At 47.1% G+C, this 269,659-nt stretch overlaps 4 protein-coding genes across 5 annotated transcripts; 3 read left to right on the top strand and 1 right to left on the bottom strand.

The window, feature by feature from the left end:
- The first annotated feature begins 29,959 nt into the window (after window positions 1-29,959).
- Window positions 29,960-37,920, top strand: PRDM12 (PR/SET domain 12). The gene is made up of 5 exons (XM_073637860.1): window positions 29,960-30,406; window positions 32,141-32,331; window positions 33,683-33,838; window positions 35,859-35,970; window positions 36,307-37,920. Exons 1-5 carry the CDS (start codon window positions 30,184-30,186, stop codon window positions 36,690-36,692), a joined length of 1,068 nt encoding a protein of 355 aa, XP_073493961.1. The 5' UTR covers window positions 29,960-30,183; the 3' UTR covers window positions 36,693-37,920.
- Window positions 37,921-92,165: 54,245 nt separating this feature from the next.
- EXOSC2 (exosome component 2) lies at window positions 92,166-97,039 on the top strand. Its single transcript, XM_073640714.1, has 9 exons — window positions 92,166-92,374; window positions 92,516-92,617; window positions 92,774-92,819; window positions 94,272-94,361; window positions 94,519-94,584; window positions 94,897-94,965; window positions 95,039-95,215; window positions 95,441-95,569; window positions 96,164-97,039. The coding sequence occupies exons 1-9, from the start codon at window positions 92,253-92,255 to the stop codon at window positions 96,242-96,244; spliced, it is 882 nt and encodes a 293-aa protein (XP_073496815.1). The 5' UTR covers window positions 92,166-92,252; the 3' UTR covers window positions 96,245-97,039.
- Window positions 97,040-101,594: 4,555 nt separating this feature from the next.
- ABL1 (ABL proto-oncogene 1, non-receptor tyrosine kinase) lies at window positions 101,595-214,430 on the top strand. 2 transcript variants are annotated; one of them, XM_073640713.1, is made up of 11 exons: window positions 101,595-102,932; window positions 198,788-198,961; window positions 199,087-199,382; window positions 201,607-201,879; window positions 202,955-203,039; window positions 205,804-205,981; window positions 208,372-208,556; window positions 208,699-208,851; window positions 208,984-209,073; window positions 210,600-210,761; window positions 211,150-214,430. In XM_073640713.1, exons 1-11 carry the CDS (start codon window positions 102,797-102,799, stop codon window positions 212,757-212,759), a joined length of 3,342 nt encoding a protein of 1,113 aa, XP_073496814.1. In that variant the 5' UTR covers window positions 101,595-102,796; the 3' UTR covers window positions 212,760-214,430. The 2 variants fall into 2 exon arrangements, with proteins under 2 accessions (XP_073496814.1, XP_073496813.1); XM_073640712.1 differs by lacking the exon at window positions 101,595-102,932 and adding an exon at window positions 192,916-193,424.
- Window positions 214,431-245,029: 30,599 nt separating this feature from the next.
- QRFP (pyroglutamylated RFamide peptide) lies at window positions 245,030-254,003 on the bottom strand. Its single transcript, XM_073637859.1, has 2 exons — window positions 253,934-254,003; window positions 245,030-246,118 (listed from the first exon to the last, which is right to left on the bottom strand). Exon 2 carries the CDS (start codon window positions 246,116-246,118, stop codon window positions 245,711-245,713), a length of 408 nt encoding a protein of 135 aa, XP_073493960.1. The 5' UTR covers window positions 253,934-254,003; the 3' UTR covers window positions 245,030-245,710.
- Window positions 254,004-269,659: the final 15,656 nt, after the last annotated feature.

Here is a 269,659-nt window from a genome sequence, read left to right as displayed (position 1 = left end):
TTTCTGTGTACAGACAATTTTTTTTTTCTTTGGGTGACGAAAAACGGAATTCAAGCTATTTTTTTGTGTGTGTGAATTTCAAATTTTAATCTTTAAGAACATTCCGTTTTTTTTTGGAAGTTGAGTTTGACTTTTTTTTTTTTTCTTCCTTTTAAAAAATGTTTTAACAAATTAAAAATAAAAAATCACATTTGGATGATATTCATTATGTTACAGAGATGTCTTATCTGACAATTGCATTTTACACTCTATATAATAAAAAAAAGAAAAAACTCCACACGCCTGCTTGTGGATGAAATTCGCCTGCTGTCTGTTTTCTTCTCCTTTTTGGGGTTGTGTAAAAGAAAAAATAAATTGCAAAAAAATTGATTTCTTGAAGGGGGGGAAAAAAAAATCTTATTTAAATAATTTCTGGTGGTAATTTGTAGCCCCGGTGGCAGGTTCTTAACCTCCTGTATTGCAGTAATTAAAATATGATTTTAAGTAGAAATGAAAAGTAGAAACATTAATAATTAAAGTGAAAAGCAGAAGTCGTACAATTAGCACTGGAGTCATTGAGATCTCCATGGGGTGCGGGGGAAAGAAGTTGGCTTAATGGACTTTTTTTTTTTTTTTTCTTTTAAGTGGCTCCAGAAAAAAAAAAAAAAATGTTTTCATTATTTTACTTTTTTTCTTTTTTACTTTTTCCCGTGCTGACCAATCTGAGTCCAGAGCTGTTTTTTTTTTTTTTTTTTGGTAGTTTCAATCCCAGTGATTTCTCTTCCGTGTGCAGCGCTATAGTAGCTGTGTTATACCATCATCTCTGTCGGTGAACCCCATATCCTACCCTCAGCATCGCTCCCTCATCTGTACCACAGACCTGTAGCTGTGGCGCCCCCAGCACCATACACATGAGACCATGATGCCCATTAAGTATGGAGTGGCTTGCACTTTCTTGTTGAGTGATGGGCGGGTTGTGATGAACTGAAATTATTCCGGGCCCCAATACTAAATCTGCTACTGCACTCCCTCAGGGTCAAGCACTGGGTGCAGCGCTTCCTTCTCATGCGCTATACCACTGATTGGGGAAGATATTGCCCTAAATATTTGAACAATTTCCAATGGGTACAGGGTCCAATGGCAGAGACCCTCTCGATTTCATGCATACTCCTTCCTGGGCCGGTTTCCATTATTCCCTGTAAATTACAGCATTGAGGCTCCTGCGGTAACATCGGCGGCCATGCAGGCAGAAGTCATCCGTCCATCTAGCCTTACATACATCTCTCTTTGCAAGTTGTTGTGATCTGTGCTGTCACTAATAAATGGCCTATGGGGACGGCAGTGGTGGAGAGGGGGGGGGGGTGACTGCTCCATTATCTGGGAACTTGGAACTTTCCAGCAGATCTGAGGCTTCTTCCCATCCTATATATTATGGTGACGCTCCTGTGGTTCATCTGATTCTTGGATATCGGAGTTCTCTGGTGGTCATTGGTTTTAGGCTTTACAACTGGTTCAGGAAACGTGTGACATGGTGGCTTTGGCTTGAGCGGTCTCCTTAGTCATGTGATTCTGCTGCTGAAGGGGCAAGTAAATATTTTGGGTGGTTTTTCCTGTTAATTCTGCATCTCGGGAGAGTCTTCTTAGTGATGTCATTCCTGGGACAGGGCTGTGACAACAGCTAATACTAGAAGTGAAAGTCACTGGTCTTTATAAAGGACAGAGTTTAAAGGGGATTTCCAGTTTGATATCTGATTGGAAGAGTTAATAGATCTGGTCAGAAAGCGGCTTTACTCTTACTCCAGTGGACCCGGCGTGTATTGCTTTACATGGTCAGGCTGTTGATTTTTCTGGGCTTTGTGTAATACTTCTCTTTTCCTGTAGAGGCGCTGCAAATACTTTGTCATTAGAGAATTATTTTAGGACCACTTTCCTCTGACAGGAGATCACTACTGAAGGGGGAGGTCGCAACTCTTTTTAGCAGACAGAACAATACCAAGAAATCTAAAATGAAGTCATCCTTAATGTATAGAAATGTACATCTGGGGATATTCTGCACAGTCACCGGCACATGTATACCGGGGGTATCTAACCCTAGATAACTAATAATATCTGTAGTATCTGCTGATAAATTATTTGAGACCTTGGACCTGGCAAACAAGAGCTGAGGTTTCCTGAATATGAGGATATTTCCATGAGCGGAGTAGCCGGTGCTGCACTCACTCTCCTTATGGGGGGGGGGGGGGGGTCAAGTAAACCGTAAAAAAAACTCCATGTTTCTCCCAACAATAGGCCGATCCTAACCCAGCACTGCAGCTAGTAGAGATGTGGGGATAGATATGACATAGGTTTGTGTGGATGGAGAGGAGATATTACTGATGTTCTATATTGCTTCAGTATTTCATACTTTCTCTTTGTTTCAATGAATCATTTATGGCTCCTTCTAGAAGTTTCTTCTCCATACAGTTGACCCCTTTTGGCCTTTTTGGGACCAGATCTTTCCTCACACCCTGGGACCGAGTGCACATTGGGTTAAGGTCATACAGGAGCTTGTGACCGGGATACTAATCTCTTCCTCAGATCTGAGGCAGCCATTTTGTCTGATCAAAATACATTGGGCATAATACACCAAAACCAGAGTGTTACCATGGCAATTTTAAGAACAAGTTAAGGTTTTCCCCTTAGCAACCAATCAGCTCACTGCTTCTATTTCTAACCAGCACTATAGAAATTCAAGCTGGATTGTTATTGGTTGCTATGGAATAATGAAAGTGATGATCTGAGCGGTTGCTATTGGCGACTCGTTCACATCCGTGTGAGGCCTGTGCTAATAATATAGATGGGAGACCTGGCATCCCACGTCACATTATGGTAGGCGTCATGCTATGAGGCCTTTTTGCTAGTCTGCACATATAAAATGGCTGACGCTATCACGCGTCGGCCATTGTAAAGATTTTCTTTTATGTATTGTACAGATTGCAGAGTAAATAAATATGGTCTTCCTGGGCGCCAAGCACAAAGCGTCATCTATCATCCTGCATTACGAGGCCGCAGGGGTGACTAAAAAAGAACCTAAAGCCCTAATCCATAGTGCCCCTCCTAGACTATAAAAATGGCCGCTGATGGCAGGTAATGGACGCGCCAACGAGACGCCCATGTACCAGCCTAATAGAAGTGCGCACTGACAGTGGTGGTTGCTTCTCGCCCCGCCCGTGATAAAAGCCTAAGAGTCCTAATGAAGGATTTCTATAATTCATAGTAAGGGATCCACAGGGAGCGGCCGGAGCTGTACTTACAGATATCTGCGAGATTGCATCCGCCCGCAGATCCTCAGACATTTATGGCTTTGGCACGGAGCGCAATGCTCAGTCCTCAATTACGGGACACCTCAGAGTTCATTACTGCTCAATTACCCCCCCGGTCCCGGCCAAATGTGATCTTGGCACAGAGCTCCGAGGATGAATTACAGGGAAATGTTTGCTGTAATTCTGCACTTTCAATTCCCATCCCGATACTCAGCATTACAGGCTGTCTCATCCGCTCCATGGCTGTCAGTCCGGCCTGCGGCACTATCCATCCATCTCTACTCCACCTGCGCATCCTAAGACGTCTGCGGCCAAAAGCATCTCCATGTGTACAGAGGAACAGAGCTGTATCACAAGCATCTACATTAGAGCTACAGCATGCCGAGCCGTGTATCTAAGCTGTTCATGTGTGATACTGGCTGCTGTATCTAATCCTATCTTGTAATACGGTCTGCTGATCTGTGTATCTAAGCTTATGTGTGATACTGGCTATTCAGCGTTTTATCTAAGCCTTTCGTGTGTGATACTGTCTGCTGAGCCATGTATCCAATCCTATCCTGTGTGATACTGCCTGCTGAGCTGTGTATCTTAGTCTGTCATGTGTGAAACTGGCTGCTATATCCGTGCTACAGGGGCTTCTCACTAAATTAGAATATCATCAAAAAGTTCATTTATTTCAATTCTTCAATACAAAAAGTGAAACATATAATACAGAGTCTTTACACACAGTGATCTATTTCAAGTGATTATTTCTGTTAATGTAGATGATTATGGCTTACAGCCAATGAAAACACAAAAGTCATTATCTCAGTAAATTAGAATACTTTATAACAACAGCTAGAAAAATGTTTTTAAAATCTGAAATGTATGTTCAGTAAATGCACGCAATACTTGGTCAGGGCTCCTTTTGCATCAATTACTGCATCAATGTGGCAATGTGGCATGGAGGCGATCAGCTTGGATTGTGGCCTCTCCACTCTTCCTCCAGACTCTGGGACCTTGATTTCCAAATGAAATGCAAAATTTACTTTCATCTGAAAACAACACCTTGGACCACTGAGCTACAGTCCAGGTCTTTTCTCCTTGGCCCAGGTAAGACGCTTCTGGCGTTGTCTATTGGTCATGGGTGGCTTGACACGAGGAATGTGACACTTGTAGCCCATGTCCTGGATACGTCTGTGTGTGGTGGCTCTTGAAGCAATGACTCCAGCAGCACTCCACTCCTTGTGAATCTCCCCCAAATTTTTGAATGGCCTTTTCTTAACAATCCTTTCAAGGCTGCGGTTATCCCGGTTGCTTGTGCACCTTTTTCTATCACACTTTTTCCTTCCACTCAACTTTCCATTAATATGCTTGGATACAGCACTCTGTGAACAGCCAGCTTCTTTAGCAATGACCTTCTGTGGCTTACCCTCCTTGTGGAGTGTGTCAATGACTGCCTTCTGGACATCTGTCAAGTCAGCAGTCTTCCCCATGATTGTGGAGTCTACTGAAACAGACTAAGGAACATTTTTAAGCGCATCGGAAGCCTTTGCAGGTGTTTTTGTTAATTATTCTAATTTATTGAGATAATGACTTTTGTGTTTTCATTGGCTGTAAGCCATAATCATCAACATTAACAGAAATAAACACTTGAAATAGATCACGCTGTTTGTAATGACTCTATATAATATGAGTTTCACTTTTTGTATTGAAGAACTGAAATAAATTAACTTTTTGATGATATTCTAATTTAGTGAGAAGCACCTGTATATCCCTGTTGTATCCCTGCTATATCTGTGCTGTTTCTGTGCTTTATCACTGCTGTATCCATTTTGCTTCCCTGCTGTATCCATGTTATATCCCTGATATATCTGTATTTCATCCCTGTTGTATCTATGCTTTATCTCACTGTATCTGTGTTGTATCCCTGTTGTATCCGTGTTGTTTCCATGCCATATCCATGTAGTATCCCTGCTGTATCTATGCTGTATTTGTACTTTATTCCTGTTGTATCCATGCTGTATCCGTGTTGTATCTTCGCTATATCTGTGCTTTATCTGTTCTGATCCCTGCAGTGTCTGAGCTGTATCCCTGCTATATCTTTGCTATGCATCTGTGCTGTATGAAGAAAATATCCAGCTCCCCGTTTGGTATATCTTAGTCGTTCGGAGCACAGAAAACGCTGTGTCACAGCGTAGAGATTGCCAACATGAAGAGAGGAGGGATCCAGCTCATGAACAGTCTTTATTCACAAAGGTACAAAGCAGCGAATTAAAAACAAAGTTTTCACGATGATGGTAACCAACACGTTTCGACTGACCAAGCATCCTTGTTCAACATAAGGGCGATTAGTCACTCAAAACGCGTTGATGTCATCCTCGATGTTACCATCATCATTAAAACTTTGTTTTTAATCCTCTATTATGCACCTTCATGAATAAAGACTGTTCACTGTTCATGAGCTGGATCCCTCCTCTCCATCTGTGCTGTATCCCTGTTGTATCTGTACGTTATCCCTGTTGTATCTGTGCGGTATCTTTGTTGTATCCGTGTTGTTTCCATGCCATATCCCTGTTTTATGTGTGCTGTATCCATACTATGTCTGTGTTTTAACTCTGTTGTATCCGTGCTGTATTTGTGATTTATACCTGCTGTATCTCTGCTGTATTCATGTTGTTTCTCTGCTGTATCCCTGCAGTATCTGTGCTGTTTGTGCTGTATCACTATTGTATCTTTGCTATATCTGTGCTGCATCTTTGCTATATCTGTGCTGTATATTTGCTATATCTGTATTGTATCTGTTCTGTATACCTGCTGTATCCGTGCTGTATCTTTGCTATATCTGTACTGTATCTGTTCTGTATACCTGCTGTATCCGTGCTGTATCTTTGCTATATCTGTACTGTATCTGTTCTGTATACCTGCTGTATCTGTGCTGCATCTTTGCTATATCTGTGCTGTATCTTTGCTATATCTGTATTGTATCTGTTCTGTATACCTGCTGTATCCGTGCTGTATCTTTGCTATATCTGTATTGTATCTGTTCTGTATACCTGCTGTATCCGTGCTGTATCTTTGCTATATCTGTACTGTATCTGTTCTGTATACCTGCTGTATCTGTGCTGCATCTTTGCTGTATCTGTTCTGTATACCTGCTGTATCCGTGCTGTATCTTTGCTATATCTGTACTGTATCTGTTCTGTATACCTGCTGTATCTGTGCTGCATCTTTGCTATATCTGTGCTGTATCTTTGCTATATCTGTACTGTATCTGTTCTGTATACCTGCTATATCTGTGCTGTATCTTTGCTATATCTGTACTGTATCTGTTCTGTATACCTGTGCTATATCTGTGGTATATCTTTGCTATATCTGTGTTGTATCTGTTCTGTATACCTGCTGTATCTGTGCTGCATCTTTGCTATATCTGTACTGTATCTGTTCTGTATACCTGCTGTATCTGTGCTGCATCTTTGCTATATCTGTACTGTATCTGTTCTGTATACCTGCTGTATCTGTGCTATATCTTTGCTATATCTGTGCTATATCTGTGCTGTATCTTTGCTATATCTGTGTTGTATCTGTTCTGTATACCTGCTGTATCTGTGCTGCATATTTGCTATATCTGTACTCTATCTGTTCTGTATACCTGCTGTATCTGTGCTGCATCTTTGCTATATCTGTGCTGTATATTTGCTATATCTGTGTTGTATCTGTTCTGTATACCTGCTGTATCTGTGCTGTATCTTTGCTATATCTGTGTTGTATCTGTTCTGTATACCTGCTGTATCTGTGCTGCATCTTTGCTTTATGTGTGCTGTATATTTGCTATATCTGTGTTGTATCTGTTCTGTATACCTGCTGTATCTGTGCTGCATCTTTGCTATATCTGTTTTGTATCTGTGCTGAATCCCTCCTGTATACGTGCTGCACCCTTGTGCTGTCAGATTGGGACATGTGACTTGGGTCCTTCTAGACCTTTTTGTCCCTGGAGGTTGGGAGTAGTAGTGAAGCGTGTAATGTGAGGTGATGGATCTGATAATGTCAGATATTGGATCCTCGTTAACAGCACAGTTCTAATCTGGCGCAGGTGTCGCTCATCAGTGGGATTATGTGCGGCCCCGCCATTGTGTGCCCTGTCAGTTCCTCATCAATGACCCTGCTGGACACATCACAATCTGCAGGAATCCATGTCGTCTCCTTTCTCTTTGGATATTAAGCTTCTTTACACCCGGCATATTACATGCGGTGTCCCAGACACTGAGCACATGGCCTGCAAAGGGGAGTGGCACTACTACCCCCAGTGTGACTCCAAGAGACTATTCCGGCCTTTGCTTATCATGCTATGTGGACTGCAGGGTGACCCCAGGGCAGGGCTTACAGGGTGTATGGGGGCGAGACCCGAATATCTGACATAATGAAAAGCTGCTCATTGTCACAGCTGCAGTATAGACGTCACATCATTCACACCAGCAGACCAGATTTGGAGCTGTCAGACCTATCTTTCTTCCTCTAGACTCCTCTGCCCCCCTTTAGACTCCTCTGTCCTCCTCCAGACTCCTCTGTTCTCCTCCTGACTCCTCTGCCCCCCTTCAGCCTCCTCTGTCCTCCTCCAGACTCCTCTGTTCTCCTCCAGACTACTCTGTCCTCTTCCAGATTACGCTGTTCTCTGCCAGACTCCTCTATCCACTCCAGACTCTTCTGTCCTCCTCGAGACTCCTCTGATCCCTCCAGACTCCCGTGTTAGGCCACATTCACATGTTCATTATTTGGTCAGCATTTTACCTCAGTATTTGTAAACCAAAACCAGGAGTGGGTGAAAAGCGCAGAAGTGGTGACTTGTTCCTATTATACTTTTCATGATTGTTCCACTCCTGGTTATGGCTTACAAATACTGAGGTAAAATATTTACCAAATAATGAACATGTGAACATGGCCTTATCCTCTTGATTCCTCTGTCCCCTCCAGACTTCTCTGTCCTCTTCGAGACTCCTCTGTCCCCTCCAGATCCTTGTCCCCTCCAGATTCCTCTGTGTCCTCCAGACTCATCTTGTAGTGTGCCAGTGTGTATCACCAAGTGTATCAGACAAGTGTGAAGAAGTGAATTAGACCAGAATTGAACCTGAAGGGAACTGGATACCCAGGCAAAGTAAACTATGCAAACTGTTTTCTGTTTGTTTTCACTCTCTCCCCTATAGTCCTCCACTTTCTACTAACCCCACTAATCTCTCCCTCCATTCTCCCCATTCATCTCATCTCCTCCTCAGAACTATTCCTCAACATTTAATCCTGTGTCTCCAAACAGACAGCCACCTCATGCCCTCTCCTGCACCCACCTGCTAACACTTTCCCTGTTCCTCCTCACTGCTGGCAATATCTCTCCAAATCCTGGTCCTCCACATCACATACCTACAGTCAGTTCCACCTCCTATCCACAATCTATCACAAACTCTCACAACCTTTCTAACCTTATACCCATCCGCCCAGCCCTCGCTTCCCCAGTCCCACTAACATGAGCTCCATGGAACGCTCACTCCATCTGCAACAAACTTTCCTACATCCATGATCTTTTCATTACTAACACTTTCCTTCCTCTGCATCACCGAAACCTGCCTCACCCTCTCTGACACGGCTTCCCCAGCTGCACTTTTGTACGGTGGATTCCACCTTTCCCACACCCCCCCGCACAAACAACTCTACCCTGACCTACTGTATCCTCACCCATCCCTTGTAGACTGGGAGCCCTCACCGGCAGGGTCCTCTCTCCTCCTGTACCAGTCACCGTCTCGTTTTTGTTCAAGATTATTGTAATTGTTTTTGCTATGTATACCCCCTTTTTCACATGTAAAGTGCCACGGAATAAATTGTGCTATAATAATAAATAATAATAATAATCTATACCCTCCAAACTCCTCTGTTCTCCAGACTCATCTTTTGCCTCCAGCTTCCTCTGTCCTCCTCCTCCAGACCCCTCGGTCCGCCACCAAACTCTTCTATACCCCTCAGACTCCTTTGTCTACTCCATATTTCTATCTGAAATCTCATATCTATCTACACTCCTCAACAAATTGCCACAAAGAGACGTTCACGAGGGAATGTCACAAAGTCCTCCTCCCGGGATTATGATGTGGGGTGGTATAATGAACAGTGCCAAAACCTCTCTGGTCATCATTTCAGATGCACTAACAGCTTGCTACTACACTGCTTTGGTGGTAGAACCAGTGGTGCAGCTATTTCTCATCAACACTGAAACCTGGCTCACCCCCTCTGACACAGTCTCCCCAGCAATACTTTTTTTTGTTGGATTCTATCTTTCTCACACACCTGGCCCCAGCAGCAAGCATGGTGGAGGAGTTGGTTTTCTCCTGTCAGATAAATGCACTTTTACCCTAATTCCACTGCCGCCCTCCGTTACTCTCCCTTCTTTTGAGGTGCACTCTGTGCGCGTCTACTCCCCCTCCAACTGGCCGTCATTTACCGCCCCCCCCCCCCAGGGCCAGCCACCACCTTCTTCGCAACTTCACCACCTTGCTACTTCACTGACACTTCCGACTCAGCTGTCTCTAAGCTTCTATCTCTCACTTCCTCCTTCAGCCTCGCTCAATGATCTTCTGCAGCCACTCACAAAGATGGCCACACTCTGGACCTCATCTTCACCCACCTCTGTTCCCTATCTAAACTCTCTAACTCACTTCTCCTTCTTTCTGACTACAACCTACTTGCATTCTCTTTTCTCTCCTCTCTAGGTGCACAATCCCCACTCTACAAACTTGCACACCCTCACAGAAATCATAAACGCCTTGACCTACACTCACTCTCTGAATCCCTTCTCCCTCTTGCAAACATCAGTTCCCTATACAATGCAGATGCTGCAGCCACTTTATGTAACACCATAACAGCAGCCGCTCTCAATTCGGTCACCCCCCTCACACATACTAAAGCTCGCAAAATCAACAGGCAACCCTGGAACACCAGCCAGACTAAAGAACTAAGGCAAGCTTCCAGGGTTGCTAAGTGGAGATGGAAAAGATCCCACTCCAACAAGCACTTCATCACATACAAACAGTCCCTCACTACTTTCAAGTCCACACTCACTGCAGCAAAACAAACCTACTTCTCATCTCTCATATCCTCCCTGTCTCACAACCCTAAACAGCTATTCAACACTTTCAATTCTCTCTTCCATCACCCACCACCTCCCCTCCCATGCTTCAAACATGCCTCCATCACACCCATCCTCACAAATCCCTACCTTGACTCATCCTCTATGTCTAGCTATCGCCCATATCACTTCTCCCCTATGCCTCAAAACTACTGGACCAACACCTCCATCTTGAACTGTCCTCCCACCTCTCCTGCTCCTTCTTCAACTGTTTACCATCTGGCTTCCGACCGCATCACTCCACTGAAACTGCCCTGACTAAAGTCACCAATGACCTACTAACCACCAAATCCAAGCGACACTACTCTGTCCTCCTCTCCTGGACCCTTCTCTTCTGTTGACACAGTAGACCATTCCCTCTTACTACAGACTCTCTCATCTCTTGGCATCACGGACTTGGCCCTATTTTTGATCTCTTCATACCTAACAGACCGGGCATTCAGTGTCTCCCACTTACACACCACCTCCTCATCTCACCCCCTATGTGTCGATGTCCCACAAGGTTCAGTTCTAGGACCCCTGCTCTTCTCCATCTACACCTTCGGCCTGGGACAGCTCATAGAGTCTCACGGCTTTCAGTATCACCTCTATGCTGATGACACACCGATCTACCTCTCTGGACCCGATATAACCTCCTTACAAACCAGAATCCAACATTGTCTATCCGCTATTTCATCCTTCTTCTCTACTAGATTTCTAAAACTGGACAAAACAGAATTCATCATCTTTCCCCCATCTCACTCAACCCCTCCAAAGGATCTAACCATTAAAGTCAATGGTTGCCCACTCTCCCCAGTCCCGCAAGCTGGACTCTGATCTCTACTTCAGACCACATATCCAAGCCCTTTTCACTTCCTGCCGACTCAAACTCAAAAATATTTCCTGGATTCACACATTCCTTAATCAAGAATCTGCAAAAACTCTAGTCCATTCCATCATCATCTCCCGCCTCGACTATTGCAACCTCCTGCTCTGTGGCCTCCCTTCTAACACTCTCGCACCCCTCCAATCTATCCTAAACTCTGCTGCCCGACTAATCCACCTGTCCCCCCACTATTAATAATAATCTTTATATAGCACCAACATATTCCACAGCGCTTTACATACATTATCATCGCTGTCCCCATTGGGGCTCACAATCTACATTCCCTATCAGTATGTCTTTGGAGTGTGGGAGGAAACCAGAGAACCCGGAGGAAACCCACACAAACACGGGGAGAACATACAAACTCCTTGCAGATGTTGTCCTTGGTGGAATTTAAACCTAGGACCCCAGCGCTGCAACGCTGCAGTGCTAACCACTGAGCCACCGTGCTGCCCTGGAATGTGGATTACTGCAGGTTGTAGGCTTGTATACAAGAATATAACTACTGTAATACTGCCCCTATGTTCAAGAATATAACTACTATAATACTGCCCCTATGTACAAGAATATAACTACTATAATACTGCTCCTATGTACAAGAATATAGCTACTATAATACTGCCCCCTATGTACAAGAATATAACTACTATAATACTGCTCCCTATGTACAAGAATATAACTATTATAATACTGCTCCCTATGTACAAGAATATAACTACTATAATACTGCCCCTATGTACAAGAATATAACTACTATAATACTGCCCCTATGTACAAGAATATAACTACTATAATACTGCTCCCTATGTACAGGAATATAACTACTATAATACTGCTCCCTATGTACAAGAATATAACTATTATAATACTGCTCCCTATGTACAAGAATATAACTACTATAATACTGCCCCTATGTACAAGAATATAACTACTATAATACTGCTCCTATGTACAAGAATATAACTACTATAATACTGCTCCCTATGTACAGGAATATAACTACTATAATACTGCCCCTATGTACAAGAGTATAACTACTATAATACTGCCCTTATGTACAAGAATATAACTACTATAATACTGCCCCTATGTACAGGAATATAACTACTATAATACTGCCCCTATGTACAAGAGTATAACTACTATAATACTGCCCTTATGTACAAGAATATAGCTACTATAATACTGCTTCTATGTACAAGAATATAACTACTATAATACTGGTCCCTTGTACAAGAACATAACTACTATAATACTGCTCTTATATACAATAATATTCCCCGGCCTCCCCCCTCTGTCAATCTCGTCACTGGCCCCCCATTGCCCAGAGACTCCAGTTCAAAACTCTAACTTTGACATATAAAGCCATCCACAACCTGTCTCCTCCATATATCTGTGACCTAGTCTCCCGGTACATACCTGCACGCAACCTCCGATCCTCACAAGATCTCCTGCTCTACTCCCCTCTTATCTCCTCCTCCCACAATCGTATATAAGATTTCTCCCGTGCTTCCCCCCTACTCTGGAACTCTGTACCCCAACATATCTTACTATTGTAAGCCACATGCGGGGCCCAAACGTCTCCGGACTTGTCTCCATTGAGCACATTGGGGACGTCATGGGTCGGTGATCACACAGGAGCTACCAGCAGTGGATTCTGATGATTTGCCCAAGTGCATTCAGCAGCAGAACCTTCCTCAGATGACCATTAACCTCAGTGACAGCAGCCGAGTCTGGAAGTGCTGGAATTTCTGCATGGGGCTCAGTCTCCAGACTGGATACAGCCAGAGATTGTGATAATGTTGTTTCTATTTTTCCATCATTTGCAGATCAGTGACGCCTCTGTCCCGTGATTTCCATCATCCATCAATTCTCCTTCTTGGTGCTTTTTATTTCAATATTAGGGAGTCTGTTATCCATCTCTTTATTAATCTATCTACTGATTTACAGGTGAATCTCACTAAATTAGAATATAATGAAACAGTTAATTTATTTCAGTTCTTCAATACAAAAAGTGAAACTCATATAATACAGAGTCATTACAAACATAGTGATCTATTTCAAGTGTTTATTTCTGTTAATGTTGATGATTATGGCTTACAGCCAATGAAAACACAAAAGTCATTATCTCAGTAAATTAGAATACTTTATAACAACAGCTTGAAAAATGTTTTTAAAATCCGAAATGTTGGCCTACTGAAATGTATGTTCAGTAAATGCCCTCAATACTTGGTCGCGGCTCCTTTTGCATCAATTACTGCATCAATGCGGCAATGTGGCATGGAGGCGATCAGCCTGTGGCACTGCTGAGGTGTTATGGAAGCCCAGGTTGCTTTGATAGCAGCCTTCAGCTCGACTGTATTGTTGGGTCTGGTGTCTCTCATCTTCCTCTTGACAATACCCCATAGATTCTCTATAATAGATTCTCTATGGGGTTAAGGTCAGGAGAGTTTGCTGCCAATCAAGCACAGTGATACTGTTGTTTATAGACCAGGTATTGGTACTTTCGGCAGTGTGGACAGGGGCCAAGTCCTGCTGGAGAATGACATTTCCATCTACAAAAAGCTTGTCCTGGTAGACGGCTGCGCTGACTTTGGTCTTGATAAAACACAGTGGACCTACACCAGCAGATGACATGGCTCCCCAAACCTTCACTGATTGTGGCCTCTCCACTCTTCCTCCAGACTCTGGGACCTTGTGGAGTGTGTCAATGACTGCCTTCTGGACATCTGTCAAGTCAGCAGTCTTCCCCATGATTGTGGAGCCTACTGAAACAGACTAAGGGACCTTTTTAAATGCGTAGGAAGCCTTTTCAGGTGTTTTTTTTTTAATTATTCTACTTTACTGAGATAATGACTTTTGTGTTTTCATTGGCTGTAAGCCATAATCATCAACTTTAAGAGAAATAAACACATGAAATAGATCACTCTGTTTGTAATGACTCTATATATTATATGAGTTTCACTTTTTGTATTGAAGAACTGAAATAAACTAACGTTTTGATGATTTTCTAATTTAGTGAGAAGCACCTGTATCTATCTATCCATTCATCTCTTATTTCTTCCCTAATCCATATATTTACACCTCAGAAAATTCTTTTCTTTCAGTGATGGAAAAGCTTAACGGTCGTTGGATTTAATTAAGTGTATTTTTTTCCCAGGGGAGGAAGGGGGGGCCACTGGAGATTGCAGGAGATAATACTATGGCCCCAAGGTCTTTACTGACTGTTCCCTTATCTGAGGCCTCGGGGTCCAAGAATTGGCTGATACCTGCTCTGATATGAATACCAGCTGGGGGAAAAGACTTTGTAGATAACTCTCAAAGGAAGAGAAAGTGTCAGAGTGCCATCCATACTAAGAGGATCTACTGCCACAGGAGGAGACATTGTATCCACAGCACATCAAAAGGTGAACACTTAAAGGAATTGTCCACTTTTAGATAAATGTGATCGTGTGTCGGGAGGTCAGACCGTCTAGGGCAGAAAATGGGACCCTAGGCAACAAGTTAAGTGAAGCTTCTCAATTACATTTTGTTATATCTTTTCTCATAATTTTATCCCACAAAATATTGTTATAAAGTGCACAGAAAAATAGGCAGAATCCCAATAATGCTCCCTTATAGAATATTAGGAGCATTATTATTAGGAGCATAATAATGCCAAATATGGCCATGATAATATGCAGGATCTGACTAATTTTCCTCTAAAGAGCCCATGTGACGGTGCCATATAGTGCCAGGGTGAGATGCAATAATGGCAGCTTAAATAGCACCCATAATATACATTGGGTGAAATAAAGCATCACCAATTTTCTTAGTAAACCTGATTCTAAATGTACTATTGACATGAGATTATCACCAGATAACCCATCCAATCCACACAGACAGAGAAATCAAACCATAGATGTCCATAAATTATGTGTAATAATGAGAAATGACACAGGAAAAAAGTATTGAACACGCTGACTGAAATGTATTTAATACTTCGTACAAAAGCCTTTGTCAGTGATGACAGCTTCAAGACACCTCCTGTATGGAGAAACTAGTCGCAGCATTGCTCAGGTGTGATTTTGACCCATTCTTCCATACAAACACTCTTCACATCCTGATGGTCCCATGGCTTCTTCTAGGAACTCTGAGCTTTAGTTCCTTCCACAAATTTTCTATTGGATTCAGGTGATCGTCTGGGCCATTCTAGCAGCTTTATTTTCTTTCTCTGAAACCAATTGACAGTTTCATCATCTTGGCTGTGTGTTTGGGATCATTGTCTTGCTGAGATGTCCACCCTCATTTCATCATCCTGATAGATGGCAGCAGATTTTTATCAAGAATGTCTCTATACATTTGCCCATTCGTCCTTCCTTCAATTATATGAAGTTTGCCAGTGTCGTATGATGAAGAACAGCTCTACACTAAAATGTTCCCATCTCCAAACTTAACTGTTGGTATGGTGTTTTTTTGGGTGATATACAGTGCCTTTTGGCCTCCAAACATGGTGTGTATTATGGTATCCAAAGAGTTCAATTTTGGTCTCATCTGACCAGACTATATTCTCTCAGTATTTCACAGTCTTGTCTAAATGTTGTTGAGTAAACTTTAAACCCACTTGAACATGCTTTTTGTTCAGCAATGGAGTCTTGCGTGGTGAGCATGCATACAGGCCATGGAGGTCGAGTGCTTTACTTATAGTTATCTTTGAAACAATTGTACCTGCTGATTCCAGGTCTTTCTGTAGCTCTCCACATGTGGTCTTTGGCTATTGGACAACTCTTCTGATAATTCTTTTCACTCCTTTGTCTGAAATCGTGTGGGGAGCACCTGGTCGTGGCTGGTTTATGGTGAAATTATATTCTTTCCACTGCCAGATTATCGTCCCAACAGTGCTCACTGGATCCCTCAGTAGTTTAGAAATTCTTCTGTAACCAATGCCATCAGTATGATTTTCAACAATTAGGTTGTGAAGGTCTTGAGACAGCTCACTGGTTTTACCCATCATGAGATGTTTCTTGTGTGGCACCTTGGTAATGAGACTCCTTTTTATAGGCCATCAGTTGAACCAGCTGATATTATTTTTCACTAAGTGATTAAGTCATTATTACACATAATTTGTGGACATCTATGGTGTGATTTTTTTTGCCTGTGTGGATTGGATGGGTTGTTACCGACATCTGGTGAGAATTTCATGTCAATAGCACCTTTAGAAATATATTTACTTAGAAAATTGATGACGTGTTCAATGCTTATTTCACCCACTGTATAGGATCCAAACAGTACTCACTTTAGACACTCACATAATATTGCCATATAGTACCCAATGTAATATGCAATATGCAAGAATCCAAATAATATTGCCAACTAGTGGCAAGATAATGTGCAGAATCCGACTAACATTTTATTAATGAGCCCAAGTAATACTGAGATATAATGCCAGGATTATACAGTATGTAGGATACAAATAATGCTGCCTTAACATGCACATAATACTGACATGTAGTGCCTAATATATTGCTGAAGAAACCTAATAATGCTCCCATATAGACCCCATGTAAAACTGCCATAATGTGCTAAGATAATATGTAGGACATAACTAACCATTTCTCAATCAACCCAAATTATACCGCCATGTAGTGCCATGATGATATGCAGGGTCCAAACAGTACTCCGTTAAGGGGCGCACATAATACCGCCAGATAATGGCAAGAAAAAATATATCATACATGATATATACACTGCTCAAAAAAATAAAGGGAACACTTAAACGACAGAATATAACTCCCAGTAAATCAAACTTCTGCGAAATCAACCTGTCCAGTTAGGAAGAAACACTGATTGACAATTAATTTCACATGCTGTTGTGCAAATGGAATAGACAATAGATGGAAATTATTGGCAATTATCAAGACACTCTCAATAAAGGAGTGGTTCTGCAGGTGGGGACCACAGACCACATCTCAGTACCGATGCTTTCTGTCTGATGTTTTGGTCACTTTTGAATGTTGGTTGTGCTTTCACACTCGTGGTAGCATGAGACGGACTCTACAACCCACAGAAGTTGCTCAGGTAGTGCAGCTCATCCCGGATGGCACATCAATGTGAGCTGTGGCAAGAAGGTTTGCTGTGTCTGTCAGCGTAGTGTCCAGAGGCTGGAGGCGCTGCCAGGAGACAGGCCAGTACACCAGGAGACGTGGAGGGGGCCGAAGGAGGGCAACAACCCAGCAGCAGGACCGCTACCTCTGCCTTTGTGCAAGGAGGAACAGGAGGAGCACTGCCAGAGCCCTGCAAAATTACCTCCAGCAGGCCACAAATGTGCATGTGTCTGCACAAACGGTTAGAAACCGACTCCATGAGGGTGGCATGAGGGCCTGACGTCCACAGATTGGGGTTGTGCTCACAACCCAACACCGTGCAGGACGCTTGGCATTTGCCACAGAACACCAGGATTGGCAAAGTCGCCACTGGCTCCCTGTGGTCTTCACAGATGAAAGCAGGTTCAGACTGAGCACATGTGACAGACGTGATAGAGTCTGGAGACGCCGTGGAGAGCGATCTGCTGCCTGCAACATCCTTCAGCATGACCGGTTTGGCAGTGGGTCAGTAATGGTGTGGGGTGGCATTTCTTTGGAGGGCCGCACAGCCCTCCATGTGCTCGCCAGAGGTAGCCTGACTGCCATTAGGTACCGAGATGAGATCCTCAGACCCCTTGTGAGACCATATGCTGGTGCGGTTGGCCCTGGGTTCCTCCTAATGCAGGACAATGCCAGGCCTCATGTGGCTGGAGTTTGTCAGCAGTTCCTGCAAGATGAAGGCATTGAAGCTATGGACTGGCCCGCTCGTTCCCCGGACCTGAATCCGATTGAGCACATCTGGGACATCATGTCTCGCTCCATCCACCAACGTCACATTGCACCACAGACTGTCCAGGAGTTGGCGGATGCTTTAGTCCAGGTCTGGGAGGAGATCCCACAGGAGACCATCCGCAACCTCATCAGGAGCATGCCCAGGCGTTGTAGGGAGGTCATACAGCCATGTGGAGGCCACACACAATACTGAGCCTCATTTTGACTTGTTTTAAGGACATTACATCAAAGTTGGATCAGCCTGTAGTGTGTTTTTCCACTTTAATTTTGCGGGTGACTCCAAATCCAGGCCTCCATTGGTTAATAAATTTGATTTCCATTGATAATTTTTGTGGGGTTTTGTTGTCAGCACATTCAACTTTGTACAGAACAAAGTATTCAATGAGAATATTTCATTCATTCAGATCTAGGATGTGTTATTTGAGTGTTCCCTTTATTTTTTTGAGCAGTGTATACACAGTACAGACCAAAAGTTTGGACACACCTTCTCATTTAAAGATTTTTCTGTATTTTCATGACTATGAAAATTGTACATTCACACTGAAGGCATCAAAACTATGAATTAACACATGTGGAATTATATACTTAACAAAAAAGTGTGAAACAACTGAAAATATGTCTTATATTCTAGGTTCTTCAAAGTAGCCATCTTTTGCTTTGATGATTGCTTTGCACACCCTTGGCATTCTCTTGATGAGCTTCAAGAGGTAGTCACCGGAAATGGTCTTCACTTCACAGGTGTGCCCTGTCAGGTTTAATAAGTGGGATTTCTTGCCTTATAAATGGGTTTGGGACCATCAGTTGTGTTGTGCCGAAGTCTGGTGGATACACAGCTGATAGTCCTACTGAATAGACTGTTAGAATTTGTATTATGGCAGGAAAAAAGCAGATAAGTAAAGAAAAACGAGTGGCCATCATTACTTTAAGAAATGAAGGTCAGTCAGTGCGAAAATTTGGGCAAACTTTGAAAGTGTCCCCAAGTGCAGTTGCAAAAACCATCAAGCGCTACAAAGAAACTGGCTCACATGAGGACCGCCCCAGGAAAGGAAGACCAAGAGTCACCTCTGCTTCTGAGGATAAGTTTATCCGAGTCACCAGCCTCAGGTATCGCGGGTTAACAGCAACTCAGATTAGAGACCAGGTCAATGCCACACAGAGTTCTAGCAGCAGACACATCTCTACAACAACTGTTAAGAGGAGACTTTGTGCAGCAGGCCTTCATGGTAAAATAGCTGCTAGGAAACCACTGCTAAGGACAGGCAACAAGCAGAAGAGACTTGTTTGGGCTAAAGAACACAAGGAATGGACATTAGACCAGTGGAAATCTGTGCTTTGGTCTGATGAGTCCAAATTTGAGATCTTTGGTTCCAACCACCGTGTCTTTGTGCGACGCAGAAAAGGTGCCTGGTTCCCACCGTGAAGCATGGAGGAGGAGGTGTGATGGTGTGGGGGTGCTTTGCTGGTGACCCTATGGGGATTTATTCAAAATTGAAGGCATACTGAACCTGCATGGCTACCACAGCATCTTGCAGCGGCATGCTATTCCATCCGGTTTGCGTTTAGTTGGACCATCATTTATTTTTCAATAAACACCTACCTATGATGTAAATTACAGGCCTCTCTCATCATTTTAAGTGGGAGAACTTGCACAATTGGTGGCTGACTAAATACTTATTTTCCCCACTTCCCCACTATATATATATAGATATATATAGATATATATATATATATATATATATATATATATATACAGTACAGACCAAAAGTTTGGACACACCTTCTCATTTAAAGATTTTTCTGTATTTTCATGACTATGAAAATTGTACATTCACACTGAAGGCATCAAAACTATGAATTAACACATGTGGAATTATATACTTAACAAAAAAGTGTGAAACAACTGAAAATATGTCTTATATTCTAGGTTCTTCAAAGTAGCCACCTTTTGCTTTGATGACTGCTTTGCACACTCTTGGCATTCTCTTGATGAGCTTCAAGAGGTAGTCACCGGAAATGGTTTTCCAACAATCTTGAAGGAGTTCCCAGAGATGCTTAGCACTTGTTGGCCCTTTTGCCTTCACTCTGCGGTCCAGCTCACCCCAAACCATCTCGATTGGGTTCAGGTCTGGTGATTGTGGAGGCCAGGTCATCTGGCGTAGCACCCCATCACTCCCCTTCTTGGTCAAATAGCCCTTACACAGCCTGGAGGTGTGTTTGGGGTCATTGTCCTGTTGAAAAATAAATGATGGTCCAACTAAACGCAAACTGGATGGAATAGCATGCCACTGCAAGATGCTGTGGTAGCCATGCTGGTTCAGTATGCCTTCAATTTTGAATAAATCCCCAACACTGTCGCCAGCAAAACACCCCCACACCATCACACCTCCTCCCCCATGCTTCACGGTGGGAACCAGGCATGTAGAGTCCATCCGTTCACCTTTTCTGCGTCGCACAAAGACACGGTGGTTGGAACCAAAGATCTCAAATTTGGACTCATCAGACCAAAGCACAGATTTCCACTGGTCTAATGTCCATTTCTTGTGTTCTTTAGCCCAAACAAGTCTCTTCTGCTTGTTGCCTGTCCTTAGCAGTGGTTTCCTAGCAGCTATTTTACCATGCAGGCCTGCTGCACAAAGTCTCCTCGTAACAGTTGTTGTAGAGATGTGTCTGCTGCTAGAACTCTGTGTGGCATTGACCTTTTCTCTAATCTGAGCTGCTGTTAACCTGCGATTTCTGAGGCTGGTGACTCGGATAAACTTATCCTCAGAAGCAGAGGTGACTCTTGGTCTTCCTTTCCTGTGGCGGTCCTCATGTGAGCCAGTTTCTTTGTAGCGCTTGATGGTTTATGCAACTGCACTTGAGGACACTTTCAAAGTTTTCCCAATTTTTCGCACTGACTGACCTTCATTTCTAAAAGTAATGATGGCCACTCGTTTTTCTTTACTTAGCTGCTTTTTTTCTTTCCATAATACATATTCTAACAGTCTATTCAGTAGGACTATCAGCTGTGTATCCACCTGACTTCTGAACAACACAACTGATGGTCCCAACCCCATTTATAAGGCAAGAAATCCCACTTATTAAACCTGACAGGGCACACCTGTGAAGTGAAAACCATTTCCGCTGACTACCTCTTGAAGCTCATCAAGAGAATGCCAAGAGTGTGCAAAGCAGTCATCAAAGCAAAAGGTGGCTACTGTGAAGAACCTAGAATATAAGACATATTTTCAGTTGTTTCACACTTTTTTGTTAAGTATATAATTCCACATGTGTTAATTCATAGTTTTGATGTCTTCAGTGTGAATGTACAATTTTCATAGTCATGAAAATACAGAAAAATCTTTAAATGAGAAGGTGTGTCCAAACTTTTGGTCTGTACTGTATATATATATATATATATATATATATATATATATATATATATATATATATATATAATACCACCATACACTGCACAATAATATGGGTGGTTTCAGTTGCACCTGCATTCCTTATCTTGGAAATGGGGGTTCTTCAATCCTGTCTATTTTCCCCTATACCATTGATATATGCAGACCCTTGAAAGAGAGACTGCCGCAGCAGCAGCCATGTTTTTCTGGCTGGTTGTCGGTGAGTTGTGCAGCTGTCTGGCCGGTAATTAGCACCTAAATTTTGAGGACCCCCACCCACTCACCCATTTCTCAAAACACAAAAAAAACTGTAATCCGCCGGTTCACTAATGGCGAGGGAGCAGGGGAGGACGGCTAGGTAGACGGCACAAATACTACTTCAGGTGCCATTTGGGAGCATTCCCATAACCAATGGTGGCCCCGCTGCTCCGACGCAGTCTTAATGGCCCCCGCTTGCCCGGCTGCCGGGAGATTCTCCCTTTTAAGCCCCTCAAATCTTTTGTTTTTTTACTGAGTCTTAAAGAGGCAGAACCTGAGGAAAACCCCATTTGTTTCCACTCTCTTTGAATGGAGCTTTATAGCGCTGAGGGGCCCTTGTCTCCACGCGTGCCAGTCACCTGCAGACCCCTCCCGCGGACCCTCCAGCCTCTTTTCAAGCGTGGCCCTTTTCTCTCGCCGGCTTCTTTTGACTTTTGCAAGAGCCGGGTTTAGAAATGAGCTTTAGATTGGCTCCAGATTGAGACGTCTTTGTCCCTGAAGGGTCGTACGCGGCTAATTAAATGTAATTCCCAACAAATAAATTTGCAAGTTCCCATTAAATTGCGCCCGGCCTTCGGCGCCGCACTCAGCCGTCAATGCAAACTCCGCTCCACGTCCTCCTCATTGAGGAAACCTATTGAAAACATTTGCAGATCTCTTTGTCCTTTGCAGGGGCTCTTTTCTATTTTTACATTATCAACGTTTTCCCCCCGCCATCGTGAAATCACCTTCCAGCCTTTGTGCTAATGAACCAATGCTCACCCTCAGAAGTGACGCTGCGATGTAAACAGTTCATTGTAGCGGCTGAAAACTTCCTCATCCAGATGAAAATATTTAAAGAAAATGTAAAAAAATAAAACATTTACATTTAAAGGGGCCTTTTCACTTTAAAAGCTCCCATTGCCCCCCCCCCCCCCCTCCCAATAGTAGGGTCGGTCTGTTACAATGTATCTGTTAGGTGTCACACACCTTTTCTGGCCAATCAGGATCTCTACAGACAATCACATGATGCTATCAGACACACACTTCGTCCTTGTAGCTAAAAATTTGGGCCCGCTCATCAGCGCTGGATTTTCATAAAGGATGTGATTTATTGGGGGTTGTGTTATTGGGGTCTCCTATAGTTATAATATTTTAAAGAATTTGCCCCAACTTATCAAGATATCACCTATCTAGGGAGTATGTGATAACTTATCACTGGGGGTCCCACATCTGGGACCCCCACATATCTCAGCATGAGGCTCTTAAGTGCAGATTAGCATGCGTGGGCATTGCTCTCTACAAATAGGACTCTTCAAAGCTCCGTTCTTGGGATTGTAAGGGGGAATTAGGCGTAACCCCCGCTGATCAGCAGCTTACTACCTATCCACAGTTAGGACCCCACTTATCCTGAGAATGGGGCTCTGACGTGCCCATGTGCATGCGCAGCCATTGCATCCTACAAATGTGCCACATAAAAGCTCTATTCTTGGGATTTTGGGGGGGTCTAAAATCCATTATTTCAACCCAAGCAAGGGACTCTGAAATTCCCATACACACGCGTGTTTATTTTTTCCTACAAATGAGACACTTCAGATCTTTGTTTTTGGGATTGTCGGATGTCCAAAAGGTGAGACTCCCAGGGATCAGCAGCCTATCACTGATTCACAGCTGGGACCGCCGCTGATCTTAAGAACGTGACTGTAAAGTGCCCTTGCTCATGCATGCTCATCGCTTCTTACAAATGGGATCCTGTTCTTGGGATTGTTATCTCAGAGATGAGACCCCAGAGATCAGCAGTTTATCTCTTATCCAAGTTGGGACCCCCACTGATCCCAAAATGGGAATTTGAAATGCCCATGCAGATGTATCTCGATTCCTCCCTACAAATGAGAAACTTCAAACCTCTGTTCTTGAGATTGCTGAGGATCCCAGCGGTGAGACCCGCAGAAATCAGTTTATCACCTATCCACACCTGGGACCCCTATCTACTCTCCCTATCAATGGGCTTTGAATTTCCCATATGCAATCGCAGCTATTATTTCCTACAAATGGGGCACTTAAAGGTCAGTTTTTTAGATTGTTGGGGGTCTCAGTGGTGGGATATCCAGAGATCAGCAGCTTATTACTTATCCACAGGTCCACTAATACCAAGAAAGGGGCAGTGAAGTGCCCCATTTGTATGGAGCATTGACCCACAATCCATCGCTCTATCGCTCCATTCATGGTCTATGGGACTGCCAAGCAAAGAGTTGGGGGGAATGAATAAAGTGGCATTTCATAGCCCCTTCATTGTGATTGTTGGCAGTTCCAACAGTGGGACCCCAGATGATCAACAAGTTAGCACCTACCTTGATGGGACAAACCCTTTAAGCGGCTCTGTTGAGGGTGTCAATTTACCTTTAAAGGGGGTAGAAAACACAGCTGCTTCCTTACAAAACTGCTCCACACTTGTCCACAGGTTGCGTCTGAGTTTACACCTGGTCTCCATTGAAGCGAGCTGTAATACCGCACAAAAACAGTGAACAGGGATGGCGCTATTTTTAGTAGAAAGCAGCCATTTGTTTCTAGTTCTTGACAACCTACTTAAATTGGAAAATGTGCACATGAAAACTCGTGACCGAAAATTGCTCTACCCTTTCAATATTCAAGTCTCCCGTCCAGTCCGCGGTGACAGAGGGGAGGTGGGACTCCCAGCAGGCCTGGAAAGGTGGGCACTATCATGGCGGCAGCATTAGCAGTTGTGTCATCCAAACTTCCCATAAACCCAGTGGAAATTTCTGGCACTTTTGTTTAGATTTTAGGGAAAATTCTCTTAAAATTGGGCCCCAAAATGTAAGTTTCTGCTGAATGGATTCCCATGGTGATTCCCGGACTTCGGATCAGGGCGCCCCTCCTGCTCTAATATCTTTTTAATGAATTGCTGTTTACAGATTTTTGCCCTGGGGTCTGGATTTCTTCAGCAGATGTGTGGGGAGGAGGAAGACCCTCATCCTTCATGAAGCCAGGGTATAAGAGACTTTCTAGTAAAGTTCAAAGGGAAAGTGTGAGGAATCCATCTTCACTAAAAGCGTATATACTAGATAGAACAAAAGACGCTTCTGAGTAGTGTCGCCCCACAAGGAGCAGGACACGAGGCATCACACCCAAAACACCCTAACGTCATTCATCTGCGATACTATGTGACATATGGAACGGCTCAGAAATTATTATTATTTATTTCTAAAGCACCAATAATTCCAGGGTGCACATGTGAGAAGGGTTATATGCACATAACAGGGGCAGACACAGACAGAAGAGACCCTGTGCAAGAACAAAATATAGATCTTATGCAGTCCAATAGCTCATCATAATGCACAATCAATTCCACCTGCTTTGTAGGTAGAAATGGACCCCTTACCTCATAGGCCCCTGTGCAGCACAAATGCTATGTCCGCCCCTGGCATATAACATACATATTACATACATATAATATATAAATTACATACTGTACATAACCCATATAAAGCATACATATTACATGCACATTAAACACATATAACATACACATAACATACATGAAACATACATATAACATACACATGCAATACACAAAATATACATGACAGACATATAACATACAGTCATATGAAAAAGTTTGGGCACCCCTATTAATCTTAAGCTTAATGTTTTATAAAAATTGGTGTTTTTGCAACAGCTATTTCAGTTTGATATATGTAATAACTGTTGGACACAGTAATGTTTCTGCCTTGAAATGAGGTTTATTGTACTAACAGAAAATGTGCAATCTGCATTCAAACAAAATTTGACAGGTGCATAAGTATGGGCACCTCACCAGAAAAGTGACATTAATATTTAGTAGATCCTCCTTTTGCAAAAATAACAGCCTCTAGTCGCTTCCTGTAGCTTTTAATGAGTTCCTGGATCCTGGATGAAGGTATTTTTGACCATTCCTCTTTACAAAACAATTCCAGTTCAGTTAAGTTTGATGTTCAATGATATTCAGGTCTGGGGACTGGGATGGCCATTCCAGAACATTGTAATTGTTCCTCTGCATGAATGCCTGAGTAGATTTGGAGCGGTGTTTTGGATCATTGTCTTGCTGAAAGATCCATCCCCTGCGTAACTTCAACTTTGTCACTGATTCTTGAACACTATTGCCAAGAATCTGCTGATACTGAGTGGAATCCATGCGTCCCTCAACTTTAACAAGATTCCCGGTGCCGGCATTGACCACACAGCCCCAAAGCATGATGGAACCTCCACCAAATTTTACTGTGGGTAGCAAGTGTTTTTCTTGGAATGCTGTGTTTTTTTGCCACCATGCATAACGCCTTTTTGTATGACCAAACAACTCAATCTTGGTTTCATCAGTCCACAGGACCTTCTTCCAAAAAGAAATAGGCTTCTTCAAATGTGCTTTTGCATACCTCAGCCGACTCTGTTTGTGCGTACTTGCAGAAACGGCTTCTTTCGCATTACTCTCCCATACAGCTTCTCCTTGTGCAAAGTGCATTGTATAGTTGACCGATGCACAGTGACACCATCTGCAGCAAGTTGATGCTGCAGCTCTCTGGAGGTGGTCTGAGGATTGTCCTTGACTGATCTCACCATTCTTCTTCTCTGCCTTTCTGATGTTTTTCTTGTCCTGACACTTCTGGCCTTAACAAGAACTGTCCCTATGTTCTTCCATTTCCTTACTATGTTCCTCACAGTGGAAACTGACAGGTTAAATCTCTGAGACAGCTTTTTGTATCCTTCCCCTGAACAACTATGTTGAATAATCTTTGTTTTCAGATCATTTGACAGTTGTTTTGAGGAGCCCATGATGCCACTCTTCAGAGGAGATTCAAACAGGAGAACAACTTGCAAGTGGCCACTTTAAGTAGCTTTTCTCATGATTGCATACACCTGGCTATAAAGTTCAAAGCTCAATGAGGTTACAAAACCAAAAAAGTGCTTTAGTAAGTCAGTAAAAAGTAGGTAGGAGTATTTAAAACAAGAAAATGATAAGGGTGCCCATACTTATGCACCGGTCAAATTTTGTTTGAATGCAGATTGCACATTTTCTGTTAGCACAATAAACCTCATTTCAAGGCAGAAACATTACTGTGTCCAACAGTTATTACATATATCAAACTGAAATAGCTGTTGCAAAAACACCAATTTTTCTAAAACATTAAGCTTAAGATTAATAGGGGTGCCCAAACTTTTTCATATGACTGTATATAAAATAAACAGATAGACTGATACAGAGGAAGAGATGACCCTCATGGATTTACAATCTAAAGTATGATAGATAGATATATAGATAGATAGATAGATAGATAGATAGATAGATAGATAGATAGATAGATAGATAGATAGATAACCAGATTGCACCTGTTCACACTTTCTTTATTCTGCTTGGAGGTGCTAGTCTGATTTTTATTTTAAGTATACCATATGGAGGTGGTGACTCCCTCCATATTTGGCTGATTTCCTCCCATCAGCCTTAATTAATGCTGGATCTAACTTCCCCTTATGTTTGTAGCTTTTAGCCGGGAAGAGGCATGTCTGATAAATATTAGGTTTAGGGTCCCATTAAAGAAAGGTCACCTGGTCATGGACGATGGGCTCTCACAAATTGGCCAATTTGTGCACAAAGTACCTTCATCTTATAAGTATACTCTATATGGCAGTAATACATCCAAGTTTCATATTTTCAATGTTTGCATCTCAGTGCTTAAAGAGGCGTCTGTGTTCTTTTGTTCATAGATAGATACTGCATTGAAACGGCTGAAATGTTGCATTTTTTGATGAATGAATCCACCTTCACTTGATTCCTTGGAGTGCTGCCTCTACCTTTTCTTTATATGTAACTGGGGTAATTCTTGGCTTTTGTAAGTATTTTGCACCCACCACTTAGGGCTTGGCTGCTAAACACTGTTATAGATAGATAGATAGATAGATAGATAGATAGATAGATAGATAGATAGATGAATGAATGATAGATGGAACTATAGAAGACAGATTGCATAGGATAACAGATAATGGGTCCTAGTTGTTGGGTTCCTTCTTTCTCCCCCTGTGAGTTTAAAGGCAGAAGAAGAAAGTTAGAAAGTTCTCCCTGCTCCCCCTGTACCTGCCCCAGGCAGCATCTCTCAGAATGGCCTCTTTGTGTCAGGCCTTTTCTCAGTCTTTTCAGTGACAGCAATAAATGTTTAACCATCATACATATAAATCAGTCTGTAGACTGCTGAGCCCCATTCATGGGGTGAGGATGGGGGGCTCCTCCATGCTACAAGCAGCTGTACAGCACTAATCTCCTTTCTTGCAGTGTCATTCACACTCTGCTCCATCCTCTGCCGCTGGAGCTGTCCTCTGACCACCCCTCCATGGAAGCCCCCAGTCCTGGTGACACTGTGGCCGCTGGGGCTGGAGATAGAGACGTATTCTGCAATCACCATCACCCTGCAGCAGGGAAGAATGGGACTCACCCCATTCACCAGCCCGGGACAGACTCCCAATACACCCGCAACAATGGCCCGATAGAGTCACACGCTCAATTAATGGTCATGAATATTTAACAACTGGGGAGAGGTGGGTCATGCCTAATAGTGGGATTATCTAGAAGCCATTAGATATTCATACAACTCATAGATATGTGCTTAACTAAGGGAAAGAAACTTCTATCATCAGTCATAAGGTCATGGCAATATAGAAACCTATCGATCTATCGATCATCTATGTATCTGATAGCTCATATCTGTCTAATCTATATCTAATATTTATCTCCCATATATGTATCTATATCTCTGATATCTAACTATATCTTATCTATCACATATCTATTTAATTTATATATTTTAGCTATCTACCTAGTTATCTCATATCTATCTATCATCTATCTATAATCTATCTTCTATTATCTTTCTATCTATAATCTATCACATATCTATCTATCTCTATCACTTATCTATTGTCTATTATCTTTCTATCACATATCTTTTTATCTGCGTCTTTTTAGTCATGAGATTATTATATACGTCGTTTCTCTGAATTACCGGGCGACTTTCTACCTCTTGTTCTTTACATTTATCTATACCGGATGAACACAACAAGTTAATTTATGCGATTCTTATCCCTTTTCTAAATTTTTCGTTTCCTTCCCTGAGAACTTTCCTGTTTTCTCTCCTCTGTCCGTAATTGAAGATCTTGGGAGAATCTTCTGCCTCCTCCGGGTGGGATTCGGTCATTTGCAGTGAATTTGGTTTGATTTTATTACTCTTGAACAAATCCCGGTTTTCTACTGGAGATGACGACGGGTGAAAGGTGGGGAAACGAAAATCACCCAGATTATGTAGATGTTTCTGGGTTTTCAATACAACGATTAGTGAATGTAGCGCGGATCCGGGTTATGGATTGGGTTGGAGGTCGTTCAGCATTTCTTGGAGTTGTACTGATTTATTCAGAAAGGGACAAAGATAGAAACTCAGAAATAATCTCCTGTAGAGCCCGATACCTTGTACAATGCGGACATAGAGCGGTATATGTGTGTAATGTGTGCGAGGGGTGTCTGTACTGCATGGAATTATCTATCAGATACATCGGGAAAGAAAGAAAGAAAAAGAAAGAGAAAAAGAAGAAAGAAGTGAATGGAAGATATTAACCTAATGAAATGAGAAATTAACAAAAAAAAAGTCTAAAGTGGAAAAGATAGAAAAAAAGGAAGGAAAGGATGACTAGAGAGAAAGAAAACGGAGGAAAAGAACAAACGAATAAAGAAAGGTAGAAAGGAAGAAGCAAGGGTAAGAGATGGAAAGATGGAAAGAAGGAAGAAAGGAAGGAAAAAAATAAAAAAAAAGATAGAAAGGGGAAAATTAAGAAAGAACGAAAGAAAGAGGGAAAGACTGAAAGACGAAGAGAAAGAAAAAAACGAGGATAGAGAAAAAGAAGAACAAAACAGAGAGAAAAAAGAAAGAAGAAAAGAAAGACAGAAGCCTTAGAATGAAAATGGAGTCTGAGTTGTTGGGGCCTCCATGCTCATGGTCCCATTACCTGCACCCTCCTGGGCTTGGGGTAAGGGCCAGTTTGGGGAGCCTGAAGCAGGTGCCTGGGGCTGGCTGGATGTGCTGGGCTGTCTCTCCCCTCCTCCCCACCTTCCCTCAATGCTCTGCTCTCTCTTTATCCTGCAGTCTCTCAGGGGAGGAGGGGGCTCTCTCTTCTCCTGTGGAACAAGTCTATCTTCCAACGTCAGGGAGGTCATTAATAACCAATTAGGAGGGTCATTCAGGCCCATATAAAGAGGGAAGGGCTGTTGCAAGGAGGATAGTGCCACAGTGCTACTCGGAGGAGGTAGAGGCTGCTCGGGGGGTGACTCCACAGTACTGCTGCACTAGGTGACACCATAGCACTACCACCAACCAGACCCATGATGGGCTCAGTGCTCCCCGCAGAAGCCTTGGTGCTGAAGAGTGGCCTGAAGCAGCCAGGTCTGTCCCTGGCAGAGATGATCACCTCTGACATCCTGCACAGCTTCCTCTATGGGCGCTGGAGGAACGTCCTGGGGGAGCAGCTGTTTGAGGAGAAGAACAACCACAGCAGCCCCAAAACTGCCTTCACCGCGGAGGTCCTGGCACAGTCCTTCTCTGGAGGTAAGTGCCCACCCTGCGCCCCTCGCTGCAGCCTCATCTCCTGCTGCACATTCACTGCGCACCTTTTCTTTTTCCAATATTGTAACAATTTTGCCAGTAGTTTGCATTTGTTTTTGTTCTTTTTTTTGTAAATCTTTTTATAGTTCTTTCCTTTTTTCCTTTGGATAATTGTGACTGATGGTGGGGACGACCCCTCATTGGGCTTCTCACAACTGTGGCATCTTCTCCTTTTCATGTTCCCACCAAAATCTCCTCTTTACCAACCAGCCCTGAAATCCTCGCTTTTCTCCCAGCGACTTTTCCCAGTGTCGCCCCCACTTTCCCCGCAGTTGAGCAGGGCATGTAATAGAGTCAGACTGGGGAAGAAAAGCTTTTACATTCATTTAGTTAACTTGAGTTTGACCTGAGAAAAAAAGTTTCCACTTAAACCAACTTAAAAAGAATTTAGAGAAGAAAAAAGTCGCCTATTCTTTAAGATGTCTCAGGTCCTTATTCCTCATTCATCAATCTGTGCCCCATCCAGCTCCCTTGTCCTGGCATCCGTGAAGGGGGCATTATGACTCCCATTATCCTCTATGTTCCTTTCCTAATTGACCATGAAGACTAATTCCATCAGCATTCACTTGATGTCAAGCAGCTAATCTCCCCATTTTGTAGGTGGAATTCCTCCAGCTTTGGAGCAAGTCCTCACTACATGATGCGCCAATGTATCTGCGACACTTTCCATACAGACTAATGAATTTAGAATGAGTCATTTCTTTCTTGTTGGGTTTCATGAATGCCCATCACTTTACCAGTGTGACAAATTGCTGGACGGGTAGATGGGGAGGGGGACACTATTTAACCTCTGTCTGCACAACAAATAGCCTCAAATCTCCCCCATTGTCGGAGGTTCCGTGTTAGATAAAATCCCATTCACTTGCGCCTTTTTCTCAGAAGTTTCCAATAGTTTTACATATACATTTTTTTACAGTTGTGGTGACAGTTACTGCAAAAGGCGCTGCGCCAACTAAACCTGAGCTATAGATGGGAGAAAACATATAGAGATAAAATTAACATATCTCGTTGCGAATTTAAATTGATGCAATGTGTTATTAATAATCCTGTGAAATTAATAAAATTGTGAGTGCCCACCAATGATTGTTGGAAAGAGTTTTTCTATTATTTGATAATAAGCAGAAAAACTTTTGGCAAAACAAAAAGTAAATGTTCCGTGAAATTTACAGAAGTCGTTAGAAAGGAATTAAATTAATGAGATTAAATCTTTTAATTATCAATCACGGAGATTGGATTAATCTGCAATCAGATTTGATAATTCTGCCGCAAAATTGTATCTCTATGGTGATAGATATCCTGCGACATTTATAGAATATTGGGCAATTTTACTGTAATGGTTTAAATTATTAAAAACAAGAGCAAAACAAAAAAAACAAACAAACAATTCGTTGTATTTAAGAAAATCATCAATATCTCTCATCACCCCTGTCTGGATGAGTTTGGTGCTGGTAATTACCGGCTGCTAGAAACTGAATTTACAGAGATCGGGGTTTAGGGAGCAAAGCGATGAGATAAATTAATTCCTTTTTTCTCTAAACGAAATTGTTGGAAGTTGAATTGTCGCACTGCGATTGTCGCCTCCGGGAGATGCGCTGAGCAGCAGTTTCCAGCGCATGAGCTGCTCCCGGCTGTGGAAAGTTCTCCTGCTCAGGGTTTCCATTGCCCTTTCCCCTGCAGAGGTGCAGAAGCTCTCCAGCCTGGTGCTGCCCACAGAGGTCATCATTGCCCAGAGCTCCATCCCCGGGGAGGGATTAGGGATCTTCTCCAAGACTTGGATCAAGGCCGGGACTGAGATGGGACCGTTCACCGGCAGAGTCATCTCCCCGGAGCATGTGGACCTGTGCAAGAACAACAACCTGATGTGGGAGGTGAGTGGTCCCCATGAGGGGGGCTCAGATAAGATCAGATGATAAACACCCCCCAGGGGAGGAACTAACTGAATGAGATGAACTGTATCCAGCAGTCCCCAGAGATTAATGGAGACCATTGATGTCCAGCTCACAGCTGCAGTGCTGCTCCATTGTGTCAGCTGTCAGGACAATTGGAGTAATTGACCCACTGGAAGGTGATAAGACTGGGGGCTGTCCATCACCTGAAAAAAAGCCCCCAGTCCTGCTTACAGCAATGGTCCAGGAGTCTACAGGACTGTGGTGACACTATAACTGTCAGCATGCCATGACATGTTCACACTGGGAGTTGTAGTGTCACAACAGTTACTGGGCAATGTAGTGTAATGAGAGGGAAGCTGGAGCACCTCCATCATCAGAGATAGATAAATACTATATAGACATGAGATGGATGGATACATATATACCTGATAAACTATAAAGGACAGATAGATAAATACTATATAGACATGAGATGGATGGATACATATATACCTGATAAGCTATAAAGGACTGATAGATAAATACTATATAGACATGAGATGGATGGATACATATATACCTGATAAACTATAAAGGACAGATAGATAAATACTATATAGACATGAGATGGATGGATACATATATACCTGATAAGCTATAAAGGACAGATAGATAAATACTATATAGACATGAGATGGATGGATACATATATACCCGATAAACTATAAAGGACAGACAGATAAATACTATATAGACATGAGATGGATGGATACATATATACCTGATAAGCTATAAAGGACAGATAGATAAATACTATATAGACATGAGATGGATGGATACATATATACCTGATAAGCTATAAAGGACTGATAGATAAATACTATATAGACATGAGATGGATGGATACATATATACCCGATAAACTATAAAGGACAGATAGATAAATACTATATAGACATGAAATAAAGAGATGATAGGACAGTCACATACATAGATATGTGATAGATAGCTGCTATAAAGTTATAAGATAATAGATAGATAATATGAAAAAATATAGCAAAGCAGATCCAAAAATGGTGGGTGCAAAGCTTTTTTGGGTACAAGTCCAATATAATATATGAAGAAAAATAAACAGAACTCCAATAAAGTGCAAAAAAAGTGGAGGCCTTTTTATTAGCCCATGTGGCAACGTTTCGGTTCTCTAGAACCTTTCTCAAGCTCAAGCACCAGAATAATGTGGAGCTACTAAATTGCAACATGTGGATAGATATGAGATAGATGATGGACAGATGTTTCTATGAGGCCCTGCATCGCCCATCATTAACCATTTGTTGTCCTCTCTCCTTCCCAGGTCTTTAATGAGGATGGCACTGTGCGCTATTTCATTGATGCCAGTCAGGAGGATCACCGCAGCTGGATGACGTACATTAAATGTGCACGCAACGAGCAGGAGCAGAACCTGGAGGTGGTACAGATTGGGAACAGCATCTTCTACAAGGCCATAGAGGTAACACTCTCATCATCTCCTAGATACCATGGTGGTTGGGGGTCACCTTTGGGCCCAATGGTCTGGATAATATCTAGAACATTCTAGAATCCTGTCCTCACAGGTGACATGGGTCTCTGGCCTGATCTTACCACCAAGGGTCCATTTCTGTCCATGTTCCTCGCCCTTGATTGACTGACGTCTAGAATGTTCTGTGCGCCTCTCAAGCTGGTAATGGCCTCTGTTAATCGCTGTCAACCGCATGTAACAATAGGATCCGCTGGCATCTCCTTGGTGCAGCGGGAAGACGACTCCTCTTTTACAGGAAAAAATCAATTTGACGGCTAACAAATGGCAGGTTACGGGGATTGTGGCGCTGAGCGCTGAATACAGGCGTCCCCTCCGCACGAGGCTGGAGCGCGGCCGCCGCTGTAAACATTACTTACCTAATAGAAGCTTCCGAGCACCCGGCCATTTGTTGATTTGCTTCTGATAAGCGATGTCACTCTTCTCTCTTTGTGAGGGGAGAGGGGGCGGCTGCAGCTCAAAGCCTCTGAATATTACCTCACCTGACACCACTGGCGCACACAAACAGAAAAGGGCCCCTGTGCAAGAACAATACATGGGCCCTTTGCAGTCCACTAACTCCTCATAATGCATGATTCCACCTGTTTTGTAGGTGGACATGGGCCCCCACACCTCTCGGGCCCCTGTGTGGCTGCACAGGTTGCACCAATGATATGTCTGCCCCTGCCTGACACACTGGAGCTGGGACCACAGACCGCGTAGACTCTACACAGCCCGTACTCCATGTCCCACTGTGTCGGGCTCAAGGTCATAGCTCTGCCACATTGTGCAGCAGCCGGCATAGCACCCGCACCGCCCGCCCGCCCAGCACAGCGCAGCACAGAGCCGCGCATTCATCTCCCATCTCCCCAGGTTGTTATATTAATTGTTGCATGTTAATAACCTCATTCATTGAATGTCCTTGGTAACCAAGGAGCACAACACCAGGAGTCACAGGAGACAGCGAGGGGCATCGGGGGGATGGAGCATAAGGATGTGAGGACAGGGATGGCGACGACTGAGGAAACTTCTGCCACCACTGGGGAAGTAAAGGGGGCACCACAGCTCCAAATATCAGGGGTTCACACCCAAGTCATAGCAATAGATTAAAGCAAGCTATTGTTCTCTGGGGAGAAACGACTATACAATCTATTATTCCCTGTTATCAGCCATTACTGGGGAGAGGAGACTGTAGGACAGGGAGTACAATCTATTACTCCCTGTTATCAGCCATTACTGGGGAGAGGAGACTGTAGGACAGATGAGTACAATCTATTATTCCCTGTTATCAGCCATTACTGGGGAGAGGTGACTGTAGGACAGGTGAGTACCATCTATTACTTCCTGTTATCAGCCATTACTGGGGAGAGGAGACTGTAGGACAGGTGAGTACAATCTATTACTCCCTGTTATCAGCCATTACTGGGGAGAGGAGACTGTAGGACAGGTGAGTAAAATCTATTACTCCCTGTTATCAGCCATTACTGGGGAGAGGTGACTGTAGGACAGGTGAGTACAATCTATTATTCCCTGTTATCAGCCATTACTGGGGAGAGGTGACTGTAGGACAGGTGAGCACAGTCTATTACTCCCTGTTATCAGCCATTACTGGGGAGAGGAGACTGTAGGACAGGTGAGCACAGTCTATTACTCCCTGTTATCAGCCATTACTGGGGAGAGGAGACTGTAGGACAGGTGAGCACAATCTATTATTCCCTGTTATCAGCCATTACTGGGGAGAGGTGACTGTAGGACCGGTGAGTACAATCTTTTACTCCCTGTTATCAGCCATTACTGGGGAGAGGTGACTGTAGGACATGTGACTACTATTGTTCAGTCCTCATATCTTTCCATCACTATAGGTAGGGCCATTTCCCTGATTTCTGTGATGTTGCAGTGCATGATGGGATGCCTCACCTGTATGATCCCGCTGCAGTGCGGCGCTGGTTCCTTACCATCTCTTTCTTTCCTGCAGACGATCCCTCCAGACCAGGAGCTGCTGGTGTGGTACAGTAATTCTCAGAACACCTTCCTCGGTATCCCCGGTGTGCCCGGCTTGGAGGAGGAGCAGAAGAAGAATAAAAATGGTGAGCAGTGGGGCAGACACAGACATAGTCATGGCTGAAAGTCAGAAAATGAGGAAGCAGCAGAAATTTCTGCCTCCACTGCTCCTGCATTATCTGGTACTTATGCGCTAAGTACCTTGATTTTTATAAGTATATTCTGCCTAGCAGTAATGCAGTTCAAATTTCAATATGTCATATATTCATTGTTTGCCCACATCTTAGCTGCTGTATTATTTTGTTTGCATTTCCTGGAGTGTCCAGCAGGGGGCTGAGACCCAGATGAGTCCAGTTCTGATGATTCAGAGATCAAAAAACGTACATTTATTCTGTAACTTTTTCATATTGTTTCCCCCTCAGATGATTTTGGTGGCATCGATTCCTCCGGTCCAGTCCTGTCTGGCCGCATGCGCTGTGTGATCTGCCACCGAGGCTTTAACTCCCGCAGCAACCTGCGCTCTCACATGCGGATCCACACCCTGGACAAACCCTTTGTGTGCCGCTTCTGCAATCGTCGCTTCAGCCAGTCTTCTACTCTGCGGAACCACGTCCGACTGCACACCGGGGAGCGCCCGTATAAGTGCCAGGTGTGCCAAAGCGCCTACTCGCAGCTGGCTGGCCTCCGTGCCCACCAGAAGAGCGCCAGGCACCGACCCCCCAATGGATCCATGCAGGCCCACTCCCCCACCCTGCCGGTGCCGCACCCGGCCTCACTGGCGCATCACATCCCCACCATGGTATTGTGAGGACAGACTTATACAGACTTTTAGTTACAGCTTGGACTGTCGCCATTTACTTCCATCTCTCCCGACTGTCTGCGCATTTCTTAGCCGCTACCAAAAATGATAGCTGTGGATGTAGGTGACATAAGAGAGGGCTCATGTATGAGGCGCGAGGCACCAAGTGGCTCTTATTTTGGTATTTTTTTGAGGCTCAATGCTGCCCCCGCTGTATAGATCAGGGGTAACGTGCTGCCCCGAGCCAGTGCACTACCCCTATACAGTAATCGCCTCATAAGGAGCTTGCAAAATAACAATTAAATCTACGGGGAAAGTAAAAGAAAAATAAAATCCAAAATATTTGAAATTGGAAACGTATGGAAAAAAATTCTCAATTTCGACCTAAGGCTTTTTGTATATAGGAGTGTATAAATACATAAATCTCTATATAAATATCTATACATAGACACAGAGTAAAGATTATATCTATCACCTCTATAGTATGTATGTATGTATATATATATATATATATATATATATATATACACACACGCACAGCTCCAGTGGAAAAAAAAATTGAAAACTCCTCGAACGAGTCACTTTATATCCTGTAAATATTCTCTGTAATATCTTTGCTGCTATCGGCCGAGATTCCATGTATTATACCTGTAAGTAATTTGTACCTCTCTGTACCTATCACATGTTCCCAATAAAAAAAGAAAATATATTTTGTGAAATGATTTACTTGGAAAATAATTCAGTTTCTTTCCTTTGCTTCCATTTTCTTTTATAGTTAGGTTTAAAAACTAAAAAAAATGTCAAACTTTAGTATCGTTTCACACAACAGACGCTTAGTTTTAATTGTTTTTTTTTTAATATATTGACACTGGATCAGATGATTTCAGAATTATCTCTTATAATATACATTTATGATGGAGCAGACTAATAAGTACTTTTTTTCCCCATTTTTCTCTTATGTATTTACCGTAACTTGATAAGTGGCTAATTTCTATATTATTTTTTTACCCACCCTTTAAAAAAAAAAAAGAAAAAAAAAAAGAGCTACTGTAATGGCCTATAAAAAAATCATCGTCTCTAACACTGCAAGGATTTTTACTTTTGCATTTTCAAAGTTTAGAAAATTGAGCTGTTGATAAGATGAAAACAATTATTCTCTCATCATTATAATCGTTTCTAATCAATTTCCAATTAGCAATGAAAGTTTTATTTTTGGGGCAAAGATTAAAAAGAAAGTACAAATAAGTAATTATATAAATAGAAAGCACATAATTATATAGATTTTTATGTTTTTTTTTACATCTTGTTAGTAAACATATATATCGTTTTTAACTTATATTTTTTCACACACACACACACACATATATATAAAATATATACCGTATGTAAAATATATGAGAAAAAAGCATAAATATATTAAAAACAGTTTATATTTGTAGCTAATATTTTTTTACACATATGTGTGTACATATAAATGCTTAAAAAATATGAAATTTAAAACTACGTATATATAAAAAAGAAAATAATATATGTATAATAAGTTTATAAAGAGTATATAGATATTCATATGTATATAAAGATTATAAAGAAAAAAATTATATATACATACACACATGCAAACATTTTTTTAAATAAGAGCTAAAAAAAGATACATACATATATATATATATATATTTTTTACTTAGTTTGATATATATATTATTTATATTACCTCATTTTTTTCTATGCATTTATATATACATGTCTATAAAGTAAAATTATATTGTTTTTCAAATATAATCAAATCAACTATAACATAATGTAAAATAATTGAAATGTAAAAAAGAAAAACCTTCTTACAATTAAACGTCCTTTTTGACCAAAAAAATCGAATTTCTAATAAGAAAATCATGTTAATAGACATGAAAATAAAAAAATTGAGCTAATTAGGGCATAAGGCGTGTTGCCTGCATTCTAGATTTACAGGTGATATTAAGTGTCTGTAATATATGTACTGAAATGTGATAAAACATTTAAATGTTTTTTTTTTGTTCTAAAATTGAAAAAATAAAATGTGAAGAAATCAATATGAAATAAAAAAATAAAAGTAAAGTGATGCTTGGACATCCACGTCTGGGTCTGTGATGGAATTCACAACAGTTACACATGGTATTACATTTAATACAAAGGGGAAAAAAGGACATGCAAATTTTCACAGACATGTTGTTAAAAAGCAAATAAAATTTGTTATTTAAACAAAAAAATAACATTTTTCATAAAATAATAATCTAAAAATCGAATACAAAAATTAATCTATTTATGATTTTCTTAGATAATATGACATTTTTTATAACAAAAATGACACCTATTTTAAAAAGATTCACATTTTAGAACAGGCGCCATCATTTCTCTGATCCTTGACATTCTCATGGCAGGATACCATAATTCGGTGGCTTTAGTGTGTTGATGAATATAATTATTTTAATTGCAGGTGGGAGTTGACAATGATAAAAACAAAAAAACGTATACATATGGTAATTTTGACAATGTGCTTTTCGGGAGCGGGGTGATTTTGCGCTGGAGAACTGATCCTTTTTTTATTTTACTACAACAAAAAAGACCAGTGCATTCTGGAAACATGCCTGAAAATCGTCACATTTGGGTGGCGCTCCCTCCGCACCGCGTCCTAATGCACTTGACAATGGTTGGTATCTGGATACAATGGAATGTTTGCTGCGGTAACCTTGTTCCTTGTTGACCCGCTTTATGTCATCCACAATGCAGGATTATGGTGGAGGATGCGGGCACAATGCGCAGCATTTCTCTATTAGCTACAGTGCCGGGTTATGACTGTCCTATTGTTAGCGGAAAATTGAGTTTTTAAACTGCTTACTTGACCCCCCCATCAGGAGAGCGCAGCAGCGGCTGCTCAATTAATGGAAATATCTTCATGTCAAACACAGAATCTTAATATTCATGAAAACATCACTCTTGTTTTTCAGGTTCAAGGCCTCAAATAATTAGAATCTATTGCAGATAATAATTACTAATATCTGTAGTATTAGAAATCATTATCAATTATCAATTTATGTATAAATATTTATTCATCCAATATCTAATACAATTAGTCTTTCTATCTACCGGTATATCAAATACCTATGATATTGTAACTATTCCATATCTATTTATATAGTGTCTAATGATCTATTTATCTCCTGTCTATATCTCATACCCATTTATATCCTATCTAAATTATCTATCACCATCTAATATCTATCTACAGTATCTATGTAACTGATTATCTAACATAATCTATAGTATCTATCAATCTATGTATCAGATTATCTATCTAATATAATCTACAGTATCTATCTATGCATCAGATTATCTATCTCATATCTATGTATCTGATTATCTAATATAATCTACAGTATCTATCAATCTTTGTATCTGATTATCTAATTCATATCTATGTATCTCTCTGATTTTCTATGTATCTAATATCTATCTATCTACAGTATCTGTCATCTATTTGATTATCTGTGTATCTATCTCATAGCTTGTATCTCTCTTGCTCTCTCTCCCGTATGTATCTATATCTATCATTCTGCTCTTGATCTATTGACCTCGCCCCATCGTTACCACTTTCCACGATTTGTTCCGTCAGTTGCGTTGTACTCATTTCTGTACTATTAGCGTCGGTGATGAATTATGGGAAATACGAAAAAAAAAGCGAACAAAAGCCGCCAGATTTAGCGCAGAAGCTGGAACCTTTCAGAACTTGACGTCGTCATTAAAGGGACAGTAGCGGTGAAGTGTCAGGTGATGAGCGGGGGTTGTCACATATTGTCTGTGTGACGCTGACCCCTGAGCGTCAGGAGGTGACACGGCGCGAGTGAGACGAGGCGCGGGCGCTTCTTCCCATAGAGGAGGCCTCGCTGTAAGCACTTATTACTGGCAGTGAATAGACGCCTGTGTCAGGCAGGAGAATGGGCTTGTTGGCTGACAGCGCTTCTCGTATCCTCGCGTCTTGCACAGCGGGGGGCTGCGCTGAAATGTCTCAAAATACAGGTACAACAACACGATGAAAAGGCAGCGGAGAAAACACGAAAGCCTCGCTTGCCTGACAACACCGCCCGCCACATTCAGGGAAATAATATGATGAAATTATAACGCTCTCCCGGGTGACGCGGCCGCGGAGCGCACGATGCGAGCGTATGTTCTGCAAATGGCGCTTTTATGTTCTAAATGTGAAAGAAATGACAGGAGAAAGAAAAATCCAGAGATGAGACAGAGACCGCAGCTCTGCGGGGAAGAAGAACGAGGAGAAATGTGTATGAGTGTAATAAGTGCACATCAGTTATCTGTACATGATAGGTGCATGGATACATAGATACAAAGATAGATACACACGTGATGAATGGATGGATGGATAGATAAATAGAAATACAGCCGTCTCTGTAAGCACTGAGATGTCTGCAAACATTGAATTATGAAACTAGAATGAATTACTGCCATATAGAATACACAGGTGCATCTCACTAAATTAGAATATCATCAAAAAGTTAATTTATTTCAGCTCTTCAATACAAAAAGTGAAACTCCTATATTATATAGAGTCATTACAAACAGAGTGATCTATTTCAAGTGTTTATTTCTGTTAATGTTGATGATTATGGCTTACAGCCAATGAAAACACAAAAGTCATTATCTCAGTAAATTAGAATAATGAACAAAAACAACTGCAAAGGCTTCCGATGCGTTTAAAAAGGTCCCTTAGTCTGTTTCAGTAGACTCCACAATCATGGGTGAAATTCATAGGAACAATAGTAGGGAAACCAATATATATCTCTTATATCAATCACAATAATACAATACTAGGATCCTACCATATATTAGGACTAAATATCATGGTCAATTGCCATAAACATTATCAAAAGAAACCCACAAAGGATGATCTAGAGGCCATATTGTAAAACTACATTAATCTTTATTGGTATCAAAAATCAATCACAGGGCATGGAAGTGAACAGAGCACAGTGCAATTGGCTATGCATAGAGGCGCGCAGCAGTGAAGATACATAATAGAGACAGTAAGTTAAAGAGTATAATTTATATATATGTGTATCCCCCCTACACATCCAGGGATCAATGGGTATGATAAATATAAGAATGAGCAAGTATAGATCGATCTTAGTATAGTATGTCACTCTTAAGGGTAGTATTGAACCACTTCAGTATGTGCAATGCTATATATACCCACATACTGGCCAATCATTATAGGGTAGATCGCTTGTAGAATAAATTTTTACCGCTAACACTGGTCCACATATGTACCCATATACATTAAGGCTTACCTATATCAAACAGAGACTTGGAAGCGGTGACAAAATGGAGGGGATAAGTGTATGCTCCATGCTGGCGGCCTTGCACATACTGAAGTGGTTCAATACTACCCTTAAGAGTGACATACTATAAAAAGATTGATGTTTTGGGGGATCGAAATTTGGGGGAGATTCACAAGGAGTGGACTGCTGCTGGAGTCATTGCTTCAAGAGCCACCACACACAGACGTATCCAGGACATGGGCTACAAGTGTCACATTCCTTGTGTCAAGCCACTCATGACCAATAGACAACGCCAGAAGCGTCTTACCTGGGCCAAGGAGAAAATGACCTGGACTGTTACTCAATGGTCCAAGGCAGGGGTCCTCAAACTTTTTAAACAGGGGGCCAGTTCACGGTCCCTCAGACCATTGGAGGGCCGGAATATAGTTTTAAAAAAAAACTATGAACAAATTCCTATGCACACTGCACATATCTTATTTTATAGTGAAAAAAAACAATACAGGAACAAATACAATATTTAAAATGAAGAACAAGTTAAGTTAAATCAACCGGTATTTCAATAGGTAGGTAACTGTACCCAATAGGTAGGTAACTGTACCCAATAGGCAGCATAAGTCCTCAATAGGCAGGTAAATATCCCCAACAGGCAGCATAGGTCCTCAATAGGCAGGTAAATATCCCCAACAGGCAGGTAAATGTCCCCAATAGGCAGGTAAATATCCCCAATAGGCAGCATAGGTCCCCAATAGGCAGGTAAATGTACCCAATAGGCAGCATAGGTCCTCAATAGGCAGGTAGATGTCCCCAATAGGCAGCATAGGTCCTCAATAGGCAGGTAAATATCCCCAACAGGCAGGTAAATGTCCCCAATAGGCAGGTAAATATCCCCAATAGGCAGCATAGGTCCCCAATAGGCAGGTAAATGTACCCAATAGGCAGCATAGGTCCTCAATAGGCAGGTAAATATCCCCAACAGGCAGGTAAATGTCCCCAATAGGCAGGTAAATATCCCCAATAGGCAGCATAGGTCCCCAATAGGCAGGTAAATGTACCCAATAGGCAGCATAGGTCCCCAATAGGCAGGTAAATGTCCCCAATAGGCAGGTAAATGTTCCCAATAGGCAGCATAGGTCCCCAATAGGCAGGTAAATGTCCCAAATAGGCAGCATAGGTCCCCAATAGGCAGGTAAATATCCCCAATAGGCAGGTAAATGTTCCCAATAGGCAGCATAGGTCCCCAATAGGCAGGTAAATGTACCCAATAGGCAGCATAGGTCCCCAATAGGCAGGTAAATGTCCCCAATAGGCAGGTAAATGTTCCCAATAGGCAGGTAAATATCCCCAATAGGCAGCATAGGTCCCCAATAGGCAGGTAAATGTCCCAAATAGGCAGCATAGGTCCCCAATAGGCAGGTAAATATCCCCAATAGGCAAGTAAATGCCCCCAATAGGCAGGTAAATATCCCCAATAGGCAGCATAGGTCCCCAATAGGCAGGTAAATGTACCCAATAGGCAGCATAGGTCCCCAATAGGCAGGTAAATGTCCCCAATAGGCAGGTAAATGTTCCCAATAGGCAGCATAGGTCCCCAATAGACAGGTAAATGTCCCAAATAGGCAGCATAGGTCCCCAATAGGCAGGTAAATATCCCCAATAGGCAAGTAAATGCCCCCAATAGGCAGGTAAATGTCCCCAATAGGCAGCATAGGTCCTCAATAGGCAGGCTGTTTCCCCCTTATAATGCCCTATGCAGGCTGTTCCCCCCTTATTATGCCCCATGCAGGATTTCCCTTTCTCCCACCATATAATGCCCCGTGCAAGATATCACTCCCCTGTCTTTATAATGCCCCATTCAGGATGTCACCCCCCCATATAATGCCCCATTCAGGATGTCACCCCCCCCCCATATAATGACACATGCAGGATATTACTCCCCTGTCTTTATAATGCCCCATTCAGGATGTCACCCCCCATATAATGCCCCATGCAGCATGTCACCCCCACATATAATGCCCCATTCAGGATGTCACCCCCCCCCATATAATGCCCCATGCTGGATGTCACCCCCCCCATATAATGCCCCATGCTGGATGTCACCCCCCCATATAATGGCCCATGCAGCATGTCACTCCCCCCCCCATATAATGCCACATGCAGGATGTCACCCCTAATATTATGTCCCATGCCTCCATACATAAAAAAAAAAAATCCAATACTCACCTCCCTCCTTGCCTGCTGCCGATGCTCAGGTCCAGACGCCAGCGTCTCCGGCGTTGTCCAGCTCTGCGCTGCCTGTGACGGCTCAGGGGAGGGCGCGGTGGAAAGACGTCACCGCACCCTCTGACCTGAGAAGTCACAGGGAGCGCAGACCAGGAAGACAGCGGATCTGTGAAGGCACGGGGAGAGGTAAGTATCGGGCTGCCGGGGCTTTGAGAAAGCGGGGGGAAGGGCGGGCGCTGACACCGCTCTCCTCTGCCCACAGCCCGGCGGGCCGGATAAAAGTCCTCCGCGGGCCGTAGTTTGAGGACCCCTGGTCCAAGGTGTTGTTTTCAGATGGAAGTAAATTTTGCATTTCACTTGGATATCAAGGTCCCAGAGTCTGGAGGAAGAGTGGAGAGGCCACAATACAAGCTGCTTGAGGTCTAGTGTGAAGTTTCCACAATCAGTGATGGTTTGTGGAGCCATGTCATCTGCTGGTGTAGGTCCACTGTGTTTTATCAAGACCAAAGTCAGCGCAGCCATCTACCAGGACATTTTAGAGCACTTCATGCTTCCCTCTGCCGACAAGCTTTTTGGAGATGGAAATGTCATTCTCCAGCAGGACTTAGCCCCTGTCCACACGGCCAAAAGTACCAATACCTGGTTTACACACAACAGTATCACTGTGCTTGATTGGCAGCAAACTCGCCTGACCTTAACCCCATAGAGAATCTATTATAGAGAATCTATGGGGTATTGTCAAGAGGAAGATGAGAGACCCCAGACCCACAATACAGACGAGCTGAAGGCTGCTATCAAAGCAACCTGGGCTTCCATAACACCTCAGCAGGGCCACAGGCTGATCGCCTCCATGCCACATTGCCGCATTGATGCAGTAATTGATGCAAAAGGAGCCCGACCAAGTATTGAGGGCATTTACTGAACATACATTTCAGTAGACCAACATTTCGGATTTTAAAAACATTTTTCAAGCTGTTGTTATAAAGTATTCTAATTTACTGAGATAATGACTTTTGTGTTTTCATTGGCTGTAAGCCATAATCATCAACATTAACAGAAATAAATACATGAAATAGATCACTCTGTGTGTAATGTCTTTATATAATATATATACTTTTTGTATTGAAGAACTGAAATAAATTAACTTTTTGATGATATTCTAATTTAATGAGAAGCACATATATATATATATATATATATATATATATATATATGTATATATATGCACTTTATGTATACACTTTATTAACAGCAGCTTGTGCCTTTGAACATTTGCTTCACCTGGTTAGGAGGTGCTCCTCTGATTGTTTTCTTAGATGCATTTTGAACCGCATGACTGCTATGCAGATGATCTCATCACATATCTTGCAGATCGCCTCACACAATTTAATTAAACTGTAAAACAGTAATGGAATTTAAAATCCATAGATTCAATGTTTACATGTCTGTGAGCGAGCGCAGAGGGCGGCTTTACCTGATTACATTCAACAGCAATAAGGTCACAGCAACCTGCACAGTCATGTAGATTCCCTGAGAGTTTCTAAAGGTCACACTTACGGTAAATACAAGATAAAGTTATATTAGTCTGCAGTTATATTCTTGTACATATTGGCAGTATTATAGTAGATATATTCTTGTACATAGGGGCAGTATTACAGTAGTTATATTCTTGTACATAGGAGCAGTATTATAGTAGTTATATTCTTGCACATAGGAGGCAGTATTATAGTAGTTATATCCTTGTACATAGGAGCAGTATTATAGTAGTTATATTCTTGTACATAGGAGCAGTATTATAGTAGTTATATTCTTGTACACAGGGGCAGTATTATAGTAGTTATATTCTTGTACATAGGGGGTAGTATTATAGTAGTTACATTCTTGTACATAGGGGGCAGTATTATAGTATATTCTTGTACATAGGGGGCAGTATTATAGCAGTTATATTCTTGTACATAGGGAGCAGTATTATAGTAGTTATATTCTTGTACATAGGAGCAGTAATGTCAGGGTAAAAAAGAATATATATTTTCTCTACTTTTATACTTTTATACGCTTTGCTTCTGTACTAACCACCATTTTGTGTCTTATAACAATAAGCTTTCCTTGCTACGTGTTACTTAGATCGAAATTTATGCTAAGATGGCGCCGGTATCAGCCAAGCACCTGTTTCAGAGAAATGAAACCAAAACATCAACTGACGGTTGTCTGCCCAGAGACTGAGTTAAGGAGACATGGACCGATCAGGAGTGGCCGGATACTAGACATTTATGGCTTACCCCGCCCCGAACAATCCATTTGTGGCTTGCCAGTAGCCTTCTGAGCATGCTCTGAGTTTGAACCAGCTTGTTGTCTGACTCATTCTTTGAATGGTTGACCCATGCTCATAGCCTTAATTTGGAGTGACTGGAGGACGAGTGGAATGTCGCTACGACCCCGACAGTATTATAGTAGTTATATTCTTGTACATAGGGGGCAGTATTATAGTAGTTATATTCTTGTACATAGGAGCAGTATTATAGTAGTTATATTCTTGTACATAGGGGACAGTATTATAGTAGTTATATTCTTGCACATAGGAGCAGTATTATAGTAGTTATATTCTTGTACATAGGAGGCAGTATTATAGTAGTTATATTCTTGTACATAGGGGCAGTATTATAGTAGTTATATTCTTGTACATAGGGGCAGTATTATAGAAGTGATATTCTTGTACATAGGAGGCAGTATTATAGTAGTTATATTCTTGTACATAGGGGCAGTATTATAGAAGTGATATTCTTGTACATAGGGGGCAGTATTATAGCAGTTATATTCTTGTACATAGGGGTCAGTATTATAGTAGTTATATTATTGTACATAGGGAGCAGTATTATAGTAGTTATATTCTTGTACATAGGGGCAGTATTATAGTAGTTATATTATTGTACATAGGAGGCAGTATTATAGTAGTTATATTCTTGTACATAGGGGCAATATTATAGTAGTTATATTCCTGTACATAGGGGGCAGTATTATAGTAGTTATATTCCTGTACATAGGGGCAGTATTATAGTAGTTATATTCTTATACATAGGGGGCAGTATTATAGTAGATATATTCTTGTGCATAGGGGGCAGTATTATAGTAGTTATATTCTTGTACATAGGAGCAGTATTATAGTAGTTATATTCTTATACATAGGGAGCAGTATTATAGTAGTTATATTCTTGTACATAGGGGCAGTATTATAGTAGTTATATTCTTATACATAGGGAGCAGTATTATAGTAGTTATATTCTTGTACATAGGGAGCAGTATTATAGTAGTTATATTCTTGTACATAGGGGCAGTATTATAGTAGATATATTCTTGTACATAGGGAGCAGTATTATAGTAGTTATATTCTTATACATAGGGAGCAGTGTTATAGTAGTTATATTCTTGTACATAGGGAGCGGTATTATAGTAGTTATATTCTTGTACATAGGGGCAGTATTATAGTAGTTATATTCTTGTACATAGGGGGCAGTATTATAGTAGTTATATTATTGTACATAGGAGGCAGTGTTATAGTAGTTATATTCTTGTACATAGGGAGCGCTATTATAGTAGTTATATTCGTGTACATAGGAGGCAGTGTTATAGTAGTTATATTCCTGTACATAGGGGGCAGTATTATAGTAGTTATATTCTTGTACATATAGGCAGTATTATAGCAGTTATATTCTTGTACATAGGGGCAGTATTATAGTAGTTATATTCTTGTACATAGGGGCAGTATTATAGTAGTTATATTATTGTACATAGGAGGCAGTGTTATAGTAGTTATATTCTTGCACATAGGGAGCGGTATTATAGTAGTTATATTCTTGTACACAGGGGCAGTATTATAGTAGTTATATTCTTGTACATAGGAGTAGTATTATAGTAGTTATATTATTGTACATAGGAGGCAGTATTATAGTGGTTATATTCTTGTACATAGGGAGCAGTATTATAGTAGTTATATTCTTGTACATAGGGGCAGCATTATAGTAGTTATATTATTGTACATAGGAGGCAGTATTATAGTAGTTATATTCTTGTACATAGGTGGCAATATTATAGTAGTTATATTCTTGTACATAGGGGGCAGTATTATAGTAGTTATATTCTTGTACATAGGAGCAGTATTATAGTAGTTATATTCTTGTACATAGGGGTCAGTATTATAGTAGTTGTATTATTGTACATAGGAGGCAGTATTATAGTAGTTATATTCTTGTACATAGGGAGCAGTATTATAGTAGTTATATTCTTGTACATAGGGGCAGTATTATAGTAGTTATATTATTGTTCATAGGGGCAGTATTATAGTAGTTATAATATTGTACATTGGGTGCAGTATTATAGTAGTTATATTCTTGTACATAGGGAGCGGTATTATAGTAGTTATATTCTTGTACATAGGGCAGTATTATAGTAGTTATATTCTTGTACATAGGGGCAGTATTATAGTAGTTATATTCTTGTACATAGGGGCAGTATTATAGTAGTTATATTATTGTACATAGGAGGCAGTGTTATAGTAGTTATATTCTTGTACATAGGGAGCGGTATTATAGTAGTTATATTCTTGTACATAGGGGCAGTATTATAGCAGTTATATTCTTGTACATAGGGGCAGTATTATAGTAGTTATATTATTGTACATAGGAGGCAGTGTTATAGTAGTTATATTCTTGTACATAGGGAGCGGTATTATAGAAGTTATATTCTTGTACATAGGGGGCAGTATTATAGTAGTTGTATTCTTGTACATAGGGGCAGTATTATAGTAGTTATATTCTTGTACATAGGGGCAGTATTATAGTAGTTTTATTCGTGTACATAGGGGCAGTATTATAGTAGTTATATTCGTGTACATAGGAGGCAGTGTTATAGTAGTTATATTCCTGTACATAGGGGGCAGTATTATAGTAGTTATATTCTTGTACATAGAGGCAGTATTATAGCAGTTATATTCTTGTACATAGGGGCAGTATTATAGTAGTTATATTCTTGTACATAGGGGCAGTATTATAGTAGTAATATTCTTGTACATAGGGGCAGTATTATAGTAGTTATATTCTTGTACATAAGGGTGGTATTATAGCAGTTATATTCTTGTACATAGGGGCAGTATTATAGTTGCCATATTCTTGAACATAGGGGGTAGTATTATAGTACTTATATTCCTGTACATAGGGATAGTATTATATTATTTATATTCTTGTACATATGGGCAGTATTACAGTAGTTATATTCTTGTACATAGGGAGCAGTATTATAGTAGTTATATTCTTGTACATAGAGTAGTTATATTCTTGTACATAGGGAGCGGTGTTATAGTAGTTATATTCTTGTACATAGGGGCAGTATTATAGTAGTTATATTCTTGAACATAGGGGCAGTATTATAGTAGTTATATTATTGTACATAGGAGGCAGTGTTATAGTAGTTATATTCTTGTACATAGGGAGCGGTATTATAGTAGTTATATTCTTGTACATAGGGGGCAGTATTATAGTAGTTATATTCTTGTACATAGGGGCAGTATTATAGTAGTTATATTCTTGTACATAGGGGCAGTATTATAGTAGTTTTATTCGTGTACATAGGGGCAGTATTATAGTAGTTATATTCGTGTACATAGGAGGCAGTGTTATAGTAGTTGTATTCCTGTACATAGGGGGCAGTATTATAGTAGTTATATTCTTGTTCATAGAGGCAGTATGATAGCAGTTATATTCTTGTACATAGGGGCAGTATTATAGTAGTTATATTCTTGTACATAGGGGCAGTATTATAGTAGTAATATTCTTGTACATAGGGGCAGTATTATAGTAGTTATATTCTTGTACATAAGGGTGGTATTATAATAGTTATATTCTTGTACATAGGGGCAGTATTATAGTTGCCATATTCTTGAACATAGGGGGTAGTATTATAGTACTTATATTCTTGTACATATGGGCAGTATTACAGTAGTTATATTCTTGTACATAGGAGGCAGTATTATAGTAGTTATATTCTTGTACATAGGGAGCAGTATTATAGTAGTTATATTCTTGTACATAGGGGCAGTATTATAGTAGTTATATTATTGTACATAGGAGGCAGTGTTATAGTAATTATATTCTTGTACATAGGGAGCGGTATTATAGTAGTTATATTCTTGTACATAGGGGCAGTATTATAGTAGTTATATTCTTGTACATAGGAGGCAGTGTTATAGTAGTTATATTCTTTTACATAGGGAGCGGTATTATAGTAGTTATATTCTTGTACATAGGGGGCAGTATTATAGTAGTTATATTCTTGTACATAGGGGCAGTATTATAGTAGTTATATTCTTGTACATAGGGGGCAGTATTATAGTAGTTTTATTCGTGTACATAGGGGCAGTATTATTGTAGTTATATTCGTGTACATAGGAGGCAGTGTTATAGTAGTTATATTCCTGTACATAGGGGGCAGTATTATAGTAGTTATATTCTTGTACATAGAGTCAGTATTATAGCAGTTATATTCTTGTACATAGGGGCAGTATTATAGTAGTTATATTCTTGTACATAGGGGCAGTGTTATAGTAGTAATATTCTTGTACATAGGGGTGGTGTAACATACCTGGCGGCGTCCTTGCATAGTGGTCCATCTCCCACTGTGCAAGAGCGCGCACTTGATCTCCAGTCCAGAATGTCTCTCTGGCTTCCCTCCATGCTGTCTGTTTGTGTCTGTTTCTGCTGCTTAAGGGCGGCGCCCGATCACTTCCTGCTTTTTGTACCTGCTGTGGGTCACACCCCTTGTGCGTCCTCAGCCTATTGCTGTCTGTCACCTGGTATTTAACCCAGCTGCCCCAATCAATCCCTGCCTGAGCATTGTGTTTCATTCAGTGTGTGCTTTCACTCTGAAGGTGCCAGGTCCCGTTCTGTGTTCTCTTGTCTGCCTATCCTGGAGGCTGTATTTCCAGGCCTGTCTGAACACGCTCCTAGCCTGTTCCTCCCGCCTTCTAGGGGCCGATTACCTAGACCCACTCCTGTATCTTGTCTGTCCTGTCTGAACACGCTCCTTGCCTGTTCGTCCCGCCTCTCTGGGGGCCGTATTCCCAGACCCGCTGGTGTATTCCGCTGCAGTGTCGGTCTCCTCCATACACTCAGTTCCAGTCTGAACTCTCTCCTATCTTTTACCTGTTTTTTCTCTATGTCCGTTCCTTTCCTTTTTCTGCAGAGTCTGAACTCGTACCTAACTCCTGCTTGTTGTCTCTGTACTCGCGTTTGTGAGTTTGTGGTCCACTCGCTACTTCTCTGCAAGTACCCTGTGGGTATCTGGCTCTGCCTTTCCCTTCCTGTCTGTTCCGTGTGAACAGAGCCCTGTTACCCCTGCTCTACCTTGCTCACCGCTCCGGCGGTTCTAGCCTGCTCTGCCTTGCTCACTGCTCCGGCAGCCTTGCTCCGCTCTGACCCTTTTGCTCGCTGCTCCGGCAGCCTTGCTCCGCTCTGACCCTTTTGCTCGCTGCTCCGGCAGCCTTGCTCTGCTCTGACCCTTTTGCTCACTGCTCCGGCAGCCTTGCTCCGCTCTGACCCTTTTGCTCACTGCTCCGGCAGCCTTGCTCCGCTCTGACCCTTTTGCTCACTGCTCCGGCAGTCTCGCTCCGCTCTTATCCTTTTGCTCACTGCTCCGGCAGTCTTGCTCTGCTCTTGCTCACCGCTCCAGGCGGTCTCGTCCTGCTCTGCTCTTGCTCACCGCTCCAGGCGGTCTCGTCCTGCTCTGCTCTTGCTCACCGCTCCAGGCGGTCTCGTCCTGCTCTGCTCTTGCTCACCGCTCCAGGCGGTCTCGTCCTGCTCTGCTCTTGCTCACTGCTCCAGGCGGTCTTGTCCTGCTCTGCTCTTGCTCACCGCTCCAGGCGGTCTCGTCCTGCTCTGCTCTTGCTCACCGCCCCAGGCGGTCTCGTCCTGCTCTGCTCTTGCTCACCGCTCCAGGCGGTCTCGTCCTGCTCTGCTCTTGCTCACCGCTCCAGGCGGTCTCGTCCTGCTCTGCTCTTGTTCACCGCTCCAGGCGGTCTCGTCCTGCTCTGCTCTTGCTCACCGCTCCAGGCGGTCTCATCCTGCTCTGCTCTTGCTCACCGCTCCAGGCGGTCTCGTCCTGCTCTGCTCTTGCTCACCGCTCCAGGCGGTCTCATCCTGCTCTGCTCTTGCTCACCGCTCCAGGCGGTCTCGTCCTGCTCTGCTCTTGCTCACCGCTCCGGGCGGTCTCGTCCTGCTCTGCTCTTGCTCACCGCTCCGGGCGGTCTCGTCCTGCTCTGCTCTTGTTCACCGCTCCGGGCGGTCTCGTCCTGCCCTGCTCTCGCTCACCTCTCTGGGCGGCCTCACTCTGCTGTGTTTGTCTGCCACATCTGTGGTTCTGTTCCAGAGTCCCCGTGTGTACTGGGTCCTATTCCGCCTGTGTTCCTACCTGCTAGTGCCTTCCTGTCTGCACTCTAGCCGTGCTTGCCTGTACCCCCCTGCCTGCATACCCGCCTGCCTGCATACCAGTTGTGCCAGCCTAACCAGTCTGTTCCTGTATTCCCCTGTGTGGGTCAACAGCCGTGTCCGGGGTCTGTGCTGGAGTAGCACCTGGTCCCTCTGCTCGGTTCCTCCTGGGTGCACTGGCGTCGTATGCCGTCGTGCGACCCTGGTCGGATCGGGTGAATACCTAGTTACGCCCCTCCAGGCATTCACTCTCCAGCACGGTCCAGTGGAATCACACGCACACGCCGCTCAGCGCGGGCGTGTGCATTACAGCATGCTCAGGCCATGGTTCCCGTTGAGCCCCACGGCCTTCGCTCTCTGAGACGTTTTCCAGCAAATACGTGCATTAAAAATAAATAAATAAATATTTTTTTCCTTAGCTGAGTTCCTGGCGAATTACGCACCCGTCCAGATGGATCTATCAGCTCTCGTTCCTGCGGATCCGCCACGTTACTATGGGGATCCAAGACAGAGTCGTGCATTTGTGGAGCAATGCATGCTACACTTCAAGTTCTACCCTCTATGTTTTCCCACAGATCGGGTTAAGGTGGGATTCATGATGTCTTACCTAGCGGGTGATGCCTTGAATTGGATCATCCCCCTATGGGACGCACAGGATCCTATCGTCCTGGACATAATGGCCTTCCTGGTGGCCTTTCTAATGGTCTTCGATGATCCTAACCCGGAGGCTCCTGCTGAAGCTTCACTTCCCAGTATCCCGGAGCAGCCCCGATGGGTAATGTGTGTGGGTAGCGCAATAGTCCTCCAGCCCAATGAGACTACTGCCCACCCAGAATCTTCACAGGGTGACTACACTCTCCGGAATACTTCTCCCAACCTCAAGAGGCAGTCCAGACGTGCTAGACGTAGAGGCAAGCCGTCACGCCAGGGTCTGTCCTCCCTGAGACCTCCTGACCCCAACCTTGAAGTCCCTACTGAAGCTTCATCTCCCTGTATCCCGGAGAAGCCCCAACGGGTAATGTGCGTGGGTAGTGCACCAGTTCTCCTGCCCGAAGAGACTGCTGCCCACCCAGAATTCACACCGGAGGACCCCCTGTTGCCTCCTGAATCCCCCGGGATACCACTTGAGGACAATTGGAGAGAGACATCCCTATACCCTGCACCTGATACCTCGCCCGCTTCGTCCAGTGAGTCCGACCTAGTGTTCTCCGAAGCAGAGGTTACCCCTGAGTCTCTACACCCCTCCGATCAGGCGGAGGATCTCCAGTTGTCTCCTGAACCCTTCGGGGTGCTACCTGGTAGCGAATGGACAGAGACCTTCCTATACTCGGTACCTGATACCTCGGCTGCTTCATCCAGTGAGTCCGACCTAGTGTACTCTGAAGCAGAGGTTACCCATGAGTCTCTTCACCCCTCCGACCTGGCGGAGGACCTCCAGTTGTCTCCTGAGCCCTTCGGGGTGCTACCTGGTAGCGAAAGGACAGAGACTCTCCTATACTCTGTACCTGATACCTTGCTCGCTTCGTCCAGTGAGTCCCACCTAGTGTACTCCGAAGCAGAGGTTACTCCCGAGTCTCTACACCCCTCCGACCAGGCGGAGGACCTCCAGTTGTCTCCAGAACCCTTCGGGGTGCCACCTGGTGGTGAATGGACAGAGACTTTCCTATATCCTGGAGCTGATACCTTGCTTGCTTTGCCTAGTGAGACTAACCTAGTGTACTCCGAAGCACAGGTTATTCATGAGTCTCTACACCCCTCCGACCAGGTGGAGGACCTCCAGTTGTCTCCAGAACCCTTCGGGGTGCCACCTGGTGGTGTATGGACAGAGACTTTCCTATACTCGGCACCCGATACCTCGCCTGCTTCGTCCAGTAAGTCCGACCTAGTGTACTCTGAAGCAGATGTTTTCCCCGAGCCTCTGCACTCTTCTGACCCGGCAGAGGACCTCCAGTTGTTTCCTGACTACTCCGGGGTACCACCAGATAACAAAGAGACAGTGACTTTTTCTCACCCTGTACCCGATAACCCGTCTATTTCTTCCTGTGAGTTTGACAAGATGTACCTCGAAGCAGAGATTACCTCCAAGTATCTGCTCCCCTCCAACCCGGTGGAGGACTTCCAGTTGTCTCCTGTACCCTCTGGGGTGCAACCTGAAAATATGTGGAGAGAGAATTCCTTGTGTGCTGTTCCTGGTACTCCACCCGTTTCGTCTGTTGCTGAGGATGGCTGGATAGGAGGTAGCATCCTAGCTAACCAGATGAGACCAGTTTTTCCTGTGGACAGTGGAAGTGATCTCCTTGAAGTGAAGGATTGGCCCTCGAATTCCCTGCGGAAGATTCTGGCAGGCCTGAAGAAGAGGGGGCGTAAGGGGGGGGGTTACTGTAACATACCTGGCGGCGTCCTTGCATAGTGGTCCATCTCCCACTGTGCAAGAGCGCGCACTTGATCTCCAGTCCAGAATGTCTCTCTGGCTTCCCTCCATGCTGTCTGTTTGTGTCTGTTTCTGCTGCTTAAGGGTGGCGCCCGATCACTTCCTGCTTTTTGTACCTGCTGTGGGTCACACCCCTTGTGCGTCCTCAGCCTATTGCTGTCTGTCACCTGGTATTTAACCCAGCTGCCCCAATCAATCCCTGCCTGAGCATTGTGTTTCATTCAGTGTGTGCTTTCACTCTGAAGGTGCCAGGTCCCGTTCTGTGTTCTCTTGTCTGCCTATCCTGGAGGCTGTATTTCCAGGCCTGTCTGAACACGCTCCTAGCCTGTTCCTCCCACCTTCTAGGGGCCGATTACCTAGACCCACTCCTGTATCTTGTCTGTCCTGTCTGAACACGCTCCTTGCCTGTTCGTCCCGCCTCTCTGGGGGCCGTATTCCCAGACCCGCTCCTGTATTCCGCTGCAGTGTCGGTCTCCTCCGTACACTCAGTTCCAGTCTGAACTCTCTCCTATCTTTTACCTGTTTTTTCTCTATGTCCGCTCCTTTCCTTTTTCTGCAGAGTCTGAACTCGTACCTAACTCCTGCTTGTTGTCTCTGTACTCCCGTTTGTGAGTTTGTGGTCCACTCGCTACTTCTCTGCAAGTACCCTGTGGGTATCTGGCTCTGCCTTTCCCTTCCTGTCTCTTCCGTGTGAACAGAGCCCTGTCCCCCCTGCTCTGCCTTGCTCACCGCTCCGGCGGTTCTAGCCTGCTCTGCCTTGCTCACTGCTCCGGCAGCCTTGCTCCGCTCTGACCCTTTTGCTCGCTGCTCCGGCAGCCTTGCTCCGCTCTCACCCTTTTTCTCACTGCTCCGGCAGCCTTGCTCCGCTCTGACCCTTTTGCTCACTGCTCCGGCAGCCTTGCTCCGCTCTGACCCTTTTGCTCACTGCTCCGACAGTCTCGCTCCGCTCTTATCCTTTTGCTCACTGCTCCGGCAGTCTTGCTCTGCTCTTGCTCACCGCTCCAGGCGGTCTTGTCCTGCTCTGCTCTTTCTCACCGCTCCAGGCGGTCTCGTCCTGCTCTGCTCTTGCTCACCGCTCCGGGCGGTCTCGTCCTGCTCTGCTCTTGCTCACCGCTCTGGGCGGTCTCATCCTGCTCTGCTCTTGCTCACCGCTCCGGGCGGTCTCGTCCTGCTCTGCTCTTGCTCACCGCTCCGGGCGGTCTCGTCCTGCTCTGCTCTTGCTCACCGCTCCGGGCGGTCTCGTCCTGCTCTGCTCTTGCTCACCGCTCCGGGCGGTCTCGTCCTGCTCTGCTCTTGCTCACCGCTCCAGGCGGTCTCGTCATGCTCTGCTCTTGCTCACCGCTCCGGGCGGTCTCGTCCTGCTCTGCTCTTGCTCACCGCTCCGGGCGGTCTCGTCCTGCTCTGCTCTTGCTCACCGCTCCGGGCGGTCTCATCCTGCTCTGCTCTTGCTCACCGCTCCGGGCGGTCTCGTCCTGCTCTGCTCTTGCTCACCGCTCCGGACGGTCTCGTCCTGCTCTGCTCTTGCTCACCGCTCCGGGCGGTCTCGTCCTGCTCTGCTCTTGCTCACCGCTCCGGGCGGTCTCGTCCTGCTCTGGTCTTGCTCACCGCTCCGGGCGGTCTCGTCCTGCCCTGCTCTCGCTCACCTCTCTGGGCGGCCTCAGTCTGCTGTGTTTGTCCGCCACATCTGTGGTTCTGTTCCAGAGTCCCAGTGTGTACTGGGTCCTATCCCGCCTGTGTTCCTACCTGCTAGTGCCTTCCTGTCTGCACTCTAGCCGTGCTTGCCTGTACCCCCCTGCCTGCATACCCGCCTGCCTGCATACCAGTTGTGCCAGCCTAACCAGTCTGTTCCTGTATTCCCCTGTGTGGGTCAACAGCCGTGTCCGGGTTTTTGTCCTGGAGTAGCACCTGGTCCCTCTGCTCGGTTCCTCTTTGGTGCACTGGCGTCGTATGCCGTCGTGCGACCCTGGTCGGATCGGGTGAATACCTAGTTACGCCCCTCCAGGCATTCACTCTCCGGCACGGTCCAGTGGAATCACACGCACACGCCGCTCAGCCCGGGCGTGTGCATTACAGGTGGTATTATAGTAGTTATATTCTTGTACATAGGGGCAGTATTATAGTTGCCATATTCTTGAACATAAGGGGTAGTATTATAGTACTTATATTCTTGTACATAGGGATTGTATTATATTATTTATATTCTTGTACATATGGGCAGTATTATAGTAGTTATATTCTTGTACATAGGGACATTATTATAGTAGTTATATTCTTGTACATAGGGGCAGTATTATAGTAGTTATATTATTGTACATAGGAGGCAGTATTATAGTAGTTATATTCTTGTACATAGGGAGCAGTATTATAGTAGTTATATTCTTTTACATAGGGGCAGTATTATAGTAGTTATATTATTGTACATAGGAGGCAGTGTTATAGTAGTTATATTCTTGTACATAGGGAGCGGTATTATAGTAGTTATATTCTTGTACATAGGGGCAGCATTATAGTAGTTATATTCTTGTACATAGGAGCAGTATTATAGTAGTTATATTATTGTACATAGGAGGCAGTGTTATAGTAGTTATATTCTTGTACATAGGGAGCGGTATTATAGTAGTTACATTCTTTTACATAGGGGGCAGTATTATAGTAGTTATATTCTTGCACATAGGGACAGTATTATAGCAGTTATATTCTTGTACATAGGGGCAGTATTATAGTAGTTTTATTCGTGTACATAGGGGCAGTATTATAGCAGTTATATTCGTGTACATAGGAGGCAGTGTTATAGTAGTTATATTCCTCTACATAGGGGGCAGTATTATAGCAGTTATATTCTTGTACATAGGGGCAGTGTTATAGTAGCTATATTTTTGTACATAGGGGCAGTATTATAGTAATAATTTTCTTGGACATAGGGGTAGTATTATAGTTGCCATATTCTTGAACATAGGGGTAGTATTATAGTACTTATATTCTTGTACATAAGGATAGTATTATATTATTTATATTCTTGTACATATGGGCAGTATTATTGTAGTTATATTCTTGTACATAGGGGCAGTATTATAGTAGTTATATTCTTTTACATAGGGGTGGTATTATAGTAGTTATATTCTTGTACATAGGGGCAGTATTATATTAGTTATATTCTTGTACATAGGAGGCAGTGTTATAGTAGTTATATTCTTGTACATAGGGAGCGATATTATAGTAGTTATATTCTTGTACATAGGGGCAATATTATAGTAGTTATATTTTTGTACACAGGAGCAGTATTATAGTAGTTATATTCTTGTACCTAGGAGCAGTGTTATAGTAGTTATATTCTTGTACATAGGGAGCGGTATTATAGTAGTTATATTCTTGTACATAGGGGGCAGTATTATAGTAGTTATATTCTTGTACATAGGGGCAGTATTATAGTAGTTATATTCTTGTACATAGGGGGCAGTATTATAGTAGTTTTATTCGTGTACATAGGGGCAGTATTATAGTAGTTATATTCGTGTACATAGGAGGCAGTGTTATAGTAGTTATATTCCTGTACATAGGGGGCAGTATTATAGTAGTTATATTCTTGTACATAGAGGCAGTATTATAGCAGTTATATTCTTGTACATAGGGGCAGTATTATAGTAGTTATATTCTTGTACATAGGGGCAGTATTATAGTAGTAATATTCTTGTACATAGGGGTGGTATTATAGTAGTTATATTCTTGTACATAGGGGCAGTATTATAGTTGCCATATTCTTGAACATAGGGGGTAGTATTATAGTACTTATATTCTTGTACATAGGGATTGTATTGTATTATTTATATTCTTGTACATATGGGCAGTATTATAGTAGTTATATTCTTGTACATAGGGACATTATTATAGTAGTTATATTCTTGTACATAGGGGCAGTGTTATAGTAGTTATATTATTGTACATAGGAGGCATTATTATAGTAGTTATATTCTTGTACATAGGGAGCAGTATTATAGTAGTTATATTCTTGTACATAGGGGCAGTATTATAGTAGTTATATTATTGTACATAGGAGGCAGTGTTATAGTAGTTATATTCTTGTACATAGGGAGTGGTATTATAGTAGTTATATTCTTGTACATAGGGGCAGTATTATAGTAGTTATATTATTGTACATAGGGGCAGTATCATAGTAGTTATATTATTGTACATAGGAGGCAGTGTTATAGTAGTTATATTCTTGTACATAGGGAGCGGTATTATAGTAGTTATATTCTTTTACATAGGGGGCAGTATTATAGTAGTTATATTCTTGTACATAGGGGCAGTATTATAGTAGTTATATTCTTGTACATAGGGGGCAGTATTATAGTAGTTTTATTCGTGTACATAGGGGCAGTATTATAGCAGTTATATTCGTGTACATAGGAGGCAGTGTTATAGTAGTTATATTCCTCTACATAGGGGGCAGTATTATAGCAGTTATATTCTTGTACATAGGGGCCGTATTATAGTAGCTATATTCTTGTACATAGGGGCAGTATTATAGTAGTAATATTCTTGTACATAGAGGCAGTATTATAGTAGTTATATTCTTCTACATAGGGTGGTATTATAGTACTTATATTCTTGTACATAGGGGCAGTATTATAGTTGCCATATTCTTGAACATAGGAGTAGTATTATAGTACTTATATTCTTGTACATAAGGATAGTATTATATTATTTATATTCTTGTACATATGGGCAGTATTATAGTAGTTATATTCTTGTACATAGGGGCAGTATTATAGTAGTTATATTCTTGTACATAGGGGTGGTATTATAGTAGTTATATTCTTGTACATAGGGGCAGTATTATAGTTGCCATATTCTTGAACATAGGGGTAGTATTATAGTACTTATATTCTTGTACATAGGGATAGTATTATATTATTTATATTCTTGTACATATGGGCAGTATTATAGTAGTTATATTCTTGTACATAGGGAAAGTATTATAGTAGTTATATTCTTGTACATAGGGGTGGTATTATAGTAGTCATATTCTTGTACATAGGGGTAGTATTATAGTTGCCATATTCTTGAACATAGGGGTAGTATTATAGTACTTATATTCTTGTACATAGGGATAGTATTATATTATTTATATTCTTGTACATATGGGCAGTATTATAGTAGTTATATTCTTGTACATAGGGATAGTATTATATTATTTATATTCTTGTACATATGGGCAGTATTATAGCAGTTATATTCTTGTACATAGGGAATGTATTATATTATTTATAGTCTTGTACATATGGGCAGTATTATAGTAGTTTTATTCTTGTACATAGGGGCAGTATTATAGTAGTTATATTCTTGTACATAGGGGGCAGTATTATAGTAGCTATATTCCTCTACATAGGAGGCAGTGTTATAGTAGTTATATTCCTCTACATAGGGGGCAGTATTATAGTAGTTATATTCTTGTACATAGGGGCAGTATTATAGTAGTAATATTCTTGTACATAGGGGCAGTATTATAGTAGTTATATTCTTGTACATATGGGTGGTATTATAGTAGTTATATTCTTGTACATAGGGGCAGTATTATAGCAGTTATATTCTTGTACATAGGGGCAGTATTATAGTAGTTATATTCTTGTACATAGGGGCAGTATTATAGTAGTTATATTCTTGTACATAGGGGCAGTATTATAGTAGTTATATTCTTCTACATAGGGGTGGTATTATAGTACTTATATTCTTGTACATAGGGGCAGTATTATAGTTGCCATATTCTTGAACATAGGGGTAGTATTATAGTACTTATATTCTTGTACATAAGGATAGTATTATATTATTTATATTCTTGTATATATGGGCAGTATTATAGTAGTTATATTTTTGTACATAGGAGCAGTATTATAGTAGTTATATTCTTGTACATAGGGGTGGTATTATAGTAGTTATATTCTTGTACATAGGGGCAGTATTATAGTTGCCATATTGTTGAACATAGGGGTAGTATTATAGTACTTATATTCTTGTACATAGGGATAGTATTATATTATTTATATTCTTGTACATATGGGCAGTATTATAGTAGTTATATTCTTGTACATAGGGACAGTATTATAGTAGTTATATTCTTGTACATAGGGGCAGTATTATAGTAGTTATATTATTGTACATAGAGGTCAGTATTATAGTAGCTATATTCTTTTACATAGAGGGCAGTATTATATTAGTTATATTCTCGTACATAGGAGCAGTATTATAGTAGTTATGTTCTTGTACATAGGGGGCAATATTATAGTAGTTATATTCTTGTACATAAGGGGCAGTATTATAGTAGTTATATTCGTGTACATAGGAGGCAGTGTAATAGTAGTTATATTCCTGTACATAGGGGGCAGTATTATAGTAGTTATATTCTGGTACGTAAAGGCAGTATTATAGTAGTTCTATTCTTGTACATAGCAACAAAGGTTGCAACGTACATTAGTCCAAACTCTCTCCAAATCACCGGAAAAATTTTCCTCCTCCGGCACCACTGACCCCAATTTGGAAAACGAACCAAAAGACGGATGTCTCCCAGTACAACAAAAAAAAGGAGAACACCCAGCAGAGGAGGATGTATGATTGTTAAGAGCAAATTCTGCAAGAGGCAGAAACTCAGACCACACCTCTTGATTGTCCGCCACAAAACAACGCAAAACTGTTCAACATCCTGGTTCTTTCTTTCAGTCTGTCCATTAGACTCAGGATGATAACCAGACGAAAATGACAAATGGACTCTCAACCTGTCACAAAAAGCACGCCAAAAGCGAGCCACAAACTGAAGTCCTCTATCAGAAACAATATCCGTGGTAACGCCATGGAGCTTGACAATCTCCTTAACAAACGCCTTAGCGAGTGTCTTGGCGCCGGGCAACTTAATGAATGGAACCAAATGACACATCTTACTAAAACGATCCACGACCACCCAGATGACAGTAAAACCCTCGGACACGGGCAGATCAGTAATAAAATCCATAGTGAGATGCGTCCAAGGCGCACTAGGAACCTCCAGAGGGCAAAGCAACCCCGCAGCAGGAGTATGTGAAGCCTTTGACCTAGCACACACAGTACACTGACGCACCCACTTGATGACTTCCTTCTGCCATCCAGGCCACCAAAAACTGCGACTGATAAGTCTCTTAGTCTCCGAAATTCCTGGATGACCTGCCAACCGAGACTCATGACACTCCACAAACAAATCTCTCCTAAAGGTTCTAGGCACGAACAACCTCCCATGGGGAGTGTTAGATGGAGCATCATCTTGAGCTTTCAGAATCCCATTCTCCAAAACGGAGTCCAATGCCGCCACCACAACTTCTTTCTGTAAAATGCTCTCCTCCTCCTCGGCACCGACCGTAGGAGAGAAGCTGCGAGATAAAGCATCGGCTTTAACATTCTTAGTACCAGGGATATAGGTAACAGAAAAATGAAACCGAGAAAAAAAAGTGCCACCTAGCTTGACGGGCATTCAAGCGCTTGGCAGCATCCAGATAGATCAAATTCTTATGATCTGTGAAAACCTGAATAGGAAATCTAGCGCCTTCCAAAAAATGACGCCAATGTTCAAATGCGAGTTTAATAGCCAGCAACTCCCGATTTCCAACATCATAATTCAGTTCGGTTTCCGAAAATTTTTTTGGAAAGAAGGCACAAGGATGTACTCCACCTGTGTTCTCCTGAGACAAAACTGCTCCGACCCCCACCGATGAAGCATTGACCTCGGCCAAAAAAGGCTTGGTCTCATGAGGCTGCATAAGGATAGGGGCAGAACTGAACCTCTCTTTGAGATACTTAAACGCTTCAATGGCCTCAGTAGTCCATTGGACCGTATTCGCACCTTTCCTGGTGAGATCGGTTAGAGGTTTAACAATTACAGAAAAATTCTTAATGAATTTCCTGTAATAATTGGCAAAACCCTAAAATCTCTGTATAGATTTCAAACCAATAGGCCTAGGCCATTCCTGCACAGCCTGAACGTTCGCAGGGTCCATCTCAAAGCCCTCGCTGGAGATAATGTAGCCCAAAAAACTAATTTTCTGCTCAGCAAACTCACATTTCTCCAGCTTAGCAAAGAGTGAATTATCACTCAATAACTGCAAAACTTCACGTACACTTTGCCAATGGAACTCTAGATCTGGTGAATAAATCAAAATGTCATCCAAATACACAACCACATTCTTACCAATCAAAGGTCTCAGGATGTCATTAACAAGGTTCTGAAAAAATGCAGGTGCATTGGTAAGACCAAAAGGCATCACCAGATTCTCAAAATGACCTACAGGAGTGTTAAAAGCAGTTTTCCATTCATCACCCTCCTTCACTCGTAACAAATTGTATGCCCCCCGGAGATCAATTTTAGAGAACCACTTGGCCCCCACTAACTTGTTCAACAAGTCAGGAATTAACGGCAATAGGTAGGAATTGCGTACGGTATCCAGACATGGACGTAAACCCCTGTCCTTTTTTTAACAAAGAAAAATCCAACTGCCACAGGCGACTTAGAAGGTCTAATGTGACCATCAGCCAGGCTAGTCTGTATGTATTCCTCCAAGGCCTTTCTTTCAGGGATAGTCAGATTAAACAAGCGACTCTTGGGAAGAGTAGCACCCGGAACAAACTCAATGGCGCAATCATAATCCCTATGAAGAGGTAAAATTTGCGACTCCTCCTCCGAAAAAAACCCTCCAAAAATCTTGAATAGGTACAGGTAATTCCCTTCTCCCACAGCCGCAATGTGACCATTGCAACATTTATCATAGCACTTCGGACTCCAAGACTTAATCACATTAGTAGTCCAGTCCAGTGAAGGATTGTGCAGTTTTAACCAAGGCAAACCTAGAACGACCGGAGAGGGTAAATTATCTAAAACAACCAAGTCCAAAATTTCTTGGTGAACTCCATTGATAGTGAGGGGAAATGCAGCAACCTTGTGAGTAATACATTTCAAGGGAGTGTTATCAATTGCAATCACAGGAATAGGTGATGACAAAGGTTTGGATCTCAATTTAAGTTTTTCCAAAAACCCTTTATCAATCACATTAAGTGTTTAACCACAATCCACAAATACCTGAAATTCAATCAAATTTTCCTGCAAAGTATTACTCCCTGAAAGAAATGCTCCTGCAGAGCATAAACAAGCTATACGGGCGTACCTGACCTTTTTTTTTCCTTTACTTAACCGAAGCTCACAATACTTAATCAAATGGTCAGCTTTACCACAATAAAGACACAATCCCTCGGCGATCCTCCGGTCTCTTTCCTGAGAGGAGAGCGACTTCGCCCCAACCTCCATCGGTTCTCCGCCGTCTGAGCAGATTTTCTGGGGACTAGGACCTGGCATTACAGGAGTCTTTACCTCATTCTGCCTAAATTTCAGCCTCCTGTCCACACGAACAGCTAATTGCATGGCATCCTGCAAAGTCTCAGGTGCGGGGAATGCAATTAGCAAATCCTTAACCCTTTCACTCAGACCAGCAGGAAATAGACATTTCAGAGCAGGATCATTCCATTTGACTTCTGAAGCCCATCTTCTAAAGTGTGTGCAATAATTTTCAACATCACCTGACCCCTGATTCAAATGCCTGAGTTCTGCCTCAGCAGATGAGATTCGATCAGGATCGTCATATAATAGACCCATAGCAGAAAAAGATTCTTCTACAGACCTTAAGCATGGATCATTAGGTTGGAGAGAAAAGGCCCACCCCTGTGGTTCTTTGCGCAAAAGTGACATAATAAAACCAATGCGCTGTGATTCATTCCCAGAGGACCTTGGTCTCAAACGAAAATATAACAAACAAGCATTTTTAAAGGAAAAAAAAATCTTGCTGTTTACCATAAAAAACATCAGGCAGTCCTACCTTGGTTTCCACAAAATGCGCTCCAGAACAGCTACTCAAGTGTTGCTGGAGCTTGGCCACCTCCAGAGACAATCCCTGCAAGCATTGAGCCAAATCCTGAACGGAAACCATACTGATCCCCGAATTTCTTTCCTTTTAGTTTTTTTTTGGCTGGACTTACTGTTATGATCTGCAAAATGTACTAAGGAAAGATAGGGGAAGTCTGTCCCTACAGTAAGACTAAGCCGAATCCCTACGATGTAGCGGGCTGCCTGTTCCTAGCGAACAGACCCGCCTTAGTCCTCGGCTAGTCTGAACGAAGACCTATAGCATAAGGGGAGGGGTCCCTAAAAGAACTAAGGACTGGAACAAAAATTGGACACCTCCTAAACAGAGAAGTTGTTACAGAACACAAAAAGACAAACAGACAAAAAGGTACTAGAGGTCCCAGAAGGACCAAGCGAACTGACAGAGATAGGCACCGAAGCACTTGGCTAGCAAAACAGTCAAATAACACTGAAGTTCAGCACAGCCAGAAGGGCGGAGCTGGAATATAAAGGCAGGTGGTCACGTGACCGCAAAACACAAGATGGAAAAAACAAACAGGAGGGTTCTAACAATTATAGTATTCTTGTACATAGGGGCAGTATTATAGTAGTTATATTCTCGTACATAGGGGCAGTGTTATAGTTGTTATATTCTTGTACATATGAGCAGTATTATAGTAGTTATATTCTTGTACATAGGGGATAGTATTATAGTAGTTATATTCTTGTACATAGGGGCAGTATTATAGTTGCTATATTCTTGTACATAGGGGGCAGTATTATAGTTGCTATATTCTTGTACATAGGGGGCAGTATTATAGTACTTATATTCTTGTACATAGGGACAGTATTATAGTTGCTATATTCTTGTACATAGGGGCAGTATTATAGTACTTATATTCTTGTACATAGGGACAGTATTATATTATATTCTTGTACATAGGGGCAGTATTATAATAGTTATATTATTGTACATAGGGGCAGTGTTATAGTAGTTTTATTCTTGTACATAGGGGCAGTATTATGGTAGTTATATTCTTGTACATAGAGGTCAGTATTATAGTAGTTATATTCTTGTACATAGAGGTCAGTATTTTAATACTTATATTCTTTTACATAGAGGTCAGTATTATAGCAGTTTTATTCTTGTACATAGGGGCAGTATTATAGTAGTTATATTCTTGTACATAGAGGTCAGTATTATAGTAGTTATATTCTTGTACATAGGGGCAGTATTATAGTAGTTATATTCTTGTACATAGGAGCAGTATTATAGTTGCTATATTCTTGTACATAGGAGCAGTATTATAGTAGTTATATTCTTGTACATAGAGGGCAGTATTATAGTAGTTATATTCTTGTACATAGCAGCAGTATTATAGTAGTTATATCCTTGTACATAGGGGCAGTATTATAGCAGTTATAAGTTATATTCTTGTACATAAGAGCTGTATTACGGTGCAGGGGTACAGCAGTTTCATCTTACATCTCTGTTACTCATATACTGATGTTTTAGATTCCATGTAGATAATGGTCGGGGTCGGATTTTTATCCAGGATCCCAGATTCATATGTATAGAACAGACCTTTGAAACAAAATGTCATGTCCTCCAGAGTTGAGGGTTGGTTTGTGACTCCTTCTTGGCTGTTTCTTTTTCAGGTCAGTAAGAATTATCAGTTTAGATCTATATGACAGAAAAAGAAAGGGAAAAATCAGCTCACCCACCTAGAAGATCAACAGCACGGAGCCAGGAGTGCTACCAGACGAACAATGAGGAACCAGGAAGATCCAGCTGAACAAATCTTCTAAAATCCATACTTTATTGGATTAAGATTAATTGCAATGATTAAGAACTTATAGTTCGAAACGCGTTTGCTGTTCCTCTCCAAGGTGGACTTTTAATATTTTTTGCATGACCCAATAAAGTATGGATTTTAGAAGATTTGTTCAGCTGGATCTTCCTGGTTCCTCATAGATCTATATGAATCTGCTCATTTTCCCACAATTTACTGCATACTCCGCACCCTGATATACAGTATATAACACAGAGGAGGGATCTAGATGCAATTAGGAATTTTGGTCTTAGTCACAAATATCTGGTTTTATCTATGATAAAAATATTCAGATTCATTCTACAGTGCTCAAAAAAATAAAGGGAACACTCAAATAACACATCCTAGATCTGAATGAATGAAATATTCTCATTGAATACTTTGTTCTGTACAAAGTTGAATGTGCTGACAACAAAATCACACAAAAATCATCAATGGAAATCAAATGTATTAACCAATGGAGGCCTGGATTTGGAGTCACCCCCAAAATTAAAGTGGAAAAACACACTACAGGCTGATCCAACTTTGATGTAATGTCCTTAAAACAAGTCAAAATGAGGCTCAGTATTGTGTGTGGCCTCCACGTGCCTGTATGACCTCCCTACAATGCCTGGGCATGCTCCTGATGAGGTTGCCGATGGTCTCCTGTGGGATCTCCTCCCAGACCTGGACTAAAGCATCCGCCAACTCCTGGACAGTCTGTGGTGCAGCGTGACGTTGGTGGATGGAGCGAGACATGATGTCCCAGATGTGCTAAATCGGATTCAGGTCTGGGGAACGGGCGGGCCGGTCCATAGCTTCAATGCCTTCATCTTGCAGGAACTGCTGACACACTCCAGCCACATGAGGTCTGGCATTGTCCTGCATTAGGAGGAACCCAGGGCTAACCGCACCAGCATATGGTCTCACAAGGGGTCTGAGGATCTCATCTTAGTACCTAATGGCAGTCAGGCTACCTCTGGCGAGCACATGGAGGGCTGTGCGGCCCTCCAAAGAAATGCCACCCCACACCATTACTGACCCACTGCCAAACCGGTCATGATGAAGGATGTTGCAGGCAGCAGATCGCTCTCCACGGCGTCTCCAGACTCTGTCACGTCTGTCACATGTGCTCAGTGTGAACCTGCTTTCATCTGTGAAGAGCACAGGGCGCCAGTGGCGACTTTGCCAATCCTGGTGTTCTGTGGCGAATGCCAACAGTCCTGCACGGTGTTGGGTTGTGAGCACAACCCCCATCTGTGGACGTCGGGCCCTCATACCACCCTTATGGAGTTGGTTTCTAACCGTTTGTGCAGACACATGCACATTTGTGACCTGCTGGAGGTCATTTTGCAGGACTCTGGCAGTGCTCCTCCTGTTCCTCCTTGCACAAAGGCGGAGGTTGCGGTCCGGCTGCTGGGTTGTTGCCCTCCTACGGCCCCCTCCGTGTCTCCTGGTGTACTGGCCTGTCTCCTGGTAGTGCCTCCAGCCTCTGGACACTACACTGACAGACACAGCAAACCTTCTTGCCACAGCTCGCATTGATGTGCCATCCTGGATGAGCTGCACTACCTGAGCAACTTCTGTGGTTTGTAGAGTCCGCCTTATGCTACCACGAGTGTGAAAGCACAACCAACATTCAAAAGTGACCAAAACATCAGCCAGAAAGCATTGGTACTGAGATGTGGTCAGTGGTCCCCACCTGCAAAACCACTCCTTTATTGAGGGTGTCTTGATAATTGCCAATAATTTCCATCTATTGTCTATTCCATTTGCACAACAGCATGTGAAATTGATTGTCAATCAGTGTTGTTTCCTAAAAGGACAGTTTGATTTCACAGAAGTTTGATTTACTTGGAGTTATATTCTGTTGTTTAAGTGTTCCCTTTATTTTTTTGAGCAGTGTATAAAGTAAAGGTAACGTATTTACCGTCCTGTATTCTTACACCACATCATTCCCAGGATCCAATGGAGCAGACACGGGACCAGCATCACACAGGGGGGACTGTGACAAATAGAGGCTGAGTCATCAAAAATTTTACAACAGAAAAGAGACATAAAAGCCTTCAAAATTAGAAAAATGTATGCGCTGAGAGAAGTTAAGTGAAAATGATGCAACTTTTGACACCAGATTGAATTTTCTCTGCCGGAATGAGCGAAGCTGCGATGTGACAGGGGCGAGGCCACACACCCATGAAATGTGCCTGTGTTTTCTATCTCAGATGTGCTAGATTAGTGCCTGATATGGAGGTGCTCGCCCCTTAGAAAAGGCACCCCGTCATCAATTTGGCGCCTTTTACTCCAGCAAGACCAGGGCGTATCGCAATCGTGCGCTGAGCTCGTCTTGATGAATCGGCCCCATACTGTCTATGGCATTCATTTAATGGATTTCTATGAAACTTAGGGAGTTGTTCTTTGCAATACTTTCTGGGAGAACATGAAAATACATTCATAGCTCACATGTATGTAAGCAGGATGGCCTGGAGGCCCGTGATTTGTGCCCCAAAAATCCGCAGCATGTCCATTAATTTTGGGGAAGCGCTGCGTTTTCGCTGCCATTGACTTGCATTAGAACGCGCCAATTCCGCAAGACTGCATTTGTACTTGCGTTATTGGCGCGTTCTAATGTGCGGATGGTACCCGGGTGTGGAGAAGATGAGACTCTCCTCCACACCCAGGTACCATAAAAAGCTGTAAAAACAAGAATAAAATAAAAAATAAAGATTATATTCACCTTCCGACGGCCCCCGGTCTCCTTCCCTCTGCTTGCGTGAAAGACTGAAGGACCTTCGGTGACGTCACAGTCATGTGACCGCAGGCCCTTCAGCGCAGTGTCTCGCGATATCCCGACAGCCAGGAATGAGCCAGGAATGAACGCGGCAGCACACGCCGGGCCATCGGAGGGTAAGTATAGCTTTATTTTTTTATTTCTAAACATTCACACTATATAAATCCATGCCGGTTGCATGGATTTATATAGTGTAACCAAGTTGTCAAGCACTTTCCAGGTGATGCTAAAATCGCCTGGAAAGCGCTTGTCAATCCGCATGCGGAAACGCATGTGAATCCGCATGTGAATCCGCATGTATTACGCAGGAAAAACACATGTGCAATCCGCATGCGTTTTTTCTGCCAGGGAGATGCAGAAATGATGCAGAAATTTTCTGCTTCATTTCTGCATCGTGGGCACATAGCCTTACACAGCTCCCCTCACGGGTGGGCAGCCCAGGTGGATGCTGGGAGCACAACCAGCTCCACCGAAGCTTCAGCGTGGGGAGACCACTCATCCCTGACTCTCCCTGTGGCAGTGGCGTAACTAGAGTCTGATGGTCCCTGGTGCAAGATTTGGACCGGGTGCCCCCATCCTAAATAAATTATATAAACTCAGTTAAGGTCAGTGTTCATGATTCCACTATAAGAAAGAGACTGGAAAAAAAATGGCATGCATGTCAGAGTTCCAAGACGAAAACCACTGCTGAGTAAAAAGAACATAAAGGCTCTTCTCAGTTTTGCCAGAAAACATCTTGATGATAGGCAAGACTTTTGAGAGAATACTCTGTGGACTCACGAGACAAAAGTTGAACTTTTTGGAAGGTGTATGTCCCATTACATCTGTGTAGAAGTAACACAGCGTTTCAGAAAAGGAACATCATACCAACAGTAAAATATGGTGGTTGTAGTGTGATGGTTGGGGGCTGTTTTGCTGCTTCAGGACCTGGAAGACTTGCTGTGGTAAATGGCACCATGAATTCTGCTGTCTACCAAAAAATCCTGAAGGAGACTGTCCGGCCATCTGTTCGTGACCTAAAGCTGAAGCGCACTCGGGCTATGCAACAGGACAAAAATCCAAAACATATAAAAAAGCGCAGCAGCACTCTGTAAGGGCCAAGATACACAAAAACAATGAAAACATTGAATCTAAACTGTATTATTACTCAGTAAGCTGTACTTAAAAAAAACATAAGAGTGCTGCTGCGCTTTCTTTATATATATTATGCAGTTTCTGCAGCTGGCACCTGTTCACACCTAGGAGGTGCTGGGCAGGTTTCTTACTTTAAATGATCCAAAACACGCCAGCAAGTCCACCTCTGAATGGTTTAAGAAAAACAAAATTAAGACTTTGGAGTGGCCTAGTCAAAGTCCTGACCTTAATCCGATTGAGATGCTGTGGCATGACCTTAAAAGGGCGATTCATGCCAGTTAACCCTCCAATGTGGCAGAATTACAACAATTTTGCAAAGATGAGTGGTCCAAAATTCCTCCAGAGCGTTGTAAAAGACTCATTGCCAGTAATCACAAATGCGTGATTGCAGTTGTTGCTGCTAAGGGTGGGACAACTAGTTATTAGGTTTAGGGGGAAAATCACTTTTTCACACAAGGCCCTGTAGGTTTGGATTTCTTTTTCCCTTAATAATAAAGACCTTAATTTAAAAACTGCATTTTGTGTTTACTTGTGTTATCTCTGTCTAATATTTAAATTTGTTTTGTGATCTGAAACATGTAAGTGTGACAAACATGCAAGAGAATAAGAAATCAGGAATGGGGCAAACACTTTTTCACATCACTGTATATATGCACCCTCCATACTGGTATATATGTACCTCATCCTGGTATATGTCCCCAGTTCGGCCACTGTTCTTTAATGTATAGAGAAAAATAAACCACTAGACTCACCAGTGGCATACATAGAAGTCATGGGGCCCCAAAGCATAAGTGTAATGCACTCCTCATAGTCCTCCATATAGTATAACACACAGCCCATAGTCCTACCTATAGTATAATGCATCCCATAGTCCTCCACGTAATATACTGCACAGCTTGTGGTCATTCGTAAAGTATAATGCACAGCCCATAGTCATCCATGCAGTATAATGCACAGCCCATAGTCATCCATGTAGTATAACGCACAGCCCATAGTCATCCATGTAGTATAATGCACAGCCCATAGTCATCCATGTTGTATAATGCACAGCCCATAGTCATCCATGTATTATAACGCACAGCCCATAGTCATCCATGTAGTATAATGCACAGCCCATAGTCATCCATGCAGTATAATGCACAGCCCATAGTCATCCATGTATTATAACGCACAGCCCATAGTCATCCATGTAGTATAATGCACAGCCCATAGTCATCCATGTAGTATAATGCACAGCCCATAGTCATCCATGTAGTATAGTGCACAGCCCATAGTCATCCATGTAGTATAACGCACAGCCCATAGTCATCCATGTAGTATAATGCACAGCCCATAGTCATCCATGTCGTATAATGCACAGCCCATAGTCATCCATGTATTATAACGCACAGCCCATAGTCATCCATGTAGTATAATGCACAGCCCATAGTCATCCATGTAGTATAATGCACAGCCCATAGTCATCCATGTAGTATAATGCACAGCCCATAGTCATCCATGTAGTATAATGCACAGCCCATAGTCATCCATGTAGTATAATGCACAGCCCATAGTCATCCATGTAGTATAATGCACAGCCCATAGTCATCCATGTATTATAACGCACAGCCCATAGTCATCCATGTAGTATAATGCACAGCCCATAGTCCATCCATGTAGTATAATGCACAGCCCATAGTCATCCATGTAGTATAATGCACAGCCCATAGTCCATCCATGTAGTATAATGCACAGCCCATAGTCCATACATGTAGTATAATGCACAGCCCATAGTCCATCCATGCAGTATAATGCACGGCCCATGGTCCATATATGTAGTATAATGCATTATACTACATGGATGACCATGATATGGTCATAGGGTTGGGGCTCCAATGTAATTGTGCCAGCAGCTGCCAGTAGGAGACTTGTATAAACCTGTATACAGTGAGTTTCCCCTAGTGGTGGCTGCAGAAAGAATCTTATCATGTATCTCTGCATACAGGGAGCTCCCCCTAGTGGAGGCTGCAGACAGAATCTTATCATGTATCTCTGTATACAGGGAGCTCCCCCTAGTGGTGGCTGCAGAAAGAATCTTATCATGTATCTCTGTATACATGGAGCTCCCCCTAGATCAGACTGCAGACAGAATCTTATCATGTATCTCTGTATACAAGGAGCTCCCCCTAGTGGTGGCTGCAGACAGAATCTTATCATGAATCTCTGTATACAGGGAGCTCCCCCTAGTGGTGGCTGCAGACAGAATCTTATCATGTATCTCTGTATACAGGGAGCTCCTCCTAGTGGTGGCTGCAGACAGAATCTTATCATGTATCTCTGTGTGCAGGGAGCTCCCCCTTGTGGAGGCTGCAGACAGAATCTTATCATGTATCTCTGTATACAGGGAGCTTCCCCTAGTGGTGGCTGCAGACAGAATCTTATCATGTATCTCTGTATACAGGGAGCTCCCCCTAGTGGTGGGCGCAGACAGAATTTTATCATGTATCTCTGTATACAGGGAGCTCCCCCTAGTGGTGGGCGCAGACAGAATTTTATCATGTATCTCTGTATACAGGGAGCTCCCCCTAGTGGTGGCTGCAGACAGAATCTTATAATGTATCTCTATATACAGGGAGCTCCCCCTAGTGGTGGCTGCAGACAGAATCTTATCATGTATCTCTGTATACAGGGAGCTCCTCCTAGTGGTGGCTGCAGACAGAATCTTATCATGTATCTCTATATACAGGGAGCTCCCCCTAGTGGTGGCTGCAGACAGAATCTTATCATGTATCTCTGTATACAGGGAGCTCCTCCTAGTGGTGGCTGCAGACAGAATCTTATCATGTATCTCTGTATACAGGGAGCCCCCCCTTGTGGAGGCTGCAGACAGAATCTTATCATGTATCTCTGTATACATGGAGCTCCCCCTAGATGAGACTGCAGACAGAATCTTATCATGTATCTCTGTATACAAGGAGCTCCCCCTAGTGGTGGCTGCAGACAGAATCTTATCATGTATCTCTGTATACAGGGAGCTCCCCCTAAGTGGTGGCTGCAGACAGAATCTTATCATGTATCTCTGTATACAGGGAGCTCCCCCTAGTGGTGGCTGCAGACAGAATCTTATCATGTATCTCTGTATACAGGGAGCTCCTCCTAGTGGTGGCTGCAGACAGAATCTTATCATGTATCTCTGTCTACAGGAAGCTCCCCCTAGATGAGACTGCAGACAGAATCTTATCATGTATCTCTGTATACAAGGAGCTCCCCCTAGTGGTGGCTGCAGACAGAATCTTATCATGTATCTCTGTATACAGGGAGCTCCCCCTAGTGGTGGCTGCAGACAGAACCTTATCATGAATTTCTGTATACAGGGAGCTCCCCCTAGTGGTGGCTGCAGATAGAATCTTATCATGTATCTCTGTGTGCAGGGAGCTCCCCCTTGTGGAGGCTGCAGACAGAATCTTATCATGTATCTCTGTATACAGGGAGCTCCCCCTAGTGGTGGCTGCAGACAGAATCTTATCATGTATCTCTGTATACAGGGAGCTCCCCCTAGTGGTGGGCGCAGACAGAATTTTATCATGTATCTCTGTATACAGGGAGCTCCCCCTAGTGGTGGGCGCAGACAGAATCTTATCATGTATCTCTGTATACAGGGAGCTCCCCCTAGTGGTGGCTGCAGACAGAATCTTATCATGTATCTCTGTATACAGGGAGCACCCCCTAGTGGTGGCTGCAGACAGAATCTTATCATGTATGTCTGTATACAGGGAGCTCCCCCTAGTGGTGGCTGAAGACAGAATCTTATCATGTATCTCTGTATACAGGGAGCTCCCCCTAGTGGTGGGCGCAGACAGAATTTTATCATGCATCTCTGTATACAGGGAGCTCCCCCTAGTGGTGGGCGCAGACAGAATTTTATCATGTATCTCTGTATACAAGGAGCTCCCCCTAGTGGTGGCTGCAGACAGAATCTTATCATGTATCTCTATATACAGGGAGCTCCCCCTAGTGGTGACTGCAGACAGAATCTTATCATGTATCTCTGAATACAGGGAGCTCCCCCTAGTGGTGGCTTCAGACAGAATCTTATCATGTATCTCTGTATACAGGGAGCTCCCCCTAGTGGTGGGTGCAGACAGAATTTTATCATGTATCTCTGTATACAGGGAGCTCCCCCTAGTGGTGGGCGCAGACAGAATCTTATCATGTATCTCTGTATACAGGGAGCTCCCCCTAGTGGTGGCTGCAGACAGAATCTTATCATGTATCTCTGTATACAGGGAGCACCCCCTAGTGGTGGCTGCAGACAGAATCTTATCATGTATGTCTGTATACAGGGAGCTCCCCCTAGTGGTGGCTGCAGACAGAATCTTATCATGTATCTCTGTATACAGGGAGCTCCCCCTAGTGGTGGGCGCAGACAGAATTTTATCATGTATCTCTGTATACAGGGAGCTCCCCCTAGTGGTGGGCGCAGACAGAATTTTATCATGTATCTCTGTATACAGGGAGCTCCCCCTAGTGGTGGGCGCAGACAGAATTTTATCATGTATCTCTGTATACAAGGAGCTCCCCCTAGTGGTGGCTGCAGACAGAATCTTATCATGTATCTCTATATACAGGGAGCTCCCCCTAGTGGTGACTGCAGACAGAATCTTATCATGTATCTCTGAATACAGGGAGCTCCCCCTAGTGGTGGCTTCAGACAGAATCTTATCATGTATCTCTATATACAGGGAGCTCCCCCTAGTGGTGGGTGCAGACAGAATTTTATCATGTATCTCTAGAGAATTTGTAGTTCTATATCAGGAAAACCGTATAATCTTATATGATTACATTAATAAGTGCAGAATGTTCTATCTTTACAGAGATTAAAATAAATTAAAATGACAATATCTGACACTTTATTACAGTTTCCTATGAGGCGGTTACATGTCGTAGCTCCCACCGATGTTGGTGACTTCCCGCAGTATTGAAATGCATTGTTGCTGTTACTGGGTTGATTTTCTAATGTTTTGCTCTGCTGCCCTCATGTGGTCAATTGCAGGAATTATAACTAGGTAAATTCTTGAATAATATTTCCTTACCTAAAGTTTTCTTTTCATATAGTTCGAAGGCAGGACAGACAGGGTTTATCTTTGAGTCTATTGGAAAGATGATAAATGACAATTAGCTTTTCAGAATAATGCCACCGGTACAGGAGGTCCCATGGTCTCCATGTTTTCTCTAGCAATGAATTATACAGGGAAGGACTGTATGTGGCATTCATGCTTCAGGGGAGGACAATGTTGGGTGACACTGACATCTTATCTTTCTGGGGGGGTTGTTTCGGTGGTGCACAAGGGCTCTGATTAGCAATACAGAGTTTAGCTTCAACTAATGGCGGTTTCCTCTCTAGGAGAGCTCATTTGCATACTTTTTATTCCCAGGGTGCACTGCCTCCTCTATGGGCCTCCTTTTGGGAGTCTGTGGTCTCCACAGCGAGAAACATTACTTCTAACAACTAACAAAAAATATCAGGAAACTAGTAGAAAACTCATCGGTAATGGACAGAGGGGACGACACCGAACTGTCTGTGAAGTGTCTAAAAGTCTGGACTGATGCAATGTGGGGCTATTTAAAGACAGCGGCGGTGTCATGTGACTGATGAAGGGGGCGTCATCCAATTGGAAATGATCAATCACCGGACCCTGGAGCCAGTCAGTGTCCTCGGCAGTCAGGTGATTGACAGGTCGTCATCTCTTCCATCCACAATTCACTGGGAAAATATACCTATAGAAAAATACAATTTATTGGATATACTTTAAAAATATCACACATGTAAAACAAAAATATTTTAAAACAGGGGAAGCAATAACCTCCAGGCCGAGTGGTCTACCCAATCAACGCACTCCAATGGGGGTAATCAAAAATTAGGGTGCAATACATAGCTTAAATGGTGGACAAAGGATTCAGTGGGGCATGAGAATTAATAATATATGCCTACCACTAAAAAGCCCTCGTATTCTAGCCCTAAACTAGAATCCCTACCTATCTGCAGAGGATGGCACCCTAAAATCGCTATTGGCGCCCAGCTCAACGCAGACTAGCCCTTATAAGCCCTAATAGGCCTTATTGTCCCTGGTACTAAAAAATCTACCATGGTTTTACCATGTGGCAGCATTACATTCTCCAGTATATCCTTGTACATGGTAGCATTCATATTTCCATCAATTCTATGCAGAGGGCCAATGGCAGATGCAGAAAAGAAGCCCCAGACCATGACATTGCCACCACCATGTTTTCACTGTAGGTGTTTGGTACCTTACATCATTACGTTTTCAAATTGGGAGATATATATAGTGCTTGCCATTACTACCAAACAGATTGGACTTGGATTCATTCGTCCACAACACCTGAGACCAATCTGTCTCTTTCCATTCCCTGTGTTCTTTGGCAAACTCAATTCGGACCTTCCGGTTCTTTGCAGAGATGAAAGGATTCTTGACTGGACCTCGTGCATTCAGCCCTACTGTTCTTAGCTGTCACACCACAGTTTGGTGACTCACTTTGACCCCTTATTCTTTGTTCATAATGTGCGAAATCTGTGCAGCACTTTTATGGACATCAGATACTGACTTTTTCTTAATAATGTGATAATAATAATAATCTTTATTTATATAGCGCCAACAACTGATCAACTCTGGAGGAAGTTTTCCATGGTCGTCCACTTCTAGGTTTGTCAGCTGTTCTATAACCTTCTTTTCCTTTCTTTAATATATGGGACACTTGCCTCTGAGAACAGTTAAACAGTTGAATTCCATAGCCACCTCTTTTTGGCTTTTGCCTGACTTCACTCTCAGAATAATAAGCTTCCTGACATCTGATGATAAATTTGTCTTTGCCATGTTTTAACCTAAAAACACACACACATAAAGAAAAAATTAGGCCAAATTTGACTACCCATGATAAAATATGTAAAAGCTTTGGCCCAGCAAATGTTGAAAACTAACACATAAAGGGATAAAACAATGTCAAACACAATTTTCATCCTTATAGCTGACAACCATTTGCTTCCGGTTTACTAAAATCACCTGAAAAAACAACCAGACAGAAGTACGGTAATCACATTAAAAAAAAAAGCAAAACTTTTGGTTGCCACTGTATAAAGAATGCTGGGTGTAAAGCGGGTGTGCTGTTATAGAGGCGCTGATGGAGGGCGTCAGCTCGATTCATCACCTCAGCAGGTCTTCCCTGATGACAGTCGTCACATTCTTCTACCCTTGTTCCTTGGATGCCACATTATGGTAGATCATTTAGTACCAGGGACAATGGGGCCTATTACGGCTTATAGGGGCTAGTCTGTGTTGAGCTGGTTGTGATTTTAGGATGCCAACCTCGACGGATAGGTAGGGATTCTGGTTTAGAGCCACAATAGGGCTTTTTAGTGGTAGGTAAATATTACTATCCATTTCATGCCCCACTGAATCCTTTATCCGCCATTTAGGCTACTGTATGTGTTGTTCTACTTTTTGCAGTGCGTTGATTGGGCAGACTATTGCGTTGCAGTGCGTTGATTGGGCAGACTATTGCGTTGCAGTGCGTTGATTGGGCAGACTATTGCGTTGCAGATCATTGATTGGGAAGACTATTGCATTGCAGAGCGTTGATTGGGCAGACTATTGCGTTGCAGTGCGTTGATTGGGCAAACTATTGCGTTGTAGAGCGTTGATTGGGCAGACTATTGCGTTGCAGAGCGTTGATTGGGCAGACTATTGCGCTGCAGTGCATTGATTGGGCAGACTATTGCGTTGCAGAGCGTTGATTGGGCAGACTATTGTGTTGCAGTGCGTTGATTGGGCAGACTATTGCGTTGCAATGCGTTGATTGGGCAGACTATTGCGTTGCAGTGCGTTGATTGGGCAGACTATTTATTATTATTATTATTATTTATTATTATAGCTCCATTTATTCCATGGCGCTTTACATGTGATAGGGATATACATAGCAAAAACATTTACATAATCTTAACAAAACGAGTCAGCGACTGGTACAGGAGAAGCGAGGACCCTGCCTGCGAGGGCTCACAGTCTACAAGGGATGGGTGAGGATGCAGTAGGTGAGGGTAGAGGAGGTCATGCAGTAATGTGGTGGAGCGGTGGTTACTGCAGGTTGTAGGCTTGTCGGAAGAGGTAGGTCTTCAGGTTTCTTTTGAAGGCTTCCATGGTAGGCGAGAGTCTGATGTGTTGGGGTACAGAGTTCCAGAGTAGGGGCGATGCACGGGAGAAGTCTTGTATGCGATTGTGGGAAGAGGAGATAAGAGGGGAGTAGAGCAGGAGATCTTGTGAGGATCGGAGGTTGCGTGCAGGTATGTACCGGGAGACTAGATCACAGATGTATGGAGGAGACAGGTTGTGGATGGCTTTGTATGCCGTGGTTAGGATTTTGAACTGGATTCTCTGGGCAATGGGGAGCCAGTGAAGGGATTGACAGAGGGGGGGAGGCCGGGGAATAGCGGGGGGACAGGTGGATTAGTCGAGCAGCAGAGTTTAGGATAGATTGGAGGGGTGCGAGAGTGTTGGAAGGGAGGCCACAGAGCAGGAGGTTGCAGTAGTCTAGGCGGGAGATGATGAGGGCATGCACTAGTGTTTTTGCAGAGTCTTTGCTGAGGAATGCACGGATCCGGGAGATATTTTTCAGTTGGAGTCGGCAGGAAGTGGAAAGGGCTTGTTATGATCTGCTACAAGCACTAAGGGAAGACAGGAGATCTGTCCCTACAATAGAACTAAACTGGATCCCTACGATGTAACGGGGGACCTGATCCTGCGATCAGACCCGCTAAAGTCCTCGGCTAGTCTGTACGAAGACCTATAGATGCAAGGGAGGGATCCCTACAAGAACTAGGGACTGGGATAAAGTTGGACACCTCCTAGCAGAAATTGTAGCAGTCAAAGACAAACACACAACAAAGAACATAGAGGTCCGAAGACCTAGCACAACTAACAGAGAACGGTAAAAGAGCACCAAGCTAGCTCAAGAGTAGTAAATACAATGAAGTCCAGCAAGGCCAGGAGGGCGGAGCCGGATTAAATAGGCAAAAATGGTCATGTGACCAGCAAACTAGAAAAAACCTAACAGGAGAGTTCTAACAGTACCCCCTCTTCTAAGAGGATCCTCCAGATGCCCTAGGCCCAGGCTTATCAGGAAACCTCCTGTGAAACGCTCTGACAAGTCTGGAAGCAGAAACATCATCCGCCCTCACCCATGAGTTATCCTCGGGTCTGAAACCCTTCCAAGCGACGAGATACTGCAAACTCCCTCTATACCGTCTAGAATTTAGGATGCGGGAAATTTCGTATTCCCCGTCCTCCACCACCGGAGGAACAGTGGCAGAGGCGTCACCAACCGACACATCAGCTTTTTTCAACAGAGAAACATGAAACACCGGATTAATCTTCCAGGAGGTAGGAACCTCCAACCTAACAGCAGATTGGTTAACTATCTGAAGCACCTTAAAGGGCCCTACAAACTTGGGACCCAATTTTTTCGAAGGAATCCTCAATCGCAGATTCTTAGAGGACAACCAAACCATGTCACCAATAGCAAACGAAACCTCTTACCGTTTCCTATCAAAGTACCTCTTAGATTTTTTGTTAGCCTCCTGAAGATTATCACGCACATCCGTCCAAACTCTCTCCAAATCACCGGAAAAACTCTCCTCCTCCGGCACAGCCGATACCAATTTGGAGAATGACCCAAAAGACGGATGTCTCCCAGTACAACAAAAAAAAGGCGAACACCCAGCAGAAGAGGATGTATGGTTGTTAAGAGCAAATTCAGCAAGTGGCAGAAACTCAGACCACCCCTCTTGATTGTCTGCCACAAAACAACGCAAGAACTGCTCAACATCCTGGTTTTTCCTTTCTGTCTGGCCATTAGATTCAGGATGATATCCGGATGAAAACGACAAATGAACTCCCAACCTGTCACAAAAGGCACGCCAAAAACGTGCCACGAACTGAGGTCCCCTATCAGAAACAATGTCAGTAGGAACGCCATGTAGTCTGACAATTTCCTTGACAAAGGCCTTAGCGAGTGTCTTAGCGCAAGGCAGTTTGATGAAGGGAACCAAGTGACACATCTTGCTAAAACGGTCCACGACCACCCAGATGACCGTGAAACCTTCAGAGGGGGGAAGGTCAGTAATAAAGTCCATAGCCAGATGTGTCCAAGTTGCACTAGGAACCTCCAGAGGGCAAAGCAACCCCGCAGCAGGAGCATGCGAAGACTTAGATCTAGCACACACAGTACATTGACGCACCCACTTAACGACTTCCTTCTGCCATCCAGGCCACCAAAAACTGCGACCCACAAGTCTCTTGGTCTCAGAAATTCCTGGATGACCTGCCAACCGAGACTCATGACACTCAACAAACAAATCTCTCCTAAAGGTCCTAGGCACAAACAACCTCCCATGGGGAGTGTTAGATGGGGCATTCTCCTGTGCTTTAAGAATCTCATCTTCCAAAACGGAGTCCAATGCAGCAATCACAACACCTTCTTGTAAAATGCTCTCCTCCTCCTCAGCACCGACCATGGGAGAAAAGCTGCGAGACAAAGCATCAGCTTTAACATTCTTGGTACCCGGGATGTAAGTAACGGAAAAATTAAACCGCAAGAAAAAAAGTGCCCACCTAGCCTGACGGGCATTCAAGCGCTTGGCAGCATCAAGATAGATCAGATTTTTATGATCAGTGAAAACCTGAATGGGAAATTCAGCACCTTCCAAGAGATGACGTCAGTGATCAAATGCGAGTTTAATAGCCAGCAATTCCCGATTACCAATATCGTAATTAAGTTCAGTCTCAGAAAATTTTTTGGAAAAAAAGGCACAGGGATGTACTCCATCCTTGCTTTCCTGAGACAACACCGCACCGACCCCCACCGAAGAAGCATCAACCTCAACCAAAAACGGCTTAGTCACATCAGGCTGCATAAGGATGGGGGCAGAGCTGAACCTCTCCTTTAGAAACACAAAAGCTTCAATGGCCTCAGAAGTCCACTGAACCGCATTAGCACCTTTCCTGGTGAGATCGGTCAGCGGTTTGACAATAGAAATTTTTTTATGAATTTTCTGTAATAATTGGCGAAACCCAAAAACCACTGTATCGATTTCAAACCAATAGGCCTAGGCCATTCCTGCACAGCTTGAACTTTAACCGGGTCCATCTCAAAGCCCTCACTGGAGATAATGTAGCCCAAAAAACTAATTCTCTGTACAGCGAACTCACATTTCTCTAGCTTAGCAAAAAGCGAATTGTCCATTAATAACTGTAAAACCTCACGTACGCTCCGCCAATGAGACTCCAGATCAGGCGAATAAATCAGAATGTCATCCAAATACACAACCACATTTTTGCCGATCAAAGGTCTAAGGATGTCATTAATAAGATTCTGAAAAAATGCTGGAGCATTGGTAAGACCAAAAGGCATAACCAGGTTCTCAAAATGACCCACAGGAGTGTTAAAAGCAGTCTTCCATTCATCAGCCTCCTTCATGCGCAACAAATTGTATGCCCCCCGGAGATCAATTTTAGAGAACCACTTGGCCCCCACTAACTGGTTAAACAAATCAGGAATCAATGGCAGTGGGTAAGGATTGCGTACAGTAATTTTATTAATCTCACGAAAGTCCAGACAAGGACGTAAACCGCCGTCCTTTTTTTTAACAAAAAAAAATCCAACAGCCACAGGAGACTTGGAAGGCCTAATGTGACCGGCGGCCAAGCTTGTCTGTATGTATTCCTGCAAAGCCTTTCTCTCAGGAATAGTAAGATTAAATAAACGACTTTTAGGAAGAGTCGCTCCAGGGACAAATTCAATGGTACAATCATAGTCTCTATGGGGAGGCAAAATTTGCGATTCTTTCTCAGAAAAAACTTTCCAAAAATCCTGAATAGGTACCGGTAATTCCCCTTTATCCACCGCAGCAATACGTCCGTTACAACACTTGTCATAACATTTAGGGCTCCAGGACTTAATTTCATTGGTAGACCAATCCAGTACAGGATTATGCAATTTTAACCAGGGCAACCCCAATATTACTGGAGAAGGCAAATTATTCAATACTACCAAATCCAAATTCTCTTGATGAACATCATTAATAGTGAGGGGAAACTCACAGACCTTGTGAGTAACACTCTTCAAGGGAGAGCCATCAACAGAAACCACAGCAATAGGGGATGACAAAGGTTTAGGTTTTAATGTAAGTTTTTCCAAGAATCCCCCATCAATCACATTCAGAGTAGAACCACAATCCACAAATACCCGAAATTCAATTAATTCTTCCTGAGCGGCGGTAGTAGCAGATAGGAATACTCCCTTTGTATTTAAACAGGCTATACGTGCATAACTGACCATTTTTTTTCTTTGTTCATACGAAGCACACAGTTCTTAATAAAATGACCAGAATTTCCGCAATAGAAGAACAAACCTTCAGAAAGCCTGCGGTCTTTTTCCTGAGAGCGGGGTGTCATCGCCCCAATCTCCATCGGCTCTCCTTTGTCAGCACAGACCCTCTCAAGACTCGGAGCTGACATAGCAGAGGATTTGCTCTCATTAACCCTTTCACGCAGTCTCCTGTCCACCCGTATAGCTAATTGCATAGCCTCCTGCAAGTTTCCAGATGTGGGATAAGAAATCAGCAAATCTTTAACCCTTTCACCTAGCCCCGCAAGAAACAAACTTTTCAAAGCTGAATCGTTCCACCCCACCTGGGCAGACCACCGACGGAAGTGAGAACAATACTTTTCCACATTACCTGATCCCTGCCTCAAATGTCTCAATTCAGACTCAGCAGATGAGACACGATCAGGATCATCGTACAACAAACCCAAAGCAGAAAAAAACTATCCACTGATCTAAAGCACGGATCACTAGGTTGGAGAGAAAAAGCCCATCCCTGAGGATCCTTGCGCAAAAGTGACATTATGAACCCTATGCGCTGTGATTCATCACCAGAGGATCCGGGTCTTAAACGAAAATACAATAAACAAGCATTTTTAAAAGAAAAAAAATCTTGTTGTTCACCAAAAAATAGATCAGGCAGACGTACCTTTGGCTCTACCAAATGTGCTCCAGAACAGCTACTCACGTGTTGTTGGAGCTCGGCCACCTCCAGAGAGAGTCCCTGCAAGCGTTGAGCCAAATCTTGAACCGAGACCATGATGGAAACTGGAGGTCTTTCCTTAGAGAAATTTTTTGGGCTGGACTTACTGTTATGATCTGCTACAAGCACTAAGGAAAGACAGGAGATCTGTCCCTACAATAGAACTAAACTGGATCCCTACGATGTAACGGGGGACCTGATCCTGCGATCAGACCCGCTAAAGTCCTCGGCTAGTCTGTACGAAGACCTATAGATGCAAGGGAGGGAGCCCTACAAGAACTAGGGACTGGGATAAAGTTGGACACCTCCTAGCAGAAATTGTAGCAGTCAAAGACAAACACACAACAAAGAACATAGAGGTCCGAAGACCTAGCACAACTAACAGAGAACAGTAACAGAGCACCAAGCTAGCTCAAGAGTAGTAAATACAATGAAGTCCAGCAAGGCCAGGAGGGCGGAGCCGGATTAAATAGGCAAAAATGGTCATGTGACCAGCAAACTAGAAAAAACCTAACAGGAGAGTTCTAACAGGGCTTGGATATGTGGTTTGAAGGAGAGATCAGAGTCCAGGGTTACCCCAAGGCAGCGAGCTTGTGGGACTGGGGAGAGTGAACAGCCATTGACGTTGATGGATAGGTCAGATGGGGGATATGAATGAGAGGGTGGAAAGATGATTAACTCTGTTTTATCCATGTTGAGTTTTAGAAATCTGGCAGAGAAGGATGAGATGGCGGACAGACAATGTGGGATTCTGCTTAGTAGGGAGGAGATATCGGGTCCAGAGAGGTAGATCTGAGTGTCATCAGCATAGAGGTGATACTGAAAGCCGTGAGACTCTATGAGCTGTCCCAGGCCAAAGGTGTAGATGGAGAAGAGCAGAGGTCCTAGAACTGGACCTTGGGGGACACCGACAGATAGGGGGCGAGATGAGGAGGTGGTGCGTGAGTGGGAGACGCTGAATGTTCTGTCTGTTAAGTATGAGGAGATCCAAGATAGGGCCAAATCCATGATGCCAAGAGATGAGAGAATCTGTAGTAAGAGGGAATGGTCCACTGTGTCGAAGGCAGATGACAGGTCCAGAAGGAGGAGGATGGAATAGTGTCGCTTGGATTTGGCAGTTAGTAGGTCGTTGGTGACTTTGGTCAGGGCAGTTTCAGTCGAGTGATGCAGTCGGAAGCCAGATTGCAGGCGGTCGTAGAGGGAACAGGAGGAGAGGTGGGAGGACAGATCAAGGTGGACATGTTGTTCTAGTAGTTTTGAGGCAAAGGGGAGAAGTGATATGGGGCGGTAGCTAGTCAGAGAGGATGGGTCAAGGGAGGGCTTTTTGAGGATGGGTGTGATTGCGGCATGTTTGAAACATGAGGGTAAGACACCGATTGTTAGTGACAGGTTGAAGAGGTGGGTTAGGGTTGGGATGAAGACTGTGGTAAGGTTAGGGATGAGGTGGGATGGGATTGGGTCAAGTTCGCAGGTGGTGAGGTGTGATTTGGAGAGTAAAGAGGAGACTTGACCTTCTGTAATGGTGGAGAAGTGGGGTTTGGAGGAAGAAGGTTGAGTAGATATGAGGAGGGTTTGTGCAGGCTTTAGGCAAAAGCTTTGTCTGATGGTGTCAATCTTCTGCTTGAAGAATGAGGCAAAGTCTTCGGCTGAGATGAGAGAAGAGGGAGGAGGCGCTGGGGGAAGGAGGAGAGAATTGAAAGTGTTAAATAGCTGTTTAGGGTTGTGAGACAGGGAGGATATGAGAGATGAGAAGTAGGTTTGTTTTGCTGTAGTGAGTGCGGACTTGAAGATAGTGAGGGATTGTTTGAATGCGATGAAGTGCTCGATGGAGTGAGACCTTTTCCATCTCCTCTCCGCAACCCTGGAGGCCCGTCGCAGTTCTTTAGTAAGTTTGGTGTGCCAGGGTTGCCTGTTGATTGTGCGAGATTTGGTATGTGTGAGAGGGGCGATCGAGTCGAGAGCTGCAGCTATTGTGGTGTTATATGAAGCGGCAGCAACATCTGCATTGTGTAAGGAATTTATGTCTGTAAGAAGGAGGAGGGATTCAGAGAGTGAGTGTAGGTCAAGGTGTTTGAGGTTTCTGCGAGAGTGTGTAAGTTTGTGGAGTGGGGATTGTGCACTTGGAGAGGAGAGGGTAGAGAATGTGAGGAGGTTATGGTCAGAGAGAGGGAGGGGTGAGTTAGAGAGGTTAGATAGGGAACAGAGGCGGGTGAAGATGAGGTCCAGTGTGTGGCCATCTTTATAAGTAGCTGCCGAAGACCATTGAGCAAGGCCGAAGGTGGAAGTGAGGGATAGGAGCTTAGAGACAGACGAGTGGGAAGTGTCAATGGGGATGTTGAAGTCACCCATTATGATAGTGGGGATGTCAGTGGAATGGAAGTGAAGCAGCCAGGTGGTGAAGTGGTCTAAGAAAGTGGTGGCTAGCCCTGGGGGTCGGTAAATGATGGCCAGTTGGAGGTCAGAGGGGGAATAGATGCGCACACAGTGCACCTCAAAAGAGGGGAGTGTAACAGAGGGTGGCAGTGATATTTGGGTGAAAGCGCAGGTATCTGACAGGAGAAAACCTACGCCTCCACCATGTTTGCCATTGGGGCGGGGTGGGTGGGAAAGGTGGAATCCGCCATACGAAAGTGCAGCTGGGGAGGCTGTGTCAGAGGGGGTGAGCCAGGTTTCGGTAATGGCGAGGAAGGAAAGTTTGTTAGTAATGAAAAGGTCGTGGATGTAGGAAAGTTTGCTGCAGACGGAGCGAGCGTTCCATAGAGCTCCTGTTAGGGCAACTGAGGAAGTGGGGATTAGTTGGATGGGTATGAGGTTAGAAGGGTTGCGACAGTTTGTGGAAAGTCGTGGATAGGAGGTAGAAGTAACTGTGGGGATATGGTGAGCAGGACCAGGATTTGGAGAGATATCTCCAGCAGTGAGGAGGAGCAGAGAGAGTGTTAGCAGGTGGGAGCAGGAGAGGGCATGAGATGGCTGTCTGTGTTTGGAGATCCAGGATTGAATGTTGAGGAATTATTCGGAGGAGGAGATGAGATGAATCGGGAGGATGGAGGGAGAGATGAAGAGTTTCTTACTAGGTGTAGGGATTTGAGGAGTTACTAGAAAGTGGAGGACTATAGCGGAAAAAGTGAGAGCTAACAGAAACATAGTTAAAAGAGAGTAAGTGGTCAAAGTGTTGGTTACCTGAGTCCTGCCCTGACTAACTGCCTCTGAAAAAACTGCCACTTATCTCCAAAGCCACTTTGCACAAGTAGACGCGTGCACAACTCAGCACGCGTGCACCCCTCAAGGAGCTTCTAAATATATAGGGCACACTAAACCATCAGGTGAGGGCATTGTGGGATCTGCTTGTGGCTAAATTAGCAGCTGGTCATCACACCAGGAGATGGCTGGGTGATCAAAGACAGAGCTAGGACTCTGTAGGCTCTGCAGTTTAGCACCTCTAAACATCAGATAAAGTCTACAGTGGGGAAAGGACAGACATATGTGAGTATTGAGTGGAAAGGGACAGATTGTAACGGGTCTGGGAGGTGGAACCTCTGAGCAACGATACAAAGGGGCAGTCCTTGTAAGGAAGCGGGTGGCTCCCAGGGTAGGCGGGCAGGTAGTCACGGCAAGTGACGGGGACAGTCTCTGGGTAGAAGGGCAGGAGGTCACGGCAAGTGACGGGGACAGTCTCTGGGTAGAAGGGCAGGAGGTCACGGCAAGTGACGGGGACAGTCTCTTGACAGGCGGGTGGTCACGGCAAGTGACGGCTAAGCCTCCAGATAGGCTAGCAGGCGGGTAGCAGGCGGACGCTCCCAGGTGAGCGGGCAAGAGTCTCTGGACAGGCAGGTGGTCACAGCAAGTGACGGCTAAGCCTCCAGATAGGCTAGCAGGCAGGTAGCAGGTGGACGCTCCCAGGTGAGCGGGCAAGAGTCTCTGGACAGGCAGGTGGTCACAGCAAGTGACGGCTAAGCCTCCAGATAGGCTAGCAGGCAGGTAGCAGGTGGACGCTCCCAGGTGAGCGGGCAAGAGTCTCTGGACAGGCAGGTGGTCACAGCAGGTGACGGCAGAGCCTCCAGGTAGGCTAGCAGGCAGGTAGCTGGCGGACGCTCCCAGGTGAGCGGGTAAGAGTCTCTGGACAGGCAGGTGGTCACAGCACGTGACGGCAGAGCCTCCAGGTAGGCTAGCAGGCAGGTAGCAGATGAGCGCTCCCAGGTGAGCGGGCAATCAGATCCATAGACAGACTGGCAGGACTGGTAGGCAGACTGTCGGACCGCAGGAATGTAAGCAGATAGACAAGTATCAGGCAGGTATCAAGCAGGAATCTGGCAGGTAACTGGCAGGTATCTGGTAACGGGACCTGAGGGCTGAAGCAGAGTGATAGGCTATGCAACAACATTGCTCGGGCACCTCCATTTTGGAGGAGGTGCCTTATATATGGTGAGGTCCTCTGGCCATTGGCCGGGGACTCCTTAGGATGGCGCGCGCGGCCCCTTTAAGAGAGGGGGAGCGCGCGCGCACCCTAAGCACAGTGGCCGGGAAGCAGCACGCGCTGCCAGCAGAGCGGGAGGAAGACGCCGGGCACGGAGCGGAGAGGTGAGGGGAACAGCGTCTCTGCCTAGCAGGAGGCAGGGACGCCGACGCTACACAGATAAAGCAGAAATATCAAGCAGAGAATTCTACCAGTGAGTTGAATCAGGAGAGCAGAGCAATAGATGGCGGCATATACAGCAAGCAGAGGAATTATGCAGGAGAAGAGCATGTACCTGTGTAAAAAGAGAAGAAGAAGACGGGTGTTAGTCCATGGCCTCTGAAATAACTGCCACTTATCTCCAAAGCCACTTTGCACAAGAAGACGCGTGCACAACCCAGCACGCGTGCACCCCTTAAAGAGCTTCTAAATATATAGGGCACACTAAACCATCAGGTGAGGGGCATTGTTGGAGCTGCTTGTGGCTAAATTAGCAGCTGGTCATCTCAACAGGAGATGGCTGGGTGATCAAAGACAGAGCTAGGACATTGCGTTGCAGTGTGTTGATTGGGCAGACTATTGCGTTGCAGTGCGTTGATTGGACAGACTATTGCGTTGCAGTTGGTTGATTGGGCAGACTATTGCGTTGCAGTGCGTTGATTGGGCAGCCTATTGCGTTGCAGTTGGTTGATTGGGCAGACGATTGCGTTGCAGTGCGTTGATTGGGCAGACTATTGCGTTGCAGTGCGTTGATTGGGCAGACTATTGCGTTGCAGAGCGTTGATTGGGCAGACTATTGCGTTGCAGAGCATTGATTGGGAAGACTATTGCATTGCAGAGCGTTGATTGGGCAGACTATTGCGTTGCAGAGCATTGATTGGGCAGACTATTGCGTTGCAGTGCGTTGATTGGGCAGACTATTGCGTTGCAGTGTGTTGATTGGGCAGACTATTGCGTTGCAGTGAGTTGATTGGACAGACTATTGCGTTGCAGTTGGTTGATTGGGCAGACTTTTGCGTTGCAGAGCATTGATTGGGAAGACTATTGCATTGCAGAGCGTTGATTGGGCAGACTATTGCATTGCAGTGCGTTGATTGGGCAGACTATTGCGTTGCAGTGCGTTGATTGGGCAGACTATTGCGTTGCAGTGCGTTGATTGGGCAGACTATTGCGTTGCAGAGCGTTGATTGGGCAGACTATTGCGTTGCAGTGCGTTGATTGAGCAGACTATTGCGTTGCAGTGCGTTGATTGGGCAGACTATTGCGTTGCAGTGCGTTGATTGGACAGACTATTGCGTTGCAGTTGGTTGATTGGGCAGACTATTGCGTTGCAGTGCGTTGATTGGGCAGACTATTGCATTGCAGTGCGTTGATTGGGCAGACTATTGCGTTGCAGTGCGTTGATTGGGCAGACTATTGCGTTGCAGTGCGTTGATTGGGCAGACTATTGCGTTGCAGTGCGTTGATTGGGCAGACTATTGCGTTGCAGAGCGTTGATTGGGCAGACTATTGCGTTGCAGTGCGTTGATTGGGCAGACTATTGCGTTGCAGTGCGTTGATTGGGCAGACTATTGCGTTGCAGTGCGTTGATTGGGCAGACTATTGCGTTGCAGTGCGTTGATTGGGCAGACTATTGCGTTGCAGTGCGTTGATTGGGCAGACTATTGCGTTGCAGTGCGTTGATTGGGCAGACTATTGCGTTGCAGTGGGTTGATTGGACAGACTATTGCGTTGCAGTTGGTTGATTGGGCAGACTATTGCGTTGCAGTGCGTTGATTGGGCAGACTATTGCGTTGCAGTGCCTTGATTGGGCAGACTATTGCGTTGCAGTGCGTTGATTGGGCAGACTATTGCGTTGCAGTGCGTTGATTGGGCAGACTATTGCATTGCAGTGCGTTGATTGGGCAGACTATTGCGTTGCAGTGCGTTGATTGGGCAGACTATTGCGTTGCAGTGCGTTGATTGGGCAGACTATTGCGTTGCAGTGCGTTGATTGGGCAGACTATTGCGTTGCAGTGCGTTGATTGGGCAGACTATTGCGTTGCAGTGCGTTGATTGGGCAAACTATTGCGTTGCAGTGCGTTGATTGGGCAGACTATTGCATTGCAGTGCGTTGATTGGGCAGACTATTGCGTTGCAGTGCGTTGATTGGGCAAACTATTGCGTTGCAGTGCGTTGATTGGGCAGACTATTGCGTTGCAGTGCGTTGATTGGGCAAACTATTGCGTTGCAGTGCGTTGATTGGGCAGACTATTGCGTTGCAGTGCGTTGATTGGGCAGACTATTGCGTTGCAGTGCGTTGATTGGGCAGACTATTGCGTTGCAGTGCGTTGATTGGGCAGACTATTGCGTTGCAGTGCGTTGATTGGGCAGACTATTGCGTTGCAGTGCGTTGATTGGGCAGACTATTGCGTTGCAGTGCGTTGATTGGGCAGACTATTGCGTTGCAGTGCGTTGATTGGGCAGACTATTGCGTTGCAGTGCGTTGATTGGGCAGACTATTGCGTTGCAGTGCGCTGATTGGGCAAACTATTGCGTTGCAGTGCGTTGATTGGGCAGACTATTGTGTTGCAGTGCGTTGATTGGGCAAACTATTGCGTTGCAGTGCGTTGATTGGGCAGACTATTGCGTTGCAGTGCGTTGATTGGGCAGACTATTGCGTTGCAGTGCGTTGATTGGGCAGACTATTGCGTTGCAGTGCGTTGATTGGGCAGACTATTGCGTTGCAGTGCGTTGATTGGGCAGACTATTGCGTTGCAGTGCGTTGATTGGGCAGACTATTGCATTGCAGTGCGTTGATTGGGCAGACTATTGCGTTGCAGTGCGTTGATTGGGCAGACTATTGCGTTGCAGTGCGTTGATTGGGCAGACTATTGCGTTGCAGTGCGTTGATTGGGCAGACTATTGCGTTGCAGTGCGTTGATTGGGCAGACTATTGCGTTGCAGTGCGTTGATTGGGCAGACTATTGCGTTGCAGTGCGTTGATTGGGCAGACTATTGCGTTGCAGTGCGTTGATTGGGCAAACTATTGCGTTGCAGTGCGTTGATTGGGCAGACTATTGCATTGCAGTGCGTTGATTGGGCAGACTATTGCGTTGAAGTGCGTTGATTGGGCAAACTATTGCGTTGCAGTGCGTTGATTGGGCAGACTATTGCGTTGCAGTGCGTTGATTGGGCAGACTATTGCGTTGCAGTGCGTTGATTGGGCAGACTATTGCGTTGCAGTGCGTTGATTGGGCAGACTATTGCGTTGCAGTGCGTTGATTGGGCAGACTATTGCGTTGCAGTGCGTTGATTGGGCAGACTATTGCGTTGCAGTGCGTTGATTGGGCAGACTATTGCGTTGCAGTGCGTTGATTGGGCAGACTATTGCGTTGCAGTGCGTTGATTGCTTCACCTGTATTGTTTCATCAGTTTTAAAATATTTTTGTTTTCCATGTGACATGTCAAAAGAAAAGTGTTTAATCCAATGGATAAACGCCGCAAAGCAAAGATAATATCACGACACAATTTTAGAGTCTCTGTGGCTGCAACACAGCAAAAAATGCGATAAAAACAGAAACTCAGCACCGATATGGACAACTTAGGACACAGAACATTCCCCCAATCCATCCCATTTGGTTCTTCCCGTTCTCCAGCGCATCAAATATCGCAGTAATCGTGGGGGAGGCCGCACTGTGTGTACTGACAGGATTGAACTGTGCACCTGCAGTCCAGCTCCACCAGAGGGCGCGCCGAGATCATAAACCACTGCCACTAACAAACATGGCCGCTCACATAATCAGTCAACAGGTTCTTCCGCCCTTAGATAACATGGCCGCCAGAAAATCTTTACATCCGGTCACGTGCAGTTTCGCGGCGTTCACGCGTGGCGGCGTGTAGTGGCTGCAGGATGGCGGTGGACGTGCGGTTACCGGCTGCTCGGAGACGCGTGAATGAGGGTCTTGGGGCGGAGAGGAGCTGGCACCTCGTGTCTCCCGGGGACACCATCACCACGGATACCGGGTTTATGAGGTGCGGCCCGACAGCTGAGAGTTGTAGTCCTCACGCCTTCATTGTGTCTATGGCATGCTTATAGTATGAGATCGTGCTGTCAGGGCGGAAGTGTCCGAGGTCCCGCAGCCTCCTGTGTGATCACCTCTGTCTGTTCTCCAGGGGCCACGGAACCTACATGGAGGAGGACAAGCTCCTGGCGTCTGTGGCCGGCGTGGTGGAGAGGGTCAACAAGCTGATCTGTGTCCGAGCCCTCAAGACCAGGTGCGGGAGTAAAGGGGAAGGGAAGCATGGAGGGCGGGCGACATCCTGTCATCATGGTGGTGTAATAATGTACTGGCCTCATACATAATGGTGGAAACCGCCAAACCGTGATCCGTAATCAACAACGCTCTAATGTGCAACTCTGCTTCATCCTAGGTACAACGGAGAAGTGGGCGACATAGTGGTGGGAAGAATAACAGAGGTACAAAGACATCACATGAGGATATGATACTGCCCCCTATGTACAAGAATATAACTACTATAATACTGCCCCCTATGTACAGGAAAATAACTACTATAATACCGCCCCCTGTGTGCAAGAATAGAGCTGCTATAATACCGCCCCCTGTGTGCAAGAATAGAAGTACTATAATACTGCCCCCTATGTACAAGAATAGAGCTGCTATAATACCGCCCCCTATGTACAAGAATAGAGCTGCTATAATACCGCCCCCTATGTACAAGAATAGAACTGCTATAATACCGCCCCCTATGTACAAGAATAGAGCTGCTATAATACCGCCCCCTGTGTGCAAGAATAGAGCTGCTATAATACCGCCCCCTGTGTGCAAGAATAGAGCTGCTATAATACCGCCCCCTGTGTGCAAGAATAGAGCTGCTATAATACCGCCCCCTGTGTGCAAGAATAGAGCTGCTATAATACCGCCCCCTGTGTGCAAGAATAGAGCTGCTATAATACCGCCCCCTGTGTGCAAGAATAGAGCTGCTATAATACCGCCCCCTGTGTGCAAGAATAGAGCTGCTATAATACCGCCCCCTGTGTGCAAGAATAGAGCTGCTATACCGCCCCCTGTGTGCAAGAATAGAGCTGCTATAATACCGCCCCCTGTGTGCAAGAATAGAGCTGCTATAATACCGCCCCCTGTGTGCAAGAATAGAGCTGCTATAATACCGCCCCCTGTGTGCAAGAATAGAGCTGCTATAATACCGCCCCCTGTGTGCAAGAATAGAGCTGCTATAATACCGCCCCCTGTGTGCAAGAATAGAGCTGCTATAATACCGCCCCCTGTGTGCAAGAATAGAGCTGCTATAATACCGCCCCCTGTGTGCAAGAATAGAGCTGCTATAATACCGCCCCCTGTGTGCAAGAATAGAGCTGCTATAATACCGCCCCCTGTGTGCAAGAATAGAGCTGCTATAATACCGCCCCCTGTGTGCAAGAATAGAGCTGCTATAATACCGCCCCCTGTGTGCAAGAATAGAGCTGCTATAATACCGCCCCCTGTGTGCAAGAATAGAGCTGCTATAATACCGCCCCCTGTGTGCAAGAATAGAGCTGCTATAATACCGCCCCCTGTGTGCAAGAATAGAGCTGCTATAATACCGCCCCCTGTGTGCAAGAATAGAGCTGCTATAATACCGCCCCCTGTGTGCAAGAATAGAGCTGCTATAATACCGCCCCCTGTGTGCAAGAATAGAGCTGCTATAATACCGCCCCCTGTGTGCAAGCATAGAGCTGCTATAATACCGCCCCCTGTGTGCAAGCATAGAGCTGCTATAATACCGCCCCCTGTGTGCAAGCATAGAGCTGCTATAATACCGCCCCCTGTGTGCAAGCATAGAGCTGCTATAATAGTGCCCCCTGTGTGCAAGAATAGAACTGCTATAATACTGCTCTTATGGACTGTTGTAGGTGCAGCAGAGGAGGTGGAAGGTGGACACTCTTTCTCGTCTGGACTCTGTGCTGCTTCTCTCCTCTGTGAATCTTCCTGGTGGAGAGCTGGTGAGTTGTTCCTTTGTCCTTCGTTACTAGATTTTGTGATTTATATGCGCCCTGTCCTCTCTTCTTCATTATGAGAGGGTTTTTGTTCTTACTTTACCCCATCTATGTGGGCCCCGGCATTCTGTGCCCATCTGATGTCGTGTTTTTTGCCTTTCAGAGGAGGAGGTCTGCTGAGGATGAACTGGCCATGAGGGGCTATCTGCAGGAAGGAGACCTGATCAGTGTATCCTCTGACACAGGAGCGGCTGGCTCTGGGCTATGTTCACACTGCTGTCGTGCCGGCTGTCATTATAGGACACATGCGAGACCCATTTTGTAAATATCCATAGACTTCTAATGGGTCCAGTATATTTATTTCCCAAGCTAGCTGAGGTTTTGTTGCAGTTGTACCCGGTACGGATCCTCTGAGCTTTATGCCCTGGATGCATGGTATCTGCCGTGTCCGTGTGTGTTTGTGGTCAGTCTGTAGTTCTGGCTCCTTCGCTGCCCGCTTTTTGTTGTTTGGTGTGTGCAGACCCTTAACTTGCTTGCTCAGGCGGAGGTTCAGGCGGTGTACTCTGACGGCGCGCTCTCCTTACACACTCGCAGTCTGAAGTACGGCAAGGTGAGGGGTCTTAGTGTTAGTGTGTCTGGGGGTCTGCAGAGTCCCTTTTGGTGAGCTGTCTTTTTGCTTTTAGCTCGGTCAGGGTGTCCTGGTGCAAGTGTCGCCATCGCTGATAAAGAGGCGCAAGACTCACTTCCACAATCTCCCCTGCGGAGCCTCCATCATCCTGGGCAACAATGGTTACATCTGGCTTTACCCCACCCCGGAACAGATGGAGGAGGAAGCCGGGGGCTTCATCACCAATCTGGAGGTATTAATCTACTACTTCTCACAGCTGAGGGGTTTACAGTTGTGTCCAGTCTGTGGCTTCCTGGATGAGGTATTTTATGTGCAAGGAAGGAGACTTGTGCTGATCTTCTAGATCGGATGCAATTGTAACAAACCCGCAGCTGAGTGAAACATTGGAGCAGCGTGGGGTTGTTTTTTTTAGCCTCTGGATGAGGAGTAGACTTTGATTCATATTGTCTGTCCGCAGCCGATCCTGCTCTCTGACCGGGAGGTGATCTCTCGCCTGAGGAACTGTATCCTGGCTCTGAGCTCCCAGAAGATGCTCCTGTACGACACCAGCATCCTGTACTGCTACGAGGCATCGCTGCCTCACCAGGTGCGTGGTCACCAGTCCCTGCCACAGCACCTGGGGTCACCTTAGTTTGTAGGTCGAGGTCCCCGAAAGTTTGGGGGTTTGGCAGGTCGCTGGTGCACATTACTTCTCTGGGGATAAGCGTCCGGCAGAATCATCACTGCAGAATTACTGTACTGGAGTAAAATCCTGTGTAAAGTATTGGGAGGTGACATTGAGGAGATGTGTTCCAAAGAAATGAGCTGGAGCACAAGTTTGGTATAGATGCAATGTATCAGAGCCTGTTCACACTGTGGCCATTTAATATGCAAAACCTAAGATAGAAACAAAATGAGTAAATATGCAGCTGTAAGTAAATGGGAATAGTACATATATAGAACGGTACTTGGTAAACACTAAGTACCCTATATTATATGTACGATTTACTTACAGCAAAATCCATGCGTGTAGACTACACTGGGCTGCTGTCTCCCTGAGATCGGACCCTACCCCCTGAACTGCGATAACACATGGTGGGACGCGGTGGGAGACTTCTGGAGTTGTAGAGAAGTGCTATTTCTGTGTTTCCTTTCTTTCGTTGGTCGGTTCCTCATCTCGGTGCTACTTTTTCTCTTGCAGATTAAGGATCTTCTGAAGATGGAGATAATAGAAGACATTGTGCTGGAGACCCGGCAGCGTCTTGTGGAGCAGGAGGGGTAGTGCTGGCTGGTCACGGGCTATCCACATTCACCGCAGAGTTAGAGGGGGCCACACATCCTCCACCATGTGGGGATTGGTGTCCTCATGGCTCCACATCTTCCATCCTGGTCAGAGTCCTGCTCTAGAGGCAGAGTGTATGATCGTTGTACTGAAAATGCTACTCTGGGTTTCCTGTGGGATGGTGTTAGGCAGCACGATGCTCTGGCTCTGTGGGGGCTATACAGCAATCTCAAGGTCTGAGGGCAGGGTTATGTGGTATGTTCTGGCTTTCACAGTGAAGGAAGAGTTATGCGGTACCGGGCTTTCGCTGTGGGGGCCGGGGTTGTGCGGCGCGCTCTGGCTTTCACAGTGAAGGAAGAGTTATGCGGTACCGGGCTTTCGCTGTGGGGGCCGGGGTTGTGCGGCGCGCTCTGGCTTTCACAGTGAAGGCAGAGTTATGCGGTACCGGGCTTTCGCTGTGGGGGGCCGGGGTTGTGCGGCGCGCTCTGGCTTTCGCTGTGGGGGCCGGGGTTGTGCGGCGCGCTCTGGCTTTCACAGTGAAGGCAGAGTTATGTGGTACCGGGCTTTTGCTGTGGGGGCCGGGGTTGTGCGGCGCGCTCTGGCTTTCGCTGTGGGGGCCGGGGTTGTGTGGCGCTTTGTTTATGAATTTTCTATAACCTAGAACAACATATACATCTCTGGTTTTGGCCATTCTTTCTTCTATGCTGCCCTCAGATTCTTGTTTTGTATTTTAGATGCTGCAGTAATCACATGACAAATTTAACATTGCCTTTAATTAAAGCTGCTGAAATCGGCGCTGCACAGTTATTGATTAATGACTCGAGCACCAATCGGTGAGTGCTTCTCCGCTAAGTAAAGGGAATCTGTCACCACATGTGACCTATGTAAGCTATTACTATGGGCATACAGGATATAGACGGCAGAGGAGAGGGATCCCTGTATGTCTCAGATCAGATGCCTTGTTGTGGAGAAATCATCTTTTATCACTATATATTAATGACGTCTTCCAGGCTCTGGGGAGGACGCTGCCTGGAAGATGCCTCTGCCTGCAGAGCTTGTGAGACATGCGACGGTCACCAGTGTGATGGCCGCTCCTGATCTCACTGCAGAGCTGTGTGTGATTATACCTGACACATCTGCAGCTTCCTCGCCGCCTCCAGCTCACAGACTGAAAGGATTACAATATTGTTACTATACAGCAGAGCTCAGAGAGAAGCAAAAAAACGTATTTGCAAGAAGACAAATTTCCTTTCTCCTGTTCTGTTACTTGTCTCGCGCTGGTAACCTTCATACTGGTAACTCCCCTTCATGTATAATAATCTCTGGAGGCAGAGTTATCTTCCAGGCAGCGTCCTCCTCAGATAAAAGATTTCTCCACAACAAGGCATCTGATCTGAGACATACAGGGATCCCTCTCCTCCGCCGTCTACATCCTGTATGCCCATAGTAATAGCTTACATAGGTCACATGTGTGACAGATTACCTCTAAAGCATCACAGCACAGGCTGATGGGTGCAGCTCCCCAAACACATGGAATGCTAATCTGCCCCTATTGTCCTAATATAATGGTGGTTGGGTTTTAGTATCCGTCATTAAATACTCAATGCTTTGTGTTCGGCTTTGGCATTTACTCGCTTATATACACCAGCATTAAGCCAGTGTCCAGAACATTGAACAATACATAAACCTATAGAGCTGCCACTGGACAGTGGAATAAACCCCAAAGTAGAAGTATAGACCCGAAAAAGAAGGCTCACTGTTCAAATGCATCCTAGCCAACAAATAGTATAATATCCTATTATATTGGGCTTATTTATTTTATGGCTAATTACAAGCAGAGAACCAAAAAACTGAGGGATCAGTTTGAGAAAAATATAATACATTTTATTGCATAATAAATATATACAGTAAATAAAAATCACTACAGGAAAGGGGAGAGGGACTACTAAAAAGACTATGACATAAGATGGAAAACAATCACCATAGTAAGAAAGAGACAAGGCCCCCAGCGATGGAAGAAAGTCCTAGTACCAAAAAGACAACACCTGTATGTGGGTCTCGGATATAGCAAGGTTTTTATAAGTAGATGGTATCGTGACAAAATGCAACAACTACACACATGAAAGAAATTTATAGACTATAGTTCAGTCAACAATAGATGGTCTGGGTTGATGCATCGCAAGTAGATACAAAAAAAAAATGCATCCAGTATATCATAATGGAGCATAATAAGAGATCAATATCACGAGACGCCTCCTGCTGAAGCCAGTAGGGGAAACGCATGTCGAGGCTATCGCACGGTTCCCCTACGCTCCTTGTACCACTGACAGCATGTTGCAAGATAACCTCTAGTTTTTACATAGGCCTGAGCATTAGATTCTGATACATCGTGATATTGATCTATTGTATTATGATATACTTGATGTATAGTTTCTTGTATCTACTTGCGATGCGCATTGTGCAACATCTCATTATTCACCATCTATATGTGACACTTCTTATACTTTTTTCTGGCTATTTCTTGCTCTCAATGTCTGTCTGTCACTTCTGCTTTCCCTAAAAAAAGAAAAAAAAAATGACAAAAAATGAAAGTAAAAAGTCATCAGCCTTCTTACAGTAAGAATGAACCATGCTGCTGCCGGGAAATGCAGCAACAACCACCACAGCTCAGCTGCTCCAGCCCCCAACACCACTGATTCTCTGCTGTGTCCGGAAGCCAACATCACTATATCTAAGGCGATGGAGACTCAGGGTTGGGGGACATAAATACCAGAGGCGGGAACCAATGTCCTCCATCTCCACAGGACGGCCACAACTGTATAGTCATCCTATATTGTGTATCTCCTCCTTTGTGACCTATTGAGGTCCTGACTCCCTATTCCCGCAGGTGTCCTGTGTGCCTGGCAGCAGATCCTTTGTGGAACAGACTAGCTTTTTCCGCAAATCATCAATCAGATTTGGGTATTGGGAGACATACTCGCCTCGATCCTCTGACTCCATTTTTGACAGAGACGCTGCCATTATTGAATCCACTGGTATTGGAAAAAAAAAATCACATCCATATGAAGCTAGCAGAGCATCGCCCCAATGGCCAGCAGGAACGCCCCACGAGACCTGCCGACCTAGCTGTATACCAGGAACATCTCGAGAGACCCACTGTATAACAAAAACACCCCACAAGACCCGCCGTATACAGGGAACATCTCACAAGATCCACCGTATACCAGGAACACCCCACAATACCTGTCGTATACAGGGGACCTATCATATAACAAGAAGACCTGCCGTATACAGGGAACGGCCCACGAGACCCGCCGTATACAGGGAACGGCCCACGAGACCCGCCGTATACAGGGAACGGCCCACGAGACCCGCCGTATACAGGGAACGGCCCACGAGACCCGCCGTATACAGGGAACGGCCCACGAGACCCGCCGTATACAGGGAACGGCCCACGAGACCCGCCGTATACAGGGAACGGCCCACGAGACCCGCCGTATACAGGGAACGCCCCACGAGACCCGCCGTATACAGGGAACGCCCCACGAGACCCGCCGTATACAGGGAACGCCCCACGAGACCCGCCGTATACAGGGAACGCCTCACGAGACCCGCCGTATACAGGGAACGCCTCACGAGACCCGCTGTATACAGGGAACACCCCACGAGACCCGCCGTATACAGGGAACGCCCCACGAGACCCGCCGTATACAGGGAACGCCTCACGAGACCCGCCGTATACAGGGAACGCCTCACGAGACCCGCCGTATACAGGGAACGCCTCACGAGACCCGCCGTATACAGGGAACGCCCCACGAGACCCGCCGTATACAGGGAACGCCCCACGAGACCCGCCGTATACAGGGAACGCCTCACGAGACCCGCCGTATACAGGGAACGCCTCACGAGACCCGCCGTATACAGGGAACGCCCCACGAGACCCGCCGTATACAGGGAACGCCCCACGAGACCCGCCGTATACAGGGAACGCCCCACGAGACCTGCCGTATACAGGGAACATCTCACGAGATCCACCGTATACCAGGAACACCCCACAATACCTGTCGTATACAGGGGACCTATCATATAACAAGAACACCCGCTGTATACCGGGAACGCCCCACGAGACCCGCCGTATACAGGGAACGCCTCACGAGACCCTCCGTATACCAGGAACACCCCACAAGACCCTCCGTATACAGGGAACACCCCACAAGACCCGCCGTATACAGGGAACACCCCACAAGACCCGCCGTATACAGGGAACGCCCCACAAGACCCTCCGTATACCGGGAACGCCCCACAAGACCCTCCGTATACTGGGAACACCCCACAAGACCCGCCGTATACAGGGAACGCCCCACAAGACCCGCCGTATACAGGGAACGCCCCACAAGACCCGCCGTATACAGGGAACGCCCCACAAGACCCGCCGTATACAGGGAACGCCCCACAAGACCCGCCGTATACAGGGAACGCCCCACAAGACCCGCCGTATACAGGGAACGCCCCACAAGACCCGCCGTATACAGGGAACACCCCACAAGACCCTCCGTATACAGGGAACGCCTCACGAGACCCTCCGTATACAGGGAACGCCTCACGAGACCCTCCGTATACAGGGAACGCCCCACGAGACCCGCCGTATACACTGAACAGCCCACGAGACCCGCCGTATACACTGAACACCCCACAAGACCCGCCGTATACAGGGAACGCCCCACGAGACCCTCCGTATACAGGGAACGCCCCACGAGACCCTCCGTATACAGGGAACGCCCCACGAGACCCTCCGTATACAGGGAACGCCCCACGAGACCCGCTGTATACAGGGAACGCCTCACGAGACCCTCCGTATACACTGAACAGCCCACGAGACCCTCCGTATACACTGAACAGCCCACGAGACCCTCCGTATACAGGGAACGCCCCACGAGACCCTCCGTATACAGGGAACGCCCCACGAGACCCGCCGTATACAGGGAACACCCCACAAGACCCGCCGTATACAGGGAACACCCCACGAGACCCGCCGTATACACTGAACAGCCCACGAGACCCGCCGTATACCGGGAGCACCCACAAGACCTGTCATATACCGGGAGCCCCCTGTGAGACCCATCTCCACAAGATCTCCATATTAGAGATGACCCACCGTATAACAAAAGTCTACTACCCTGATGTGCTCCGGTGAATCTCCGTTACAGACGTCCCCTGGTGACATATTATCGCACCAGCGGGCTGTACACTTCTGTATGATCCACAGATCTGAGCCGGAGACCAGGCACTTGGCTCCCCTCCAGCTCCAGGAGCAGCTCCAACGCGCATGCGCCGCAGGTCACCTATGATCACCGCCAACCTGTGTCCGGAAATGACGCCACGGCGTCTCCCAGGGCAGCAGCGGCTGCGGCCAGGGCCCATCATGGCGGCGGTGGAGAGGGCTGGACGTCCCGGCTGCTGCTGACACTTTCACACGGAGCTGTCAGAGGGGGCTGAGTCCTGGTACCTGCGGCCCCCAGACCTTCAGGGGCCTGTGTACCCCCAGATACGGGGATGACCAAGGAAGTGACAGCGGGGAGCAGACGTGTTGTGTTATCACCGGGCCCGGTGTATCCGCTACAACCAGTGCACTGAGCCCCCTGTGACCGGAGACTGTAAGCCATGGCTGACCCGTGACCCTGGTGCCCTGCCCCCCCACATCTCTGGTCATATTGCTACCCCCGTCATTTTTAGGGCTTTTTTGGGAATTGTTATGAAATCGTCTGCGCTGCTCACCACATCCTGCTCCATCTGTGCGGCCTCAGTTCCTCTTCTAAGTGATCGGACACCAGAAAGACTGAGAAACCGTGCTGAGGAGCCGGGCGGCAGAAAGACGGAGAAACCGCGCTGAGGAGCCGGGCGGCAGAAAGACGGAGAAACTGCGCTGAGGAGCCGGGCGGCAGAAAGACGGAGAAACCGCGCTGAGGAGCTGGGCGCCAGAAAGACGGAGAAACCGCGCTGAGGAGCTGGGCGCCAGAAAGACGGAGAAACTGCGCTGAGGAGCTGGGCGCCAGAAAGACGGAGAAACCGCGCTGAGGAGCCGGGCGCCAGAAAGACGGAGAAACCGCGCTGAGGAGCCGGGCGCCAGAAAGACGGAGAAACCGCGCTGAGGAGCCGGGCGGCAGAAAGACGGAGAAACCGCGCTGAGGAGCCGGGCGGCAGAAAGACGGAGAAACCGCGCTGAGGAGCCGGGCGCCCGAAAGACGGAGAAACCGCGCTGAGGAGCCGGGCGCCAGAAAGACGGAGAAACTGCGCTGAGGAGCTGGGCGCCAGAAAGACGGAGAAACTGCGCTGAGGAGCTGGGCGCCAGAAAGACGGAGAAACTGCGCTGAGGAGCTGGGCGCCAGAAAGACGGAGAAACTGCGCTGAGGAGCCGGGCGCCAGAAAGACGGAGAAACTGCGCCGAGGAGCCGGGCGCCAGAAAGACGGAGAAACCGCGCTGAGGAGCCGGGCGCCAGAAAGACGGAGAACGTACGCTTTTTGTTATTTTTTTGCTTTGTGCGGTTTCGTCCTATGGGTCAGCAGCCTGGAAAAGTCCTCGGGGACCAGAGGAGGCCGAGTCTGCCTGCCTTGCCCTTTATCAAAGGAGCCGGCAAGAAGGACCCAATCAAACATGGCGGCCCACACTGCAACGTCTTTGTGGAGCACGGTAAGTGACGGCTTGTGTGTGTACAGTAATCCCGTGCAGGTTGTAAGGGGTTAAGATGGAATTGACCAGTCCTTGTTTTCAGTTACCTCTTTTTCTTCTTTTTAGTATGTCCCCAGTGAATTTTTTTTTAATCTGCTGTCTCTGGGTCCAGAGAGCTGCTGGATAATCAGGTGGCGGATTAAAGGAATTTATGCCAGAGCTGTGAGCAGAGCCAGTCATGACAGATGATTAATATTCATTGTCATGCTGACTCCACCCCCACCCGTGACACTGTACCACCCCCTGAAGTTGTGTTTCTGTAGAGGTGGTCTATAGCAGGGTTCCCCAGCTCCAGTCCTCAAGGCCCACCAACAGGTCATGTTGTCAGGATTTCCTTAGTATTACACAGGTGATGGAATTATTGCCTGTGCAGGTGATGGAATTATCACCAGGGCAATACTAAGGAAATGCTGAAAACATGATCTGTTGGTGGCTCCTGAGGACTGGAGTTGGGGAACACTGGTCTATAGTAACTTTCGTAAGAGAACAGCGCCGTCCCTGTCCACAGGTCGTGTCACGTATTGTATCTTAGCTCCATTCACTTTAGTGGGGATGCAGTACCAGACTACACCTGATCCTGGACGTGGAAGTGTGGAGTCGGCACTGCCACCTTCGTGTGATTTATCTTTTTACCTTTTGATTAATGAATTGCACTTCCTGACCGCTCAGCGCCCCGGATGAGACCTGATGCACCACAAACGCAATTATAGGCGCAGTTAAAGTTTTCTTGTGTCTGCCTTCATTTGTCAGGGCAGGGATCGATGGTGAGCTCAGCTGATAGTGTGTCAGCCATGGGTAATGTGATTGTGGACGCAGTCTGAATGTCCATGTATTATACTGCGGCCCCTGGGCGTTGTGTCAGCAAAGCTTCATCAGCCTTGTATTCCACTCATTATCTCTGCTAACTGTCAGCGAATGGCTTTTGCTTTGGATGAAAAGTGACACACAACTTCTCACAGACGAGGGTTTGTATACAGACAGTCCTCACCAGCAGCACAAATACAGTGGGGAAAATAAGTATTTGATACACTGGCGATTTTGCATATGTTCCCACCTACAAAGAATGGAGATCTGTAATTTTTATCGTAGGTACACTTCACCTGTGAGAGACAGAATCTAAAAAGAAATCCAGGAAATCACATTGTATGATTTTTACATAATTAATTTGCATTTTATTGCATTTAATAAGTATTTGATACAACAGAACTTAATATTTAGTACAGAAACCTCTTGTTTGCAATTCCAGAGGTCAGACGTTTCCTGTAGTTCTTCACCAGGTTTGCACACACTGCAGCAGGGATTTTGACTCCTCCATACAGATCTTCTCCAGATCTTTCAGGTTTCGGGGCTGTCTCTGGGCAACATTGAGTTTCAGCTCCCTCCAAAGATTTTCTATTGGGTTCAGGTGTGGAGACTGGCTAGGTCACTCCAGGACCTTGAAATGCCTCTTACGGAGCCACTCCTTAGTTGCCCTGGCTGTGTGTTTCGGGTCATTGTCATGCTGGAAGACCCAGCAACGACCCATCCACAATGCTCTTACTGAGGGAAGGAGGTTGTTGGCCAAAATCGATACATGACCCCATCCATCCTCACTTCAATACGGTGCAGTCGTCCTGTCCCCTTTGCAGAAAAGCACCCCCAAAGTATGATGTTTTCCCCACCATGCTTAACAGTTGGGACAGTGTCCTTGAGGTTGTACTCATTCTTTTAACTCTAAACTCAGTGAGTGGAGTTGATATCAAAAACTTCTATTTTGATCTCATCTGACCACATGACCTTCTCCCATGCCTCCTCTGGACCATCCAGATGGTTATTGGCAAACCTCAAACAGACCTGGACATGTGCTGGCGTGAGCAGGGGGACCTTGCGTGCCCTGCAGGATGACGACGTAGTGTGTTACTAACGGTAATGTTTGAGACTGTGGTCCCAGCTCTCTTCTGGTCATTGACCAGGTCCTCCCATGTAGTTCTGGGCTGATTCCTGACCTTTCTCAGAATCATCCTTACCCCACGAGGTGAGATCTTGCATGGAGCCCCAGACCGAGGAAGATTGACAGTCATCTTGTGTTTCTTCCCTTTTCTAATAATTGAGCCAACAGTTGTTGCCTTCTCACCAAGCTGCTTGCCTATTGTCCTGTAGCCCATCCCCACCTTGTGCAGGTCTACAATTGTGTCCTTAGACAGCTCTTTGGTCTTGGCCATGGTGGAGAGGTTGGAGTGTGATTTATTGAGTATATGGACAGGTGTCTTTTATACAGGTAATGAGTTCATACAGGTTCAATTAATACAGGCAATGAGTGGAGAGTAGGAGGGCTTCTTAAAGAAAAACTAACAGGTCTGTGAGAACCAGAATTCTTGCTGGTTGGTTGGTAATAAAATGCAATTTAATTATGTAAGAATCATACAATGTGATTCACTGTTTTATTTTTAGATTCTGATTCTCACAGGTGAAGTGTACCTACGATAAATATTACAGACCTCTCCATTCTTTGTAGGTGGGAAAACTTGCAAAATCGTCAGTGTATCAGATACTTACGGTATTTTCCTCACTGTTTTCCTCCGGTTCTGATACCTTTCACACATGTAGTTATGCTACAGTGTGTTCGGTCACTGATGGGTTTTCGGCCTCTGGATAAATGTTTGCATTCACTAATGGCAAACAGATCTTATAAATGGTGAGTACAGTGGAAGGTAGCAGATCTGCCCATTATATATAGTGATTACACAAGGGCTCATACACATGGTGTATTGTGGCACTGTGTCCTGCAGGTCCATTATTTGGCGTATTACAGAATCCCTATGTTATACCAGTGTTCACAAACTGTGGCTCTCCAGTTTCTCAGGGCATGATGGGTGTTGTAGTTTTGCAACAGCCGGAGAGCCACAAGTTTGGGATCACTGTCATAGACAGACAGGCCTTTCCTGTTTTGTGGATAAGCGGCACCAAACGTGTCCAGCAAATGCTCCCTATATTGGGAAAGGCATTAACATATATCAATGGTAAGATCAGGGTGCAGGCAATCAGCAAGTGCATGACAGGCTTAAAGGAGAAGTCCATCTTGCTGGCGTGTTTTTTTTGGAATTGCCCTTTAAGTGCTAGAATGTAACTGGGCAAAACTGACTCCTGTGCTGTCCTGGGTGCAAGGATGTGAGTCTGTATTGGCTTCCCTTTATCACACTCCGCCTCCTTAGACCCTGAATCGGGCATAGCACAGGCTATCCTTTTTTGTGTGTCCCTTTAATCACATGCCTCCATCCCTTTATTATCGCTATGGTTTTGCACAGTTCAGTCTCTGTACATCTGATATCCAGGTACCTGCTGCAGCTTTTGTGACGAGGGCTCATATATTGCAGCAGATGGCCCTCCAGCCAGATAGTTTGTCTGGATAAATGGATTTGATCCCTTGTAATGGCCTCCATATGTGCAGCGCTGATCTAATAGTGACTCCACATCAGGTGCTGCCCAGAGGGAGGGGGGGGGGGGTTCCGAAGTGTCTCCGTAAAGGCTCGGTATAAAGATGAGTTTGGCAATTATTGCGTATACTTTTGTTTTTTATTTCTCATCTTTTTCAAGACCTCTGCTTGCTGTCAGTGAATCGGTACATTGGGACAAATGGAATGGAGCTCAGGCTATATGTAAATGCCGGGGACCTCTTGGCGGAGAGGGAGACCATATGATTAACTGTATGATATCCTGACGAGAATGAAGTCTGTAATTGGCGGTCCTAGGGCGGCTGTAGCATTGGCATGTAGGTGCACGGCGGGTGCAGAATCATCCGGAGATGCCCTCATTTAAGGGCGTATCTTAGTGTCCTAACCTAATCTGAGAATGCTAATGGCAGAATCTGCATAGATTTTGGTAAAAGGGGTAATGGTTTTCTTCCTGAAACACCGACTCCCACCCCCCATTGTGTGTGGTATTGCAGCTCGGTTCCATTCACTTTAATGGAGCACAGCTGTAGTACCGGAAATGGTCAGGTGTGTCACTGTTTCTACAAGGAAGCAGCCTTGATTTTCCAATCCCATGCTACCCCTTTAATTTTTTTTTATTACCACTGCCTCTCTAAACTGCAGTTCTCCGGGGATCTGGAGTCGGAGCTTTTGTCCCTCCTCTCAGTAAATCGCGCTCTCTTAACGCTGAGATTGCAATATTTCCTCTTAATAAAAAGATTTCATTTTCTACTGAACGTCGCTGGGACTCATGATTACATTTTAGGACTTTTTGCTTCTCGTCTGTTTTAATTATTTTCGGAGAGACCTAAGTTATCATGATTTATGTGACATTTTGAGCGGCGGCATGTATATATGGCTCCCGCCCTCGGAGGGTTAAGCCAGATGGCAGTAATGCTCCTGATGCCAACCTCTGCAGCGGTTTTTGGTTTCACCACTTTCCAGAATAGTTGAAATGTTTTTATTTTGTGCAGCAATTTGACACCTGAAGATCTGTGCATCGATCGCAGCGGCGCAGCATCATCTGGCCCCATTACCGCCGCCGTGTAAACACCAGCGCACTCCATTCGTCACGGTCCTTCCGCGCGGCCCTTCACTTGTGCATTGATTCAGATATTGATGCCTTTGACCTGTTTTTCCCCACGCACAAAGACTATTGGATTTTCCAAAGAAAGAGACATTGATGTAAACAAGCCGGCCGCGCTCCGTAAACGCCCCACTGACAGCGGGACACTGACGGCAGTCGATCGGCTATGGATTTCCAGTCTGTTCCTCGGGTGGAGTTAATTAGGTGCCGTAATTGCACGTCTGCCGCTCCTGCGCTTCCACGTGCTGACACCTTAATTGACTGCGAGATGTTAAACACAGAGGGGTAAATTCTGGGCCCTGTCATCGCACCATCGACCCTCTAATCAGCGGCCCTCAAACATAGGCACCGTTTAGATTTGAAAATTATAGGGGAGAGTCAGATTCAGAAATTGTCCACTACGAGGGCAGCCTGGCTTATTGATTCAGATGACGGGAGAGACAACAAACAGGACCCCTGTGACATTAGGTGTTACCAGAGGAGCGTTGTACACCTGCAGCCAGTCTGATCTACACTTGTTGTAAAGGGAAATGCTATCTATTACTCCCTGTTATCAGCCATTACTGGGGAGAGGTGACTGTAGGCAGGTAAGTACAATCTATTACTCCCTGTTATCAGCCATTACTGGGGAGAGGTGACTGTAGGACAGGTGAGTACCATCTATTACTCCCTGTTATCAGCCATTACTGGGGAGAGGTGACTGTAGGACAGGTGAATACAATCTATTACTCCCTGTTATCAGCCATTACTGGGGAGAGGAGACTGTAGGACAGGTGAGTACAATCTATTACTCCCTGTTATCAGCCATTACTGGGGAGAGGGACTGTAGGACAGGAGAGTACAATCTATTAGTCCCTGTTATCCGATTATAGATTGTAGTGTGGATCTTATTGTATGCAAGTGAGTTGTAGAATGATAGCATTCACATGAATCCGGAGCCCTACATTTAGGGTATATGCCAGGAAAGCTGCTGGAATAAATGATGCACGTGTCACATTTCCCAGAATCGTTCTGCACTTTTGCTGTCACACTGTATATTATCTTATCTAATTAGCCTAAAATGAAATGTTATTGGTCTGTTGCCAGGGAGAATTGCCTCCCCCATACACCTAATTACCTGCCCCGGACGTCTGCTCATACCTGTGTGACTGGCAGAGAATGAACGCCAGGACAGAACGACTATTAGCGCCAAATGCCATAATCTTTGTTTAATTGCTCAATTCAGACAAAACAAATGGCGCTGTCGGGGGAAAATTAATTTCTAATATACTGCGCATATCCTTATCTCATGCAAGAGAATCAGGCCGGTCATGCTAATGTCACTCGGATCAAAGTCAGTCACAGTTTGATCCGAGTGTCACATTAGTGTGATCCAATTCTCTTGCATCACATGTGCGGAGAAGACGGAGAACTTTAATTTCTCCGTTCTCTGTATCCACAGTAATTGGATTGCACTGGGATGACATCCGAGTGCAGTCTGATGTTTCACACTTGCCCATAGACTTGTATGGATGCGTTTGATCTGATTATAGGATGCACTCGCAGCATGCCGAATCGGCATAAGAAATAAAGTTGCAGATCTGCACTGCCCCGTAGCTTAACATTGGGCTGAGTGCTATCTGTTAAAACATCGAATAGCACACGGCTGTGTTATACATCAGTGTGAGCAAGCCCTAATGTCACGAGGATACCGCAACAGAGAGGGGCCAGATGATTGCGGTGTCTGGTTAACCTCTGTACATATTAGATCTGTGTTATGCACACGCCCGGACTGACTGGCGTGTGCGGGAGTAGTGGTTCCACTGGACCATGGACCGGAGAGTGCCTGGAAGGGCGTGACTAAGTATCTGGCTGATCCGACCAAGGTGGCACGACGGCATACGACGCCAGTGCACCAGGGAGAAACCGGGCAGAGGGACCAGGTGCTACTCCAGGTCAAACTCCGGACATGGGGGTTGAGCCACACAGGGATTACTGGAACAGGCAGGCTAGGCTGGCACAGACTGGTGGATATAAGCAAACACGGCAGGTATGCAGACGGGTGGATACAGGCGAGTATGCAGGCAGGGAGGTACTGGCCGAAAGGACGGGCTGGAGCACAGAGCGGACAAGACCCAGTACAGACTGGGTCACAGAAACAGAACCGCAGATGCGGTAGACAAACACAGCAGAGAGGGAACGCCCGAAGCGGTGGGCAAGAGCAGAGCAGGACGGGACTGCCGGAGCAGCGAGCACAAGCAGAGCAGGACAGGTCTGCCGGAGCAGCGAGCAGATGCAGAGCAGGACGGGGGCTGCCGGAGCAGCGAGCAGAAGCAGAGCAGAAACCGCAGGAGCGGCAAGCAAGGCAAGAGCAGAGTGGAAACCGCAAGAGCGGCAAGCTAAGCAGGAGCAGAGCGGAAACCGCAGAGCGGTAAACAAGACAGGAGCAGAGCGGAAACCGCAGAGCGGCAAACAAGGCAGGAGCAGAGCGGAAACCGCAGAGCGGCAAACAAGGCAGGAGCAGAGCGGAAACCGCAGAGCGGCTAAGAAGGCAGGAGCAGAGCAGAAACCGCAGAGCGGCAAACAAGGCAGGAGCAGAACGGAAACCGCAGAGCGGCAAACAAGGCAGGAGCAGAGCAGAAACCGCAGAGCGGCTAAGAAGGCAGGAGCAGAGCGGCTAAGAAGGCAGGAGCAGAGCGGAAACCGCAGAGCGGCAAACAAGGCAGGAGCAGAGCGGAAACCGCAGAGCGGCAAACAAGGCAAGAGCAGAGTGGAAACCGCAAGAGCGGCAAGCTAAGCAGGAGCAGAGCGGAAACCGCAGAGCGGTAAACAAGGCAGTAGAGCAGAGCGGAAACCGCAGAGCGGCAAAGAACCGCCGGAGCGGTGAACGAGACTAGGCAAGGGGATAGGACTCTGTTCACAAAGAACAGACGGAGAAGGAAAGGCAGAACCAGAAGCACACAAGGTACTTACAAAGAAGTAGCGAGCGTACACTAAATTCACAACAGAGGTACAGAGATGACGAGAAGGAATTTAGGAGCAGGTTCAGACTCTGCAGAAAGACGCAGAAAACAGACATAGAGGGAAAAGGGAGACAAGGTAAAAGTAGAGACGAGGCACAGACAACAGGGAACAGAGGAACGGGAACAGATACAGCAAGGCAGGAACACAAACAGGACTCTGTTCAGACGGGAACAGATACCGCAAGGCAGGAACACAAACAGGACTCTGTTCAGACGGGAACAGATACCGCAAGGCACAGACAGGCAGATCTAGGAATAAGGCCCCTAGAAGGCGAAAGAACAGGCAAGAAGCGTGTTCACAAGAACAGACCACAGTTCAGACACAGAACAGGAAAACAGGATAGGACCTGGCACGTCAGAGACAAAAGCCAACTGACAGGACACAATGCTCAGGCGCCATCTTGAGGAAGAAGGTGGTATAAATACCCAAAGATGGACAGCAGTAGGCTGAAGGTGCAACAGGGGCGTGTCCGCAGCAGGTACAAGAAACAGGAAGTTCAGCGGGCGTCGCCCTTTGCAGCCAAAGTAGAGCAGAGCAGAGCACAAGGAAAGAAGCCAGACCAGGAAGCTGGGCGGGAGATGAAGTTTGCGATCTTGCATGATGAGAGATGGAACACCATGCAAGAACGCCGCCAGGTATGCTACAATCTGCTTCACCTTCCTATTAGCAGTGTAGGTTTCCTTGCTGTCATGGCAAGGGTTAATCAGTTCAGTTGATCTCCTGGAGCTCTCCTCCTGAATTGCCTCAGCTGTTCTGTGTTGGCCACTCTTCTCAGGTATATATACTCACCTCTTACATTAGAGATTGCTGGTTTAGTGTTGAAGGAGTTGTCTGAATTGGTAGCATTTTGTTTCAGGTGTTGTTTCAGGAGATATGTGTGGATTTGATATTGTGTGTTATCCTAATCCTCTTTCCCATTTGGTTTGTCCCTTCTACTGTTCTCTTGATTTCCACTCTGTTGTTTTGTGAGTGTATTTGTATGATTATAGTTTTCTTTTATCCCTGTCTGTTTCCCCATCTGTCAGGTTTGTATTATTCTTTACACTTCTGTCCCATACCTCCCTGGGTGAAGGGGGGAAACAGTTCAGCCTGCATATAGGCGCATAGCAAGGTACGAGACTCCAGTATCTCCGCCATCAGGGATAATCTGGGAAACAGATCTTAGGGTCCTCTTATCTTGAGGGACAAATAGGAGCCCATTTCCCCGGGAACTCCTGCTACAGTACACAGTGACATTTTGGATCAACTATGGATCCTGTGGCTGCTCTGGCTAAGCAGTTACAAACAGCATAGAGGTGGCAGACTTGCGTGCAGGTTCCTTGCAGGCAGCGTCCATCATCATCAGGCTTAGAGTCCGCTGTCTCCGGGCAACCCCTGTTGGAACCTAAGATAGCTTTGCCGGATTGGTTCACTGGGGGTAGGGATACAGTTGTGGTTTTTAGGGAGGCCTGCAAACTGTATTTTAGGTTATGCCCCTATTCCTCAGGTACCAAGGAACAGCGGGTGGGGATTGTAATTTCTATTCTCCAGGGTGACACACCCCCCCCCCAAGCCTGGACATTTTCTCTCCCGCTTGATTCCAGCTGCTTCAGACCTTTGAGGAATTTTTTTAATGCTCTGGGTCTAATTTTTGATGGCCCCCCCAACCATGTCTCTGGCTGAGTCTAAATTACTTTTGGCTTCAGCAGGGAGACCGGCAGCGGAGGAGTATTGCTCTGAGTTACGTAGGTGGAATGATCCAGCACTCTGTCACCAGTTTTGTCAGGTGCTCTCAGAGAAGGTGAAAGATGCCTTTGTTCTATATGAGACCCCTGTCTCCCTGGAGGCTGCCATGTCTCTAGCAATCCGAGTAGACTGCTGTCTAACGAGGGAGACAAAAAGACACCTCAATCTTTGGGGGGGGGGGGCAGGTATCAATGGAATCTAGGGCTGAGTCTATCACGGAACCTATGCAGTTGGGTGGGACGACCTGTTTCATCGGTCCTCCTGCAGTCTGGCGTAAAGAGGGAGTGTGGCTTTTTTTTGTAGCAAGAAGGGGCATTTGGTGGGCACCAGTCCATCCTTGAGTAGTTGGAAAACGAAGTAGTCCGAGTTGCGGGGAGGTTACCAACCCGGGTATACATATTTCCTCTGTGGGCAGGTCGCAATTCCTTTTATCCGCCGAGATCTGTTTTGGCAAAAGTAAGGTGGTTATTTCAGCGTTTTTGGACAGTTGGGCGTGGTTTAATCTGATTGACGACTGGTTTGTCCAGGACAAGGGTCTCAGTCCTCATAAATTGTCTTGGCCTGTACCTATAATAGCGATCGATTCTGCACCCTTAAGCCTGGGGAATTTTACTCAGGTTGTTCGAGGAATTCATCTGCAGGTAGGGGCCATGCACTCAGAATCTATTTATTGCTATGTGTTAGAGGGCTTGCCCTCCCTGGTGGTTCTTGGATTACCTTGGCTGACGTTTCACAATCCTGTGGTGGACTGTCAGACTTGGTAAGTAGTAGCATGGAGCGACTACGATCAAAAATACTGTATGTGCAGCTCCCTCGTATAGCCAGGGTTGCTACACTGTCTCTGCTGGAATACCTGTCTGACTTTGAGGATGTGTTCTTGGAACAAGGGTGTCAAGAACTTCCATCTCATCAACCATATGATTGTGCCATTAATTTAATTTCTGGGGGCAAGTTGCCCAAGAGCAGGTTTCAGGTCTGGAGAGGCAGTCCATGAAGGACTATATCACTGGAAATCTGGCTAAGGCCGGTTTCACATGTCCGTATATTTCCGGTACCGGAAAAACCGGTACCCTAGATAACCGTGTCCATGTGTGGCAACCGTATGCCGCATCAGGATTGCACGGACAGACGCGTGGGAATCAGCGCTACAGTTAGCACTGTTCCCAAGCGCCGGATGCTGACCGCTGCCCTCATCATGGTTCCCTGCTGGTGCTGCGATGAGCACCAGCAGGGACAATGATGAGGGTAGTAGTAGTCTTCTCCCACAGTTTCCCTGTGTAAGAATAAAATAATAAAATCCTTATACTCACCTGTCCTAGGTGTCCCCTTAAGTAATCCTCTGACAGCTGACACAGAGGAACCGGGGAGAATGAGCGGCTTTGGAGCTGCATTCAGTTAGTGATAGGACTCCGCTCCTGAGCTCAGCTCCAGGGCTTGCTCGCTGGAGCAGCTAGTTCTCCTCGGCTCCTCTGCTGATCGGTCGCGTGGATTACAGCGGGGGACATCTCCGGACTGGTGAGTATAAGGATTTTATTCTTATTTTTACACAGGGGCACTGTGTGAGAAGACTACTACTACCCTCATCATGGTCCCTTTCTGGTGCTGATGGCAGCGCCGGCAGGGAACCATGATGAGGGCAGCGTTCAGCACCTGGCATTTGGGAACAGCGCTAACTGTACGCTGATTCTCAGGTGCCGATCCGTGTCACACTGATGACACACGGATGTCATCCGTGTGTGTTCAGTGTGAGGCTATGTGCCCACGATGCAGAAATGCTCCGGATTTTTCCTGAGCGTTTCTGCATCTCCCTGGCAGAAAAAACGCATGCAGATTGTACATGCGTTTTCCTGCCAGGGACATGCGGATGTGAAGCGTTCTTCTCATGCATTTCCGCATGCGGGTTGACAAGCGCTTTCCAAGCAATTTTAGCATCACTTGGAAAGTGCTTGACAACTTGGTCACACGATAAAAATCCATGCAAACGGCAAGGATTTATATAGTGTGACCTTAAAGAATGGTAAAAAAAAAAAAAAAAAGAATCTATACTTACCTTCCGATGGCCCCCGGAGTCTTGCTTCGCTCCGTCCTGGCTGCCGGCAGATCGCGGTACACTGCACTGAAGGACCTACCGTCACATGTCTATGACGTCAGCGCAGGTCCTTCAGTCCGCCGCGATCTGCCTGCATAAGAAGACGAGCGCACCGGGGGCCATCAGAAGGTAAATATTGTTATGATCTGCTACAAGCACTAAGGAAAGACAGGAGATCTGTCCCTACAATAGAACTAAGCTAGATCCCTACGATGTAACGGGGAACCTGATCCTGCGATCAGACCCACTAAAGTCCTCGGCTAGTCTGAACGAAGACCTATAGATATGAGGAAGGGATCCCTACAAGAACTAGGGACTGGGAGAAAGATGGACACCTCCTAGCAGAAATTGTAGCAAAAATAAGACAAACAAACAACATAGAACATAGAGGTCCGAAGACCTAGCAAAACTGACTAAGAAAGGAAACAGAGGACCAAGCTAGCTCAAGAGTAGAAATTACAATGAAGTACAGCAAGGCCAGGAGGGCGGAGCCGGATTAAATAGGCAAAAAAGGTCATGTGACCAGCAAACTAGAAAAAAACTAACAGGAGAGTTCTAACAGTACCCCCTCTTCTATGAGGATCCTCCGGATCCCCTAGGCCCGGGCTTATCAGGAAACCTCCTGTGAAACGCTCTGACAAGTCTGGAAGCAGAAGCATCATCCGCCCTCACCCATGAGTTATCCTCGGGACCGAAACCCTTCCATGCGACGAGATACTGCAAACTCCCTCTATACCGTCTAGAATTTAGGATGCGGGAAATTTCATATTCCCCGTCCTCCACCACCGGAGGAACAGTGGCAGAGGCGTCACCATCCGACACATCAGCTCTTTTCAACAGAGAAACATGAAACACCGGATTAATCTTCCAGGAGGTAGGAACCTCCAACCTAACAGCAGATTGGTTAACTACCTGAAGCACCTTAAAGGGCTCTACAAACTTGGGACCCAGTTTTTTAGAAGGAATCCTCAATCGCAGATTCTTAGAGGACAACCAAACCATGTCACCAATAGCAAACGAAACCTCTTGCCGTTTCCTATCAAAGTACCTCTTAGATTTTTTGTTAGCCTCCTGAAGATTACCACGCACATCCGTCCAAACTCTCTCCAAATCACCGGAAAAACTCTCCTCCTCCGTCACAGCCGATACCAATTTGGAGAATGACCCAAAAGACGGATGTCTCCCAGAACAACAAAAAAAAGGCGAACACCCAGCAGAAGAGGATGTATGGTTGTTAAGAGCAAATTCAGCAAGTGGCAGAAACTCAGACCATCCCTCTTGATTGTCTGCCACAAAACAACGCAAGAACTGCTCAACATCCTGGTTCTTTCTTTCTGTCTGGCCATTAGACTCCGGATGATATCCGGATGAAAACGACAAATGAACTCCCAACCTGTCACAAAAGGCACGCCAAAAACGAGCCACGAACTGAGGTCCCCTATCAGAAACAATGTCAGTAGGAACGCCATGTAGTCTCACAATTTCCTTGACAAAGGCCTTAGCGAGTGTCTTAGCGCAAGGCAGTTTGATGAAGGGAACCAAGTGACACATTTTGCTAAAACGGTCCACGACCACCCAGATGACCGTGAAACCCTCAGAGGGGGGAAGGTCAGTAATAAAGTCCATAGCCAGATGTGTCCAAGGTGCACTAGGAACCTCCAGAGGGCAAAGCAACCCCGCAGCAGGATCTAGCACACACAGTACATTGACGCACCCACTTAATGACTTCCTTCTGCCATCCAGACCACCAAAAACTGCGACCCACAAGTCTCTTGGTCTCAGAAATTCCTGGATGACCTGCCAACCGAGACTCGTGACACTCAACAAACAAATCTCTCCTAAAGGTCCTAGGCACAAACAACCTCCCATGGGGAGTGTTAGATGGGGCATTCTCCTGAGCTTTAAGAATCTCATCCTCCAAAACGGAGTCCAAAGCAGCAATCACAACACCTTCTTGTAAAATGCTCTCCTCCTCCTCAGCACCGACCATGGGAGAAAAGCTGCGAGACAAAGCATCAGCTTTAACATTCTTGGTACCCGGGATGTAAGTAATGGAAAAATTAAACCGCGAGAAAAAAAGTGCCCACCTAGCCTGACGGGCATTCAAGCGCTTGGCAGCATCAAGATAGATCAGATTTTTATGATCAGTGAAAACCTGAATGGGAAATTCAGCACCTTCCAAGAGATGACTCCAGTGTTCAAATGCGAGTTTAATAGCCAGCAATTCCCGATTACCAATATTGTAATTAAGTTCAGTCTCAGAAAATTTTTTTGAAAAAAAGGCACAGGGATGTACTCCATCCTTGTTTTCCTGAGACAACACCGCACCGACCCCCACAGAAGAAGCATCAACCTCAACCAAAAACGGCTTAGTCACATCAGGCTGCATAAGGATGGGAGCAGAGGTGAACCTCTCCTCCTTTAGAAACACAAAAGCTTCAATGGCCTCAGAAGTCCACTGAACCGCATTAGCACCTTTCCTGGTGAGATCGGTCAGCGGTTTGACAATAATAGAAATTTTTTTAATGAATTTTCTGTAATAATTGGCGAAACCCAAAAACCTCTGTTATCGATTTCAAACCAATAGGCCTAGGCCATTACTGCACAGCTTGAACTTTAACCGGGTCCATCTCAAAGCCCTCACTGGAGATAATGTAGCCCAAAAAACTAATTCTCTGTACAGCGAACTCACATTTCTCCAGCTTAGCAAAAAGCGAATTGTCCATTAATAACTGTAAAACCTCACGTACGCTCCGCCAATGAGACTCCAGATCAGGCGAATAAATCAGAATGTCATCCAAATACACAACCACATTTTTGCCGATCAAAGGTCTAAGGATGTCATTAATAAGATTCTGAAAAAATGCTGGAGCATTAGTAAGACCAAAAGGCATAACCAGGTTCTCAAAATGATCCACAGGAGTGTTAAAAGCAGTCTTCCATTCATCACCCTCCTTCATGCGCAACAAATTGTATGCCCCCCGGAGATCAATTTTAGAGAACCACTTGGCCCCCACTAACTGGTTAAACAAATCAGGAATCGATGGCAGTGGGTAGGGATTATGTACAGTAATTTTATTAATCTCACGAAAGTCCAGACAAGGACGTAAACCGCCGTCCTTTTTTTTAACAAAAAAAAATCCAACAGCCACAGGAGACTTGGAAGGCCTAATGTGACCGGCGGCCAAGCTTGTCTGTATGTATTCCTCCAAAGCCTTTCTCTCAGGAATAGTAAGATTAAATAAACGACTTTTAGGAAGAGTCGCTCCATGGACAAATTCAATGCTACAATCATAGTCTCTATGGGGAGGCAAAATTTGCGATTCTTTCTCAGAAAAAACTTTCCAAAAATCCTGAATAGGTACCGGTAATTCCCCTTTATCCACCGCAGCAATACGTCCGTTACAACACTTGTCATAACATTTAGGGCTCCAGGACTTAATTTCATTGGTAGACCAATCCAGTACAGGATTGTGCAATTTTAACCAGGGTAACCCCAACACTACTGGAGAAGGCAAATTATTTAATACTACCAAATCCAAATTCTCTTGGTGAATACCATTAATAGTGATGGGAAATTCACAGACCTTGTGAGTAACACTCTTTAAGGGAGAGCCATCGACAGAAACCTCAGCAATAGGGGATGACAAAGGTTTGGGTTTTAATTTGTTTTTCCAAGAACCCCCCCCCCATCAATCACATTTAGAGTAGAACCACAATCCACAAATACCCGAAATTCAATTAATTCTTCCTGAGCTGCAATAGTAGCAGAAAGAAGTACACCCTTAGTATTTAAACAGACAATACGGGCGTAACTGACCTTTTTTTTTTTTCTTTGTTCACACGAAGCACACAGTTCCTAATGAAATGGTCAGATCCACCGCAATAAAAGCACAAACCTTCAGAAAATCTGCGGTCTTTTTTCCTGAGAGCGGGGTGACATCGCCCCAATCTCCATCGGCTCTCCAATGTCAGTACAGACCCTCTCAAGACTCGGAGCTGACATGGCAGAGGATTTACGCTCATTAACCCTTGCACGCAGTCTCCTGTCCACCCTTATAGCTAATTGCATTGCCTCCTGCAAGTTTCCAGGTGAAGGATAAGCAATCAGCAGATCATTAACCCTTTCACCTAGCCCCGCAAGAAACAAACTTTTCAAAGCTGAATCGTTCCACCCTACCTGGGCAGACCACCGACGGAAGTGAGTACAATAATTTTCCACATTACCTGATCCCTGCCTCAAACGTCTTAATTCAGACTCAGCAGATGAGACACGATCAGGATCATCATACAACAACCCCAAAGCAGAAAAAAAACTATCCACTGATCTAAAGCACGGATCACTAGGTTGGAGAGAAAAGGCCCATCCCTGAGGTTCTTTGCGCAAAAGTGACATTATGAACCCTATGCGCTGTGATTCATCACCAGAGGATCTGGGTCTCAAACGAAAATACAGCAAACAAGCATTTTTAAAAGAAAAAAAATCCTGTTGTTCACCAAAAAATAGATCAGGCAGACGTACCTTTGGCTCCACAAAATGCGCTCCAGAACAGCTACTCACGTGTTGTTGGAGCTCGGCCACCTCCAGAGAGAGTCCCTGCAGGCGTTGAGCCAAATCCTGAACCGAGACCATGATGGAAACTGGAGGTCTTTCCTTAGAGAAATTTTTTGGCTGGACTTACTGTTATGATCTGCTACAAGCACTAAGGAAAGACAGGAGATCTGTCCCTACAATAGAATTAAGCTGGATCCCTACGATGTAACGGGGAACCTGATCCTGCGATCAGACCCGCTAAAGTCCTCGGCTAGTCTGAACGAAGACCTATAGATATGAGGAAGGGATCCCTACAAGAACTAGGGACTGGGAGAAAGATGGACACCTCCTAGCAGAAATTGTAGCAAAAATAAGACAAACAAACAACATAGAACATAGAGGTCCGAAGACCTAGCAAAACTAACAGAGAACGGTAACAGAGCACCAAGCTAGCTCAAGAGTAGAAATTACAATGAAGTCCAGCAAGGCCAGGAGGGCGGAGCCGGATTAAATAGGAAAAAAGGTCATGTGACCAGCAAACTAGAAAAAACCTAACAGGAGAGTTCTAACAAATATAACTTTTATTTTATTCTGTTTTTCACCGGTTCTATGGTACCCGGGTCCGGAGGAGAGTCTCCTCTCCTCTAGACCTGGGTACCAGCCGCACATTGAAACACATGGAATGTGCATCTACATATACAGTGATGCGTAATCCATGCGTTTCAATGCAAGTCAATGGCGGCGAAAACGCCACGCTTCCGCAAAATAATTGGTAGTGCTGCGGATTTTTCCGCAATGATAATCCGCAGCGTAAATTTCCGCAGCATGTGCACAGCACATGCAGATTATCATTGGGGAGCATGGCAGGCTTTCTACCATGCGTTTTTTTAAGCGTTTCTGCAGCGTTTTTGCCGGTGCGGAAACGCTTAAAAAACGCATCGTAGGCACACAGCCTAAGACACTTTTGCGGACCGTGTATCTGCAAATAAACAGACATGCCAGCGTGGGAAGCACACAGACACACAGTCCGTGGAAACACACTGACATGTGCGCAGACCCATAGATTTGAATGCGTCTGCGTGTGTCAGTGTCTCCACGTACTGGATATACTGACGTGTGAAAGAGCCATAAGGGTCATATCAAACCGCCTTAACTCCTGTTGCAGCAGGGTCTTTCTTTAAGAAAAAATATGAAAGGGGGTTACATCCCTGCTTAAATTTCTGAGAACTAAATCTGATCACGGTCCGGGATCCATTTCCTCTCCCTCTCATTCCGGATCTCTTTAATCAGATCATCGAAGCAAAGTGGTTTTTCAAACTGAACCTCAGGGGTCATATAATCTCGTCCGTATTAAGAAGGGGATGAATGGGAGACTGTTTTTAATACCCCTGAGGGACACTACGAAAACCTTGTTACGCCATTTGGATTGATTAATGCTCCCGGCGTTTTTTCAGTACTTTGTAAATGCCATATTCTGTCATCTGGTAAGTATATTTGTGGTAGTCTATCTGGATGACATTGATTTATTTGCTGGACCTTGGGTCACATCAGGTACAGGTCAGGCAGGTATTACAGATACTCAGGCACAATAAATTATATGTCAAATCAAGGAAACATATGTTTCCTCCCTTTTCTGAGGTATTTTCGTCCACTGTTTTTTTGCATGGATCTGGCGAAGGTCCAGGCCATACTGGATTGAGATCGTCCTGAAAACTTAAAAGCTTTACAAAGGTTTTTGGGTTTCGCTAATTATTACCATAAGTTCATCAAGAACTTTTCAGTAGTGGCAAAACCACTGACTGATATGACCAGGAAAGGGATGGACTTTTCTATATTGTCCAGTCCGGCCTGCGATGCATTTGCTAGTTTGACGTTAGGCTGTTTAAGAATTGGTGCAGAAGCAAAACATCTCTTCACTCAGCCGTTCATTGTAGAGGTTGACGTGTTAGAGGAAACGGTTGGGGCAGGGTTCATGTCCAAGTAAATGGCGTCCGTGTGCATACTTCTCCAAGAAATTGTCTTCCACCGAGAGAAACTGCAAGTGCTTCTCTCTAAATTAGAATATCATCAAAAAGTTAATTTATTTCAGTTCTTCAATACAAAAGATGAAACTCCTATATTATATAGAGTCATTACAAACAGTGATCTATTTCAAGTGTTTATTTCTGTTAATGTTGATGATTATGGCTTACAGCCAATGAAAGCACCAAAGTCATTATCTCAGTAAATTAGAATACTTTATAACAACAGCTTGAAAAATGTTTTTAAAATCCGAAATGTTGGTCTACTGAAATGTATGTTCAGTAAATGCCCTCAATACTTGGTTGCGGCTCCTTTTGCATCAATTACTGCATCAATGCGGCAATGTGGCATGGAGGTGATCAGCCTGTGGCACTGCTGAGGTGTTATGGAAGCCCAGGTTGCTTTGATAGCAGCCTTCAGCTCGTCTGCATTGTTGGGTCTGGGGTCTCTCATCTTCCTCTTGACAATAATGACATTTCCATCTCCAAAAAGCTTGTGGGCAGAGGGAAGCATGAAGTGCTCTAAAATGTCCTGGTAGACGGCTGCGCTGACTTTGGTCTTGATAAAACACAGTGGACCTCCACCAGCAGATGACATGGCTCCCCAAACCATCACTGATTGTGGAAACTTCACACTAGACCCCAAGCAGCTTGGATTGTGGCCTCTCCACTCTTCCTCCAGACTCTGGGACCTTGATTTCCAAGTGAAATGCAAAATTTACTTTCATCTGAAAACAACACCTTGGACCACTGAGCAATAGTCCAGGTCTTTTCTCCTTGGCCCAGGTAAGACGCTTCTGGCGTTCTCTATTGGTCATGAGTGGCTTGACACAAGGAATGTGACACTTGTAGCCCATGTCCTGGATACGTCTGTGTGTGGTGGCTCTTGAAGCAATGACTCCAGCAGCAGTCCACTCCTTGTGAATCTCCCCCAAATTTTTGAATGGCCTTTTCTTAACAATCCTTCCAAGGTTGCTGTTATCCCGGTTGCTTGTGCACCTTTTTCTACCACACGTTTTCCTTCCACTCAACTTTTCATTAATATGCTTGGATACAGCACTCTGTGAACAGCCAGCTTCTTTAGCAATGACCTTTTGTGGCTTACCCTCCTTGTGGAGTGTGTTAATGACTGCCTTCTGGACATCTGTCAAGTCAGCAGTCTTCCCCATGATTGTGGAGCCTACTGAAACAGACTAAGGGACCTTTTTAAACGCATCGGAAGCCTTTGCAGGTGTTTTTATTATTCTAATTTACTGAGATAATGACTTGTGTTTTCATTGGCTGTAACAGAAATAAACTCTTGAAATAGATCACTGTTTGTAATGACTATATAATATAGGAGTTTCACTTTTTGTATTGAAGAGCTGAAATAAATTAACTTTTTGATGATATTCTAATTTAGTGAGAAGCACTTGTATGACATTGGTAATAGGGGAACTCTTGGCAATAAAGTTGGCTTTTGAGGAATGGTATAATTTCTTGGAGGGGGCAATTCATCCGGTCATAGTAATCACGAAACATAAAAATCTTTTGTATCTGGAGTCTGCTAAATGTCTGACTCCTAGACAGGCAAGATGGTCATTGTTTTTTTTTACCAGATTCCACTTTAGTGACTTATAGGCCGGGGGATAAGAACATTTAAGGCAGATGCATTGTCTCGTTGTTTTCCGGGTGGAGGAAGTAATTGAGAGCCGGTTCCTATACTACAGAAAGGGCTAGTTATTGCTACTATATGTTCTGATCTGGAGGAGGAGGTCGTAGAAGCCCAGGGGGATGCCACTGCTGCCTGTCCCTCAGGTAAACTGTGTGTCCCTGTGAACCTCTGTCTTAGAATTGTGAGTGAACGTTATGATTCGGTCCTGGTTGGACATCCTGGTAGTAAAGCCACCACAGATCTTCTTTCTCTGGCATTTTTGGTGGTCTAGGGTGGACCATGATGTTTTGGATTATGTAGCTGCCTGCAGTACTTGTGCGTGTTCTAAGACCCCACATACTCGTCCGTCCGGGGCTCTTCAACTTTTGGCAATTCCCTGTAGACCATGGACTCATTTGTCTGTAGATTTCATCACTGATCTACCCGTATCAGCAGGTAGCACAGTAATATTGGTGGTGGTGGACAAATTCAGCAAGATGGCTCATTTCATTGCGCTACATGCTTTACCGATTGCCAAGACTTTGGCACAAATTTTTATTAAATAGTAAAATTATGTGGGATTCCACCTGATATTGATTCTGACCGGGGGGGTTCAATTCCTTTCTAAATTTTGGAAAGCATTTTGTACTCGCTTAGGGATTCATCTTTCATTTTCATTCACAGTATAATGGGCAAACTGAGCGAGTGAACCAGAATCTTGAGACATATGTTAGGTATTATGTTTCTGAGAATCAGGAAGATTGGGTTTCTTATTTACCTCTAGCTGAGTTCTCTGTGAATAACCGTTGTCATGAATCTACTGGCAAGTCCCCGTTCTTTAGGGCATACGGTTTTCATTCTCAATTCTGCTCCTTCAATAGGAATCGTTCTTCAGGAGTATCTGAGGAGGAACGGTTTTCTTCATCTATTACATCAGTGTGGCAAGGTGTTCTTTAACCCCTTTATTGCCTGTGGCGTATTAGTACGCACCAGGCTGTCACCCCCTGTTCAGCGTGGGCTTCGGCGCTGAGCCTACACTGAACTGGGCACATGTCATCTGATTATTACAGCTGACATGTGCCCGCAACAGCCGCGGGTGGAATCGTGATCCACCCGCGGCTGTTAACATGTTAAATGCCGCTGTAAATCTCTGACAGCGGCATTTAACATCGCCGTGCCGTAAGCGCGTCACTTACCCTGCCCATTGGTGACCCTGTCACGTGATAGCAGGTCACTGATGCGTGGGCATGACAACCCTGGATCTGCAGCAGACCCCAGTCGTTGTCATGTGCTGATCGCTATGAGCGCCGCCTAGTGGTCGGCGCTCATAGCACAGGAGCATTTCTGCTACATAGAGGTGATCTGCTCATCACCTCTATGTAGCAGAGGCGATCAGACAAGTGCTGCTTCTAGTCTCCTATGGAGACTATACAGTCATGGCCAAAAGTATTGAGAATGAGACAAATAGTAATTTTTCCAAAGTTTACTGCTTCATTTTTTGTAATGGCAATTTGCATATACTCCTGAATGTCAAAGAGTGATCAGCTTAACAGCAATTACTGTACTTGCAAAGTCAATATTTGCCCAGAAAATGAACTTTAACCCCCAAAACACATTTCAACATCATTGCAGTCCTGCCTTAAAAGGAGCAGCTAACATCGTTTTAGTGATTGATCCATTAACACAGGTGTGGGTGTTGATGAGGACAGGGCTGGCGATCAATCAGTCATGATTAAGTAAGAATGACATCACTGGACACTTTAAAAGGAGGCTGGTTCTTGGTATCATTGTTTCTCTTCAGTTAACCATGGTTATCTCTAAAGAAACACGTGCAGCCATCATTGCACTGCACAAAAATGGCCTAACAGGGAAGAGTATCGCAGCTACAAAGATTGCACCTCAGTCAACAATCTATCGCATCATCAAGAACTTCAAGGAGAAAGCTTCCATTGTTGTCAAAAGGCTCCAGGGCGCCCAAGAAAGACCAGCAAGCGCCATGACCGTATCTTAAAACTGTTTCAGCTGCGGGATCGGACTACCAGCAGTGCCGAGCTTGCTCAGGAATGGCAGCAGGCTGGTGTGAGTGTTTCTGCAAGCACTGTGAGGCGGAGACTCTTTGAGCAAGGGCTGGTTTCAAGGAGGGCAGCAAAGAAGCCACTTCTCTCCAGAAAAAACATCAGGGACCGACTGATATTCTGCAAAAGGTACAGGGAGTGGACTGCTGAGGACTGGGGCAAAGTCATTTTCTCTGATGAATCCCCTTTTTGATTGTTTGTGACATCTGGAAAACAGCTTATTCGGAGAAGAAGAGGTCAGCGCTACCACCAGTCTTGTCTCATGCCAACTGTAAAGCATCCTGAAACCATTCATGTGTGGGGTTGCTTCTCAGCCAAGGGAATCGGCTCACTCACAGTCTTGCCTAAAAACACAGCCATGAATAAAGAATGGTACCAGAATGTCCTCCAAGAGCAACTTCTCCCAACCGTCCAAGAGCAGTTTGGCGCCCAACAATGCCTTTTCCGGCATGATGGAGCACCTTGCCATAAAGCAAAGGTGATAACTAAATGGCTCATGGAACAAAACATAGAGATTTTGGGTCCATGGCCTGGAAACTCCCCAGATCTTAATCCCATTGAGAACTTGTGGTCAATCATCAAGAGACGGGTGGACAAACAAAAACCAACAAATTCTGGCAAAATGCAAGCATTGATTATGCAAGAATGGACTGCTATCAGTCAGGATTTGGTCCAAAAGTTGATTGAGAGCATGCCAGGGAGAATTACAGAGGTCTTGAAGAAGAAGGGGCAACACTGCAAATATTGACTTGCTGCATTAACTCATTCTAACAGTCAATATAACCTATTGGTACTCATAATATGATTGCAATTATATTTCTGTATGTGATATAAACATCAGACAAACACTAATAAAAACCAGAGGCCAGCAGATCATGTGAAAATATAATTTTGGTGTCATTCTCAAAACTTTTGGCCATGACTGTAGAAGCATGCAAAAAGTGAAAAAAATGTTTTTGAAAATATTAAAGTTTAAATCACCCCCATTTCGCCTCATTCAAAATAAAATAATAATAAAAAAAAAAAACAACAACACATACACATATTTGGTATCGCTGCGTTCAGAATCGCCCGATCTATCAGTATAAAAAAAAGAATTAATCCGATCGCCTTTTTTTTTTTTTTTTTTTTAAGCAAACTTTGGAATTTCTTTTTCACCACTTAAATAAAAAAGAAGCTATACATGTTTGGTGTCTACGAACTCGTAATGACCTGGAGAATAATAATGGCAAGTCAGTTTTAGCATTCAGTGAACATGGTAAAAAAAAAAAAAAAAAATCTGTGGTATTGCACTTTTTTTGCAATTTCACCGCACTTGGAATTTTTTCCAGTACACGATATGGTAAAACCAGTAATGTCATTCAAAAGTACAACTCATCCCGCAAAAAATAAGCCCTCACGGCCATATTGACCAAAAAATAAAAACGCTATGGCTCTGGGAACAAGGGGAGCAAAAAACGAAAATGCAAAAACTGAAAATCCCAGGGTTGCGAAGGGGTTAATAATTTGAGGAGGATGGGGTCTAAATATAAGCGTATGGCTGATCAGAAACGCTTAGTGGGTCCTGACATGTTTGTTGGTGATTTGGTGTGGTTGTCCTCGAAGAACATTAAGTTGAAGATTCCTTCTTGGAAACTGCGACCCAGGTTCATCGTCCCCTATAAGGTAGTTGCCGTCATTAATCCAGTAGCATTTCGCCTTGCTTTACCACTCACTTTCAAGATCCATAATGTGTTTCACTGATCACTTCTCAAAAAATATATAGCTTCCTCTGAACCATCTCCTCCACCACCTTCCCCAGTCATTGATACCTGTCAGCAGGATTGTACTCAGTAAACCACACACACGGTCAGGTGGGCGACATTACATTGATAAAAATGATACCTACGTTGATGAAATCCGTCCGGTTCGTGTGTAATCTTTACTTTCAGTTTGGAGATAATGATATGCTCGTTCTCCGGGGCGACCTGTGGGGGGCGCTCTATCTGGTGCTCTGCTTACATATTCATCTGTATGCTCTTATGACAGCTCACTGTGCCTTCACTGACCTGCCTTCTATTTTACATAGTATATGCATTAGGTGGGGTTAGAAAAAAATATTACATCAAGCAAAATGGTGCCGGCGCCTGCACAGTTACATCTATCGGCAAGCGATGCTCTTATTCTGTGGGCGGTGCTTGCGCAGAGTAAGTGCATTGCTTGTCGATAGATGCAACTGCGCAAGCGCCGCTGCCATTTTGCTGGAGGCAGATTTTTTTTTGCTCCAATAAAATGGCCGCGGTGCCTGTTCAGTAATACAGTCCTGCTCATCGGTATTGGCACCCATGAAGTTTTAAGTACATAATGTGGAATATCTCCTGAAAAAATGAATCAAGTGAAAGTTTTTTTGTACAGAGCCCTCGTGTTTAGTACAAAAGAGCAAATGCTAAACAATAATTAAAAACATAAACAATGGGAGGGAAAAATAGAAAAACCTAAGGCTTAATGTGTCACTGGTATTGACACCCTTTACATTAATGTATTATGGAAACACATTTTGAGTCACCTGTGGTAAATCACAAGAGATTCTCAGTGATTGTCAGTGCCCATGTGACATGAATTAACCAATGAATGATGACTTCAGTGTTTTAAAAAGCTACGTGTTAGGCCGTGTTCCTTTGTCACATTGGTGAAGACAAATGAGCTGTCTGAGTACATTAAAACTGATATCAGCAAACACAAAACTTCCAAAGGGTATAAGGCCATCTCTAAAGCCTTGGTATCCCAGTTTCAACAGTGCGCAATGTTAATAAGAAGTCTGCCAAGGTTGGAACCGCCAAGAACCTCCCTGGACGTGGGTGAAAGAAGAAAATTAACAAGAGATGTCTTTTTAAGGTTGGTGCGAATGGTGGAAAAAACACCACGTCAAACATCCAAATACCTGAAGGCCAACCTGGAACAGTCTGGGGTCATGCTTTAAACAAGTACCATACGCCACACACTAAACCAAGCAGAACTTTTTGGGCGAAGGCCAAGGAATAAACCATTGCTGAAGAAAAGACATAAAAAGGAACGACTGATCTTTGCCAAAGAGTACCTTGACAAACCACAATCCTTCTGGGAAAATGGTCTGTGGACAAATTAAGCAAAAATAGAGCTTTTTGGCAATGCAAAGCAAAAGTTTTACAGACTGCTCAATGAAGCTTATAAGGAAAAGAACACCTTACCAACAGTTAAGCATGGTGGAGGATCCATAATGGTGTGGGATTGCTTTGCTGCATCTGGTACACAGGAATCATAAAATCAGAGCATTATAAAGAGAGTTTAGAGCGAAATTTCTTACCCAGCGTAAGAAAACTTGGTTTGAGTCGAACATCATGGGTCCTCCAGCAAGACAATGACCCACAGCACACATCCAAGAGTACACACAAGTACACAGGAATGTATGTAAAAGAAAAAATGGACTGTTTTAAAATGGCCAGCAATGAGTCCTGACCTCAATCCCATTGAAAATCTTTGGGGTGAGGTGAAATCTGCCATTGGGAAAAAGAACCCTGCAAACATTTCAAGAGCTTGAACAAACTGCAAAGGAAGAGTGGGAGAAAATTCCATCTGAGAAGTGGAAGAAGCTTATAGATGGCTACAAGAAACGTTTGGAGGCTGTCAGCAATGCCAAAGGGTGGGCAACCAAGTATTAATTACAGGTGCCTTTACTTCTGCACATGCTGTTTGTTCTGTTTTTTCTTTGAAATTGCAACATGGAAGTTGTAAAACAATGTTTTATTGATGTATTACTTTGCACCACTAAATCCTGAGGATATAACATTGGTACATTTCCATTTATTTCTGAAGATATCGTACAGTCTAAAAAAAAAAAAAAAAATGGAGGGGTGCTAATAATGGTGAGCAGCACTGTATCTATCTGCAAGCGATGCTCTTAATGTGCGCAAGCGCTGCCCACCTATATATAGGGCATCAATGTGAAAGTAGTGGACAACGCCTTTAAACAAGAACCGCAGGATAGATTTCATCAATCAAGGTATCCTTTTAATCAGTATAATGGCGCCCACCTGGTAGTGTATATAGTTTACTTAGCACAATCCTGTTGACAGGTGCGCTTTAATGGTAATCTGGAATTCCAGATGGCGAAGATTATCGATTCTCGCTTGGTACGCCGGTCTACAATATTTGGTACATTGGAAGGGTTACTGTCCTGAGGAGAGAATGTTGGTACCATCGTCGGATGTTCATGTGATCAGGTGGGTTCTGAGGGTCCGGAGGCCCCTCTTAGGAGAGGGGGTACTGTCATGGGGATACCGCGACAAAGAGGGACCAGAAGATTGTGAAGTCTGATTACACAAACCCCTGCACGTATTAATCTGCTTCACCTTCCTTTTAGCAGTGCAGGTCTTCCTTGCTCTGTTATTGCAAGGGTTAATCAATTCTGTCTATCTCCTGGAGCTCTCTGTTCTGAATAGCCTCTCAGCTGTTCTGTGTTGGCCACTCTTTTCAGGTATATATACTCACCTCTTGCACTAGGGAATTGCTGGTGATGGTTTACAACGTCCTGGTTTGATGGTGGAGTAGTCTGAATTAATAGCAGTTGGTTGGTGTTGTTTCACTAGATGTGTGGATTTGATATTGTGTGTTATCCTAATCCTCTTTCCCATTTGGTTTATCCCTCCTACTGTTTCCTTGATTTCCACTCGGTTGTTTTGTGAGTGTATTTGTATGATTGTAGTTTTCTTTTATCCCTGTCTGTTTCCTCTGTCTGTCTGGTTTGTGCTATCTTATACAGGGCTGTGGAGTCGGTAAGCCAAACCTCAGACTCCTCAATTTCCATGACACCGACTCCACGACTCCCTCATACATGGCTCATGTTTAAGTGATAAATGTACTGTAGCATAGATTCATCTCAGATAAAAGTCTAAAACCTTAAATCGGGAATAGTACAGACATTTATAGGACATTTCATAACTTTCCCAAATTCTTATGAAAAAAAATTTCCCCACAAACTGCATTAAACTACTGCACCCAATTTATTATATACACTGCTCAAAAAAATAAAGGGAACACTCAAATAACACATCCTAGATCTGAATGAATGAAATATTCTCATTGAATACTTTGCTCTGTACAAAGTTGAATGTGCTGACAACAAATCACACAAAAATCATCAATGGAAATCAAATTTATGAACCAATGGAGGCCTGGATTTGGAGTCATCCCCAAAATTAAAGTGGAAAAACACACTACAGGCTGATCCAACTTTGATGTAATGTCCTTAAAACAAGTCAAAATGAGGCTCAGTATTGTGTGTGGCCTCCACGTGCCTGTATGACCTCCCTACAACGCCTGGACATGCTCCTGATGAGGTTGCGGATGGTCTCCTGTGGGATCTCCTCCCAGACCTGGACTAAAGCATCCGCCAACTCCTGGACAGTCTGTGGTGCAACGTGATGTTGGTGGATGGAGCGAGACATGATGTCCCAGATGTGCTCAATCAGATTCAGGTCTGGGGAACGGGCGGGCCAGTCCATAGCTTCAATGCCTCCATCTTGCAGGAACTGCTGACACACTCCAGCCACATGAGGTCTGGCATTGTCCTGCATTAGGAGGAACCCAGGGCCAACGGCACCAGCATATGGTCTCACAAGGGGTCTGAGGATCTCATCTCGCTACCTCTGGCGAGCACATGGAGGGCTGTGCGGCCCTCCAAAGAAATGCCACCCCACACCATTACTGACCCACTGCCAAACCGGTCATGCTGAAGGATTTTGCAGGCAGCAGATCGCTCTCCACGGCGTCTCCAGACTCTGTCACGTCTGTCACATGTGCCAAGTCTGAACCTGCTTTCATCTGTGAAGGGCACAGGGCGCCAGTGGCGACTTTGCCAATCCTGGTGTTCTGTGGCAAATGCCAAGCGTCCTGCACGGTGTTGGGCTGTGAGCACAACCCCCATCTGTGGACGTCGGGCCCCCGTACCACCCTCATGGAGTCTGTTTCTAACCGTTTGTGCAGACACATGCACATTTGTGGCCTGCTGGAGGTCATTTGGCAGTGCTCCTCCTGTTCCTCCTTGCACAAAGGCAGAGGTAGTGGTCCTGCTGCTGGGTTGTTGCCCTCCTACGGCCCCCTCCACGTCTCCTGGTGTACTGGCCTGTGTCCTGGTAGCGCCTCCAGCCTCTGGACACTACACTGACAGACACAGCAAACCTTCTTGCCACAGCTCGCATTGATGTGCCATCCTGGATGAGCTGCACTACCTGAGCAACTTCTGTGGGTTGTAGAGTCCGTCTCATGCTACGATGAGTGTGAAAGCACAACCAACATTCAAAAGTGACCAAAACATCAGCCAGAAAGCATTGGTACTGAGATGTGGTCTGTGGTCCCCACCTGCAGAACCACTCCTTTATTGAGGGTGTCTTGATAATTGCCAATAATTTCCATCTATTGTCTATTCCATTTGCACAACAGCATGTGAAATTGATTGTCAATCAGTGTTGCTTCCTAAGTGGACAGTTTGATTTCACAGAAGTTTGATTTACTTGGAGTTATATTCTGTTGTTTAAGTGTTCCCTTTATTTTTTTGAGCAGTGTATTTTAGGAGTTGGAGTCGGTCCATTTTATAGTGACTCCACCAAAATGGACACTGACTCCGACTCCACAACCCTGATCTTATACATTTCTGTCCCATACCTCCCTTGGTGGGGGAGGAAACCGATCATCCTGCATATAGGAGCATAGCACGGTACCAGACTCCAGCATCTCCACCACCAGGGTTAATCTGGGGAACAGGGATTGCCTGGGGTCCTCTTAGCATGAGAGACGGGGAAGGAGCCCATTGTAGCAGGAACTGCTGGGGCAATATCTTGACACCTAACAGCTAAATCTGCTGGTCACTACTCCCTGCTGATTCTCCTGGATCTCTCTGCCACATTTGACACTGTGGATCACCAGCTCCTCTGCACTATGCTCCTCTCTATTGGACTCAAGGACACCGTTCTCTCCTTGTTCTCCTACCTCTCTGACCGCTCCTTCACTGTATCTTTCCTGGCTCCTTTTCCTCTCCTCTTCCCCTTACTGTTGGGATTCCTTAGGGTTCAATCCTAGGCACCCTCCTCTTCTTTCTATACACTGCCCCGATTGGACAAATAATTAGCAGATTCGGTTTCCAGTACCATCTCTATGCTGATGACACCCAATTATACACCTTTTCTCTTGACATCACCCCCACCTTAATACAGAATACCAGGGATTGTCTGTCCGCTGTCTTTAACATCATGTCCTCCCTTTATCTAAAACTGAATATCTCCAAAACTGAACTTCTCCTGTTTCCTCCCTCTACTAACCTAGCTATACCAGACTTTGCAATTTCCTTGGGTGGTTCAACCCAGGGCTGTGGAGTCAGTAAGCCAAGCCTCCGACTCCTCAATTTCCATGACTCCGACTCCCTCATACTCGGCTCATGTTTAAGTGATAAATTTACTGTAGCACAGATTCATCTCAGCTAAAACTCTAGACCCTTAGATCAGGAATAGGACAGACATTTATAGGGCATTTCATAACTTTCCCAAATTCTTATGAAAAAATATTCCCCACAAACTGCATTGAATTACTGTACCCAATTTTAGGAGTTGGAGTTGGTCCGTTTTATACCGACTCAGACTCCACCAAAATGGGCTCCGACTCCAACTCCACAGCCCTGGTTCCACCATAGCTCCCCAGCAGCACGCTCGCTGTCTTGGGGTCATATTTGACTCAGAGCTTTTCTCTATTCCCTATGTCAAATCACTTACTCATGTTACCTGCATCTTAAAAACATCTACAGAATCTGACGTTTTTTTCACTTTTGAAACTGCAAAAGCTTTTACTCTCGCTCAACTCTACTGATCGGGCGGCTCCCTCTCTACACCAATGCCTCCACCTTGTGGCAGTCATTACACTGGGTTCCTATTCACTACAGAATACAATACAAACGTATTTCTTACTCAAAAAGCTCTCTACAGTTCTGCAACTCCCTACATCTCCTCCTTCATCTCTGTCTACCACCCTACCTGTGCTCTCCATTCTGCAACTGATCGAAGACTAACATCCTCCATAATCCGAACCTTGCACCTCCGTCTCCTAGATTTCTCTCGTGCTGCACCAGTTTTCTGGAATGCACTAACCCAGACGATCTGATTAATGCCTAGTCCCCACATTTTTAAACATGCTTTAAAAACACATCTCTTTAGACAGGCCTGTCCCCACACTTCACTATTCTAACTCTTCCCTGTTTCCTCTTTCTTAATTTTCCTCCTACTCTTTCTCCTATTCATCTGTGTCCACATCCTCCATGCCCCCAATAGCACACGGTAACTGCACTTACAATGGGTACGGAAAGTGTTCAGACCCCTTTAAATTTTTCACTCTGTTTCATTGCAGCCATTTGGTAAATTTGAAAAAGTTCATATTTTTCTCATTAAAGTACACTCTGCACCCCATTTTGACTGAAAAAACAGAAATGTAGCAATTTTTGCAAATTTATTAAAAAAGAAAAACTGACATATCACATGGTCATAAGTATTCAGACCCTTTGCTCAGACACTCATATTTAAGTCACATGCTGTCCATTTCCTTGTGATCCTCCTTGAGATGGTTCTACTCCTTCATTGGAGTCCAGCTGTGTTTAATTAAACTGATAGGACATGATTCGGAAAGGCACACACCTGTCTATATAAGACCTCACAGCTCACAGTGCATGTCAGACCAAATGAGAATCATGAGATCAAAGGAATTGCCCAAGGAGCTCAGGGACAGAATTGTGGCAAGGCACATATCTGGCCAAGGTTGCAAAAGAATTTCTGCAGTACTCAAGGTTCCTAAGAGCACATTCGCCTCCATAATCCTTAAATGGAAGAAGTTTGGGACCACCAGAAGTCTTCCTAGACCTGGCTGTCAAACTGAGCAACTGTGGGAGAAGAGCCTTGGTGAGAGAGGTAAAGAAGAACCCCAAGATCACTGTGGCTGAGCTCCAGAGATGCAGTAGGGAGATGGGAGAAAGTTCCACAAAGTCAACTCACTGCAGCCCTCCACCAGTCGGGCCTTTATGCCAGAGTGGCCCAAAGGAAGCCTCTCCTCAGTGCAAGACCTATGAAAGCCCGCATAGAGTTTGCTCAGAAACACATGTAGGACTCCCAGACTATGAGAAATAAGATTCTCTGGTCTGATGAGACAAAGATAGAACTTTTTGGTGATAATTCTAAGCGGTATGTGTGGAGAAAACCAGGCACTGCTGATCACCTGCCCAATACAATCCCAACAGTGAAACATGGTGGTGGCAGCATCATGCTATGGGGGTGTTTTTCAGCTGCAGGGACAGGATGACTGGTTGCAATTGAAGGAAACATGAATGTGACCAAGTATAGAGATATCCTGGATGAAAACCTCTTCCAGAGTGCTCTGGACCTCAGACTTAGCCGAAGGTTCACCTTCCAACAAGACAATGACCCTAAGCACACAGCTAAAATAACAAAGGAGTGGCTTCAGAACAACTCTGTGACCATTCTTGACTGGCCCAGCCGGAGCCCTGACCTCAACCCTATTGAGCATCTCTGGAGAGACCTGAAGATGGCTGTCCAACAACGTTCACCATCCAACCTGACGGAACTGGAGGGGATCTGCAAGGAAGAATGGCAGAGGATCCCCAAATCCAGGTGTGAAAAACTTGTTGCATCATTCCCAAGAAGACTCATGGCTGTACTAGCTCAAAAGGGGGCTTCTACTCAATACTGAGAAAAGGGTCTGAATACTTATGACCTTGTGATATTTCAGTTTTTCTTTTTTAATAAACTTGCAAAAATTTCTACATTTCTGATTTTTTTTCAGTCAAGATGGGGTGCAGAGTGTACTTTAATGAGAAAATAAATGAACTTTTTAGAATTTACCAAATGGCTGCAATGAAACAAAGAGTGAAAAATTTAGAGAGGTCTGAATACTTTCCATACCCACTGTAAATCCTGGCTGGTGACCGGATCATGCAGCTTATTTGAAATGCCCTATTTATTATAGTTATGGCCGGACCGTACATGACGAGCACTTTCTACCCATTGTGCCCTCCCTATTTCCTTATAGATTGTGAGCAGGACCCTCACTCCTCCTGTAACTGGTCAACTATGTGTTACTCTGTGATGTCTTTGTCTGTACATGTCCCCACTTAATTGTAAAGTGCTGTGGCATATGTTAGCGCTATAGAAAGAATATTATTAAAGTGGAGGGGCTTATGAACTATCAAATATCAGTCAATTTTTATACCAAAACCTTCAGCCTCTGCTAAAGAGCTGAAGATGAGGAGTAATGACACCTTTCAGCTCAACGCCCCTAAGAAGATGGAAGTTCTGGAATGGCTGAGCCCGAGCCTAGACCTGAACTCAAGTGGCAATCTGTGGTGACCTGAAGAGGGCGCTGTACACAGGAGATGTCCCTGCAATTATTATTATTTATATAGCGCCATTGATTCCATGGTGTTGTACATAAGGAGGGGTTACATACCAAATACAGATATCACTTACAGTACGCAAACTAACAATGATAGACTGGTACAGAGGGAAGAGGACCCTGCCCTTGCGGGCTTACATTCTACTGGATGGTGGGGAAGTAGACCGTAGGTTGAGGGGTGTTGCGGCATCTGGTGGTGGTGAGGAGGCAGCGGGGTCATGGCAGGCTGTAAGCTTTCTTGAAGAGATGGGCTTTCAGGTTTTTTCTGAAGGATCCTAATGTGGAGGCTACTTGGACATGTTGGGGCACAGAATTCCAGGGGATGGGGAATATTCGAGAGAAGTCTTGGGAGGCGATTTGGGTGAGGAACAAATAATTGTGGAGGAGAGAAGGAGGTCTTGGGAAGACCTGAGATTACACGAGGGAAGATATCGGAATGTTAGTTCGGAGATGTATGGAGGAGAAAGGTTCTGGATGGCTTTGCAGGTGAGTGCAAGGAGGGGGACAAAGATCACCAATTCTAAATGTGCCACACTGATAGACTCCAACCCAAAAAGACTGAATGCTGTCAGAAATTCACAGGTGGCTTCAACAAAGTATTAATGTAAGGGTATGCAGATTTATGCAACCACGTTATTTTAAGTTTTTTTATTTTTCTTTCTCTAAAAAGATTTCAATTTGTTTCTCAATAGATTTGTACAGGTTACAGGCGACATTAAAGGGGGAAACTGTGAAATGATTCTTCTTGGTAGGATTTTTTTATATATATAAAGGCCATGTAGACATTTTATATCCACTTTGTCTGTGTCCTCAGTGGTACATTGTGCCGCCATTTGCTTGTCCTCCCCAAGCATGTAGGCTCTCTGACCGATGTTAAAGACATGGAGCCGAGCTGTAATACCAGACATAACCAAGGATCAGCGTGGCGCTGCTTCTGTGACAGGTGATTACAATAATGCACATTAGAGCTGGGGATTCAGCTCTTTTTGTTTCTATCCCTTGATCTCGTCCATCGTACAGAAGGAGACCTTGCACTATTTTTCTGCTGCCTCTGGGGGGCACTGCAGGCAAGTGTACCATCTGCAGGAGGAGGCGCTGTGCTGCTGATCTGCTGAGCCGGCTGAATCCCTCTTATGGTCACAGGCTTTCTCTAGGATCCTTAATAGCCCATATGTACGCCGGCCCCCATCTGCGGCTCCTCTGCTGAGCACTTCTGCTGATTTGTTACACTTTGTTACTTTTGTATCTGCAGAAGTTTTCAGAAACTTGCAATTTATATGGCTGCTTGGTGGTAACTCCTCATTGCCAGGATTGATGCCAGCTGTGTCCAGACCCCGGGTGACATCTAGATTGGCATTCCCATGCAGTGGTCTTCCTCCTTTCCCAACCTGAATGGAGGACGTTTCCTGTGTGACCTGTAACTAATTGCAAATTGTCTCTTCAGAGCGAAAGAGGACCAGAACTCTAGTGCCACCTGTAGGAAGTAGCAATCCTAAAAGTCAATATAGACTCTCCAACGAGCCTTCCTAAGTCATGTGACAAGGCTCGTTGGAGAGTCGATATTGACTTTTAGGCTATGTGCCCACGCTGTGGAAATGCTACGGATTTTTTCCTGAGCGTTTCTGCATCTCCCTGGCAGAAAAAACGCATGCGGATTGTACATGCGGATTGTACATGCGGATTGTACATGCGGATTGTACATGCGTTTTTCCTGCCAGGGACATGCGGAAGTGAAGCGTTCTTCACATGAATTTCCGCATGCGGGTTGACAAGCGCTTTCCAAGCAATTTTAGCATCACTTGGAAAGTGCTTGCGACAACTAGGTCACACTATATAAATCCATGCAAACGGCCCCAAAGAATGGTTAAAAATAAAAAAATAAACCTATACTTACCTTCCGATTGCCCCCGAGACTTGCTGCGCTCCTGTGCTGGCTGCCGGCAGATCGCGGTACGCTGTACTGAAGGACCTGCCGTCACATGACTGTGACGTCACCGCAGGTCCTTCAGTCCTGCGCGATCTGTCGGCAAGCACAGGGAAGGCGTCCGGGGGCCGTCGGAAGGTGAATATAATCTTTATTTTTTATTTTATTCTTTTTTTTTTTTTTACAGCTTTTAATGGTACCTGGGTGTGGAGGAGAGTCTCCACACCCGGGTACCATCCGCACATTAGAACGCGCCAATTACGCAAGTACAGATGCAGTCTTGCGGAATTGGCGCGTTCTAATGCAAGTCAATGGCGGCGAAAACGCCACGCTTCCACAAATATAATTGGTAGTGCTGCATTTTTTTCCGCAGTGATAATCCGCAGCGAAAATTTCCGCAGCATGTGCACAGCAGATGCGGATTATCATTGGGGAACATGGCAGACCTTCTACCATGCGTTTTTTAAGCATTTCTGCAGCGTTTTTGCCGCTGCGGAAACGCTTAAAAAACGCATCATGGGCACACAGCCTTAGGATTGCTACTTCCAGTAGGTGGCACTAGAGTTCTAGTCCTCTTCCTCTCTGAAGAGACAATTTGCATATTTCCCAGAGGAGCATTGTGGCTTAAGTCTCCTCACCTTCACATGCTTAACATGTCACTCTCCACAAGGAGAAACGCTACCCCTTTGATGCCTGTCACTAATTGTAGTACTGTATTTTGCTTTGCATTTCCTGTCTTCACCACTAGAGACTCTGTCTTAGTCATGGAGAATACAGCATTGTTGTGTCATAGGCTTATACTGTGGACTTTCATGTGCATTATTCTGGGGGTGCTGGTAATCTGCTCACCTCCTCCAGACTCTTCTGGTCCCTGTGTAACCACTCGCCCCGCTCATCTCCGCTCATAGATTGATATTCCTGGTTTGCAGGATCCCTCTGTGATCACATCATGCGGCATCAATATTTCATGGGACTTCTGTTCTTCACTTTTCTGCATCGTCCCTCTTCCATAGTCTTTTTTTTTACTTTGCTTTGGACGTCTGTCAGATTCCCTAAATATCTTTTTAATCTGTCATTGGGTGCTGTTTTTGTCCTCCTGCAGTTAAATCAGACTAGGTCACCAGTGATTAAAAGGGGCTCTGCTTTGGCAAGTTTTCTAACAAGATGCCCTAATACAGCGGCCCCTAAAGATCAGCAATATCAAGGGCTTAATTCCCTTTGAGCGCCTCCACATGGAGAAATCAAGCATTGCACTTCTCATTGAGCAGTTCTGCTAAGAAAGACACTGCCTTGTAGTGTGTGAGTCCTGAGCTAGGGACCCCCTCTAACAACTTAATATGCCCTAACTAAGTATTTGTGAATGCCTCTGGCGTCATTACAAGCAGCAGATGGGACGTGAGCCAGATCTGCAGCGGAGGTGAGCTCCGCTAATCAGACGGGAATGGAGGCCTCCATGACTCGACGTGCCAATGAATTATTTAAGGATACTGCACGTGAGCGGCTCCTCCATTACCACAGATGCTGCTTTTTTTTTTCTTTTGTTTTTTATAACGGAGTCTAAATGGAAATTACAATCACGGTTAAATTACTTGGAAGAAGTGTTCCCAGGACGGAGATGTTTGGATTGTGTGACAACACGTACTGCCAGTGAACACTCAGTGTCCCTGCTTCACTTTCCCCATTAATTTTTAGTGGAGGCCATTATTTTTTTTATCAGACCCTACAGGATGTAATAGAAAGGATTCAGAGAAAAGGTGGGGAGAGGTAATGTTGGTGGGGATTGCAAGGTTTAGGTTGGCTGGATTTGCTGGGGCCAGGGAAGAGAACAGGGGGCGGCCCTGCGGAGTTTGCGCACTGTCGATAGGTGGTGTTTGCAGGGTCGAGATTAGTAACTTTGGCTGAACATTAGTCTTCAGAAAATCCCAGCAAGGTCCATCTGTCCGTCCATCATCTTGTAAGTTTTTGATAAATCCATTTTGACAATAATTTGATCCGCTCGCCCCTGTGGAGCACCTCTGCCCCGATTGGACCCCGTGTCCAGTCCTGTGCAGCGCTGAGAATATCCTAGTCGAGTGAGATGAGATTGAGACGTCAGACTTCTTCTTTCTCTCCGTACATTTCTAACAAGCGTCTGATGATTTATGGTGCGCAGAACTCCGGTGACAGCGTTTACCTTGTGGGGATCTGGCGCCGAGTCCTGTGCTCATTAAAGCCGCAGGTTATCTGTCTGACACAGGCAGGTTCAGATCCTGCAGCGCTGGCAGCTAACAATCGACCTCCATATCCCCCATCCTCCTCCTTCCACTTTCTGTAAGGATGGCGTCCATCATGCATTCAGATCCTCACGGTTTATTAGGCACTGGGCACATCGCTGGGATAGCTCACCGTCTGCATACGGCTCCCAGTTATACTGGGAATGGATCTCCATAATAGGGAATGTGCACCTATTCCACATCCGGGTGCACAGGAAGACATTGACTCATAAAGCGGTAATGACGACTCCTTGGAAAGGCCGCCTTGATTCATGTAGACACCAGTCTCTGCTTTATTTCCCATAAGGATCGTGAATCGTCACCTGTACTTTTCTGAAGACTTCTCTGGTGCAACTGAGGCACCAGCATCTGCATAGAGAGCATCTCCAAATATTAACTCATTGTAGCTAGGTGCATCATCGTGATACCTAGAATAAAGGCCTAAGCTGCTCTTCAAGTCTGTGCCAACTCTCCTCAGGCTTAGTTGTCTGTATGGGGGTTGGCCGTAATGCCATATCTGATTGCGGGGGAGGCCCCTGTGACGTCACACCTGACTGCGCGGGGAGGCCCCTGTGACGTCACACCTGACTGCGCGGGGAGGCCCCTGTGACGTCACACCTGACGGGGAGGGGAGGCCCCTGTGACGTCACACCTGACGGGGAGGGGAGGCCCCTGTGACGTCACACCTGACGGGGAGGGGAGGCCCCTGTGACGTCACACCTGACGGGGAGGGGAGGCCCCTGTGACGTCACACCTGACGGGGAGGGGAGGCCCCTGTGACGTCACACCTGACGGGGAGGGGAGGCCCCTGTGACGTCACACCTGACGGGGAGGGGAGGCCCCTGTGACGTCACACCTGACGGGGAGGGGAGGCCCCTGTGACGTCACACCTGACGGGGAGGGGAGGCCCCTGTGACGTCACACCTGACGGGGAGGGGAGGCCCCTGTGACGTCACACCTGACGGGGAGGGGAGGCCCCTGTGACGTCACACCTGACGGGGAGGGGAGGCCCCTGTGACGTCACACCTGACGGGGAGGGGAGGCCCCTGTGACGTCACACCTGACGGGGAGGGGAGGCCCCTGTGACGTCACACCTGACGGGGAGGGGAGGCCCCTGTGACGTCACACCTGACGGGGAGGGGAGGCCCCTGTGACGTCACACCTGACTGGGCGGGGAGGGGAGGCCCCTGTGACGTCACACCTGACCGCGCGGGGAGGGGAGGCGGCCCCTGTGACGTCACACCTGACTGCGCGCGGGGAGGGGAGGCGGCCCCTGTGACGTCACACCTGACTGCGCGCGGGGAGGGGAGGCCCCTGTGACGTCACACCTGACTGCGCGCGGGGAGGGGAGGCCCCTGTGACGTCACACCTGACTGCGTGCGGGGAGGGGAGGCCCCTGTGACGTCACACCTGACTGCGTGCGGGGAGGGGAGGCCCCTGTGACGTCACACCTGACTGCGCGCGGGGAGGGGAGGCCCCTGTGACGTCACACCTGACCGCGCGGGGAGGGGAGGCCCCTGTGACGTCACACCTGACCGCGCGGGGAGGGGAGGCCCCTGTGACGTCACACCTGACCGCGCGGGGAGGGGAGGCCCCTGTGACGTCACACCTGACCGCGCGGGGAGGGGAGGCCCCTGTGACGTCACACCTGACGGGGAGGGGAGGCCCCTGTGACGTCACACCTGACCGCGCGGGGAGGGGAGGCCCCTGTGACGTCACACCTGACCGCGCGGGGAGGGGAGGCCCCTGTGACGTCACACCTGACCGGGAGGGGAGGGGAGGCCCCTGTGACGTCACACCTGACCGGGAGGGGAGGGGAGGCCCCTGTGACGTCACACCTGACCGGGAGGGGAGGGGAGGCCCCTGTGACGTCACACCTGACCGCGCGGCGCGGGGAGGGGAGGCCCCTGTGACGTCACACCTGACCGCGCGGGGAGTGGAGGGGAGGCCCCTGTGACGTCACACCTGACCGGGAGGGGAGGGGAGGCCCCTGTGACGTCACACCTGACCGCGCGGGGAGGGGAGGCCCCTGTGACGTCACACCTGACCGCGCGGGGAGGGGAGGCCCCTGTGACGTCACACCTGACCGCGCGGGGAGGGGAGGCCCCTGTGACGTCACACCTGACCGCGCGGGGAGGGGAGGCCCCTGTGACGTCACACCTGACCGCGCGGGGAGGGGAGGTCCCTGTGACGTCACACCTGACCGCGCGGGGAGGGGAGGCCCCTGTGACGTCACACCTGACCGCGCGGGGAGGGGAGGCCCCTGTGACGTCACACCTGACCGCGCGGGGAGGGGAGGCCCCTGTGACGTCACACCTGACCGGGAGGGGAGGCCCGGCCCCTGTGACGTCACACCTGACCGCGCGGGGAGGCCCCTGTGACGTCACACCTGACCGCGCGGGGAGGGGGGAGGCCCCTGTGACGTCACACCTGACCGCGCGGGGAGGGGGGAGGCCCCTGTGACGTCACACCTGACCGCGCGGGGAGGGGGGAGGCCCCTGTGACGTCACACCTGACCGCGCGGGGAGGGGAGGCCCCTGTGACGTCACACCTGACCGCGCGGGGAGGGGAGGCCCCTGTGACGTCACACCTGACCGCGCGGGGAGGGGAGGCCCCTGTGACGTCACACCTGACCGCGCGGGGAGGGGAGGCCCCTGTGACGTCACACCTGACCGCGCGGGGAGGGGAGGCCCCTGTGACGTCACACCTGACCGCGCGGGGAGGGGAGGCCCCTGTGACGTCACACCTGACCGCGCGGGGAGGGGAGGCCCCTGTGACGTCACACCTGACCGCGCGGGGAGGGGAGGGGAGGCCCCTGTGACGTCACACCTGACCGCGCGGGGAGGGGAGGGGAGGGGAGGGGAGGGGAGGCCAGGCCCCTGTGACGTCACACCTGAACGCGCGGGGAGGGGAGGGGAGGCCCGGCCCCTGTGACGTCACACCTGATCGCGCGGGGAGGGGAGGCGGCCCCTGTGACGTCACACCTGACCGCGCGGGGAGGGGAGGCGGCCCCTGTGACGTCACACCTGAACGCGCGGGGAGGGGAGGCCCCTGTGACGTCACACCTGAACGCGCGGGGAGGGGAGGCCCCTGTGACGTCACACCTGAACGCGCGGGGAGGGGAGGCCCCTGTGACGTCACACCTGAACGCGCGGGGAGGGGAGGCCCGGCCCCTGTGACGTCACACCTGACCGCGCGGGGAGGGGAGGCGGCCCCTGTGACGTCACACCTGACCGGGAGTGGAGGGGAGGCCCCTGTGACGTCACACCTGACCGCGCGGGGAGGGGAGGCCCCTGTGACGTCACACCTGACCGTGCGGGGAGGGGAGGGGAGGCGAGGCCCCTGTGACGTCACACCTGACCGCGCGGGGAGGGGAGGCCCGGCCCCTGTGACGTCACACCTGACCGCGCGGGGAGGGGAGGCCCGGCCCGGCCCCTGTGACGTCACACCTGACCGCGCGGGGAGGGGAGGCCCCTGTGACGTCACACCTGACCGCGCGGGGAGGGGAGGCCCCTGTGACGTCACACCTGACCGCGCGGGGAGGGGAGGCCCCTGTGACGTCACACCTGACCGCGCGGGGAGGGGAGGCCCCTGTGACGTCACACCTGACCGCGCGGGGAGGGGAGGCCCATGTGACGTCACACCTGACCGCGCGGGGAGGCCCCTGTGACGTCACACCTGACCGCGCGGGGAGGGGGGAGGCCCCTGTGACGTCACACCTGACCGCGCGGGGAGGGGAGGCCCCTGTGACGTCACACCTGACCGCGCGGGGAGGCCCCTGTGACGTCACACCTGACCGCGCGGGGAGGGGAGGCCCCTGTGACGTCACACCTGACCGCGCGGGGAGGGGAGGCCCCTGTGACGTCACACCTGACCGCGCGGGGAGGGGAGGCCAGGCCAGGCCCCTGTGACGTCACACCTGAACGCGCGGGGAGGGGAGGGGAGGCCAGGCCCCTGTGACGTCACACCTGACCGTGCGGGGAGGGGAGGGGAGGCCCCTGTGACGTCACACCTGACCGCGCGGGGAGGGGAGGGGAGGGGAGGGGAGGGGAGGGGAGGGGAGGGGAGGGGAGGGGAGGCCCCTGTGACGTCACACCTGAACGCGCGGGGAGGGGAGGGGAGGCCCGGCCCCTGTGACGTCACACCTGATCGCGCGGGGAGGGGAGGCGGCCCCTGTGACGTCACACCTGACCGCGCGGGGAGGGGAGGCGGCCCCTGTGACGTCACACCTGACCGCGCGGGGAGGCCCCTGTGACGTCACACCTGAACGCGCGGGGAGGGGAGGCCCCTGTGACGTCACACCTGAACGCGCGGGGAGGGGAGGCCCGGCCCCTGTGACGTCACACCTGACCGCGCGGGGAGGGGAGGCGGCCCCTGTGACGTCACACCTGACCGGGAGTGGAGGGGAGGCCCCTGTGACGTCACACCTGACCGCGCGGGGAGGGGAGGCCCCTGTGACGTCACACCTGACCGTGCGGGGAGGGGAGGGGAGGCCCCTGTGACGTCACACCTGACCGCGCGGGGAGGGGAGGCCCCTGTGACGTCACACCTGACTGCGCGGGGAGGGGAGGCCCGGCCCGGCCCCTGTGACGTCACACCTGACCGCGCGGGGAGGGGAGGCCCGGCCCGGCCCCTGTGACGTCACACCTGACCGCGCGGGGAGGGGAGGCCCCTGTGACGTCACACCTGACCGCGCGGGGAGGGGAGGCCCCTGTGACGTCACACCTGACCGCGCGGGGAGGGGAGGCCCCTGTGACGTCACACCTGACCGCGCGGGGAGGGGAGGCCCATGTGACGTCACACCTGACCGCGCGGGGAGGGGAGGCCCATGTGACGTCACACCTGACCGCGCGGGGAGGGGAGGCCCCTGTGACGTCACACCTGACCGCGCGGGGAGGGGAGGCCCCTGTGACGTCACACCTGACCGCGCGGGGAGGGGAGGCCCCTGTGACGTCACACCTGACCGCGCGGGGAGGGGAGGCCCCTGTGACGTCACACCTGACCGGGAGGGGAGGGGAGGCCCGGCCCCTGTGACGTCACACCTGACCGCGCGGGGAGGGGAGGCCCCTGTGACGTCACACCTGACCGCGCGGGGAGGGGAGGGGAGGCCCCTGTGACGTCACACCTGAACGCGCGGGGAGGGGAGGCGAGGGGAGGCCCGGCCCCTGTGATGTCACACCTGACCGCGCGGGGAGGGGAGGCGGCCCCTGTGACGTCACACCTGACCGGGAGGGGAGGCCCCTGTGACGTCACACCTGACCGGGAGGGGAGGGGAGGCCCGGCCCCTGTGACGTCACACCTGACCGCGCGGGGAGGGGAGGCGGCCCCTGTGACGTCACACCTGACCGCGCGGGGAGGGGAGGCGGCCCCTGTGACGTCACACCTGACCGCGCGGGGAGGGGAGGCGGCCCCTGTGACGTCACACCTGACCGCGCGGGGAGGGGAGGCGGCCCCTGTGACGTCACACCTGACCGCGCGGGGAGGGGAGGCGGCCCCTGTGACGTCACACCTGACCGGGAGGGGAGGCCCCTGTGACGTCACACCTGACCGGGAGGGGAGGGGAGGCCCGGCCCCTGTGACGTCACACCTGACCGGGAGGGGAGGCCCCTGTGACGTCACACCTGACCGGGAGGGGAGGGGAGGCCCGGCCCCTGTGACGTCACACCTGACCGCGCGGGGAGGGGAGGCGGCCCCTGTGACGTCACACCTGACCGCGCGGGGAGGGGAGGCGGCCCCTGTGACGTCACACCTGACCGCGCGGGGAGGGGAGGCGGCCCCTGTGACGTCACACCTGACCGCGCAGGGAGGGGAGGCGGCCCCTGTGACGTCACACCTGACCGCGCGGGGAGGGGAGGCGGCCCCTGTGACGTCACACCTGACCGCGCGGGGAGGGGAGGCGGCCCCTGTGACGTCACACCTGACCGCGCGGGGAGGGGAGGCGGCCCCTGTGACGTCACACCTGACCGCGCGGGGAGGGGAGGCGGCCCCTGTGACGTCACACCTGACCGCGCGGGGAGGGGAGGCGGCCCCTGTGACGTCACACCTGACCGCGCGGGGAGGGGAGGCCCCTGTGACGTCACACCTGACTGTGCATGGGGGGGGCCCTGTGACGTCACACCTGACTGCGCGGGGAGGGGAGGCCCCTGTGACGTCACACCTGACTGCGCGGGGAGGGGAGGCCCCTGTGACGTCACACCTGACTGCGCGGGGAGGGGAGGGCCCTGTGACGTCACACCTGACTGCGCATGTGGGGGGGGGGGCGCGGCTGTGGAGATACACATGGTGGGTGGGTGGGGAACGGTGCATCACATGTGATATAAGAGATTTCAGTAACATTATGCATGATAGTTTCCATTAAGGTTTAGGAGTTTGAGTCCTCAGATTATTGTGGTGGGGGAGGGGTGGGCTATTACATTACATTATGAAGTGACGCTTAAATCAAAGCGTCAGAACCAATGGCTAATTCTGCAATTAATGTCTTCACGGTGTGTGGGTTTGATCCTGGTATCATCGGTCCTGCAGCTTGTGAAGGTGCCTGTGCCCCCCCGCCCCTGATGCAGTCGTCCTCGTAGTCAGTAATGCTGCGGCCGCCTTATTTTACATACTGAGCCGCACAATTACACACCGGAGACATTAGCGCCAGCGCCGCTCCCACACTCACTCAGGTGTTCGGGCCAGATATACATTGTGCTGCGTCGCTCAAAAGGGATTTATTGTCCCGGAGGCCTCAACGCTACAAGTCGACAGCTCGCGCCAAAAAGCCAAAGTCGCGCCTGTTATTCTAACGAGCAGCCTTGACGAGGCGCAGATTAGCACATTTATGTCACCCGTGTTTGATCATCAAACACTGAGGAGATTTTCATATTTTTTTCATATTTCCAAATACATCCGCAGCTCCATTTTTCCCCCTTCTTTTTGGAGATAAGAGGACAATTATACCTAACAGGTTATTATGGCTTAATGGTTATTACGAGCGCCTGATAAGCGGCGTATTCGGCCTCTGAAGATCTTGCTCAAAGCCCCGTAAAAGGAAAGGGTCGGTCAGGTGAATAACATTCCTCTTATAATTTGCTATTTCTTAGAATAATTGCACATTTTTTATTTATTCATTCTTTTTAATTTTTAAAGTTAAAATCAGAGCATTCCCCGTATTCTAGTAAAGCAGATCGCGTACCTCCAGGTCTGGGAACAGACGACTCCGCTCAGGGCAAAGGCGAGGCCACAGAGTGCAAGCTGCCCCCACAACGGCGGTATCAGGGGAGGCATCTGAGCCGTTTAATAATTGATGCCGCTCTCACAACTGAGCAGATTTCAAAGCAAAGAAACGTGGCGGGGACTCTGGGAGCGGGGACGTTAAACATTTAAAACGGGGTTTAAAATTTTAATTAACAGCAATTAAAAATATATGTAGATCCGCTCGCCGACCTGTAGGTGCGTGACTGCTCCAGGAGGCTGCTCAGCGAGACTGTTTATTTGCCGCGGATCCCGAGCCTGTTGGTGACTTTCATGGGTAGAGGAGTAATGACAGCGCTCGCCTAATGAGCCTATCGGATAATGATTGATAACAAGCCGTGAAAAAAGTAACACAAATCAAAAATACTTGTCATAATGGAGGGATGGGCGGAGGTGAGGGGTGCCCCATTCATCTTCCACTCTGGTGCAAGGAGGAGGCTGCGACATATTAAGCCACAGATAATGGCCGCTGTGATGATGTATTTATGTCTCTAATCCCGGCCGATCCTCTCCACTGAGTCTTCAACATCCGTCAACAACGCCAAAGTCTCACAGTTATCAAGACACAAAGTCTTTCTGGAGTAAATCTGCCTCATATAATCCAGGGTCTAAAGGGGAATCTAATATCCCCACTGTAGCAGCCATGATCAGAGGAGGTAACTAATATCCCCATTGTAATAGCCGGGATCAGAGGAGGTAACTAATATCCCCATTGTAATAGCCGGGATCAGAGGAGGTAACTAATATCCCCATTGTAACAGCCGGGATCAGATGAAGTAACTAATATCCCCATTATAATAGCCATGAACAAAGGATGTAACTAATATCCCCATTGTAATAGCCATGAACAGAGGAGGTAACTAATATCCCCATTGTAATAACCGGGATCAGACGATGTAACTAATATCTCCATTGTAATAACCGGGATCAGAGGAGGTAACTAATATCCCCATTGTAATAGACGGGATCAGAGGAGGTAACTAATATCCCCATTGTAATAGACGGGATCAGAGGAGGTAACTAATATCCCCATTGTAATAGTCATGAACAGAGGAGGTAACTAATATCCCCATTGTAATAGCCATGAACAGAGGAGGTAACTAATATCCCCATTGTAATAGCCGGGATCAGAGGAGGTAACTAATATCCCCATTGTAATTACCGGGATCAGACGATGTAACTAATATCCCCATTGTAATAACTGGGATCAGAGGAGGTAACTAATATCCCCATTGTAATAACTGGGATCAGAGGAGGTAACTAATATCCCCATTGTAATAACCGGGATCAGATTTGTAACTAATGTCCCCATTGTAATAGCTGGGATCAGAGGAGGTAACTAATATCCCCATTGTAATAGACGGGATCAGAGGAGGTAACTAATATCCCCATTGTAATAGCCATGAACAGAGGAGGTAACTAATATCCCCATTGTAATAGCCATGAACAGAGGAGGTAACTAATATCCCCATTGTAATAGCCATGAACAGAGGAGGTAACTAATATCCCCATTGTAATAGCCATGAACAGAGGAGGTAACTAATATCCCCATTGTAATAGCCATGAACAGAGGAGGTAACTAATATCCCCATTGTAATAACCGGGATCAGAGGAGGTAACCAATATCCCCATTGTAATAGCCGGGATCAGAGGAGGCAACTAATATCCCCTTTGCAATAGCCGGGATCAGAGGAGGTAACTAATATCCCCATTGTAACAGCCGGGATCAGATGAAGTAACTAATATCCCCATTATAATAGCCATGAACAAAGGATGTAACTAATATCCCCATTGTAATAGCCATGAACAGAGGAGGTAACTAATATCCCCATTGTAATAACCGGGATCAGACGATGTAACTAATATCCCCATTGTAATAACCGGGATCAGAGGAGGTAACTAATATCCCCATTGTAATAGACGGGATCAGAGGAGGTAACTAATATCCCCATTGTAATAGACGGGATCAGAGGAGGTAACTAATATCCCCATTGTAATAGTCATGAACAGAGGAGGTAACTAATATCCCCATTGTAATAGCCATGAACAGAGGAGGTAACTAATATCCCCATTGTAATAGCCGGGATCAGAGGAGGTAACTAATATCCCCATTGTAATTACCGGGATCAGACGATGTAACTAATATCCCCATTGTAATAACTGGGATCAGAGGAGGTAACTAATATCCCCATTGTAATAACCGGGATCAGATTTGTAACTAATGTCCCCATTGTAATAGCTGGGATCAGAGGAGGTAACTAATATCCCCATTGTAATAGACGGGATCAGAGGAGGTAACTAATATCCCCATTGTAATAGTCATGAACAGAGGAGGTAACTAATATCCCCATTGTAATAGCCATGAACAGAGGAGGTAACTAATATCCCCATTGTAATAGCCATGAACAGAGGAGGTAACTAATATCCCCATTGTAATAGCCGGGATCAGAGGAGGCAACTAATATCCCCTTTGCAATAGCCAGGATCAGAGGGGACAACGATTATGCCATCTATAGCACCCCGGTTCGATTTGCCTCCTTTTATCCTGGTTACTACAGTGGAGGGATATTATGCCATATTGTGGCAGCCAGGAGGATCACCTTAAGTTGTGCACCATTGTAAGCAGCCTCTTCATGCAAGTGTTCCACTCATTGACAGCAAGCAGAGATGCCTAGACTTTGCAGTACAGTGCAGAAGCTCTTATTCCCGGACCGCGCTCTGTGGATCGGCCCCGTATGAGCCGCCGTGTTCTGCTTCCTGTCATTTAGGCCGGATCGCTCTGTGACTGGGGTTAATACCTCTGCTGGCTGGCACTGTGGCCCTCTAATTACCCTGCAGCCTCCGCAGCGAAAGCCTCTGGTCACCAGGGTGGATTATCGAGATCATGGTGATAGATCAGTTACCTGGAAACCTCATCATTCATGGTGCTGATTCCTGTGGATGGTGGGGGTCTTACTCCTCAGGAAAGTGTACAGATAACGGGATAGACAGCGGAAACACATCTGTGCATCAAGCAATCTGTGCTGCAAGGTGAGTGAGGTTAACTCCGCGTATCCTGTCAGATTATTCTCGCAGGCATTTCCAAGAATCGTGGCCGATGTTTGTGTGATTTTTTTTTTTTCTTTCACCGCGTTAATTCTGCATTTTCATGGTGCGTACGTCTGTGCCCGGGAGATAAGAGCCACTATCGCCCCGTCCATCAGGACCATCCGTCCTCCTAATCCTGGTCGTGCGGAGCGCAGATTGTGGCACCAGGGTTTGCTGTAATGTGGTTTTGGGGAAGGGGGGCCCCGATGACCCCCACACGTGCAGAGGGGCGACGTGAGCGCTGCATTCTGTGATGTGGGATTTGTGTACAGCCATGCATATTGTAGATATGTAACTTACTGCCGTACTGTCTGCTCTCCATAGATAGGTATAATGGATGGATAATGTGCTGATCGCTCGGGACCCGACCACTGGGCCCCAGCAATCCTGAGAACGGGGTCCCACAGCCCCATCCTGAATGAAGCAGGAGTATGCATGCCTGGTCTCTGCTCAATTCATTGTCTATGGGACTGATGGATATCACTGAGTGCTCGGCTGGTCCCATAGACAATAAATGGAGCTCCATACAGGATAGGGCTTCAGCATCTGGTTCTAAGGCCCCAGATCTGGGATCGATCGCAGGGGTCTCCGTGGATGGACTCCCAGTGATCAGCATGTCATACCCTACCTCATGTATAGGGTATAACTTGTTGTTTTGTGAATATCCTTTTAAACAGGTATTCCCATGACATCATCGCTTTGTGATCAGCAGAGGTGTGATCTCTCGGACCCCCTGACATTGGAGGGTGTCTGGTGCTGGTTTAGTGGACTATCCCCTCTTCTTTCTCCTGACCTCCTGGCTGTGCAGAGTACAGTGGTTTGTCACATAAGGACGCCATTGTGTAATGAAAACTGTTATTGTTTCAGCCCCTTCATTCTCAGGATTGTAGGGGTCTCGGAGGACTCCCACTGATGATAAAGTGATGGGTATCCCTGCTATGTGTCAGCAGAGCAGTACCCCTTTAAGTGATGAGTGAGGCACCAGGCATGGCGCGCCTCCAGACGCACCCGCTCTGTGCATACAAAGCGCCCGCTAAGTGCTGTAGTCGCTGTTACTGCGGGTAAATCACCCATCGCCAGCTTCTAGTCAATTGTCTCCATACATCCATGAATATTGATTGGCCTCCAATATGGCGGCTCTCTGTGACAGCGGCGCGTTACATGTGTGATTTATATGCAATTTCCAGAACCTGTAAAATGCCATCGCTCCTCTCCTAATTCTGCTTGTGAACAGCTGGTGGTGCCATTCGCTCCTCTACCAGCGCTGGCTGTATCCGATGTGCTGCCAGCTGTTGAGGTGGAGGAGGGGGAGTAGTCCCATCCTATAAGCTACAACTACTCGAACTCCCCACTATTGACTGCCGCAGTTGTATGATGATTCTCGGAATTCCGTCCTATACAGACCCCCAGGGACGTTCGCCATGACGGCCTTATTGATTTTGATTGGCGCCTTTTAACCCACATCTGAAGTTTCTTAATCTTCGCTGCGCTCCCTGGTGCAGCGTACAATCCAGTGTTGCAGCAGCTGCTGCCGCGCTTTGAGGTGGCGTACCTGGGGGCAGATCAGGTTCTGTACTGGATGAAACAGACGAGATCTAAGGCAAAAATGACCCCACGGGGGCAGAGACCACAGACTGGCGCAGGTTCCTTTAACCTGCGTATCAAAAGCTGGTGGTGTAATCCAAGCCGGGGAACGTGGGCGCTCCATGATGGAAATACAAAACAGCCTATGCCGCCTCCATCTGTAAAGCCTTCTATTGCTCTCTATTGTCAGCCTTTTCAACTTGTCCAATGGTTTCTATCGTTTCGTAGCTGTCGCCTGCAGACGCTGTTGTGTAGCAGAACAGTTACTTTTTTCAGGGACCCGATGGGCGCAGTCCTGTAGTCTCCAAACTACAACCATCAGGATGCCCTCACTGCCGCTGGATGGCATAGTTTCGCCCTCATAGTTTGCTGTATGATGCGATCGCTCAGGGCTTTCTCTTTCCATGGCGATACAGCTAAACATGACTGCCACCCCCCTGCTACCTGTAAAACCAATCTACCTGCTGTGCCGCAAATAGCAGCGCCACGTGAAATGGCTAATACTGTGCCATTATACAAGTGGGGAGCGGACGCTTCCTAATCGTTGGTGCCAGTTTTTCACATCACCCTGCAATTCACAGACAGAAGGTCTCACCGCAGGAAGGAGCAAGTAAATTACTGCAAAAGTTACCAAGAGACTGTGCCGTGGGGAGCGATGGCAAAGACTGCGCGGATTCTGAGCCACACGCCGGGTTATGTCAGGTCATGAAGCTACTTATATTCAGGTCTGATTAACTCAGTTGGGAGATTAAAAATATATTTTCCCCTCTCCCTGTCTGGTCACTTCCCAATCCTTATCTCCACTATAGAGTCCTGGATCTAAGAAGCTCGGGATCAACACCGCAAACTAGAAAGCCGAGGTCTGTAGGATTATAATGCTCTAGGGAGCGGAGGATGGCACCTTCGGCACTGATTGTCCGTAACCCGCCGCTGATTGTCCAGCAGAAATTGACATGTGCATAATAAAGGCTTTCCAGGAAGAGCAGCTGAGGATGACTGAGCTGGATCACCACCCATGTAGATAAGACGAGCTGCTGATGAGAAAGCCGAAGCTTGTAAAGCCATGTTCACATGTGGTGGATGTACTGCATGGAAATTGGCGCTCGTTCAGTGCCTGAAATGGTTGATAACAAGGAGTCATAGATTCTGCTTACCCGTCCTACAGTCTCCTCTCTCCAGTAATGGCTGATAACAGGGAGTAATAGATTGTACTCACCTGTCCTACAGTCACCTCTCTCCAGTAATGGCTGATAACAGGGAGTAATAGATTGTACTCACCTGTCCTACAGTCTCCTCTCCCCAGTAATGGCTGATAACAGGGAGTAATAGATTGTAGTCACCTGTCCTACAGTCACCTCTCCCCAGTAATGGCTGATAACAGAGAGTAATAGATTGTACTCACCTGTCCTACGGTCTCCTCTCCCCAGTAATGGCTGATAACAGGGAGTAATAGATTGTAGTCACATGTCCTAGTAGTGCAGACCTACAGGGGTCTCCGTGTGCCATAGTTGGGGGTTGCAGCATTGCTATGACTTATCTGGTACTGATACTATATCTGGGGCTCTGTCTTGTGGAACATTTAGGGTATGTGCACACACGTTGTGTTTTGCTGCGTATTTGCAGCAGATTTTCATGTAAATTTTCAGCTGCGTCTGGCAGTACCAGAAACTCTATGAGAAACCAGAATTCACTATTCCCACATGTATTTTGTCGCGTATTTTGCTGCGTTTTTCACCCATAGGAAGTAACGGGTGGTCAAAAATACGCACCAGAATACGCAGCAAATACGCATGTTTTTGACGCAGCTAATCTCCTGCCAGAGAAAACTTATGTGCTGATTTGGTGCTGATTTGGTGCAGATTAAACACAACTTGTGTGCACTTAACCTTAGGTGCCCACACGGACACATGCGATGTCTGCAGTATTTATGGGGGTCTCTGTTGCGCTCCTGTCTGATCTCGCCTGCACATACAGGAACGTGTTACCGACAGTCCCGGCCGTGTTATAAATTCTGCGTCTTTATTAAGTTGCCATCCGTGGGTTTTGGACGCCACGTGCCTCATTTTTCAGCCGCAGCTTGTCACGCCTGCAGACAGCTCCGACATTTATTGCGGAATCGCCCGCTCTGGATTTTTACTGCCCGTCTGATGCGGTTGCTGTAACAGAAATTTATAGCTGTCCTGGTATGGAGATGGGGAGAGTACCGCAGCCCCGGCGCCAGCACAATGGAGGCCAAGCTCTGCACCGTGCGGTTTGTAGCTACTATCCTGTTTTATGTACACAGCTGCCATGCAGACCTACAGTTATATGAAAAAGTTTGGGCACCCCTATTAATCTTAAGCTTAATGTTTTATAAAAATTGGTGTTTTTGCAACAGCTATTTCAATTTGATATATGTAATAACTGTTGGACACAGTAATGTTTCTGCCTTGAAATGAGGTTTATTGTACTAACAGAAAATGTGCAATCTGCATTCAAACAAAATTTGACAGGTGCATAAGTATGGGCACCCTTATCATTTTCTTGTTTTAAATACTCCTACCTACTTTTTACTGACTTACTAAAGCCCTTTTTTTGGTTTTGTAACCTCATTGAGCTTTGAACTTCATAGCCAGGTGTATGCAATCATGAGAAAAGCTACTTAAAGTGGCCACTTGCAAGTTGTTCTCCTGTTTGAATCTCCTCTGAAGAGGGCATCATGGGCTCCTCAAAACAACTGTCAAATGATCTGAAAACAAAGATTATTCAACATAGTTGTTCAGGGGAAGGATACAAAAAGCTGTCTCAGAGATTTAACCTGTCAGTTTCCACTGTGAGGAACATAGTAAGGAAATAGAAGAACACAGGGACAGTTCTTGTAAAGGCCAGAAGTGGCAGGCCAAGAAAAACATCAGAAAGGCAGAGAAGAAGAATGGTGAGATCAGTCAAGGACAATCCTCAGACCACCTCCAGAGAGCTGCAGCATCAGCTTGCTGCAGATGGTGTCACTGTGCATCGGTCAACTATACAACGCACTTTGCACAAGGAGAAGCTGTATGGGAGAGTGATGCGAAAGAAGCCGTTTCTGCAAGCACGCCACAAACAGAGTCGGCTGAGGTATGCAAAAGCACATTTGGAGAAGCCAATTTCTTTTTGGAAGAAGGTCCTGTGGACTGATGAAACCAAGATTGAGTTGTTTGGTCATACAAAAAGGCGTTATGAATGGCGGCAAAAAAACACAGCATTCCAAGAAAAACACTTGCTACCCACAATAAAATTTGGTGGAGGTTCCATCATGCTTTGGGGCTGTGTGGCCAATGCCGGCACCGGGAATCTTGTTAAAGTTGAGGGACACATGGATTCCACTCAGTATCACCAGATTCTTGACAATAATGTTCAAGAATCAGTGATAAAGTTGAAGTTACGCAGGGGATTGATCTTTCAGCAAGACAATGATCCAAAACACCGCTCCAAATCTACTCAGGCATTCATGCAGAGGAACAATTACAATGTTCTGGAATGGTCATCCCAGTCCCCAGACCTGAATATCATTGAACATCTGTGGGATCATTTGAAGAGGGCTGTCCATGCTCGGCGACCATCAAAGTTAACTGAACTGGAATTGTTTTGTAAAGAGGAATGGTCAAAAATACCTTCATCCAGGATCCAGGAACTCATTAAAAGCTACAGGAAGCGACTAGAGGCTGTTACTTTTGCAAAAGGAGGATCTACTAAATATTAATGTCACTTTTCTGGTGGGGTGCCCATACTTATGCACCTGTCAAATTTTGTTTGAATGCAGATTGCACATTTTCTGTTAGTACAATAAACCTCATTTCAAGGCAGAAACATTACTGTGTCCAACAGTTATTACATATATCAAACTGAAATAGCTGTTGCAAAAACACCAATTTTTATAAAACATTAAGCTTAAGATTAATAGGGGTGCCCAAACTTTTTCATATAACTGTATGTACCACTATGGTTACAGACCTGAGCAGTCTGATCCTGCACTCCTCCATAGACACTAGTGTTGCCTCTTCCCATCCCCCGAGGTTCTGGGACAGTTCTGCCTGTACATGGGTTGTATGGCTCTGCGTGTGCATATTGTGGCCAGGAGAGGGCGCTCAGTACTGTAACTCCAGCATCCACGGCCAGGGGTCTGCACAGTTCGGAAATGTGCCTCCTGCGCACCAGGGTATATGGTGCCAACATCCCAGGGCACTGTGCCACCTTATGTGTCAGGACCCTGGGGGCACTTTTCCCTTGGATCTGGTGGGGTCTCGGTTTTCTGTTAGTGATCAGTGTGGCTCTGCGACTTTCTATCAGGCTTCGTGTTTCCGCTCCTCAATATTCTCAGTAGTTTTGTTTGCTGTCAGTGAATGGAAACACATGAGCAGCAATGCCCCATGCCCTGTTCTCAGCTGAGTGGTTGTATCCAGTGTGCACAATCCTCTGAGTGTATATAGCTCTCCCTGCTGCTTTGTTACAGTGTATCAGGGCAGGCTGTGGCGCACAGAGCATTGTCAGCGCTGCATACAATGGTATCACTTCTCAGGCAGGCAGGAGAGGAGGGCAACATCTGATTGTAGGGCGACTAGTGTGACACTTCAGGTGGCCACAGATCACAGGGTCCTGAGGCTACAACATAGTCACAATACGACCTGCGACAGGCAAATCACGTGTTAAAGGGGTTGTCAGGGACTTGCATATCGATGACCTATTAGTAGGAGAGGTAGTCAGTGTCTGATTGGCTGGAGTTGGGCTTTTTCCCAGGCTGATGACCTCGGGCCGCTGAGGCTGGTGCTGCCATCTGCTGGCAATGGCCTATAGCGCCCTCAGCCAACGTCTGGCTCGGGATTGCTCATTTGTGAGCTGACGGCACAATGGCGGCTCTATCTCCTGGCACGCGGCAGAGGGTGCAGAGTCTCAGCTGCTGTCTGTTTCCCAGGGGAATAAGCTGGGCCCAGGGACATTTTTTGCGCTTTTGGACGGAAGCTTCCTTTATTCCAGCACATTCAACATATGACTATTCATCATATACATAACCTCCTGTGTTGTTTGTGTGCACAGTTTCCATGGTAACAAAGAAGGGGCTGCCTTGTGCCCCCCTGCTCCGGAGCCGACTCATTGTCTCTGCAGTGTAGTAAGTAATACATGAAAGGAAATCCGTCTATTACTGATCCCCATCCCCGCTCTAGGCCGCATCTCCTCTTCTATCATGTGCAGAAACATTCCAGTATAACCAGCTGGTATCGGATGTCCCACATTATCAGGGGTATATTGCCCTCTCACACTTGTAATGTGGAGTGACCACAACCTGTTCCATGTACGGTGACTATAGGGCAAGTCACTATACAGTTGTCTGTGAAGACCCCCATACACATTAGATAAGTCGGCTGCACTCATCAATGATCTATAGGGGCCCCCAATTCTCCCCAGACAGTTATCAGGATTCAGTCTCCCGATCCTTTAGTTCTGCAGACAGAGAAACCGATGTCCTATGAGTCCAACAGCTTTTTCCTCTCTCCCCGTAGAGAACATATGAACATTTGGCCAAGCCCCGACATAATTTTGTATGGGGAAAATCTGAAGGGATGGCTGTAGACCGAAAGAGCATTTAGCCTACAGTATATAAGATGGCTTATCTGCTGCCCTAATTTTTCTTGGCCGACCGCTGCGTCTATGCTCTTCAATGTTAATTTCTTGGTGCTTCTTTTTGAGCAGTACATCTTATCACCAATCTACCTTGAAGTCTTTCCCTGGGTGGCTACTTGCTGATGCAGAATAACTACCTTTTGTCTTGTTGCTGCACTCAGTCTTGCCATTGTATGGGATCTGTGACAATAACCCGTCTTCCACATCCTCACCTCTTGTATCAGAGTTTATCTCTTCCTCACCCAGTTTTAAGCGTCTTGCACAGCTGTTTTTGTGTCAGTTGATTACTGCATTTCAACCTTCATATGAAAATGATGATCATTTTTTCCTGTTTAGTAGAACTGACTATAGATATGCCCAGCTATAATCCTAATATGATAGCGCTATATAAGCGAAGCATGATAATAATCCTACCAAATCCCTGACTGTACAAGTGACGAGAAGAAGTGACGGAGACAACAGGCGATCATTCATTATTGATGGGATTTACATTTCTCTATTCTTTATTGACTCTGCATTTCAGTTGATAAAAATAAACTATTAACACTTTTAGTTTTGGAAACATTCTTACTTTACAGAGGTTTTTCCCACATCTGCCCTCTTCCGCTCTCCTAGTGTTTGTGATGTCTATAGGGCCCTCCTCCACTCTCCTGGTGTATGTGACGTTTATAGGGCCCTCTCATGCTCTCCTGGTGTATGTGACGTTTATAGGGCCCTCCTCCACTCTCCTGGTGTATGTGACATCTATAGGGCCCTCTTCCGATCTCCAGGTGTATGTGACATAGGGCCCTCTCATGCTCTCCTGGTGTATGTGACATCTATAGGGCCCTCCTCTGCTCTCCTGTTGTATGTGACATCTATAGGGCCCTCATCCACTCTCCTGGTGTATGTGACATCTATAGGGCCCTCTTCCGATCTCCAGGTGTATGTGACATAGGGCCCTCTTATGCTCTCCTGGTGTATGTGACATCTATAGGGCCCTCATCCACTCTCCTGGTATATGTGACATCTATAGGGCCCTCCTCTGCTCTCCTGGTGTATGTGACATCTATAGGGCCCTCCTCTGCTCTCCTGGTGTATGTGACATCTATAGGGCCCTCCTCTGCTCTCCTGGTGTATGTGACATCTATAGGGCCCTCCTCCACTCTCCTGGTGTGTGTGACATCTATAGGGCCCTCCTCTGCTCTCCTGGTGTATGTGACATCTATAGGGCCCTCCTCCGCTCTCCTGGTGTATGTGACATCTATAGGGCCCTCCTCCGCTCTCCAGGTGTATGTGACATCTATAGGGCCCTCTCATGCTCTCCTGGTGTATGTGACATCTATAGGGCCCTCCTCCACTCTCCTGGTGTGTGTGACATCTATAGGGCCCTCCTCTGCTCTCCTGGTGTATGTGACATCTATAGGGCCCTCCTCCTCTCTCCTGGTGTATGTGACATCTATAGGGCCCTCCTCCGCTCTCCAGGTGTATGTGACATCTATAGGGCCCTCTCATGCTCTCCTGGTGTATGTGACATCTATAGGGCCCTCATCCACTCTCCTGGTATATGTGACATCTATAGGGCCCTCATCCACTCTCCTGGTATATGTGACATCTATAGGGCCCTCCTCCGCTCTCCTGGTGTATGTGACATCTATAGGGCCCTCCTCCACTCTCCTGGTGTGTGTGACATCTATAGGGCCCTCCTCTGCTCTCCTGGTGTATGTGACATCTATAGGGCCCTCCTCTGCTCTCCTGGTGTGTGTGACATCTATAGGGCCCTCCTCTGCTCTCCTGGTGTATGTGATGTCTATAGGGCCCTCCTCCGTTCTCTTGGTGTATGTGACATCTATAGGGCCCTCTCATGATCTCCTGGTGTGTGTGACATCTATAGGGCCCTCCTCTGCTCTCCTGGTGTATGTGATGTCTATAGGGCCCTCCTCCGTTCTCTTGGTGTATGTGATGTTTATAGGGCCCTCCTCCGCTCTCCTGGTGTATGTGACATCTATAGGGCCCTCCTCTGCTCTCCTGGTGTATGTGATGTCTATAGGGCCCTCCTCCGTTCTCTTGGTGTATGTGACATCTATAGGGCCCTCTTCCGATCTCCAGGTGTATGTGACATAGGGCCCTCTCATGATCTCCTGGTGTGTGTGACATCTATAGGGCCCTCCTCTGCTCTCCTGGTGTATGTGATGTCTATAGGGCCCTCCTCCGCTCTCCTGGTATATGTGACGTCTATAGGACCCTCCTCCGCTCTCCTGGTGTATGTGACGTTTATAGGGCCCTCCTCCGCTCTTCTGGTGTATGTGACATCTATAGGGCCCTCCTCCGCTTTCCTGGTGTATGTGACGTTTATAGGGCCCTCCTCCGCTCTCCTGGTGTATGTGACGTTTATAGGGCCCTCCTCCGCTCTCCTGGTGTATGTGACATCTGTAGGGCCCTCATCCACTCTCCTGGTGTATATGACGTTTATAGGGCCCTCCTCCGCTTTCCTGGTGTATGTGACATCTATAGGGCCCTCCTCCGCTTTCCTGGTGTATGTGACGTTTATAGGGCCCTCCTCCGCTCTCCTGGTGTATGTGACATCTATAGGGCCCTCATCCACTCTCCTGGTGTATGTGACGTTTATAGGGCCCTCCTCCGCTTTCCTGGTGTATGTGACATCTATAGGGCCCTGCTCCGCTTTCCTGGTGTATGTGACGTTTATAGGGCCCTCCTCCGCTCTCCTGGTGTATGTGACATCTATAGGGCCCTCATCCACTCTCCTGGTGTATGTGACGTTTATAGGGCCCTCATCCACTCTCCTGGTGTATGTGACGTTTATAGGGCCCTCATCCACTCTCCTGGTGTATGTGACGTTTATAGGGCCCTCCTCCGCTTTCCTGGTGTATGTGACATCTATAGGGCCCTGCTCCGCTTTCCTGGTGTATGTGACGTTTATAGGGCCCTCCTCTGCTCTCCTGGTGTATGTGACGTTTATAGGGCCCTCATCCGCTCTCCTGGTGTATGTGACGTTTATAGGGCCCTCATCCGCTCTCCTGGTGTATGTGACGTTTATAGGGCCCTCCTCCGCTTTCCTGGTGTGTGTGACATCTATAGGGCCCTCCTCTGCTCTCCTGGTGTATGTGACGTTTATAGGGCCCTCATCCACTCTCCTGGTGTATGTGACGTTTATAGGGCCCTCCTCCGCTTTCCTGGTGTATGTGACATCTATAGGGCCCTCCTCTGCTCTCCTGGTGTATGTGATGTCTATAGGGCCCTCCTCCGCTCTCCTGGTATATGTGACGTCTATAGGGCCCTCATCCGCTCTCCTGGTGTATGTGACGTTTATAGAGCCCTCCTCCGCTTTCCTGGTGTATGTGACATCTATAGGGCCCTCCTCCGCTTTCCTGGTGTATGTGCTGTCTACATGGTCGCCTGATTTGTGTGCCACCACTATTATTTGTGTGAGATAAAAGTCGACAGCCACAGTCGCCCGTCCCCCGATCCATCACATACTCTTTAGTGGCTGGATATGCAGATTATATAGGAATGCCGCCTCCTGGAGGATGCCCAGTGCTCACATTGGGGAAGGGGGGTTATTTCTGGTCCAGGCTTTTATTCTCCTCTCCTTTGGGCCGCGTTACTTCTGCATTGGTGGACGGATTGTGTGCAGAGAACTTCAGGTGCGTAAACATTAACGGGGCCTTGGGAACATGGGAAAAGTAACCCCACCGCTGCCAGCGTCCTCCGCGCCCATCCAGCCGGCTCTGAAACCATGGCATCCTAGCATGCTCTGCTCCAGGAGGTGGAGGGTTAAAGCAGCTTTATCGGTAAACGGTAAATAATTTAGAAGGCGCCAAGAAACAAACAAAACATAAAACCGCAAACGCAAGCCGCTCGCTGCCTCTCTGCTAACCCATCCCCAAGGTGATATAAGCATTGTGCGCCGGCAAACGAGGCCTCAGTTCGTTATGGAAACGAGTCAGACGTGAAGCCTCCATACTGTTCATTAATGGGACTGTGCGCCAACGCGTTTTGAGGCTCATTCAAAGAGAGAATACAGCCTGGGAAGGGGGGGATGATATTCACGAAAAGCGTGAAATATTCCAAGCCGTGACCTGGGTTATTTTATTATTTTTTGTTCTGTATCTTCAGCTACATAGTCATCTGGAATAATCAGTGCGGTGGTAGAGGGAGCCGAAAGATACGTCCTGCGCCTCCGCACCTGCTGATCGCTTCCTCTGTAGATTCAATGGGGCATGTTTGGATACCCGCTGTGGGGTGCAGGCAGCATGACGTGAAAGTGGGGCCATGTTTTATGTAACGAGGGTAGCAGGGTCTTGGAGCTTGTTAGCGCTGATCCTGGTGGTGCACGGATATTTCCGCAGGATAGTCAGATAGTGGTGTCGCTCATGGCAACATGCCGGAAAAAATCTGGGGTTAATCTCATTGCACTTTGATTACAGCATAGGGGTGATATGTGCGGTTTGATAGATTTTCTCGGTGGTTCTTACGTCTTATCACAAACACTTTTGGCGGTAATTCATCTAATTCTTTATCCCGGTTTCCTAGAGTAGCAAAAAAAAAAGTTGAAAAGTTTTATGAAAAAGTTTGGAACCTTTTCACCAAATTCAGGATTTCAGCTGACACTTTTCTAAAAAGTGCGGAGGTGATGTCCTGACAGATCAGGTGTAATTTACACTGGAAAGTGGCACAAATGACAGCAGAACCTTTCCCCAGACCTTAGCACATGGGCAGGCAGGAGATGCGCCAGATTCAGGAGGGTGTGTGCACCTCCTAATGGGCACATCATAGAGAGAATTAACCCCTATGCGTTAGACTCTCTCATCATTAAGATCTCTGCTTGCTGTGAGTGAATGGAAACATTTTACATTGCATTCAGAAGCTGAAATCTCAATACCGTGTTCACACCTACGTGATATGCTCCGTCATTGAATTGCATTAGGTTGTCTAGCATCACAGGGAAACCAACGCCAATAGAAGTCAATGGTGTCGGTCATGTGACGGATTCGGCGCTGCTTTGTGGTTTCAGCCTTACAGTTGTGAGGTTATTACAGTTGTCTCCAATACTCTGTGGACTCCAGACTTATACATATTATCTGTGCTGATCCATTGTAACAAACTGCTTTCCATATTTTGTTTCAAATCTTATAGGTTCCTCCAGAGCTGCATTCATAATTCTGCAGCAGACAGCTATTTTTCTATCTGTGTGATTAGTGCTGGATCCCTTCTGCATGATGATTTGGATGGTGTCAATAAAGACAAATATATTTACTTCTCATTAACCCCTTTATAGACTAATTAAAGGGAAAGCCCAACCAAAACTGAGCTGTAATCCTGTCAGAAGAGGGGTCACTGAGCCCCGTCCTGTACCCCACATTTTTTTCCATTTTGCACCGAGGCTCCTGATATTTCACGTGCCACTCATCGGTGAACCTCCACATAAGCACGGCCGGGACGTCACCTGGATGAAACACTCCGTGGCGCCACTTTCTGCGCCAGACTTGTTATAAATAGAAATAATAGAGAAAATAAAGATCCGGCTGAGGATAGTTCAGGCACAATGTCTCCCCAAGGTACAGATCTTCCATGTTTCTGTGTCGCTGCCTCACTTACAAAGACATCTGTAGCGCATTGTTCTGGCGGAGCGCGGCCGTGAAGCGATGGCTGTCACCACCGCTCTGCTGCCCTCCTGCATCGGGCCCTCAATGCTGCAATTAATTTTAAGTGGGAAACTGAGATCCCCAGCCGGAGGCATTCTCCTCCATTGGGGGGAGCAGGGGGACGCGGCTGCATCCTGCACACAACACAATACAGAGACATGGAAATTGAAATCCAGCGTTCTCATGACATGCACGACGCCGTGGCCTTATGGGTGTAACCCTGTATCAAGAGTAACTCCATTCACTTTAAAGGAGGCGTCTAGTACAGAACCTGTATAGTTATTTCTTATACAGGGTCCCAAATGATGGCTACCACTGCTAAACACCTGTACCAACAGGCTCATCAGTCAGTGTCACATTAAGAAGAAATTCCCTCCTGACAGACTGGGTTATTTTTAGTTTTTGCTCTTTCGCTCTTTTTCCTCCCTTTATTACAAGTTTTATTTTTGCATTGCCTTATGAGGCCCTTTTTTGCAGGATGAGTCAGTAGGAATGGCAATATTCACTTTACCAAAAAAACATACTGGAGAACAGGCAAAAAAAAATTCCAAGTGCGGTAAAATGGTGAAAAGAAAAAACAAACGCAATTCCGCCGTTGCCATGATAGCCTGATGGTTCAGTTTGGCACAATTGCAGAAATGCAAAAGTTTATTAAATGTTTTAGTGGTAAAAAAAAAAAAAATTAACTGGTAACTTTTTTTTTCTTTTTTTTTTAATGTTACCATTATTGGAGGTGTGCAGGGGTCTCATTTTTTAATGCATCAAACTGATGTTTTTGTTACTGTTTTGGGTACAGGTGATGATGATTTGATCTATTTTTTTTTTTTAATTGTGGTGCCTGGAAAATGCTTATTCTGCAGTTTTGATCTTTTTTTCGTCTCATTGCGGCGTTAATTGGATAAATACTTTTATTTTATTAGTTTAGATGATTGTGCAACAATGATAAATATGCCCATATTTTTTAGTAAACGGATGGTTATACAATGAGGAATGAAGTCTTATTTTGGAGCTCGAGCATTGCTTACCTGTACTCTCTGGCAGGACCGGAAGCGATGACGCCCTGTGCTGAGGTCACTGATCGTCTGCAGGCTCAGGTGACTGATAAGCAGCCTGCATCCTACTGTGGGCTCGCTCCCACTGGCGTCAATTATCTCATGCGAGAGAATTGGGCCGATTATGCAAATACTCTGTGATCAAACGGTCAGTGTTATCCGGGTGTCTGTGCGCTGTTCTCCGATCCTCACGCATGAGAGTATCACCTCCCAGGTGCGGAAAATCTTCTCCATTGCCCGCATCCGCGATAATCAGACTGCACGCGGATGTCATCCAAGTGCAGTCCTATGTTTCACATGCACCCATAGACTTGTATGGATGCGTGTGAGCCGAGTCTTGCAGCAAGCTGTGTTTGCCGAGTCGGCATGAGAAAAAAAAATCACAGATCTGAGCTTCCCCATAGAATAACACTGGTCAGAGTGCTAATCAAGAAAACATCGGATAGCACTCGGCCATGTTATACACCAGTGTGAACGAGCCCTGAAAGTTATAATGTCTCATGTATCAGTCACCTAACCCTGCAGCCAATCAGTGGCCTTTCTAGTCCCAGTGACTGTATGGACAAAACATCATGACTGTCGGTCCTAGTAGAGTAGCAGTGCTGGAGCACGCTGCCAAATTGCATGTGTACTGTACATATACACAGTTACCCCCCATTGTAAATTTGGTTTAAATAGTAAAATTTACAATATTTCTGCTGCTTGTAATAAACCAATGAAACAAAAGCAATTTAAGTACCTGAATTCCACTAATATAACAAGAGGTTTCACCAACAAAATGCCACTTTTACTGACTTCTGCAGTCTCAGAATTATCCTTCCTTCTAGTACTTAGAACTCCTCTGGCTGTTATGACCTGCTGCCCCCTCTGGCTATTATGACCTGCTGCCGACGGGATACGTTTCCAGGCACCATCTTCTGGTAGCTCTCATGAGAAATCTCGGCCCATTTCTCATGGGTAATGGTCTCCAGGTCCGTAATATTCTCAGGTTTGCAGTCGGGGTCGTCTTCACACCCCAAGATTTTGTATGGGGGTTCAGGTCAGGTGCCTGACGGCTGCTCCAGAATCTTCCAGGACTACTTCTGACACCAAGTCTTGGTGGACTGTGAGGTGCTGGGATCATTGTCCCGTTGGAAGGTCCAGTGACGCCGGAGCTTCAGCTCATTCTAGGATTTCTGGGCAGTGCTTCACTGTGGGTAACTCTGAGTCTTGGAGTTCTGGCACAGAGATCATCAGCATTGTGTATGCGCCTTACTCTACACACTGAGTCCTCAGCACCGGCTGCCATCGGATCCTGCTGCAGGTTTTGAGCAGTGGCCCCCTCTAGTGGCAGCCGGTGCCGGCCTCCTCTTCCTGCAGGTAGTGCAGCCGCTGCTCCTCTGCTTCCCGCTGTATCTGTACTGACACTCTCTGCCCCGCCATCTTGTATCCATTGTGGAGCCCCCTCTTGTGCAGTCACATCTCCCCTCGCCGCTCCGGGTATTTGATGTTTTATCTGACTGTCTGTTATAATCTCTGGATTATTACATCTGGAGCTGGAGACAAATGGCTCTTATGGGGGATTCTAATAATGAGACTGCAGGGGTCCGTAAAAGGGTTGTGAATTTGGAGAAACCACTCGTTCTATTAGTTGCTCAGATATTTATATTGTTCTTGTTTCATTGATTTATTACAAACAGCAGAAAGATTCTGCATTTTACTAATGAACCAAAGTTCCAATCAGGGATGGAGGAGACCACTGTGACTGCAGTTCGAGACTGGATGCTTGATGAAGTCTCAATACCCATAAGGAGAACCACCATTCTTTATACTGCAGGCCACATGTGAAGAACTGTGAAAAATGAAACCGCAGTTTGTCTTGCACTAGTTGTGGAGCATTATTTGCTCTGTCTTAGACCTCGCTCCGCTGTCCGCTGGCGCTCCCGCACCCCTGAGCAGGCAGCACGGTCTGTGACCAGTGCCCGAGTGCTGGCAGCAGGTGGCACAAGCACGGGCGACATTAAGATTGATTTGTCGTCTTATCTAGCACTAGATCCCTCCTTACCTGGCGGCAGCAGACTCGGCACCTCTGTGTCCTTCTCATTCTCGCCATTTCCCCCAGCAGTAACTCGATTGTCTTTGCAGATCTTGCAGTCTTTGTGAGCGTCTGAATAGATTAGCCGAGTAATGCTATTACACCAAGAATTTCATTGCTGTTGTCAGAGTAAATTAAACGCCTCGGGGAGCCGCGCCGCGCACATTAGCTCCCCATTCTGTCTACATATAAATTGATTTGTTTACCGCCCGCTCCCCCGGCACTAGCTCCTGACCCCTCAGATAGCGCTCTCAGAATAGAAAATCAACTTATTGTCATTGGTTTGGACTATTAAATGCGTGAAGTGCGCACCGACGGCGCTGATAAAGGCTCAGCTGTCAGGAGCGCTCCTCTGTCTCCAGCAGGTTCCCCTCCTGCCTGACCTTCAGGGTCTTTATACAGCCGGTGTTCCTATAGGTATAACGGTGCCGGAGTGTAATAAGAGCAGCGGTGGATAATCGGCACTTATAAATGTGTCGCTATAGGTTACATCAATGTTGGACATATGTGACATAAAGTTCCTCTCATGGTGGGTAGAGGGTTTAATAGTTAGCATTTCCCAAACCTGAAATGGCTGATAACAGGGAATAATTACTTAGCTGTTCCCTAATGTACACTTGTTAGCTTTGCTTACTTTAATTGGCTTCACTACCAACACTTTAAGGGTATGTGCGCACGATCAGGTATTGCTTTCAGCGTTTCTGCAAGGTTCTGCACCTCTTGGCATCAAAAAAACGCTGCGGAAATTCAGCGCGTTTTTGATGCGTTTTCGCATTTACATGCATTTTATGTGCGTTTTTGCCTGCGGATTTGCCATGCCTTTTTTCCAATGCATTGTATAGGAAAAACGTTGGCAAATCCGCAGAAAGAATGGACATGCTTGCTTCTTTTTCCGCACATGAAATCTTGTCAGGAAAATTCCTGATCATGTGCACAGATCTTCCAAAATCCCATAGAAAATGCTGGAATAAGGTTTGTAATGCATTTTTAGGGCCGAATCCGCGCGTATTTACCGCAGCAAAAACGCATAAACGCAACTTACCCTTAAAGTATGTTTACCTTATGCCATTTATTCCAGAGCAGCACTCTCTATTCTGCTTATGCAGTCACTGTGTACATACAGTTAGGTCCAGAAATATTTGGACAGTGACTGAATCTCCGTGATTTCAGCTCTGCAGGCCACAGTTTTTCATTTAAAATGAAACAACTGAGATGCAATTGAAGTGGAGACTTTCAGGTTAAAGGGGTTGAACAAAAATATCCTGTGAAATGTTTAGGAATTGTAACCATTTTTCTACAAAGCCTCCTCATTTAATTTGCTCAAAAGTAATTGGACAAAGTAACTTTACTATAAATGTTAATTTTTAATACTTTGTACAGAATCCTTTGCAGGTAATGACGGCCTGAAGTCTGGACGTCCCCAAACGCTTGTTTCCTCTTTTTGTGATTTGCTGTCTTCACTGCAATGACTTCAGTTGTGGCTTGTTTGTGGATCTTTCTGCCTTAAAGGGAACCTGTCACCATGTTTGACCACTGAGATACGGCCACCTCCTTTCAGCCCTCATATACAGCATTCTATAATGCTGTGTATATATCCTCGATGGTGACAGGTTCTCTTTAAGTTTTGGCTTAAGCTTGTGAAATGCTGCTCGGTGGGGATGAGATTTGGTGATTGACTCGGCCATTGCCAATATTCCACTTCGGCTTAAAAACTCCTGCGTTGCTTTCACAGGATGTTTTGGGTCACTGTCCATCTGTCCTGTGAAGCGGCGTCCAATCAACCTTGCTGTATTTGGTTGAGTCTGAGCAGAAAGTATCATCCTGTACACTCCCGAATTCATCCGGCTACTTTTGTCTTCGGTCTCATCATCAATAAACACTAGTGACCCAAGGCCTGTATTTGCTCTTACAAAGTCTTCTCTTTATGGTAAACTTAGATACTGAAACACCTACTTCCTGGAGAGTGTTCCTCACTTGAGTGGATATTGTTAAAGGTTTTTCTTCACCATGGAAAGGATTCTGTGATCATTCACCACTGTTGTCTTCTGTGGACGTCCAAGCCTTTTGAATTTCTCAAGCTCACCAGTACTCTCTTTTTTGCAGAATGTACCTAACTGTTGATTTGTTCACTGCTAACATTTCTGCTATCTCTGATGGATTTCTTCTTTATCAGCCTTATTGATGAGCTGTGTCTCTTCCGCTGAGAGCTCCTTTGACTGAACGTTGTGGGTTCACAGCAACAGCTTCCAAATGCAAATGCCACACCTGGAATCAGCTTCAGACCTTTTACTTACTTAATTGATGGATTAATGAGGAAACAGCCAATTAAAGAGCTTATGAGATAATTGTCCAATTACTTTTCTTCCCTTGAAAAAGAGGCAGCTACATATTAAGAATCTGTATTTCGAAAACCCGTACTCAAATTAGGATGTGAATACCCTTAAATTAAAGCTGAGAGTCTACACTTTAAGCCCATATTGATTATATAACTGTACCTTGAATATGTTGTGGTAGACAGATAAAATGCCAAAACTCGTCACTGTCCAAATATTTTAGGAACTAACTGTACATTACATTGCTATCTTGTACTGATCGTGAGTTACATCCTGAATTATACTCCAGAGCTGCAGTCACTGTGTACATACATTACATTACTGATCCTGTACTGATCCTGAGTTACACCCTGTATTATACTCCAGAGCTGCACTCACTATTCTGCTGGTGCAGTCACTGTGTACATACATTACATTACTGATCCTGTACTGATCCTGAGTTGCATCCTGTGTTATACTCCAGAGCTGCACTCACTATTCTGCTGGTGCAGTCACTGTGTACATACATTACTGATCCTGAGTTACATCCTGTATTATACTCCAGAGCTGCACTCACTATTCTGTTGGTGCAGTCACTGTGTACATACATTACATTACTTATCCTGTACTGATCCTGAGTTACATCCTGTATTATACTCCAGAGCTGAACTCACTATTCTGCTGGTGGAGTTACAGCAGGCTTTTGGGCAGACCCCACTGGCCTCCAGCGATGCAGTAGCTGACTTTCACTGCGCTTCACCTTTAATAGAAGAAGCTTTCTTGGTCTCCAGCAGTCATGCCTCTGCTCAGTGACACTTTCATGAATTTAGAGTTGCAAGAGGGAAAGTATTGTGACGTTAATTGCAGGGTTGTGGAGTCGGAGCCCATTTTGGTGGAGTTGTTATAAAATGGACCAACTCCAACTCCTAAAATGTATAATAAATTGAGTACAGTAGTTCAATGAAGTTTGTGGGGAATATTTTTTTCATAAGAATTTGGGAAAGTTATGAAATGTCCTATAAATGTCTGTCCTATTCCTGATCTAAGGGTCTAGACTTTTAGCTGAGATGAATCTGTGCTACAGTAAATGTATCACTTAAACATGAGCCGAGTATGAGGGAGTCGGAGTTGGTGTCATGGAAATTGAGGAGTCGGAGTTGGAGGTTTGGCTCACCGACTCCACAGCCGGGTTAATTGTTGATCGGTGCAGTCGGGGTATTTTGCTCCACATTTCCTCATTCGGTTTGTTAATGACAGGACCAATACATTCATCGATGGCATTAATGGCACTGTCCGCCATTTAGCACATTAATTTCCTCCTCTGACGAACAGCCGTCATTAGGAGCGGAGCCCCGACACAGATCTTGCTTCTCACTGTGATCTTGTTTTTGGATGTGTGGCCCCTTTATATACCTGGGTCTGTTCCTTATCCCTTCCAGGCTTTATTTTCCTGCTGTTATGCAGTACCAAGGTAAGGGTAAGAATGTCTGCTCCTCTCTCGCAGCAAGCAGTTGCAAAAACAGTGAGGCTGCGGCTCCATCTCCTTTTTCACGCTTTTCAACCTACTGTTTTGCTCTGGATAGCAGGGACTGTAAACTGCGGATTTACACATCCCTCATACATGTTTAAGGACTGCTCTGAGGAGGAAAGTAGAACTGTGAGTGCAGCTCTGGAGGTGCTAAGTGGTTGATCTGTGGTCCAATGCAAACATCCCAGACATATCAGACTCAGATGCGGTCTTCAGGGATCCCCCCACTTTGTACTTGATGTGTACCCGCTGCTCTGATATACGGCTGTGTACCTGCTCGGGCCGGCTTCCCATTATCATTGGCCTGTATTCCCATAACAAGCTTCTCCGGCAGAGGCCGTCTGTCTAGGATCTCTCATAAGTCCTTGATCTGTTGAAGAAATTTATACCGATCTCTTGGATCCTGCACGCAGCTAAGCCGCTGAGCACTAATGCTTTATGAAAAAGGAGCACGGGGGGTCTCTGCAGATTTCATCCAGCCCCGCCTGTGTGTAAGTACAGTAGAAGGTTTCTGAGATCTCAGAACATAATTGGAGAAGGGAATTGTGGCTGAGGTCTCCTGGTGTGCAGGAATATATATATATATATATATATATATATATGTGTATCAGTACAGAACAAAAGATTTCCACTGGTCTAATGTCCATTCCTTGTGTTCTTTAGCCCAAACAAGTCTCTTCTGCTTGTTGCCTGTCCTTAGCAGTGGTTTCCTAGCAGCTATTTTACCATGAAGGCCTGCTGCACAAAGTCTCCTCTTAACAGTTGTTGTAGAGATGTGTCTGCTGCTAGAACTCTGTGTGGCACTGACCTGGTCTCTAATCTGAGCTGCTGTTAACCTGCGATTTCTGAGGCTGGTGACTCGGATAAACTTATCCTCAGAAGCAGAGGTGACTCTTGGTCTTCCTTTCCTGGGGCGGTCCTCATGTGAGCCAGTTTCTTTGTAGCGCTCGATGGTTTTTGCAACTGCACTTGTGGACACTTTCAAAGTTTGCCCAATTTTTCGGACTGACTGACCTTCATTTCTTAAAGTAATGATGGCCACTCGTTTTTCTTTACTTAGCAGCTTTTTTCTTGCCGTAATACAAATTCTAATAGTCTATTCAGTAGGACTATCAGCTGTGTATCCACCAGACTTCTGCACAACACAACTGATGGCCCCAACCCCATTTATAAGGCAAGAAATCCCACTTATTAAACCTGACAGGGCACACCTGTGAAGCGAAAACCATTTCCGGTGACTACCTCTTGAAGCTCATCAAGAGAATGCCAAAAGTGTGCAAAGCAGTCATCAAAGCAAAAGGTGGCTACTTTGAAGAACCTAGAATATAAGACTTATTTTCAGTTGTTTCACACTTTTTTGTTAAGTATATAATTCCACATGTGTTAATTCATAGTTTTGATGCTTTCAGTGTGAATGTACAATTTTCATAGTCATGAAAAATCTTTAAATGAGAAGGTGTGTCCAAACTTTTTTTCTGTATTGTGTGTGTGTGTATGTATGTATGTGTGCATGTATGTGTGTGTGTGTGTGTGTATATATATATATATATATATATATATATATATGTACAGTACAGACCAAAAGTTTGGACACACCTTCTCATTTAAAGATTTTTCTGTATTTTCATTCATGACTTTTAAAATTGTACATTCACACTGAAGGCATCAAAACTATGAATTAACACATGTGGAATTATATACTTAACAAAAAAGTGTGAAACAACTGAAAATATGTCTTATATTCTAGGCTCTTAAAAGTAGCCACCTTTTGCTTTGATGACTGCTTTGCACACTCTTGGCATTCTCTTGATGAGCTTCACAGGTGTGCCCTGTCAGGTTTAATAAGTGGGATTTCTTGCCTTGTAAATGGGGTTGGGACCATCACTTGTGTTGTGCAGAAGTCAGGTGGATACACAGCTGATAATCCTACTGAATAGACTGTTAGCTGTTCTTTTCTTGCCATAATACAAATTCTAAGTAAAGAAGAATGAGTGGCCATCATTACTTTAAGAAATGAAGGTCAGTCAGTCCGAAAAATTGGACAAACTTTGAAAGTGTCCCCAAGTGCAGTTGCAAAAACCATCAAGCGCTACAAAGAAACTGGCTCACATGAGGACCGCCCCAGGAAAGGAAGACCAAGAGTCACCTCTGCTTCTGAGAATAAGTTTATCCGAGTCACCAGCCTCAGAAATCGCAGGTTAACAGCAGCTCAGATTAGAGACCAGGTCAATGCCACACAGAGTTCTAGCAGCAGACACATCTCTACAACAACTGTTAAGAGGAGACTTTGTGCAGCGGGCCTTCATGGTAAAATAGCTGCTAGGAAACCACTGTTAAGGACAGGCAACAAGCAGAAGAGACTTGTTTGGGCTAAAGAACACACGGAATGGACATTAGACCAGTGGAAATCTGTGCTTTGGTCTGATGAGTCCAAATTTGAGATCTTTGGTTCCAACCACCGTGTCTTTGTGCGACGCAGAAAAGGTGAACGGATGGACTCTACATGCCTGGTTCCCACCGTGAAGCATGGAGGAGGAGGTGTGATGGTGTGGGGGTGCTTTGCTGGTGACACTGTTGGGGATTTATTCAAAATTGAAGGCATACTGAACCAGCATGGCTACCACAGCATCTTGCAGCGGCATGCTATTCCATCCGGTTTGCGTTTAGTTGGACCATCATTTATTTTTCAACAGGACAATGACCCCAAACACACCTCCAGGCTGTGTAAGGGCTATTTGACCAAGAAGGAGAGTGATGGGGTGCTACGCCAGATGACCTGGCCTCCACAGTCACCAGACCTGAACCCAATCGAGATGGTTTGGGGTGAGCTGGACCGCAGAGTGAAGGCAAAAGGGCCAACAAGTGCTAAGCATCTCTGGGAACTCCTTCAAGATTGTTGGAAGACCATTTCCAGTGACTACCTCTTGAAGCTCATCAAGAGAATGCCAAGAGTGTGCAAAGCAGTCATCAAAGCAAAAGGTGGCTACTTTGAAGAACCTAGAATATAAGACATATTTTCAGTTGTTTCACACTTTTTTGTTAAGTATATAATTCCACATGTGTTAATTCATAGTTTTGATGCCTTCAGTGTGAATGTACAATACATAGTCATGAAAATACAGAAAAATCTTTAAATGAGATGGTGTGTCCAAACTTTTGGTCTGTACTATACATACATACATAATATTATACCTGTCTTCCCCTCGCCACTTCCTGGGTATTTGATCACCCCCACCAGACCTGAAGAAGGAAATACTCTAATATACTGGGAAGTTATGTTACCTGTCCCCCCCCCCCCCCTCCCCTCCCTTCTGTAGCCAGCAATACTGATCAGAAAGTGCACAAGAGCAGCTGCCCATGATAGAAGACAGGCTGCAGACTGCCATAAAACAGCCTTAGTGGGCTGCAGGCATCCCTCCTGGAGCAGGAGAGTGTATTGTGTGCTGACACTACTGTTCCTCCAGACTGCGGGCTCCTCTTACCTGGGCGGCTCAGGTTTTACATGCGTGATTTCTACTCTAATTGCGCAGCACAGTAAATGCTGGGGTGGACGTATCCCACTGAGGGGCCCTGTGTGAGCAACATGTGGGCCGATTGTCCCCTAACAACTAATTTACAGAGAGCGAGGTGCTCTACATAAAACATCTCCCTCCTGTATCACAAGCCTCCCGTAATTGTCAGTCCTGGGAATCAATAGCTCAATCCACTTAATGCAATCTAGGAGACAGCGGGAGCCACAGATGATGAGCTGGTGAGGGGAAGATCAGAGCATGAAACAAGTACAATTTATACAAAGATGTCATCATGAATGTACTCCACAGCTGCACTCACTATTCTGCAGGTGGAGTCACCGTGTATATTCATTACATCGACTCCACCACGGTATAATGAGTGCAGCTCTGGAGTATAATACAGGATGTAACTCAGGATCAGTAATGTAATGTATGTAGACAGTGACTGCACCAGCAGAATAGGGAGTGCAGCTCTGGAGTATAATACAGGATGTAACTCAGGATCAGTACCGGATCAGTAATGTAATGTATGTACACAGTGACTCCACCAGCAGAATAGTGAGTGCAGCTCTGGAGTATAATACAGGATAAGTAATGTAATGTATGTACACAGTGACTGCACCAGCAGAATAGTGAGTGCAGCTCTGGAGTATAATACAGGATGTAACTCAGGATCAGTACAGGATAAGTAATGTAATGTATGTACACAGTGACTCCACCTGCAGAATAGTGAGTGCAGCTCTGGAGTATAATACAGGATGTAACTCAGGATCAGTAATGTAATGTATGTAGACAGTGACTGCACCAGCAGAATAGGGAGTGCAGCTCTGGAGTATAATACAGGATGTAACTCAGGATCAGTACCGGATCAGTAATGTAATGTATGTACGCAGTGACTCCACCAACAGAATAGTGAGTGCAGCTCTGGAGTATAATACAGGATAAGTAATGTAATGTATGTACACAGTGACTGCACCAGCAGAATAGTGAGTGCAGCTCTGGATTATAATACAGGATGTAACTCAGGATCAGTACAGGATAAGTAATGTAATGTATGTACACAGTGACTCCACCAGCAGAATAGTGAGTGCAGCTCTGGAGTATAATACAGAATGTAACTCAGGATTAGTACAGGATAAGTAATGTAATGTATGTACACAGTGACTGCACCAGCAGAATAGTGAGTGCAGCTCTGGAGTATAATACAGGTTGTAACTCAGGATCAGTAATGTGATGTATGTACACAGTGACTGCACCAGCAGAATAGTGAGTGCAGCTCTGGAGTATAATACAGGATGTAACTCAGGACCAGTACAGGATCAGTAATGTAATGTATGTACACAGTGACTGCACCAGCAGAATAGTGAGTGCAGCTCTGGAGTATAATACAGGATGTAACTCAGGATCAGTAATGTAATGTATGTACACAGTGACTGCACCAGCAGAATAGTGAGTGCAGCTCTGGAGTATAATACAGGATGTAACTCAGGATCAGTACAGGATAAGTAATGTAAAGTATGTACACAGTGACTGCACCTGCATAATAGTGAGTGCAGCTCTGGAGTATAATGCAGTATAGGTAATATATGTAAACAGGGTCTTTGCCGGGATTGTTGCTGGGCTCAGACATTTTTCATTGCAGTCGACGGTGCCAGTTTTTCTCTGTGGTTAACAAGATCATAATTGGTTATTGGGAGTAATGATCCCCAAGATGAAACATTCGGGAGCCGCTCTGCTTCCTGTCGCTGTTATGATATCCGGTGGAGGGGGCTTTATTGTCACTTGCCCTCCTGTGATGTAATTATGAGCTCCTCGTGCTGTCGCCTCTTCCAGGCCGGAATGAATATGGCGTGGTTCTCATTATGGCCGCCTGCGTGTCCTGATAGCGTGACATCATTTACATGAATGACCAGCGACGAGTTCTCCTCTTACATTAACTTGAAGAATGGACAGACTGATTATTAGCACTGCCGGCCGTGTCGTGTCCACCGCTACCGTGCACAACTCGGGATTAAATTAGAATGAGCAGTAACCATTTCATTATTTATTTGCGATGTTCCCGGGGTCAGCCGCTCTCCGCCAACACTTAGTTTATTCGGCTAATTTTAGAGCCCCCCAGTGAGCACTCGTGCGTCTATTAGCGGAAACGCCGACTATTTGTGTTCATGTCTGAGAAATTATGAATTAAAGTTAATGTAGTGGCGTTAATATAAAGAGGGGGACTAATGCGGCAGCCTCGTACTTGTCTTAAAGGAGCACATCGAGGAAAACTGAGACTGGGTTAAGTCTACAGCGTCGTCTGAGGGCAGTGACCAGGAAATCCATGTGGCATGGCACCCCCCTTGCACTTGGCATAACACAGTGGATTGGTTTTGTTTGGAGTATTAGGTACGGCTAGGGGGACAACTTCTGGGACCGATCCTAATAATGAAGGGGTATAACACTGTGGTTAATCACTTTTTACTGCAGAGCAGCGCTCCCAGCCACCGGACTGTTCAGGCCACTGCATCCGACCACATTGACTTGAGTAGTGCTGCTCTGAATTTGGGGGTCTGTGAACTGCCCTGTACAAAAGGAAAACTGGGAAGAAGATGCAGTGCAATGGGGGTCCCAGAGCTTGGATGTCCAGCAATCATACAAAGGGTTGTACCCTCCTGTTGATAAGTGATATCTTGCAGATTTCTGGGGGTCCTACTGCTCAGATCCCCTCTGATCCTAAGAGTGAGGCTCTGCAGTGCCCTGTCTGACTGGGTGTGATGGCTGCACTTGTTCATTGCCTATGGAGCTGTACTGTCTCCAGCAATCCCATAGTCAATGGGGGGGGTGGTTCGTTATCTTTATTAGTAGTGGGTGACAGCAATTCAGCACAGCTGTTCAGTAGATTGGGGCTAAATTAGTACAACTGCTTTATGATGGTGATTATAGCAGTAAGTCATCACTAAGATTTAATTTAATTTTACTCACTTATATAGTGCCATGAAAAGTCCACTTTATAGACATCATCACTGTCCCCATTGGGGCTCACAATTTACCTTCCCTATTATTCTTTGGAGTGTGAGAGGAAACCCACGCAAACAAGGGGAGAACATACAAACTCGTTGTTGTTGTCCTTGGTGGGATTTGAACCCAGGACCCCAGCGCTGCAAAGCAACAGTGCTAACCACTGAGCCAACATGCTGCCCGATGAGGATATCTCGTTAAGGAAACTTTGATTTGGGCCATATAGCTCATAAATTACATTGTGAAGATGCTTTTAGTCTGACAATCCAATTGTTCAAACTGTTCAACACCTTTAAAGGGAATCTGTCAGCAGGTTTTTGCTACCTAATGTGCTAATGTGAAGGCAGCAAGATGTAGGGGCAGAGACCCTGTCTCCAGCGATGTCACTTACTAGGCTGCTTGCTGCAGTTTTATCAGCAGGATATTATCACTAGAGGACTAGTTGTCTCCTTCTGTGTAGTCTTCCATATTCATGAGCTCTGTATAACCCCCCCCCCCCCATTACTGATGGGCAGTTTTCTACCTATGCACAGTGTACACTAAAGCTGTTGATCAGTGGGTTTTCACAGAGCTCAGCATTCAGAGCACTGCCAGATATGCAGCAGAGAAAACAGATATTTTATCAAAGCTGCAGAAAGTGAACCAGCAGGGAGTTGTGAAATCAGAGCTCACTAGGGTCAGCGCCAATACGTGGCCCGTGTCCAGTGTGCCTGGCAGCGGCCCCTTGTGCATTACGTCCTGGTCTGCCCGTGTTTCTGTGCTTCCTGTACGACCTGGCCGCCCCTCTAGTGCAGCTTCGAGTCCTTGTATCTGGCGTCTCTCTTGCCAACACTGCCATTTACCATTGCCTGGCTATTCAGTGCGGTGCCATATTGGTAGCTTCTTGGCTGCTGGTGATGAACTGTTCCAGTTTTATCTCATTTCTACACTGTGTTCCAAATTATTATGCAAATAATATTTTCTCCGATTTTCCCAAATTACCTATATGAATTGCAGTCATTGTAATTTTCCAGACAAATAACTATTAGAGTACAATTGAAAGGTTTTTGTACAAACTGCCTATGATAACAGTATATTTTTTAAAAAAATAAAAAACTCAAACTGCACTCAAAATGCATGTTCCAAGTTATTATGCACAGCAGAGTTTTCAACCTTTTCATTTTAATAAAGAACAAAAAAATGGTCATTTTTGAAATTCTAAGCATTAGCAGGTTATTACAAACTGAAATCAAACAGTTTTCAACTCAAAACTTTATTCTAGGTGATGTTACATTTGCACATAGGACCCCTTGTTCGAAAGGAGCTTCTGAACTCTCTCATCCATTGAATTTGTCAGGTTTTGGATGGTTTCTGCTTTAATTGTTTTGCATGAGGACAGAATATCCTCCCAGAGCTGTTGCTTAGATGTGAACTGCCTCCCGCCATCATAGACACTCCTTTTGATGATGCTCCAGAGGTTCTCAATGGGGTTGAGGTCAGGGGAGCATGGGTGCCACACCATAAGTTTGTCCCCTTTTATGCCCATAGCAGCCAGAGATGCAGATGTGTTATGTGCAGCATGAGACGGGGCATTATCATGCATGAAATGATCTCGATGGTTCAGATGGATGGAGTGGAGGATGGCTGGTTGATGGACACCCCATGCAAACACGGCTACGGCGCTAACAAGGAGGAGGTGGAGTAATGTTTTGGGCTGGAATCATGGGGAGAGAGATTGTCTGCCCCTTTAGGATCCCTGAAGGGGTAAAGATGAACTCCATAATCTATGTTGAGTTTCTCAAACAGCACTTCCTTCCATGGTTCTAGAAGAAGAACCGTGTATTCCGCAGCAAGATCATTTTCATGCATGATAATGCCCCGTCTCATGCTGCACATAACACATCTGCATCTCTGGCTGCTGTGGGCATAAAAGGGGACAAACTTATGGTGTGGCCCCCATGCTCCCCTGACCTCAACCCCATTGAGAACCTCTGGAGCATCATCAAAAGGAGTGTCTATGATGGCGGGAGGCAGTTCACATCTAAGCAACAGCTCTGGGAGGGTATTCTGTCCTCATGCAAAACTATTGAAGCAGAAACCATTCAAAACCTGACAAATTCAATGGACGAGAGAGTTCAGAAGCTCCTTTCCAACAAGGGGTCCTATGTGCTAATGTAACATCACCTAGAATAAAGTTTTGAGTTGAGAACTGTTTGATTTCAGTTTGTAATAACCTGCTAATGCTTAGAATTTCAAAAATGACCATTTTTGTGTTCTTTATTAAAATGAAAAGGTTGAAAACTCTGCTGTGCATAATAATTTGGAACATGCATTTTGAGTGCAGTTTGAGTTTTTTATTTTTTTAAAAATATACTGTTATCATAGGCAGTTTGTACAAAAACCTTTCAATTGTACTCTAATAGTTATTTGTCTGGAAAATTACAATGACTGCAATTCATATAGGTAATTTGGGAAAATCGGAGAAAATATTATTTGCATAATAATTTGGAACACAGTGTAGTTATCAGTTCTCTGCATGCAGCCTGGAGTGTAAAGCAAGGGGCTTTCATTGGTTGCAGTGACTATTTCCAGAGTTATATATTTAATAAAGTGTATGTGATTGGACAGTATAAATCTGGAGGGGGGCACAAAACTCTTAGGTTAAACCCCTCACCCTTGTCTATTTCTCAAGTTATGTTTGTCCCTAGTTGAACTTGATGAACAATTGTGCTTTTTTTTTAATCCAATTTATGTGACTAGACAAGAGGATGAAGTGTAATATTACAGCAAAGGGAAGTCCTCCATTCTTTACACTGCAGGCTGCACCCAGCAATGTGATAAAGCTTGCAGGATGAATTACTTGCGTAGTGTTCTCATTCCTGCCGTGTTACCCCCACACTCCCCCACAGCAGGGTACAGGCGCCCGTATCTGAAGATGAGCAGGATCGCGCCCTTGGTGTGAACATTGTGCTGGCTGCATCCACAGTGAATCAAACTGTCTGTCACTGACTCGTCACACGTCAACGGATTACAGACAGGAGGAAAGACTGTATTATTACCTGACCCCGCGAGCAGTGGAGTCGTGTGCAGTAATCTCTCCCATCATCCATGACTCCAGGAGCTCACAGTCTAATCTCCTATCACACAATGTATCACTACTCCCATCATCTCTGATCCCCGGAGCTCACAGTCTAATCTCCTATCACACAATGTATCACTACTCCCATCATCTCTGATCCCCGGAGCTCACAGTCTAATCTCCTATCACACAATGTATCACTACTCCTATCATCCCTGACCCCGGAGCTCACAGTCTAATCTCCTATCACATAATGTATCACTACTCCCATCATCCCTGACCCCGGAGCTCACAGTCTAATCTATCACACAATGTATCACTACTCCCATCATCCCTGACCCCGGAGCTCACAGTCTAATCTCCTATCACACAATGTATCACTACTCCCATCATCCCTGATCCCCAGAGCTCACAGTCTAATCTCCTATCGCACAATGTATCACTACTCCCATCATCCCTGACCCCGGAGCTCACAGTCTAATCTCCTATCACACAATGTATCACTACTCCCATCATCCCTGATCCCCAGAGCTCACAGTCTAATCTCCTATCGCACAATGTATCACTACTCCCATCATCCCTGACCCCGGAGCTCACAGTCTAATCTCCTATCACACAATGTATCACTACTCCCATCATCCCTGATCCCCAGAGCTCACAGTCTAATCTCCTATCGCACAATGTATCACTACTCCCATCATCCCTGACCCCGGAGCTGGTGGTCTGTCTTGCAGAGGCAGCTTTGATGAATGTGGGCAGGAATAGATGGATTTGGCCTCTCGTCTCCGCACAGAGGACATTAAAGCCATGAAGCGCAGGAGGAATTAGCGGAGACGTCGCAATGTTTCACTGTTGCCATGTCTCAATTAGTCACCGACCGGACAAGAAGAGAGATTGATTTGGCCGCTGCAGTGCATTGTGGGCCGGCGTTCACTGTCTGAGGAGTCAATCATCTCTTCGCTGGTAATCCTGGCGATCCCCTCCGTACAGGCCTGAGACGCGGAACAAGCGGCGATAAACCTGGAACTGGTGGAAGCGTCGCAACGGGGTCCATCTGGCACAGGCGATTACCCTCCGCAGCACGCCTCTCAAGCAGCCCGGCTGTTAATGGCGCGTTACACAGATAAACCTGCTCGCTGCAGCGTTCTGCTCCGCGCCGCGTCCTTCTCCCTCAATTACAAGGCTCCTCGGCCCACTCCTCAGTGAGCACACACAGGCGCCATGCTCACATTAACCCGCTGCAGGTCCTGTTTATTTCCACGTCACGAACGCAGCAGGCGGACGGCATCCTGGAGCCACTGATGCCATAAACCAAACCGAGTGACGTGTTTCAGTTGTTAAAGTGACGTCTGGAGAAAAAAAGCCGCTAAAAAAGTGAAAAATGTATTTTTCACAAGCATTCTTAAAAACCCACCTTAAAGGGCAATGTCCTCCAAGATGGAGAAAAGTCCCTGGAGTTGTCATCTTCCGTTTGGGTCTTGTAGCCATTACATATTTCTGTCTGGTTCTGGAACAGCTTGCTGGCATGCTATATAAGTTGGCACCCCGCTTTCTCACTGCCTAGTTATGGCACACAAATGCCGGCTGTACGTGAAGACTGGCATTGGGTGTTGTCCATCTTTCCCAGAGACTAGAGATGACTACATTTTCTAACCACCGTCCCCCCCCCCCCATCATCCTGAGAATGAAGGGGCCATTGCGCTGTTTTAGCGGGTCACCACTGTGTAGGGACGCCACTGCACACAGAAACGCGGTTAAAGGGATGGAGCACCAAACCAGTTCTGCGACCCTTTCGCTCGCTGCTCCGGTTGTGGTCTCGAAGATCACACTGCCACGATCATAATGTAATGGCATATCATAAGCAGGATAAGAGTACTCCTTTAATGTAGAGTTCTCTTCGGAAAAGAGCGGTGCCAATGAGGTTACGTCCACAGTTGCGTTATCTGCCGATCAAAATTTCTGTCTGCGGTGTGCGGGCTCAGTACCTCATCAGCACCGCTTCCTTTCAATGCAGAAGTGAGCGGCGGCGGCGAACCCCTTTAATATGTGTATGGCAGCCATCAATGGAATACTCACCTGGCTGTGGTGGAGTTGCCTGGTTATGGAGAAGGTGGCAGCACATGAGCTTTTGTTTACCATGATGCCCATGGTGAGATTGGCACGGAGACGCACCTGCAGATCTACTCTGCCGGCGGTAAGCCTCTGGTAATGTGTGTTCACACAGATTGCTGCCGCCGGCACTTTAATGGCGCCGCTCGTTAGGGGAACATTAGCGCAGTAAACTGTGAAATTTCTTCTTTGTGTTCTCCGATTGTGCAGCTATTGGGATAAGATCTGGGTTTTGTCGCTAGGTACCCATCAAGTAATCTCGCCATTCAGCCAGTGACCTCCCATCACTTTCTTCCAGCGCCAGACTTTAGACGTGGGCATGAAAAGCGCAGATTATCTTGTCTCCAGGTGCCGCATTTCACAGATTTACCGGCAATTACGCTCGGCTCAGAGATCTGTGCATTTCTATGGGTGTCCTGCGGACGACCATTAGACTACGTTTTTAGTTTGCCGTTTCTTTATCTTTTCTTTTGTTTGTCTCCATGAGCGACATCTATATATTCTCCAGACAATGTAGCTCACGTGGCAACACCCTATTATTGCATTAAGAGACGCGTTTTCTGGGGAGAGGGATGATGGATCAACGTCTCCAGGATCCTGCTGTCTGGTTAATGGCGTACAGGCGGAACCACTTACGGAAATGAGCTGCCCCGCGGAGTCTCTGCAGAAAGTGAGTGAACGGTAACTTGCAGCAGGGTGTAGGGGGTTAATGGTGCAGGCTCCACCTGGTGCATCTGCTGGGCTGGGGGCCCCAAGTGGTCATGTCTTATTCCAGAGACCTGGAATGAGTTAGACATTCCTGAAGACCATCGCATCCCCCTCCCCCCCACACCAGCGAGGGATGACCTCATCATCCTGCATCCCGATACAGCAAATACCAGTGCGCTGCCTCATCCCAAACAGGGCCGCAAGGTTCCCCTCGGCTGAACCGCGCCGCCGGCATGGCCCGGGCAGAACCCTCAGAGCGGTGCAGGACCACCAGAGAATTACCACTGGAGGGGTTCTAATCCAGTTCCTTCTTACTAGACATCGGGGAGTAGGACAGACGCCGTGCAAAGTGCTTAATTTAATTAAATGGGTTTTTATTGCTGCAGTGACTTTTAAAGGTCACCTCTTCCCCCAAAATGTGCGCAGGAAGCCGGAATCCCTGTGATATTTCAGGAGAAGACCCAAAATGATGGGGAGGGTGGATTCAGAGAGGGAAGCAGTGGTATTGAAGCTTCCACCCCCATTTATACGATAAGCCAGAAAACGGGCGCTGCTTCTCTCACGCTGAAACAAAGGATTGAACTGCAAGGCTCAGGTAGGGGAGGGTCCTGATGGAGAAAAGCCCACCAATTCCATGCTTGTGGCCAAATAGTGGGTTATCTTCAATTTACACAAAGTCTGAAAGTCACCACTTACAAGTGCTTCCTGTCCGTGAATGGAAGCCCTGTATGGACTAAAGGGATGTTCTTCTCATTTGACTCATTGCTAAGGTTTGCCATCACTTTATCATTTGGGGTCTGAACCTTTGCATCTCCCTGATCCCTCCGTATAAAACGTGTGATTGTGGCTCCTAAGCAGAGTAATATGTCTCCATAGTAACCAGGGCTGTGGAGTCTGAGCCCATTTTGATGCAGTCGGTATAAATTGGACCAACTCCGACTCCTAAAATATATAATAAATTGGGTACAGTAGTTCAATGCAGTTTGTGGGGAATATTTTTTCATAAGAATTTGGGAAAGTTATGAAATGTCCTATAAATGTCTGTCCTGTTCCTGATCTAAGGGTCTAGACTTTTAGGCTATGTGCCCACGATGCAGAAATGAAGCAGAAAATTTCTGCAGCATTTCTGCATCTACCTGGCAGAAAAAACGCATGCAGATTTCTGCAGGAAAAACGCATGCACATACATGCGGATCCACATGCGGATTCACATGCGTTTCCGCATGCAGATTGACAAGCGCTTTCCAGGCGATAGCATCACTTGGAAAGTGCTTGACAACTAGGTCACACTGTATAAATCCATGCAAACAGCATGGATTTATACAGTGTGACCGTAAAAATTAAAACAAATAAAGCTATACTCACCCCCGAGGCCCCGGCGTGGCTGCAGCGCTCGTTCCTCTCTGCTTCCTGGATGCCGGCATATCGCGAGACAGAGCGGTGAAGGGCCTGCGGTCACATGACTGTGACGTCACCGCAGGTCCTCAAGCGATGCCGGCATTCAGAGAGAAGCCTTCGGAAAGGTGAGTATAAACTTTATTTGTTATTTTATTCTTTTTTTACAGGTAGAATGGTACCCAGGTCTGGATGACAGTCTTCTCTCCTCCAGAACTGGGTACCATCCGCACATAGAGATGCATAGAAGCCGCTTGTAAAAATGTACAGTCGCGGTTTCTATGCGTCTCAATGCAAGTCAATGGCGGGAGTTCCGCTGCGCTTCCGCAAAATGAAATGACATGCTGCGGATTTTGGTACGCAGCATAAACGCTGCGGAAAAATCCGCAGCATGTGCATAGAACATGCGGAATCCCCATGGGGACCATGAGGTGCGGATTACCTAGCGTTTCACAAGCGTTTATGCTGCGGAAATTCCGCAGCATAAACGCTTGAAAAACGCTACGTGGGCACCCAGCCTTAGCTGAGATGAATCTGTGCTACAGTTAATTTATCACTTAAACATGAGCCGTGTATAAGGGAGTCGGAGTCGTGGAAATTGAGAAGTCTGAGTTTTGGCTTACCGACTCCACAGCCCTGATGGTAACAAACAAGCGCTGTCTGTAGTTAGACCTTGCAGTTCTGTGGTCCTCTACAGTCTACTGTGCGGGGCCCACTGTGCAGAGCATTGCCCCACCCCCCAGAGGATGCCCCCCTCCCCCAGCCGTGTAGAGGATGCCCCCCCCCCAGCCGTGTATAGGAGGATGGCCCCCCCCCCAGCCGTGTAGAGGAGGATGGGCCCCCCCCGCCGTGTAGAGGAGGATGGGCCCCCCCCCCCCCAGCCGTGTAGAGGAGGATGGGCGCCCCCCCCCTCCAGCCGTATAGAGGAGGATGGGCGCCCCCCCCTCCAGCCGTATAGAGGAGGATGGGCGCCCCCCCCTCCAGCCGTATAGAGGAGGATGGGCGCCCCCCCCTCCAGCCGTATAGAGGAGGATGGGCGCCCCCCCCTCCAGCCGTATAGAGGAGGATGGGCGCCCCCCCCCAGCCGAGCAGAGGATGGGGGCCCCCCCTCTCAGCCGTGCAGAGGATGGGCCCCCCCCCCTCTCAGCCGTGCAGAGCAGAGGATGGGCCCCCCCCCCTCCAGCCGTATAGAGGAGGATGGGCGCCCCCCCCTCCAGCCGTATAGAGGAGGATGGGCGCCCCCCCCTCCAGCCGAGCAGAGGATGGGCGCCCCCCCCTCTCAGCCGTGCAGAGCAGAGGATGGGCCCCCCCCCTCTCAGCCGTGCAGAGCAGAGGATGGGCCCCCCCCCCTCTCAGCCGTGCAGAGCAGAGGATGGGCCCCCCCCTCTCAGCCGTGCAGAGCAGAGGATGGCCCCCCCCCCTCTCAGCCGTGCAGAGCAGAGGATGGCCCCCCCTCTCTCAGCCGTGCAGAGCAGAGGATGGGCCCCCCCCTCTCAGCCGTGCAGAGCAGAGGATGGGCCCCCCCCCTCTCTCAGCCGTGCAGAGCAGAGGATGGCCCCCCCTCTCTCAACCGTGCAGAGCAGAGGATGGGCCCCCCCCTCTCTCAGCCGTGCAGAGCAGAGGATGGGCCCCCCCCCCTCTCTCAGCCGTGCAGAGCAGAGGATGGGCCCCCCCCCCTCTCTCAGCCGTGCAGAGCAGAGGATGGGCCCCCCCCCCTCTCTCAGCCGTGCAGAGCAGAGGATGGCCCCCCCCCTCTCAGCCGTGCAGAGCAGAGGATGGGCCCCCCCCTCTCTCAGCCGTGCAGAGCAGAGGATGGGCCCCCCCCTCTCTCAGCCGTGCAGAGCAGAGGATGGGCCCCCCCCTCTCTCAGCCGTGCAGAGCAGAGGATGGCCCCCCCCCTCTCTCAGCCGTGCAGAGCAGAGGATGGCCCCCCCTCTCTCAGCCGTGCAGAGCAGAGGATGGGCCCCCCCCTCTCAGCCGTGCAGAGCAGAGGATGGGCCCCCCCCTCTCTCAGCCGTGCAGAGCAGAGGATGGCCCCCCCTCTCTCAGCCGTGCAGAGCAGAGGATGGGCCCCCCCCTCTCAGCCGTGCAGAGCAGAGGATGGGCCCCCCCCTCTCTCAGCCGTGCAGAGCAGAGGATGGGCCCCCCCCCCTCTCTCAGCCGTGCAGAGCAGAGGATGGGCCCCCCCCCCTCTCTCAGCCGTGCAGAGCAGAGGATGGGCCCCCCCCCCTCTCTCAGCCGTGCAGAGCAGAGGATGGGCCCCCCCCCCTCTCTCAGCCGTGCAGAGCAGAGGATGGGGCCCCCCCCTCTCAGCCGTGCAGAGCAGAGGATGGGCCCCCCCCCTCTCAGCCGTGCAGAGCAGAGGATGGGCCCCCCCCCTCTCAGCCGTGCAGAGCAGAGGATGGGCCCCCCCCCTCTCAGCCGTGCAGAGCAGAGGATGGGCCCCCCCCTCTCAGCCGTGCAGAGCAGAGGATGGGCCCCCCCCTCTCAGCCGTGCAGAGCAGAGGATGGGCCCCCCCCTCTCAGCCGTGCAGAGCAGAGGATGGGCCCCCCCCTCTCAGCCGTGCAGAGCAGAGGATGGGCCCCCCCCTCTCAGCCGTGCAGAGCAGAGGATGGGCCCCCCCCTCTCAGCCGTGCAGAGCAGAGGATGGGGCCCCCCCCCTCTCAGCCGTGCAGAGCAGAGGATGGGGCCCCCCCTCTCAGCCGTGCAGAGCAGAGGATGGGCCCCCCCCTCTCAGCCGTGTAGAGCAGAGGATGGGGCCCGCTGCGGATTATCATTGCGGAAAAATCCACAGCGCTACCAATTATTTTGCATAATCGCAGCATTTTTGCCACCATTGACTTGCATTGAATTGCTTAATATCCGCATGACTACATGTGCACATGCGGATATTAAGTGATTCAATGTGAGGATGGTACCCAGGTTTGGAGAAGAGGAGACTCTCCTCTGGACCCGGGTACCATGGTACCTGTAAAAAAAAGAATTTAAAATAAAAAAAACACATTATACTTACCTTCTGATGGCCCCCGGTCTTCTGTCCGATACGTCTTGGCTCCCCGGCGGCTCGCGATGAAGTAAAAGGACCTTCCATGACGTCATTCAGTCATGTGACAGCGGTCGCGTGACCTGTCACATGACTAAATTACGTCATGGAAGGTCCTTTTACACCACAGCAAGACACCGGGAAGACCGGACGCATCGGAGGAGATTGGGGGCCATCTTAAGGTGAGTATATTTTATTTTTTACCATTTTTATTCTTTTTTTTAACTAACTTGGTCACGTTATATAAAATCCATGCTGTTTGCATGGATTTATATAGTGTGACCAAGTTGTCAAGCACTTTCCAAGTGATGCTAAAATCGCTTGGAAAGTGCTTGACAACCCGCATGCGGAAATGCATGTGAAGAACGCGTCACATCTGCATGTCCCTGGGAGGAAAAACGCATGTACAATCCACATGTACAATCCGCATGCGTTTTTTTTCTGCCAGGGAGATGCATCAACGCTCAGGAAAAATCCGGAGCGTTTCTGTATTGTGGGCACTTAGCCTAAGGCTGCTAACTTTTCTCTGGCAGGAAAACAGCTGCATTAAAAATGCAGGTTTTGTTGTGTTTTTGGTGCATTTTTTTGACCACCCATTACTTCCTATGGGTGAAAAAACGCAGGTGCATTTTCTGCTGCAAAAACGCTGAAAGAAGTGATATGCTCTATTTTCCAAAAACACAACCAAATCATAAAATGTGCAGGAAAAAAAATGTGTGAACAGAGAATTCTGGTTTCTCATAGACTTTGCTGGTACTGCAAAACGCAGCTGAAAATTTGCCTAAAAATCTGCATCAAAATATGCTGCAAAACCCAAGGTGTGTGAACATAGCCTTAGGCATCACTGTATCCAGCCTACACAATACTCCATGACCTCAGCCTCCTGGACTGATACATTGTAACAAACTCTCAGGACAGGAGGGAGGCATGGCCCAGATTAGATAACAATTGTAACAAGCCCCCACCCATAGTTTAAGCTCTGCATGTAGTCATAAATGTTTCCATTCACACACAGCAAGAAGATGTCTTGGAAAAGAAAAAGTTGCAGCATGTTTAATTGATCCTTTGTAACAGTATTTACCTAGAAGCGGTGGTATTATCTGGATAGGACGCCCCCTCCTTCCTCCAGGATGAGATCTCTCCGCTGGCATCGCGCCCAATGACGTTATCGTAGGAATTCAGATGAAAATTCTTGGCGAGTCTTCCGCTCCAGAGTGCGGTGTGTTCACGTAGCGCGGAGACCGCGGGCCATAATGTAGAGCACCAGAAGGGAGTACTTACTTCTCTTACGTCATGTACATTTGCACTGTCATGTACGTGGGGTGCGGTGGTGCACACTCTAGGGGCTCCTGTACCCACTCATCTTGCGCCCCATTTTCTTGCTTCCTTTGCACAAACCCCAGCGTCTCGTCCTTTTCCCTATCTCCAGTGCTTTCCCATAGTTCGTGTATAACTCATGCTGCACCGTCCATATGTCATGTCTTGGCGACCACATGGTGTACGCTGTATTGAAACCAGGTGGTCAGAGCCCCCCCTTCACCCCGCTGCTATCATTATAGAGGACAGGTGGGAGGTGGCGGGGTAAAATTCTGGAGGTAATATGGGGTGATTTGTTCAGGACAGCAGCGGCTGACCCTGCAGGTCCTTGACGATGCTAAAACAGCGGCGCAGACATGCTGAGCTTCTTGGTTTGAAAATTATAGCAGCTAAAACCAACTTTAATGCATGCTTGGGTCTGCAGCGAAATGGGCTTCCAACACGCGCCATTAAAGGGGTTGTCTGGCGTCTGCGATAACGTCACATCAACAGGTAAGCAGCCTATACCGGCCAGGACGTGTGCACGATCAAAAGGTGGTGTCCACCTGCTGATTGTGCACGCATCCCAACAGGTATGTGTAGATGCCACCGCATTTGCGCTGCTTACCTCCCAACCTGCAAGCATTGCAGACAACCCCTTTAAGCTATGGCACACTGCACAGCCTGTCAGTTCATTTTCCAGCCATGTTGTACCTGTAACGTGTGAATTCAGCTTCTAAGAACAGTATGTCTTCATGGTTAAAGCCCTGTGTGGGCAGCCGTGTGGTCACCTACCCCTGTTCTTTGTAACTGTAAGGATGCACAATTTTGCATAGGAGTTGCCGGTGCAGAACGGAAAAATTTACAATGTGGCCGCTTTGATTTAAAAAAATAAATAAATATGAATAATTGCCAATTAAAAAGGATTGCAAAAGTATACATAACCCTAAAGGCAAAAAAACTCTGCTGCCAATTTCTTCCTGTTCCCGATAAAGTGCCTAATTAGGTTTTCAAGTAGTCTGAGTACATGTGCAGTGGGATTCTTCAAGACGTTACAAATCTGAGGAGTAACGAGCAGCGTGCGCGGTGGAGAAGTTCAAACGGCGCAATTCACCGCTATGGTTGCTCCCCTAGAGTGTTTGCAGGTTCTGTGTAGCCTTAGAAACTGTTTTTGAAGACTTTTGGAAGATTTAAAGCGATGACCCATGAACAGCAATCCTCCTAATCTGGGGTTAGCCTCTCTGTAAATGTGCGTGCAGCCCTTATGTAAGAACAGCTTCCGTATCCAGCTGTCTGGGGCGGTCCTGGTCGGTACAGTGGGCACTCTAGTATCTGGTCTCTCGCCCAACTTGTAATCTCCGGACCGTCACTTTGTATTATCTGTGGCTGCTCCTTCATTTCGATTTCTCATCTCCCGCGTTTTACGGCGTAATCATGGATTCTGCAGTTCCACCATCGACCGGCGAGAGGGAAAATGAGGTTAAAAGTTTAGAGTAAATTGCTGTTACCATAAAACCATCAGCCGCTGTTAACGGGAGAAGTCGATGCGCCACTTGTTTATGGGAAATAAATGCTCTTAACAGAGACGCGCTGATCGGATTCACCTCGCCGCCCTCCATCCGTCACAGCCGTGCGAGGCGGCTGTAGTAAAATATGATGGGAATGGAGCCCATGGGCTGTGTACATGATCAGGAGTTGTCACCCGCGATGTCACCACTGCTCGTTCAGGATGAGTGAGGCTGGATGAGGCCGCTCATCTCTACAGGGAGGCAAAAAGACAACCGTTTGGGTGAATATTTTATCTAATTTTCAGACACATCAACAATCCTGTGCCGTATTTGTAGGATATGGATGTATATGTAGTAGGAGTCAGCCCAGAAAGGGAGATGGTACTATCTGTGCCTACATAATCTACAAGAAGATACAGGGATACTACTATCTGTGCCTACAGGATTTACAGCAGGAGACAGCAGGTATGTCAATTACAGGGGAGAAAAGGGGTAAATACTATATGTGCCGACATTTACAGTTGGAGACGGCACTATCTTTACCTACATTTACAGGGAGGCAGTACTATCTGTATCTACATAATTTACAGGAAGACAGGGAGACAGTACTATCTGTATCTACATAATTTACAGGAAGACAGGGAGGCAGTACTATGTGTACCTACATCATTTACAGTGTACGGCAGTACTTTCTGTGCCTACATCATTTACAGCAGTAATCCCCAACTCCAGTCCTCCAGAGCCACCAACAGGTCATGTTGTCAGGATTTCCTTAGTATTACACAGGTGATGGAATTATTGCCTGTGCAGGTGATGGAATTATCACCAGGGCAATACTAAGGAAATCCAGAAAACATGATCTGTTGGTGGCTCCTGAGGACTGGATGGAGTTGGGGGAACACTGATTTATAGGAAGAGACCGGGAGGTAGTACTATCTGTACCCATATCATTTACAGGGAGATGGTACTATCTGTGCCTGCATAATCTACAAGAAAATACAGGGATAGTACTATCTTTACCTACATGATTTAAAGGGGGAGACAGTATTATCTGTACCTATGTCATTTACAGGGGAATTAAGGGGGCAATACTATCTGTGCCGACATTTACAGTTGGAGACATTGAGGCAGTACTATCCTTACCTACATTTACAGGGAGGCAGTACTGTGTACCCACATAATTTACAAGGAGGCAGTACTATCTGTGACTACATCGTTTACAGTAGGAGGCAGTACTATTTATACCAATGTTAATTTACAGGGTGAGAGAGAAGCAGTACTATCTGTACCTATATAATTTACAGTGGATGACAAGGAGGCAGTACTTATCCATACCCTCATCATTTACAGGGACAGACACGGAGGCTGTACAGTGGGCGCAGCGTAGTGCCGTTACAGCGGGGCACAGTGTGGGGGTCGGTACAGCGGGCCCCCATGTGTGAAGGATCAGTGCACAGGGAGGGGCAGGCGGGACTATGTGGGGATTAGCAGTGCAGGGGGAGTGGTGCGGTACAGTGAGCACAGTGTGGTGCCAGTACTGCGGCCCCATGTCAGGAAGAAGTGCACAGTGAGGTGCCATTAGTGGGCACAGTGGCCCCGTGGGAAGGAGCAGTGCACAGTGAGGGGCAGGCGGCCGGGCTGTTGGGGGTTAGCAGTGCACGGTGAGGGGCAGGCGGCGGGGCTGTCGGGTGGTAGCAGTGCACGGTGAGGGGCAGGCGGCCGGGCTGGTGGGGGTTAGCAGTGCACGGTGAGGGGCTGTCAGGGGGCAGCGGTGCACAGTGAGAGGCTGGCAGCCAGGGGTCAGAGGTGCACAGTGAGGGACAGGCGGCCGGGCTGTCGAGGGTTAGCTGTGCACTGTGAGGGGCGGGCTGCCGGGGGTTAGCGGTGCACAGTGAGGGGCAGGCGGCCGGGATCTCTGGGGTTAGCGGTGAGGGGCAGGCGGCCGGGCTGTTGGGGGTTAGCGGTGAGGGGCAGGCGGCCGGGATCTCTTGGGTTAGCGATGAGGGGCAGGCGGCCGGGCTGTTGGGGGTTAGCGATGAAGGGCAGGCGGCCGGGCTGTCGGGGATTAGCGGTGAGGGGCAGGCGGCCGGGATCTCGGAGGTTAGCGGTGCGCGGTGAGGGGCAGGCGGCCGGGCTGTTGGGGGTTAGCGGTGAGGGGCAGCCGGCCGGGCTGTCGGGGATTAGCGGTGAGGGGCAGGCGGCCGGGCTGTCAGGGGTTAGCGGTGAGGGGCAGGCGGCCGGGATCTCGGGGGTTAGCGGTGAGGGGCAGGCGGCCGGGATCTCGGGGGTTAGTGGTGGGGGGCAGGCGGCCGGGCTGTCGGGGGCTAGCGGTGAGGGGCAGGCGGCCGGGCTGTCGGGGGCTAGCGGTGAGGGGCAGGCGGCCGGGCTGTCGGGGGTTAGCGGTGAGGGGCAGGCGGCCAGGATCTCGGGGGTTAGCGGTGAGGGGCAGGCGGCCAGGATCTCGGGGGTTAGCGGTGCGCGGTGAGGGGCAGGCGGCCAGGATCTCTGGGGTTAGCGGTGCGCGGTGAGGGGCAGGCGGCCAGGATCTCGGGGGTTAGCGGTGCGCAGTGAGGGGCAGGCGGCCGGGCTGTCGGGGGTTAGCGGTGCGCGGTGAGGGGCAGGCGGCCAGGATCTCGGGGGTTAGCGGTGCGCGGTGAGGGGCAGGCGGCCGGGATCTCGGGGGTTAGCGGTGCGCGGTGAAGGGCAGGCGGCCGGGATCTCGGGGGTTAGCGGTGCGCGGTGAAGGGCAGGCGGCCGGGATCTCGGGGGTTAGCGGTGCGCGGTGAGGGGCAGGCGGCCGGGATCTCGGGGGTTAGCGGTGCGCGGTGAGGGGCAGGCGGCCAGGATCTCGGGGGTTAGCGGTGCGCGGTGAGGGGCAGGCGGCCGGGATCTCGGGGGTTAGCGGTGCGCGGTGAGGGGCAGGCGGCCGGGCTGTCGGGGGTTAGCGGTGCGCGGTGAAGGGCAGGCGGCCGGGATCTCGGGGGTTCGCGGTGAGGGGCAGGCGGCCAGGATCTCGGGGGTTAGCGGTGCGCGGTGAGGGGCAGGCGGCCAGGATCTCGGGGGTTAGCGGTGCGCGGTGAGGGGCAGGCGGCCGGGATCTCGGGGGTTAGCGGTGCGCGGTGAGGGGCAGGCGGCCGGGATCTCGGGGGTTAGCGGTGCGCGGTGAGGGGCAGACGGCCGGGATCTCGGGGGTTAGCGGTGCGCGGTGAGGGGCAGACGGCCTGGCTGTCGGGGGTTAGCGGTGCGCGGTGAGGGGCAGGCGGCCAGGATCTCGGGGGTTAGCGGTGCGCGGTGAGGGGCAGGCGGCCGGGCTGTCGGGGGTTAGCGGTGCGCGGTGAGGGGCAGGCGGCCGGGATCTCGGGGGTTAGCGGTGCGCGGTGAGGGGCAGGCGGCCGGGATCTCGGGGGTTAGCGGTGCGCGGTGAGGGGCAGACGGCCAGGATCTCGGGGGTTAGCGGTGCGCGGTGAGGGGCAGACGGCCTGGCTGTCGGGGGTTAGCGGTGCGCGGTGAGGGGCAGGCGGCCAGGATCTCGGGGGTTAGCGGTGCGCGGTGAGGGGCAGGCGGCCGGGCTGTCGGGGGTTAGCGGTGCGCGGTGAAGGGCAGGCGGCCGGGATCTCGGGGGTTCGCGGTGAGGGGCAGGCGGCCAGGATCTCGGGGGTTAGCGGTGCGCGGTGAGGGGCAGGCGGCCGGGATCTCGGGGGTTAGCGGTGCGCGGTGAAGGGCAGGCGGCCGGGATCTCGGGGGTTAGCGGTGCGCGGTGAGGGGCAGGCGGCCGGGATCTCGGGGGTTAGCGGTGCGCGGTGAGGGGCAGGCGGCCGGGATCTCGGGGGTTAGCGGTGCGCGGTGAGGGGCAGGCGGCCGGGATCTCGGGGGTTAGCGGGGCAGGGGGCGGGCACAGTTCTGTCATCACTGGAGGCGGCGGGCCCGTTTGTCAGCAGCGCTCCTGCCCAGCACCGGCCGCCTGACGGACTGAGGGCAGCGATCCCTCCGCTGTCAGCAGCTTCTCCTCGGAGTGGCACCCTCTGGCCGGAGTAGGATCCCCGTGAGACTGGGGGCGCTGCCACCGGAGCCCCCGCCTCCTGCCCCCTCTCCCAGGGAGTCTGCGCCGCTCCTCTTCTGGCTTGGGGTCTTCTCCTTGGATCCATGAAATTCAGGAGGGCTTCTTCGGAGGGTCTGAGTCGTTCTCCATTCGTAGCGCGGGGCGCAGACCTCCTCCTCCCGGACACTCGGGCCCGGCCTGTCCCGCGCCGAACTTCTTCGCATGTTGGAGGGAGGGAAAATCGTCTTGAACGGCCCCCGGAGGAAAAAAAGACCCCGCAAGTCCTGTGTCCAGCAGCTGAAAATGCTGGAGATCTGCCTGAAGCTGGTGGGCTGCAAATCCAAGAAGGGGCTGTCGTCCTCATCCAGCTGCTATCTGGAAGGTGAGAGCCGGGGAGGATGGAGGAGGGGAGGCCGCGGCTCTGTCCCTTCTCCTAGGCCTCAGCTCGGCTCTGGCAGCAGCTGCCCCCTCCTCCTATCTCCGCAGGCAAAACAATGCACAAACTTGTCGGGGGAGACCTCTTCTATTAAAGGGCCAGTAACACTAAAGTCCATGTCTGTTAGTGCGGGAGCTGCGGAGATCAGTCACATGTGGGTGTACATGGCCAGAAATGGAGAGATCTGACCTAACAAGGGCTGATATCTGCGAGCAATAAACTGCATTCAGCTGAAAAGAGACCCTATGTGGTTGGATGCAAACTATTGCTCCCTGTTACCAGACATTTTGGTTAGTGACTGTGGTACTGATGGATGTAATCTATTGCCCTCTGTTATCTGCCATTTCTGTGGAAGAATGGAAGTTTTCTACTTTAGATTGCATATCTCTAGTGTGGAGATCCAAGCTGTGGTGCTTCGGCCATTGCAGCACTACAGCTCCCAGCATGCCCAGACAGCTGGAGTGCCGCAGGTTGGAGGCATATATGTGTTCTCATCCTCTGCAGGGCCTCCAGGCTTTAGGGTTACCGGCCCTGTAAATGTGTGGGGCCCCAATTGGCGGTAGCCCACATTGGACATCCGCTTGCATGTACGTGACTTTCCGGCACCTTTAAGCAGAGGCTGGCGTCCTCCACTGACCTCACCTTACATGGTAAAGTCTCTGTGCTAGTTTGACGCCATCTCCTAGAACAGGGGTCCAGAAGCGCTCAGCGTCCCAGGACTTTCCATTGTGTTTAACTCCTCGGAGGAGACGGCACTTGAGATCCAACTGGGCGCGACGATCGCAGAAGATAAAGGCGAAGTAGTAGCACTTTAAGGCGAGATTACATGGCAAGATAGCGGCAAGGAAACCGCCAACATCTTGTAAACTCCAATTGTGGAACTTGTCAGATACCCGTCTTCCCTTTATAAGCATCTAGGTACTGGATGACAATCAATATGGCCACCAGTATTGCCCCAGCTAAGATTGTCACCCAGCTTTTCTGGCATTCCAAGCGGCTAAGCTCTTGCTGCTGTGTTCCTAGACACCTTGAAGGAAAGATGTGACAACTTTTGTGGCAGAGTTATTGGTTGTCACTCTACTCTCCTAGAGTCTAGATTGGCAAGCAGTAAGGAGGGGACAGTGACGAGGCAGATTGATCATTCAGGGGTCTGGGAAAGCCGGGTGACAGGCAGGCGCGGCAGCCATGTTGGTCGTCACCCCGTTTTCCTAGCATTTCACATGCTACATCTGCTAATTATATACAAACATCGGCCACCAAATGGTCAGATGTGTCATTCAGGAGTCTGGGAAAGCCGAGTGACATCCCCTGTACGAGATGTAACCATGTTACATATATTGCATCCCCAGGAACAAATAAAGGGATTAAAGTATTAAAGAATACAAAAGTTTGTAACCTTTAAATTAGCAGCTTGTTTTTTTTCCATGCACATAATTCTGCTGCATCTGCGCACAGCTCCCGGCCGCTCTTCCTCCCGGTGTAATTGCAGATTTTACATAAATTTGCCATTTTTCTTCCCACAGACAAATTATTTCAAAACACAAATCATACCTGGAGCGTGCCAGTGTCACCAGAAAGCGGCCGGGGAGCGCTGTTACTGCCAGAATTCATCAGGGTTTTATTATAAAGCCTTGTGACCTCATCCTCCATGTTGGTTTGCAGTACATCATGGTAGATGTGTTACAGGTGGGATGATGGGTGAGGCATTGAACAGTTCTTTCCTGTGTTCCTTGGAGTAGAAAACTCTATAGTTCCTCTCAGTTTTCAAGATCTCTGCTTGCTGTCAGTGTATCTCTACAGGATTCAATCCTGTCCTGATTTGATACTTTTCACAGATGAGCAGCTTGTTACAATGTATCAGTTCGTGGAAGCACAGCTATAAAATATATATATATATATATATATAATATATATATATATATATGAAAGCGCAGCAGCACTCCATTATGGCCAAGATACATAAAGACAATAAAACCATTTAATTTAAACTGTGTTATTACTCAGTAAGCTTTACTTACAAAAAATGGAGGTTCCTGGCGCATAAATTGGCCAATTCATGTGTGCCCATCAACCGCTGCAAGGTGACCTCCCATCTGATGGGTACTACTCTGCCTACATGCCTCTCTTGGGCTGGTAGAATAGAATATACATCACCTGCTGGTTAAATTTAACCAGCAGGTGATGTATATTCTATTCTACCAGCCCATTTAAATTGTAGGTGTTTCAGCCCAGAAGTGACATGTTCTGTCCAGAGTTATAGGCTTGTAGCCCAAGAGAGGCATGTAGGCAGAGTAGTACCCATCAGATGGGAGGTCACCTTGCAGCGGTTGATGGGCACACATGAATTGGCCAACTTATGCGCTAAGAACCTCCATTTTTTGCAAGTAAAGCTTATTGAGTAATAACACAGTTTAAATTAAATGGTTTTATTGTCTTTATGTATCTTGGCCATAATGGAGTGCTGCTGCGCTTTCTTTTTATATATCTTATGCAGTTTCTGCAGCTTGCACCTGTTCACATCTAGGATGTGCTGGTCAGTTTTTCTGACATTATATATATATATATATATATATATATATATATATATATATATATATATATATATATATATATATATATATATATATATATATATATATATATATATATATATATAATATATATATTGTAAGGCAGCGCTAGACATCATAATGGGGGATACTCGCTGCACCGGGTAAATCAAAGCATACCAGCAATGTCCTTCCAGTATTTCTCAATTCAGCAGTTTATTGCACTTCATAAACCACACATGATCGGGTGCAACTCAGTGGCCCGCCGACACACATATATAACGTTCACGAGCCAAGTGACACACTGGCCCACTTGGCCCAGGTTACAGCCTTCAGCAAGGTAATACTTTAGCAAATGTCCATACGAGTATCCATATAACACAGTGTATTACCTTTGCCGGGTTCAGGTGCTGCAGTCCATTTAATCCGCCACCACTGTGGCTTTAAGGCTTTCCCAGGTGGGGGTCTCCAGCCGTCGTCCCGTCTAAGGCTACTGGGATGTTTCACTCACACACATCCAGTCTGCGCCTTTCCGGACTCTTCACCAAGCCTCTGCCTTCCAAGGCCACTAGCATCCACACAGGATCCAGTCTCGACCTTTCAGGTACCAGGCTTCACTCCAAAGCCGCTGCCTTCCAAGGCCACTGGTATCTACACAAGATCAGCCTCGACCTTTCAGGCTGCCAGGCTTCACTGTATCACGGTGTCCCACACACACGGGGAACAGGCCTCACACCAAACACACCTGTCCCCCATCAAACAGTGTTTATATATGCATCACACACACACACACACACACACACACACACACACACACACACACACACACACACACACACACTGACAGGACCTTGCTAATGTCACAGTCATGTGATAGCACAGACATTCTGTGCTATGTCACAGTCATGTGACCAGTCACCTGAGGGGAAAAGGTACATGGTCAGGTAAAACACATCCTGGACCATTACCGTAATGCCAGCAAGTCGCTGCATTACAGTGTATGTGTGTGTATATATATATATATATATATTACAAACTGCAACTCAGAGCTGGCATGTTGGGGGTTGTAGTATCCCCACAAGGAAGATACATTTTCTGCCCTTTCTTTGCTGTTCTAATTGTCTGTTATAGTGTGTCACTCTGGATGCGGCTGTAACAGTCCCTCAGCTGTGAGAAGTCTTGGGTCAGGACATGAGCAGTCCGGTCATGGCTCCTGTAGGAGTTTGCTGCCCTGTTACATTACCACAGATTTGCCTTTTAGGTGACTTCCCTGTGGATGGCGACCATGTTGGTAGTCACCCAGCTTTCCAGCCAGTGAGATATTTTGGCAGTCGCAGGTCTTGTAAGCCGTAGTGACCCGGTAATCACAGATCCGCCATCGGGAGGGGTCTCCGTCACTTGTTATTACTGCGCAGCGTGTGGTTCTGTATGTGGGGGACGGGGCAGTAGTGGATTTCCTTTCTTCCTGTTTTATCAGTCCTGAGTGGGTGATCTCCCTCCAGCCACATCCTGGTGTGTGACCCGTCTCTGGCAACTCCTCCTGCTCCCCATGCTCTCAGGCTGGCGACTAGTAGGCTTTGGGGCCCTACTCCCTCGGCTGTCTGTGAACTTAATCTTCTCCCCAATCCCCTCCACACATAACATGTCTTTGTCCTCTTCTTAAATACTCTGTACTGCTGAGAACTTTTCTGCTATATCATTCTGCCCATCCAATAGGAGGAAAGATATTTATGTAGCAACATACACTCAGCAGCACAGAGTACTTCAGGAAGAGAGTGTGGTGTTCTTTTCAGAGGTCTGGTTTTGAGAGTTACATAGGAGAAGAGAAAGGTTCCCAGCAGCACAAAGTATTTAAAGGAGTTGTCCAGTACTTTTTATTATTTCCCCAATGTATAAACCCTTTGCCTACAAGTGTTTTTGCAAATATCTTTGGCTGTTCTTCTTGGCTGTGAGTGGCGCTATCGCTGGCCGGTCACAGGCATCGCGTGACCCCCGGCTGCAGCCGGCTCTGACATCCGCCGATATCACGTCACGTTCCGGCTGCAGTCGGGGGTGACCCAGCGACGCGCTCCCCGCTGATTGATGGGTTGTGGATGGGGTTACCCCGCGCGTCACAGCCCAGCATCCACCGAGCGCTCTCCCAATGAATGCAGGAGAGGGAAAGAGCTCGGTGGATGCTGAGTGTGACACGCGTGGTTACCCCATCCACAACCCAGCATCCACTGTGGGGACCGCATCACTGATGTCACGCCTCACTTGACGTGACATCAGCGGAAGAAAAAGCCGGCTGCTGCCGTGGGTCACGTGATGCCTGTGAGCAGCCAGCAATAGCGCCGCTCACAGGCAAGAAGGACAACCAAAGGTATTTACAAAGACACTTATGGGCACAGGGTGAACACATTGGGGAGATAATAAAAAGTAGTGGACAACTTCTTTAAGCAAAAAAGAAAATGCTGATCTTGTATGAAGTCACAGACTGAGACTCGGTTAGTGGAGGCCCCCCCGCAGCACAGAGTATATCAGGAGAGGACTGTGCAGATCTGATAGACTCTGCTGCTGTGATTATTTTGTCCGTCACTTCCTGGAGATCTGATTGCACACTGACTATGAGGAGACTATAGTGAGGTGGTCGCTCCCATTGGACCCCTCATCAAATCGCATCTCCTGTGATTGTGGGGGGTTACACTCATGGATTGTCTACATGCTGGCACATTACGTCTGTCTTCTCGCTGGTGACTAGTGTCTCCTTCTCTTCCCTAGAAGCCTTACAGCGACCGATTGTTTCCGATTTTGAGCCACAAGGTCTGAGTGAAGCCGCCCGCTGGAACTCCAAGGAAAACCTGCTGTCCGGCCCGAGTGAGAATGACCCCAATCTGTTTGTTGCACTGTACGACTTTGTGGCCAGCGGGGACAATACCCTTAGCATCACAAAAGGTAAGATCAGGCCGAGACCTGGCACCTGGGACTACTCCCCTCACCGTGCATATATCCACATGTGACATGCTGCCATGTGCTCCAGTCACATCCAGAGCTGCACTCACACCTTTTCTCTGTATTAGGGGAGAAGCTTCGAGTCCTGGGATACAATCACAATGGAGAGTGGTGTGAAGCTCAGACCAAGAACGGCCAGGGCTGGGTTCCCAGTAACTACATCACCCCAGTCAACAGCCCTGAGAAACACTCCTGGTACCACGGGCCAGTGTCCCGCAACGCAGCTGAGTACCTCCTGAGCAGCGGCATCAATGGCAGCTTCCTGGTGCGGGAGAGCGAGAGCAGCCCGGGGCAGAGGTCCATATCCCTCCGATACGAGGGCAGGGTGTACCACTACCGGATCAATACAGCATCTGATGGCAAGGTAAGACCCCAGCTGACAACACTGAGCTCTTGGCCAGCCTTGGTCATCAGAAATCCATGTTCTGCTCTATTATGATACCGCTATCAGTGATTTCAGGATGGCTGCATTGCCGTTGGGAGTATCCTCAGGAGCATGCCTGCTTCTTTACACTGCAGCTCTGCTCTATTGTGATCCATGACTTCAGCATAGCTGCATTGTCTATTGGAGTATCCTCAAGAGCCTTGATGCTCTCTAGCCCCCTCTGCTTTATACTGCAGTTTTGCTCTATTATGATACTGCGGAAATCCACTCCATTCTTGGTCTGTTTTTTTCGCAGCTTTGGCTGTGAGAAACCACTGTGCACAAGGCTGGGTGTGAGGACGTTCCTGGGCCCGCCAGTCATGCTCATTTATTGTGAGCTCTCAGCCTGGCCTATGTACAGAGGTCTGCGGACCCCCCCCACCCCTCCATCCGAGGGGCCAGGGTCAAACTTCAAAGGGAAAGGCTGTGACCTGATCCTGTTCTGCAGAAGATTCTGGCTCCAGGGCTTTCCTGGCACTGCAGGAGTTAAATATGTACAGTATGTGGGCATCTGGCACCGGACTGCTGTGCTTGGCAGGGACCGGAGGAAAACCAGTAAAATTGGGTTAATCCTCGCGGATTTATAAAGCTGGTGGCTGCCACATGGAGGGAAGCAAGAACCGCCTGGCAGCTGCCCCAAGTCTAATTACTGCGCCCGTAATGCTGAGCAGTCTGCGGAAAATAAACAAGCGAGGGTCCGACGTCACCGACCTGATGACTGTTGCAAGGAGAGTCCCAAACATAGGAGGAGTATGGAGCCCGTCCTGTGGGATCTGCTGGTATCAAACCTATGTGCATTTTACTCCAGGCACATCTAAAGCTGCATTTACACTTATGCTGAGCACCCCTTCTCTGCTGCCCCCTGCTGTTGGGGTTTGCACTGCCGTGCTGCATTGTGGTGGATGTGTCACTGTACTGGCATCTCCCCACAATGCTGTGCAGCAGAGAGCAGTGCATGATGGAAGCACAGCTATTATGGTTGGATCAGTCATACAGGTGCTTCTCACTAAATTAGAATATCATCAAAAAGGTTAATTTATTTCAGTTCTTCAATACAAAAAGTGAAACTCATATAATACAGAGTCATTACAAACATAGTGATCTATTTCAAGTGTTTATTACTGTTAATGTTGATGATTATGGCTTACAGCCAATGAAAACACAAAAGTCGAATAATAAAAACACCTGCAAAGGCTTCCAATGCATTTAAAAAGGTCCCTTAGTCTGTTTCAGTAGACTCCACAATCATGGGGAAGACTGCTGACTTGACAGATGTCCAGAAGGCAGTCATTGACACACTCCACAAGGTCCCAGAGTCTGGAGGAAGAATGAAGAGGCCACAATACAAGCTGCTGGAGGTCTTGTGTGAAGTTTCCACAATCAGTGATGGTTTGGGGAGCCATGTCATCTGCTGGTGTAGGTCCACTGTGTTTTATCAAGACCAAAGTCAGGGCAGCCGTCTACCGGGAAATTTTAGAGCACTTCATGCTTCCCTCTGCCGACAAGCTTTTTGGAGATGGAAATGTCATTCTCCAGCATTACTTGGCGCCTGTCCACACTGCCAAAAGTACCAATACCTGGTTTACACACAACAGTATCACTGTGCTTGATTGGCTGGCAAACTCACCTGACCTTAACCCCATAGAGAATCTATTTTAGAGAATCTATGGGGTATTGTCAAGAGGAAGATGAGAGACCCCAGACCCAACAATGCAGACGGGCTGAAGGCTGCTATCAAAGCAACCTGGGCTTCCATAACCCCTCAGCAGGGCCACAGGCTGATCGCCTCCATGCCACATTGCCGCATTGATGCAGTAATTGATGCAAAAGGAGCCCCGACCAAGTATTGAGGGCATTTACTGAACATACATTTCGGATTTTAAAAACATTTTTCAAGAAGTTGTTATAAAGTATTCTAATTTACTGAGATAATGACTTTTGTGTTTTCATTGGCTGTAAGCCATAATCATCAACATTAACAGAAATAAACACATGAAATAGATCACTGTGTGTAATGGCTCTATATAATATGAGTTTCACTTTTTGTATTGATGAACTGAAATAAATTAACTTTTTGATAATATTCTAATTTTGTGAGAAGCACTTGTATTTGCTTCAGCTCTGGATGTGACCAGATCTGTAAAATCTTGTTTTCCTCCTGCAGCTCTATGTGTCCTCAGACAGTCGCTTTAATTCACTGGCCGAGCTCGTGCACCACCACTCCACAGTGTCCGATGGACTGATCACCACGCTACACTACCCAGCTCCGAAACGCAACAAGCCCACCATCTATGGGGTGTCCCCCAACTATGACAAGTGGGAGATCGAGAGGACGGACATCACTATGAAGCACAAGCTTGGTGGTGGGCAGTACGGAGAGGTCTACGAGGGCGTCTGGAAGAAGTACAGCCTTACCGTGGCAGTGAAGACGCTGAAGGTCAGTCACATGACACCCCTGAAATTGATCAGACCCCAGACCAGACCCCTGCAATGAATCAGACCCCTGAAATGAATCGGACCCCAGACTAGACCCCTGCAATGAATCAGACCCCAGACTAGACCCCCTGCAATGGCCCCAGACTAGACCAACTGCTATGAATCGGGCCCCCAGACTAGACCCCCTGCTATGAATCGGGCCCCCAGACTAGACCCCGTGCAATGAATCGGGCCCCAGACTCCTGAAATGAATGGGACCACTAAAAGTCAGTAAACCTGAAATGAATTCGGAGCCCAGGCTTGACCTCTAAACTTAATCAGACCGAAAAAAACAATCTCTAACATTATTTAAACCCTAGAAAAGGATCCTAAAAATGAAAAGGTCTCTGGACAAGTCCCCTAAAATTATTTACGTCCTAAATTGTCTGTCACCAGTTCCCGTCCTGGTTACCCCTTTCCAGATGCAGCGCCAGATCTTTTTCCGGGCTTCAGCTACGTCACCTCATCTATCTGTTTTGGGGGCTTCTTGCGCCTTGTCTTCACTTCACAGATCTTACTTTGTTATTACTGTCTATTTTATTTGTGCCCTCCGACAATCTGCAGCACAGCCCCCGCTATCTCATGTAACTGATCTCCAGGATCAGCAGCCTCCAGAGGAGTCAGACACCGCTTATCTCCTCTACCGTACATTACATAAGCATTCATCTCGTGTTAATGTGCCTCCATATAGATCGCAGATCTCTGCTTTAAGTGCTGGAAAATTAAACTGGTTTCTGTAGGTGAATGGAAAGGCGCATTGTACTGGGCAGGAGGCTGTATCAGACACCATGCACTCCTGTGAGCAGGTAAAGGGCACGGTTTCCATTCACTCACAGCAAGCAGAGGGGAAATCATTCACTTGGCAGTAAGTACATATCTTGAGTGCAGAGTCGGCAAATAAACTTTTTAATATACTTTATGAGCTTGGGTTACACAAAATGAAAAAGCCATCATAATCACGTTTGGTCACCATGGTGATGAGACTTATCGTGACTGCGGAGCTGAGCTTCATCTCATTTCCCGCTTTTTGCTTCTAGGAAGACACCATGGAGGTGGAGGAGTTCTTAAAGGAAGCTGCTGTGATGAAGGAGGTGAAGCATCCAAATCTGGTGCAGCTGCTGGGTATGTATCACAATGAGCCGCATATCCACAGCATCCATTCATCACCGTCACATCCTGTATTATATCCCAGAGCTGCACTCTCTTTTCTGGTGGTGTAGTCACTGTGTACATACATTACTGATTCTGAGTTACATCCTGTATTATACTCCAGAGCTGAACTCACTATTCTGCTTGTGCAGTCACTGTGGACATACATTACATTACTTATCCTGTACTGATCCTGAGTTACATCCTGTATAATACTCCAGAGCTGAACTCACTATTCTGCTGGTGCAGTCACTGTGTACGTATATTTCATGATATCCTGAGTTACTTCCTGCATTATACTCCAAAGCAGAACTCGCTATTCTGCTGGTGTAGTCACTGTGTACATACATTACATGACTTATACTCTACTGATCCTGCGTTTCTTCCTGTATTATACTCCAGAGCTGCACTCACTATTCTGCTGGTGCAGACACTGTGTACATACATTAGATACTCATCCGGAGTTGCATCCTGTATTATACTCCAGAGCTGCACTCACTATTCTGCTGGTGCAGTCACTGTGTACATACATTACATTACTTATCCTGTAGTGATCCTGAGTTACATCCTGCATTATACTCCAGAGCTGCACTCACTATTCTGCTGGTGCAGTGACTGTGTACATAAAGTACAGACCAAAAGTTTGGACACACCTTCTCATTTAAAGATTTTTCTGTATTTTCTTGACTATGAAAATTGTACATTCACACTGAAGGCATCAAAACTATGAATTAACACATGTGGAATTATATACTTAACAAAAAGGTGTGAAACAACTGAAAATATGTCTTATATTCTAGGTACTTCAAAGTAGCCACCTTTTGCTTTGATGACTGCTTTGCACACTCTTGGCATTCTCTTGATGAGCTTCAAGAGGTAGTCACCGGAAATGGTTTTCACTTCACAGGTGTGCCCTGTCAGGTTTAATAAGTGGGATTTCTTGCCTTATAAATGGGGTTGGGACCATCAGTTGTGTTGTGCAGAAGTCTGGTGGATACACAGCTGATAGTCCTACTGAATAGACTGTTAGAATTTGTATTATGGCAAGAAAAAAGCAGCTAAGTAAAGAAAAATGAGTGGCCATCATTACTTTAAGAAATGAAGGTCAGTCAGTCCGAAAAATTGGGAAAACTCAGAATGTGTCCCCAAGTGCAGTTGCAAAAACCATCAAGCGCTACAAAGAAACTGGCTCACATGAGGACCGCCCCAGGAAAGGAAGACCAAGAGTCACCTCTGCTTCTGAGGATAAGTTTATCCGAGTCACCAGCCTCAGAAATCACAGGTTAACAGCAGCTCAGATTAGAGACCAGGTCAATGCCACACAGAGTTCTAGCAGCAGACACATCTCTACAACAACTGTTACGAGGAGACTTTGTGCAGCAGACCTTCATGGTAAAATAGCTGCTAGGAAACCACTGCTAAGGACAGGCAACAAGCAGAAGAGACTTGTTTGGGCTAAAGAACACAAGGAATGGACATTAGACCAGTGGAAATCTGTGCTTTGGTCTGATGAGTCCAAATTTGAGATCTTTGGTTCCAACCACCGTGTCTTTGTGCGACGCAGAAAAGGTGAACGGATGGACTCTACATGCCTGGTTCCCACCGTGAAGCATGGAGGAGGAGGTATGATGGTGTGGGGGTGCTTTGCTGGTGACACTGTTGGGGATTTATTCAAAATTGAAGGCATACTGAACCAGCATGGCTACCACAGCATATTGCAGCGGCATGCTATTCCATCCGGTTTGCGTTTAGTTGGACCATCATTTATTTTTCAACAGGACAATGACCCCAAACACACCTCCAGGCTGTGTAAGGGCTATTTGACCAAGAATGAGAGTGATGGGGTGCTACGCCAGATGACCTGGCCTCCACAGTCACCAGACCTGAACCCAATCGAGATGGTTTGGGGTGAGCTGGACCGCAGAGTGAAGGCAAAAGGGCCAACAAATGCTAAGCATCTCTGGGAACTCCTTCAAGATTGTTGGAAGACCATTTCCGGTGACTACCTCTTGAAGCTCATCAAGAGAATGCCAAGAGTGTGCAAAGCAGTCATCAAAGCAAAAGGTGGCTACTTTGAAGAACCTAGAATATAAGATATATTTTCAGTTGTTTCACACTTTTTTGTTAAGTATATAATTCCACATGTGTTAATTCATAGTTTTGATGCCTCACTATTCTGCTGGTGCAGTCACTGTGTACATACATTACATTACTGATCCGGAGTTACATCCTGTATTATACTCCAGAGCTGTACTCACCATTCTGCTGGTTGCAGTGACTGTGTACATACATTACATTACTGATCCGGAGTTACATCCTATATTATACTCCAGAGCTGCACTCACTATTCTGCTGGTGCAGTCACTGTGTACATACATTGCATTACTTACCCTGTACTGATCCTGAGTTACATCCTGTATTATACTCCAGAGCTGCACTCACCATTCTGCTGGTGCAGTCACTGTGTACATACATTACATTACTGATCCGGAGTTACATCCTGTATTATACTCCAGAGCTGCACTCACTATTCTGCTGGTGCAGTCACTGTGTACACACATTACATTATTGATCCTGTACTGATCCTGAGTTACATCCTGTATTATACTCCAGAGCTGCACTCACCATTCTGCTGGTGCAGTCACTGTGTACATACATTACAATACTGATCCGGAGTTACATCCTGTATTGTACTCCAGAACTGCACTCACTATTCTACTTTGTGTTCCTTATTTAGGGGTCTGTACTCGGGAGCCCCCGTTCTACATCATCACAGAGTTTATGACTTACGGGAACCTGTTGGATTACCTGCGGGATTGCATCCGGGAGGAGGTGACGGCCGTGGTCCTTCTTCACATGGCAACGCAGATCTCATCAGCCATGGAGTACCTGGAGAAGAAGAACTTCATCCACAGGTGTGTAGTCTCTGCTGGGAGTGCACTTATCTCCGTGTATTGTGATGTGCGGCCGCAGTGTCTGGATTCCTGATCCCGTGTCCGCCTCCTCAGCTTCTCCCCATAAACAGTCCGATCGGTGGCTGTTCGCTCTCTCTGCTCCATTATGGCGCCGTATAATAAAGTCTGTTTTGTGAGGTTTTTGTTTTTTTGTGCAGGGATGTAATTACTCTGTCAGCGCTGCTCCTGACCCTGCCGCCATCACCGCTCATGGTCTTAAGTGCTGAAACAATTTGCCATGTTGATTTGCGTGAACAATACGGAGGCCGGGCAGCGCTGAAAGCCGACTCACAGCAGGCAGCGTCTCCTGAGAGAGCAGCACGTGACTCCATGGCATTTCATGTCTGTTCTCCGGGAAATTGAAGTTTTATTAAATGTCACCATCACTGCAAATGTTCTCCATTTTTTTACGACGAGGACAGAGGGAGATTGTATCTTTACCTGCCAGTGAGGGGTTAATCAGGGAGAACGGCAGCGACTACATACAACTCTTCTGCAGCCTCTTGTGCCATCTCTGGGCATCTCCGTCCTATGTGAAAGCGCGGTCAACGCTTGTCATCCATCTTTTATGTAAATAGGCAGATTTGCCATTCAGGACTATGGGAAAGCTGGGAGTCCGCCTCCATATGGGCAGAACTGTAGAAGAAGACATGGACCGCACATCCAAAAATCATACGATGATCTAAAGCCGCCAGGCAAAAATGTGCAAAACTGAACATGAGGTTCTTAGTTTATCATTCTGATCAGACTGTATGAAGCCCACTGCCACGTTTCGGCGAACCTCAGTGGGTCCCTAGCCGAAAAGGGGCAGCACCGTGCACAAACACCAACCCAGCAGCAATGCGTCTGGCAGTGGGCTTCATACAGTCTGATCAGAATGATAAACTAAGGACCTCATGTTCAGTTTTGCACATTTTTGCCTGGCGGCTTTAGATCATCGTATGATTTTTGGATGTGCCGTCCATGTCTTTTTCTACAGTTCTGTCAGCCCCCAAATGGAGTGTGAAGATGGGGTCACTCAGCTTTCCCAAAAAGAGAAGAGACTAAGCTGGAGCTGCAGGAAGAAAAGGGCAGTACCTCGATGGCTGATACCAGAAGAAAACCGCTTAGAGAGGCTTAGTCACATGACCATACTTTCTAGTTATTTCTACCTTTGCAGAACCCACCCACCCCCGGGTCCTGATCCCATATGTGACTGGGACGGACTGGAGAATTCTGCCACTGTGCATCATGTGAATAAACCCCAAAGAGGGGGGCTCCTTTTATATTTGCGATTGGAGGGAATCCCGCTGTATGCAGTAGGATAACCCCAGGGGGCTGAGGCTGTTCTGTTTTTGGGGGGCATTGGGGCGCACTTCCTGACATCCCATAGTAACGATCTGGAGCTGTACAGATGAATCCTCGTTATCGCCGGTGCCTTGTAGAGGATTTTTAATTGCCTATTGTCCTAATCAATTGCCTCCAGTTGCCACGAAGCCCCCTCTCTGTGACCTTTACTGTGGGCAATTAGCCGCCACCCGTACACATTCTTTGCCATCGGATCCCAGCTCCTAGCAATGTAATGAGAGGACGATGTCCCCCCGCTCCTTGGCTGGGTGAGACCACGCTTACTCCAGTGAGAGCTGTGTGCGCTGCTAATAACCGCAATTGCCAGGCGGCTACTGAGCTGCTAGTGCCATAGATCAGCGACTCGGCAGCGTAGTGGGCATTTCACCGGAAAGATGGGGTAATGCCGAGCGCCCACTGGGCCTGGCAAATATCCCCCAGGCTTGGCAAGCAGCCCCCAAACATGGCAAGGGCCTTCTCCAAGCTCAGTGGGGTACTCAAGCAAAATGAGCATTTCTAATATGTGGTGTCACAAGCTACGAATTTTGGAGGGTCTGCCCTTTTTCCTTTTCATGTTGTGCTCACAAGGGAGGCTGAGATTCATAGATCCTAGTGGTCACTGGTCACTGGTCCATGCTGTGACCCCAGAGTCCACATGTCTCGGATCGCCATGTACCCGGGGATAGCCGCCATGTCTGTATGGGCTGGTAACGCACTTGTCTCCTGCCCTCGGGATGCAGCCCGCTCAGCTCCACACTAAAACAATTGATGGAGAAGCCAGAGTTAATTGGTTAATTGCAGATTAATTAGGGGTCTCTCTGGATCACGGCCGGTCAATGATGCACGAGGGCCGAGCTCCTGGTTATTAGCTACTATTTCTGCAACTGCCCTGACCAGGACCATTAACCCTAAGGGCAGAAAATATGCAGACTCCATGCTGAAGCCTGGCCTGGTGCAAGTACCCTGGGTGTGAATATTTTTGCATTTGTGTGTAACTTGGATATTTTGGTTTCTTTTGTCTGCAGAGACCTCGCAGCCAGAAACTGCCTCGTTGGAGAAAACCACTTGGTGAAAGTCGCTGATTTCGGGCTCAGCCGCCTGATGACTGGTGACACGTACACTGCCCATGCTGGAGCCAAATTCCCCATCAAGTGGACTGCGCCCGAGAGCCTGGCCTATAACAAGTTCTCCATCAAATCTGACGTCTGGGGTGAGTGGGATGGCGCTGCCCCTGAATAAGACGAAGCTTCTCTGCTACTGATCCCTACAACTACTCCTCACCACAGGACTCTGATCCCTATTACTACTCTCATCCTCTTCCACTACTTGGTTTCATCTTCTTTCCCTTGCAGCTTTCGGTGTTTTACTTTGGGAGATCGCCACCTACGGGATGTCCCCGTACCCCGGCATCGACCTGTCGCAGGTGTACGAGCTGCTAGAGAAGGATTATCGCATGGAGCGGCCTGAGGGCTGCCCGGAGAAGGTCTACCAACTCATGAGAGCATGTAAGTGTCCGCACAACATCCAGAGGTGACCTCAGGAGACAATTGCTGAAGTAGCCATTCCCCAATACAGCAAACTTCCTTTAATCTGGAATATGTTTGTGCCCGTGTTCACCGGATCTCTCCCTCTGGCAGGCTGGCAGTGGAGCCCTCTGGACCGGCCGTCCTTCGCTGAGATCCACCAGGCCTTTGAGACGATGTTCCAGGAGTCGAGTATCTCGGACGGTAAGGATGATAGGAAAGGACGTAAGGTCAGCAGCTAATGAGCTCTCCTCCTGTACATGCAATGTTGTGTGGATCCTTTCAAGATCAGAAATCTCAGAAGCAGGACCATCTGAAGTCACTACAAAGATGCGGACTGTTCATTACTGGGGAGTTCGTTACTCGGGTAGCGCTGCCGCTTTCATGTCCTTCTATGAATCTTGCCATTTTCTTCTATTGTCAGTCCCCTTTCACCATCCCATCTTCTCCGGAGCTTTTGTAAGAACTCGGGGAATTGCTTAACTAGTAATTCCACCATTCAGTTTTAAGGTGCCACTCACTTCCTCATCTGAAGCTTGATGCCGTAACTTCTCCATATACCTCCCCGGGCAAGAGCAGGATCGACAGAAGTGTGGAGTCGTCACATCATCACCGATGCGGCGGCGAGCGGTGCTGGACAGCCCCTGTAATAATACCGAGGGGTCGGAAGAACGTCTTGCAGAGCCGGCAGCCTGCGTCCTTCTCACCACGGGGATTGCGATTCCAAAATTAAAAGGAATTTAGGGGATTATTATTTAAGCATTTGGAACTGTCTTAAAGGGGTTGTCCAAATACTGTCCTGGTTTGTTAGCTGGGTTTCCTGGCAAGAAGCTGATGATATAATCCGCTGTTATGTGCTATAGCGCCTCTGCAGGAGACATGAAGCATTGTGCCGTATCAGTACCGACTGTCACTTTTCTGCCCCTCTCTATAACCTGCGTGCTGTAAGGTTTGTCTCGGCAGACAATGGCACATGTTACAAAGGCTCTGCACAAATCCCAGACAATGTCAATGTTGGAGCAGACACCTGGTATCGGTATTTATTTTATTTTTTTTAAACAATATTGTGATTTTTTTTTTTTTCTCTCTTTTTCCTGCCATCTGGAGTAGCGCCTCCATTCCACTAATGCATTAGCTTTTGCACCAATAATTGCTCTTACTAGGGGCTGAATACATCATAAAAGGCGGCTGCTCTCAGCCATTGTCCTGGAGAGCTGCACCCACTTTCATTTTTTTTCTTCCCTCCCATGAATGTCTTTGTGGAGTAATTGTTGATTGATTGCTCTGGGGATAAATGGCGGTTCTTGTTTCCAGCCGCGGGGAGCGCATAAAACTCCGGCAATTCATGACGTACGCCTCGCAGACTGCAGAAATGGAGGTGACTAATGGCAGCGCTTACATTATTCCGGGGCATCATCGCCTGCCTGTAACCAGGGAGCAACCCTGTGGGCAGAGTGGCCTTTTATTTCTTACACTGCTACCAGCACCTACAGCTCTGTTCATCCTGAGCCACCTGATTCATGTAGAGAATAAGACAACTGCATTGCAGAGAGGGACGGAGTGGTTCAGGTTGGGTACTTAGGGCCTTTGCAATGACTGTGCCCATTGTGGGAGGTCAGAAGAGATGCGTTGTGATGTACCTAGCCCACACAAGGTTGTCTTCACTGATACATTGAAACAAGCTCTTCAGCTGTGCAATTATGCTATTTTTCTATTTATTTTTTTTACAGAGGTGGAGAAAGAGCTGGGGAAGAAAGGCCTAAAGGTGAATGTCAGCTGCCTCATGCAGGCCCCCGAGCTGCCGACGAAGACCAGGACGACCCGGAGGTTGACCGAGAACAAGGACGATAATAACACAGATACCTCACACAGCCGAGGAGCCGCCGATCAAGGTACATGGACGCCCAAGCTTGTAAGATCTGGGTTTGTGGAGCTTTTCTGCAGCTCCTCTTATTGGCACCTAAAGGGTGTGGTACATGTCAGTGAGTAGGAGCCCCAGGGATGGTGCTCGAGTTTGGGGGCACAAGGACCTAGGGTTTGCCCCGTGGGTCAGTTTTCTGCTAAAAGTGCAGCGGAGAACCTTGCAGCCCCTCTTGCGGTTCCCAGAGCAGGTGCAGGGTCCCTTCCCAGGTTGCTCACTCCAAATTTGGTGACTTGAGACAAACTTGTTACAAAGGATTTTGCCTGGTTGTTAGGATGTGTATCCATAGTAACCCGATGGTCCTATATCCCTCCGTGTGTCTCCCTCCTCAGTGATACCGTCCTCTCCTTCTCTTGCAGATGATCTGGAGCCTGCCGCAGTGTCTCCTCTCCTCCCTCGTAAGGAACGAGTTGGTGCAGCTGATGGTGGCCCCGAGGATGAGCGGCTGCTCCCCAACAGTAAGAAAACCAATCTCTTCAGCACACTGATCAAAAGGAAGAAGAAAACCGCTCCTACGCCGCCCAAGCGCAGCAGCTCCTTCCGAGAAATGGAGCCAAGGTGCTTGGAAGGAGACTGCAGAGACGCCAGCAATGGAGGCGATATCGATTCAGCGAAATCCCCAAGTAACGGGACTGCCATGACCAATGGCTCTGTGCTGGGTGGTACACTCTTCTTAACCCCACACTGGAAAAAGTCCATTGCAATTGTAGGACGGCAGCCACAGCCAGCAGAGGAGGACGGGAGCAGCACCAGCAGCAAACGCTTCCAGCGGTCGTCTTCTGCCTCTTGCATGCCACTGGGGTCCAAGGACATGGAGTGGAAGTCAGTCACACTGCCCCGGGAGCTGCCCTCTACCAGACACATGATGGATATCTCTAGCTCCGGAGGTGCCCAAAAAGCCGACAGACCAGCCCTGCCCCGTAAAAGAGGCAACGAGGGAAAACAGGACCTTTCTTGTTCTAGGGGGGCGGTCACACCGCCTCCCCGCCTGCCCAAAAAAACAGAGGAGCCCGCGGACGAAGTCTTTAAAGATGCCGATCAAAGTCCGGGCTCCAGTCCTCCCAGCCTAACACCAAAATTACCGCGTAGAAAACCCTGCGGCCCGACGACATCTTCCCCCTTACAAAAAGAGGAGGGTGGGAGTATAAAAACTGCTTCCGAGTCAGTTTCCACTGGGAAACAAACCCTAAATGTTGGGAAAACTGAGACCGAGCTTCGTCTCAGGAGACTAAAAGCCACCGAACTGGCAACCAAGGACAAAGCGAAAGTGATGAAGGTCAAGCCGAGCCCCCCTTTACCACTGTCCAGCCAGACCTCCCAGTCTTCAACCAGCATCGGGGCGAAATCTGCCAAGATCTCCCCCCAAAACCTTAACCACGACACCAGCACCAATGAGCCAAAGCACAAGGCCAGCAACCAGAGTGAAGACCACTTAAGAACAAGCCCTGCGGTGACGGAAAATGCCAAGAAAACCGCATCCACCATCAAGCCCCTGTCTACGGAGAAACGGGTCGGCGCCCAGACTGTGACAGAGCCCCCTCAGCCGCCGGCGGCTTCTTCATCCTCCACTGCCTTCATTCCACTCATCTCCACCAGAGTTTCCTTGCGCAAAACTCGACAACCTCCCGAGAAGCTGCTGAGTGGAGCAGTCACCAAGGAGACCTTGCTGGAGAGCACTGCATGCCTGCGGGCAGCCATCAACCGGAACTCTGAACAGATGGCCAGCCACAGCACCGTGCTAGAGGCTGCCAAGAACCTCCATGCCTTCTGCACCTGCTACGTGGACTCCATTCAGCAAATGAGGAACAAATTCGCTTTCCGAGAAGCCATGAGCAAATTGGAGAACAGCCTCCGCGACCTGCAGATTTGCCCGGCCGCCGCATCCACAGGCGGAGGACCCGCCACGCCTCAGGACTTTACCAAGCTGCTATCATCTGTAAAGGAGATAAGCGACGTGGTTCAGAGGTAGCACCTCAGTGCGGAAGACCGCACCAATATAAAAGCTATGCATCCCAGACTGGTGGTCCGCATCGTGCCCCCTGGCATTCACAGGTGGCTGCACATCACCCTTCGCCTTCACTTTGGTTTCACTTGACACGGACCTCCAAGGTCTACAGGTTCCTTCCTCGCATTATGGACGCATTGCAGCGCTGTGACCTCCCCACTCCCTATACGAGCCGCTCCGCCAGGTATTGGGGAGGGAGAGCGTCTCCTTTCTCCCACTGCACATATGAAAGTGGCAAGGAGTTTCACGGCTCTTGAAACATTCCAGAAAATGACCTCTCGCACATCGTTGGCGGCGCGGTCTTCCGTTAACCTTTCCCATGTGTCACCCGGCCGCTCTCGTACGATGGCGCGAGATGCCTCCTTCAAGAAGCAAAAACTTTCCAATTTTAAGTGCAATTTCCTTCCTTCCTTTTGTGTATTATTCTTTTTCAAACCAAAATCAGTTGGACGGCGGTGCCACACGTGGCCGTATCAGTGGTCAGCGATGATCCAGGGCCCCGAATCTGTGCAATTGAAGCCCTTCCCCTTCTCGCAAGAGACTGAACCAGCAGTGCCTCCCCCGACACCATCGTGCCTGTGTATTATACTGCAGCCCCTCTTTTTAGTCATTTCTGTGTCCTTGTTTCTTCTTCCCAAGACTGTACAGGTTTTATCTATGTATGTCTATAATGTGCACATGTAGATGCCTTCTGTGAAGAGGTCTGCCTCTGGGGCTGAAAGGGTAAAGGTGCCTGTAATAATGGCGGCCGAGCTGCAGGACAACACATCCATGGTCGGACTCCATTTATTACAATTTTTTTTTTAATCGCCTTTCAGTTTCGAAGGTCGTGTCTGCTTTGCTGGTCACTTGGTAGGCGCCCCGTAGGGGACAGTGGGCTGGCTGCCCGTGATGGTAATCGATGCCTTTTTCAGTGCTTCGTGCTGTTGCCTTAATCGCTCGCTCTCAGCAATCATTAATAATCACCTGCCCCGGCTGAACCACGCCATCCAAAGCCAAAGTGCAGTAATCGATAATATGACCATATAATACATGAACATGTACATTGTTTACCTTGTGCTCCAGAGCTGCAAATTACCAGTGCAGACACTGGACAGATTTCAGCTCCTGAAGCTACAGAATGCTGCTCTCCTAATGAGACACCGGATGAGTACTTTTCACAGCTGGAGATAATGTCACCTGTAATATGAAATGTGTTTTGCCGTTTTTTTCCGTTAAACGAGGTTTCGCGAGTAGACTGCTGGCATTTGTGTAATGCCGTGTGGCAGCACTAGCCACTCGGACCTGCGGGCGTGTACAGATCGAGGATAGCTCAGGCTTTTAACCTCCTCATTACCATGGTGGCTGCCATTGCTGGAGCGCGGCTTTCTGCGGATCCATAGAATCAGAGATGAAAGTCTCCAGTCCAAGCCAGCGGCACAGTGAGGGCAGCACGTGGTACAATATACGATGTGGGCAGCAAGGTACGGCCTATATACACCTATATAACATTCACATCCGGGGTCCACTCGGCTCATGTGTCACTGGCGCGTCTGGCGATGATGTCACTTCCTGTAGAGAACGTTACACTATGTTTCTGTGATGTCACATCTGTGACTGTTTTACAATTTTGTCAAAATACAAAACATTTACATACTCCTGCCTCCGCCTCTAATTTAAAGGGGCTGCACAGAAATAGGAGGTGTGTGGTGGTGGGGGGGGGTAGTTATTGCAGAAGCAGGGCCACTCCGACATACAGGCCGCTTCTGGTATTGCGGGTCAGTAACATGTAAGTGAAAGTGATTTGAAAACTTTCATTTTGGTTGTCATGGTTATATTCAAGAATGAAATCCTCCATTCTTTATACTGCAGGTTACTTGCAGAAAACTAGAAATAAAATTCTTCAAAATATAAAAGAGGATTAATACAATCAGCCATAACTTTAATACCAGGGTAGAGAGCAGCGTAATATCTGGTATATGGGGCCGGGCAGGGGTGTGGATATTATCAGCACGGCATCAATTGCTTCAGCAAGAGCTAAATTGCAACTTGTTGGGTGTCCCTCCGGCGGGTCTTTCAGGGTTTTTCCGGCATATGGTGGGTCTTGTGGGGTGTTCCCGGTATATGGCAGGTCACGTAGAGTGTTCCCGGCACACAGCCGGTCTTTCAGGGTGTTCCCAGTATATGTTTGGTTTCGTGGGGTGTTTCCGGTACATGGCGGGTCTCGTGGGGTGTTCCCGGTATACGGCGGGTCTTGTGGGGTGTTCCTGGTAAATGGCAGATCACGTAGAGTGTTCCCGGAACACAGCTGGTCTTTCGGGCTGTTCCCAGTATATGTTGGGCCTCGTCGCGTGTTTTATGGTGCACGGCGGGCCTCGTCGCGTGTTTTATGGTGCACGGCGGGCCTCGTCGCGTGTTTTATGGTGCACGGCGGGCCTCGTCGCGTGTTTTATGGTGCACGGCGGGCCTCGTCGCGTGTTTTATGGTGCACGGCGGGCCTCGTCGCGTGTTTTATGGTGCACGGCGGGCCTCGTCGCGTGTTTTATGGTGCACGGCGGGCCTCGTCGCGTGTTTTATGGTGCACGGCGGGCCTCGTCGCGTGTTTTATGGTGCACGGCGGGCCTCGTCGCGTGTTTTATGGTGCACGGCGGGCCTCGTCGCGTGTTTTATGGTGCACGGCGGGCCTCGTCGCGTGTTTTATGGTGCACGGCGGGCCTCGTCGCGTGTTTTATGGTGCACGGCGGGCCTCGTCGCGTGTTTTATGGTGCACGGCGGGCCTCGTCGCGTGTTTTATGGTGCACGGCGGGCCTCGTCGCGTGTTTTATGGTGCACGGCGGGTCTCGTCGCGTGTTTTATGGTGCACGGCGGGCCTCGTCGCGTGTTTCTGGTGCACGGCAGGCCTAGTTGCGTGTTCCCGGTACACCTCGGGCCTCGTCGCGTGTTTCTGGTGCACGGCGGGCCTCGTCACGTGTTTTATAGTACACGGTGGGTCTCGTCGCGTGTTTCTGGTGCACGGCAGGCCTAGTTGCGTGTTCCCGGTACACCTCGGGCCTCGTCGCGTGTTTCTGGTGCACGGCGGGCCTCGTCACGTGTTTTATAGTGCACGGTGGGTCTCGTCGCGTGTTTCTGGTGCACGGCAGGCCTAGTTGCGTGTTCCCGGTACACCTCGGGCCTCGTCGCGTGTTTCTGGTGCACGGCGGGCCTCGTCGCGTGTTTTATGGTGCACGGCGGGCCTCGTCGCGTGTTTTATGGTGCACGGCGGGTCTCGTCGCGTGTTTTATGGTGCACGGCGGGTCTCGTCGCGTGTTTTATGGTGCACGGCGGGTCTCGTCGCGTGTTTTATGGTGCACGGCGGGCCTCGTCGCGTGTTTCTGGTGCACGGCAGGCCTAGTTGCATGTTCCCGGTACACCTCGGGCCTCGTCGCGTGTTTCTGGTGCACGGCGGGCCTCGTCACCTGTTTTATAGTGCACGGTGGGTCTCGTCGCGTGTTTCTGGTGCACGGCAGGCCTAGTTGCGTGTTCCCGGTACACCTCGGGCCTCGTCGCGTGTTTCTGGTGCACGGCGGGCCTCGTCGCGTGTTTTATGGTGCACGGTGGGTCTCGTCGCGTGTTTCTGGTGCACGGCGGGCCTAGTTGCGTGTTCCCGGTACACCTCGGGCCTCGTCGCGTGTTTCTGGTGCACGGCGGGCCTCGTCGCGTGTTTTATGGTGCACGGTGGGTCTCGTCGCGTGTTTCTGGTGCACGGCGGGCCTAGTTGCGTGTTCCCGGTACACCTCGGGCCTCGTCGCGTGTTTCTGGTGCACGGCGGGCCTCGTCGCGTGTTTTATGGTGCACGGCGGGTCTCGTCGCGTGTTTTATGGTGCACGGCGGGTCTCGTCGCGTGTTTTATGGTGCACGGCGGGTCTCGTCGCGTGTTTTATGGTGCACGGCGGGCCTCGTCGCGTGTTTCTGGTGCACGGCAGGCCTAGTTGCGTGTTCCCGGTACACCTCGGGCCTCGTCGCGTGTTTCTGGTGCACGGCGGGCCTCGTCGCGTGTTTTATGGTGCACGGTGGGTCTCGTCGCGTGTTTCTGGTGCACGGCGGGCCTAGTTGCGTGTTCCCGGTACACCTCGGGCCTCGTCGCGTGTTTCTGGTGCACGGCGGGCCTCGTCGCATGTTTTATGGTGCACGGTGGGTCTCATCGCGTGTTTCTGGTGCACGGCGGGCCTAGTTGCGTGTTCCCGGTACACCTCGGGCCTCGTCGCGTGTTTCTGGTGCACGGCGGGCCTCGTCGTGTGTTTTATGGTGCACGGCGGGCCTCGTCGCGTGTTTCTGGTGCACGGCGGGCCTCGTCGCGTGTTTTATGGTGCACGGCGGGCCTCGTCGCGTGTTTCTGGTGCACGGCAGGCCTAGTTGCGTGTTCCCGGTACACGGCGGGCCTCGTCGCGTGTTTTATGGTGCACGGTGGGTCTCGTCGCGTGTTTCAGGTGCACGGCGGGCCTAGTTGTGTCTTCCCGGTACACGGCAGTTCTATATTTGGCTGATTGGATTCGCTCGCTGGGAGACGCCGCACTGCGGTATACATCATGCCACAGAGTAGTAAATATTACCGCCTGCCCTTTGCGTGTTTCCAGATAAAGGGATGAGCGAGTGATGGCAGCCGATGTATCGTCTGTGCTATCGATCTGCCGCCTGTTGACTTTGGGTGGAGGGTGTGAGGGTATTTGGAATGAGGCGCTCACAGCTTAATCAGCCTGTAAAATCCATACTTTCCCATGATGGGGATGAGGCCGACATCGGAGGAGGGGAAGATTGACGTTTGGTCTAATTACATTAACTCTTTCACAGAGGATATGGCCAGTGCCTTCAGGAGAGGAGAAAATAAAGGACTCCGCAATAAAGTAGGTAAAATATAACTTATTAATTAATTTTAAAATATCCCACTCATGCACATATTAAAAACAAACTACCACCACCATGACCGGTGCCTCACTGTCTGTACTCCAAACCCTAAGATGTAATAAACCAACATGCCATAGAATAGATTTGGGAACAGTCTCACAATGTGGCAGAACACAATACAGTGCCGGCAAAAAAATCTTTACATGTAAAATCTGCATCATGATTTCATTTTTTAAAAGTGCGCACAATGGGGGAGATAACCAAAACTGTCTAATGGCAAAAGTGGCTGCCCATAGCAAACCAATCACAGCTCTGCTTTCACTTCTGACACTGCGCTGGTAAAATGAAAGCTGAGCTCTAATTGGTCGCTATGGGAAACTAAGCCAGTTTTGCTATTAGACAGTTTTTGATTATCTCTCCCAATGGGTCAGAAGAAGCTTAAAATGGAAGAGAAATCCTGTGCCTGGACTCTGCTAAAGAAGATACTAATTGTAACCAAATATCCACAATAAAACGTTTGAATGTTAAGATTTTGTGGTTTTGTTGAACTTGTAAAGAGGTTTTTTTTTTGCCGGCATTGTATTTCTTAAAATAACCAATATATGCCAAAGAAAAGACATGGGAACAGTCGCACAATGTGATAGAAGACAATCCCTGCTGTTCCAAACCACGATCATCAGAGAAGGGGAGGCCGTTATTCCTGGTATTGCCATAAAGCCCAGACATTTTCTTGGAGTACCGACAATGAGGCACACCGGGCATGGTGCGGGTTGGTTGTTTTTAATCTGCCCCTGAGTGAGAGATTTTAAAATTAATAAGTTCTATTTTACCCTCTTTCTATAAGATCACAAACAGTGGGTATTTTTTGCATTAATCTATATCGTGATAAATACAGAGAAAATAAAGGGCCAGCAATGAGGGATCTATACGTCACTTGTCCCACCAAGGAGCAATATAGTCCCTTCTCCAAAGTAATGGCTGATAACAGGAGTAATAAATTGTACTCACCTGTCCTACAGTCTCCTCTCCCCAGTAATGGCTGATAACAGGGAGTAATAGATTGTACTCTCCTGTCCTACAGTCTCCTCTCCCCAGTAATGGCTGATAACAGGGAGTAATAAATTGTACTCACCTGTCCTACAGTCACCTCTCCCCAGTAATGGCTGATAACAGGGAGTGATAGATTGTACTCACTTGTCCTACAGTCGCCTCTCCCCAGTAATGGCTGATAACAGGGAGTGATAGATTGTACTCACCTGTCCTACAGTCTCCTCTCCCCAGTAATGGTTGATAACAGGGAGTAATAAATTGTACTCACCTGTCCTACAGTCTCCTCTCCCCAGTAATGGCTGATAACAGGGAGTAATAGATTGTACTCACCTGTCCTACAGTCTCCTCTCCCCAGTAATGGCTGATAACAGGGAGTAATAAATTGTACTCACCTGTCCTACAGTCTCCTCTCCCCAGTAATGGCTGATAACAGGGAGTAATAGATTGTACTCACCTGTCCTACAGTCTCCTCTCCCCAGTAATGGCTAATAACAGGGAGTAATAGATTATACTCACCCGTCCTACAGTCACCTCTCCCCAGTAATAGCTGATAACAGGGAGTAATAGATTGTACTCACCTGTCCTACAGTCACCTCTCCCCAGTAATGGCTGATAACAGGGAGTAATAGATTGTAGTCACCTGTCCTACAGTCGTCTCTCCCCAGTAATGGCTGATAACAGGGAGTAATAGATTGTACTCACCTGTCCTACAGTCACCTCTCCCCAGTAATGGCTGATAACAGGGAGTAATAAATTGTACTCACCTGTCCTACAGTCTCCTCTCCCCAGTAATGGCTGATAACAGGGAGTAATAGATTGTACTCTCCTGTCCTACAGTCTCCTCTCCCCAGTAATGGCTGATAACAGGGAGTAATAAATTGTACTCACCTGTCCTACAGTCTCCTCTCCCCAGTAATGGCTGATAACAGGGAGTAATAGATTGTACTCTCCTGTCCTACAGTCTCCTCTCCCCAGTAATGGCTGATAACAGGGAGTAATAAATTGTACTCACCTGTCCTACAGTCTCCTCTCCCCAGTAATGGTTGATAACAGGGAGTAATAAATTGTACTCACCTGTCCTACAGTCTCCTCTCCCCAGTAATGGCTGATAACAGGGAGTAATAGATTGTACTCACCTGTCCTACAGTCTCCTCTCCCCAGTAATGGCTGATAACAGGGAGTAATAGATTGTACTCACCTGTCCTACAGTCTCCTCTCCCCAGTAATGGCTAATAACAGGGAGTAATAGATTATACTCACCCGTCCTACAGTCACCTCTCCCCAGTAATAGCTGATAACAGGGAGTAATAGATTGTACTCACCTGTCCTACAGTCACCTCTCCCCAGTAATGGCTGATAACAGGGAGTAATAGATTGTAGTCACCTGTCCTACAGTCGTCTCTCCCCAGTAATGGCTGATAACAGGGAGTAATAGATTGTACTCACCTGTCCTACAGTCACCTCTCCCCAGTAATGGCTGATAACAGGGAGTAATAAATTGTACTCACCTGTCCTACAGTCTCCTCTCCCCAGTAATGGCTGATAACAGGGAGTAATAGATTGTACTCTCCTGTCCTACAGTCTCCTCTCCCCAGTAATGGCTGATAACAGGGAGTAATAAATTGTACTCACCTGTCCTACAGTCTCCTCTCCCCAGTAATGGCTGATAACAGGGAGTAATAGATTGTACTCACCTGTCCTACAGTCTCCTCTCCCCAGTAATGGCTGATAACAGGGAGTAATAGATTATACTCACCCGTCCTACAGTCACCTCTCCCCAGTAATAGCTGATAACAGGGAGTAATAGATTGTACTCACCTGTCCTACAGTCACCTCTCCCCAGTAATGGCTGATAACAGGGAGTAATAGATTGTACTCACCTGTCCTACAGTCGTCTCTCCCCAGTAATGGCTGATAACAGGGAGTAATAGATTGTACTCACCTGTCCTACAGTCGCCTCTCCCCAGTAATGGTTGATAACAGGGAGTAATAGATTGTACTCACCTGTCCTACAGTCTCCTCTCCCCAGTAATGGCTGATACCAGGGAGTAATAGATTGTACTCACCTGTCCTACAGTCTCCTCTCCCCAGTAATGGCTGATAACATGGAGTAATAGATTGTACTCACCTGTCCTACAGTCTCCTCTCCCCAGTAATGGCTGATAACAGGGAGTAATAGATTGTAGGTCTTTTTTATTTATAGAAGAAAACATTACAGGGCACAAAACTGCAGAACAAGACGACAAAAACCCGACACAAATCACAGAAAAAGAAGATCCGACCTACAGAGAAAGAACAAAATCACCATCACCCCTGGAATATATACATATACAAGAAATAACTATTATACAACCTATAAAACCCCCGGCCCAGCTTCATTCATACTACTTACTATATACAATCCCACACAACGCTCACACCGTCCTATATACACATAAAACACCGTCCTATATACAAGATTATATACAATAAAACACTAAACCTAATATACCGTATATACAACCGGGAACTAACACTAACCTACCGGTCCCACTGCCTGACCTTACAGTCACCCCCTTACCGCACCTCATTCACACCACAGAAAACCAAAAATAACAATATATACAATAGTGACATGAACAAAAACTTTTTTTTATATATATATATATATATATATATATATTTTTTTTTATTATTTTTTTTTTTTAATTTTTAATATATAAATATATAAAAATATATATATATATATATATATATATATATATATATATATATATATATATATATATATATAAAACACAGACCTACACTAACTATCCCGCCACCCCTGATCCAGCTCTGGCCACAAAGTTCAGGATTACTCTGAGCAAGGATCAGGCCCCAAAGTTTTTCCCCAGGCGGGGCCTGGACCAGGCCAGATCAGTCCTCTTATCGCCGCTGATGAAAACCCCCCAAATCCCCCACCCAACCTAACTAAAACCCCCTATTATACATTATATACAATATTTACAGAACACAACCTACACACTCACCATCCAAGGCTCAAGTTCGATGCCGGCAAACCTTCTATTCAAGCAGGAATACAAAACAAAAATCTAAGGTGGAAAGACATCAGCCCACCACCAGGATATAGGAGTACTACTGGACTAAGGCACCCTGAAGGAAAAGCCCCTCCAGAGACGGGCCGCCCTCCGGGCACCCAGTCCTTCATACTCCAGAGAACGTACCTTCACCAGGTCACCTAGGATGTTCCTACAGACTTCATCTACATGGAGGATTTTACTTTGCGTCGAGACTAAAACTCGTGCGTTCCACGTGAAATACCTGACCACTGCGCTGACTATGAATAAAGTGTCTCAGTCCCTTCTCCCAAGGTCTCCGAACGCTCCATAGGCCCACCCGGCATAGGACACAGTAGCCAGCCGCGGCCAACCAATGGAAGCCCCCACCCTGTTGTACACCTCTGTATTAAAAGGACAATGAAGCAGGAAGTGCTCCATGCTTTCCAGCACATTAGCACAAGCCTCACGGGGGCAATTCCTGTCCTCGGAGCTCCTGTACTTCAAATTGTCCCTCACATACAGCTTACCATGGAAGCAGCGCCAAGTCAAGTCCCAGTACTTCTTGGGGATCCTGCTAGAATTTAACAAACTCAACCCAACCTCCAGATCCCGACTTTTGCAGTCTTTGAGGACCAATGGACTCTGAAAATGAGAAAGCAAGACCCTCATATCGAGGAGTTTCCTCGGGAGGGACCTCACCTCCCAAATTCCCAGACCCCACCGGCGGATCATTTTCAGAACCGGGGTAACGTAAGCCGGGAGATGCCCGTGTGGTGTGCGAAGATCCTTCACTCTTCCCCCGGTCTCCCATTCCTGGAAGAAAGGCTGAAGCCATCCCTTGCAGGAGAATACCCACGGAGGAGCCCTCTCTTTCCAGAGGTTTGCCACGTTCACTTTCAAGAAGGTGTTCACCAGGAACACCACGGGGTTCACCATATTCAAACCCCCTAGTCTCCTCGTGCGGTAAGTGACCTCCCGCTTGACTAGGTTCAGTCTGTTCCCCCATAACATCTGGAAGAACAGACTGTAGACCCGTGTCCAGAGAGGCTCTGGCAAGACACAGACGCTGCCCAGGTAGATTAGCAAGGGGAGCAGGAAAGCTTTGCACAGGCCAACCCTTTCCCTCAGGGTCAAAGACCAACCCCTCCATTGGTCCACTCTTTGGGCGACACCTTTGATTCTGCCTTCCCAGTTTTTCGTGGGGTAATCACCCTGGCCGAATTCGATGCCCAGGACTTTGGCATGTTCTTGGAGTTCGGGGAGGGTGTCTGGGAGATCAAACCCGGGATCTCCGCCTCCCAGACAGAGACTCTCACACTTATCCTGGTTGACCTTGGACCCGGATGCCTCCGAGTAGCGCTCCACTTCTGACATCACCGCCGCTGCCTCCTCTTGCAAAGAAACAAAGACGATGACATCGTCCGCGTAGGCCACCACCCTCAGGATAGCCTCCGGCGCCGCCCCGCCCATCCGCACCTCCACCAACGGTCCACAATCGATCCTTCTGAGGAAGGGATCGATCGCAAACGCTTAAAGCAAAGGGCTAAGAGGACAGCCCTGACAGACACCGGACCCTACCCCGAAAGGTCGTCCAATCCACCCATTCACCAGAGGGAAAGTCTCAGCCCCTGCATACAAGGTCTTAAGCCAGTCCACAAACCCTCCAGGCAGACCATACCTCAAAAGAGTGGACCAGAGGTACTCGTGGTTAACCCTGTCGGGGTCGTAGTGACATTCCACTCGTCCTCCAGTCACTCCAAATTAAGGCTATGAGCATGGGTCAACCATTCAAAGAATGAGTCAGACAACAAGCTGGTTCAAACTCAGAGCATGCTCAGAAGGCTACTGGCAAGCCACGATCTCAGCAATGTTCTCCCTTTATTTCCGCATGCACAAACTTAAATACACTACATAATGGGGAGGGGAAAGTGGTTGTTCGGGGTGGGGTAAGCCATAAATGGATTGTTCGGGGCGGGGTAAGCCATAAATGTCTAGTATCCGGCCACTCCTGATTGGTCCATGTCTCCTTAACTCAGTCTCTGGGCAGACAACCGTCAGTTGATGATTCGGTTTCATTTCTCTGAAACAGGTGCTGGCTGATACCGGCGCCATCTTAGCATAAATTTCGATCTAAGTAACACGTAGCAAGGAAAGCTTATTGTTATAAGACACAAAATGGTGGTTAGTACATAAGCAAAGCGTATAAAAGTATAAAAGTAGAGAAAATATATATTCTTTTTTACCCTGACATTCCCCCCTAAACACTAAGCTTTCCCTTGCTTCGGGGCCTCTGAGACTGTCCATGTGTGGGGAGAGGGGAGGTGGATTTCTTCACCCAATTATCTTAGAAGCTGCCCCCTTATGGGACGCCCCCAAACAATTGAGCCCTACCCTAAATGACACATGGAGTTCTCCCAACTGACCCTAAACTAGATCTCTCAATTGGACTCTGTCATGGGGGGTTGGAACAGCATTGTTTATAGCTTTCCTGTATGAGGGGACTATGCAGCATACCATGTCATTCCTGCGCAATTCACTATGTCACAGTAATCAAATCGATACGTCTGGATTTTTGCGTGAGTATCTACCCAAAATGTGGTAGCTGTCCACCCTGGGACAGACAGTAAACATATGGAAAGGATATAGAAGAAGGTAGTCATCTTTTATAGGCTCGTTCTGTCTCTCTTGCAGTGGGAGGCGTGAATCCAGGTGCTCTTGCCCTCAAGCTTCAGAGCTGTAGGAGTAGTCAGGATCACAGTGTAGGGGCCCTCAAATCTGGGTTGGAGACAGTCTTTCCGGACAAACTTCTTTACGTACACCAGGTCGCCTGGGGTGAAATCATGTACCGCATCACCTGTGGATTCTGGGAGAGAAGCAGATACTGTAGAGCGGGTGTTAGTCAATTCTTTAGACAGAGCAATCACAAATTTTACTACTCTATCATGTGTTTCAGACAACTCTTGGGGCCTAATTTCTCCTATTTTAGGTGGGGTCCCAAACAAAATTTCATAGGGAGTTAGCCCATGTTTAGCTTTGTGGGGTGTGTCTGATATGATACAATAATATAGGGAGTAGGTCGGGCCAGGGGAGGGGATGATCTTGGGTCATTTTCAAGAGCTGGGTCTTGAGTGTGGAATTCATCCTTTCCACTTTGCCTGAACTGGCAGGATGGTATGGAGTGTGGAGGCCCAAATCTGTTCCCAACATGTTCCAAAGTTCTTTGTAGATATTTGCTGTGAAAGCTGGTCCTTGATCCGATTCTATGACTTGGGGAACTCCAAATCTGCAGGCAATTTCAGTGATCAGTTTCTTGGCTGTGACTTTAGCAGTCATGTTGACAACCGGGTAGGCCTCGGGCCAGGCTGAGAACATATCCACGGCTACCAAAACGTACTCATATTTTCCTGCTTTAGGCATTTGGATATGGTCGACTTGTATTCTCTGCCAAGGGTAGTCTGGTTTAGCCAGGTGTTGGAGAGGGACCCGTGCCGTACATGCTGGGTTGCAAGTAGCGCAGACAGAGCAGGATTTTGAGTATGCAGTCACAGTGGAAGAGATTCCGGGTGCAAAGTACAGTTTCTTGATACATGCCAAGGCTTGATTCTTTCCTCTGTGTGTAGGCCCGTGAGCCCATGCTGCCACGGCTGAGTACATGCGCCTGGGCAAGCAAGGTTTTCCGTCCACTTGATAAAGAGTTGAGTCGACCTTTAAATCCTTGCGACCTGCCAGCACGGCTCCCGCCGCTTTCCATTGCTTGACTTCTTCAGTGGGGGTCTTCCTTTGTTCTTCACGCAATTTTTCTTCAGGCATCCTGACCCCCCTGGATTCCACTCGTGTCTCCGCTGGACTTGTATGGTCTTCCGCCGGCTGTTCTTTGGCTCTTGCTCTAGTGAGCGCCACAGCTACGGTTTGCAGGGTCTCCCCATCTCTTCTTCCTTTTCCTGCCACTTTGATGACACATTCTCCACTGCCGCAGTATTGGCTGCTTGGTCAGCTAGGTGGTTGCCCCTGGCTTCCCTGGAATCTAGTCTTTCATGAGCCTTGACCTTGATAACAGCAACCTGAATGGGTAGTTCCAGGGCCTTCATTAGGGCCTTAATCCATGAGGCATGTTTCACTGGTGTACCTGCAGCTGTGATGAATCCTCTAGACTTCCACAAGAGTCCAAAATCATTGCAAATTCCATGTCCATACCTAGAATCGGTATATATGTTTGCCGTTGTTCCAGCTGCCAGGTGGTAGGCTTCTGTGAGAGCTACAAGTTCAGCTTCTTGTGCAGACATGTATGGTGGTAGAGCTTCAGCCTTGAGGACTGTTAGGTCTGTTGTGACAGCATATCCCGTGTGGAACTTCCCTTGAGGGTCTGCGAAACGGGATCCATCAGTCCATAGGTGCAAGGCAGGGTGTGCGAGCGGATGTGCTACCATATTCTCTGGAGCAGAAGTCTCTTCCTGCAAAATTTTTATACAATCATGAGGTTCCACCAATGGACCTTCACCCTGTTCGTCTTCCCCCCCTAGAAGGTGGAAGCAAAGTGGCAGGGTTGATAGTCAGACATCTGGTAAATGTTATATTGGAGGGCAACAATAGGGAACACTGCAGCCGCAGGTGTCTTTGGTTGGTTAGATGTTTCGGAGATGTTTGTTGCAGAACAGCCGAGAGATCATGGCCGGCCTGTATAACTAGATCATGTCCAAGGACGATATCAGCTGACTTGTCAAGGAGGATGTGAGCAGCGTGGACCGCCTTAAGGCACGTGGGGGCAGTTTGGGCGACAGTGTCCAGGCGGGCTGAGTAGTAGCCTAAAGGCCGATACTTATGATCATAGCGTTGTGCTAGAACTCCAGAGGCATGACCTTCCGATTCAGAGACAAAGAGGTGAAATGGCTGAGTATAGTCTGGTAAGCCCAAGGCCGGGGCAGAGACAACAGCCTGTTTAAGGCTGTCAAAACATAGTCTGCGTTGGTGAGAGATACGTGGATCTTCAGCATGAAGCCAGACGGAGCCTTCGTCCTTAAGACAGTCATACAGGGGTTGCATAAGCTTTGAGGCATCCGGGATCCATTGCCTGCAGTAAGTGATGAGGCCAAGGAAAGTCTGCATAGCGGAGTAGGTGGTTGGGAAGGTGATATCCATGATGGCTTGTTTTCTTTCTTCAGTCAGATGTCTAGCACCTTGTGATATACAATGTCCGAGGAAAATGACCTTGGGCAGACACCATTGGACTTTGCCTTTCGAGACTTTACAGTTAGCTGAGTGAAGAAACCAGAGAAGGGATGCTGACATCTCTGACAAATTTTCTTCAGTGCCGCAGAGTAAAAGATCATCCACATATTGTAGAAAAGTGACCTGAGGGTTCTCTTGAACCCATGGCTCCAGAATAGACTTCATAGAATGAATGAATTGGTTAGGAGAGTTCTGGGCTCCTTGTGGAGTCCTGGTCCATGTAAGCTGTGCTCCTTGAAAGGTAAAGGCAAAAAGAAACCACGAATCTTCATGCAAGGGTATACTGAAGAAGGCGTTGGCCAGATCTAACACCGTAAACAAGGTGGCCGTTGGAGGCACCTGAGACAAGAGGGTGTTTGGGTTGGGTACCACTGGAGTTTCTAAAATGGTAGCTGCATTGACGGCTCTGAGATCCTGAACCAACCGGTATCTTGGAGGCTCTCCCGGAGCGGTTTTCTTTTTTACAGGAAAGAGGGGTGTATTGCATGGAGATACACACCTGACAAGGACTCCTGACTCCAGGAGGGAAGCGATTTGGGTACCCAAGCTTTGTTCTTGTGCCGCCTTGAGGGGGTATTGTGGCAACCGTGGGTACCTGTGTCCAGGCTTGAGGTGTACTTGGACCGGGGGAACCTGCAGGAGGCCAACGTCCTCTGGCACGCTGGACCACAGAGAGTGAGGGAAATGTGAGGTATCAAGAAGAGTGTGAGGTTGTATGGTCATCATCATGAGAGGGAAGGCTTTGAGAACGCAGCGGTCTTCAGTCCCTTGTTCGGAATGAGGATCTCGCAGAAGAAGCTCCATGCCATGGTTTCCGAAGGTAATAGTTGCCTTCATCCGCTCTAAGAGATCGGCTCCCAACAAATTAACGGGGCAAGTTTCTGAGACCAAGAATCTTGTGAGTACTCCAGTGAATGGTCCTGCAGACACAGGGACTGTGAGTGGAGAGGAAATATGTTGGCCTTCCACCCCAACACAGGTGAGGGTATCCGGTGATAGGGATACCGAGGGAGGGAGCTGTGTGGAAGAAATGACAGATGTGGCCACCCCAGTGTCCACCAGGAACTTCAATGGTTGATGGTCCACCTGTAAAGTGACAGTCCCACAGGCGGCCGTGGGGTGCGTAGCCGGGAAAGTGGACACTGGTTGACCGGGCCGTCATTGGCGTGGGTGAGATGGTTCACGGGAAGGTCCATGGTTGTGTGGACCGTCATGAAACGAGCGGTCATGGTACTGTCTGCGGGTTGGACAGTCTCTGAGAATGTGATTAGGGCTACCACATTCCCAACACAGCATGCGTCCTTCAGAATCACGAGATTGTCTCTTGTCTCTAGGTGGCCCCCTGTCATTTCTTCTGTCTTGTTTTCTATATGTGGGAGGAGTATCATCACCTGTGCCTTTAACCATTACCCACTTGATTCCATGTTGGTTGCCAGGGGGTAGCTTTCTTGAGCTTGATATACCATGGCAGGAGCGACTTTCTTCTTTGGCTTAGTATCCTTTTCCATTTTTAGCATAGCTTTTTGGAAAGCTTTGACAATGTCCACCGCGTCGTTAAAAGAAGAAGAACGAATCTCGGGGCGTACCCTCAGAACCTCATCTCTGAGAGCGTCTTGTAGGCCATCTACTAGGGCCTGAACCAACAGGGCGGCCTGCGTCTTGACGTGAGGACTGTATCCGAGATCCTCAAAATGCATGCTGAGTCTTGCAGCATATCTTTCCACAGATTCATCAGAGTCTTGTTGAACATCTTGTACAGACCCAGCTTGATCTGACAAGCGATCCTGAGCCCAGGCTTTTAACTTTCATGTATTCTAGGCCGGATTCATACGTACTAAGGGATCCTGCTTTTGTGGAATCCATGGCCTTTTCGATAGTAGGCAAGAAATATTCCTTGGCCTTCACAGATGTGATACCTGCCAAATCAGCCCAGGTTGCACCATAAATGGCTCTGGTTGTGTCCAAGCGTCTAGCATACTGCATGGGAGATTTATCGGGATCAGGAAGCTTTGAGACCAGAGTGTCTACTTGTACTGGGGTAAAGGGTTGATATTTGATCATCCCTAAAGGTCCAGGAACTTGTTGAGGACCGGGCAGCGTCACGTGTGCCTTGGTGGTGTTTGGGGTGGCCGCTAGGGAGGATTCTTCAGGCAACAGAACCGCATTACGTATCGGTGTCGGGGAGGAGGTTGCCACTAGTAGCTTAAGGGCCAAAGGCATAGCAGCATGAACTGCTGGACTACGGACACATACAATGCGTATTGAGTCCAATCCATGGGGGAGGGTCTCCATGCCTTCCTTGAGGGCTAGTACGTGTTCCTCCATGCACGGCCCGAGTGGGTAGCCGAAAATTCCAGAAGATATAAGTGGTATCGCTAAAGTGCGTCTGGGCATATCCTGATGACTCAATTTTCCTGCATGGAGGAGTACTGAACGGATGGTAGATGCGAGAGTGGAACGTGACTCTTCGGGGTTCTGGGGGTCATAAATAGGACCCACTGCATGTATGATGACATCAGCGGGCAGTCTACCCGCACGGGTGACTAAGGTCTGGCCTTTTGAAAGCTCTCCGTTTTCGGCTAAGTGAGCCTGGCATTCTGCAGCCAGAGTGGAACCAGCAGCAAGGGCAATTTTACGAGCCAATCCTCCAGCATGGCTCATACGGGTGTTTGCAGGGTTGACTATGGCCCCCACCCGATGTGTAAGGATGTCACCATAGCCTATTGACAGAGTGACGGGGCGTCCTGATGGGTCTACTAGGTTCCGGGAGCGGCAGGGGTCCCAGACTTCTGAGGGGCTGGGGGGTGGTGCTCTTTCAGCAGTTGCTTGGAGCAAGGGCCGGAGTATGGGTAATGAATGTGGGGTGGAGGATGCCACAGGAGACGTATGGGGTAAAGGGAGGGGCGCTGGAGTATCTTGAGCCCATCCCTCATCTGGCTCCGTATCGTCTTGAGTAACAGTATGTTGGCGGAGGGAGAGCAGTCTGGCCTGAAATTCTGAGGAGCTGAGGAGGATATCCCCAGGGTTATGGGCGACCCCCATGGGGAACAGAAGGAGCGCCTCAGCATCGTGGGCTGGAGCAGAGGGTATCGCATTAGTTTCAGATGGGTGCTCTGGGACTGCGGGCTTTTCCACCCGTACTGGCGGCTGGTAATAAGCACCGGACGGATCTAGTAGTGGATATAGGCCGGATTGGGGTTTCCCGGGCCTCCCACAACAAGTAAATGGTGTAGTAAGATGGCCGTTGGAGGGAGGAGTTGGAGTGGGATTGTTCTTGGAGGCAGGCTGGGCAACGTGCCATGGGCGGCCCGCCCCACAGACACAGCAGAACTTCGCCCAGGGCGGGTTCTGCTCTTCGCACATACGACACGTCCATCCTTCCGATGATTTAGCGTCGGCACCATTATAGGGTGGTGGCTGAGGGCTCGGTGTAGTGACAGGCATCAACGGGGTTACGGCCAATATAGGGTCACATAACAAATCACATTCTGCATCTTTCATGTATCCGAACAAAGGCTCGGCATTCTATGTTCCCCCTGCACCATCTACTTCTTTCCAGCCCTCAACCTTTAAATCATTCGCTACTCTAAGATGTGCCTTAGCCTGGTGCAGGAGTCCTTCGTCACTCAACTTCCCCTTATTTTGTATAACGCATTCTTTCCATACTGAAGGCTGAAGTCTGCCCGTACTGGGTAGTCTTATCATTTAATACAGATTCCTAACATTCTTAACAGCCTTCTTGCCTTCCCGTGACTCTACTAGCTGGATGACTCCCACTGCACCATCCGGCAACTTGTGAAGTCTTTCAGATTTGAACATACGCAACATTTTCTTATAGAATGCAATGATCTGTCGCGACTCAGATCACTGGTGCAGTCCACAGGTCGCCACCCGTCAGTGTAGAGCACACCTCAATACACTGGTGAGATAGAGAGACACCTCAATCTATCCCCTTCCCTAACCTTGACTTTACAGCAGTCTCTGTGGTAGACGAAGAGCACTCCTCAATTCGTCACAGATTCTTTCTTCCTTACACTTCAATTCAGGGATGGCTTGGAATCGACTATCAGTCACGGGAGGCAACTATCTAAGAAAAGTACAGTGACCGGGGGAGGAGGAGGTGGTGTGCACACGAGCACGCGCAGGCATGCGACGTCACTCGGTCTCACAGTTGCTGGTTCAGGACGTGGCGCGGGACGCCCGAGGTCTCAGCACTCGACCGGTCACCCACCCAGATCCAACCTGACAACCCCACAGGAACCGCTGCGGCTGACACACAGGCAAGTGAGACATATAAAATATATCTCGACTTACCGTGTTCGATGGAGGTTGATCAGGCCTCAGATTCAGCCGCCGCGGTCACCACCAGGGAAGTCAACAATATGGGTCCGGGAGGGCGGCGTACCGCTAGCCACGCCCCACGTTGGGCGCCATTTGTCGGGGTCGTAGCGACATTCCACTCGTCCTCCAGTCACTCCAAATTAAGGCTATGAGCATGGGTCAACCATTCAAAGAATGAGTCAGACAACAAGCTGGTTCAAACTCAGAGCATGCTCAGAAGGCTACTGGCAAGCCATGATCTCAGCAATGTTCTCCCTTTATTTCCGCATGCACAAACTTAAATACACTACAAAATGGGGAGGGGAAAGGGGTTGTTCGGGGCGGGGTAAGCCATAAATGGATTGTTCGGGGCGGGGTAAGCCATAAATGTCTAGTATCCGGCCACTCCTGATTGGTCCATGTCTCCTTAACTCAGTCTCTGGGCAGACAACCGTCAGTTGATGATTCGGTTTCATTTCTCTGAAACAGGTGCTGGCTGATACCGGCGCCATCTTAGCATAAATTTCGATCTAAGTAACACGTAGCAAGGAAAGCTTATTGTTATAAGACACAAAATGGTGGTTAGTACATAAGCAAAGCGTATAAAAGTAGAGAAAATATATATTCTTTTTTACCCTGACAACCCGATCAAAGGCTTTTGCCTGATCCAGGGTCATCAAGAACCCCTTCCAAAGGCCCGCCCTGCCTTGCTCCACGGCCTCTCGGACACCTAGAACAGCACTAAAAGTGCTACGGCCAGGAACGCAACAGTGCTGAACCTCCGAAAGGAGCCGGGGTGCAAACTTCACCAGCCTGTTGAAAAGTATCTTAGCCAAAATCTTCCTGTCCACATTGAGAAGTGCTATGGGACGCCAGTTCTCAATGCGTGATGGATCCTTACCCTTTGACAAAATGATCAAAGCTGACCTTCTTAATGATCTCGGCAGAGTGCCCGAGGAGAGACACTCGTTAAACACCTGAGTCAAGAGGGGGACCAAAGAGTCCCTAAAGGTCCTAAAGAACTCGGATGTTAAGCCATCCGGACCTGGCGACTTTTTGGGCCTAAGCCCATCGATCGCCAGTCTCACTTCCTCTTCTTTGATCGCTTCTGCCAAACCGCCCAGCGAGAGGTCAGCCCCTGGTTCAGGAACAGATTCAGCCAGGAAAACCAACATCCCGTCACGATCCAGCTCCCTCCTTCCCAAGAGGTGCGAGTAATAGGAACTGACGACCTCCAAGATCCCTGATCTGGACCTTCTCAGGGACCCCGTACTGTCCACCAGCCCCGTCACTATCTTACTATTCACTGACATCTTACAGTTTCTGTAAGGGTCGGACGAGCAGTACTTCCCGTAGTCCCTCTCGAAAACCAAAGATGCGTGCCTATCGTACTGACACCTCTTCAGCAAGGACTTCACTCTGGAGATCTCCTCGCGGCTACCTCCAGTCGAGACAAGATGCTCGAGTTTCCTCCTCAGGCTCTGATACAGGCGATCCCTGTTCAGGCTTCTGAGGTTCGAGAGCTGCCGGAAGAATCTCGCCACCCGATGTTTGAACATCTCCCACCACTCCGACTTAGTGTTACTTAGGCCCAGCAATGGTACCTGGCTCTGAAGGAATTCCTCAAAAGACCGTCTTACAGCTTCTTCCTCAAGGAGTGACGAATTCAGCTTCCAATAACCTCTTCCCATCCGAGGAGTCTCTGTAACGTTCAGAGAAAACATAATCAAACAGTGATCGGAGAACTCCACCTCCACAACCGACAACGGTGAAGAGACGGCCTCCTTCTTCAAATAAAACCTGTCTAGCTTAGACCTGCACTGACTACCTCTAAAAAAGGTGAATCCCGTGTCGCCCGGGTTGTGCCGGATGTGGACATCCACCAGGCGAGCCTCACTCACTATCCTGTTTAACGCGACGCAGTCATAAGCCAGCTGGTCTCCGGAACCTCCTCTATCACAGGATCTCGTGACGTTGTTGAAATCCCCTCCGAAGACCACCTGCCGACTCGAAAATAAAAAAGGTTTGATCTTCAGGAAGAGACATTTGCGGTCCCACTTGGACTGGGGACCGTAGATGTTAATGAGCCGAAGCTCTTGTCCCCCCATGGAGACATCTAGGATCAAGCCTCTCCCCATTTCTAATTCGATCACTCGTCTGCATTCAACCGCTGCGGTCTTAAAAAGGATCGCCACCCCGCTATACGGCTCGGCCGCAAGAGACCAGTAGGAGAGTCCATGCCTCCACTCCCGCCTTGCTTTATGCAAGGTTGATATATCGGTCAACCTGGTCTCCTGCAAAAACAAAATGTCGGCGTCAAGTTGGCCGATAAAATGAAAGGCCGTGTACCTTGCCGCATCTGACTTTATGCTGCAAACCTTAATAGTTGCCAGCGTCAACGGGGTGGGTGCCGCCATCACGATTGATTGAATTAGATAGCCTTTTTCTTCCCACCACTGACAGTCCCAACCTCTTCCTCCGATAACGACGTTTTTTTAGTGCGCTTAAGACAAACAGACTCATCCATTCTCTCCTTACATACATTCTTGCTCTTGTCCGGTGGTCCTGGGTTAGTCATCCCCCCAGAGGGCTTTGTATTTGCCCCCAGAGAGGAAGACCCAGCCATCTCCTGAGCCCCAACCACCTTGTCCGCAACCTCGGGCCCCGGGTCCCCACTTCCCCCCTCCAGAGGGAGGTCCTGGAGAGCCCCGAACCGGTTGGAGAGATCCACCAGAGGGGGGGCGGCTGAACCCTCCAATGGCGCCTGGATCACGGTCAGAGAGTCAGAGGGGTCGCACTCCAAAGAGGCAGCTCGAGACCTGGTCCCCCTCCTACCTCTGGCCGTTTTCCTGTTACCCTTTTTCTTTTTCTGTGACCACTCCCCCTCTCCCTCATCTAGACTGTCACCAGAAGAGGGTTCCTGGGAAGACATGGCGTCCTCTCGCTCTTCCCTTTCAAGTCTCTTGACCTCCTCGCTCAATTCACTGTCTTTAGGATCCTGAGCTGCAAGTGAAGTACCTGGGTCAGAGTTTAGGGACATTACTCCCTGCCCCCTGTCCCAACGGCGCTGCTCCTGCCGCCTGATGTTGGATGGCGGCAACTTGCTCCTCACCGGATCCGTGCCTCCCCCGCCTCTGCTGGTCCCTTCACCGGCAAGATTAGTCCCGGCTTTCGCCTGTCCCGCACTCGCCGCTTTCAGGACCGCATTGGCGAAGGAACGCGGACAGTGACTGAACGGGTGACCGAGGTCACCACACAAGTTACACCTAATCCTGCCACAGGCAGCAGCAAAATGACCGAGGTCCCCACACAGTGCGCATTTCTGGGTGGTACACTGCGCACTGAAGTGTGTGGGGCTACCGCACCTGTGACAGACCTTAGGCTGCCCCCGGTAGAAAATCAAGATCCTATCCCTCCCCAAAAAGGTTGAGGAGGGGATATGGGTAACAGTGTTTCCCGAAACCTTCAATTTCACCATGAAGGTCCAGGCCCCTGACCAGATACCATGGTCATCCAGATTCTTTTCGGGAATATTGGTGACCTCTCCGTATCGACTCACCCAGGTGGTAATGTCCATACAGGAAAGTGACTCGTTACTAGTCAAAACGGTCACTTTCCTGACTGAATCTTGGCGAGTTATTGCCAGGGGAAAGAGACCATGCCATTCGGGGCAACTCCGAGCCAGCTCATGGCGAGACCAGAAAAGCTCAAGGCCCTCCGGTCTCACGAAGCTGACATCGAAGTAAGAGGTCCCGTAGGGATGGATCAAGGCAAATATGTCATATGCCGCAAAGCCCATCCCCAGCAGGAGTTCAACCACCTTCGACCTATCAGGACAGGCATCCTTGCTTACCCACTGGAGACGGACCACGTTCCTACGGTTACTCCTCTGCCCTGTTGTCGGCAGAGACCAGACAGTCTCTGCCCCTCTATCTCGGAAGGCTGAAAGACAATGTCTCTCTATCCAGAAAGCCAGATCAACCTCCCTCCCCTCTACAGTGATGGAGCTCTCCCCTCTCCCCAGGGCGTCCAGGAGCTGCTGTTGCAAGTCACCATCCCCAGGGCCACCAGACGATGGTGCACTACTACCCCCAGCACTGACAGCTCCTGAATAGCTTTGGGCTGAAGCCCCAGTCAATGCTGGGGGGGCAGCGGGACCATCGCCTACTTCCCCCCCACCAACACCAATGCTGCTCCCACCATTCACTCCACTACTACTGCCACCATTCGCAGGACCACCACTCCCATCATTCACTCCACTACTTCTCCCACCATTTGCTACACCACTAGTCCCACCATCCATTCCACCACTACCCCCACCATTTGCTGCATCATCATTCACTGCACCACTACCCCCACCATTTGCTGCATCATCATTCACTGCACCACTACTTCCACCATTCCTACTACTCTCACCATCTGCTCCACCATTACTCCCACCATCTGCTCCACCATTACTCCCATCATTCACTGCACCACTACTTCCATTCCCATTACTTGTCACCCCATTACCTCTGCTGTTCTCTGCACCTTCCACAGTCACCTCCATTCCTTCCTCCCTTGTGTCTGGTGTCTCTGCACTCACACCTGCTGGGCCGGGGGAGGGGAGCATTCCCAGAGACTCCTTTCCCTGCAGCACCACACCCGTTTCCCTTTGGTTGCTGCTGGCTTTCTGCAGGTCGTCTCCTGGAGCGCCCCGCCCCCCTACTGCAGCATTTTGTTCCTTGTGCTGGGCAGACTGTTTGTTGGGCACCGCTGCCCGCCCTGCACCCACAGATTTTGGGGCCTTACTGTCCTTTTTGGGCGCTGGGGCACACTGCCCCCCTGTCGCAGCAGTGTGCCCAGTATTCTTGGCGGATGTTTTTTTCACATCCCTCCCGGCCTCCCCGGCCCCGGTGATAACCGGCTTAGCCGCAGAGGGCAGGGAGGGAAACTCCACCGAACTCCCTATGTCCGGCGCTGTGAGTACCTCCACAGCCTCGCTCCCTGCACTGTTCCCCGCACAGATGGCAGCATCGTCGGACGTCCTTCTCCTCTCCCCACCTTGCCTCTGGCTCGAGCCCACTGCAGAGCCCTTGCCTTTAGGTTTGGTGGGGTTTACACAGGAGGTGGCAGGCGCAACATCAGACATTGGTACATACTTGTAACTCACCACCTCCTGTGCGGCTCCTCCGGTCTTCTTCCTCCTCTTTTTTTTCTCCTCCACTGGATCGTCCTCCCCGAAGGAAAACCGCGTCAGGTCCACTGGAGACTCCAGCAGTCGGATTTCCCTCAGCAGTCCTCCTTCCTCTTCCTCCCCCGACACTCCAGCCTCTGCTCTGGGAGTCCTCTGCCCTGCAGGGAGACCACTGGAACTCCGGCTCCGCCCCTCACTGGCTCCAGCACCTGGAACTCCAGTCACCTCTTCATCCTCCTCCTCCTCTTCACTAAGGACGCCGGCTGGCGGTTCTCCTGAGGTGTTTAACCCCTTCATTTCGGAGAACCGCCGCTGGTTCTTAAACCTCTCCAGGAAGGGACCTGCGCTTTTCTCAATCCCCTCCCGGAGGAGCACTAACCTGACCACCTCGTCTCTGAGGGCTTTAAACCTCTGGGAGGTCGCGGGTCTCTCCTTGTTGGACGCTCGGGTGTTCAGGACCCAGGCCTCCCGTAGCTCCTCTTTCAGCTGGGTTAGTGCTTTGCCGGCGTCCTCGTATTCTCGTAGCATGGCGACCACTCGGGAGGAGAAGGAACTTGTGGACTCGCTGGAGCTCATCTCTCCCCAGGATCTTGCTGGACTCTTGTTCTTGGGGCCTGGGGTGCGCCGGTCTCCCTCTCTGGGTGAGCGATGAACCGTCTCAGGGTTGGAGTAGGTGGGTATGTTTTTCTTCACCCTACCCGATCTCCTCACTCCCTCCTGGGCCGGTTGTTGTGGCTCCTTGTCCCCTGCCGGCATAGACCGGGGGATAGGAGGCTGGGAAGCCATGCCGGCCTCCCAGTAAGCCTGCCTCTCCCTGGGGAGAAGAGAGGCAGACTACGACCCTCCTCCTGGAAGTCCTGGAGCTCAGGAGGCAGGTGCTACTCTCAGCAGGGAGAAACTGATTGTGGGCACCTGTCCTACAGTCACCTCCTCCAGTAATGGCTGATAACAGGGACTAATAGATTGTACTCACCTGTCCTACAGTCGCCTCTCCCCAGTAATGGTTGATAACAGGGAGTAATAGATTGTACTCACCTGTCCTACAGTCACCTCTCCCCAGTAATGGCTGATAACAGGGAGTAATAGATTGTACTCACCTGTCTTACAGTCACCTCTCCCCAGTAATGGTTGATAACAGGGAGCAATAGATTGTACTCACCTGTCCTACAGTCTCCTTTCCCAGTAATGGCTGATAACAGGGAGTAATAGACTTGTACTCACCTGTCCTACAGTCGCGCCTCTCCAGCAATGGCTGATAACGGAGCATTAGCTTGTGTTGTGCAGGGGTAAGGGTTCGGTTAGCTTTGGTATGTTCTTTTCTCCCTGGTGAGGTTTCTTGCCCCTGAGATATTTAACGCTGTAACCTTTATTATTGTCTTCCTCCGCCCTCATTACGAGGAGCAGTGCAGGGTTTCTTCAGCCCTATTAGATGAAATGACACAAATCCCTCAGCGGCTCTCAGGTCGCAGTGTCGGCTGCTCGGGGAATATTCCCTATAAACTATAACGATTGTCCGAGCAGCCGCTGATGTTACGGTATATCTATGTAATCACCCCCGGGCCTCCACCTACCACAGTGGTTGATCCCTGGAGCAGATACAATGCCACATCCATCACCAGCCAGACTCCACTGCCACATGGTGACATATCACAGGAAACATGAGACATTAAAGGGAATCTGTCAGCAGGTTTTTTGCTACCTTATTTGAGAGCAGATAATGTTGGTAAAGAGAAGCTGAATCCAGCGATGTATCACTTAGATCACTGGGTGCAGCGGCTCTGACACATTCAGAGCTTTAAGATTTAGAATGAAGCAGATCTGAGAAAGCTGACCCCGCCCACACCACTGCTGACCCCGCCCACACCACAGCTGACCCCACCCACACCAGGCTCTGAGTGTACAAAGTCCATAGACAGTGGGCTGCTTATCACAGGAGAGGGTGTTGCAGGCCTAGTGTAGTCCTCAGTGTTGGGGTATGTGTCCATGATCTGGACGTAGCAGCGCTTTGGACACAGCATATTTTTGCAGCATCCAAAACGCTGCATTGTGCTCACTGAACCATGTGGATTTACCGCATTCAATACATTCTAGTGGTCGCATTTCTGTTGTGGAGACTAGCCACTACTCAAGAGAAATTAACATGCTGCGGTCCTGTAAGACACGCCGCATGTCAGCGTACACGGGTGATCCGCAGCCTCAGATGCACACGTAGTGGACATGGGATTTCTAGAGATCCCATCCACTATGCTGTAACATCTAGAAGCTGTGGGTTTGACGCTGCATAAACGCAGCTTCTAACCCACAGCATTTTCTGATCGTGGGCACGTACCCTGAATCTCTAAAGGCCCCGTCACACTAAGCGATGCAGCAGCGATCCCGACAACGATATGACCTGTCGGGGATCGTTGCTGCATCGCTAATACATCGCTGGTGAGCTGTCAAACAGGCAGGCTCACCAGCGATCAGGGGAGCAGCGATATCGTGGAAAGAATCGTTCCACGATGTCCTGCTCCCGTTACCAGCCTGCTGCAAGCAGGAGCAGGCTGGTAACTATGGTAAATATCGGGTTACTAAGTGCGCGTGTGCCCCTAGTAACCCGCTGTTTACCATGGATACCACTCTGCTACGGTGCGCTGGAGCCTCCGCTCACCGTAGCAGAGTGGTATCTATGGTAAACAGCGGGTTACTAAGTGCGCGCGTGCCCCTAGTAACCCGATATTTACCATGGTTACCAGCCAGATCGTTGGTCCCGCTGGTCACACACAGCGATGTGTGCTGGCCAGCGGGAGGCCAACGACCAAAAAATGGTCCAGGACACTTTGCAACGATCAGCGACCTCACAGCAGGGGCCTGATCGTTGCAAAGTGTCACACATAGCGACATCGCTGGTGAGGTCGCTGGTGAGTCACCAAAACCGTGACACAGCAGCGATCTCGCTAGCGATATCGCTTAGTGTGACGGGGCCTTTAGTGATAAATCCTTCACAATTGGTAAACAGCAGTCACTTTAACAAGTGACACATCCCATAATTCTGTGTTTCAGCCTCTATCTCCTTCTGTCTTCAGATTACATAGCAAAAAACTGCTGACAGATTCCCTTTAATCTTCACATTCTTAGATAATAATGCTGATCCCTGGTGATCAACTGATTGGAGATTCCACCAGCGGAAAGTGAGTGCAGTATAATACAGGATGTAACTCAGGATCACTAATGTAATGTATGTACACAGTGACTGCACCAGCAGAATAGTGAGTGCAGCTCTGGAGTATAATACAGGACGTAACTCAGGATCAGTACAGGATAAGTAATGTAATGTATGTCCACAGTGACTGCACCAGCAGAATAGTGAGTGCAGCTCTGGAGTATAATACAGGATGTAACTCAGAATCAGTACAGGATAAGTAATGTAATGTATGTACACAGTGACTGCACCAGCAGAATAGTGAGTGCAGCTCTGGAGTATAATACAGGATGTAACTCAGGATCAGTACAGGTTCAGTAATGTAATGTATGTATACAGTGACTGCACCAGCAGAATAGTGAGGGCAGCTCTGGGGTATAATACAGGATGTAACTCAGGATCAGTACAGGATAAGTAATGTAATGTATGTACACAGTGACTGAACCAGCAGAATAGTGAGTGCTGCTCTGGGATATAATACAGGATGTAACTCAGGATCAGGATAAGTAATGTAATATATGTACACAGTGACTCCACCAGCAGAATAGTGAGTGCAGCTCTGGGGTATAATACAGGATGTAACTCAGGATCAATACAGGATAAGTAATGTAATGTATGTACACAGTGACTGCACCAGCAGAATAGTGAGTGCAGTTCTGGAGTATAATACAGGATGTAACTCAGGATCACTAATGTAATGTATGTACACAGTGACTGCACCAGCAGAATAGTGAGTGCAGCTCTGGAGTATAATACTGGATGTAACTCAGGATCAGTACAGGATCAGTAATGTAATGTATGTACACAGTGACTGCACCAGCAGAATAGTGAGTGCAGCTCTGGAGTATAATACAGGATGTAACTCAGGATCACTAATGTAATGTATGTACACAGTGACTGCACCAGCAGAATAGTGAGTGCAGCTCTGGAGTATAATACAGGATGTAACTCAGGATCAGTACAGGATACGTAATGTAATGTATGTACACAGTGACTGCACCAGCAGAATAGTGAGTGCAGCTCTGGAGTATAATACAGGACGTAACTCAGGATCAGTACAGGATAAGTAATGTAATGTATGTACACAGTGACTGCACCAGCAGAATAGTGAGTGCAGCTCTGGAGTATAATACAGGATGTAACTCAGGATCAGTACAGGATAAGTAATGTAATGTATGTATACAGTGACTGCACCAGCAGAATAGTGAGTGCAGCTCTGGGGTATAGTACAGAAGGTAACTCAGGATCAGTACAGGATAAGTAATGTATGTACACAGTGACTGAACCAGCAGAATAGTGAGTGCTGCTCTGGGATATAATACAGGATGTAACTCAGGATCAGGATAAGTAATGTAATATATGTACACAGTGACTCCACCAGCAGAATAGTGAGTGCAGCTCTGGGGTATAATACAGGATGTAACTCAGGATCAATACAGGATAAGTAATGTAATGTATGTACACAGTGACTGCACCAGCAGAATAGTGAGTGCAGCTCTGGAGTATAATACAGGATGTAACTCAGGATCAGTACAGGATAAGTAATGTATGTACACAGTGACTGCACCAGCAGAATAGTGAGTGCAGCTCTGGAGTATAATACAGGATGTAACTCAGGATCACTAATGTAATGTATGTACACAGTGACTGCACCAGCAGAATAGTGAGTGCAGCTCTGGAGTATAATACAGGAGGTAACTCAGGATCAGTACAGGATACGTAATGTAATGTATGTACACAGTGACTGCACCAGCAGAATAGTGAGTGCAGCTCTGGAGTATAATACAGGACGTAACTCAGGATCAGTACAGGATAAGTAATGTAATGTATGTACACAGTGACTGCACCAGCAGAATAGTGAGTGCAGCTCTGGAGTATAATACAGGATGTAACTCAGGATCAGTACAGGATAAGTAATGTAATGTATGTATACAGTGACTGCACCAGCAGAATAGTGAGTGCAGCTCTGGGGTATAGTACAGAAGGTAACTCAGGATCAGTACAGGATAAGTAATGTATGTACACAGTGACTGAACCAGCAGAATAGTGAGTGCTGCTCTGGGATATAATACAGGATGTAACTCAGGATCAGGATAAGTAATGTAATATATGTACACAGTGACTCCACCAGCAGAATAGTGAGTGCAGCTCTGGGGTATAATACAGGATGTAACTCAGGATCAATACAGGATAAGTAATGTAATGTATGTACACAGTGACTGCACCAGCAGAATAGTGAGTGCAGCTCTGGAGTATAATACAGGATGTAACTCAGGATCAGTACAGGATAAGTAATGTATGTACACAGTGACTGCACCAGCAGAATAGTGAGTGCAGCTCTGGAGTATAATACAGGATGTAACTCAGGATCACTAATGTAATGTATGTACACAGTGACTGCACCAGCAGAATAGTGAGTGCAGCTCTGGAGTATAATACAGGATGTAACTCAGGATCAGTACAGGATAAGTAATGTATGTACACAGTGACTGCACCAGCAGAATAGTGAGTGCAGCTCTGGAGTATAATACAGGAGGTAACTCAGGATCAGTACAGGATACGTAATGTAATGTATGTACACAGTGACTGCACCAGCAGAATAGTGAGTGCAGCTCTGGAGTATAATACAGGACGTAACTCAGGATCAGTACAGGATAAGTAATGTAATGTATGTACACAGTGACTGCACCAGCAGAATAGTGAGTGCAGCTCTGGAGTATAATACAGGATGTAACTCAGGATCAGTACAGGTTCAGTAATGTAATGTATGTATACAGTGACTGCACCAGCAGAATAGTGAGTGCAGCTCTGGGGTATAGTACAGAAGGTAACTCAGGATCAGTACAGGATAAGTAATGTATGTACACAGTGACTGAACCAGCAGAATAGTGAGTGCTGCTCTGGGATATAATACAGGATGTAACTCAGGATCAGGATAAGTAATGTAATATATGTACACAGTGACTCCACCAGCAGAATAGTGAGTGCAGCTCTGGGGTATAATACAGGATGTAACTCAGGATCAATACAGGATAAGTAATGTAATGTATGTACACAGTGACTGCACCAGCAGAATAGTGAGTGCAGCTCTGGAGTATAATACAGGATGTAACTCAGGATCAGTACAGGATAAGTAATGTATGTACACAGTGACTGCACCAGTAGAATAGTGAGTGCAGCTCTGGAGTATAATACAGGATGTAACTCAGGATCAGTACAGGACATGTAATGTATGTACACAGTGACTGCACCAGTAGAATAGTGAGTGCAGCTCTGGAGGATAATACAGGATGTAACTCAGGATCAGTACAGGATAAGTAATGTAATGTATGTACACAGTGACTGCACCAGCAGAATAGTGAGTGCAGCTCTGGAGTATAATGCAGGGTGTAACTTAGGATCAGTAATGTAATGTATGTACACAGTGACTGCACCAGTAGAATAGTGAGTGCAGCTCTGGAGTATAATACAGGAGGTAAGTCAGGATCAGTACAGGATAAGTAATGTAATGTATGTACACAGTGACTGCACCAACAGAATAGTGAGTGCAGCTCTGGGGTATAATACAGGATGTAACTCAGGATTAGTACAGGACATGTAATGTATGCACACAGTGACTGCACCAGCAGAATAGTGAGTGCAGCTCTGGGGTATAATACAGGATGTAACTCAGGATTAGTACAGTACATGTAATGTATGTACACAGTGACTGCACCAGCAGAATAGTGAGTGCAGCTCTGGAGTATAATACAGGATGTAACTCAGGATTAGTACAGGACATGTAATGTATGTACACAGTGACTGCACCAGTAGAATAGTGAGTGCAGCTCTGGAGTATAATACAGGATGTAACTCAGGATTAGTACAGGACATGTAATGTATGTACACAGTGACTGCACCAGTAGAATAGTGAGTGCAGCTCTGGAGTATAATACAGGATGTAACTCAGGATTAGTACAGGACATGTAATGTATGTACACAGTGACTGCACCAGTAGAATAGTGAGTGCAGCTCTGGAGTATAATACAGGATGTAACTCAGGATTAGTACAGGACATGTAATGTATGTACACAGTGACTGCACCAGTAGAATAGTGAGTGCAGCTCTGGAGTATAATACAGGATGTAACTCAGGATTAGTACAGGACATGTAATGTATGTACACAGTGACTGCACCAGTAGAATAGTGAGTGCAGCTCTGGAGTATAATACAGGATGTAACTCAGGATTAGTACAGGACATGTAATGTATGTACACAGTGACTCCACTGGTTTTGCTAATTATTTTCCTGTGTTTACACTTTTCCAAAACCTTTAATCTTTGGATTAAAAAAAAAAATTATCTTTTTAGTAAAAACTTTTTTTTAAAAAGAATGAAGCATTTCAGACCTTAATCTTATCTACAATCTTCTCCTGGTTTCAGACTTGTGTGATGCTGCTCCCAGCGTTCTGTGAGGACTGTTGGTCCCGGCTGCTTCTTCGCTCTCTCTCGTGTATCAGCACAGCGGCTTTCTTGCACTGCTTTCTCTTTTCTCCCTCTGTTGGGGGTGCTTTCCTCTCCACTCTTTTGCTTAGCCTATATGATCCATCTTCCCTACCCAGACATTGTGTCCCCTCTATTCTCATACTGTTCAACATTTGTGATCTGCTCTTCTTAAAGACTTGGACGCTTTTCCTCCCTCTCTACACTCTGTTCTGACTCAGTGATACTGAGTAAAGAGGGTGAGAGTAGATGGCTCCATCTACAACACATCTTAACTGTTAGAAGGAGCTGTCCAGACTATATCAGCAGAACCGATTACGTACAGGAGCTGCACAGCTGGCTCTTGTCCACAAATTACACAGACAATCGCGCAGATTATGTACAGGAATTACACACACTACAGCAGCACAACTGGTTATGTACAGGAGTTACACAGACATTACAGCTGGTTATGTACAGGTGTTACACAGACACTACAGCAGCACAGCTGGTTATGTACAGGAGTTACACAGACATTACAGCTGGTTATGTACAGGTGTTACACAGACACTACAGCAGCACAGCTGGTTATGTACAGGAGTTACACAGACACTACTACTGCTGTAGTGTCTGTGTATGTACAGAAGAGATACAGACTCTACACGACTTCAGCCAGCTTTTGTCTATGAACAACACAAGAGTGCAGCTGTCTGTTTACAGGAGCTATGCAGACTCTACATCAGCAAGATGTCAGGCAATTTTAATGAATACGTAAGTTGCATTTAGAACACAAAGGGAGCATTAAGACAAAATCCTGGGCAAAGGTGGCTATATCCTTCAGGCGGATTGTGTCTGCACTAGTATTGGATAAGACATCAATATTTTGTTTGTTTTTGCTGCACAATAGCCTACTCCATCCCCAGCTTGTTCCATTAAAGAAAAGACAAGAGTCACATGACACAGCACTGCTGTAACAGACATTACCATATATTTAAAAGTACAATATACAAAAAGAAATCTCTTATAAAATAAGTAACAATCGATGATGAATTGCCGCATCTCTTCTCCAAAATGAGCCCTCTTGCTCCCGCCAGGTTCATGGCTGTACAGTGATCATTGAAGTGTGATGTTAAAGGGAAACTGCAGTCAAGTCCCCGATGCCACCCCCGACCCATGCCTGGACTTCTCTGTAAATACCCGGAAGGGTTGGAGTCTGACACAGGCGCATGGTTGTCATGCGGAGACTATTTTTTTTTGACTGGAGTCTTCCTTTAATAACCACTGTGATTTTAGTGACCTGGGAGCAATGATATTCATGATTGGTGTAAAAGGACAAAAAAAAAGTGATGTTTCCCTTCACTCATAAGTAAGAAGAGAGCGCGGACTTCGTGTCTTCATTGCTGCGGATCTGTTGCCCTTTTGTGTTTGCTACAGAATAAGTTATTGACTTGTTTGAGATTGGATTCTGCCGGTGTTTGCAGAGATGTTCAGGTTGCAGGATGATGCCGCAGCCAGAGACTCGGAGGGGATGAACAGGAGATAGAAAACTGATTAGAAAGGTTCCCACCGGGAGCGGGGTGGAGCACGCAGAGCGCGACCTATCATCCAAATCGGAAGCTGAAGCCTCCTTTCTTTCGGTTGTATCCGTTCAGTTCCTCGGCCAGAGATCCCAGGGCAGTGGCGCTGCGCTTGTCCAGTTCTGGCTCTGTTTTATCCACTTCGTTCCCTTCTTCTCTCCTTCCAAACCTGAACCGGAATCCAGCCCTCTCCTTCCCGAAGCCCTGCAGCTCCTTGGCCACACTGAATAAGGAGGCCGGGTCTGTGGATTTCTTATCTCTAGGGCCGTCAACTTGTAGGAAAGGTCCAGGAAGATCTGTGTCCCGGTCAGGCAGGAGCTGCCATAAGCGGACTCTCTCCCATGGCACCGGGTCCTCCATCGCCTCCTGCAGACTGCAGCTGAACCCCCAGACGAGGAAGAGCAGGAGCGAAACTCCATGTGCACCCTGCATCTAGGAAACAGGACGGTGTGGGGTTAGATACACAGCTCAGCAGACTGTATCACACAGTATAGGATTAGATACACAGCTCAGCAGACAGTATCACACATGAGAGGATTAGATACACAGCTCAATAGGCAATATCACGCCATTTATATGCCCAGTAGCGCCCCCTTACTCCCTACTTTAGAAGCTAATCCCTTTGACTTTCATAGAACATTGTGAATAATGAACCCCGCCATATCAAAGGTGAAGAGCGTCAGTGGTGTGCGGTGACAGTCGCATCTAAAGAGAGTCATCTAAAGCTAAGCTATTTCCCCCTGTTTGTCCTTCCTTGTTGTCTTTAGTGTTTAGTGGAGATCAACTAGTGCTCATCTCCTCCCTTCCCTAGCCTGAGCCTAATGCCAGGGAAAGTCAGGGCGAGGTACGTGTGCGGCGAATGGTTAAGAGCCAATACAGGGATGTTAGGGGAGACAGGGTGACACTAGACCAGACTAGATCTCCACTCCCCCCTTTCCCTAGAGTCTGGACTCCCTTTCCCGCTTTCCTTTGTGTTGTACTAAGTCTTTCCCACACCTTGCGAGACAGTATGAGGATGATGCTTCAAAGACGCTTGATGTGGGAAATTCATTACTATTCTGTGCGGCCCCAGACGCCCAGGAGGCCCCGACCTTTGTAGGTTGTCTTGTCTTTATTAAGGATGACTACTTTGCTGAACATCTTTTATTTTGCTTACAGAATTAATGTTGGGGTTAATAAGGGCTGATAGGAGGCGGTGACTGCTCTGAGTTCTACCATGCAGCAACAAGTGTGGAGAACAACAAAGAAATAATGCACTTTTTTTTTTCTTTTTTACCATGAATCACTGCAAAAAAAACACCAAAAACCTGTGATGTGCAATCATGGCAAAATGAGCAGGACCTTCTAGTAGAAGGAGCTGCAGAGTCACGTGATCTGCGCATGTCCTGAGGCCACAGCTCCACAGAGGAGGAGGGGGAGCTGCGGTGTTGGTGTTAGGGTCTGCATTATAGGGTCAGCATTGTAGGCATCTGGAGAGTATTTTAGGTACATTCCAGGGTTATTCTTTACTCATTTTGGGGCCTTTAGTTCACAAAGGATATATATACCCCCTTGTGAATGTAAATGACGGTATAATAATAATGTTTATTTTTGTATAGCGCTAACATATTCCGCAGCGCTTTACATACATTATCATCGCTGTCCCCATTGGGGCTCACAATCTACATTCCCTATCAGTATGTCTTTGGAGTGTGGGAGGAAACCGGAGAACCCGGAGGAAACCCACGCAAACACGGGGAGAACAAACAAACTCCTTGCAGATGTTGTCCTTGGTGGGATTTGAACCCAGGACCCCAGTGCTAACCACTGAGCCATGCTGCCCTGATATATGTAAAAAAAATAAATAAATAAAAATGGGGAGACGCTTATTCCATCTCTTCTCAGAGTCTGAGAACCAGTGATTGGGGCCGAGACCGTGCTGCAGGGGAGGAACCAGCCGACTCCAAGTACTGGACTGAATCTGCCCATTGGGGTAGTAGCGTACCGTCAATGGTGCCAGGCAATGCCACTGCTATGGGGCCTATGAGCCGGGGGGGGGCTGGTGTCAGTGCCCTCACCGTGCCCCCCCTCCGCCCGTCAGCACTTGCCCACACAGAATGATGGGGGTGGAAGCGTCTGACACTCCCTCCTCCATCATCATTGCTCGTTTTGATGGCCAGAGGGGCTCTGGCCATCAGCGCGAGCAATGATGGAGGAGGGTGCGTCAGTAGACGCTTCCACCCACATCATCATTCCTCGGCAACTGATTTGTCAGAGCAGCTGGCGCGATGACATCATTATAGGGCACCTGCTGCTCTGAGATGTCCGGCGCTTCACATCGTACGCTGAAGAAACCGGAGCATCGGGTGGAACCAGGAGAGGTGAGTACTGTATTTTTATTTTTTTTTAATCAGTGACTGGTGGCCATAATAGAGTACGGAAGACCATGGGGGGTGCATTATATTGTATGGAGGACCATGGGGGGTGCATTATATTGTATGGAGGACCATGGGGGAGTGCATTATATTGTATGGAAGGCTATGTGGGGCCATTATAATATGTGGGGGGCAATTATACTGTATGCAAGCAATTATACAGTGTGAAGGTGTGTGTGGGGTCCGTCATAGTATGCGGGCCATTATACAGTGTGGGGTGATTATACTGTATGCAGGGCTCTGTGGTGGTCACAGTTGGGGGATCATACTTTGTTGGGGTCAGCATACTTTGCCCTGGGAGTTGAGCTGGGGTAGAGTAGGGTCATTATACTGTGCATGTAGAGGAATTCACCATGGGGGATCATACTGTGTTTGGGGGGCACTTTTTTGGCATCATATTTTATGGGGGCAATGAAAGAGGAATCTAGGACATCAGCAGGAGGAAAATTACTATGTAAAGACTGGAAGGTTGTGAGATCGGCTATTCTGTGACCCCGACAATTTTTTTTTTTTTTGGGGGGGGGGGGGGGCAGGCACAATTCTAAACTCTGCTATGGGGCCCCATGTTTTGTACGTATGCCCCTGCACTGGGAGAAGGTGTATTTCACTATTTTTCCTGTTCTGCTCCATCCACCAAAATAACTTGGGTCAAATAATTTCCATTAGGCACACTAAGGTGTGTCTTATATTTCTGTCACATTCAGAGCTGCAATCACAATTCTGCTGAGAACCTGACAGTACCTACATTTAGGTCACACACACAGTTTAATCAGGTGTACGGCGATTTGGATTTTGTACTGACCAGCAGGGGGCACTGGAAGTTTTCAGACCCCGCGGTGTAAAAAGACGGCAAAATTTTGAATGCAGCTTTGGATGTGACTCAGGATAATTACATTCCTCCTGTACGCGGAGCTCTCCCTTAAAGAAACAGTACCGGTCAGGCGACCATCACTCTCTGCATCTGGATTATGTATCCCCCTCGCCCCTTCGTCTCAGGCCTTCTAGGGTGTTGGTAAATCAGAATAGTCAGCGGGTGATTATTCACTATGCTTATGCTAATCCCTGCAGGATGGAGCGGCGTTATCTGTGACTCCGGACAGTGATACATTGTGTCCTTGTTCTTTGCAAGTCAGCACAAACCGCAACAAATAATGCAAAATACGTCCCAGCGCGCCATCGGTGGGGAACGCAGAATGATTCGCACTTAAAGGGGCACTGAACTGGACAGTGTGGCGCAGGGGACCAACACACAGACCATCCCGGGGTCAAGAATCGATTACTTGTCCTATATGGACTGCAACATTTTTGTGCTTTACTTTCTAGGCTTGCTGTCAGCGAATGGAAATTAAATGGATTGTTGTTTACATCCAGAAGCTGAAAACCATCCTAACCTAGTCCTGCTCCACAGCTGGCTTCTGTGAAAAGACGCATGTAACACTCCGAGGTCTCCTAGGACTGTATCCAGCCTCTATTCAAGCTCTAACGCAAACACAGCCAGTAATCGCCCAATAATGGCTGCTGCTAGTGATGTGACGCTCGCGACCGACCCGAGACAAAGAGCCACCCCCCCGTGACAGCAACTAAATTCTCTGAATGGCTCTCACTGGGCGTAAAAATTTTGTTCTGCGGCCGAAAGCCCGTCCACTTGAACCAAACTCCGCCCACCCATCAATTTTATTGTCTGTCTACAAATAGGTGGGGGTTCGTCCACAGTAACCTGCGGTGAACACATATTTAACAGGGATCCATTTAGGATCCAAAAGAGTCGGCTCTTTTTGGTTAGAGGAGCCAAGTGAGCCAGTCTGCCTATTACTAGCCGCTGCATTCCCTGCCTCGGCTTTTATGCAGGTTCTGATAGTCCCTCCTGATGGGTTGTGCTATACCATGTGATGTGATTCCTGCAAGGCATTATGGGGAATCCTGCATGGTTGTACCTGAGGTCATGTGACTTATGCAATCTTCTGGAATGTGTAAAACGGTGACGAGCATTCTTTTGGAAATTTGTGCAACACAAGCCAATCATTAAGACCTGCAAGTTTCATGAAATTCAACACAAATTTGATTGTATCAAATGGATTTGTTCATTTCTATAATAAACCTTTAAATTTAGTGCGGAGCCCAAACTTTCCAACCCCATTGTCTTCTGGAAAGGAGTCAGAGACGTACAACTATTCTGACATTAAAATAAACATAATATCTTATATTTGGCTAAAGGATTTGACGTCTATACAGGAAACACTGTGGACAAGCGAAGATAAAATTGGGGCAAATATCTAAAGCGAGTGGAGTCGCCCTTTAAATCACTGGACAGAGAAACCTTTTGCTGCATCACTTGCTCTCAGCATCTCTTCCCCTCCGCTATGTTGTCAGCACAAAGCTGTGAGCCGCTTATCAATAAATCCCTGATAGATCCGGAGACGGCGGCTTCACCCTGCTGCAAGCTATTAACCTTACATCCTTGTATCTACATATATACACGTGTATACTGCACGGGCCGGACGATTAAAGGGACGGCAGTCCGCTACACTGCACCAGCCGGACAATTAAAGGGACGGCAGTCCGCTACACTGCATGGGCAGGACAATTAAAGGGACGGCAGTCAGCTACACTGCACAGGTCGGACAATTAAAGGGACAGCAGTCAGCTACACTGCACAGGTCGGACGATTAAAGGGACGGCAGTCAGCTACACTGCACGGGCAGGACGATTAAAGGGACGGCAGTCAGCTACACTGCACGGGCAGGACGATTAAAGGGACGGCAGTCAGCTACACTGCACAGGCCGGACGATTAAAGGGACAGCAGTCAGCTACACTGCACGGGCAGGATGATTAAAGGGACGGCTGTCCGCTACACTGCACGGGCAGGACGATTAAAGGGACGGCAGTCAGCTACACTGCACAGGTCGGACGATTAAAGGGACGGCAGTCAGCTACACTGCACGGGCAGGATGATTAAAGGGACAGCAGTCAGCTACACTGCACAGGCTGGACGATTAAAGGGACAGCAGTCAGCTACACTGCACAGGCCGGACGATTAAAGGGACGGCAATCAGCTACACTGTTCAGGCCGGACGATTAAAGGGACGGCAGTCAGCTACACTGCACAGATCGGACGATTAAAGGGATGGCAGTCCGCTACGCTGCACCAGCCGGACTATTAAAGGGACAGCAGTCAGCTACCATGCACAGGCTGGACGATTAAAGGGACAGCAGTCAGCTACACTGCACAGGCCGGACGATTAAAGGGACGGAAATCAGCTACACTGCACAGGCCGGACGATTAAAGGGACGGCAGTCAGCTACACCGCACAGGCTTGACGATTAGAGGGAGGGCAGTCAGCTACACTGTACGGGACGGACGATTAAAGGGACGGCATTCAGTTACACCGCACATGCCGGCGATTAAAGGGACTAAACTGAGGAAATATAATCCAAGAAAAAAGAAATGCTGAAATAATTCAGTGTGGAATAGCATAAGAATTCAGTGGAGGGAAATACATAACAAGAACTAAATTCTGTAAAAAAAAAAAAAATGAATGACAGAAATGCAAAAAATTAGAAATAGTAAATTAAAACTTGTAAAAAAATATGCTGAGATCCAAAATAAAATTAAAAAAAAGTGCAGTTCTGCAGGTGCTACTTATAAGATTGAGATGATGAAGATTGTAAGGATCTGGGAGGATGAACCAGTCTGCGGATTTTCCCCGCTCTGGTAATGGATCTGTTTAATGCATTAGATTGCAGAACCGTAATTCCCAGCGAGTTAGCGCAGCATCGGGGGATTGAGCGACTTGGCCCCGAGCTCGCTGGGTTCACTTCATTAGTGTATTGATTTTAGATATAAGAACAGAGTAACTATATTCTCAGGAAGATACAGGCAGAGCTGGCAATATTAGATTTACATTATCATATTAATTAGTGCTGGAGTGTGGAACCGAGGGGAGGACGAGCTGCTGCAATACAATCCCCCACACCTGCACAGCCTCAGCTTCTATATACATGTCTGCACTCAGCACTAAGCAGCCATTATCAGCCACCAGGGAAGGAAATCTAAGATTTCATCAGAATCATAAAATCCTCTCAAAATTATTAAAATTAATACAAAGTGGTTACTGTTCAATAAGAAGAAAAGCTATGATTATACATTAGTTATATAGTTCATTCTTCCTCTAGCCACCACTAGGGTGAGCTCCCTGTATACAGAGATACATGATAAGATTCTGTCTGCAGCCGCCACTAGGGGAAGCTCCCTGCATACAGAGATACATGAAAAGATTCTGTCTGCAGCCACCACTAGGGGGAGCTCCCTGTATACAGAGATACATGAAAAGATTCTGTCTGCAGCCGCCACTAGGGGGAGCTCCCTGTATACAGAGATACAGGATAAGATTCTGTCTGCAGCCACCACTAGGGGGAGCTCCATGCATTTGATGTAATATTTGTGATATTTTCAAGGTATAATCTGTATTCAGACCTCTCCCTATAGTGACAACTGTAACAAACTATGTGCAGTGAGTTTCTCTAGTGGGGACTGTATAAATCTGTATGTAGGAAGCTCCCTCTAGTGGGGACTGTATAAATTTGTATATAAGGGAGCTCCCTCTACTGGGGACTGTATAAATCTGTATGTAGGGAGCTCCCTCTAGTGGGGACTGTATAAATTTGTATGTAAGGGAGCTCCCTCTAGTGGGGACTGTATAAATTTGTATGTCAGGGAGCTCCCTCTAGTGGGGACTGTATAAATCTGTATGTAGGGAGCTCCCTCTAGTGGGGACTGTATAAATCTGAATGTAGGGAGCTCCCTCTAGTGGGGACTGTATAAATCTGTGTGTAGTGAGCTCCCTCTAGTGGTGACTGTGTAAATCTATGTATTGATCTCCTCTTAGTGGTGGATGTATAAATCTGTATGTATTGATCTCCTCCAAGTGGTGACTATATGAATCTGCATGTAGTGAGCTCCCTCTAGTGGTGGCTGTAAAAACCTGTTTCCTTTTGATATTGTGCGACTTTTTGTGTATTGGGAGGTGATAATGGTTGCAATAACCTACGGTTACACCCCATCTTTTGCACAAACTTTGAGGTTAGGTGGCAAACAGTGCAAAATGTTTTAATTATTCTGATACCAATAGCTATATTGGAAAATAAATAATATTAAATAAAATAAATAAATGATAAATCATCCAAATCTTAGACCAGTATGTAGCCCGCTGTGTATGTGCTATATCTGCCCACCATGACTATATTTAGTGCTGAGTCTTGGTATCTTCCATGTTCCCTCCGCTGTAGATGGATATAAATTATGTATCAGCCTGTGCTCATTACATGCGAGATCCAACATGAGCCCCCTGGACCCCACTACTGCACGGCACCATCTCTTTCTCAAGTGTCTCATAACAATGTTGATGAATGTTTCTGATTGTTGCAGGCCTTCCCTAACCCCCCTAGACCAGAAATAACCCGCATCTGACCATCAGGACTGCTGTCCTGTACGTGCCGAGTACAGAAATCTGATGGTGAATAATTATATTATATATACACATACACACAAATTTCTGAAATTTGAATGAATTTTTTATTGAAAGATCATTAGACATTCAGAGACCTCATAATATTCCTATATGAGCCTAATAATCAGCCCTGCACCCCACGGATCATTACTATTCGTGTTGGTGTTGCCCCTCAGCTCCAGGCGGCTCCCTATCTGTGTCTGTCCTGGGGCAGGTGGACTGTTAGCTCCTCTGGTGACCTCTGTGGGTGACACTATCAGATATTGGGCTGTGATGAGCGAACGCAGAACCTGTAACACTGTAAAGAGTCGGATCCAGAACTTACCTTGTAGTTGTGGGGAGACCCGGGGTCCAGTGCTGACTTCTGCTGTGTCTGACCGTTGCCCTCACCCTCATTCTACTTTATAAATAAGGGTCTTGATTAATTGAGACGTCACTCGCTGCAGCCTTAATAGGGGAATTAGTGGCTGACATTCCTCATGCTGGGATCCCATTGACAGCAATGATGGTTACGGTCACCACTACGCAAACTGCTGATTGTTCACCTCAATATCGTTTCAATGTGAAGATTAAGCGTTGCGGATAATAAGGCGGCTCATTAGCTCCATCATCATCGCTGCCTGCGGCGGACATCACTGGAACATCAGCCTTAACCCCTTAGGTCACTGCCTGAAAGAAAAACCATACTTCGCCTGTTACATCGGCAATATCTCCCGATAGCCCGGATGTGGGGATCGCAATGCAACATGGGAACTGGTGTGTACATGTACGAGGGTGGGAATCGCGGGATAACTGCTGGGGAACTTGGCCCCTGTGTCCCGTGTACAAACCATCCAAAATATTTGTATCTCCTGAAATACTCTGTGCTCCTGGTATACAAGATCAGCAGAGTCCCGTCCTGAAATACTCTGTGCTCCTGGTACACAAGATCAGCACACTCTTCTCCTGAAATACTCTGTGCTCCTGGTACACAAGATCAGCACATTCTTCTGAAACACTCTGTGCTCCTGGTACACAAGATCAGCAGAGTCCCGTCCTGAAATACTCTGTGCTCCTGGTACACAAGATCAGCACACTCTTCTCCTGAAATACTCTGTGCTCCTGGTACACAAGATCAGCACATTCTTCTCCTGAAATACTCTGTGCTCCTGGTACACAAGATCAGCACACTCTTCTCCTGAAATACTCTGTGCTCCTGGTACACAAGATCAGCACATTCTTCTCCTGAAATACTCTGTGCTCCTGGTACACAAGATCAGCACATTCTTCTCCTGAAATACTCTGTGCTCCTGGTACACAAGATCAGCACATTCTTCTCCTGAAATACTCTGTGCTCCTGGTACACAAGATCAGCACACCCTTCTCCTGAAATACTCTGTGCTCCTGGTACACAAGATCAGCACACTCTTCTCCTCAAATACTCTGTGCTCCTGGTATACAAGATCAGCAGAGTCCCGTCCTGAAATACTCTGTGCTCCTGGTACACAAGATCAGCAGAGTCCCGTCCTGAAATACTCTGTGCTCCTGGTACACAAGATCAGCACACTCTTCTCCTGAAATACTCTGTGCTCCTGGTACACAAGATCAGCACATTCTTCTCCTGAAACACTCTGTGCTCCTGGTACACAAGATCAGCAGAGTCCCGTCCTGAAATACTCTGTGCTCCTGGTACACAAGATCAGCACACTCTTCTCCTGAAATACTCTGTGCTCCTGGTACACAAGATCAGCACATTCTTCTCCTGAAATACTCTGTGCTCCTGGTACACAAGATCAGCACACTCTTCTCCTGAAATACTCTGTGCTCCTGGTACACAAGATTAGCACATTCTTCTCCTGAAATACTCTGTGCTCCTGGTACACAAGATCAGCACATTCTTCTCCTGAAATACTCTGTGCTCCTGGTACACAAGATCAGCACACCCTTCTCCTGAAATACTCTGTGCTCCTGGTACACAAGATCAGCACATTCTTCTCCTGAAATACTCTGTGCTCCTAGTACACAAGATCAGCACATTCTTCTCCTGAAATACTCTGTGCTCCTGGTACACAAGATCAGCACACTCTTCTCCTGAAATACTCTGTGCTCCTGGTACACAAGATCAGCACATTCTTCTCCTGAAATACTCTGTGCTCCTGGTACACAAGATCAGCACACTCTTCTCCTGAAATACTCTGTGCTCCTGGTACACAAGATCAGCACATTCTTCTCCTGAAATACTCTGTGCTCCTGGTACACAAGATCAGCACATTCTTCTCCTGAAATACTCTGTGCTCCTGGTACACAAGATCAGCACACCCTTCTCCTGAAATACTCTGTGCTCCTGGTACACAAGATCAGCACATTCTTCTCCTGAAATACTCTGTGCTCCTGGTACACAAGATCAGCACATTCTTCTCCTGAAATACTCTGTGCTCCTGGTACACAAGATCAGCACACTCTTCTCCTGAAATACTCTGTGCTCCTGGTACACAAGATCAGCACATTCTTCTCCTGAAATACTCTGTGCTCCTGGTACACAAGATCAGCACACTCTTCTCCTGAAATACTCTGTGCTCCTGGTACACAAGATCAGCACACTCTTCTCCTCAAATACTCTGTGCTCCTGGTACACAATATCAGCACACTCTTCTCCTGAAATACTCTGTGCTCCTGGTACACAAGATCAGCACACTCTTCTCCTCAAATACTCTGTGCTCCTGGTACACAAGATCAGCACACTCTTCTCCTGAAATACTCTGTGATGCTGGTACACAAGATCAGCACACTCTTCTCCTCAAATACTCTGTGCTCCTGGTACACAAGATCAGCACATTCTTCTCCTCAAATACTCTGTGCCCCTGGTACACAAGATCAGCACATTCTTCTCCTGAAATACTCTGTGCTCCTGGTACACAAGATCAGCACACTCTTCTCCTGAAATACTCTGTGCTCCTGGTACACAAGATCAGCACACTCTTCTCCTGAAATACTCTGTGCTCCTGGTACACAAGATCAGCACACTCTTCTCCTGAAATACTCTGTGATGCTGGTACACAAGATCAGCACATTCTTCTCCTGAAATACTCTGTGCTCCTGGTACACAAGATCAGCACACTCTTCTCCTGAAATACTCTGTGCTCCTGGTACACAAGATCAGCACACTCTTCTCCTGAAATACTCTGTGATGCTGGTACACAAGATCAGCACACTCTTCTCCTGAAATACTCTGTGCTCCTGGTACACAAGATCAGCACACTCTTCTCCTGAAATACTCTGTGCTCCTGGTACACAAGATCAGCACACTCTTCTCCTGAAATACTCTGTGCTCCTGGTACACAAGATCAGCACACTCTTCTCCTGAAATACTCTGTGCTCCTGGTACACAAGATCAGCACATTCTTCTCCTGAAATACTCTGTGCTCCTGGTACACAAGATCAGCACACTCTTCTCCTGAAATACTCTGTGCTCCTGGTACACAAGATCAGCACACTCTTCTCCTGAAATACTCTGTGCTCCTGGTACACAAGATCAGCACACTCTTCTCCTGAAATACTCTGTGATGCTGGTACACAAGATCAGCACACTCTTCTCCTGAAATACTCTGTGCTCCTGGTACACAAGATCAGCACACTCTTCTCCTGAAATACTCTGTGCTCCTGGTACACAAGATCAGCACATTCTTCTCCTGAAATACTCTGTGCTCCTGGTACACAAGATCAGCACACTCTTCTCCTGAAATACTCTGTGATGCTGGTACACAAGATCAGCACACTCTTCTCCTGAAATACTCTGTGCTCCTGGTACACAAGATCAGCACACTCTTCTCCTGAAATACTCTGTGATGCTGGTACACAAGATCAGCACACTCTTCTCCTGAAATACTCTGTGCTCCTGGTACACAAGATCAGCACACTCTTCTCCTGAAATACTCTGTGCTTCTGGTACACAAGATCAGCACACTCTTCTCCTGAAATACTCTGTGCTCCTGGTACACAAGATCAGCACACTCTTCTCCTGAAATACTCTGTGCTCCTGGTACACAAGATCAGCACACTCTTCTCCTGAAATACTCTGTGCTCCTGGTACACAAGATCAGCACACTCTTCTCCTGAAATACTCTGTGATGCTGGTACACAAGATCAGCACACTCTTCTCCTGAAATACTCTGTGATGCTGGTACACAAGATCAGCACACTCTTCTCCTGAAATACTCTGTGTTCCTGGAACACAAGATCAGCACACTCTTCTCCTGAAATACTCTGTGATGCTGGTACACAAGATCAGCACACTCTTCTCCTGAAATACTCTGTGCTCCTGGTACACAAGATCAGCACACTCTTCTCCTGAAATACTCTGTGCTCCTGGTACACAAGATCAGCACACTCTTCTCCTGAAATACTCTGTGATGCTGGTACACAAGATCAGCACACTCTTCTCCTGAAATACTCTGTGCTCCTGGTACACAAGATCAGCACACTCTTCTCCTGAAATACTCTGTGCTCCTGGTACACAAGATCAGCACACTCTTCTCCTGAAATACTCTGTGATGCTGGTACACAAGATCAGCACACTCTTCTCCTGAAATACTCTGTGATGCTGGTACACAAGATCAGCACACCCTTCTCCTGAAATACTCTGTGCTCCTGGTACACAAGATCAGCACACTCTTCTCCTGAAATACTCTGTGCTCCTGGTACACAAGATCAGCACACTCTTCTCCTGAAATACTCTGTGATGCTGGTACACAAGATCAGCACACTCTTCTCCTGAAATACTCTGTGCTCCTGGTACACAAGATCAGCACACTCTTCTCCTGAAATACTCTGTGATGCTGGTACACAAGATCAGCACACTCTTCTCCTGAAATACTCTGTGATGCTGGTACACAAGATCAGCACACTCTTCTCCTGAAATACTCTGTGCTCCTGGTACACAAGATCAGCACACTCTTCTCCTGAAATACTCTGTGATGCTGGTACACAAGATCAGCACACTCTTCTCCTGAAATACTCTGTGATGCTGGTACACAAGATCAGCACACTCTTCTCCTGAAATACTCTGTGCTCCTGGTACACAAGATCAGCACACTCTTCTCCTGAAATACTCTGTGCTCCTGGTACACAAGATCAGCACACTCTTCTCCTGAAATACTCTGTGCTCCTGGTACACAAGATCAGCACACTCTTCTCCTGAAATACTCTGTGCTCCTGGTACACAAGATCAGCATACTTCTCTCCTGAAATCCTCTGTGCTGCCCAGGACTCTGGCCTACCATTCTGCCTCAAGAACCCTCCATGTGAAACAGCCCCTGTCACATGCTGTTCTGCAGACTTCTGATTCCCTAATCCTCATCTCTGTCAGGATCTCTGCTTGCTGTCACTGAATTAATTCTTTTTCACATCTAGAGGTCTGACCTCACACTTCTCACAACTGAGGGTTTGTTACAATTGTACCTAGCCCAATCAACCCTCTGTGAGCTGAACAGATCAGCACAAACCTCTCCTGTCTGTGTTTCCCAATTTACCTGCACTGATGCATTGTATCAAGTAGAAATCCCCAGTTGGACTGTGTACACCAGATGCTACTGTAACAAACCCTCTGCTGTGGAGAGTATTAGGCCTACAGGATTCTGACTCTGAATATAAACAAGAAGGTCCCATTCTTTGACAACAAACAAATTGGAGGATCTCTATTAGAAAACTGCAGGCTGGATCCTTTAACCCTTTGTTTTCCGGCAGGGCCTCCATCCAGGTCTTGTGCCCTGGCTCTTTGGTGATCGACTGCACTAAATCTGCTATGAATTATTATTATTTATTATTATAGCGCCATTTATTCCATGGCGCTTTACATGTGATAGGGATATACATAGCAAAAACATTTACATAATCTTAACAAAACGAGTCAGCAACTGGTACAGGAGGAGCGAGGACCCTGCCCGCGAGGGCTCACAGTCTACAAGGGATGGGTGAGGATACAGAGGGTGGGGGTAGAGCAGTGCAGCGGTATGGTGGAGCGGTGGTTACTGCAGGTTGTAGGCTTGTCGGAAGAGGTGGGTCTTCAGGTTCCTTTTGAAGGCTTCCATGGTAGGCGAGAGTCTGATATGTTGGGGTACAGAGTTCCAGAGTAGGGGGGAAGCACGGGAGAAATCTTATATACGATTGTGGGAGGAGGAGATAAGAAGGGAGTAGAGCAGGAGATCTTGTGAGGATCGGAGGTTGCGTGCGGGTATGTACCGGGAGACTAGATCACAGATGTATGGAGGAGACAGGTTGTGGATGGCTTTGTATACCATGGTTAGGGTTTTGAACTGGAGTCTCTGGGCAATGGGGGGCCAGTGAAGGGATTGACAGAGGGGGGAGGCCGGGGAATAGCGGGGGGACAGGTGGATTAGTCGGGCAGCAGAGTTTAGGATAGATTGAAGGGGTGCGAGAGTGTTAGAGGGGAGATATTTTTGAGTTGGAGTCGGCAGGAAGTGGAAAGGGCTTGGATATGTGGTTTGAAGGAGAGATCAGAGTCCAGGGTTACCCCAAGGCAGCGGGCATGCGGGACTGGGGAGAGTGAACAGCCATTGACGTTGATGGATAGGTCAGATGGGGGATATGAATGAGATTGTGGAAAGATGATGAATTCTGTTTTATCCATGTTAAGTTTTAGAAATCTGGCAGAGAAGAAGGATGAAATAGCGGACAGACATTGTGGGATTTTGGTTAGTAGGGAGGAGATATCGGGTCCAGAGAGGTAGATCTGTGTGTCATCAGCATAGAGGTGATACTGAAAGCCGTGAGACTCTATGAGCTGTCCCAGGCCGAAGGTGTAGATGGAGAAGAGCAGGGGTCCTAGGACTGAACCTTGGGGGACACCGACAGATGGGGGGCGAGATGAGGAGGTGGTGTGTGAGTGGGAGACGCTGAATGTCCTGTCTGTTAGGTATGAGAAGATCCAAGATAGGGCCAAGTCCGTGATGCCAAGAGATGAGAGAATCTGTAGTAAGAGGGAATGGTCGACTGTGTCGAAGGCAGATGACAGGTCCAGAAGAAGGAGGATGGGTAGTGTCGCTTGGATTTGGCGGTTAGTAGGTCGTTGGTCTCTTTGGTCAGGGCAGTTTCAGTCGAGTGATGCGGTCGGAAGCCAGATTATAGGCGGTCGTAGAGGGAGCAGGAGGAAAGGTGAGAGGACAGTTCAAAGTGGACATGTTCTAGTAGTTTTGAGGCATAGGGGAGAAGTGATTTGGGGCGGTAGTTAGTCAGACAGGATGGGTCAAGGGAGGGCTTTTTGAGGATGGGTGTGATTGAGGCATGTTTGAAACATGAGGGGAAGACACCGGTTGTTAGTGACAGGTTGAAGAGGTGGGTTAGGGTTGGGATGAAGACTGCGATAAGGTTAGGGATGAGGTGGGATGGGATTGGGTCAAGTTCGCAGGTGGTGAGGTGTGATTTGGAGAGTAAAAGAGGAGACTTGACCTTCTGTAATGGTGGAGAAGTGGGGTTTGGAGGAGGAAGGTTAAGTAGATATGAGGAGGGGTTGTGCGGACTTTAGGCAAAAGCTTTGTCTGATGGCGTCAATCTTCTGCTTGAAGAATGAGGCAAAGTCTTCGGCTGAGATGAGAGAAGAGGGAGGAGGCGCTGGGGGACGAAGGAGAGAATTGAAAGTGTTAAATAGCTGTTTAGGGTTGTGAGACAGGGAGGATATGAGAGATGAGAAGTAGGTTTGTTTTGCTGCAGTGAGTGTGGACTTGAAAATAGCGAGGGATTGTTTGAATGAGATGAAGTGCTCGAAGGAGTGAGACTTTTTCCATCTCCGCTCCACAACCCTGGAGGCCCGTCGCAGTTCTTTAGTAAGTTTGGTGTGCCAGGGTTGCCTGTTGATTGTGCGAGCTTTGGTATGTGTGAGAGGGGCGATCGAGTCGAGAGCTGCAGCTATTGTGGTGTTATATGAAGCGGCAGCAACATTTGCATTGTGTAAGGAATTTATGTCTGTAAGAGGGAGGAGGGATTCAGAGAGTGAGTGTAGGTCAAGGTGTTTAAGGTTTCTGCGAGCGTGTGTAAGTATGTGGAATGGCGATTGTGGACCTGGATAGAAGATGGCAGAGAATGTGAGGAGGTTATGGTCAGAGAGAGGGAGAGGTGAGTTAGAGAGGTTAGATAGGGAAGAGAGGCAGGTGAAGATGAGGTCGAGTGTGTGGCCATCCTTATGGGTAGCTGCAGAAGACCATTGAACAAGGTTGAAGGAGGAAGTGAGGGATAGGAACTTAGAGACAGACGAGTGGGAATTGTCAATGGGGATGTTGAAGTCACCCATTATGATAGTGGGGATGTCAGCGGAAAGGAAGTGAAGCAGCCAGGTGGTGAAGTGGTCTAAGAAAGTGGTAGCTAGCCCTGGGGTCGGTAAATGATGGCCAGTTGGAGGTCAGAGGGGGAATAGATACGCACACAGTGCACCTCAAAAGAGGGGAGTGTAACGGAGGGTGGCAGTGGGATTTGGGTGAAAGCGCAGGTATCTGACAGGAGAAAACCTACGCCTCCACCATGTTTGCCATTGGGGCGGGGTGGGTGGGAAAGGTGGAATCCGCCATATGAAAGTGCAGCTGGGGAGGCTGTGTCAGAGGGGGTGATCCAGGTTTGGGTGATGGCGAGGAAGGAAAGTTTGTTAGTGATGAAAAGATCATGGATGTAGGAAAGTTTACTATAGACGGAGCGAGTGTTCCATAGAGCTCCTGTTAGTGGGACTGGGGAAGTGGGGATTAGTTGGATGGGTATGAGGTTAGAAGGGTTGCGACAATTTGTGGAAGGTCGTGAATAGGAGGTAGAAGTAACTGTGGGGATATGGCGAGGAGGACCAGGATTTAGAGAGATATCTCCAGCAGTGAGGAGGAGCAGAGAAAGTGTTAGAAGGTGGGAGCAGGAGAGGGCATGAGATGGCTGTCTGTGTTTGGAGATCCAGGATTAAATGTTGAGGAATAATTCGGAGGAGGAGGTGAGATGAATCGGGAGGATGGAGGGAGAGATGAAGAGTTTCTTACTAGGTGTAGGGATTTGAGTAGTTACTAGTAAGTGGAGGACTATAGAGGAAAAAGTGAGAGCTAACAGAAATACAGTTAAAAGAGAGTAAGCGGTCAAAGTGTTTGTTACCTGACTCCTGCCCTGACTAACTGCCTCTGAAAAAACTGCCACTTATCTCTGAAGCCACTTTGCACAAGAAGACGCGTGCACAACCCAGCATGCGTGCACCCCTCAAGGAGCTTCTAAATATATAGGGCACACTAAACCACCAGGTGAGGGCATTGAGGGGAATTCTTAAAGAAGCCCATCCACATAAATATCCACCTCCTGCATCGTCCATTAATGTGAATGGAGCCACACTGTTACGCGTCAGGAGTATTTTTCTGCGATAGTCTGCGAGCCATTCACGTTTTGCGATTGTTACTTCTGCGGCTCTTTTACACAGATGTACATTCCCTCAGCAGATCCTTCACATCTTCCTGCAGAGGGTCTGATGTGACCGTAGATTTCATCTCCATACTCTACCTGCAGCATTAGAATTGCTTTCCCTTTGAGTTGTCTTAGCAGCTTCTATATTAATTCAGAGGCCGCGGTATCGATCAGATCATCACCGCCCGCTCCCTCCGATATTAGTAATCCAGCCCAGTTCTAGTCCTCTCACTCACATTGATCCTGTAACTTGTAAATCCTCCACTAATTCATCTCTGCTGCATCACCAACCACAGCATGAGAGAAAGGAGAATATCAGCAAGGTGGAAACAGTCAGAAAGCTGCAGCAGTTACAGGTAAGAAAATGTTACATATTTACATACATATTCTTATCCGTTGGAACAGTATTATAGTAGTTATATTCTTGTACATAGGGGCAGTATTATAGTAGTTATATTCTTGTACATAGGGGCAGTATTATAGTAGTTATATTCTTGTACATAGGGGCAGTATTATAGTAGTTATATTCTTGTACATAGGGGCAGTATTATAGTAGTTATTTTCTTGTACATAGGGGGCAGTATTATAGTAGTTATATTCTTGTACATAGGGGGCAGTATTATAGTAGTTATATTCTTGTACATAGGGGATAGTATTATAGTAGTTATACTCTTGTACATAAGGGCAGTATTATAGTAGTTATACTCTTGTACATAGGAGCAGTATTATAGTAGTTATATTCTTGTACATAGGGAGCAGTATTATAGTAGTTATATTCTTGTACATAGGAGGCAGTATTATAGTAGTTATTTTCTTGTACATAGGTGGCAGTATTATAGTAGTTATATTCTTGTACATAGGGGGCAGTATTATAGTAGTTATATTCTTGTACATAGGGGGCAGTATTATAGTAGTTATATTCTTGTACAAAGGGAGCAGTATTATAGTAGTTATATTCTTGTTCATAGGGGGCAGTATTATAGTAGTTATATTCTTGTTCATAGGGGGCAGTATTATAGTAGTTATATTCATGTACATAGGAGGCAATATTATAGTAGTCATATTCTTGTAAATAGGAGCAGTATTATAGTAGTTTTATTCTTGTACATAGGGGCAGTATTATAGTAGTTATATTCTTGTACATAGGAGGCAGTATTATAGTAGTTATATTCTTGTACATAGGAGCAGTATTATAGTAGTTATATTCTTGTACATAGGGGGCAGTATTATAGTAGTTATATTCTTGTTCATAGGGGGCAGTATTATAGTAGTTATATTCATGTGCATAGGAGGCAGTATCATAGTAGTCATATTTTTGTAAATAGGAGCAGTATTATAGTAGTTTTATTCTTATACATAGGAGCAGTATTATAGTATATTCTTGTACATAGGAGGCAGTATTATAGTAGTTATATTCTTGTACATAGGAGCAGTATTATAGTAGTCATATTCTTATAAATAGGAGCAGTATTATAGTAGTTTTATTCTTGTACATAGGAGCAGTATTATAGTATATTCTTGTACATAGGAGGCAGTATTATAGTAGTTATATTCTTGTACATAGGAGCAGTTTTATAGTAGTCATATTCTTGTACATAGGGGGCAGTATTATAGTAGTTGTATTCTTGTACCTAAGGAGCAGTATTATAGTAGTTATATTCTTATACATAGGAGCAGTATTATAGTAGTTATATTCTTGTACTTAGGTAGCAGTATTATTGTAGTTATATGCTTGTACATAGGAAGCAGTATTATAGTAGTTATATTCTTGTACATAGGAGCAGTATTATAGTAGTTATATTCTTGTACATAGGAACAGTATTATAGTAGTTATATTCTTGTATATAGGAGCAGTATAATAGTAGTTATATTCTTGTACATAGGAGAAGTATTATAATATATTCCTGTACATAGGAGGCAGTATTATAGTAGTTACATTCTTGTACATAGGGGCAGTATTATAGTTATATTCTTGTACATAGGGGCAGTATTATTATAGTTATATTCTTGTACATAGGGGCAGTATTATAGTAGTTATATTCTTGTATATAGGAGCAGTATAATAGTAGTTATATTCTTGTACATAGGAGAAGTATTATAATATATTCCTGTACATAGGAGGCAGTATTATAGTAGTTATAATCTTGTACATAGGAGGCAGTATTATAGTAGTTATATTCTTGTACATAGGAGCAGTATTATAGTAGTTATATTCTTGTACATATGGGCAGTATTATAGTAGTTATATTCTTGTACATAGGAGCTGTATTACAGTAGTTATATTCTCGTACATAGGAGCAGTATAATAGTAGTTATATTCTTGTACATGGAAGTATTATAATATATTCTTGTACATAGGAAGCAGTATTATAGTAGTTATATTCTCGCACATAGGAGCAGTATTATTGTAGTTATATTCTTGTACATAGGGAGCAGTATTATAGTAGTTATATTCTTGTACATAGCAGGCAGTATTATAGTAGTTATATTGTTGTACGTAGGGGCAGTATTATTGTAGTTATATTCTTGTACGTAGAGGCAGTATTATTGTAGTTATATTCTTGTACATAGGAGCAGTATTATAGTAGTTATATTCTTGTACATAGGAACATTATTATAGTAGTTATATTCTTGTACATAGGGGGTAGTATTATAGTAGTTATATTCTTGTTCATAGGGGGCAATATTTTAGTAGTTATATTCTTGTACATAGGAGGCAGTATTATAGTAGTTATATCCTTGTACATAGAGGGCAGTATTATAGTAGTTATATTCTTGTACATAGGAGCAGTATTATAGTAGTTATATTCTTGTACATAGGGGGCAGCATTATAGTAGTTATATTCTTGTATATATGAGCAGTATTATAGTAGTTATATTCTTGTACATATGAGCAGTATTATAGTAGTTTTATTCTTGTACATAGGAGCAGTATTATAGTAGTTATATTCTTGTACATAGGAGGCAGTATTATAGTAGTTATATTCTTGTACATAGGAGGCAGTATTATGGCAGTTATATTCTTGTACATAGGAGCAGTATTATAGTAGTTATATTCTTGTACATAGGAGGCAATATTATAGTAGTTATATTCTTGTTCATCGTGGGCAGTATTATAGTAGTTATATTCTTGTACATAGGAGCAGTATTATAGTAGTTATATTCTTGTAAATAGGAGAAGTATTATATTAGTTATATTCTTGTACATATTAGCAGTATTATAGTATATTCTTGTACATAGGAGGCAGTATTATAGTAGTTATATTCTTGTACATAGGAGCAGTATTATAGTAGTCATATTCTTGTACATAGGGGGCTGTATTATAGTAGTTATATTCTTGCACACAGGAGCAGTATTATAGTAGTTATATTCTTGTTGTAACATCCCTGGCGGCGTACTTGCATAGTGAACCACCTCCCACTATGCAAGACCGTAATCTTACCTGTCTGTCCAGGCTGCTATTCCTGCTCCAGTGCATGCTGTGTGCATGTCCCTTGACTGTCTGCTTAGGGCGGCGGCCCGGTTACTTCCTGATTCTTATAGCTGCTGTAGGCGCACCCCTAATGCGTCTCCAGCTTATTGCTGTGAGTCACTGGATATTTAAACACCCTCCACCCAGTAGGGGGTGCCTGAGCAACTCTTTCCTTCAGAGGGCTCCTTGCCTCTGATGTGCCAGGTCCCGTCCCGTCCCGTTCCGTTCTGTCTGAACACTCTCCTAGCCTGTTTGTCCGCCTCTCTGGGGGCCGTATACCCAGACTCGCTCCTATATCTTGTTTGTCTCTGTGTCCGTACCTTCCCTTTTCCTGCAGTCTCTGAACCTGTACCTAACTCCTACTCGTTGTCTCTGTACTTCTGTTGTGAGTTTAGAGTCCACTCGCTACTTCATTGCAAGTACCTTGTGTGTATCTAGTTCTGCTTTTCCCTTCCAGTCTGTTCAGTGTGAACAGAGCCCTGTCTTCTCTGCTCTGCCTTGCTCACCGCTCCGGCGGTTCCTCCCTGCTCTGCCTTGCTTACTGCTCCGGCGATTCCTCCCTGCTCTGCCTTGCTCACCGCTCTGGCGGTTCCTGCCTGTTCTGCCTTGCTCACCGCACCGGCGGTTCCTGCCTGCTCTGCCTTGCTCACCGCTCCGGCGGCTCCTGCCTGCTCTGCCTTGCTCACCGCTCCGGCGGTTCCTGCCTGCTCTGCCTTGCTCACCGCTCCGGCGGTTCCTGCCTGCTCTCCCTTGCTCACCGCTCCGGCGGTTCCTGCCTGCTCTGCCTTGCTCACCGCTCCGGCGGTTCCTGCCTGCTCTGCCTTGCTCACCGCTCCGGCGGTTCCTGCCTTCTCTGCCTTGCTCACCACTCCGGCGGTTCCTGCCTGCTCTGCCTTGCTCACCGCTCCGGCGTTTCCTGCCTGCTCTGCCTTGCTCACCACTCCGGCGGTTCCTGCCTGCTCTGCCTTGCTCACCGCTTCGGCGGTTCCTGCCTGCTCTGCCTTGCTCCCCGCTCCAGCGGTTCCTGCCTGCTCTGCCTTGCTCTCCGCTCCGGCGGTTTCTACCTGCTCTGCCTTGCTCACCGCTCCGGCGTCTCCTGCCTGCTCTGCCTTGCTCACCGCTCCGGCGGTTTCTCCCTGCTCTGCTTGCTCACCGCTCCGGTGTCTCCTGCCTGCTCTGCCTTGCTCACCGCTCCGGCGGCTCCTGCCTGCTCTGCCTTGCTCACCGCTCCGGCGGTTTCTCCCTGCTCTGCTTGTCTACCGCATCTGCGGTTCTGTTCCTGAATCCCAGTCTGTACTGGACCCTATCCAGCCTGTGCTCCAACCTGCTAGTACCTCTCCATCTGCACGCCAGCCGTACTTGTCAGCGCCACACTGTCTGCATACCAGCCGTGCCTGCCAGTATCCTCCTGTCTGCACTCCAGCCGTGCCTGCCAATACCCACCTGTCTGTGTGCCAGCCTAACCTGCCTGTTCCTGTATTCCCCGGTGTGGGTCAACAGCCGTGTCCGGGGTCTGACCTGGAGTAGCATCTAGTCCCTCTGCTCGGTTCCTCCCTGGTGCACGGCGTCGTTAGCCGTCGTGCGACCTTGGTCGGATCGGGTTGATACTTAGTTAGGCCCCTCCAGGCACTCTCCGGTTCATGGCACAGTGCAATCACTAAATCACGCACACGCCAGTCAGCCCGGGCGTGTGCATAACAGTTTGCTCAGGCCATGGTTCCCGTTGAGCCCCACGGCCCTTCGCTCTCAGAGACATTTGAATCCTTGTCTGGCGAATACGTGCACCAAGAAATTTTTTTTTCGCAAGCTGATGTCCAGGCGATGTACGCACCAGTCCAAATGGAGCTATCAGCACTCGTTCCTGCGGATCCGCCACGGTACTATGGGGATCCAAAACGAAGTCGTGCGTTTGTGGAGCAATGCATGCTGCATTTCAAGTTCTATCCTCACTGTTTTCCTACCGATCGGGTTAAAGTGGCATTTATGATGTCCTACCTAGCGGGTGATGCCTTGAAATGGATCACCCCCCTATGGGAAGCATGGGATCCTATCGTCTTTGACCTGCAGGCCTTCCTGGTGGCCTTTCTAATGGTCTTCAATGACCCCAATCGTGAAGCCTCTGCTAAAGCTTCCCTTCCCAGTATCCCGGAGCAGCCCCGATGGGTAATGTGTGTGGGTAGCTCACCAGTTCTCCAGCCCGAAGAGACTGCTGCCCACCCAGAATCCACACAGGATGACTACGCTCCGCAGAATACTTCTCTTTCCAACCTCAAGAGGCAGTCCAGACGTGCAAGGCGTAGAAGCAAACCATCACGCCAGGTTCTGCCCTCCCAAAGACCTCTTGCTCCCCAGCCTGCAGAAGCAGCTACTCGCACTGAATCCATGAAGGTTGACCATGTTCGTTAGGCGAAGCAGAGGCCGGAACTCAGTCACAAAATCGGATTGCGGTCCCGCTGCGGTTGTTTGGGACCCCCTGACGGTCTTTGTCCAGAGAGGGTTGGAGAATCCCAAGACATTAGGCCTGTAGGAGAGGCTGCCCTTGGCCTTAGTGTTTCCTCTCCACAGATGACCATGACTGTCTCAGTGGCAAGTAAAAGCCTCGGATTAACCGGAAGTTTCGGGCTTAAAGCCTTGAAGAGTCAGTGTTTGATTCCCGTCCGAAAAACTCCAGAAGCCGGTTTGGGCATTGTCAGCGGAAGGACGAGCCCTACTCAGAAACAGTCAAAATATGTCTGTACAAATTAAGCTCCAGATTGGAGCATTACACATGAAGAAGCTTACATTCCAGGTGCTGACTGGTTTACCCGCAAGCCGTCCAGAGCCGAGAGATCTAGTGCCCGCTCAGGTCTGGAGACCCTGTATGGTGTATCCTGGGAGACTGCTAAGGTACAAGGGGTGTCCAGTCCCCATATCTTCAGGACAGTCAGCAGTTTCTTCTTCAGCAGATCTGCTAGTCGCTGACTCGCTGTGCGCTGAAGTCTCCGAAGGAAGGGAAGCGGAGGCAATGTCCCCACACAGTCTCGACGATTGTACCAATGATCTGGCTTCAGGTACCGTCCCGCCTCACAGACATGTCATCTCTGAAACCAGACTTAAGATGGTCCCAAAGCAAGGACCCTCCATCTCTAATAAATCTGGCCTTACGTCCATCAAGGCGGTGGATACCT

This window comes from Phyllobates terribilis, unplaced genomic scaffold, assembly GCF_046119375.1.
Source record: "Phyllobates terribilis strain yellow unplaced genomic scaffold, ASM4611937v1 Scaffold_7__3_contigs__length_470593459, whole genome shotgun sequence".
Classification (NCBI taxonomy): Eukaryota; Metazoa; Chordata; class Amphibia; order Anura; family Dendrobatidae; genus Phyllobates; species Phyllobates terribilis.
Note: the sequence above shows the minus strand (reverse complement) of the source record. Positions and strands in the feature narration are given on the sequence as shown.

What these genes read in the sequence shown, in the direction of transcription:
- EXOSC2 (XM_073640714.1), top strand. Translation starts at nt 92,253, where the DNA reads ATGGCGGTGGACGTGCGGTTACCGGCTGCTCGGAGACGCGTGAATGAG. An exon ending in AGGAAGGAGACCTGATCAGT is followed by an intron (nt 94,585 to 94,896) that starts GTATCCTCTGAC and finishes TTGCTTGCTCAG; the next exon opens with GCGGAGGTTCAGGCGGTGTA. An exon ending in GCTTCATCACCAATCTGGAG is followed by an intron (nt 95,216 to 95,440) that starts GTATTAATCTAC and finishes GTCTGTCCGCAG; the next exon opens with CCGATCCTGCTCTCTGACCG.
- PRDM12 (XM_073637860.1), top strand. Translation starts at nt 30,184, where the DNA reads ATGATGGGCTCAGTGCTCCCCGCAGAAGCCTTGGTGCTGAAGAGTGGC. An exon ending in ACAACAACCTGATGTGGGAG is followed by an intron (nt 32,332 to 33,682) that starts GTGAGTGGTCCC and finishes TCTCCTTCCCAG; the next exon opens with GTCTTTAATGAGGATGGCAC. An exon ending in TCTTCTACAAGGCCATAGAG is followed by an intron (nt 33,839 to 35,858) that starts GTAACACTCTCA and finishes TCTTTCCTGCAG; the next exon opens with ACGATCCCTCCAGACCAGGA.
- ABL1 (XM_073640712.1), top strand. Translation starts at nt 193,265, where the DNA reads ATGTTGGAGGGAGGGAAAATCGTCTTGAACGGCCCCCGGAGGAAAAAA. An exon ending in ATCCAGCTGCTATCTGGAAG is followed by an intron (nt 193,425 to 198,787) that starts GTGAGAGCCGGG and finishes TCTCTTCCCTAG; the next exon opens with AAGCCTTACAGCGACCGATT. An exon ending in ATACAGCATCTGATGGCAAG is followed by an intron (nt 199,383 to 201,606) that starts GTAAGACCCCAG and finishes TTCCTCCTGCAG; the next exon opens with CTCTATGTGTCCTCAGACAG.
- QRFP (XM_073637859.1), bottom strand. Translation starts at nt 246,118, where the DNA reads ATGCAGGGTGCACATGGAGTTTCGCTCCTGCTCTTCCTCGTCTGGGGG.